This window comes from Solea senegalensis, linkage group LG13 (genome assembly GCF_019176455.1).
Source record: "Solea senegalensis isolate Sse05_10M linkage group LG13, IFAPA_SoseM_1, whole genome shotgun sequence".
NCBI classification, from domain to species: Eukaryota; Metazoa; Chordata; class Actinopteri; order Pleuronectiformes; family Soleidae; genus Solea; species Solea senegalensis.
In genome coordinates, this window is record NC_058033.1 from 8,651,941 (window position 1) to 8,899,492 (window position 247,552).

At 40.7% G+C, this 247,552-nt stretch overlaps 4 protein-coding genes across 59 annotated transcripts; all 4 read left to right on the forward strand.

Annotated features, from left to right (window-relative positions):
- The first annotated feature begins 2,772 nt into the window (after positions 1-2,772).
- Positions 2,773-32,424, forward strand: picalma (phosphatidylinositol binding clathrin assembly protein a). Of its 21 annotated transcripts, none has more exons than XM_044041724.1 (23): positions 2,773-2,868; positions 3,084-3,329; positions 13,159-13,301; positions 14,025-14,100; positions 14,195-14,297; positions 15,104-15,197; positions 15,314-15,425; positions 15,573-15,679; positions 15,766-15,807; positions 17,106-17,117; positions 17,276-17,361; positions 17,564-17,687; positions 18,236-18,369; positions 18,761-18,846; positions 20,626-20,781; positions 21,820-21,894; positions 23,057-23,170; positions 24,587-24,715; positions 24,803-24,833; positions 24,931-25,030; positions 27,770-27,829; positions 28,522-28,623; positions 28,841-29,322. In XM_044041724.1, the coding sequence occupies exons 2-23, from the start codon at positions 3,200-3,202 to the stop codon at positions 28,931-28,933; spliced, it is 2,109 nt and encodes a 702-aa protein (XP_043897659.1). In that variant the 5' UTR covers positions 2,773-2,868; positions 3,084-3,199; the 3' UTR covers positions 28,934-29,322. The 21 variants fall into 21 exon arrangements, with proteins under 21 accessions (XP_043897659.1, XP_043897658.1, XP_043897660.1 ...); XM_044041723.1 differs by having other exon boundaries at positions 2,774-2,868; positions 23,054-23,170; XM_044041725.1 differs by having other exon boundaries at positions 2,774-2,868; positions 23,054-23,170; positions 24,596-24,715.
- Positions 32,425-38,635: 6,211 nt separating this feature from the next.
- Positions 38,636-56,145, forward strand: sytl2a (synaptotagmin-like 2a). Of its 8 annotated transcripts, none has more exons than XM_044042622.1 (20): positions 38,636-38,698; positions 40,409-40,515; positions 42,132-42,380; positions 42,940-43,097; positions 44,640-44,751; positions 46,512-46,566; positions 47,329-47,407; positions 48,688-49,257; positions 49,736-51,511; positions 52,129-52,227; positions 52,398-52,454; positions 52,968-53,047; positions 53,134-53,238; positions 53,587-53,756; positions 53,867-53,969; positions 54,452-54,613; positions 54,686-54,782; positions 54,872-54,977; positions 55,234-55,439; positions 55,693-56,145. In XM_044042622.1, exons 3-20 carry the CDS (start codon positions 42,280-42,282, stop codon positions 55,839-55,841), a joined length of 4,185 nt encoding a protein of 1,394 aa, XP_043898557.1. In that variant the 5' UTR covers positions 38,636-38,698; positions 40,409-40,515; positions 42,132-42,279; the 3' UTR covers positions 55,842-56,145. The 8 variants fall into 8 exon arrangements, with proteins under 8 accessions (XP_043898557.1, XP_043898563.1, XP_043898561.1 ...); XM_044042628.1 differs by having other exon boundaries at positions 49,736-49,810; XM_044042626.1 differs by having other exon boundaries at positions 47,332-47,407.
- A 2,733-nt stretch (positions 56,146-58,878) lies between these two features.
- On the forward strand, positions 58,879-212,345 carry dlg2 (discs, large homolog 2 (Drosophila)). 26 transcript variants are annotated; one of them, XM_044042684.1, is made up of 33 exons: positions 58,879-59,079; positions 59,448-59,814; positions 59,936-59,999; positions 61,282-61,413; positions 76,679-76,798; positions 78,806-78,957; positions 85,120-85,188; positions 122,089-122,172; positions 123,283-123,447; positions 125,156-125,215; positions 175,227-175,280; positions 176,105-176,155; positions 177,879-178,003; positions 182,910-183,079; positions 183,224-183,360; positions 184,989-185,133; positions 186,303-186,468; positions 189,870-189,929; positions 190,850-191,005; positions 195,015-195,171; positions 197,845-197,947; positions 199,027-199,071; positions 202,528-202,642; positions 202,790-202,966; positions 204,339-204,414; positions 206,112-206,211; positions 208,542-208,592; positions 208,766-208,867; positions 209,950-209,973; positions 210,382-210,554; positions 210,745-210,854; positions 211,264-211,355; positions 211,891-212,345. In XM_044042684.1, exons 3-33 carry the CDS (start codon positions 59,963-59,965, stop codon positions 211,995-211,997), a joined length of 3,315 nt encoding a protein of 1,104 aa, XP_043898619.1. In that variant the 5' UTR covers positions 58,879-59,079; positions 59,448-59,814; positions 59,936-59,962; the 3' UTR covers positions 211,998-212,345. The 26 variants fall into 26 exon arrangements, with proteins under 26 accessions (XP_043898619.1, XP_043898618.1, XP_043898625.1 ...); XM_044042683.1 differs by having other exon boundaries at positions 58,879-59,814; XM_044042690.1 differs by lacking the exon at positions 206,112-206,211 and adding an exon at positions 206,686-206,731 and having other exon boundaries at positions 58,879-59,814.
- A 7,766-nt stretch (positions 212,346-220,111) lies between these two features.
- On the forward strand, positions 220,112-240,017 carry LOC122779659 (HMG box transcription factor BBX). Of its 4 annotated transcripts, none has more exons than XM_044042226.1 (16): positions 220,112-220,246; positions 227,644-227,721; positions 228,756-228,927; positions 229,026-229,283; positions 229,426-229,630; positions 229,762-229,829; positions 229,921-229,995; positions 230,537-230,617; positions 231,461-231,526; positions 232,492-233,350; positions 233,435-233,564; positions 233,952-234,103; positions 234,301-234,390; positions 234,799-234,993; positions 235,688-235,880; positions 236,026-240,017. In XM_044042226.1, the coding sequence occupies exons 3-16, from the start codon at positions 228,769-228,771 to the stop codon at positions 236,102-236,104; spliced, it is 2,610 nt and encodes an 869-aa protein (XP_043898161.1). In that variant the 5' UTR covers positions 220,112-220,246; positions 227,644-227,721; positions 228,756-228,768; the 3' UTR covers positions 236,105-240,017. The 4 variants fall into 4 exon arrangements, with proteins under 4 accessions (XP_043898161.1, XP_043898162.1, XP_043898160.1 ...); XM_044042227.1 differs by lacking the exon at positions 220,112-220,246 and adding an exon at positions 220,298-220,381; XM_044042225.1 differs by lacking the exon at positions 220,112-220,246 and adding an exon at positions 224,107-224,469.
- The last annotated feature ends 7,535 nt before the right edge of the window (positions 240,018-247,552 follow it).

The following is a 247,552-nucleotide window of genomic DNA, read 5'->3' on the forward strand; positions in this document are numbered from 1 at the left end:
TACTATACATATATACACTTTATATTATTTTTATCATTATTATCATCTTGAAACAAGTGCAGATTTTCTCGGAGCTGCCGTGTTTAATCAACATCACCCACCCTCCAATAGATGGTTAATGGTTTCCCTCAGTTATTGTCCCCGCTGCTCAGTTGTGGGAACTTAACAGGACCGTGTGCTAATGATCTCAGAGTGATGAAATAAACAGTCATGCACGCTCAGTTTTGCCAAAAGAGAAACAGAGAGCGAGAGAGAGAGATGGGACCCTTGGAAGCAGTTATAGAGAATTTCTCTGCAGCGCTCTTAGAACAACCTTTTCTGCATGAAGACGATTGACAGACTGGTGTTGAGTCACGTTTATTCTGAGGACGTCTGAATGAAGCTGAGTGATGGGACCACGACAGTCTCTTCACAGTGTGGTGTTGGTCGAGCCAATCATTGCTCACCTTCACCACTAGATGTCCTCAGAGTTTCACTAATCAGCAAGGGAGCTGGGGAGTGTATGTATAATCATAGACTACATGTTTTAAAATGCTGTAATTAACATCAGAAATGCTTTTAACTCAGCATTTAGGAGTACAAAGCCTTTACTGCTGATTTTCTTTTTCTGTGCAATCCATATTACATTATAGGTCATTATAGGAGAGAAATTGCACGGAGGTGAGAGTGATTCATGTGCTATATACTGGAGCTCTAACAGGCCCCACTTAAGAGGTTTAACAATAGATAAATAGGAAACATGAAATATGGAGATATCTTTGTTACTCCTTATGTGTTTTATTGATTTGCTTTTATGTGTATGACATATAAATTAACTTGAGAAAATCGGATACATTTGCATGTTTTTCAGTGACAGTATCAGGGACACAGGATACACAAAGATATTATAAGTGAAAACAAAACTGCCACAACTGTGTAACCAGGTACTGCTGTTCATGTTGGGACTGATTGGTGAATAGCAGAGCTAATCTTTAAATATGCTTTAAATCAAATTAAATCACATGTCATCGAAGCCAGCATAAATATACAGTATGTTTATTAATTGCAGCTGCTATGAGATAAATAAGTCCACAATCCAAGAACATGCAGATTGCGAATTAGGTTATTTGGCGACTTTACTATGGTGACAACCTTTACTGACTTTAGCTCCAACTGTGATCCTCAAGAGGAGAAAGAGGTTTATCTTGGTTTATCCATTCACTTGTGAGATTTTATTTAAAATTCCTACTGTAAAGATGAGTAAATGAAGTACAGAAGACAGACTCTAGCTTCGAGACTGCAGGTGCAGGACTGTAGTCTCTACATGTCTGTTAAACAAAACAATAAAGTTTTTGCAACTTGGTGGTTAGTAACACTTTTTCCTGTGGGGTGACAAAGTCAGAGGAAATATTTTTATTGCTTTGCACACACACACTTTAATGTCACAAGATCAGGGCTTTTGCCCTTTCCATGAATTTCACAAGAAATAATGCAGATATCATCATGAATGATCTTCCTCGCACCTAGAGTGCTGACATCTACAAATTGGTACAACTTGTTTGCAAAAATAAGGAAGTATTTTCATAGCTTGATATTTGTACTTACTGTATGTTGTGTTAACCAAAGATAATTGCTTGGCGGCACCTGGTAGCCAAATCTGGCAACCGATTTGTCTTTCTAGTGGTGCTTCCTTTGTTCTAGTCTCAGGTTACAGCTGTAGCAGCCTGCCACTGTATCCCTGACCATAGGATGACGACATACAGTGGCCACCGTTACTGAAGAGGTTACGTTATGTATGGGGATTGCAAGGTTAATGATGTTTTAATAGTAACAGTATATACAGCTGCTGTGACAATAGTTAGAAAACACAGAAAGAAGGATGGCTACAACACCAGTTATCTTCCAGAAAGCGAAGCACTGTGGAATATACCAACATGACTAATTTATAGTATATTTAAACTGCTATTAAAAAGGACCTACATCAGTGGTCTCAAACTCCAATGACCTATATGGCCACTGAATGTCTAGTTTGCTCAGTGGGGGGCCGGTCAAGTGAAAAAAAGTATTATATATAATATTTTTAAATATTTATGGATCACACGGTAGGTGGTTAGCACTCTTGCCTTTGCAGCAAGAAGACCCAGGGTTCCCGACCCGGTCGGAACAAAGGCCATTCTGCATGTTCTTCCCGCGTGTGCATGGGATTTCTCCGGGTTCTATGGTTTCCTCCCATAGTCCAAAAAGATGCAGATTTTGGTATTAAATTGGACACTCTAACTTGTGAATGGTCTGTAATGGACCAGCAACCTGTCTGCCTTTCACCCTGTGTCAGCTGGGATTGGCACCAGCGCCCCCCTTTGACCCTCATGTGGAGGACAAAGTAGTAGGAATAATATTTCTGTTCAAATTTCACATTATTTCAAAATAAAAGTGTTTGTTTTGATATAGAACAGTATACAACATAAACATATTTATGATACAAAATGAATATATTCACAAAAAAACTTATAATGAATATATATATATATATATATACATTAATATAAGTGGAGCGCCATAGTCAATTGATCAGGGGCCCCATGTGGCCCCAGGTTGTATATTTGAGACCTCTGACCTATTGTACATAAAATTGTTGTAAAAAAAGAAAGGGTAAACACAAATTGTAAATAAATTAAATAATATATAAATCAACTAATGGTGATTCACTCTTTAAATAGTGTTGCCCTTTTTCGCGGCCTTTTTTTTTTCCATAGAATGGGCTTTTATTGTGGAAAGACTGAGTCCGGAAATAGGATCTATTTTTATTCTGTCTGGTTACGGTATGTGAGAAAGACTTGTACGGGAAGGGAAGAAGAAACCTTAGACGTGAGGGGGCGATTGAAAGACTAGGTATGTATCTTATAGTCTTGGAATATGGACGACTCTCATTGCGGAGTCAATCAGTGTCTATGATTAAAGTCAATTGTCTCTCGTTAGTTAGCTAGCAAGCTAACCAGCTAGCTCACACGCGTAATGGAACGCCTGCGTGTTCCCACTCTCTCTCTCTCACACACACACACTCACTCACTCATACTCCCTCTCTCTCCTTCTCTCTCCCTCTCCAGTGTTGTCAGGTGACACAGAACGTTTGAAGACTTGCAACGTTTTCTCAAACTCCGGCTTTTCCGCTGGCTCTGAAAACCCTTCTCTAGCGGCTATCGTTGCTTCGACCTGTTACAGGATGTCTGGACAGAGCATTACAGACAGGATAACCGCCGCACAGCACAGTGTCACCGGCTCGGCGATAACCAAAACGGTGTGCAAGGCGACCACTCATGAAATAATGGGACCAAAAAAGAAACACTTGGATTGTAAGTATCCTGTTTGTTGCTTATCAGCTGTAGCTGGAGAGTTCCCTGTTCAAGATAACGTCAGGTCGGGGTTTGTGAATGACTATGTATGTGGCTGCGAGGCCTGCACATAGGCTACATGTAATGTTAACTTAGCCACACTGTGATAGTGGTCTGTTTAAAGCAATGTAGGATGGAGTTACCACAGAAGTGCACACGTAGAAATGGTCCCAATTATCTCAGAAATTAGGTTAACCCGTTGACATGACAAATAGGTAACCTGTGTGCGTCACCAATAGTAGATCAACATTGTTCATGCTTTCAAATTGCAACTTGAAGGCTTCAACACTTCTCCTTTACCACCAGCTATCATATTCATTTGTGCATTACACGTGTGTTGAAGTGCTAGCCAAACCAAGACAAATACCAGCCACAAAACCAATGAGCTCTTATGAGTTATTATAGAGGCTAATATGTATAGCCCATAAAGCAATCATTTACAGCTGAAATGCTATTACGTGCACTTGAATGTGAGACTTGTTTATATATTAACACTGAAGTTGTATTTCAGCCTATAGAAAGTCCCACTTTGCTATTCTTCTACAGGTAGCCAAAAGAAAATTACCAAAATCAGATGTGTAATTTGAAATAATTTTAAGGCTCATAAAATCATAGAAGTCTTGGACACTTGCTCTGCAGCTTGTTTGTCTCTTCTTATTTCAGGAAGTGGCTGTACAGTTGTGGACTACGATGTGTAGCTTTTAACAAAGAGACCACAAGCAAATGTTATATTCAGCAATATATTGTTATCTTTCATAGTGACTTGGTGTTAATGTTGAACTATTAGGGATATTTCCAGAAGGAATTAATCCAACCGTCACTGTCTTTTTAGTGCTGTAAAGGTTAAGTACTGCAGGATGGTTGACACAGCTTCCGTGTTTCGTGACTTTAAGGTCATGCTCATGACTGAGTTTCTATGTTTTCTGAGACACCCATGGTGCTATCCGAGGCTTACAAGTCAAACAGATCATATGCATATATTTCCCTGTTTAGAATTTGCACGTCAAAACATCATACTAGTCAGCAGGGACGACTTACTATACGATATTGTCACATTTGTTTTTAAGCTTTGATTTTACTTATTGTTTAAGCTCAGTTTATTCGCTGTTTGGAGAGCATTAGAAATCACTTCTGACACCTTCCTTTCCCGCCATTGGATAAGGGATGTTTTGGGGTTATTACTACATTTTTATTTTCTGAAAATTACTTTCGTAGCTAAGTTGAATCTTAGATATCATGATTATTACCATGTTATTCTCAACATGGATCCGTGCTTGGTTAAATCCTGTCGCTGTTGGTGCACAAAGGCCTTTTAAATTCTAGGTATTAATATGTCGTCCTCAATTTCTGAACCAGCACAAACCAATGCGAAATCAGTTTGAGCATGGTCATACTGAGAAAATGAATCTTGTTTTTCTGTGTAAAACCACAGTAACTATTTTGAAATGTATAAAAAGGAGATGGTACCTCTTTCAATATAGAAGGGAAAGTTATTTCCTAACAGTTTGAGTTTGTCATCTATAAATAATGTCACTCTTCTTTTTCACCTTCAGTTGTTTCTCTTAAGGACTAAACTATATTATATTTTGGCCTACTTCTGTCTGCATTGCAAGTACAACCTGGCACTGCAGGCTCCTGTGTTTGGCAGCATTTAGCTCCACAAACAGCAGACATGCAGTCCACCTATTTTGCAAATCGGTCATCACCGTTTAATTTGAATAGTAGCCATCCATCCATCAGTCAGGCTTTTGTAAGGTCTGTTCCACATAAATGGTGGTAGTTTTTTTTTGGAATTTGAACAGTGGTACATTGAGTAAAACATATTTTCAGGATGATTATTGCAGGAAGCAGGCAAATAGATGTTTCCTCTCCACCCAGCTTTGTTCTGTTGTATCAACTTGCTTGGCAAAAAACAGTGTACCACTGACTGCAGGCAATCCCCTGCAATGTGGAGTCCTCTTCTATTGACCGTCTACTTTCTGGTCTGGGTTGACCACGGAGTGCTACTGTATTTGGCATTTAAACATGTGGGTTTCTGAATTTCCACAGCTTTCATCTCCTGGTGTATTAAAGCGGTGCCCCTGTGACCTTTCTGATTCTAGACAACCAGGGTATATATGGCTCCTTTGTGGAGCTGCTGAACTGAAGCTTCTCCTTGGTAATCTATGTAGAGACCCACAGCTTGGCAAGAATCTCACTTAGGTTAGAGTTATTTAAAGCTGGCTGAAGGGAGTACTTGTGTTTGGAGTTTCCTGGCCAGCCGCACATAGCCCCCTGTGTTCCTGCAGTCTGGATTGCAGGTGAGATATGGCCCTCTACACTGTCTACGTTGCATTATGTGCTGAACACAGTTCACATTCTTAACACTGTCATGTTAACGAAACTCAGTCATGTAACTTTAAAAGAGATTCTGCAGTTAGGGAAAAGTAAAGGGTGAGCAAATTAAACTTTGCTGTCGGCTTTAGCGTATTTATCTGTGTTTGTTTAAAATAAGTGTGAAATGGAGTTGGAGTTGGTTCACTTAAGTTGATGAAACTGCAGACAGTAGACTTTGGGCTTGTGCTCTTTGTAGCTCCAGTTCTGTAATGGATGGTATTTCCTCCACTGAGAGTTGCCATTAACAGTGGGCAGCCTGTGTGCATGGCAGCACTCCTTTTCTGCCCCAGGTAATTGCCATTATTTGAAGTTGATTATACAGTGCTGTTTAACTGCTCAAAGGTCTCATGATGCAATGAATACATAAATTGGGCAGTGGCTCTTGACCTTTGATACTGAAATTGCTCTAAATCAGACTATCAGCAGTCAACAAAGAGGCTATTTCAACTTATCTCAGTGTGGTTTTATTTTTTGGACGTTACATCAATGGTAGACAACCAAAATATTATGTGAAAGTGTTTCCTACACTGTTGAATATGCACTGGTGCTCATGATGGCGAAATAATAACATGAGATGTGTTAAATTAGTCAAGTAATAAGAGTCCACCTTGAACTTCATGTCTGGGCTTTGCTCTTTCTGAGTTTGTATGTCTGACAGCCATGACTGTCTGTACATGGTTCATCTGAGTCATAATGACAAATGCGTTAATATAAATCTGTACCTTTGCACCCTCCTGGAGTCCCGACATGGTTTCACCCTCCACGCACAGAATGCAGTGCTGTGCACATAGCATGTGACTGTGGTGGCATCAAGTGACAGCCCCTTAAAAAGAGTGCTGATGTCCTGTCCACCAGCTGTGCTGAATAGAGTGCTCTGTATCTCTGACAGGCCCATGAGATTAAACGGCAACTCTGATGTGCTTGCTTCTGCAGCACGAGAAAGGTCTTTGTCAACAAGTGGCACCTGTCTGTCGCCTTGTTTTTGTTTAGAAAACCTGTTTTTTGCTTTATCAATTAAATAATTAACGTTTCTTTATTTGGTCCATTTGAAAAACAAACATATCAAATGCTGTAGATCGCTGCATATACTCCGCTCAGCTAAACAAAAAAGATTCGGAGGGAGCAAACCTCTACCAAAGTTGCTCAGTTTTCTTACCACCAAAATCTAATAACCTACATCCCCAGAAAATGTCATCAAAATCAATTTTCTTTTATGCATTTGACAGACGAACACAGGCAAAAAACAATAATGAAGGTTGTAATAAAGCAAGCAAACGTTGATCATCATAATAACTATAGTCAAAACAAAAGGTGTCGGCTGAAGCTGAGCTTAAAATGTTTACCCTCAACCTAAAGTGCTCTACCACACCCAATTTGTACATGGTACAGTATATCCTCAAAATAATAACTATAGATACACATTATTTAACTTTTGCTACAACCAATCACAATTGCCAGATTTCCTTTGTCAAAATATAATTTATTAAGCTATTCTCCGAATGCACACTGCTTCATCGCACAGAAATCTGCGAGGCAAGCCAATCCCTTGACCCTTAACTATCATAAATATTGCTACTTTGTCTCCTGCTAGTTCTTTATACCATTAGCCCACATCATGTTCATAGAAGCTGGATACTAATAGATGTGAAGCAGGAAGTTTCCCTCTAGTGCCTAAAGTATGTTCTGGAATGAGTAAACAGCCAACAGGAAGTCATTTCATATCCCAAGCCATTCCTAGAGCTCAGGAGAGCTGAGCTGGTCAAATATGAGATTTGCTGTTACACTGTACTTGTACATTTCCTGTCAATTAGTTGGGCATCTTGACTGGTCACTGGAATTCTTTCAACATCCTGGACATGTTACTAGGGCCGGAAGAAAAAATAATACTTTTTTTTGGTAAATATTACATCTGTTTTTACTTGTACGTGGTGCAGTTGCATTTTTGCAATGACATTCTTTTTCTTGTGATGTAAAATCAAAGGCTAACATAACAACAGGTCTTAAAACCCAGATGTGATGAGGGTGTCCTTCAGCTCACTTCCTGTCTGTGGAGAGGAGAGAGAGGGGTCGCTGAAAGTAGTTCCAGTATATTATCCAGTCCTGTGAGGCACTTTTTGGTATCAACCAACCATTTTAGGGTGGTGGATAACTGATAAATGATTAAACAGCCTGCAAAATGGTGATTTGCCTTGTTGGAAACTTTGATTATTGGTCAAAGTTCTGGTGATTGGGCAAAAAAGCAAGGTTGCACAACACTAGCTTTAATTGGTTTATTTTTAATTACTGCTATTAGGAGACTGCAAATGCCTATTTAGATATTACCACAAGCTCAAAACTGTTATTTTAAATTGAAGTATCATAGAATAAAGTCAATGTATTGGCTGCCCTTAATATTTACAGTCAAGACACAGACTCATAGATGTGATGACCACTTTTGCAAGAGGGACAGACTGAAAAAAGCACACTGATCTTTTATCTTTTTGTCTGCTAAAGATATGTTATCAGTGGGTACAAGAAATAAAGCCATGGAAGTCGACTCACTGTATTCAGTCTGCCCAGGCTGCAAGGGAGCTAATGCCAACAGCTGTCTGGAGATATCAGGCTGATGTCAACACAAATGGTGCAGATTAATTTATAGAGCAGACTTTCTCTTTCAGCCCTGTCTTTGCTCGGTGTGATTGTTAAAGTGGATGTTTGTTCTTGGTTGACTCATCTGCTTCTGACAGTCCACGTGTATGGAACAGTAACTTGGGGCTCATAACGATCTCATGGCTGTATAAAAATAAAAAAACAAAATCACATTTCTGTAACCAGGAAATGTTTATTGAACACATTTTGTGACGATCTGACTATTAAAGATGAGTCGTGATAGCTAGCCTTACATCTGCGACATGGTATCTATACCCAGTTTTCAAACTTGAATGTGTCTAGATCGGCCACAGGAATAATTCAGTCTGTTGCGACAGCAACATGAATGCAATGCAATAATATGTGCAAAAGATATCAAATGACGGTCACACATAAACGGTAGCATAAAGACGTATTTGGATGGACACTGAGAGCTGTTTAAGCAAGCACGAGGCAAACTGCACTTGGACATGGATCTATAGTGCAGCAATGCATGAAAACACTAGGTTAGAGGTTATGATGATGAAACTGGCGGGACAGATGAAACTATGGTGGATGCCACTGTCTGGATAATTAATACAAAACAGCTTAATTCACAACTTCTTGGGCATTATTAGGAAGGAAGTACAAATACACTGAAGTGAAAGATTAAAGTGCCAATTATTGTGTCATAAAACTGCAGTTTGTCCCACAGATGACTAATTAAATGTCACTTGGTCCTTGTATAGTCTCGTCTCTGTAGTGGTTTGTGTGCAGCAATCTTTCTCAGACATTTAATGGCACATAGGCCCCTGTGCTCTTGAGGTAGAACACAGCTTATTCAGTCTCTCTTAACTCTTATATTTGTATATTTTAATTGAAATGGAGATGTAACATCTGCTGTTTTGCTCTGCCACAGACGCATGTTAATTTTTTTACAACAGTGCGGGTTTATTGGAGCCTTTTTCTCACATCGTGCTGCCTTAGATCAGAGATGCAACAGTCAAATCAAAGTGTCTTTTTGAAGGCAGATCGGTTTACAAGTTAATCTGTTACAAATGGGGCTTTTCCTGTGTGCTGACCTCTCCCTGTGATTGCTGTGAATCTATTGCCACAGCAGCATCTAACCCATTACTTCCTCATGACAAAAGAGTTTACTCATAACTTCCTGTCGCTGTTCTCAGTCATCTGTCAGCTTTATCCGATAAAGCTGCCATCCTGAATGAGCAACTTAAATTCCCCAAGCCTGCTGTATTACTCCTTGGTCTTAAATCAGAAAACCATGTATCTTTCCTCTATGTCTTGGTCTGTAGACCTTTTAACTTACTTTTTTAACATTGCAGCCAAATATCAGTTGAGCCTTTCTCAAAATTTCAAATTGTATTGATAACTCGAGATCTAAAAATCAAGTTTGCGTCTCTGTACAGAATACCACTAATCTATCCTTAAGCTTTTGTTTAAAAATCAGGAAATGTCCCTAAAACACCCTTATAGCAGAAGTCAATTGTAGGAAAAGCAGAGCCTGTGCATTCTAACGACCACAAGACAAGGCAATTAAGAGTTATATAGCCTTATTAACTTTTTAAACATTAACTTGACTGGACCAAATGTGTATTTCTGAAGTTCTGCATGCTTAGCATGGTGTGGATAGTGGTCCAAAGTTTGACGGTGTGTTGTCTTCAAGGTAACTGCTAATCCATTCAGGCATTCCAGTCTCTCAGTCTCATGAATGTGATCTCTTGTAAAGAAGGTTTTGAGGGATTTTCTTGTTCCACTGTCACTTGGACCCAAGGATGTGCTGATTTTTAATTTGATTTAAAGGTCACCATGGGACCTCACCAAACACATTTTTGATGTGTTTGTCTAAAATACCTGAGGCCAGGGAAGTGATTGTGGATATTTGCAGTTGTATGCCCCCTCTTCAGCCATTCATGGTTCTCTGTAAATGTCTTCTGCTTTGCACACACTTACATTCTCAGAAAATGAACATGTTGGCTGGCTAAAACATGCAAGCCTGTCAAACCCACAGACCCTGTGTGGGTTGCACTGTGTCTTTGTGGGGCGCTTATACGGTAATATTTGTCCAGAGCTATGTCGGTGTTGTCCTTGGACTTAAATGTGTGCATGGGTGTTAAGGGAAATATATTTTGCTTTTAGTTTCTGACAATTCCAGTTCTGCTTCAATTACAGCAGAGTTTAGGGAAGTGAGTTATAGTGACATTTAGCAGCAAGGCCAGTATAAAGAGCTCTGAAAAAAGTTTATCTAGTCATTTTGGGTATTTTTGTGTCAAATGTTGATTTATTTGTATACTGTTTTTTGCAAAATGTCTCTACACTTAAACTATATATAGACGATTAGCTAAAAATGGCATAGATATAATGTTGATGAAGTGTTTCCTGGAGATTTACAGTACAACAGTAACAGTTGTTTATAATTGGTCCATATACAAAAGCTTCAGGAAGACCCGCGGAGAAAGTTGATGGTGTGTTTGTGTTCACCACTGTCATTTCGGTTGCGTCTGAAAAGCCTTTTGTTGTCACATGGGTGGCCTATTGTGTATGTAAAGAGCATAAAGCCTTTTGTGTGGTTTTCAGCAAACACTGAGGAGGATTCATGGACCACCCATGTAAAAAGGTCTCTCTGGGTAGCACTGCCACATCCCATGCAACAGTTAATGTAGTTAAGTTGCAAAATATTTTTCACTTGCTTTGTTTTCAATTTATTCATTACAGTCAAATCATAAATTGCATTTAAATATTAATTTACACTATGTGCCAAGTTTCTTTTTGGTTCTGGGGGGTATAAATATTAGATAACTAGGATCATAGATAACAGTAAGTCAGTCATATATATGTATATATATATATTTTTTTTTTCTTTGAAGAAAGCAATCAAGGCATTTTTTATTCCACCTCAAGCGTGAATAACATCTGATTCTATTTCTTGGGACTATAAATCAGATGATGTTCTGTATCTGTCAGAATCAACTGCTCAAGATTTTTCACATTTATCACAAAGGCAAAAATGCAAAGACGTGTCTCTTCTGTTTTGTTTTTGATTGTAATATAAATGTTACGTTTTTGTAAGTTTTGCACCGTTCATATTCTTTTATTTGATTGACTTTGCAGAGTTTCAATGTAAAAAAATGGCCCCAGTTATGGCTCTGTAGGATACTATTAAGGTCAGGTGCAAGACATGCAGTTCAGAATGGACATGGAGCAGCGAGAGTGGTGCCCTCTGAATCTTTGAAGATGTATGGGGTGTCTAATGAGGTCTGGCATCATTGATCAGTCCCATGGCCTTGCTGGAAAGATGAACCCTGAGGCATTTGCTTTCACTTCAGGCCAGATGGTGGTGGCACCCAGCCATGGTAGCCAGGCTAAGTGTGTGCCCCGTCAGTCTATAACTCAGTGGCTGACGAGTGTCAGTGTAAATGGTAAGAAAGATGTTATTCAGACCTGGTATTGAAGATTCAACTGGAGTGATGCGCTCACAGGTGGACACTTAGATTAGTTCAGGTGTGAAGGTGTGAGGACACATTTGACATCTAATCACTAAGAACACATTAGGAAGTGGTCTGGCAGTCGTTGTTTTAGTTGTTTTGAACAAAAGTGTCTGGGCCACTTTAAAGACTTCATCCTCGACTGATGTCCTGTTACATGCTGTAGTTTCTTCACAAGCCAAAAGTATTTTTACACTTGTTAGTACCCATGCATTGACTTACTACATATTGATCATTTATTTATCAAATGAATAAATCCTTATGTCATTTTAAAGCTGCAATTGTAGCACATTGGTTCACTCGGCCTGTCCTGACTCCACTTCCTATTTCTTTATCCTGCTGACATAAAAACACTCACAATGGAGCTATTGGTATAGTCAGATTAGCTAAAAACATAATTTGGCCCCCACATACATAAATGATGTACATGTGTATTTGCATTTAGAGTGGCACACACATCCTGAGTGCTAGGCCTGTCAAGTCAAACACCATGACATAAAATTTTCATCCACGTATGATGGTATTTAACTGATGCAACTTCATTGGAATCAGTGACTTAATCCCAGTAATAAATAAATAAGTGAGGGAGAAATGGAGCATAATGAAATTTGTTGCAGAGGGTGATTTTAATTTCGGTCTCCATAGATGTGCATCTGCCACACAGACCCCACACCATTCACCACAGACGAACATCAGAGGCAGACACCGCAACCTTGACTCCATGGTTGCTCAGCTGCAGATGTTAAAAGAAGAAAACTACACACAAGCAAATGCTGCCACTTTGATAGTGCTACTTCGGTTTGCACAGCTCTGTCTTCACCCTCGTCAGAGTTTCACCAAATACTGAAGCCCGGTGTTATGGTGAAGCCACTTTTTCCTGCAACTGCACTCGTATATTTCAGCATGATCTGCTACCTCATGCTAGCAATTGTTTTTGATTATTTGTTTTTTTGCTTTTGAAGTAACAGTCACCTGATCATGGGTCATGATGATGAAAATGCCTGTCAATCCTGTATCATGGCTTTCTAGAACTGTTTGTCCTGACAGAGTGTGTTTACCTGAACTCTGACTCACCAGCCTACCACTGCCCTCCGGTATGATATTGATTTTGGGTAGCTTGGTCTTATGAAAAGGAACATAAATAAAGATAACATGGGCAAGCGACATGGTGGAAATCTCTGCTTTCACTGAAGAGCAAACACGTGTACTTCAGCTGAAATGTTGTGCATTGATTGTCTCTATACCTTATTGATTCTACCCCTCGGCTCCCCTCACCCCATCCTGTCCTCTCTTTCTCTCTTTAGACTTAATTCAGTGCACGAATGAGATGAATGTGAACATCCCTCAGCTGGCTGACACACTGTTTGAGAGGACCGCCAACACCAGCTGGGTGGTTGTCTTCAAGTCCCTCACCACCACACACCATCTGATGGTCTATGGCAATGAGGTCAGGACTTTTGTTAACATCTGTTCTCCACCTGTGGGTGGAGATAATACAGGAAGACTCTTTGCAAAGATTTTCTATTAAATCTGATGATGTTTGCATTAGCCAATGTGTAGTTTATTTCATTTGAGTATTGGATACATTAGTATCATCTAGTAGGAGAGCAATGAAAGAGCCCTTAAACACAAAAATAACTGTGTCATAAGCTATAAATATAATTTGAGCTAGCTAAGATTCCTTTTATGCACACATGACAATTTCTTTCTGTGGCACTGTGCAACTGCTAATCTGGCACTTGCCTAAAGAGCCATGTGGGACATAAGTAATTCAGAAGGCTGATGACTTTTGTTAATTTGCATGATTGTCCCAAACAACCCAAACATAGATAATGAATGAACCGAGAGCAGATTATTCTAGAGAGAGTTTGTCCTCCTGATTCTAATGAAATCTATAACCCCCGATGTGTGTCATGTTGAGGACTGATCTTCAGAAGTAGAGGTAGCACCAGACTCTATATTCAAATAAAGTTCTTCTTCACTGTTCTCCAAAACTGTTGTTGATACCCAACAATATTGATTTATCAATTAGTTGTTGCAGCCCTAGTCCTGGCCCCAAAATTGGGAACTGCTTTCACTAAATTGTACAAGCCCAAAAATAAAGCTGTCAATTGCACAACTCCACTTGTGCAAGTGCATGCAGTTCCTCATCCTTTTGTTTTTCTTGCAGAGGTTTATACAGTATCTGGCTTCAAGGAACACACTATTCAACCTCAGCAATTTTTTGGACAAAAGCGGCTTACAAGGTATATTTTGGATTAATAAGCCTTCAGATTATATACCTGACAATTGCCATGGCATTTATCTTTACCCCGTTACTACCCTTTGTTTGCTATCTAGGCTACGACATGTCAACGTTCATAAGGAGGTATAGCCGCTACCTGAATGAGAAGGCGGTGTCCTACAGACAAGTCGCTTTTGACTTTACTAAAGTGAAAAGAGGGTAAGATTTTGTTTCCTTGTGTTAATGCTAGGAGTGAACTGGTCAGATACTCCGTATACAGTCCGTAAAATCTGAACATCAGCTAAATGCTTCACTAAACACAGACTGTAGAGAGGGACGTGCACTTCCATTGTCACAAAATCATAAATTTTATAAATTGCACATATTTGCCAGGCTGCAATGATACATTTTGAGATGTTGACTGATTGTAAGCAAAATTTATGTTATATTAATGTATGGCTGGTTATGGCTTTGTGGTTACTATATCAGTAAAACTAGGGTAAAAAGACTGAATTACGCTGATAGAGGTATCACACATGAAATGTGTTATGGAGACATTGAAGCCTGGTTGTGTTCCCAGAATCTTGGATCTTTTTTGACACTCATGGGAAGTGAAAATACGAGTCAGGATAATAGTGAATATTACAAATGTATTTCTTCCCAAATGTATTGTGACATATTTGTTAAACGTTGCACAAGGTCCTCTGATGTGTGCGGCTTTCAACTTCTGCTGCCTTATTTGAGGAAAGAAAGAGTTCCAGTTTCAGAACCCTCTTTTAAATCCAGAAGTGTCACACAGCAAGTAGAGAGAGAGAGATGTAATCTTAAATACATCTGTCTCTTGTGTGGACATTATGATCTTAAGGTAATTGCATCCACGCAGAAGATGGATGCAATGGTTAATTAATTCATCAGTCTTTTGTCTGGATGCATTTACCTAAAGATCATGATGCATCTATTAACATACAGACTTGTGTATTAGATCAGATTTGTAACAGAATTGGATTTTTTATTTCTGGCCACAGGTCTGATGGATTGATGAGAACCATGAACACTGAAAAGCTCCTCAAGACCATCCCTATTATCCAAAATCAGATGGATGTGTTACTTGATTTCAACGTGAGTGCTTCGTGTAGACTGAACTGGTTTTCATCCAAATGAATTGCGGACTCTTCTTTTATGTGTTGCATGCAGTTTTCAAAGTGGGGTTTTAAAATGGTCCTCTCTGATTCCAGGTCAATGCCAATGAACTGACAAATGGTGTTATCAATGCAGCCTTCATGCTTCTGTTCAAAGATGCCATCCGGCTGTTTGCAGCCTACAATGAAGGCATAATCAATCTCCTGGGTAAAGACAAGTTTGGCGTTTTTGTGGTTATGTTGTTTTGTATCAGTGTCCGCTTTGAGTGACAATTTGATCTTGAAAATGTAAACCTTTAAAGTTAAAGGAAATTTCAATGTTGGTCATAATTCTTTTGGTGTGCACTTTTAACAGAGAAGTACTTTGACATGAAGAAAGTGCAGTGCAAGGATGGACTGGACATCTACAAGAAATTCCTTACACGAATGACAAGAATCTCAGAGTTCCTCAAAGTCGCAGAGGCAAGTCAGGGCCTTGCCTTTACCCATCAGGGATGAAGATGAGCCTGGAGTTGTTTTAAAGACAGTCCTTTTTCTCTTTTTTGCAGCAAGTGGGGATTGATCGAGGTGACATCCCAGATCTGTCTCAGGTAAGACTAGATGCAGTAATTACAGAAAACCATCTTTGCAATGACTTAATACTCTAACCTGACACCCGATAACTCTTTGCTGGCTTTCTTTAACTAAAAAAGCAGAGACTGGCCAAATTTTGGGGCAATTATGAAGTGTGACATCACTTAAAATGTATAATGTGTAAAGTATATTGATAGAAGAAAACCACTTCTATGTGAGAAGTTAAATATGGCTGCTCATAAGTGAACAGTGCTAAGTACGACTGCTCACCTGGTACGATGGGATGGATAAGTCTCTTGAAACCACAGTAGAGCTGACGTCTTCCACCTTTGTATGCAAATATGAAATGATTTCTGTTTACAAACACCAAGTTATGTTGCTGTGTTACTGTGTAGATGTATGTGAGTGTATTTGCATAGTCTATACAAAGGACAGGTGGAGAGTGAGAGGGGGAAAAAAAAGTTGTAAAACAATCTGACCACGTGTCCAAAATGAACTCTGATGCATTTAGGATGCGTGTAGATATGTTCACACCTGAACCGTCCACCTGTACCTGATAACTCAGGGTGGCTGTTAATATCAGGGCCATTGATTGCCTGATACTCAGATTTCTAAATCATTGCCCTGTAAGCAGTGATTTGCAGTGGTGATTATTTTATCTGGTATCACAGTCACACTTCCAGGCAAGTTGGAAAGTGGTGGTGAGACCCATCACAGAATCTCTAGTGGACTTGCATAATAAAAATTATATTTGTTTCTATCTTAGTAAGAAAACTTGTTCTTTTCCCACATATAATGCAAAGCAGCATTTATTGTGAGTGTAATGAGACAAAGGATAATGCTTTCAGGGTTTTATGCTTGAGGTTATTATGTGAGCTCTAATTGGATGAGGGACCTTCTTCATGTATCATCCAAAGTTTGGCTGCTAATGTCCTTTTTCACCTCAGCTAACCTCCCTGCAGCTTCAAGCCTAACACTTTTTTTTTTTTTAATCGGACATTGCATGAGCTCGTGATTGCACTTCCACACACCTTGCAGTCCAAACTTAATTCTGACCTTGCACGTCATACAGCAAATAAAGGTGTGAATAAAGGGTGTGACCTGTCTTACATAGCCCAGCAACCTGCATTGGTGTTTCATTATGTATACAGTTTATTTAATCACATGCTCTGTTGTTGATGTATTATATTTTTGTAGCTGTAGCAGATGAACCAGAATTAGGTTAGCTTTCTCCCAAAAAGGTTTCATTATAAATTCTTGACGTTGCCACCTTTATTTTCTGTATTTTCCCTTCCTTCTATCCCTCTATTTTCAGTTTACAGTGTGTGTAAGTATCTGAATCTTTTCTCTCTCTGTCTCTGTATGTGAAAGTAACTCTGTTTACTTTGGGCTTTAACTTGGCATGCCTCAGTGTATTTGATATTTCTCAGACAAAAAAGAATCTTGTTCGGCTTTTCTAATATGTGTCAGTGATGTTCATGCTAGGCCCCCAGCAGCCTGCTAGACGCCCTGGAACAACACTTGGCCTCTTTAGAGGGAAAGAAAGTCAAAGACTCGACAGCAGCCAGCAGGTACGTCTGCTTTATCTCTGTCCACTTGATCTGACTGTTCACCATTCATGCCAGAACAAAGAGGATCGTATTAGATTCAGCAACTTGATAGTATTGAACTAATGTAAGAGTTGGTTGTGTTTTATGTCTGCAAAATAGTAACAGAATGCACTAAAAGATATTTCAAAGCACTGATGATTTCCGTGGCTGTCTCTTGAATCAGGGCCAGCACCCTCTCCAATGCAGTATCTTCTCTGGCCAACACCGGCATATCTTTCACCAAAGTGGACGAGAGGGAAAAACAGGCAGCGCTGGAGGAAGAGCAGGCTCGTCTAAAAGCACTCAAGGTACATTTTCTTGATTCACCCACTACATTTTCTTTCAAATTAGGACTAGAGTTGTACAATTAATCAATGAATAACTGATTATATATTAAAGGTATAAAATATTTGTTTTTTGAATGAAACGTTAATCCGATGAATAGTTAAAATGAACATGATTTACGTGATCTAATTTAAAATGCATCACTTGATTGACAGAAATAAGAAATGAACTAGATTTACAAATAGTAACAAAAAATACAAATTCCTTTTTTCCCTTTCCTGCTTTTGTAGTTCCTGTTGTAATTTGCTGAGTTGAGCAGCTTCTTATGCAGCTTCTCCATTTTGCCTTTCTGTGACATTTGGGGCCCTTCGATGGTAAAATTAGTCAAAAAAAAAAAATCCTTGTATGGATCTTAAATGTGATTCCATGTTTATACTGTCATTTGTTTCTTGTCATGTTTAAGTGAATGCTGGCTGTAACCCAAATTGCCCCTCAGGGTTAATAAATATGCCTTCAACCTATGAAGCAATTTTGCTGCTAACACTTGCCTCATTTTTTATTATTATTGTAGGAGCAGCGTGTTATGGAGCTCCAGAAGAATCCTGCTCTAGCGACTACAGACTCCTCCCCAGTCTCCATAGTGGGTGGAACCATTAACTCAACTCCTGCCATTGACCTCTTCTCCACACCGAGCTCTACCAACAGGTGAGACCACAACTCCTGCCTGTCTGTCTGTCATCTTAAAGTGACTCCCAGTTCAGAGTTATGGCTTCTTCCAGACAATGCAATTTTGGGCTGTTTCTCAACATTACACAACATTTCAACGTTAAAATCAAGGTTAAACTCAGAAGAGACTTTGATCCTTTACAGCAAAACTGATAACATGCAGATCTATGGAAATGCAAGCAAATACAATAAAACTGAAACTCCTCATGGGGGTCAGAATAACATGTAAACATGGTATTTTTAGATTATCCCGTGATTCTGAGACAATTGTTTTTGTCATGGTTTCTCAGAACAGAGATGGGAACTTTGTGTTCTGTCAATGAGTGACTAAATCATACTCTATACGCCTATTTTTGCTCTCTCCATCCAGTGCATCCAAAGCAGCCAATGACCTTTTGGACCTGCAGCCAGCTTTCCAGCAGCCGCTGCCTCTCTCCACTGCCAACTCATGGGGAGGTCAGAGCTCCACTCGTCTCCACTTCAGTCCACCTTTTACAAGCATGCGTACATACATTGTGGTTTTTGTGAAACCTCAGCCAAAGGTTTCACAAACTCCCATAATGCTTCTTCATTCAAATGACAGCAGTGGGGTTTTTTTCTGGCAGTTGGAGGAAGTCAGACATTTTACAAACTCTGGCTCCAAACATTGTTGCATCAGAATTTATCAGGGACAATAAGTAATTGAAATACCCATGTATCGTATTTATAATCTTATATTTTGTGTGGTGTACTAAGCCATTGCGGTTGTCAATATTAGAATGAGCTGACACATTATGCCGACATTAATCTTTTTTTTTTAAAAAAAAGAACCTAAGTACATGATGAAACTGATGTGTTTTGAGGATTTAGGATTTTGAGAAGTTTAATAGTGATTTGCATACTGTAGGGCTGAGATTGTCAGAGAGTCAATGCCACAGTTGAAATTGTGTAGTTCACAGTGCAGTGCATGAGCAACAGTGAGATAGACCGTAAACTTGTCATAAAATGACTCAACTACTAAATGAACTGATGGAAATGGAGACAGTAAGGGAAATAAAATAACGGTGTGACTCTAATATCCAGCTGACTTCGCCGTCAGCAGTCAAGCATGAGAGACATGAGAGCTACACACCTACTTAGGCTGGCCCAGCCAGTGTGATTGTAATCGACCTGAAAACTATTACAGTATATTTGTCGAGCCAAGCGGTGTTGTCTCGACCAGCACCATGTTGAGATTTTGCAACCAGAAAGACACACACACACACACGTCACCTGCAACCAGGTGCCTGTTGGATGATACTAGCTGTCAATCACATTGGTGTCCATGTAGCATTTTGGACCATTAACTTTGCAGGAAAATTTACAGTCAAACTTATTTTTGCAACCACCAGAGTCGCCCCCTGGTGGCTATTCTGTGTCTCTTTTTTTCAACCAACAAACCATCATTGTGAAGCACCAATTATAAGTGGAGGCAGCAAACCTCCAGGTTGCAGTTGCAGCTTTATCTCATTATCTCTTTATAATGTGTGCTTTTCACTCAAGTTTCTTATCAAAAGGTGTGTAAATAATGAAGTTGACACATATTACAGCAGTGTTTGTCTGTAATCTTAAGATATTGGTAAGCATACTTGCTCATTAATTTCTGGTAACTTGTGTTAGGCTGAGTTTAGGCAGAGATAATGAATAAGAATTGGTTCAAGGGCTTTTTATTTACTGGCTGCGTAGACGAAAGTTTTGTTCATCAGTCTGGCGTTTCCACCTGTCCACACGTAGTTTTCATGGACCTGGGTGCAAAACGAGTCACGCAGACCGTAGTAAACCTCTGCAGATATGGAAACTATGAATTGGCCTCAGGAACATGTGGTTACCTAGTTTATTGTCACAAGTCAGGTTTTGCAAGCAACCCCGAGTTGACGCACACATTCTAAACACAATGCACAGCTGTTTTATTGGAAGCATAGATATCAGCCCGTGTTGGACCCTGAGCTTTCAGATAATGGAAACCCTTTGACCCGTGGATTGCTCCATGAACCTTGATAAAGCTTATAGGTTTGGGTCCAAAAGAATATTACATAATATCAGCCTGTCACTTTCTGTTTAACACTGTATTAATCCTCCTCACTTACATCACTGGCATTTCCTCCTGCACGTCTTTTTTTGTTTTATTTTTGTTTTTAACCATTCTCACACCTCTCCATCATAATCTCTCTGTTCCTTTTTTCCTCGTCCTCCTCTTCTTCCCCTCTGCCCACTCAGATCCTTTCACCTATGCTGCAGAAGCTGTGGAGGAATCCACTCCAATCTCAAACCCTTTCATCACACCACCACCTGTTGTCGATGCTGTCCAGCTGTCCGTGGCGTCCTCGGACGCTAACGGTCTGTCCTCTAGGACACCGAGCCACGAAGTGTTCGGTGGGATTGTTTTGCTTTAATTTTGCTTTAATTTTGTGTTTACTCAACATTTTCATGTGTCGCTGTGTGAGTCACTCATAAAATCATCCAGGTTAACCATTTCATGTATGTGACTTCAGTGTCTGAATGGAAATCAATGTGGGGTATGGAGTTCAAGAGAAGGAGGGAATTAAACAGGAAATGCTTGAAGTGGTTTAGGGTCATTTGGCAGGAACACTGTGTTTCATGACACTTGTCACATTCAAAGACCTGGCATGCTGCCCTGCTCCAAATATTTGCTTCCTTCTGCAATCATGCTCAGCTCCTCATCTCCTCTCTTGACGTTGTTTGAGTGAGGCTGTTTCATCTCGCATTTACTTTCTGTCTCTCTCTGTTCCAAAAAGAGTTTTAAAACTCTTCTGTTGCATGAATGTCCATCTTCATCAGCAGCTCTTTTCTCTTTTTGTTCTTGTACTTTTCCAGACCATTACACTCCCTTTTGTGACTCCAGCTATTTGCTGGCATCTGATCATGACACTGGTGCACAGATAGAGACATTTATCACAGGTACTGAGGTGGATAACTGTGTAGATGATGGATTGCTGCTGACACGCGAGGCCTAATAATGTTGTGTAGCATTTGTGGATAGCGATGAGCTCAGTGGGGCGGTTTGTCTCGGTCAAAAATGGGATCCTTTTGCAGAGCTTTCCTTCTGAACGTGCCGCCTGCCTTCCTCCCTGCTTCTGAGAAGTCTGAGTTGTTTTGTCGTTGCCCTTTAGTTGTGTGCTGGCCTTAATTTTTTACTCTGTATTTAGTCTAGCCATGTGATGAGTGCTGGCTTCCTCCGCTTTTGTCCAGCAAATCCCGATCTTTGTTTTTTGTCAGTAAAACGGCCGTTCCCATAGTTGCTTGGCTTCCTTGCTGCTGCTCTTTCGCTGCTGATTTTTTTTTCCTGATCTCATATCTACGTAATCTTCTCCCTTCTTCCTCTCTGTTCCCCCCCCTTCTCTCGCTGTCTGGTTCTTTGCCTGCCTGCCTGCCGTTGTTTCTGTGTGTCAGACTCCTTCTGTGGGCCAAGCCCTTACACCACCCTCTTCCAATCAGAGCCCCCTGCTGTAGCTGGTCTATTCAGAGGTAGGTACGCCCAAGTCCATCAGTGTTATGAAACTTCTGATCTGTCTCTGTGCTTTTGTAAGATGGTGAATGAACAACCTTTCCTAAAAAGTAATGTGACATCTTTTAGATGTTTTATGCTACTGGCAGCATGAAACCCAGAGAACCAGTGAATCAAATACTACGGGTCTCTAAACTAATCGTTTAGTATTGACTTTGTCTGACTTGCCAACAAATAATACATTTACCAATTTATTGAAGGAGTAGATAGACACCTCTGTATACAGTTGCCTCAGTATTCTTCTTGTCACAGATTTCTCTTTCTTTAAAGTATTTTTATTTTGAACAAACCAGTATGTGGTTGTTGGTTCATACAAGGGAAGCGTTCAGAAATTGGGTAAGGAAGAAAAGGAAGTTCAACCCTTCACCACACCCAGATATTACATTATCTGTGTGTGTGTGTGTGTGTGTGTGTGTGTGTGTATAAAATACAACACACACTTGCAAGTATGTAGCATTGTGTCATGGTTCAAATGTGCATATCGAGGTAAAGCTACAAAGAGCTGAGTGCAACTTTTGTTGGACGATGCAGATGCTGGGAAGCAGGACAGTGTCCTCACTCTGAACACCAGTGGTGTGTGTGTGTGTGTGTTGGAATATAAACAATGGGACATTGTTTTCTGCTCTGACATGTGTCATCTTCAACTGGTGATTGTTGTCCCAAAGGCTTTTTTCAAAGAGGCGGTATTCTCTGCTCATGATGTTAGGCTGTGTTGTCCATAAATATATGCACCCTCTCACCAACTGTGTTCATGAGGTGATGTATAGAAGGAAAGCGGGGAATGCTGATGTCAACAACTGACAGGAAGTTTGTCAAAAGGTGAAATCACAGTAACTGATGAATGTGACAATGGTCAACTGTAACTTGTGGTCTGAAACCGCTCGAATGCTATTCTGCAACAGTGCACAATGTAGCCTTCACACAATATCAAAGTAACAAAAGACACTTCATAAGTTGAGTGATCTTTCTTTACAAATATCATTGTCAAACACTGTAAAGTATGAGTCAAATAAAATGTGCAAGTATTGACATTTGTTCTTCCTGCTTGTGGTTGGCTTGGGAGGAACCGACGCTTTGTGGTCTCTGTATCTGACCAGTGGTTTTTGTTTTTCACCTCAGCAGGGTTCACGGCCTCCCCCACGCAGCAGCAGCCACCACAGGACTCTCGGGGCCTTAACGTCGATTTTGACTCCGTATTTGGCAACAACACTAATGCCAACAACCTGGATTCCACAGGTAAACACACACACACACACAAGCTGACACTGTCTTAACCCGTTTCTTTCTTGCAGTGGCTTCCATTCCTGTGCTTCACTGGATCAATTTGAGATGACAAAAGTCAAACATAGTTTTGGACTTTGGCCTCATTTGTTAGCTTGTGTGTGTGTGCGTGGACTATGAATGTTCTGATCTCGTTCCAAATCAAGCATTCAGACATCATCATCTAGTTGAAGTGTGACATAATGTTGTTTCCTGGAGGCTGCCAGCTGTTCGGTGTAAGTGGCTCTTCATTAGGCTTTTGTCACGGAGACACGCACGTAAAGAAACATCAAGCATCTGCACATAATTGGACTGCATTTGCACTGTTGCATTTAATTACCCAGCCCAGTTTTTCAATCATTAATGAATTGTCCTATATAGAGTGAAGTGTGGTAGAATTAATCTTCCCGATTGGATGTGTATGAAATGTCATTTATCATACATGTTATTTGGAAAATTCACTGATGCTGTGATTTATCAGGATTGTTCATCTTTTCCCTGCATAATCACAATATACTATTTGTACTCATGTTCCATGTGCTGTCTTATCTGAACGTTTCGTAGCATGCACAAGTGCAGATGTGATGTTGTATATTATCGACGCTTTCTGTGGCCATTGATATCATTTCATGTATTTATTGTCTATTGATTACTTGGTTGTCATTGCTAAAATAATGGAGTGCTCAACACTCATAGGTCTTTCATAACCTTTCGAGGCTGTTGTGAGGAGATATTGATGATTTTTGTGTCAAACATTTCAACATAAAATAATAGGTCAATTGAAAAGTTTATTTGATATTGTTTTTTTCTAACAAATCAGTCCATTACTGGATACACCAGCAGCTTGCAGTCAGCTCTGCATTGCCTTAAACTCAGTCGTTTCACCCTTTGCCTAGTATATTTATACCAACGTAAATGCCTCACAGAGCACCTTGAATCTTCCACTCACTCTTTTGTTCACCCTCACTGGTTTCTAAGCTGCTCACGATCTCATAATATATATTTTTTTTCTCCTTCCCCTCGTCCTGGGGTTACACACACTCCCTGGGGTCTTGGCTTTTTGCATGGCATATGCATGACTGGGTGAGTTGACTCAACACACATTCCTCTCACTCAGTCTTGGCTTAATGTGAATCGTTTTTTTGTTTTCTGTGAGCGCTGCTTTACTGCCTCATCCACGCTGAACACCCTCTCTTTGTGTGTATGTGTGTTTGTACATTTTCTGTTTGTCTCCATGTTTTGTTTTGTTGCGTTATTGTCTGTCGTATTTTGTCTTCAATTCTTCTGGGCGCCCCCAACCTCTTACCCCCCTCCCCTTCCTTCCTTCCTTCCTTCCTTCCTTCCTTCCTTCCTTCCTTCCTTTCCCTTTGTCCGGCCCCCCCTTTGATTAAGATGTTTTAGGTGGCATCCTTAAACCTACAGTGGCATCCTCACCCAATCAGTGCATGACCCTGAACGGTCAGCAGGCCAACAAACTTGTGTCCAATGACCTGGACTCTTCACTGGCCAATCTGGTCGGCAGTAAGTTCCTTTTTGTGTCCCTGACACTATTCAATTAATTTGAATAGATGAGGTATGTGTTAAGTGCTTTTCCTTTGTCCTCTTCAGATCTGGGGATTGGCAACGGCACAGCAAAGAAGTGAGTGCACTCGAGTAATATTTAACTCCCTGCACCTAACGCGGCATACCGAACACGACTAAACACTTGAACTCTGTATTTCTGTGAATTTCTGTAGTGATCTTCACTGGAGTCAGCCGGGTGAGAAGAAGCTGACGGGTGGAAACAACTGGCAGCCCAAGACGGCACCTTCCACCACCTGGAACCCCGCAACTATGGTAAATCCATCTGTAACTGCAAACTGCAGTTTGTGTTTTCTACTTGTATCCTACCTAACTGAAAACAGCCACAATATTAGTCATATTTACACCAGCGATGGGAAGAAACACATGTGAAGGTTGTGGTTGTTTAAAATGTGACCGCAGTTCAGAATAAAACATACTGAACTTCATACTTTAAATGATTAAATGCAAATTCACGTTAGCGGTGCTCACTATTCTCCTAAGACATAAGTGAATCACCCACTTATTTTTATGTGATTGTTCACGAAAAAATCCTATTTTTAAACTCCTATAATTATATTGTAATTATAAAATGATGCGTACAGTACACTTTTGGAGCAGTTTATATTTTTGAATGCTCGTCCTTGCATTAGAATATAGAGTGGTTAATATTTAGTTAGTATCTTATTTGACTATGGTTCATCTATTTAAATCCGTTGCCCAGTGAAGATGGTAAAGTAGCTTAGCAATATTTTTGCATTATTAGAACTTGTTAAATTCTATTATTAGTGATTTACAGGAGACTGCAACAGTAGTGTAGTTGGAAACAAACTTAAACAGAGCCCATGCTACTAGACTATTTGCTGTCTAAAGCTACAACTTCAGGTGGGGGGTCTGTTTGGTTCCCCCCCAGCCCGTATGTCCCTTCCACTTGAGTCCCCCAAATTTCCTTGAAACCCTGCTGCCCGACAACAGTTTACATTAACATCTTAACCTTGAGCTGCACCACAGACAACACAGCGGGCCTAATGCTGAATCATGTTTATTTAGCACTTATTTAAGATTGAGTATATTGTCTGGCTCCTAATAACAATTCCTGCCAGTTCGTCTTGCCGATTTAAAATGAAAGTTGTTGGGTGACTGTGGCACTAAAGGCAGCTGGACGGCCTCCAGCTTTTCCTGGGTTGTTTGTTTATACTGTGCTCGCTCTGCTCCCACGTGGCCTTTCCTCTCTCTTGAACTGATGTCACAACAGTCACAACCTCTTGTGTGTTTGCCTGCGGTGTTCTTTTGAATTGGTTATTGAATGGACAGGTTGAGTGTGTTTAGAACGGAGTTTTGCCTCGTGTCCGTGACTGCTGATTGAGTGCAGACTGCAAAGTGTTTGACCCGACTCTTGGTTGTTTTTTGTTTTTGTTTTTTAAAAGTCGCCGTTTAAGATTTTAGGGTGATAGCAGTCGGGCCGCAACAATTTTTGATGATAAATCAATTACTAAAAACAAGCTTTCCGATTTTTCAGCTTCTTAAATATTATTTATTTATTTATTTATTTATTTTTTGTACTTTTTGTTTGCTTTTTTTTGCTCCATGCAGCAAAGAAATCATTCGAACTAAATAGTTTTGGTTTGTAGACAAAGTGAGACATTTCAAAACATCATCATTTCAGGTGTGGGAAACTCCAATCCACTGTTTTTACACATTTAAAGACATGTTATGGGCCAAACAACTAATGAATCAAATGAGTAAATAAAACTTCTGAAGGGTGTAGGCTGAAGCTAAAGCTTGTTTACACCTACCTCCCCTAACGTTACAAAATCATAATCATCACTAAAACATGGTGGCGACAGCAAAGGACGTCAGTGTTGTGTGTGTGGACTATCAGCTCTGATGTCATCATGTGTAAACATAGCTTGTATGACATTTATCACACCTCCTGGGAAGATCTTCTGACTGTAATCCATCAGTCTGTTGGTCACCGCGCTCGTTATGATGCAGAGAGGATACATGAAGTCTGACGATGTGACCAAACATCGGATAAATTATGCTGCGTCTGCAGTCCTTTCTGTTGGAAGTTCCTTGGTGATTGACGGCGCACTAGCACCCATCACTCGCCTTCCATCATCCGCAACATGATGCAAAAAGCAGCCTCCTCGTGTCTTCACTGAGCGTCTGGGTCATGCTGAGGGAGCGTCCCTGAACAAGAGTGGAGGAATTCTGATGGAGTTCTCTCTCTCTCTCTCTCGCTCTCCCTCTCTCAGAAACAAACACAGTCTGTGATACAAGTGTCACTTTTGGCAGTAGTGTCACATCTGACTCACTTGTGCGACCCTCCCCCCCCATGACTGAATAGCTAATGAAACGTATCCTTCCCGAGAGGGCGAGGAGCAAGACAGATCTGGGTTTGTTATCTATGATCATAAGTCTGATTCTTTTGGAAGCTTTCCTTGTTATTTCACCTTTTTTTCCCCACTTTAATGACTATATGTTTTGGGCAAATAATGGGAAGAATATTAGTGTGACTAAATTTTCCCACAAATTCTCTGCAGTCATTTTTTTCCCACTCTGTTCCATCTCCTTCAAGCTGCATTGTTGATTTATTCTCGGAGCTAAGGAGCCATGTATCTTTTTTTCTATTTTTGCAGGAATATTTGGGTTTTGTTAACTCGGTTCTAAGTGATTGACGCCTCTCCTTTTGCAATTGGTGCACTTTGGCTTTTCCATTTTCTTTTGTCGGTTGCTCATTTTTCAGCATCACAAATATAAAGTACAAATATAAAGTACCAATACAGCACGGTGGCGGTGCTGCAGACAGATGTAAAGTGCCGTAGAGAGTTTACACGGATGCTCAATTCAAGTGGTTGCTATTTAGCTTTGACTTCCCAGATGAAGTTGGTTATTTTTGTTTGTTGCATATTTCTGAAGAAGTTCATTTCTGTATGAAAAGTGACAAATGTGTGCCCTGATCACTGTGTCCTGATTCCGTGGGAGTCAACTGAAGTTTCTGTGTCACTTCAGGCTCCATCTGTCATGGCCTTCCCTGCAACCACACCCACAGGCATGATGACATATGGAATGGTAAGTCAGCTGGGACTGAGGGCTCTACACACACGTGCACAGCACACATACTCTCACATGTTGGTCGTTCTATTTCTCTGAGTGCAGTAATTGATGGAACAAGTTCCCTGTAGTCTGACTTCAGCCTTACACCTGATACATCCACATGAAAGTAGAACTAAAGATGGTGTCGATCCAAAGTTGGACCTCCAAACCATAAATCTCATCTTTTTTTATTATCTTATTTAAGATTTTGGCTTTTTTATCAGCTACTTTGTATTGACATGAATCTGTTTAAGATCATACAATAGAATAGTTTTCCTATCTGTAATGCCATAATTATCATGTCAAAGTTATTGGATTGGCTTTTGGACAGAAAAAAAAAGTGTTAATTTCTTCTAAGAAGATTATTCTTATTATTATTATTATTATTATTACTACACAGTTGGAGAGTTGTGTGTTTGAAGCATTAAAATGTATATACAATTGCTTTTAATGTCACTCTAAGTACACCTTTCATGGCCTCCGTCCCTAACCTTTTACAGTCTTAAAACCAGGTTTTAATGAAGTAAGTACCAGCCAGGGTATCCTCTTTATATTCCTCTAATATCCATATAGCTGTGACGCACAGGGCAGCTAATGGCACACATGCTGCTGTCGCCAACTGCCAAAACGTATATTAGGGATTCATCCGTCACTGCTTCTCTCCTCAGCCTCCCCACATGGGCTCCATGATGATGACTCAGCCCACTGTGATGTACACTCAGCCTGTGATGAGGCCACCCAACCCCTTTGGCCCCAATCCAGGCGCACAGGTAAACGAGAGCGTTTCTGGACTGATTTTAACTACAAGATGTGTGACGCCTGTTCCTCAGAGCCGCTTCCAGAATCATGCTGTATTACTGAATAATAAGAATAATAATAATAATGATGATAATAAGCTTGATTTCCTGCTCAGACTCTTGTAGCATCTCGCTTTTCTTCTCTTATCTCTGGCTCTCTTGTTTCTTTCACCCCCTCCTCTGACTCAAGTCACCCACTATTTCCAGTCCGTCCAGTCTCAGCCCTCTCAGAGCGCCAGGGAAGGATCCCTTTGCACATCTCTTTCTACAGAATTTTTTATAGAGCGTCTTTAGGTACAGCTGTCTCCTGTGTCTTTCAGACTGCATGTTTTTACCCTGCTTGACTTTGAGCAGAACTGGCTGTGAAATGGCTTCTTTTATTTTATTTTTGTTTTTGGAGCCAGTTACATCACTTCCTGTGAGATTGACTCCTCCGCTCGCTGCTTTGCACTGTGTTCACACATCTTGTCGGCCGTTGAACGAGGGGTCAAGTTTTACGCTATCCTTCGCTGAAGGCTGAAGCTCTATTTATTCAGGAGAAGTCTCGAGTCTGCTGCACTTGGAGTTTTAAAGAAAGGTTGGGAGTGTTAGTGTGTGTGCTCGGCCTGGTCAGTAGCGATGCAAAAAAAAAAAAAAAAATAGAATGTCTGATTAATTCCCTGGAACACTAAACAATGACATGCGTTGAAGTGACTCATCGGATGAGATCACAGACTAATTTTAACGTGCACAGCAGTCGCAGCGTGGCCCCCCCTGTTTAGACCTGGTGTTAACGTACACCCCTGAGTCACAGGATGACAAGTTCTCATCTCCTCGTCTGGTTACTACTGTTACTATTCAGTGTTGGTCAGAGACGCATGTGAATGGAAACTTTTCGTTTCACACGTTTGAAACCACTTCCTCAGCCGGCGTCTGCTGAACCCCCTGCTGACGTCGCTTCACAGTGAACTTGAATATGCACCGACGTGTGATTTCTGTTCCTCGTGCAGACTTCCTCTCTCACACACTATCTAATGCAGTCAGGGGAGTTAAAAACACAGAAGTGACGTCCATGTGTGTTTGAATCCAACACAGGGAAGTTGGATTCAATCACAACTGCTCTCATGAGATGCCGCTCACCTCACATTAGAGCGGCTTATTTTATCATAGCCAAGGACTGAAGTTTGACCTACTTTTTAAAGATGTACTCAAAATTGGAGTGCATTGGAGGGACTAACGAGACCTTTTCACACACATACATATACGTGTGTGTGTGTGTGTATGACAAAGTTGACCATCCTAATCATGCCAACAGTCGGTGTTATCATTGGAGACGTCACGGACGTTTGCAACCCGCCGATAGTGGTCGTTATGGCAACGGATCTGCCGCTTTTCACCCTGAAAGCATGGCCAAAATAATAACGACTATTTTTGGGCGACTGTAAATAATTCAAGTGCCGATGATTCTTCACCATTATCGTGTTGAAACGACGCGCGGCCGTCCGACTGAATTTAAGAATGATGAATGTTCTCTCCTCATTACAGGCTGGCCGGTACCCACCGTTCTGAGAAGTCACAAATTAATCATTCTGTGGGAGTTGGAATTATTAAGGGCTGTTCATATTTCATATACAGGAAAATAACCCCTAAAACCTATGGCATTATGTATATATTTTATGGGATTTAGCCCCCGAAATAATGGCAGGAATGAGAACCAGCGTGTTGGCCATTAAAAACATGGTATGAATTCAAAAACGTTAATTTAAGATTAAATAAAGTCACTAGTGTGAATGCGATCAGAGGAGTCGCAGTGGATTTTTATTCACACTGCATCACTCTCATTTGTACGCACGTCTCCTTTGAAAATAATGTCATCTTTGTGCTGTACGCTGTCCTCCTGTGATTCAATCTCCCGAGACAGGTGTTAGAACCAGGTCTGAGCAGGGACAGAGAATTGGAATTTGGAAACTTATCTGAAAATGACCCAAGTGAACCACGTCTCCTGTGAATAGGACTTCAGCTCTTTTTTTTCTTTCTTTTTTTTGTACAATACAAGCTTCTCACACCTCTTTATTTGCCTTTTGGAGATGTTTCGGAAACAGGCAAGGCTCTGCAGTGTTTCCACAAGAATGGAGTTAACGTCGTTTTTATTATCTTGCAGATGCAGTTCATGTAACGTGGCGCAGAGAAGCGGAGAAGGGAGTCTTTCCCGTCTGAAGAGGATTCACAACAAAGTCGACAATCGGCACAGACCCTGCGGTTTGCTTGTCACGAACTTTAACCTCTCCGAGAACGAAAGGCCCCGAAATTGAGACTTTTTGAATGAAATTAACGGTGACTCAGAGCAGCTCTGGCCATCTCAGTGGACATAGTGCCCATCCAGTCATGTCTAAGTCATAGCAGCAGAAGAAGAAGATGACGATGAAGAAGGAGATTATGTATGTACAGTTTTCTGCCATTCACGTCATGTGGATGGGGACCAGCCCCCACTGTATCCTGGCCTATGAAAGATTTCTGACATTAATGCTTGTGTATATGGAGGAAAAAAAGAAGAAAAAAAAGTGGGTTGTCTCACTCTCACTCACTCACTCACACACACACACACACACACACACACACACACCACTTTTTGAGTTGTCTTTCGTTGGTGCTCTTCTCTCCAGGTGAGTCCGAGAGAGACAGACAGACAGAGAGAGAGAGAGAGTCACCTCCCGATCCATGATTTCCTTTCTTAAAGTCACCCTCAAAATCAAAGGCAACGATTATAAACTCCAACTTTATACCACGCATTTTGGGTTTTTCTTTTTTATGTTATTGTTTGCAGTAGACATTCCTTGTGTATTGTTTGTATTTATTTATGATTACCTATAGAGAGGATGACATTATTATTATTATTATTATTATTATCATTATTACAGAAAATAAGTAAATGAATAAATAAAAAATGTAAATGTAACTAGTCACAGACTTCCCCCCTCACGTGGAAGCTCTTCAGGTTTATTCATGGGTATGATTGATGGTAGAATTTGGATTTTTTTTTGAGTGATTGAGAATATTTTTAAAAGAACAAAAAAAAAAAGAAGAAGAAAGTTAATATAAAGTTTAAAGAGATGACACGTTTTGCTGCTGGGGCACTAAATATTATCTGTACTCTGCATGATGCCTTGTACAGTTGTGGGCGTACGACTTGAAGGAGTCACACCGAGGATTGTGTAATTATTCAGTATCGTCGTCAAAATTTACATTTAAAAAAATCCATGAGGTTGTTTTTTCTATGTATTTGGCAAAAACAAAAGAGGGATTTTTTTTCACATCAGCAAAAGCACTACACACTCTCTGACTGAGGCGACGTCCCCGTTTGGAAAAGAATCGCCATTTCTGCTTCTCGATGCTTTCTGGCATGCCATTCGTTTATTCTTCCCAACCTCGATGTGCAGGGTCATTTTAATGCTTGGCTCATGTTTTCGCAGGGTGTTCGGGACACTGGGGGTGGGGGTGGAGGGAGGGAGTGAGGGAGTGTTCATGTGTAAGTAACAGGCAAGGTGTGTGGGCGGAGCCTGTGAGGTCTAGCCGGGGCAGGAGAATGGAGCACTGTTGACCGGTGCTTTGTGTACATAAAACTGATCCTGCCCGTCACAGGGAAGGGGGGCAGCTGTAGCTGTGAAAGATGACCTGAACATGAAAGTGCCCCTTAATCCATGAACTGAGCATAATTGTTGCATCGTCCCTTCAGATTATATTTTTTTTGTTTTGATTTTTTTTTTTTTTCCAATAAAGTGCAAGCTTCCACACTTACCTGCCTCTGTATTTGTTGTTTGTATGTCTGAATGAGAGCTTTTCAGTCCTTTTTTATTGTGATGTCATTTATTGTAGAATGTGTCATTGGACCCTTTATCTTCGTCATCATCGGTCAGAAAGCAGATGGAGACGGGGACATCAGGTGTGTGTGTGTGTGTTCGTGTGTTCGTGTTCGATCGATCGATCACATGACGGGAAGTGTTTATGTCAACATAGACGGAGACAACAGCAACATCGCGCTAATGATTATAGCTGTAACCAGAAGTTACACACTGCGGCTTTAATGTAGTGACTTTGGCCTAAAAGAGAAACCCACAAACCAGACACAAATTCTACAGCCTTTATTTTTATGTGTGTTTGTGTTTCCAACCTGAGCCCAAAAACACTTCACATGAACTGCACAGAGTGTTATTTTTGCAGGGATGTATTTGGAAAAAAGTCGTGTGCCTGGTGTTCACCAGACTTTGTGTGTGAAGGTCAGTCGAAAGGATTTTAATCTCACCAAACCAGATAATCTTTTTCCCCCTCTTCTCATCTTTAAAATAGCTGAGATTGAGGATTTTCAATCTCTGATGGAAGTGACTGACTGTGTGTGTGTGTGTGTGTGTGTTTTTGAAGGTTATCGTTACATTGGCCATGTATTTGACACAGAAAGGAGTAAAGAGGAGAGGAAATGTGGTACGTCTATGAATGTCCTCACAACTACAGAGAGACGTGTGTGTATTTCAAAGAAGCTGCACTCCCAGGGAGTTAGTCGACAGATGAGATAAAGTAACATCAGAGTCAGTCTGCACGACGACTGTAATCTCCCTCGCATCTTTCAAACTGGACCACGAGTCGAGTCTTGACCACAGAGGAGATTATATTTTACAGTAAAGGGAAGAAAACACATTTCACATTGTGTTGTTTTATTTCACAGAAAACATTGAATGAAACAGTAGTGCAGTTGTGGAGACTGACGGGCGATGAAGTGGTGAGGAGGATGCAAGGGTTCATCACTCTGGAGGAAACCCCACAGGTGCAGCACACACACACACACACACTAGGACCTTGTATAGAAGGTACATCCTGCTTGGCAAAGCGTCCTCACGAGCACTGAGCAGCGTCTTTGTTGCCCGGCACTTCCCCTCAGTTTGGATTCAGCGGCGGCAGCAGAGAGATGAGAGTGTGTTTGTGTGAGACACTGACTTAATGATGGAAGTAACTGGCACATAAACAAAAGCCTTTCTGTTGATCTTAGGCCTTTCTGCTCTGGTCTCCTCATCGTTCACCTTACTTGAATCAGGGTGGTGGTTAAAGACTTTGATTTAAAGAGCTTGAAAGCGCAGATTTGTTTTTATTTTTTGCTTGCTGAACTGTGAGTTGTTAGGATGTAGATTTCCTCCTTCTCATTCCTGCCAGGCAGCACCTGGAGGTGCTCAGGTGCAGAGATGAAGGTCAGCTCTCCATGTCCAACCTCACACACACACACACACACCTCACAGACTTTGAAGCATGTTCACAGTCAGTCATTGAGGGCTTAGGGCCGTCCACTGTGAGACCGTCATGTGAGTCTTCTCTCTCACAGACTTTCTGAGCCCTGCTCCCTCTCACGTGTCAGCTGGGCTCAAATATGAGTCATTAATCCACATCCCTCCACTCACATGCTCCCCCCAATATTACTCTTACAGGAGCTCATTTGTATTTGAAAGATGAGAAAGTGGCACCTGTTTGTGTGAATTGTTGTTTTTGTGTGAACCCAAGAATGAATCTTTTATATTTCCATCACGAGGCCAAGTCGGCTCCACAGACTCTGCTCGAGCCCACAGCGGACAAACCGAACACCTTTCGAGTTTTGATCCTAACTGAAGGTTAACATGGGTTCTCCAAGGTGAGATTTATTCAGCTGTAACAAGCTAATAAAGCTCTCCATGGTCTTGCCCCCCCCCACCCCCCCAACCTTGTTTATTTCCCTGGGTTTTCCACTGTATATAGATTTTTAAAAAGTGTTTTTGTCAGTTATTTTCATGTGAGCCCCTCTAGGTTAGGTTAAAAATGTTTCTAATGTATTTTAATTAATTTATTTGATTGCGAGGACCTCGTGAGGCCTCCCATGCTCACGTCTTACCAAACCAGCAAACAGGAAACTTCCTCCAGACTCATTCACAGAATGTTGTTGATTTCTTCACTCATCTGGGAACACAAACGTCAAAATTCTTGTCATTTCAACAAATAATCATGAACATATAGCAGTTTCCCCACTTGCTACACTACAGCCGATCTGTGTCTAGCATGAGTTACATCATTCATTTTTATATTCAGGACATTTAGACAGATTGATTATGTTGGCACATAATGGAAGCTGCCATTTAGTTCAAGTAGTACATTACATTTCTCATGCCCAGTTGAGCCAGCATGCAGTATTAAAATATGGAGCTTGTCTGCCACCTTGTGGGCAGAGTTTGCAGCTACAGGTAAAGTAATTCTGGTCTTTTGTAACATATTAAGGCATAAACACTGACCTTGTCAGGACCAGTAGTCCTCATGGAGGCCAAAACCAGGTCCTCATGAGAAATAACTTCATTTCTGAGGGGCTAGTCTTAGATTTGAATTATTGTTTAAGGATTAAAATTAGGGATATGGCTTTTGGTCAGGCTGTCCAAATGAAATGAAATGACTGCAATGCAGTGTGTGTGTGTAGAGAGCGAAGGATTATACTTAGTTGTGGATTATACTTATAAATAGTTGTTTTTTTTGTTAAATCTCGCAGAAAATGTCCCTCATAGTCTTCACTTCTGTCCTGCAGAGGGCAGCACTCCTCACTGACACTGATCTCCCCTGCATGGAATCACACAATATTATGAACACTGCCCTCTACTGTTCTCCTTACGTCTATACTGTGTATTTATACATTATATTTTAAAATTGTATATAAACGTAATAGGCCTATATATATACATATATGTACATATTGACACATTTGTAAAGGTTTTTTGCTATTTTTTGTACTTCAATACTACAATAAAAATCCATTTTTATTCATTCCTTGCCATTTTTTTGCCTCATCTGTCTTCTCTCTATATTTGTTACGTACCAATTGTGTGCGCAGAAACCTAGTTATAGACATGATAGAGAAATTCCTCCTCTGTTTATATAATCTAGTGCAGTTTTTTCCCATTTATTGCCATTTAAGTTTTTATAATATTCTTCCAGGAACATTAAAAAAATACATTTTAAAAACTCTGACCCAAACATTAAGAACGCCAAGGGATTTGGAAGTACACCATCAGGACAAATAGCTCTCCAGTGTCTCCTAGTGTCTCCAGTGTTATGAGTTCTAATCTCAGTGAATTTCACAAATTTTTAAAACTTCAGAGCAAAAAAAACACAACAGGAAGTGTAAGCAAACAGTCTCTGAGAAGCTCTGAGGAAACCAAAAGAACTCTGAGAGTGGGTAACTTAGTGGACAAAATAGCTGCTGTGAATCCCACAAGTCATAGGTTCCGTTCTTGAAAGGAGCAGGACCTATTGGAAGACTTGGACATTTAAAAAAAAAAAAAATGCTGACCTGGATGAGAAACTTAAGAAGACCAAGATATTCTAAGAACTTATCAGAGCAAATAGTTCACTCCTTCGGAGGATTGCTTCTGTTTCAGAGATTGTGAGTTCAAGTCTCACGATCAACAGTTTTGCACAACGTCAGACCAAAATAAAAACTTAAAAATAGCAATGTGTCATTCTGCAGCACTGTAAGAATAGCTTGTGCTGGAAGGAGGAGACATTTATGTCAAAGATTGTCTTATGATGAACTTGATTGAGTGCAGTGTTCAAAGTAAACAGTCAAAAGCTCAAAGAGAACTTGATGCACTCTAAGAGCAGATAGCTCAGTGCATAAGAACACTGCCATGAACTTCTGAAGTCATTAGGTTTATTTCTATTGAGCACCATATGCTTTTAAAGGTAAAGTAGAGAAAACTGCCAAAGAAGAGATTGAAAGGGGATCAAAAGTCCCAAGAGAAGTAGGAGTCAGTGGTGTGGTGGTTATGTTCACAAACATGGGTGTCAGTCCCAAGGTGGCACGTTCAGTTCCCCACCCTCGGGGACTTGCCTTGGAGCTTTTAAAGCTGTAAGTCCAAAGTCAAGATTGAAAGGAGACAAAATGTCCTCTAAATAGAGAATATTGGTGGTGTGGCGGTTGCTTTCACAATCATAGTGATGTGGCAGGTTTGATTCCTCAGCAGTTTGGCACACTCCCTGCAAATGCAGTAGCCACAGCAAAAGGCAACAGTTTATTACACTTAGCAAGAGTGTTGGGTAGGTGGTGGGGCAGAATGCAAGGAGCTGTAGGAACTGGTGGCTCAATGGTCAAGAATGCTGCTTTGAAGTCTGGTTGTTGTAGGTTCAGTTCCAGTGAGGAGCAGTAGTTTTTAAAGTTCAACATCCCGAGTGAAGATTGAAAGGAGACAAAACAGCTTAAATGGAGCAATAATTGGTGGTGCAGTGGTTTTGTTCACAACCATGGGTGTCAGTTCACAAGGTGGTGGGTTCAATACCACAGCCTTGCAGGGCAGGTTGCAAGAGGTGAGGTTGCACCAGGGGAAGGGAAGGTAGCGAGAGTAGAGGAGGGTGAGGTTGGGGCAGGACAGGTAGCAAGAGGTGAGGTTGGGGCAGGACAGGTAGCAAGAGATGAGGAGGGCAGGGCAGGTAGGGTGAGGAGAGGAGGGCCAGGCAGGTAGGGTGAGGAGAGGAGGGCCAGGCAGGTTGGGTGAGAAGAGGAGGGGCCAAGGGGTCAAAGGTCAAATACTTTATATTACACTTTGCAGCAAAAGGTAGCCGCATTAAGACACTTAGGTGGTGGTGGCCGGCCACCACCACCCAACTGTCTTAATGCGGATTTAAGACAGTTGGCCTGGGGGTGGGGGCCTTCGGCCCCCACCCTTGTACCTACTGTTTTACTTAGAGTGTGTGACACTTGATTACTCACTTGTGCCCAGCTGGTCACTGGGGGGTACGACTCACTTAGCCAGGTCACTGGAGGGTACGACTCACTTGTCACTGGGGGGTACGACTCACTTGGGGTTGGTCACCTGGTGTGATGGGTGGTTGTGTCAGTCAGCAAGAGGTTAGGTTGTGTTGAGGAACTGAACCTGGCACCTTGCCATCCTGACACTGTCTGCTGGTTGGGAACAATGCTAGTATGCCACGAAGGCCGCCTCCGTCTAGATCTTTTTGTCTCCTCTTAATCTTCACTTTGGGTGTTGAACTTTAAAAGCACCTGTTCCTCACAAGAACTGAACCTATGACCTAAGGATTTCACCACAGTGTTCTTGCCCAATGAGCTACCTGCTCCTATGGTTTGTCAGGTTCTCTTAGAGCTTTTGACTGTTTACTTTAAACACTGAACTCAAAAACGTAACTTTTTCTTAAGATTCGAACCTACAACCTCAGGCTTACGAGTCCTACTCTTCCAGCCCACGCTGTAGTCAGTGAGCTGTAGAGCAACACTTTCTTTGTGTTTTTAAGTTCTGTCTTGTGGTGTGAATTTTTAAAATTGTGCAAAATTCACTGTATTGTGAGATTTGAACTTACAACCTTGGAGAAACAAGTCTATATACTGACGGACTGAGCTAATTGTTCTGATGCTATTGTACTAAATTTCTTGGTGTTCTTAAGTTTCTCATCCTGGTCAGAGTTCTTAAAAATTAACCAAGACACACAGGAATTGAACACACAACCATAGGTTTTCAGAACCACTTCAAACCAACTGAGCTACATGGTTTGACATGTGCAAGGCATTTAAGATCATTTGCACTTAATTTTGTTCTTCATCAACTCAACATCCAGCTATATTTAAATCCAAATCAGAATCTGAAGTTTACAAAAAAATATATAATTAACAAATTGAACCTGTGTCCTCTCTTAATAAATGAGCCACACTGCTCAGTAGAGGTTCTGACTGTCTGAATACTGAGCTTTAAAATGTGCATAATTGTTGTATATAACAATAAAGTTCATATTAGAAATCTCTATATGTAAATGGGACTGTATGTAAATAAATCTCTAATATCTCTTCCTGCTATTTTTTATAAAAAAAAAGTTTTCAGTGGCTCCCAGGTCATTTGAGTTTGAATTTGTCTACAGAGTTTGTATCATTCTTACTGTCAATCAGATCCTCCAGCTGCTGCCCCCTGCTGCCGAGTGTGTGCAGCTCCTCCCTTCTGCAGCAGCAGCTCAGGAATCTGCAGCTCGTGGTGTAGTTGTTGTTTCTCAGGAAGGAGTGAGCGGAGGAGAGGTGAGCTGACTGCTTTGTAACTTTTCCCTCAGATCAAAGTGTTGATAGTGTGTGTGTTTTTGGTCTGTTGATGAGAAACTGAACTGTGGCTTGTTGTTCTTGTCGTGGACTGTCTGTGCAGTTTGGTTTCAAAAGCCTGTTGAAAATGAAAATAAAAAGCAGGAAACTGGAGAAAACTTGACTTTCTCATGCAAATGAGCAGTGGAGTTCATTAGAGCAGCTTTCACTTGTTCACACTGAGCCTTAACTGCTGCTGCTGAAGCAGTAAGAGTTTACGATGGTATGGTTGGGTTTGTTTTTATTTAATGAAGTGTTGATTTTTTTTTCTTATCTTGTGGTTACTTAACAGCTTTTGTATGAAATTCAAATCCATGTTATCCCATTTAATCTGGTTTAACTCAGATGCCAGGCTTAAAGGGCTGCACAGAAACATGACACTCATGTTGTATCAATATTATATTAACTATAGTTTTCTTTCTCGGGATGTATAGATACCCCTATCTATCTATCTATCTATCTATCTATGTGGGAAAGTCTGGTGATGAAGTGATAAGGGTACAGCTTCAACACCAAGAATCTGGACACACAACATTGTACTTTGTGAGGAAATAAAATGCACTTTTCCACAGCTTTTTTTCCCCTCTTCCTGCTCCTTTTGTAAATGATGCAAGGCGAAATACATTTCAACTCTCTCCTTACTCTGGCTATGAATAAACAATTACAGCTAACGGCAGCGAAACCACAACTCATTCAAAACCAGTCACATCACCATAACTGGGTCGACCATTTTTTTTACCAACAGCTGAATGATGTTACTGCCTTATATGGAGAAGGAAGTATTTATTTGACGTTACTTTTTAAAAGTTAGGTTTCCTTCGTATACCGGCAGATGTTTTTGATGTGAATGGACGTGGACATTGTTAGAACTTGTAGACATTCCTCCTGAAAGGTTTGTCTGCGAGTAAGAAACGAGTGTTGTTGGGTTTTTGTTTTTTTTGGAATTACATGTCAAGGCAAAGGACATGTTGATGTTTTTATCAGTATGATGCAGTGGCTCGGGTATCAGGTCAAAACATGTACTCTGTACTCGAGTCAGGAGGCGTCACAGTACATGTGCTTTATGATTTTATTCTGCTCTCCTCAGAAAGAATAAGTAGTTTTGAATAATTAGGCTGTCTGTCTGTCACAAAACTTTACATTGAGTTCTTCCATGGGTCTGTAGTATTGTACCTTGGGTTTGTAGTGATTAACACAGGTACTCATTTAATGTCATAGAAATTGCATAGTAATGCAATTTTTTTTTTTTACTTGTGTTATAATATAGTAATGTAATCATAATTACTACTAAGTACCCAGAAATAGTACTATAGTAGTACTGGTTAGTACTATAGTTAGTACTAACCACATGTAGACATGCACTGTAATGAGTAATTACCAGTGGTGGCTGCCTGGTATATGCAGTTACCGCATATCACCACTGGAATACGCCAAAGCACCATTGTCATGCCTGATACCATTATTTTAAAATATTTACTTAAATGAAAATAAAAAATACACAACAAAAGGCATTTATTTTTTTGTGAGTGAATTTTGCCCGTCTCACAATTTTGTTCGCATAGCATTGTACATACGTACAATGCTATGCTGTCGTGTTTTTTTTTTGCTCTTTCAGAGAAATGTTTTAAGTCTGTAATACCTGTCTGAATTCAGGCTTGTTCGGTGTCCGCCGGCATCTGAAAGAGGAGGAAGGGAAAACAAAACATGCCACCGGTGTTCGGCGCTTTCTTTTCCGTGATGAAACAGGCAATTAAGCGAAGGTAAAGTGAGCACAACTTACATAGAAGCGAGCGGAGGAGGCATTTCCGTTTCCGCCAGCATCAGCTCGGTCCGCTCGGCTCTGGGAGTTAACGTTTAGTTAACGTTTTTAAACTACATTTGAATGCAGATTATACGCGGTAGTCACGGTCTGTACAACGTGTAGCGCATTTATTTAAATTTCCCATGTTTTTATAAATAATTTTAGATGATGCCTATCTTGATAATTACTTACTAATACGCGTAATGATTATAGATATATTAATAGACATCATGATGCAAAGCAGGGGTGACCAGGGACAGTTGTAACAGGGGATGGTTGTAACAACCTTTATTCCTCCAATCAGAAACAACTGAGAGTGATGACACTCACTGTGCGCATGCTCTGTGAGTGTCCCTCCATTCCTGGTAAAGACACAGAGAGCCACATTTGAAACTTCCTTTGTTATCTACAAAAGCTTGTTTTTGAGGTAAACCAATTACTTTCCTGTCTGATGTACTTTTTTGGATGCTGTTTTAAGATCAAATGTCTATGAATTCAAACAAGTATTATTAGATTCACTGTTTTGTAAGCTTAAAATAGAAATGGCTAACAAGTGTCAAACTAGCAGTCAAGCTTGCTCACATGAGATGAAAACATGGTTGGTGATACTGGGACGGTTGTAACGCCCTGTTACAACCGTTTCATTTATATTTTAAAAACTAATAATAATAATACCTATTCGTTAATGATTTAATGGTTTTTTTACTTGATGTAAGGCGACCATGAATAAAATGAAATTTATTATAATCATTTTCTTGCATTATAATTTGACAACATGAAAAAAAACATTTAAAAACATGAAATTAATAGTCACAATAACATAACTGATAAATAACATTTTCCATTTTGACTATATGATTGATTCATTATGTATATTTTACACATGTTACAACTGTCCCAGACATGTGTTACAACCTTGTAACAGTGGAGAGACTATATTAAAATCAATTTTGCAACCTGTACATATTTCATAAAACCACATGAATACATTATTTCAACAGTTGACAGATTGAAGTTTATAATAAAACAAATTGGTTATTCCAGTATAAATGGTTTTTGATGTATTGCTGAAAATTACAAAAAAGCATTACAACTGTCCCTGGTCTCCCCGACACACTTAATGATGTAATTACTGTATATAAAATCACTACAGAGTGATCATGTAATGATGCAATATTTACTACAAGTATTCATATAATGACATATACTACTCAGAAAACTACTAACTACTCAGTACATTTTGAATAAAAAAATACTACTTTGTCCAAGCTGATTTCACAGTAATAATTATTTGTCTAAATGCTTGTAGTTTTAAAGGATAATTCCATCCAAATATTACTTTGTCCAAGTACTCGTAGTTTTAAAGTTTGATTCCACAAAAATACTACATTGGTTAATACTACAAAATTCATTAGCAGCTAAAGTCCTGCACCTGACGACACTGGCACCAAGAAGCAAAATTTCGCTGCAACATTTTCTCGTGTCGTAATTGCTACTTAGTACTCGTGTAATTTTGTAGTAATTAACACTGAGTACTTGTGTGATAATATCATACTGATCGTATTGTTTCCTCAGCTAAATCCGAACATGCTCCAAACCAGCAAAGCTCCAGTTGAGTGAAGGCAGAGCCTTGACATGATCACACTATACCGGCCAGCGAGAGTAAACCACTAACTTCAACAACAGCTTCAAGAAGACGTGTGTCATCAGCAGAGCAGGCACCATGATTGACCTGAGCTTCCTGACAGAGGAGGAGCAAGAGACGATCCTCTCTGTGCTGCAGAGAGACGCTGAGCTGAAGAAGTCTGAGGAGCAGCGCGTCCAGTGAGTTCCCTCTGTTTGCATGAGCTCTCACTACTCAGTTCGTGATCTGCAAATTTGACCCGTTAAGAGACAGCATTGTGTAACTCTGCAGATGATACAGATACATACAGAACTGTTAAAGGTCCAGTGTGTCGTGCAGCATCAGGTTTACGTGAACTAGTGTGCATCCCCTCAACATGTCCACTCGCTGTAGAGACATAGCAGCACAAGCCTTTGTAAAGCAAGGCCCATGTCAAGGTTACACATAAAGGGCTTATTTTGAGGGAATGAAAACAACCAGGAACATTTTTTTATGATGAGATGAGAGATAATATCCTATATTGTCCCATCACTAATTTCAACTGAGCTGTAACACTGAGCAGTGCCCAGCCTCTCCCTTATAAAAGAGATTTTTATCTCAAATAAGGGTTGAATAAATAAACTGTTCAGAACATGTTTATCTGCTGCCTCACTTACCTGAAATGCAGGTGAGAATGCAGCTTGCAGCTTAGCATGTTAGTGTGTGTTGGAGTAGAGGTGACCATGGACTTCCCACTAAGTGTGTATTGTCTGCGTGCAGGAAGCTACATCAGTCTCTGAGTAACAGAGACCAGCTCAAGTATCTGACCGGAGACTGGTTCTACGAGACAAAGCAGCTCCGTCATCAGGATCGCATCCATGGCTCTGACATCATCTTGGCCTCCATGAGACACACCACGCAGAAGCCTTTAACGATACGTGAGTCATTAGCCATTCTGTCATGAGAGTGAACACTGTGCCTGACTCCAAAACACATGGAGTCAGTAGCAACTGAGGTTTTTTTTCAGAGGTTTGTGGTGAAACTCAGGAAATGTAACCTCTGTGAAAAGTGGGCAGTGCTCACTGAAACTCCAGCGGTCCCTGACGACAGTCGATGGGCTACTAAAAATAGGATTTAATGACATTTTCTGGGGATGTAGCTTATCACCCAAGCACGGAATTATTAGATTTTGGTGGTTATATAGAGTAGATTCACAACTTGCTTGAGGTTTTCGATCCCTGACTGCTCTCTCTGTGGTTTAGATGTCCATGAAGGTTCTCATTCCTCCAGGTCATTAGTGTAGATAGAGTATAATCAGGTGGACTTGCTTCAGTCTAGAAACATTGTTTGTTCTTGGATGAGAGAAAGCTCAAGCAGGTCCAGTCGCCTGTATATCTACAGTTGTACGATTACTTTTATTTAATTAATTAATTATGTGGTCCTCAAATTGGACCCCCAAATTGTCCAGGGTGTGACCCCGCCTTTTCGCCCTGTGCCAGCTGGGATTTGCACCAGTAACCTTCATGTGGAGGACAAACCGTGTGATATAAATACTATCTTTAGTGCCCCAGGTCACCCCTGACAGGAGAGTAACGTCAGCTGATCCTTGTCAGAATTCCAGTCGATCATCTCAGCCTGCTGAACTTGTTTCATGTGCAAGAACTGAAGAAAAACTAGTTTCCATATCTTAAACTATACTGTTATCCGGACGGATTGACGTGAATCATAACGGTTGTTTTAAGCCTCTCAAACATTCATGTAAGCTGTGATCTGACTGATGTATGTTGACTGACTGTCATGCATGAGGATGTGTCCAGTCTGAAACCTCATACAAGACACTATTATTTAAAATTTAAAACTACACATCAGAACATTACAAATTGCAAATAATAGTGTGCATATCAACATTCCAGGCATTCTTACCAGGCTTATGTTCAGACACATAAGTAGCAAACCTATCTAAGCACACCTTTAAGTTAAGCAAACATTCCATTCTGTATGGCTTTTAAAAAGACATTTTCATTCACTAAAGGCGTTCCTAATAAAGCATAATGAGGTAAACACTGAAGAAGTCGTGACTCATTCTCAAATTCACATAATTCACACAACCTGTTTCCTTCAGGAGCATTTTCAAACCTTCCAACTTAAAGGGGCGAGGGAAATAATTCCTGCTCTAAAGACCTCTGATTTCATAATAAGTTTTCTTTAATGAAAGACTTATCACGGTAATTATGCTCGGTTTGAATTATGTTCTTAATTTGGGTCTTTTTTTTGTCCATTTGTCTTAAAATTCAGTCAGCAACTGACTCAATTGTGCTCACGCTGCATGATAAATATCTGTAAATGAACAGCCTCTGGAGTGGCTTTAATCTCGTCAGTCCACTGAGAATTGTGTGGTTCACAGATACAGTACGTGAGGTAAATTGCTGTGTGTCTCATCGTTGTTGAACACTGGCTGTGTGTTGTGTGGTGTGCTGCAGTGGAGCTCTCGCAGATCTTGCCCGAGGAGTCCAGTTTTGTTGGCAGTGACAATAAAGACGTTTTTGTCCCACCTTTACTCTGTGGACTCCTTCAGGAGAACAACACTGACAGGTGAGTACGTATTACATTGTATGCTATACATACACGCATATGCATACACGTATGCTATATGCACAATAAAAAAAAGGTAAAGCCTTTTCTTTTGACCAGACAGATACTGTTCTCCAATGGAGACGGAAACTGGAGCTAAAATACCTCACTATTTATCCTGCGATCTAAAGTCATGTTAATGCCGCTCTGTGTTTACTGGAAGCAGGGGCGTTACGAACACATTATGCAAAGCAGGAAGTGGCCCGAGGCCTTGAGTTGTACAAACTGTAGGGGCCGTAAGATTAACAAGTGTAAAAAGACGTACTAACAAATCAATGTTGCGAGTTTCAGCAGCAAAATGATTTTTGGCTACTGCTATTAAAGTGTGTATTTTACTTAGTGTTAGAGGGAAAGACGGCCACACAGGTGGTGTCGCGGTTAGCACTCTTGCCCTTGCAGCAAGAAGGCCCAGTTGCTTCCCACAGTCCAAAAACATGCAGATTTAGGGATTAGGCAAATTGGACACTCTAAATTGACCATAGGCGTCAGTGTGAGAGTGTATGGTTGTTTTGTCTCTATGTGTCCCTGTGATGGGACTGGTTACCTGTCGAGCAGAGTGTACACTGCCTTTCATCCTATGTCTGCTGGACTTGACACCAGTACCTGGAAAAGACCAAAACCAGACAGACTTTTTTGGTTCTTGTACGTATTTCTGGATAGTGTTTGTGGGTCTGCAGTGAAAGATCATCGATTTTAAAAAGAAAGGAGATGTGAGTTTTTTCCATAAAATGAGCTGTATCCACTGGCACCAGAGTCATGAGTGGAACACAAGGAAAACAGATGTAAGCCACTTAACAGATGACTCACCTGATAGAATCTTAAAAAAACAATGTTTTTCCGGCCCCAAAAAACACTCACGCCAAAATCCATCTGTGTACAGAGGAGTAGTTGATCCACTGCTGCCTACATCAGTCATTTCAAATGTCTTCTATTGTGAATTTAAAATCCTTAGTTCCAATTTATCTAAGTGACACAAACTTATGAAACAAAGCAGCAGCAGCTCCAGGTTTTAGATCACAGGTTTTAGTGTAAGTTCTTCAGTTCCCAGCCAGAAAATTATTATCTAACAGAGTGAACAATTAAAAATTATAAACAGACATACATTTTATTAGGTGAGCCTTTTTGTTAAGAGTGGCCTAAATCTGTTTTTCCTTGTTTTCCCTGCTGGTAGCCATGTCATCGCAGGCCAGCTTATAGACATTATTTTGTCACGTCAAAACATGTGAACTGTCACACTCCATTGTGGCGCAAGTAAAACTATTTAAATAATTATCTTTAAATAATCTTAAACCTCACAGACACACACACACACACACACACACACACACACTAAACTCAGTGTGATGTAAACAAAAACATATGATGTCTGTTTTCAGCACAAATCACATGCCGCACTAGTCGAGGGGATTATTTCTGTGTGAAAGTTGCATTCATTCCGAATGGATCTAAATAATCTTCTTACAGGGTCACTTCTCACATGTTTCTGTTTTCCACAAGAGTGAATATCACACACACACACACTTTCTGCACTGCCTTCACTGAACTTGTGAGGACTTTTGCGGCCTGTCCAGTAAAATTATAGCTAGACTGGAACCAGAGAACAGATGTTGTTCAAGTGTAGAAGGGAACGTATTACTACCATCAGCGTACATATTTCCTAAAATTAGATTAATCACTTCCGAGAAAACACTCTTTAACGCACTCTTTATTTGTGTCAACAGGTACCAAAACCAGGACCCCTATGACACATTTAAAGACATACAGTCAACCACAAAGGTAGGTTTTTACAAGGTGGAACCTGATTTATTCATTCAAATTGAGCAATATTTATTGGTGAAGTTGCAGCCAAACATCCCTCACCTCAGCCTTCTCATCCAACCGATGTTTACGTTCAACTAGCAAAATAAAATCTGAGGTATTGGAAAAACAAACATTTCATAGAATCCGGTGATTGAACTGAATTATATAAGAAAAAAATCTTCAATTCCTGCCAAATGAAAATAATGTCACCTTAGATTTTAACCACTGGACCACTGGAGCAGTATTATCTGAAGTTAAACTGTGAATTTTGGTTGCTACGGTAACAGCTGGAGTGGACATTATTCCAGACCTGCAGTATCTCATCATCTTTCTGATAAACTTCTTCTTATCTTACTCCGGGGGGAACTTTTAGACATCACAGTAAACGCTTGTAAAATAAAGCAAGATATTAAAATGAGTTAGCGTTGGATTTCCGGATTCTGTAAATATGAAGCGATCACTACACAAGCACAATCCATTTCCTGTTGCTCAAATGTCCCCCGTCTGTTTTGGTATCCTGGGGCCTCCAATAGCTGTGCTGTCCCTTTGTAAATCACTTACGTACCAAAGTCCAGAGAGAAAATCAGGTGTTTTATTTACTGCACATAGAAGTACTTGATCCACTGCAGTAAACGAGAGTGTACTGTAAAAGAAATCCACTCTCGTTCATGCATCAATATATTTTACCAACAAATGTCACTTTAAAGCAATCTTAAAAGTTTTTTTCTTTTGTCGAAGCAGAGAAAAAATCCCTTCAACAGTGAACTCTGTGCTCATCAAGCTTTAGAGGAGGATCACACCCTGGAACAGACTGAAGGTACATTTGTAATGTGTTACATATAAGCTGTGATATTGGTGGCACACATTTCTGTTGTGGTCTAATGATATTTCATGTGCTATATTTTGAACTGAGTGGTGTATGTCGGACAAGTGGTGAAACCCAAATCTATGTAAGTGTGGTTTTAGTGATCTATTTGATATCCGGGTGAATGGGTCCTTCAGCTTCAGCTGCTTCAAGCTTTTTTGCTTTGAACAGCATGACGGCATGAGCAGCAGTCGCACGGCATTGGCTTCTAATTTCTAACATTTTTTAATATGAGGTCATTCCATTTGTGTCTTTGTTGTTTTTTTTTCGTGTGGAGAAAGTGGCAGAAAAGTGACAAAATGAGCCAGTGATTGTGAACCACGCTTTTCTCACAGGTTGTCAACGTGAATGGAAGTCTATATAAACGACAGGCTAGCCGGAGGATTACACAGAAATACATTCCTAAGGCTTAATCTGTCCTGCGTGACTGGAAATAATTCACAGGAATGATGAAAACAATGTTTTGTGGGTGAAACGTTAGACGGGAAGAGAAACCCTGCAGTATATTACTGTTGTTAGTTAAGATGTGCACACTTTTAAATGCACTGTTGACTGACACAGTGTAACTGTGATGATTGTTAGTCTCTTTGGCCAGTGAGGCGTTCTTGTGGTAAAATGGACATTGAAGGAGCTGCTTCACCTGGTGCCTGTGGTGTTTTTCACTCAGGAGTGCAACACAACAATAGCTCTGAGGGAAAACTACTTGTGTCAACACCAGCGTCTTGTTTCTGTTGATGAAGCAGGAGCCACTTTTGGAGACGTAAAAATGCTGAAACCACATTTAACCAAAGTTAAATATAGTTTGGTTTCATGTCCACAGGATGACTACGGAACATATACTGAGGCAAAGTTGGCCACAATGTCACATTCTCCTTCTTCTTCTCTCAGATAAATTGCTCTTGTTCAGGTTTGATCTGCCATCACACCACCATTTGATATCAGCTTCCAAAGCCCATGTTTTAAAATATTCCACACTTAGCATGCTGCCAATCACGTGCCGATTTGGGGCAATTAGCCACAACTTGCTAAACACACCAGTGACTGGATTAGGGTAGTGTGAGACTACACTGTATCTCTTTAAATGATCTGCAAACAACTCCGAGACTCTAACATATGACAAAGAGATCTAACATAATAGAGGCGATCTAAGGTTTTAGATCTAAATACTAAACGTTTTTGCATTGTTGATATAAAATACTGTTCATTTGTTTGTTTTTTTGTTTTTTTTCCAGATGCTTTACCATCATTTGACTGCTCCATTTCTTATGCTAGTAACCTTAGACAAGATGCTAGTCTGGAATCCCAGGATGCATCTAAAAACGGAGCAGTCAGCACGGGCTCAAGCGACTCTTTCGCTGACACAGACGGACCAGAGGGCAGACAGACTAACTCTTCTGCCCCGCGGGGCATCCTCAAGCCCCTGTTAAGTTCTAGCTTCACAGATACTTTGGTCGCTGACCTGGAGGTGCAGAATCCAGTTATTGTGGATCCTTCCAATGACACCTGGACAGACAGGAGGCAGGTGAGGTTCAACTCTATGGTCAGTCAGGGCAGTGTGGAGAGGCAGAAAGGGAAGGAGCTAGGAGAACACAGTTTGCTGGACTTTGACTCCAGTGCTCCCTCTGAGATGGAAGATAATGGTCTGAATAACTATGACCTTGTGGGTCTTGGTGAGACCAGTGCTGGCACACAAAGACCAGTACTCAACCAGAGTCAAGAAGATGCACAGGATGATGATGTCAGTTGCAAAAACGAGGCAAAGCTGTGGGGACAAGAAGCTGGACGACACAGGGTTCTTGGTGGTAAGGCTTTTAAACACCAACCAATTAGTCAAATAGTCACGCGATACCTTCAATAAAGGGTTACATGTGAATACTAACATTCTTATTCATCCTGCTTTTGCATGTACAACACATGCATTAAAATATACACGTTACTGCATGTACTGCATGACTGACGCATGTATAACATGGCAGAGTGGAGGGTAAGACAGTAAAAAATGATTTGTCTGTATGATACATTTTGTAATGCCAGGTGTTTTTCACTGTTTTTACTGTAAGTTTTAGTTTTTTTTAATAATGTTGTGAACTATTTGTACACTTGGAAGATTTCTTCAAAAGTCTAATTTTGGTTGGGACAAATTGTATGTCCTACATTATGTAGTCCACTTCACCTGACAGTAATACAACAAGACAGAATGAAGCTTTTTCACTTTGTTACACTGTGCTTGCTAGATTTCACCTACGTGAGTGATCCAAGAGACAATTACTGTCTTTGCAGATGTCTCTGAGCGCTGGCATGCGAAGTGCCGAAGCCCTGCAGGTTCCAGCCTTGTTTCCACTGAGCAGGATCCAGGTAAGCTTGTTCACCAGAAGACAGAGTCTGAAGAGGACTGTCACTCTCAGGCTAAGGCCAAAGAGGGGCCAACCCGACACGACAGTCATCGACAAAACCTTCCCGGACAAAGCGCTGACATTTCTGTAGGGGCTAGGTCAGATATCAAGCAGTCCACTGGCGTCAGCTCAGCGAGTTCGTCTCATGCTGCTTCGCCGCGGCTTAGACAAAGACTGCTTGGAATTTTTAGAAGACATAAAGACAAAAGAGCTGAGGTACAGAGTCCACAAAGAGAAGAGGTGAAGATACAGGAGGAAAAACCAAGAAACGCACAGAGTCTCTCCAGAGGAGCTGCAGATGGGCCTGTGGACACACACAGAAGTGTAACACATGAATCTAAAGAGGTCAGAACACTACCACTTGCAGCACTGCAGAACATCACATTTGAGGAATCAGTGGCCACAATAGATGCAGATACTCGGCACGACGTAACAGAAGACAAAGCTGTCCAGGTTCCAGAGAAAATGTCCAACCTGAGAGCTTTCTGGGAGACTGCAAACACTAGTCCCAAAACCATATTTTCCAGAAACGAGAGAAATGAAGAAGACATCTCAGGAGTCTTGCATGGTCTTCAGACATATGCAGAGAGCTTAAACAAGATGTCACCTCATATTCTGTCACCACAAACTGAATATAAACGTTTAGTAGATGTATCAAAGGAAGATGGCACATACAGAGCTAATCCAGTTCTTATATATGAAGAGACAGACGACTCTTTAACAGTATTAGAGTCATGGGAAAGCTTTGTCACCCCTGTCCAGAAGAAGCTGGAGGGTGTTCCCCCCAACCTCACCAGACAGTCCAGTTCCAGTCCTCCAGAGGAAACACCAGCCAAGATCAGTGAGCTTAGGCATTTCTGGGAAAAAGAAACGACTGGCCCTAGAGTAATCCCCGCAAAAGTCAAGGAAGACAACACAGTTGTTTCGCCCCAGCCTGACCGTAGAACATCCATAGACAATAGAGAGAATTCTGACAAGTTTAAGGTCTTAAAATCAATCAAAGTGACAGACAAAGGTTTTGTCATTCAGAGTCCAGAAAGGACACGGATGATGAGCTCTGGTGGTGCTGGCGAAGTCAAGGCTGATATAAAGCCTCAGCCACGCCCCCTCAGCCCAAGTAAATCAAAAAACCATGACGACGACGTCCGAATGAGTCCATCTAAGACCTGCCACCCAAGGGTCCTGCCTACAGAATCACCCAGTCCTAAGAGATCCAGGCTGGATGGTTCTCCCTTGAAAACCTTTCCAATCAACATTGACCCTCACAATAATTTGGTTGAACAAGAGAAACCAGCACCGATGCCAAGACAGATGAGGAGTCCCTCACGTGGAGCAAAGCAACCAGAGGACTGTGACCCTTTTAAGACACAGCACACACCCTCGACTTCACCAAAATCCAAAGCAACTCCAGAGAAGAGAGTTGGGAGCTTGACACGCCTTGCCAGATCTTTCATCCCTCAGGATTATCAGCACTACCTCGGGCCCCAGGAGAAGGAATATGTGCCTCCTTTTCACCAAGAGAAAAATGAAGAAAATGACCTGAGAGACATTGTGGACAACCAGAGTCCTTTAATCAGTTCTTGGATTGTGCAAAAGAAAGATGGAAACTCCGGCCAAGAAACAACAACCAGGGCCTGGTCCCTGCCTCGGGCAAGTTCAAGCAGTGAGCTTTTGAATTCTCTCTCTTGCTCTCCTCGAGATAACGATTGATCAATGGAAACTGACCGTCACGTTTTCCTTTAAGTAAAATCACACAAGGTTAACACATTAACATCACAGTGAGTCTGATTTGACTTTCGCTTATTTGCACTTGACGAAATCCTGAAATTCAAAATCTGCGTGTGTTTGTGCTGTGATTTGGTTGTTCTTCTGTGTTTCCTCTTCGCTTGATTTCTCTCGGCTTGTTTTGTTTTCATTGATTTTATGTGCTTAAAACCTGGATGAGACCTGGATTATCCCAGATTTTGATACCTGGGATACTCCAGTGGAAGTTGGGCTATTGTGGCACGTAGATTCTTGATATTTTAAGAAATCTACAAATCCTTTTGCCACTGATTGACTGAAAGTCATACCATATCCAGGTTTTAAACACCTCACAGTAGCTGAGATGGTGAGAAATCAAGGATACATCACATAATCAGAGTCCTGACTGCGGTGCTGATTATGAATATAAAATGAACCATGATTTATCATGTTTTTTAATGCATGGAAGCTGTCGGTGGTGTGGCATCTATGTTGAGTCTATTTTTCCAGAGCTGAGCTGTGTTTCATTTGTGGCAGGTTACGATGACAGTCCGACCTCCATCATGGCCGCTCTGAAGCGATTATCGACAAGGATGACTGCGTCCAGAAGTCTGGAAGACCTCACCTCGCAACCAAGTAACGCAACTATTTTATTCTGCCCATGCAGAACCTGAGTTCATTTATACAGTTAAAGCTGTAGTGTGTGACCTTTAAATGTAAACAAAATGTCCGTAACTTTCAGACCTTTTGTCAAGTGAGTTCACACGATATCATTTTGTGATTAGCGCTGTCTTGTTGTCTCTCAGGTGAAGAGAGGACTAAATATGGCTCAGGAAAGCAAATGAATCAAAGTCTGGATGATGGTAAATATGTAGCCTGCTCTTTGTATACTATACAGAATGAATGGATGAGTGAATTCAGTCTTGTTATTGTGCCATGTAGACTATTTTGAATAACAGAATTCAGATTCGAGTGATTTTAAAGTGTTGAAAGACGAGAAGATTCTATTTCTATTTTGCCTAAATCACACAATTCCCACAATCTAAATGATAAGATATAAACTTTTGAATTTCTGCATAGGTGCAATGAGACATCATTCAGAAAGTTTAGTTTGATCTGCACATAATAAGTGTAATAATAAGTAAGTGCCTTTAGAGCACATACAAGAAGAATAGATGTATTTAAAATTTTAGTGAGGCACTTACTTCTAATTAAAATATAATGACACTATAAATGATTCCTGTAAAAAGATGAAGCTTGTTAGCTTTGGCAAAACCCTACAATTTTACACATGTACAGTGTAAATACCGACACCTGCTGGGCAAACATGGAACCACAGCAGTCTGTGTTATGCCAAAGTTATATTTTTCTTCCAGTTTCCTCACTTTCACCGTCCGCCTCCTACTCAAAGCAGCTGAAAGCCAGCGTGTCGGTGCCTGTCCTCCAGCTGGACGAGGTAAATCACCTTTGACCCCCCAACACCTTTTTTTTTTTTTTTTTTTTGTTAACATAATCCTACAGTCTTTTCTGCTTTTTCATCAGACGGACAGTGACAGCACCTTCGACGCGAGCTTGGGCCGGAGAAGATACACAGGCAGCTCCACGTCCAACATAAGTCTGTCCTCAGGAATGGCGTCCATGTCGTCTGTATGTCAACATGCAGTTCACTACAGTAGCATCACATACTGGATGTTTATGATATAAAAGAAAAACAGTGAAATTCTGGGATATATTGGCCCAGATTTTGGTGACAGACAGGAGAGTCTGTGGAAAACTGAGTGGTCTTGGTGGAAGTTCGTGCTCTCTGAGTGCTTTCTCTATTTTATTCAGTGTTAGAGAAACTTACTTAACTTCGTCTTTTCTTGCCCTATTGCCTGCACGTTCTCTCTCTGGACTTACAAAACTTTTAGCAGGTAGCTTTTGACATGAGGCAATCGTAGAAGTTATAAAAAGACTAGAACTTACAGCATGGTTGGGGTTTTTCTCTCTGAGCAGGTGAGCGGCAGCATCAGCAGCATTTTCCACGCGGACTTCGGCAACGTCGAGGTCCAGGGAAACATCCAGTTTGCCATGAACTACATCCAGAAGCTTGGAGAATTCCACATCTTTGTGGTGCACTGCAGGGACCTGGCTGTGGCCGACACCAAGAAGCACCGCTCTGACCCGTTAGTAACAGCTGTAAAGACACAGGATCAATTATACATCAGTGATTTGTCTATAATATTTGTGATTTTGTTAACCTTTTTTTTTTATATATATATATACACACACACAGGTATGTGAAATGTTATCTTCTCCCTGACAAATCAAAGTTGGGGAAGAGAAAAACCACGGTGAAAAAAAAGACTTTAAACCCCAACTACAGTGAAATTCTACGGGTAAGATACATATCCATGTTATTTTGACCTTTGACCTTTATTTAGCTTTGAAGACCCTAGGGATAGAAATCTCTTTTACATACAACACATATACGATTCTAAATCAAACATACAGCGGAGATTTTATTAAAAAAAACAACAAAACACCTAATAAACAAAGAAATATTCATAAAAAAACAGATGAAGTTATCTTTGTCGACTAAGTGATGGCCCGTCTACTAACGGGTAATTATGGGGGTCAAGGTCAAGGTCAGTGATACTTTATTTATGCCCAAAGGTAGATTTAGTTTACAGTGAAGTGAGCCTTAGAATATAGAACATAGAGCAGTGTGACTTATAGAATCCAGAGGGTAAAGTGTATCCTTCATATTCAATTTGGAGTGGTGAGTTATACAGAATGTTGTCTTAAACTTGACTTGACTTACACTTCCACTGCTCTCTGAGGCACATTTTTTGCTCCTCTTCCTCTCCTCTTTTCACAGTTCAAAATCTTCAAGGAGTTGTTAAGGACTCACAATTTGAACGTCTCGGTTTGGCACAACGACGTCTTTGGACGGAACACTTTCCTGGGCGAGGTGGACCTGGATTTGTCCGAGTGGGACTTCAGCAACACGCAGATAAATGAATACACGTTAAAAGCCAGGGTAAAGGCCTCATTTTTGTGTGTAATTCTTTTATGTATTTACTGTATTTACCATGATATCTACTCACCTCAGGTGTCAGCACAGACCCCGGCAGTGTCTCCTTCACGCCAGGTGGACGGCAGAGGACAGATGAGAGTGGCCCTCAGATTCCTGCCTCAGACATCCCACAGTGAGCTCACCGTGCTTCATAGTCTCTCGCTTATACCTCAACGTAAGTCATTATTATTACGAGTTATTGTGGGTCGACTGCTTCCACAGGTAGTAGGACATCGAGGATGGAGACCGGTGAGGTGCAGATCTGGGTGAAGGACTGCAAGAGTCTCCCCTCAGTCCGAGGAGTGATTATCGACCCGTTTGTGAAATGGTAAGACAGATGTCCTGCACGCCGTCAGCCCACTTTAGCTTTCCACACGCTGTGGAAAGCTAAAGTGTTTAGTCAAGCAAGTCGGTGAATCTGCGAGGGAATCCATTATGGACAGCTCTTCAATGAAATATTTTATGAAAGCGCTGCCAGTTGTGTGATGGCGAACCAAAAAGAACAGCCTATTAGACTTTGTGAGGATTGAAATGCAAAAAAAAGATGCGAAAACTGAATGTATTTTAAAAAAACTCCTCCCTAGCACCGTGCTGCCCGACACGAGCAGGAAAAGCCGCCAGAAGACGCGGGTGGTGAAGAGGACGGCGAACCCCATGTTCAACCACACCATGGTGTACGACGGCTTCCGGGCGGAGGACCTCAGGGAGGCGTGCGTGGAAATCACAGTGTGGGATCACGACCGACTCAACAGCCACTTCATCGGCGGCCTGCGGCTCGGCCTCGGGACAGGTGAGACGACGCTTAACGCGATCTCTTTCAACGAGGCACTTTTCATCTTAGCACAAGCACAATGAAACTGCTTCAAGGAATAACACCCAAAACCAGGTCTTAAATCTTAAAGAGACATCAAGGGGTAACACAATCTGAGTCCTCTCTTTCCCAAAATGTCCTCAGTCTCTATGTTTTATACGTGTTTTTTTTGGTCCTCACAAAGACACAAGACCTTAGTTAGAAAATACTCCTGTGTGTTTTTCACGTGCAGGGCAGAGTTATGGGGTGGATGTGCCGTGGATGGACTCAACGACCGCTGAGGCTCATTTATGGCAGAGGATGCTACAGTCAGACGGTGAATGGGTGGAGGACGTTCTGCCTCTGAGAATCTTTCTGATGGCCATGGCGATGTCAAAGTGAGAGTGTCTGTGTGTTTGTGTAATGATGAGCACTGTGTGTGTGTGTGTATATCTGTACAACTGATGATTTTACTGTATGACAAATGAATACACAGAATAATAATTGTAGTGCAAACCACATGTTAAATTTGTTTTTTGGACTGTTTACATAGGAATGACACAAAATAGGGAAGAGGACACACAATCTTAAGTTTTGAAGATAATTTACTGTATAGGCGATATGAGCACTTGTGATTTGTATACGGTCATGTCCTTCCATGTGATTACTGCTTCCAACTTTTTTATCTCCAATAAACGGAATATTAAAGCTGGAGTATGTCATTTAAATTTCTCTGAAACACTTTTTTTTCAATCTTATTTGCTGTAATTATCTTCAAGTCCGAAACACGATTCAATGTTTGAAATTGAAACTCAAGGAGTTCTTCTTCTTCTTCTTATGGTTGTTATTATTATTCGCGTTTTTGAGCACTTTCCCATACCCAAAAAACTCACAATAGGAAATTTAAGCGTGAAAGTCGTTCAGTGAAAAAGCGTGGCAAGCTGAACGAGGGGAGGGGCTTACAGAAATGAAAATCAGCTTTCATCAGGTGACTTTTGGTTGTGTTTTCACGTACATAAACGGAAGTTGGTACACACCTTAATCGTGCCAGGATAGTCCAAAAAGTCAATGAGGTATTGGAACGAACTTGTCCTAGAGCTTTGATGCGATCATCTTCAAACTTGGTGAGGTCACTGTGGACGAGTAGAGGATTGCAATCAGTTTATGACTTGAACGCGAGTTAACAATGTTAAGAATTGACTATTTATAAATGTATGTATGTGCAAAGTTGTTATTTAACAGAATTGTCACAAAACCAATACATGATTTGCTGAAGTGACCTATGTGTTCCTCACACACATTTACAAGATTCAAGGTCCGTTTGTTCATCTGTGAAATTAAAATTGCGACACGCCCCTATTGTGTTTAAAAAAAACAAGATACAAGTTTAAATTTTAAGAAAGGTGAATAAAATAAAATAAAATGACCTTAGTGTAAGCCATTGTCTCCCAACCCTGGTCCTCAGGGAACGCTGCCTTGCATGTTTTCGACATGGCCCTGCTCCAACACACCTGATTCAAATGAACAGCTCGTTATCAGGCTTCTGCAGAGCTTGATGACGAGCTCATTTGGATCAGGTGTGTTGAAGCAGGGCAACTCTCTGTGACGTGTAATCAGGGAATCAGCTGTGTGTGGATTACATTTAAATGCTGCTCATTAAGGATATCTGCCCTAATCCTGTGTGTTTAGCAGTGATTCAACCGCCGCAAATCAAACCCTCACATTAGAATGACACTAAAGGGTAAAGTTCAGGCTTTTTTGAAGTGGGGGTGTGCACATAGTCAACGTGTATGTCTAAGTTACAACTGACTGCAGTCTGTACACTCCATCTGGGGATGAAAAAAACGAACTACAATTTTAGCCACAGATGATAAAAACATCTAAACTACAACAGGGAGTACATCATATGCTACCTCAGGAATTTATTTGTCTCTTTATTTCACAGTTGGACATCACTTTGTAACTCTCCCATACCAAAGTCCATTGAGATTTTATATAACAGCAGTTGTTACCCTGCTCCCTTCTTTAGTAAATTAGTTACACAACCTTACCAAACAGAGCAAGAGTAAACAACAATCTCCCACAACCTGTGAGCTCCAATAATTATTATTTTTTATTTTCCTAAACTAACAAATGATTAGGATAGTGAAGACTGATGTTGTTGTAGATTTTATTAGGTTATACTTTTATGAGGTTAACCTGAACTCTTGACAAAGTCCTGGCTCCTGATTGGTTAAGTTTTTATTGTCAGAGGGCTTACTGTCAGATATTATATATATTATAGTTTTAAGGGTTATGTTAATATTTATTTTAAACTGTATTCATCTGTCTGTCACCACACACACACACACTCTAAGCATAAACAGTCATTTTCATATTTCCCACATTACATTCAATGCAGCATCAGCATCCCTCACCTCTCACCTTCGCACAGGTCTGCTTCTCCCTCATTGGCTGATTTGTCCGGCTGCGACATGAGATCCCGCTCTCTGATTGGCTAACACGGCCTGTCAGTTGAGACGGGATCCAGCTAACCAGCTCACAGCCTCTGCGTTGCTAAGGTAAGTTTAACAGCTGCATCAATTTCCCCACATTTGACACGGCATCCAGGAAAGCGAGCCTTCAAAATAAGAGCATGGTCGCTGACCCTGGGCTTCTAACAATGACGTTTATACAAATGACCTGAGTGTGTAGTTTGGTTGGTAGTGAGCCGGTCAAGTGAATAAAAGTCCAACTTTTTGAGAAAAAATACATCAAAATAATATTTGCAATGGTATTTCACAGAATTTTCAAAATAAGACAGTTTGTCTTGATGTGGAACAATAAATAGCTCACAATATTTACTTATTTATGATGCTACTTTCTGCAGTATTTACTTGTTTTATTGTTTAATTTTAGGTCTATCAATTCATTCTCTTCCTGTACGTACTGTATGATATGTCCACAACATTTGCGATACACAATTTAATTTAAATGTTTACATTTTCTATTTCTATTTTAATTATTATTCATATTTTATGTTTCTACTTTTATATTTTCAATTTATTCTGATACTTTTCGTTCTAGTTCTTATACATTTTTATTTCTATTTTTATGCTTTGATTTTCAATACTTTATACTGATTTCTATATTCTGATCTGCCTTGCTTTTCGATGGCTGGAGCAACTGTGGCGAATTACATTTCCCTCTCAGATTAATTAAGTTTTCTGATTGTTTTATTTATCTCTGATGTACAGCAGTTGTATTTAAAGTGATTTATAAATAAAGTTGGAGTGGATATGAAATATGCATTCAGTCTAAAAAACAAAAAACAAACCATGTGACAGTTCTGACAGCTTTGTCAGAGTGTGTCTTATTTTGACAGGTGCAAACGGAAGTGCCGCGGCTCGACGTGTCTAGCTTGTTGGCGGCGCTTCAAACTGTTGGTGAGGCCGTCAGTTCATTTATGGCTAACGCTACGGCGCAGCAGCAGCAGCACCTGGCGAGACGGTAAAGAAGATGTGGCAGCCCGCGGACAGAGCTCTCGTGTCAGGGGACGTTTCCTGCGCTCGCGCTCTCACCTCCGCGCGGAACAACATGAACATACATGGAGTCGTTTGAGAGCCATGCGTTTTCTCCCACAGTTGGCAGCAGCAGGCAGGTATTTCTCAGCCTACAGCCAAGGTAGGAGGCGGCGTCGCACTGGGGGGGGAGAAGGAGGCATCATTAAACTTGGCAGCACCGGTGTTGGTTGCTGGTGTAGCGCGGACAACCACAGCTACCGAGTCTGGGACACGCGTGTTTATATTCCTTTTTCTACGCGTGCGTGAAATTATTTACATCAACACGCAGCGTTGAAAAAAGGGCCTTTGAATTGCCGTTATACACACATTCCTCTGTCACTCCCAAGTTCCACACAAACTCTGACGTGACTGTGACGTCTTTTTGTTAACGTTTATTAAATTGTGAAGAGGAACATGGACGGTTAACTGTTTTTTAAACTGTGTGGTGTAACGTTGGAAACTTTAGGTGAGGTGATGTGGAGCATCCCAGGCAGAGGACCAACCCAGGACTGTCATTCCACGCCAGCTGTGTGTCGCTGTGGACGGAAGACGGAGCGTTAAACACACACACACACACACACACACACACACACCCAGCACTCGGATAATAACGAACCAGACTCTGCGCACGTGAGGACCGGAAGCAAGACTCGGTGTCTGCCCGTCCAGCTGTGTTTGGACCAGCACCGGGTCAGTCATGACGAGGCACTTCCGTGGTCTGTCATCTCTGCAGCCGGTGGACGTGTTTGTGAAGTGGACCCGGGCTGAGGTCACGCTCATCCCCATGTACACTTTGGGTTAAACGCACCTGAGAATCCCGTGGATTACAGTTGGTAATCTGGGACACAGACAAACACACATACACAGCCTGCCACCCACCCCCCACTGTTTGTTTTCTGTTGTTTTCGCTGAGAAATAACTTTTTTTTTTTTTGGCCATGCACTGACTGAGAAGTCATCTGGAAGCCTTAGCGGGAGTCAAATGTTTGCTGAGTCAGCCATGCCTATCACAAAGAAAGGTGAGTCACTGTACAAGCCACGTGTGGTGTTTGTTTTCAACCCCCTGCAGGTGTCACCTGATCCTGTGAAAACACTAAGTTAACATGCAAATCCCTGCACCTTCATAAATCTGCACACACTGCACATTTTGTAATTCGTCATTGTTTTCATTTCTCTGTAGAGCTGTTTCATCTTTTTATGTATATATTTTCTATCTGTTTCTCTAGATTTGTTTTGTTTGATTAAAACACAAAACCAAGCACAGAAAATTAGATAATTTTTTAACCCTTTAACACAGGGATGTCAAACGTGGGCCAGAATCGGCCCACCAGAGGGCCTAATCCGGCCGGCAGGATCAATTTGTAAAAATCTGTTATCTGTCAGTTGTAATTTGGCAAAATTATTGTAAGAATCTAACGTTTATAATCTGACAAACGTTAGATACTTACTATTATTGTAATAATAATGTGACTACTTCCGGTCCATTGAGCTGTCACTCCAAAACTTAGTAGCCAATCAGCAGGCAGCTTCCGTAAGGCCCGCCCATGATCAGAATTGCAAACAAAAAACCATGGCATAAAAAACAAGTCTACAAGTGTATTTTCAAACAAGTAAAATACAATATTTGACAAGGTAATATGTTTTTTTGACCATCGGGTTGCATTATTTTATTGTTGGAATTCACAACGCTATTCACAACCTGGAACATCAAGGGAATATTTCTATGTATTGTTGATCCTCGAGAAGTTTGGATAAATGTGGATAGAAATGTGATGTGGATGTACGGCAAGTGGAAATAAATGTGCAAACCCTTCACACAACTCTCTCGCCTTCATGATTGATGAATTAAAATTAGATCGATATTTTATTTGCAATTTGTGCATTTTGATTTTGTGGTTCGTCTTTGTTTGCTCAATTCATAAAGTGTTGCTTGAAAATATTTACACAAGTCCCCGACCCCAACCCTTCCAGCACCATGAGTAAAGTTTACTGATGCTCTTGTGTCTGCACAGAGCAAACCCCTGCAGCCAGGTTGCAGTATCTCCCAGAAACCTCACAGCACAAGGATTCAACAAGCGTCTTCCTCTCACTGTCCACACTCATGCAGATTGGTTTTATGTTAATTGGAGACTATCTTTGCAGTCTAGTACAATGTGAATACAGCTGTGGAGGAAGGTCCTCCAGTAGCCCTGACTAAAGTAGTAAATGGTTTCAATGTTTGTCACATTGGTGTATGAAAGAATAAATGTTATTTTACAATGAAAACAAATTAACACACGTTATCTGCCCCCTTGTGTGCAGACACTGCTCGGGCCTTGGGGCTTTTGGAGGAGTATTGCACTAAACTGAAGAAGCCAGAGGAGCAGCAGCTCAAAACTGCCATTCAGAGAGTGATGGGCGTTTTCAAAAGTAACCTGTTTGAAGCTCTTCTGGGTAAGTCTTTTTTTTTTTCTTCTTTTTTTTTTTAGAAAAACAGCGTTTGAAAGCTTGAAGTTACGGTACAGATAAATGGGATGTAGCGTTGGCGTAATTTTGATGATCCATTTACTTTTGAAAAGATATAACGGTGATGAACAAACATAGCGGTTCAATATGACAATAACGTTCAGAGACAGAGGAGATGGTCGTCTCTGATTACCCTGACTCATTCATCAAAATAAAAGTGCTATCATAGCAGTCATCAATCTATGTAAAAATATAAGAGCTGGATGTTTGGTAAATATTACACATACTTTATTTTCAGACATATTTCTGGGGGTTTTCTACTCATAAAGAAGTCAAAATAATACAATTGAAAGGAGCAGAAATCTATTTTAAATTATCCGACCTGTATTGATATCAACTGAACCGACAGACCAGAATTATACCGAATTGCCGGTTGAGCTAGACTGTATTGTTTTTTGTCTTTGCTGTTTTATTCATGTGATGGTGGCTGTACAGCACTCGGTTGCATAAATGTGCTTCATAAATAAATTTTGGCGTGACCCGACTTGACGTTAAATAATTTCTAAATAAAGCACCCTCCTATTTTTTCCCCCCCTGCATCACATGCATGGTTGAAATCAGTCCCCTCTGCCATGTCCATGTGTGAGCTTTGGCTGGCCCGCCTTTCTTTTTAAGGGATCAGTTAAATCCCCTCAAATATCATTAAATTAATACTGTGCTTAACCTCTAAACTTTAAACCTCCACTATATCTGTTGTGAACTAATCCTTATCAGTGAAACGTATACAAATGTCCCGTAGTAGTCACCGCAGAGTACTGGAACTACTCCATTAAAGTGACGGCAGCTTCTGAATGTTAAACTTCCGTTTATAAGGAGTGAGTTTATTTATTTTTTTGACAGTCTTACAATCCTACATCTGAGTTATATGTTATTCCTAAACAGTGAAACTTAACCCTTTTAACACCTAAGCCTCAAAATGTCTGGCTGGAAAATGTGAGTGAAGTTTTTCTAGAATAACTTTCAATATCTGGAAGTTATTTACAATTTACTGCATGTTAAAATAGCGTATTAGCGATTTAAAATGAAGAAAAACATAGTTTTATTTAGAACAAAACACTAGTTATACACAAACACCAGATTTGACATGTTCAATTTGAAATATGATCGATATAACACATATTTACTATGATGTCCAGATGTCTTTGTCTCAATGTCCAGAAACAGGCCAAGAAATGAAAACTGTGCAGGCATTTTTTCCAATGCTCTCCTCTCTGGTTTTTGTGGCAGTTATAAGTGCTGTTGTCAGGATTACTTGGAAAAGTACTGAGATTATATTTATTAGATTTTGTGGATGAGTGCAGCATGACACATCAAAGAACCACGGAATTTTACAAGTTACATCCAGGCGTTCTTCTTCTATCCTCTCTGTCAGTGTCTTTGTAGACTGTAATTCTGTTCATTCACTTTGTCTGACCCGTCGTCAGGAGTCCCACTCACATTTTTAGACCATGACAACTTTCACTGCTGCTGCTGCTGCTGCTGCTGCTGCTGCTGCTGCTGCTGCTGCTGCTGCTGCTGCTGTGTTACAAGCCTTATTTTAGAGTGCACTGGAAGACAGTGGTCAGGCTGCGTTCAGGCGCTGCGGGTTGACCTCATGATCTCCCCCACTGCTTAAAAGCTCTGACCATTTCCTCTGCAAGGGTTTTTGACACTATTGTTTACAAAAACCCAGACCAAGTATACAAGTTGGAGCTGGAGTTAAACTGCTTCAAGAGGATATACCATATATTATTTATATATTTTCCCCATATTCTTTTGTTTTTACCACCTCCATTCATTTTGACAGATCTGTTGATGTTTTCTTTTTCCTCCGTGATAATTGCACTGTGTTGCTTCATCTTTCTGCCCCTATCCATTATTTAAAAGTGACAATATAGTCCAAAGTCAGTATTTTCTAGATAATCAACGGTCATCATGTGGACAAACTCCCATCAGGTCTAGATTTTCTTTTTAATGTGTGGATTACATTGTAATGTCTAATCTTTCAGTACGCTCGTATGCTTGCGTAACGTCCTGTAGCAGATGTTCACTCTTGTATCTTGCACTCTGGTGCTGGGCATAAAATGTCTCCCGTGCCGACCACAAGCTGTCATCTCAAAGCAACATTGATCATCGTTTATCGTCGACCGCTTCATTAACAAAATACCTCTTATTGATCAGAAACCCGAAGAGAGAAATCAGTTGTTAGCAGTGACACGTTTGATGCATCACTGTAAGGCTTTTCAGTGTGTTGTCATTCATCTTTTTTACTAATTTTTGTATGTAGTCGCCCAGCAGAGATGGACCATAAACTTCTCACGGTGTTATTTGGCAGTGATGACGGGAGAGTAGGTTTGCGGAATGCAGTGAAACACGGTTACTCACAACCCTGCAACGGAATAAATACCTCCTGAAATAGATGTAATCATCTTACAAAGCATTAGGTGCTGTCTAATCTGTCCAGTGGCACGGGTGCCCAAGCTAAACCCCATCATTGCTGAGTCGATCTATGTGTGGATTAACCCATTCATCATCCCCACTACTCCTCTCACTCACTCATCTGTACTGTTGAAAGTTGAAAGACTGGCATGTTTGCTTCAAGCTCCAGTTTTATTCTTTCTTGGATTCACATGGAAATGACACCTGAGTCTAATATTTAGTTTGTTTCCCTTAACTATTCTTCCATCTTTTGAACCATCTGTAAATTACATTACATTTAATTCAATGTGGACCACATTTCAACATTGTTTCGTGGGAACAGATTGTTCTCTTTTCATGCTTGAGGCAGATTGGTCCCCGCACACTTAATTTGGTTATCCCGGAGTGACCGTTTAACCGACTCGAACAAACCCGAGTGTTCCTGCTAAACATCAGCATGCTTGAATTGCCTTAGTGACCTCATTGGCATTCTGGAGACAGCATTATCTCGAGGCACGGCTGTGCCAAAGGCACTTTTCAGTCTAAAGTCGTGGATCGAGCTCTTAAACTGTACTTCCTGGACTTCCTTTGTCCATTGTCTCACGAGAACCTGAAACAAACATGCCCATAATTGCAGCCCTTTTGTATTGTGGATGGACTGAGAGCCTACTTAGTTAAACATATGGAGCCAGGAGGGGGGACTGAGAATTTATTTTGTTTTGGTACATGTCTGTATGGGGATTGAGTGTTAATTTTTTTGCCTCAATTCAAGATAGACCTGAATTGGAATGGAATGGAAGGGGACGAGTTGCTGCTTTCAGGACTGGACAGGACCTGAATCTTCTTTAATTCATTTAAATCACATTTTCTGCTTAAGTTCGTTATATGATTTGTGATGATTTATGCAATTAAATGTTGTGATCTCGGGTGAAGACACTGAGATGCTGAGATGTGTCTGTATGTTTGATAACACAAAGCTGTGTTTGAGGTTTGCTCTGCGGTGAGATTAAAATGAAAACATCATGTACGTGTTTATCTGCCACGACTGGATTAACACTGTTGCTATGTAATATCTATTGGAAAATGATTGAATGTGTTGGCTTTAGGGGTAAGGCAACAAGGAATTTTTTCTTAGTTACTGTACACATAACGGTCATAATCATAATCTTCGAAGCTATTCTGTTGGCATGTATAGAGTCTTTTTGGCCATGTTTGTATGCACAAAAACCCTCTGTTGTCAAAAGCGTGCTAAGTCAACAGGTGGCGACATAATCTTCAGAGGTCGGGCAGATCAAGCGTCCTTGCATGTTCCAGTAGGCAACAGCAATTACTCATGGCATATTGATCATTGATATGACAACAAAGCAGAGATACATCAAACTGGAATACAAAGATTCCAGAAAAACACATTAAAACACTGACTGGGAGTCCAGCCACTCAAAGTGCAATGGCTTTTACATATTGTATTCAACACTGGCAGTTGGGGCTGTTTGTTTTCTCCTGGGTGTTTGGGTCACGTGAGACGAGCGTGACAAATCGGTGAAGGCGACATCGGGGGACGATAGGATCAGTGGCAGTTGCTGGTCTTTGGAACGGGGGAAGCTCAGTTCAGGCGATAATGCAAAAATGCGATAATTATGTAAAACTGAAGTGCTATAAAAGTGTTTTCATTTACAGTGTACATGTACAAATGATAGCAAATGGCACGCAGCGACCAGCTATTTGTCTACAAACTTCCCTCGCAAAATCTAGGCTGCTACGGGAATACGGATATCACATAAGACAATCCGTGACAAACGGCTGATTCTGAATGCACTAGTGACACGTTCTAATCGCATTGCAGCATAAGTGTAGTATTAAAACGTAAATAAGTACATATTTGATGACATTTTAGAGGAAGCAGAGCTTGGAGTCACCACTGATGAGGTGAAAATTGATAACTACATCATCATTTCCAAAAGTCTCAGTTTTTGCCAGTACATACTAAAATGCAGCCCCAGAGTTCCAAACAAAAATGGATGCAGCAGCATTTTAAACGTCTCCGTTTTCAGGACTCTAAAATGCCGGGGTAGTGTAGACAACAGACTTATCCTGAGCAGAATTTATCCAGTCTTGTGGAAAATCTGGCCAATGATAGGAGATATTGACTAATAACAGAAAGTGGGCTCCTCTTTGCTGCTTAACTGAGCAGATATTATGTGCACACGGCTCCTTCAGTGGAAAGGTTGCTCTTCATGCATTGGTAACAACTGCTGACTCTGCAGAGCAACCAGTCTAAATAAATAAATACATCCAGAAAAAAACATGTCAATGTGAGCGGAATGTTTGTGAGATCGAAGGATTGCCTCGGGTCATCTGTCACATGTGCTGTGGGTGTTTCCTGTCAGTGCTAATCTGGAGGAAGAAGCACTGGACTTCAGACTGTATATTAAAAAAATAAATAAATAAATAAATAAATAAGAACTGCCGGGTATTCACTTTCAGGTACTACTTTTTGAAAATGATGTAACAATGTTCTCCTGTCTAGAGGGAAATAGATGATGAAGCACTGTATGTGTGGACACCAGTGTGATTGACAGCTGAAATAATCCAATATAATGTTTTTGGTTTTTTTCATGTAACACTTGTTAACTTCTATAAGCTAAATGTCAACATGGCGACAGCCACACTTCAGATCTTGAATTCTATGGATGAAGTCATGTCCAGTTGCCACTTGTTTAGGACAGAGAGCCTCTGTTCCAGAACATTAGTATTTAAGGTGATGGATGGATAAGCCCAAATGTGTTATTCTGTGTCTTTCAGTGTTTGAAATGCTTTGTTCATATTTGCCTTAGTGACACAAACGTACAACGTCATTAGCAGTAGACCATGTCTATAGCTAAAAACTGATTTTCAGTATTGGCCTTAAGCACCATGATTGACGATTACTATCATCTTACGTTAGTAATCACTACAATCAGTCAGTAAAGTGTTTGACCAGTGAGGCAGTATTTGTAAGAGAAATGAACGGACAGAAAAGAGTCTAGTATGCAATGTCTGGGTAGATTTTCTTCTTGCTCCTGTTTTTACATGAACAGCGAATTCGCAGGGCATAATAGTCACTACTACTAGGTTGAGCTCATTGTACGGCATGTCCTGAGTGCTGCACTGTGCAGTGCACGCTGAATTTACTTACTCTTGTGTTGAATATTACATGTGTTGAGTTCATTTATTTCATCTGTATCAGGTCGTGGATGTGCAAAGTGCCGATCATAACTTTCTCGCGACAGCCAGTAGCTCTTACGAAAATTGCTTAATGACAACACTTTGTCACCCGAAAATGAAAATATCTAATCTGCATCACAGTATCTAGTGACAGTGTGTCAAGCGACTCCGGTGGAACGCAAAGGTTCCCGATCTCTTTGTTTGCCAAAATGTCCCACAGAGGAGTGGATGAGCTTATTGTGTCAGGTTGGTCCTTTTTTAAATAAGACATGTGCCTCCTCGGAGATCCTTCCCTCTGAGGCTTCATCTTCACTAATATACTCCCTGCATTAATTAAATCTTTCCCAGGCAGACGGATAATACCAGTGGGAGTAAACATCAGGTTCCAGTCATGGGTTGGGAAAGAATATCAGCGTTTAGCAGAGTTCATTTACGTCCCTTCAACGTTTGATTTATCCTCATTGTATGAGATCAGTGGTGATAAGTTTGTTTATCTGGAATATGAGATTTTTAGAAGCTTGTTGACCTTTTTGGGACCTTTTACTACCCCACCACTTTAGTTTGTAGGTTAGTAAAAGAGTAATTTGAGCACAAATTCAGAATTTAAGCTACTGTAACACATTTGTTAAGTGACCACTAAACTGTTATGAATCTTCTTCTTTTGGCTTCTCCCTCTGGGGGGTCACCACAGCAGATCATCTGCCTCCATCTTTGTGTCCTCCTTCACCTCTCTTCCTCATGCCCACCAGCTCCATTTTAATTTTTTGTGAATGGTCCGTGTATAAAATCAAGACATTGTCCCACTGTGCTATAGTGTTTTAATAGTTGGAAGGAAAATGTCCTCGTCTTTGATTGGCACCTGTGATTTAGTTTGACTCTTGCTCTTCTGAGCCATGTCAAGGGTTAGGAGTGTCATCGCTAGGTTTAAAGGGTCTTATGTGTACTTAATGGATTACAGGACTTCGCCGGTGCTTTAGATCAGATAGGTCATCTGTCGGAGCAGTTGTTAAGACGAGAGCACATTAAAATTATTCGCCACCTTTGTTTATGTCCCCTCAGTCGGTCTGTTGAAGCTTAACAACAGCACACGTGAGCCCTAAATTAAATTTTAAGCTATTACTGGCTGGTATAAGGTTTGTTTGTGGAGTGTATAGAGGGTGTCAACTGTAAAGCCATTCGAGGCAAACTGTTTACGATGTGGGACTATATAAATAAAAGAGACTTATCTGTAATTGCAGCAGTAATAATTTTTATCTTGTGTCATTTCAGAACAGCTCTGCTTCCCTTGTGTTATTAAGGCACTAGAGGAAGATGCTGAGTAAGAGGAGATGTAGAGAAGGCTGCCATCATGTGGAGATACATGAGTCATGTGATACAAATCCTGTCTCATCCGAACTCCAGTGTATATGAAATATTTGATGTGTTCTTGCTCAGATATAAGGACAGCTGTTCTTGTTTTGAGATGTATAGCATCACTCAGAACTGTCCTTATGAGGACACTGATCTTGTGGGGGGACCTTTTGGCTTGTCCTCACATCCTTAAAGTGCTTTTTAGAATTGGGTTAAGGATAGTGGTGGTTAAGGTAAGTGGCCAGGGATACCAAATTTCTGAGTGACCTCACTCAGCGGTACAAGAGTGTGTGTGTGGGTTTTTTGGCAGTTATACACTATCTTAGACGTGGAAGGCCTCATAGTATCAGGCCTTACATTTTAAAAACATTTGCATCAGTAACACCTTGACAATATCTGTTTTCTATTCAGATATTCTCAATTTCTCAATAATATTAATAATGATACATTTCTTAAACATGCACTATGATCTTGCATGATCAATCAATATATTTGAACTGAAACACGATAGGAAGAGACACAGCTTTGTAATATACATTTCCTTTATTATCTTAATGTGCTGTTTTTATTAATACTGTGGTTCTCAGCTGAGTGTAATATCAAATGTTTTGAGCTTCTCACCCGGCACCAAAAGAAGTGTCAAATAAGCACTTTGCTTTAGATGTATTTTTTTAATTTCACATCTCATCTGCTACACCAGAATTTACTAATAAGTGCTGGAATTAATAAAGATATCCACTTGTTTTAGGTGAAGTTGGAGCTCCAGTAGAGGGAGCCAGTCCACTGTTATGTTGTTTATACTAGACTTCACTGCTCTACATACTGCTTTGGTTAGGAGTGAGTAAGTGATACATCCAGTTTTTCATGGTGAAATCATCTACATTTGTCCGTTGTTACTCTCTATCCCTAACTCCACAAAAAGACCCTTTTAACAGGGAGAGGAAATGGGAGAAGCCACAGGAGGGATGGATATACCTGCATTAGGTGTCGCATGTACAGAAACACGTTTAGCAGATTACAGAAAACATCACATTTATAAAATCTGTGATCTGAGTTTTGTTGTTGACTCCAGACACCAGAGTTACGTCCACACTGATTTAACCAGTGATGTGAGGCACTTTTTGTTTATGCTAGTGTGAGGCAGAGGCGAGCTTTACCGGTGTGTCAGCTCCATGTTAAATATTCTGTGGTGCTATATCAGATGCACTATACGGTCACCACAACAAGAGCTAATACAATCTCAAGACTTTGTTAACACACACACTGTCAGCTAAGTTATGCCTCCCACACTTGTGAGGTCATTAAAACATGTGCACTTTCAGCTGACCCCCGGTGCAATGGACTGTGCCGTAGCCCAGTGTTTGTGGTCGACCTCACAGGAAACTGCGGTAGCCACACATGCACAACACCCATGCGCTATTGTTTCACGTTCTTATAATGCTGAAGGATGTGTGTAGGCATAGAAAGAGAAGATGATGCTATGGGTTATGATTCATAAGATACTGTATTTATCTAATGGGATCCACCTCCACTACTAGATCCCCTAGCTTTTTTAAAAAGCAATGTGTTATAAGAAATTTGATTATTGGCACTATGTCAGTATTGTTAGATGTATTCTATAATTGCACCATCTCCATCAATTTATTTTTTATGTTTAAATCCTCCCTCCAGGTGTGATTATAAGTTGCATCTGTCTCTCTATTTGGCCCTGTGAGTGACTGGAGACCAGTGCAAGTTGTGTAACATCCTCACCATAGTTGGAAGTAATACAGGCTTTAAAAAGAAATCACAGCTGTGCTGATGAGGTTCATTATTCTCTATTAGGTACAATAATAGTGTAATGCAATTTAGTACTAATAAACTACAGTACTACAATAATAGTGCAGTACCAGACATTTCAGACCACAGTGATCCTCCCAGAATGCATTAAAGCGGCATGTACTGTAAGTCTCATGGCTCTATAATGTGTACTGTGTCACTGAAACTTTGAAATCAAGTATTTAAAGTTTCAGTTTTCAAAAACAAAGCCGATTAATTAATACATTTAACTAGAACCAGATTTTAGTGTCAGGAGTCCTTGCCCATCGTGTCCATGGAGACACATGCCTGGATTGCGCAGACTCACAAATGTGACACAAATCTATTTTACAATAAAAATGAAAAATGTCACTAATGTTGCCATTTCTTCAGACTGATTATCCTCCCTCTCAGTTTTATCACTAATGTGTTCCCCCATTAAATTTAGGTGTTCTCTGGTCTGTAACGTTCACATTTTTCTCTCCACGTGTGATGCGGCAGTCCTGTTTATTTTTGTCCTAAAAACATATCGTCTTGTTGAAAAACCTCTACATGTTAATGTTGGAAAAATTGCATTCTGACATTCTGTGCAACTTCATTTCCATAAGGCAGATGAGAGCCAGAGGAGTGAGCAGTCATGCATTAACAATAGTTGGTACCTTTTGTGTGCTCGGAGAGCAAAGGATTAGCTGGCACCTTAGTCAGTGTGTAGGAGGACTCGCTCTAGGGAGGGGATGCAGCTGGAATAATCATTCCCCAGTGAAGCACAACTACACAGGAGCCGTCACAGTAAGCCCCAGCCCACTCCACCCACCCGTTACGTAATCATGGAAAAAAAAGGAAGATCACCATTGTGACACAGTTTATGTGAATTCACTTATTGTGCAAGTGGGAATATGCACTTGTTAGATGTGAATCTACCAATAAAGTCGCATGTGGACCATATGTGTCAGAGAGAATGCGAGTCTCCCTGGATTTACTGCAGGGGTTGCCTTGGAAACCCCAAAAAAGGCTTGACAGCAGCATGCAAACAGTCATAAGAAGAGAAATCAGAGTGCAACCAAATGACGACAGCAGTCACAGAAATCTGAAATGCTCTTCACTTTGTAGGTTGACTCCCTGTCAGTTGCACGACAGAGTGCAGTATTAGGCGGCGGGAGTTCAGTGTTCGTCTCTCAGTTTGAAGGTTGTGGGTACGATTCCCGTGTCCTATGTTGCTCCTGACGGCAGCGTGTGAAAGATGTGTGATGAATGGGTTATTGGCAAACACTGCAGTGTAACACAACTTTGACGGACCATTTCCCATAATGAGCTTTTCCTCTTAACGGCTGAACCTCTTTGAAATCCCTTTACAGTTCATAGATATAACACAAACTACTGTTTGGTGGTGTTTTGTGTTGTTACAGTGGCAATGGCACTAGAAAAGTAATCTGTTGTTAGTTGCAAAGTGGAGCTTCAACGGGTCCGACTTGTTTTTCTAGAACATCTCACAGATGCTTGATCGGATTGTGACTGTGAACATTTAGAAGACAACACTTTGAGCACTTTAGTGTGTAACATTCTGAAGGGTTTATTGAGTATATTACCCTTAAGTTTGTTTGTATAAGTGTATAATCGCTTTGAAATAAAAAATATTTTGTCTTCGAATAATAAGCCCTCTATGGAGAGACATTTTGAGGCACAGATGCTCCCACCATCACTCAGCCAGGAGGTAGCCCAGGTAACAGCAGATGTGGTAGAAAAAGCCTTCGCCAACTACAATCCACATAATATCCCTGGGCGTGTGGTGAGACAGTATGCTGAACAGCTGAGAGGTGTTTTATTTTTAACACTTTGCTCACTGAAACAACTGTGCACACTTGTTTCTAGAGTGCCACCTGAATGACTTCTGCCCTGTAGCTCTTACACCCATAGTCATGAAATGTTTTATGCGGTTCATCCTGAAGCACATCAAGGACCGCCTCCCCACAGACTTAAACTCTCTACAGTTTGCCTATGGAGCCAACTGCTCAATGGAGGACCCCTCATCTCCACTGTACTTCACCTCACTCTGAAAAACACCACTGCCAGACTCATCTTCATTGATTTCAGTTCAGCATTTGATAGCATTATTCCACAGCAGCTGGTGGAAAAAGCTGAGGTGGCTGAATGTGGATTATGTAACCAGCGATTGGATCCACAACTCTCTGTCGCAGAAGCAGAGTTCAAAGACCATCTCAGTGAGCACAGGGTCTCCCAAGGGCTCCAATCCTGTGTTCTTTAGTCTGCTCATCCACAACCTCACTGACAGATCCAACACCGCTCATTAAGTTCGATGATGACTCAGCAGGGGTGGGTCTGATCAGCAAACATGATGAGTGTGTATAGAGGAAGGAGGTGGAGCAATTAACATCCCGGTGCAGCTCACACAATCTCTTTCTTAATGTCGACAAAACAAAGGAGAGGGGCATCAACTTTAGATGGGGCGGCAAGCTCCATCACACACCACTGACCATCAGTGGAGAGGGTCAGTGACCAGCATGGGCTTCCTGGGAGTCCACCTTTCAGATGACCTGACCTTCAGCACCAACACCACAGCTGCTGCCTCCCTGCTCCCTTCCTCGTCACCTTTTATAGAGGCAATATTGAGTCCATTTTAACTTATGGCCTCACCTCCTGGTTCTGCAGCTGCTCTGAGCAGAGAGAGTGAAGAGAGCCAGTTAGATCATTGATGCTCCCTCCCTCTTCCTCTCCCTTCCCTGATGGAGCTCTACATCAAGCGCTGCACTCGCAGGGCCACCTCCACCATAAGGGACATCTATTACTTTTTCCCATCACCTGTTTTCCCTTCTGCTGTCAGGGAAGAGGTACAGGTGCACTAAATGGCACTTTAATATACTGCACTACAAAAAAGCTGGTCTACACTACGACTTTAACATTATGTGCTGCTATGCACTTAAGCGTGCTGTGCTCAGGCTGCTGTTACAGGTCATGTTCTGTTCTATTTCAATGTTATCTCTTTTAATTCATTATCTGTGTGGTGCTTTGTGCAGAAGAAAGGATGACAAAGAAATCTTTAATCTGGATGTATAGATAGATCCTTTGTTGTTCTCATTAGGAAATATATTTGAGCATACAAGAGATAAAAGTTAAAAGAAGGAAAACAACAGTGGAATTAAATCAACAGTCCCATTGAGGGCAAATAAATAGGAAATAGGAAAATAGGAATAGGAAATAGGAAATAGGAAATAGGATAAATAGGAAGAGAGAAGTCAACCAGGGTCAATTAGTTCAGTCCAAATTCAGTCCGAGACTGACCACGTCAAGTTCTGCAAGAGCTACAGAAAACTTTCTTTTTTAATTTCAGACAACTTGATTTACTGAGGGCTCACAACCACAAATAAATGATCAGATATTATGCGCCATGTGACCTGACTGAAGGTCCCTCCACTCTTGCTTTTAAAGCACATGCCTCGTGATAGTGTATTCGAGGCTCTGCCTGCACATTAGCAGTCTACATTACATCCACAAAAAATGATCAGTGTTCAGTTCTTTCACTCTTTACCTCACACAGTACATCTCTCAGTGCCAGGCTGGCTAGGTGTTGCTTGTTAGCTCAGTGCCTGAAGGCTACTGCCAGCTCATGAGCTCCCCTGTGTTAGCCAGCATCAGCTTAATTGGACCGTGTGGCTGCAGCAGACGTTGTGTTCTGAAAGCTATATTGAACATTTCAAATATGAAATATCATGCTGCTGGTGAGCAGGCTGTGCTGATCGTGTCAGCAGTGAGGCTTTTGGTTCACCATTTACAAAAACTGGAGAAGCTTTCAAATACACTGAGAGAGGACCAACAATCTGGTGATGAGTCCCGTGAGGAAGATAATCAGGGAATACAGGAGTCTCAGGAGAAGCAGATTTTGCTGGAAAAAACATCTGGGCTGTGACATAATGTAACAGTTTCCGTTATGAACCACACATCCACCAGTGCAATCCAAATGCAGATGTTTTTTGTGACATGAACAGATATAGATACAGTATTGTTTTGCACCTGCTTTTGTCACAGCTTCTCAGCCTTCTTGCTGTCCCAGTTCATTTAAATGTGACTTCATTTTACTTGGATATATATTTCCTTCTCAATCTAATATTTTATTATTATTAGGGGTTGGAATCTCCAGAGACGCCACGATACGATATTATGACAATATTTAAGTTTATTAAGATACCATGTTATCACGATATTGCAACTGTTTGCGAAATCGTATACTGCAAAACTGAAAATATCAATTTATTTTGTTGTGATAATCCACAAAGTGTAATGTTTATTTGTAACATCAGCACAAACATGATCATAAAACAATCGTTACTGGGTGTCTCAAAAGCGATGTAATATTGCCACACAATATATCACAACATTTCACTGTATCGAAATCTGTTTCTGCACAAATATTCTTCTGAGCTGAGCGACACTGTGTGTCCATGTCACCACAATACATGTGACCCTGTTGACAAAAAATACTCATCAGATTGGGATTTTGGGTCATTGTATTTTCTGGGAAAAGCCTATGGATTAACTGTTAATTCCATGGGCTTAACAGATACTTCCACTGTTCAAGTATAATTGCATATCTAGTGCAACAGCATATCATCAGAAGGGTAAAACAAACCTGTCCCATGATGTTCTAAAGCCAGCTTGTGCTTCTGTTTGTGGGTGAACAGTCCTAACGCTTGGCAAATTGCTGCTTCTCAGTGAAAGGAAGAGCTGACATCGAAGGATAGACGAGTGAGGTCGCTGTGAACGCTTGGCTGCAACAAGCCAACATCACATTACACCGTATTCGATACTGCACAAGAGTAGGCCACAAACCAAAAGTTAAAGACACATGTCAGTGTGTAAGTGACAAAGCTTGACAGAGTACCTGTAGGTTATAATGTGGCAGCTGGAAATCTGAATGCACACAGCTTGCTCCAGTTTCAGTTGTGATGACAGATCATCTCCATAGCAGAAAGACAGTCATACTAAAATAAACAATACACACTTTTCACCATCGACCATGGCAGGAAATTATATGGCACAATATTTGTTGGGAAGCTGTATTCAGCTGTATAAAACGTCTGTAGTGATTTCGGCCATCGTCCTAGCAACCCACTACTTCCACAGTGTTGAACCTTTTTGCTTCACTCTCAGCTTTAACAGTCAACACTCGCACTGAGTCTTAACCAGGGAATTACCGTCATCAGTGAGTCTCAGCCCGGACTCACTGTCACACACGCATGCCCTTGCACTGGATGTACAGCTATACTTTTCTCTGCTGGGCTCACGGTGCCTTTTACACGCAGCCCGTGTGCCTTAAATACCACACCATCTTAAAGCAGCTCAGCAGCACAAAGAGTGAATGGACTGTTAAAGCGGTGGTACTTACTAGGTCTGTGTCAAGTTCTTAATGCAGAAAAATTTAGGATATGAGGTATTAGATTTGGCAGAGAGTGGAGGAATTGAGGCCCGGCTGTTGATTAATCATTGAACCGCTTGATCCGTCGGCGGGTGAAGTCTGGTTGTGTTCATTCAGAGGGGAGCTGAGAAAGGACCACTGGCTACGTTAAGCACATTACCCAAGGGAGAGCTGAATTAGAAATCAGCTATGGAGGGTGTTAGGCCATTGTCTGCATTGTAGGGAACAGGCAGCCTCTGTGTCAGAGGATTAGGGTAGCTGTTAGCTGGCCACCAGGCATCTGGTGCTCACACGGCACAGTGTTTGACAGGACTGCAGCACTGCAATATGACCGGAGAGAGCAGGGAACTTTTACTGCACGTTACTTTTGACAACTTTGTCCTGGGCCTTTGGCCTTTTAATGTGTCGAGCTGTATTAAAGTAAAGAGGTAAGCACTGATTATGGCTGCGTTTTATGGTTTATTTCAAATTTCCTCTTTATAATAATGAAACTTACCACCTTAAAATACAGCCTGGAAAATACATTCATGCTATTTGTTCCATTTCTGTTTTATTTCACATCCTGTCATTAGTTGAATGAGTGAAAACTAACAACCGGTTTTGTCCTGTGTAGTCTCGCACACATACTGCTACACACCAGCCATTCAAGAGCTTCTGAGGATTTGCATACATTTTGCTGAATTCCTTTGTAGCCATAATGGTGTGTTTTCATTTGAATTACAACAAGATAGACCTGTGGCTGTTTTTCCTTGTTTGTTTTGCAAGAATGCGCAAGTAAATATTGAGTCAGAGTTTATTTCCTGTGTCCAACACCAGTGCACTGAGTGATTTATGTGTGATTGTGATAGAGGCATGGCCCCAGGTCTGGTGGTGAATGCTAATAACTTTTTTTTCTTTATGGAGATCTATTTAAATGTAAATGCACCTTTTATGTGCAGGGCCACCCCTTGTTAAGAATCTGGACCTTTGATAAAAACATGGCCAACCTTTCAAAAACATGTGTCTGTGTTTTTTTAGAAACGATAACGGCGGAAGAGAATGCCAAACAAAGAGCTCACTTGAGTCCTATTACGCAGATGCTTAGTGGACGATGCGGTAATGATGCTCCAACAGATGTTGAGGCTGTGGCTCCAGAAGGTTGTAATTCAGTGTTACAGCAGTGACTCATACTGGCATTCAGTAGAAGTAGGCCTTGTTGAAATGTCTGCATCAAGTGGCAACCAGTCATGACGTCATCCATAAGAATCTCTATTCCTCTGTTTTGAAGCCTTCAGGAATGCAATGTTGATGCTCTGTGACCAGAGGTTCACAGGCATCACTTGCAACCAGGCTCATATTTATAGTGTCTTGTTCCTAGGGTTGCAAAATTCCAGGAATTTTCAAAGGTGGAAACATTCCATGGGAATTAACGGGAATTTATGGGGATTTTAACTGGAAATTTAAGTTAAGTTGAAGGTTGGGAAAATATATATTGCTGCATAATCTTGGCTAAAACAATCAAATTTGATGTGACAGATGTGAAGGACTGAATAAAGTCAGGTACGTTTTGATGATATTATGAGTCATAATGTAGTCCTTTGGCTCAAATGTTTGGCTTCAATAGTCTGTATCTGTGTTGTGGGCTCAGAAAAGTTGCTTTCGTAGTTCAGAATTCTAGAAATCATTGTGCATGTGATGGAGGAATGTACAATGCATGTAAGGGGTGAGATTATCCTACCATATTTTTTAATTTTTTAACAACTATATCTATGTTCCCAACCTTCAATTTTGAAAATGTATAGTTCATTCCCATAAATTCCTGTTGATTCCTATAATTCCTGTGGAATATTTCAAAAAACGAACTCAAGTTTCCATGGAAAGTTTCTGGAAATTTACCAGACATTTTTCCGGGAATTTTCGCCCCTTATAACGAAATTTCGTTATGTGTATGCATTTGATCCAAACTTTGTCTGTATTGTTTTTGTTTGTTTGTAGTACCCCTTTTTCAAATGTGTTTTTATTTAAAAAAAAAACAAAAAACTTTATATTTGTGTTCTATAATTACAATGCTTTTAGCAGGAAAACTCAAATCAAGAGCCAGTTTTCATTGTTAAGATGTGATTCTCGAATAACAAATGTATAGGTATATATAGCCAAATTCTGACAACCTACTTTATCTTTATGTTGTTCAAACGTTGTTGTCATGGTGATGAGCAAAGAGCAACAGAGTGGAATGACATTCACTCAAGTAATACTGTAACTACAAGTTGAAGAAGTTTGTGTGCGTAAGAACGTCAAGAAAGATCTTCTCTTGCTGCAGACATTTGTGGGTTTTTATAATGTTAAAACCCACAGTACTGAGGGTATTCTGTAAAACTACAATACTGTTACTATATTGTACAGTGGTGTAACTATGGTTTTTATCAGATTTTCTATTAGGAGAAGACACTGAAAAACTAAGTCAGCTTCTCCAAAATACACAACCCCCCTGCCATGTGCTTGAGAAACTAAAAAAGGGCACTTTCAAAGATCTGATTTGGCTTTTTTTTAATTGCACTGTATTTGCACTTTGAGGTTCATCTACAGTACAAACAGAAATGACCCATGGTATTATTTTTAGAAAGTATCCCTTGTTTTTATTGTCTGAACCTTTTGCACAACAAGACAGATTTAGTCTTACTTGTGTGTCTTACTTGCACATTTCCACTTTTACAGTAAAACTTCTCTGTTTGCTTCAATTTGTGTCTCTCATTTAGAGCTGAAACGACTAATCGATTATTAATCGTTTACTAAATTAATTGACTTTGATAATCGATTAATCGGTTTGAAGCTATTTTCATGATTAAAACAAGATTTCCGATTGTTTAAGCTTCTTAAATGTGAATATTTCTTCATTTCTTTGCTCTGGATAACAAAGAAATCATTAAAAGTGAATCATTTTGGTTTGTGGACAAAACAAGACATTTGAGCACGTCATCATTTCCAGGTTTGAAGAACACCGATTGACATTTTTTATGGACCAAACGATTAATCGAGAAAATAATCGACAGATTATTATCGTTAGCTGCAGCTCTACTCTCATTAAAGAGATATGATTAACTTGTGATGTCTGTGGTGACGTTAACTAAACCTGAGTCATGTAATGTCTCTTTTTTTCCTCCACAGATATTCAGGAGTTCTATGAGGTGACACTGCTGAACACACAGAAGAGTCGTGAGCAAAAGCTTGAGGAGGTCATGCACATGGCAGACAAGTGGGAGAAGAGTGTTTCTGTACAGAACTCCGAGATCCCACATTCGGCCTGTCCAATAGAGGAGGTGAGAAACAGAAACACCTCAAACATACTGTCCTTCAAACCGAAGCATTATCTCTGTGTGATGGTAGCCGTTCAGGTAGTTCATCAGAAGGAAATGGATGGAGACACAACTTCTTTTAGACGAGCATGAATCAGCGGATGTCAAGGTTCAATTCAAAGTTACTTTCATTGCCTTTTTATTGGAGAATTTTGCCTTGGTTTTTTAAAAAAAACATGCACACATCCAAACATCAGCTAAAACTAAATCAATATTTTCATTTACTTGTGTTGAAAAAGCAAGAATTCTACGCCAACATTTCAAAGGATATACGAGATAATGTATACATTGCGTACAATCAATGCAATCTTGGAGGTATTCGAGTGCCTCTTTACACTTCTGTCAGTTCTGTCATGCAGGAAGTACTGAACAATTCGGTGAACCAACATAGTTTGTCGTGCAGCCGTGCTATGACAACCACATTGAAGAAGTACTATGAAGTAATGGAAAACGACGTGCCTGACGCCAAACTGAGTAGTGCTAGAACTGTATAATAGAAAAGTGCCATTGGACGTAATCTGCATCCATAATTGTATAATCTGAAAATATGATATGTATGTGGCAGTGTAAACAGGAAGCTGATGGTCCATACTCTGCAGTTGCATGTGTTAGGACGAGTGGTTATTCTTATTTTGGGCTGGCTGGTAGTGAGTGGGATCAATTAACCCAGTGGACCAGGAGCGCGACTTTAACTCCACATGCTGAGCGACATGGATTTATATTCAGTGATTCACTGAAAGTGTTCAAAGGCACGGACATCCAAATTAAATAAACAGTGGATGCTGGGCAGTATTGACAAAATGATAAAAGGCCAACTCTTTCGTCAGTATGAAGTCGGCTTCGGGCCCAGAACGTCACTTGGTTTGGAGTTTTATTTTTGCAGATATAACTGGTGTGCCACCACATTCTGTTTTCTATCATTCAGTGATTCACCTCAGGAATAAAGAAGCTGGCTACTGCCAGGACTGTGTTATTTAGTTTGGTCTTCAACCAATGTTGTCTGGGCTGGCCTCTCTTGAGGGGGACCTTTTGAAGTTTGAGGTTAGCTCCACACACGTACACACTTGCAGCCAAAAAAACAAAAGAATATCTAGAGAAAGAATGAACGACAGTTAACGAGCATATTACTCACTGAAAACAGAAAAGTTAGTGTTAAGTTGTGAGGAAAAAGAACCGTTCAGTAAGTGAAGCATTATAACAAATGTTTCTGCATACCCAGCTGGAGTTCACAAACAGTTTACTGTTTTTCCAATGATCTTTCCTCCTGCAGCTTTTTCTCGGAAAAGGTTAAAATGTCAAGTATTTAACGAATCACATTCTTGGTTTTCAGTGTACTGTAACTGGTAAAAAAAAAATCTGTGTTTGTTCTACTATTTCATGATGAAAAATAAGGTCTATTCAAGACATGCTTGAGCATTACACACACATGCTGTATGAGGTAAACGCATTGACAGCTTGCATTACAATCCAATGCCATTGATCCAATAATTTGACAGACATAAAAACAATCTGGTGATTCCCCGAGACTTTTACACAATACCTATCAACTAACCCTGTATTTCCCAACCCCGGTCCTCAGGGAACGCTGCCCTGCATGTTTTAGATGTTGCCCTGCTCCAGCACACCTGATTCAGATGAATGCCTCGTTATCAGGCTTCTGCAGAGCTTTTTCTTCAGTCTGTTGAATATGATGTGTGTAGATCAAGACAATAATACATCTAAAATTATATTTTGACACATCTCTTTAACAAATATTGCCCTTCCTGCGTTTTGAAAATTACGGTAGGCTGTATTGCGATTTCCATAAGATTTCGATGAATTATTCAACCCTACAACCAACCTGGTAAAAAAGGAATGAGCTCACATGCTTGTGAGATTGGAATGAATATTTTTCTACTTGAACTACAAAGATCAGAAAAAATGACACTGGTTTCAGTCTGAAATTACCGCAGACATTCAAAGGCTTCAGGTGTGAAGTAGGGCTTATACCGTACAAGAGCAGGTCAAAAACTTCTTGATTCCTCTGCAATCACTTCTTCGCTTCATCACTTTAAGCTAGGAAGAAATAAGGAGGCATTCGAAAGGCTGAAGCGGATAAAAAAGATGAAAAGAAAACCATTAAACCGTCGGCTTTTATTAAAACACAGTCTGCATCAAAGCATTTCTTCAATGATCTGCTATATAGTTTGTGATGTGAAGTGTACTTGTGTTAGTGCTGTTCTGTGTTTAATGTCCACTGGGAGAGAAGAGTCCGCATCCCAGCAAGGATTTACCAATTGTGTCTTGTTTTTTTTTGTTTTAATACTTGAGTAGCAGTGGCGCTATAGTTGATGAAACTCCTAAAGAGGTTTATTATGATTATGCACTAAAAGTTGGTGACTGTTTTTGATCCCCTGCCTGCAAAGTATATCACCCTACGTTTTTATCCTATCGCTATTACAACATGTGTAACTCTATTACATATGTGATAACTAATAATCTTGTTTTTACTACAATTTATGACACATTCAGACAGCAGCTTTTGACTATTATGGAGCAGGAGCTGGTATAGAGACTCAAAAACAGATTTAAATGATAGAGAATATTATTATAAATACATTCAGATGGAAAGGTTCGTGTTTTTCCCCCAACTGTGGTGTGTCAAAAACACAGACGGAGGTCCTGTGTGGTGACGGCTTGTTCTCATAACAGTAAAAAAAATGTGCAACAAATGTTCTGATGTTTGGTCTCAAGCTGTGCTCTGCTGCTTGGAAGACACACACACACGCACGCCATCCCAATCATGTATTCTACTACCTCACATACAGTAGCATAACATACAAAGCACAACGTGGGAGGAAATGCATTCCTTATGTAACATAAATGAGAATGCAGTTTAGTTGTGTAGGGACGTAAAACGTATAAGATCAATATTGCTTGCCACGTCTTTGCTGCGAGGCTCATGAAAAATGTACGCCGTGTGGGAAATGTGTGTATATGAGTTTTCTGGATAAGTATTGATGATACTAACAGTTTTACAGGATGATTTCATACAAAGACTGAATCAGTCAGAGTCCACAGTAATATCCACCACTGTGAATATTAACAGTGAAAATGTAAAAGAAATAACGTGAGTCTCTGTGTTATTAGTCCACCGTGTTTGACTGAGATGAAGAGCAGATGACATTTGATAATATTTGGGAAAAGCAAGTCATTCCTCAGCGATGATGGTGGTGGATGATTGATCGGTGTCAGATGTCTCTGTCGTTGTGTGTGTGATCTCTTTCTGAGATGGGCTCTTTAAACTCTGCCAGTGGAATCTGTACTTTGGCTTATGTATATATATATATTACTATGCTATACAATAATAATATTTTATCAGCTTTTTAATAGAAATAGAAATGTATAAAAACTACTAGGATTTTTGGGAGATTTGGTATGGCACACAAATGCATCTTGACATCTTGCCTAATGCTAAGTGCTGTATGTGTACTTCCATTTAGGCATTATTGATTACAAACTCAGTTGGGCTGCATTTTCAAACCAAGAATTTTAGCTGGGCGCGACATTTCCTGCAGCAGGTGATGGCAAATTTAAAACGTACACCAAAAAGTGCATTTAAAAACAGTGATATAAAAATTTTGCACACCTCAAAGTGCATAAAAAAAGTGTCTAGTATTAGCTGTTACTATTTTACATTACAAATAAACATGTTTGTGCAACTCAGAGTGCATAAAATCAAAAAGGTGTACAATATTAGCATTTGTTTTTCTTTGAAATAAGACAAAAATATGTCGTTATACGACCCACAAACATCTCAAAGTGCCTTTAACAGAATACAGAACTATCAAACTGACTAGACTACTGTAGGAATTGATGTTGGAATCTTTTGAGAGACAGTGTAAAGTGTCTCTCTAGTTATTTCTGGTGGAACCACAGGCTGAGATGTTGTGTTGATTATGGTCCGCCAAATCCTTCCATTGATTTATGATTGCCTTGAAATATATAGATTTTCATTCATCCCTGAATTACAATATTATCATCATGTCCTTCCGTTTGCCAACTTCCATTCAAAGCCTCCAGATTATTAATTTGAACAATGCCAAGGCAGTTTTTGGATGGATGGTTGGATGAATGGAACAAGTCATCTGGTGTCCACTCATAAGCACATGTGCCATGCTTTGTCATCTATTTTCCTGCAATTGGGAACACAATTTACAAAATTGATATTATGTGCAATTGGAGAAGACATGGAACCAGCAAGTGAGACCATAAACTCTTCAGGAAAATGTTTATTGATGTTGGTGGTAAATAAACACCTCCCTTCAAACCGCTGCTTCCAAGATGGAGCAGTTACACATAGACGACGGACACACAAACATGCTGTCATTATAGCAGTCGGATGATGCATGTTTTGTTTTTGCCTGTCAAAGCTGGATGTGTATACACCTCTGGGTCTGTTTATACCAGGCATGTTACTAATAGCATGTTTGGCTTGGAACGCAACCAGCATTTGGTAATCCTGTTTGTTAATCCTATTTGTTGCAACAGTCAAACATTGTGCGTTGTCGGTGACTTTTTCTGCAGCAGCAGTCAAAATTAGTCGCGATAAACCGATAGCCTGTACGTGGTTTGTAGAACAGTGTAGTAGCAGTGTAGTCGAGTATAAAATCAGGAGCTGCTGGACCATTTTGCTGATGTCACCAAGTACTACCAGGATAAGGATAAGTGAGGGGGATTACAAGAGTCCTCAGAGACTCATGGCCCCACTGTGAGGTCATCAGGACACTGCTGTTATATCCCATGTTTAGTTACCACAATCGGCCCTCTGAAGATTAGACAAAATGTCCCGTCAAACAATGACTTAACAGATTGCTCCATTCAAATTAATCAATGGGGGTGGGTCAACGTTTGTCAGAATTAAAGTGCAAAAACAAAAGCACAGAACTTTGACTTGTGGTGACTCTCTGTGGACACAGTGGAGCATTCTAATGGTCACTGGTGCAATACAATAAATGAGCGGTGACGTCTCTATAGGATTGCCCACAGTTATTCTGATTTAAAAGGAGATTCTGAATCGTGAAATGGTTAAAAAATGTTTAGTTTTTTTTAAATGTGGTTGTTGGAGGCACTGACACACATGACCAATGGTAGATAAACAGACACACCTGCATGGAATTCCACAGCGAAAACACGTGATTTTACATCACTGCACTGAGGAGTCACTGATCCTCTGTTGCTTCCACTAGTGAGTTAAAAAAAAAGTTTATTTTTAGGATTCATCACAAACTTACCGAACAAGGCTGGCATGGATTTAATTACGTAAGCCTTTTGTTAAGTAGCTAAAATCTGTTTTTCCCTTCCCTTCAAATGTTTTTACTAAATGTGGACCAGCTTGTTCCTCAGCACATGAAATGCACAGTACGCAGTCAGCTGTATGTTGGACCATGTGTACAATAAGTATCCCATACAGCCACCCTTTAAACAAATCCTTACTGTATCTTTAAAGTAGTAGAGTGTAAAGAAAAATAAGACAGAATACATCAAGTACAGGAAAACATATTCACTCTACTTTAACCAGAGTGAGGGATAAAGTGAGCCTGTATGTACTGAGGGTTTGTACCTGGGTCTTAGTGTTCCTGGAATTTATTTTTGGTTGCCACAGGCGCACATATAGGCTTACGCCATGCAAGCCTCTAATTAAAGACGAACCAAAGCAGACAAAATAGACCGACTCTTCAGGCAACAGTGTCCCCATCTATCCGTTAGTGTTGAATATTGCATCACACCTACGACTACATGCTGTTCTTCAAATCAAAATCAAGTGTTTTTGTAGGTTGTTTTCACTGATCAGGTCAGGAGGCATTTCAGATATATATCCTTGCAATAATCAATTTAACAATCTATGAATGAATTAAACCCTTATGTATACATTTTTAAGGATTTAATGCTCACTCTCCCAACTCAGATTTCATCTATTACATGCATCAGTTCTTATAGGATGATCTATATTAAGTATTTCCTCAGTGTATAAGATGTTTATCAAATTAAGGTTGTGTATTGTAACCAGGTAAATTTACACCAGTTTGTTACTGGTACAATGTGGTCGTGTAGATTTACTTCTATTTACCAGTTTGTTGTTTCCAGCAGAGGGAGCGGAGCAGCTCGGACACAAGTGGAATGGAGCAAGGGGGAAACAGTGGCAAGAGCTCTGAGGTGAGTTCTCCCTTCAAGCAGGCACTCCTGTGTTTGTCTGTGTCTGTGTGTGTTTGTGTATACTTGTTTTTTTAGGACCTTTTCTGGCACAAACTTTAAACTTGAAGAGCAAAACTAGGTCCTAATGAGTAAGTGTATGAATATGTTTAGGTCTAAGACTAAGATTTGTATTGTGATAAGGGTAAAGTTAGGGTTAGGCATTCATGTTGTTATGGTTAAGGTGTGTGTGTGTATGTGTGTGTGTGTGTGTGTGTGTGTGTGTGTGTGTGTGTGTGTGTCCATACATGGTCATCAGTCATAAGTTTGTATACATTTTTGATTAAAGTTGAATTACTCATATACCACTGTGAGTCTGCCTGCAACAGTCTACAGCGGAGGCAAATGAAGGACACTGACACATTCATAAAGTAACTTGCTGGACATGGATGAGTCGTCTGCTATTTTGGAACACTCTGTGATCTAATATTTTGGTTTCACCTTATCATTTGCAATGGCAACAATAGAACACTCTATTTAACAAGTGTGTGTCTCCCGTTATATTTATATCCAGCTGCAGCAGCAAGTGTGCATTGTAGGAAATCTATAGCATTAGTCAAGGCTTAGTCATCAGGAGGTGGTAGAGGCGGATGAAGGTCGTACTAAAAGACCACAGTCTCTTCTGTGGTTAGTTTAAATGGGCTAAGTTAAGGGGAGAATTGTTTTTACATGTAAATATTTAATGTGTATCCCTTTTAAGGATTGATGACATATTTTTTTTCTGCCTATCTGCTCGGGAGCAGTAGAGGATACGAAGTGATAAGGAGTTGCAGAGCGTCTTTACTTAAAATATTTAAAAACATAAATTAAACATTTTCCTTCACAGATGAAGTTTGTTGACTTTGAAAGTGTAACACCGACTTCAGGAAACAGAGTTTATCATAGTGCGTCGTAGAGGTGTATTCCCTGCTTTCTCTTTGGTTATGTTAGTCAATTAGTTTATTTTTCCCCTTGGGGAAATTCATTCTGTGGTTGCTGTACATTTGTTTTGTTTAAGGTTGGTATGGCTGAAGGTATAAGGCTCAAGCTTTATTGCATTTCATACTTTTGAATCTCCTTTGTGATGGTAGGAAAGTTGGAAATGATGATTGAGTGGGTGTGTGGTATCCTGTGATATTGCATGTGCGATGGCCTTGCTGTTTTGTTTTTGTAGGTTTGGAGCTTGTGGACCAATTATGTTTGTGGCTGAATGAGTTGTCAAAGAGTGAGGCAGAAGTGCACACACACTTAGAAAACATGCATTTATAGTAGTGTTGCAACAAGTAATCGATGACTAAATAAATCGACTATTTTAGTAATCAACTAATCTATTCTTTTTTATAAAATAAAAGTTCAGCCCCGAGCATGTAATTCTTTCTTTTCTCCACTTTGACAGTTAACTCAGTGGGTCATATATTGTGCCCGGTGCAAAGAAAAGATAATGTCATATCTAGTTTCCAACCAGCACAGTTGTCATTTCCATGTCCAGTGCTCATGTCGTGTAGCAAATGCAACTGAGCTCATCAGTGCACAATGTTGGTCTTCAAATGAGGTGTGGTCAGGTGCAATGCTGTGGTGCATTGCTACTGTGTGTGTGTGTGTGTTGAGGCAGCAGAAACCCACTGCACCATTGACCAACAGAAACCTGGTCTGGAGTACTTCCACGCTTATTCTTCATAATCGGGTAAATGCAAGATGAATTTCAGAGCAATCCCTTATCCTGCGCAGTTTAATGGGACAGGAGGTCAGTACACAGTGGCGGCAGACGGTCCACCAGCCAAGGACCATGCACTCATTAGCACAGGTGCTTGCTGCTGGGACTACTACTCTTTTTTATGTACTTTCGTCCTCAACGGCGAGGTTACAGGACTCATATCTGCGACTGTACTGTGCATGTTGTCAATATTGAGGGTTAGGAAACACTAACTAGGGTATTTCACCATTTTCTGTAAAGAATTCATTGATTTATTGAGAGAGCTGCCGCAATTATTTACTGATGATGTCACAGCTTACATAAGCAACAGGATGAATCATCATTTCATCATTGACCAAACAAACCTACTTTAGAGCTTCTCAGGGTGAAGAGGTGTGATGTCCACCTGATGTCTCTCGGTCCAGGACTTTACCTCACTTTTGAATACCTACTTTTTTGGCTCCCACAGTTTTAAAAGCCCTGCATTTAATTTGCTATTGATATAAACCTTCTCAAATTAAAGCTTTGAAAAATCAAGCTATAGTATCCATGATTTAATTTTTAAAAGGTATGTGCTGCAGTTTAGAACAAGGAATGGGAAACTGATGAAATACTTAGTGATGGATGAAGTCCTATTATAATGCATTTCAATATTCAACTAATATAATATGATTCACCCTCATTTGAGTGAAAGAACAGGTAATTTTTTAGTTGCTGTGTCAGGAAATGACTTATGAAGAGTGTGTTGGGGTCAGGCGTAGGCCACATTCAAGGGCAAACAGTGCAGCCGGCTTTGGAGTAAATCTGCCTGGCAGCCTGTTAGAACTGTTGTACACAGACCGGTCCAAATTTGTCACACCTCGTCAGTGGCAGGCCCAACAAAGGAGGTTAAAGTATTCCTTCGCTCTAATGCAATAAGTGGATGCTGCGTGAGCTGCATCACCTGGAAAGATTAGTGATGTGGCTCTGGCGCAGGGAGCCCGAACTGGGGAATGTGTGTTCAGTGAGACCAACGGGAGGTTGGGAGTCTAAGGGCTCTTCTCTTCTGTCCACAAATGAAAGCAGTAATCAAGGTGAAATTCTGCAGCACACCTCTTCAGCAGGATGGCTTCAGCAAACAGGTACCAGCACAGTTGATATGTTGGTAAAATGTGTGTAAATTGAGAGGCTGACGGGGGAGGAAGCGGCTGAGGTGACCTGACCTGAGAGCTGTGGGCTCTGTGTACTGGCTGACCTGGTCAGTTATTAATTCATAATCAAGAGCATTAAGAGACTGAGCTTGAGCTTTTCGACACGCACGCAGTGCAGTGTTGCATCCTTTTACAATTTTTAAATGGATCTTTTTAGTACACTTCAATTCAGATTTTGGCTCTGAGATGGTAAAGATAGGATTCAGATCACTGTAGGTTACAGTTCATTTGTGTCTTATTTTGTTTTTAGTCGCATCTTAAATTCATTGCCACATTGACTTGTATTGTATCTTCATTCAAAAAAAGCAAATTTCTCTTTCCTTTCCATTAATTAAGCCTGTTATCCAGTACCTTGAGCAGAGCTGATTTGTGTTTCATGTTTGATACTGAGGCAAGTGGAGATGTATTTTTATCCTCTGAGAAACACTTCAAAGATTACTTTTCTGCCTTTTAACTTTTCATGCATGGGCATAATTGTTGCTGTACTGCTGTGAATTAATTGCGTCATGTGTCTGAGAGTATGGAGTTAGATTTGAAGAAATTGTCACAGCAATTCTGTATGGCGTTTATGCTGATAAACAATTATAGATAATATTGAGAGACAGTTTGTCACTGGAGTGGTACTGTTATGCTCATCTGGACAAAGTTTGCCCTGTGCGGTGTTGTGACATTGTTTTGTTTGTTGTTTTCACTCCTTACCCAAAGTTCAAATGTGTTTCATCACTTTTTCAAACCACAGGATGCGCAGACAGCCATTAAAAGATAACATGCATATAAACATGTTTTCAGTGAGCCGGTTGAGGCTTCTGAAGCCTTTAATTTCTCTGGAATTAATTTTTAGCTTTTCTGTCAATTTTGTTTTTTCTTCTCTCCCTCTGTCTCACACACACATACACACTTCAAAGCTTATCACTGTTACATAAGGAGCTGTTGAGGGATTTTTGTTTGATTCTCTCATTATTGCTGTCATCGGCAGTGTTTTGCAGTTTTTGTGTATCCATGACTCATATTTGGTGCATTAACCTTATGATAATATGATTTGTTTATGCAGACTTTGCAGACCACTGGAAGGTGTACAGTGCTCAGCTAGTATTAGCTTTGTATTAAACTCAAATGTTGCTTGAAAAGATGCAATTGGAAATGATGAGCCTCATTCTTCAGGGAATTTCCTCAAACCTGATACGGACAGTGACTTGGACTCTGAGGGTCATCTCAGACTTCATTTTTGTCTTGTTCTTATCAATGCACCATATTCAGATTTCTCACAAACAAGGCTCCAATTCCTTCACTAGTGTTTGAACCACAGTTTAGACCAATATTTGTCTTGTGAGGGTGGAACTTGAGTATTTTTTAATGCTGGGAAGTTGGAGAACCCAGTGGAAACTTCCCCACACATAAGGAGAACATGTAAACTCGTCCTCAGGTTAGGGCTGGACAATAAATATTTTCAAATCAGTTGGTATTGATAAGTTTCACAATGAGTATTTGCTGATTTAAGAAGCATTTTTTTTCTCATGTCTGAGCTAAAATGACCTTTTTAATGAGTTCTCGTCCTACACGTCTTCATACATTTGTGCATTAATATTGTATTGAATTAATGTATTGTTATGTTTTGATCGATTCAAGTCATGTATGAATTATTGCCCAGTCTCGATTGACGTTACAAACGAACCACTTTTGTTCACCTTGTATTTGCCATGTTTTCCACAAGGGTGCTTTTTTATGACACAACACCTGCTGCCTCTTTAAAACCGTAATACACCTGCAACTGCAGGGGACATTTGAGATGTCTTTTGCCTCTTTAAGCTTCTATTTGGTGGCACACAGCGTGTGTGTAAGAATTCTGTCACAGAGTGATAGAAGGCAGTGTTTTCCCTGGCACTGCAGATGAAATTAAACCTTGGGCATTACCGTTAGGTTCCAGCAGACTGTGTGACAGTGAGCATGTGAACGTTGTTCATTCTGCTGAGCTGATGCTTTTGTCCTTTTCTACCTTCCATTGCTCTCTTTCTCTCTCTCTCTCATCCCATAGCGCTGCTTAGTTGCTTGGCCCAAAGGCAGAAGAGAGAGAGAGAGAGAGAGATAGAGAGGTGGTGGTGGAGGAGGAGGAGGAGGAGGATGAGGAGGAGGAGACATTGAACTGGAAACAAGAGACAGAGGATGAATGAGAGAGAAGCTGAGGGATTGTTTTGGGTTGCTGGAGGAGGCCAGGGCAGCTGCTGAGCATATTTAGTGTGTGTGTGTGGCTGATGACGTGCGCTTCCCTCTCTGAGATGGTGTCGGAATCCTGATTGCCTTCAGCTCTGTGGAGGAGGCATCCCAACCCTCACGAGGGGCCCACAAGCTGTAACGTCCGTCTGCCGTGGCTTCTCTCCCTCCTGAGTGTGTGTGGATGTGTGCGTGGATGTGCGCACGTGTGTTCTCTTCCTCTTCTCCTCCCCCTCATCTTCTTCAGGAACTCCTACCTTTTTTCTTTTCCCTCCTTGGCTCTTCACACGGGAGTCTTTTTCTCCATCTTCTGGCTTGGTTTTGCCCCAGTTCTGGTTCTGGTGGTGATGTTCTTGAGCTTAGGTTGATCGTTTATTTTTTGGCCTGGCCAGCATGGATTGTCTTTGCATTGTCACCACTAAGGTAAGAAACACAGGAATGAATGAGTGATCCATGATAGATCAGAAAGAGGATTAGAGGAACACCTGGATGGAGACCGAGAGAATGAGCACTGTGGGAGAATGAGGCATGCAGTAAAGCAGGAGGAACGAGGCTGTGTCTGTGTATTGGTTATTTTTCTCTGAATGTGTGCTTGCATGTTTTTGTCTTTTTGTGCTTCCATCATCTCGTCACTGGGCTTTGAGTTGAAGAGCCGAATAAATCAATTTTTATTCGTTGTGAGATGCTCTGAGTGCATATTTTACTGCAGGTTATCATCTGCTGACAGGGTGAGTTGTCGTTCTTGGCCTGACTGTGTTTGTGTGTGTGTGTGTGTGTGAGAAGGTATTATTCACTTCTTCTTCTGTGTGTCTGTCAGCGGCACAGAGAAAGCTTGTGTGCCTGTCTGTTGAGATACGACAGCAGAAGTTGGGTTAAACTTCTGTCAGCTGGCTCGTGGCTGTGCTGCTGCAGCCGTCGGCTCACACAGCACATGAGCACTCCCGAAAAGCTGTTGGAAAGAGCCACTTGTGGGAAAGGTGGGAAGCAATAAGGCATTATTACAATATATGATTCCTGAGGCAATCTGCAGAAGCAATGTGTTTCATTTGATACAATCGCATAAAAATGAAACACTCCTTTTCAGTGTCTCTCATACTGTAAGATGTTCAGAGTGTAAGTGATCATGGCATCATCGTAGAGGGGGGGGTCCTCCTCTTACAGCACTACTTTGCAGGTTTGTTCTTGTAGGACACCTTACACTTCTCATCAAAAAGTAACATATTTATATTCATGAGAGTGTACTCAAGCATTAGAAATGTTTCTACATACTGTATGCTTTGACCTTTGTGTTATTCTTTATCTCCTGTAGGATTTTAAGTGATATAGACATTTTGCACATGGCTACTGCACCAGAAAGCAATTAAAATTATCTTTTTATTGTTGTATTAATGTACAATACAGCGACTGCAGTGGTGTCTAGTAGCTAATGTTTATTTTGACAACTTTTTATCTGCTTGTTCATACATGGTTTTAGCACTGCTTGCAGGGCACTGAGTGTTGGTCAGTTGATTGACCAATTTGGTTCAATTCATCCAGTTTGTGTTGCAGTTTCTGCATCACAGTCTCAGTTTGGCGTGTTCAGCTCAACAGGGAGAAGAAAAACATTGCCAATTGTTTCTCTCTTATTGCTTAGAAAGTGTCTTACGACCTGAGACCATAAATCAAATCATATACAGTATGACAAAAATACAGTAGCTCTCTCTGTAGCCGCAATCTCGCTTTGCTAAATTATAGCACGTCACTGTATCTGCAATTCAGCATAAAGTTCTACAAAAGTTCACTGTGTAGTGGCTCAGGCACCGTGTCTTCCTACACTGTCATGATCTTCTGCAGAAAGATAAGTTTGTCAAACCTCTCCGCAGACGTCTGCTGCAGTAACAGCGCCCACTGCAGTGAGAAAAGTGTTTTTCTGAATTTGCCTATAGTGTCCCTTTGTCTCCTGTCAAGTGTGACACATTTCCTCCGTTCCATGTTGGAGATGAGACCGCGAAGGGAACACAGGCTGTGTTTAGCCGACATCCCATGGGCAAAGAGGTGGGGCATCGAAAGGTCGCTGGTTCAATCCCGGGTGCAGATAAGTGCTGCCCACTGCTCCTGCTCCCTACTTGTGTGCGTTCACACCTGGTGTGTAAAAAGGATGGGTTAAATGCAGAGGACAAATTCAATATCAAAAATGACTAACTCTAATGAGCAACTAGTTTTTCTGCATTTTGGTTTTGCATCCCCAGTGTCAAGTCAAAAAAATAATCGTACGGTTCCATACAGTGCCACCGTGGGGTCATAATTGTTTGCGCTGCACTTTGCAAGCAATGGTTACATCAAATATTTCTTTAATGATACAAGCTATTAGCGCTGTGGGTAGCAGCAACAGGGAAAGCAACAGTGAACAGGTTACTCCTTTTAGAGGCAACTCACCTACTATTTCCATCACACTAAGGTCACACTGACGTTTCGCACAGACCCTTCTAAGTGAACCTGACAGAGCGCTCTTCGTCATTTATGCGGAAAATCTCCGCTGAGTGGTTTGCAGCCTAAGTTTAGACACCGTCTACATCCAATAAGACAGCTAGACGAGCGCCATGGCCGGAGATGCTAAAGATGGACACATGCAGCTCTCTCTTCCTTGTATGATGTAAAACACATATGTGGCGGGAGCAGAGCTCCCTTTGCTTATTTAAGCCGGTGAATCCCTAAAAGCCCTCGTGAAATATTCACACTGGATTGTGCAAGGAAGTCGTCACCGTTACTGTGCTTGCACTTCACCCATGAATGCCTCATAGTGAGTGGTCGGGCTTCTCTGAGAAGATAGTGTTGTAACATTAATGCAGTTTGTACATGGTGAGGTCATGATTTCTTTTTTACACAGGCCAGCAGGGTGATATGTGGTGGGTGTTGTTGCCTCACAGGAAGAAGGTTATCGTTTGAATGCATATGCCTCACTCTTGTCTTAATGTGCGTAGTTAACTCTGGACGCTCTGCTGTCCTTCAACTGTACAGACTTGTCTGAAATGGTTAGTCTCTGTGTCAGGTCTGTGATAAACTAACATTTCCTGCCTCTACGGAGGGACAGTATGTGTACATAATGTATGTGTGTGGGTTTATTTGCATAATGCAGTGCACACAGTAGCTCTAATACAACCTACGAGGGTGGGCTGAAAAGTTCATAGGCTGACTAAGAAGGATTAATACCAAGGGCAATAAAACTTGGCATGCATTACTGTAAGTTCAACATCTTGGAAAACTAACTGCACTATTTCCTTCTAGATAAACCCACATTTAATAGCTAATTGAGGACTTGGAAAACTGTATACCAAGGCCACGATGTGTGTAGACCACAGGGGAGACTATGTTGGAAAAACAAACCACATTTGGTCAGATTTGACCATTGCTTCGTGGTCAGTCCATGAAGTTTTCAGCCCGTCCTATTAGCTATAGACCAATACTGTTACTAAATGAATATCCATGTGGTTGTTTGGCTAGATCATTGTGTGAATAAGCAGACTCTCAGGTGTAGTGTGTACGTTGACAACGGATAAAACAGCTTTCATTGATGTGAATTTATATTGTTGTAGTGATACATGCACAGGCAGCGACAGTATATTTGGACTAATGTTTTGTTTTTATGGCCAAACACTTTACTGTCCTGGTTCAGTGCCACTGTTCTCACACAGCGTTGCTTCCAGATGAAGCTAATTTTAGTCAGTTGGCTGAAGCCCATTTCAGCATGCATTGGGTAAGACGTTAGCAGACTATCATAGTCGACATGATGTATGGCCATATGTTATTTTGAGTTTGGCTTTATGATTTGAGGAGTACCAATCGCTTCATGATCAAAAGAATGTTAGATTTGTTATAGAAAGGAAGTGCTTTTACTAGTGTTAGTTGTCGTTAGTGTTGATTGCACTGTTTGACCTCCTGCTTGGTCCCTGTACCAAATAAATAAATAAATAAATAAATAGTGTTTTTAGTTGCGGGAACATGGGAACTGCTGGTCTACTTCTGCCTACAACTGAACTGTTACTTTAATTTTGTGTATATTATAATTGTTTTGGTTTCAGGACTCATCTCATTGTTTCTGATTCATTCATTTTAAAGGAGAGTATGCTGCTCTGTACTCCCATCAAAAAAAGGAACACGTACCTGTGCTTTAGTGTGAGAAAATAAAGGTTGACCTGAGTCAACTGCGAGATACTGCAAGTTTTATTTATTTATTTAGTTTTCAACTGTGCCTGCAGAATATAATAGAATATACTGCATAATGCTGCCTGGAACAGAGCTGGAGGAGTACATGACATCATTGTTAGTACTGTGTGCTTTATCTGACTTCAGCCCACACAATGCTAAACCTAATATTAGACGTCTGCCTATCTTGGAAAAGCATATTCAATTTGGCCATTTTGACCAATGTGTGTCACTTTTAACCAAGTTATCGTACGTTCACTTCTGCTGTGTACAAATTGTAGCTGTGTGTCTTGACTCATAATGAATACATTATACAGCAGTCATACGAAGTTGTTATAAAGCCCTCCCATCTCAGTGCTCATGTGATGAGAGCCCGTATGACACTATGTAATATTCCGCTCCGCTACGTTAAGTAGCCACCTTTCCATAATGAATGCGCGGCGCGTAATGATATGCCGTTCTCGTTCCGCGGCCGTATTATGTAAAGCTTCTGGGGCATGTTGAGTATTGTGCTGTAGTTCCAACATTAGAGGGAAAATAGGAGGGCGTGGAAAAAAAAGAAAAAAGAGAAGGAAAAAAAAAAAACGGAGGAAGAAACAACTCCCACATGAGCGTGCTGATCATCAGCCACTGTTGCTGTTTTTAGATGATCTCTCATCTGGAATGTGGCACCAGTGTGGTGGAAAAGTGCATCAGGCCTCTGTCTGTATCTCTGTTGAAAACAAACATACTGTCGACTGATCCAGTCAAGACGGACCAATGAATTGTTAATACACTGGAAGGAACTGCAGTTTTTTGCACGATATGTGGCTTTGAATTGAACTAGATATTGTTATGGTTTTATGTGTATATATATACATATATATATGAGTGGAGGGTACATCACCTGTGCATCACCATCATTAACATCACTTGTAATCCTCTGACTTTGGCAACCTCATGGTTGCCAGGTGATGGTTTGGAAGCAGAAATCACAAAAGCAAACTGTGCTTGCCTTTTCAGATTCCCAACCTTTCTTAAGTGAAAGTGTTTAAACTACTATCAATTTTATACCTGCTCTTGATACCCATCCCTACTGAGGGATTTCCTGTTTTTATGAATTAAAAGAGATAGATAGATTATGCACAACCTAAGGAATAAAGACTACATGAATATATGAATGCATGGACAACAGGCTGGCACATACAGTAATCCACACAACATTAGAGTGGGTTTAAAGAGGTGCTTTAGTCAGAAGCCATAAAAGAGACTCTTAAGTTACATGAATTATGAAAAGCAGTGGGCAGCTCCTGCTATAGTCTGCCGGCTCAGTTGTCTGTGGCTTTATCCGCAAGCACTTCCTGCACCTTTTCTTTTTTCTTTTTTCTGTTGTTGCGTTCTTTAAAAAGTCACAGATAGTCACCTGTCACAGAGTTCTTCTCAGTGTGAAGAAAGAAAAAAAACCTCCCACACATTTAATTTTCACCTCACAAGCCTGAAACACTTACGTGCTGTTTTTTCTTTTCACGGTTTTAAAAATATCATGGTCTGGGTTTAATCCCGAGTAAACCTGAAGATGGGTTGTTTTTTTTTAAAGTACCGTGCTGATCTGAAAGCATCCACAGAGCTATGTGGACAACAGAGTGACCTCTGTGGGAGACGCTGACCTCTAACACCCAGCAGAGACCAAAAGCGTCCCGCTGATGTCTCGCCACTACCTCAAAATAGACATTTTTCTCTCCAAAGCACATGGCTTTCAGATACTTTATTTTAGTTTCTTTAATCATTTCAAGGACAATATTTGTCAAGCACTTGTAGACTTGGACAAAAAATTGGCAATGTTACACATATACTGTACAGCAAAGAGAACAAGACAGGGCCGGCCCAAGCCTTCATGATGTGGTGATAAAGGGGCTTTGTGCCCCTTTATCACCGCCAATAATAAACAGTAATTTTCACTTAGCGTTCAAAATGCACAACACGAAGAGGTGAATGTGGTCTCAGCCTAAAAACAGTGCATTGTCACCATGACAATGACTTTACCAGTTCTGTGCTATGAGGGCTATAAAAATAAACTATGATTAATAATTATGTTATCATTAAATATTAAAGTAAAACCAAAAAATAACAAAACACGGCATCTCGTTCATTCACAAATGAGTGAAAATGCACAAACGTATTGATTGAAATAAACATAATGCTTAAATAGTAAATAAAGACACAGAACTGTAACGAGATAACATAATGGTTTAAGAACTTCTCTCTGAAAACTATGTGAAATGTGCAAAAGGCTCACTGTTACCTGTCAGGCACAAACAAGTGAAATGCTCTATGGGGATCTTCATTTAAGGATAAGGCCGACATGTATCATACTTATTGTTATTATTAGTGATTGAAGTAGTAGTAGTAGTAGATAAAAAAATGAATTTGCCACAATTGCAAGCCCACATTTAGTCAATAACGTGAAATGTATTGTTCTGGACTTCAGCCTTACATTCGATTTTTCTTTCGAAGCTGCTGCGTAAGTTTGTAGGTTATTTGTTGTATATCTGTCTTTTAATGTAGCATTAAAGTCATCCAGACTTCAGCAGTGAACAGCATTAGCTCTGTCACTATTGATTTCAAGAAGTTTATGGTCATGTACACAGTAAAAACGCAGGGTCAGCGACTTCTTACTTTTCTCCCAACAACAAAAAAAGCAGTTTAACAAAGAATCAGAAGGCATACATTAATAAAGAAATCAAAGAAAAGGAAAAACAAAGGAAGAGTAGAGATGTTGCACAGTTGGTAGTGTTGAATAAACAGTCTTCACAGTTTAAAGTGTGTCACTGAGAGACAGAGAGTTGTGTGGACCTGATCAGCACTGTGTGAATTCATTTGGTCAATAGTTTGAATGTAGTGAATGTTTCCTATGTATGTATATTTAAAAAGATACTCACTACAGGTCTAACCTTTCAGGATTCAGTGAAAGTAATGCACCATGAAGCAACTTGGAGTCTTGCTGAGCATGATGTGCATTTGCATGTGGTGGAAATCATTCTTATTTTCCCCCCTTTTCCTCCAGTAGCCTCATTACTACGAGAGATTTAATGGCACTGCAAAAAATAGTTGCATCTCAAGTGGTGAATAATTAACAGTGAAACATTTAAAACAGCATGAGACTCCACTCTGTCCCATAAACCTGTCAGTTGGCTCCTGATGCATTTTGAGGCCGTGCTTCTACCTTTTAACCAGCAAATGAGCTTTTACAGCCTCTATCATCGGAAGCAGGAACTGACTAAATGCTTCTCTTCTGGGTGAAGATAAGTGTTTGAATAAGTGTACTTTAAAAAAGAAAATCATTTGGATTTATCACCTTGGAAGAAGTCTTTTGTATGTACTCGATGCACAAACCACAGAAGAAGGAGAGCAAAGAGTTGAAAGAGTTGTGAAAGTGTCCATCTTTTCTGATATGCCAAGGCCACCATAGATCCTTTTAAAGGGAGAGGTGAGCGTTGGAGTCCTATGCACTGTCACTACTGGATGTCACTAATTCTTACACTCTGGACATAGGATGGTTGCATTTAAACATACATAATTTGAGCTTTAAGTATTAGCAAGTGAAGATCTCTAAAGAAACTATATAAATGTAATCACAGTTTCATAGCGTGAACCTATTTTCTGTCTTGTTGGTGCTCGGCCTCGTTGTCCAATGATAAAAGTTTCCTCCCACTGCAGACCAGCTTGCTGGGAAGATTTCTGATGGGTTGTGTTGCCTGGAAACAGCCGTGCTTCTCTATGGGGGTGACGAGGACAAACTTTGTGGAAAGGGCAAACAGTCAGATGTCTCCTGGTTCTATCTGCTCCCTCTTTCGCTCTGTTTTTGAGTTTAATTGTCCCCAGAGAGTTCATAGAAGCGGTTAAGTTCTCAGATAATTAATTGTCCTGACTCTGCTCCCCACCCCCACCAAACCCCCATCAGTTATACAATTTTCCTGCTGCATCTCCGGAGAATAAGCCGAGTCGACCATTTCTGCCTGTGAATGGAAGATTAGCTCACTGAAGATGAATTCTGATGCTTTTGAACCGTCTTTGGAGGACTTCAGTGTGTGTGCTTCTCTGATGTCTCCAAACATCTGCTCCACAGTCTCCATCTGGATTTCAAAGTTGGTAAACCTTCGCTCTGGGAAAAAAAATTACTTTTAATAGTTCGTCTAATTGCTTTAACATAAGACAAAACAGCCTGGTCTCCCAGACGAAGAAAGACAATTTTTTTTTACTTTTCTGCAAACCATGAGAACAGTTACATTTTTATATTATGCACAGAGTAGAATGTTTGAATGAGATGTTTTGGCCAATTCTTTCGTATTTGCCAAATCTTTCAAATCTTTGAAATGGCGTAGTACTTGTACACTGCACTTCGAAGCCAGTTGGAGACTCAATGGTGTGTTGTAAATGGATTTTATGTTGCCGTCATGTGTAGGAGGACATTGGAGAGCATGTCGACTCTAAAACCATGATCTTTTTCTAGCACTAACCACATATTTTTGTGCATAAACTTAACCACAGGTAACTCACTACCTAAACCTCAACATATTCACCCTCATTTCCTGATTTCTGCCAAAATTATTACAAAGCAAAAGTAAAAACCCTGTCTCTTTGGTGCAGTAATGTCTCTGTGGTTCAAAGCTTTCTTCGTGGAGATGGTGTTGAGGAAAACACCCTCGAACCCAAGTGTAAATTACAAAAAATTTAGCAGCAGTTACATCACACACACACATCCTTGTTCGCACCTGGTGCTGAGGACTTTCTTTGTTCACACCCTTAGTCTTTCACACCATCTCAGATTAACTCATTCATAACCCCTGCTGCATTCATGTCTCATTCTTTGCCACTTAATATTCATAATAGTGTTTTGTACGCCCTGTGAAATCTTTCCTCACCTCTGAGATGTGAAGCCAGTGCAGCCATGTCTCTGGCTCCTGCATCGATTTTCCAATAAGTCAGTTAATCTTAAAACTACTGCTGCTGCGGAGTCTAAATCTGTGTTATGTTGTGGACAAAGGCTTCCATTTCAGGTTTTTTTTAAAAAAAAATGTATTTGTCCCCAAGGGGCATTTAAAGGCATATAGAGCAATTTTCAGAAACAACTCTACTAGGTCTGTTAAGTTATAATATAAATCAGAGTGAAAATAAGGCTTAAGGTTTATAGGGAGTCGAGGAGCTGAACAGCCTTGGGAGCTAAGGTTGTTCTCCTCCACTGTGTCCTGCAGCCAGGGCAGCAGAGACGTCCTGAGGGAAGCCGCTCCAATGCTGGTGCTGGGGACAGAGCATGAGAGGCGTTCTGTGTGCTCATACATGGTGGTGGTGGTGGCCAATAATTTGAGGGCAAACTTTGACTGTGCTCTGCAGATAGTTCATGTTTTCATTGTTTGATGAAGTGGAACCAGCAGGTTATGGAGTATGAATAATAAACTGAGAACTCTGATCTTTATTGGAAGAAAGTAAAGCTACTTAAATGAAGATTTCGACCTTTCTACCATGGTTACTAAAGATGTGTTATCCTCTTTAATTGGTAAACATTCCAATTTGTATTTTTCCTTGTTTCAGTAAAGAATCACTCTGATGGTCTGTGTTGTAAGAAGGAACAAAAGTGACGGAAAATCGACGGAAATTGTGTTTTTGGTCGTCTTCACAATGTATGCTTTGTTTATTGTGTTTTTTTTCTCGTTAATAATTCCAAAAATTCTCACACAAAAAACACTGCTCCAAACGAACTGATCACATCGGATGGTCATTTGCTGGAGGAAACAGGTAAACATCTGAGGAAAAGCAGCCACGAAATCTGCTGGGCTGTTTTATGTGATAGCCACACACACATTGGTGGAGGTGCAGCCAGTAGATGGGTTCATTATAAACTCCTTTACTCAGCAATACAGCACAGAACAAGAGAGCAGCAGTGTTACATATTAGTTTTCACAGCTGTGTTACATTTCTGTCCAGTCGATTTTTTTTTTCCTGACATTTAATGGCTCACAGCAGCTCTAGTCTCCTGTGTAATGACTGGACAGAGAGAGTTGATGAGGTTTTTAACTTGGTGTCCATGTTTATAGAAAGTATTCAAGCTTAGGTTTTGAACTACTTTGGCCAAAGTGGTCCATTGTCTTTGTGCCCATGTGTTTTAGTTCATAATCTGCATTCACATCTGTACTTGGATCCGCTTCTGATCATATCACCAGTAACTGACGTTAATGCGTGTTGGAATGGGCCTTTAGTGGCACATGAATTGAATGCTGGTAGTACAGTGAATGTACAAGGGTGCTTGTGTTACATGAACAAAGTTCTCTAAATGTTTAACTTCATATAAAATATACACAGGATGATAATATTATTATTTGTGTTTGGTTATAAACCGACAGTGGCTTGCACAGTGTCTGCCTTCAGAATCGTGCCTCCATGCAGAGAAGGGTCTCATCAGGTACACACACCGTGTTGCTAGGTATCCTGTCGATTCAGCAGTGCCAAGTCAGTGGCTGTGTGTGTTCAGAATGCCAACTTTTGTTCCATCTTCATTCCAACTCCTCCACCCCCAGATTTCCCCTCCACCTTTCTGCGCGACTCATCCTCTGTATCCCCCGTTTTCCAGCACAACTTTACTCTCTCTCTCTCTCTGAGGAAGAAATAAACACATTAATATAGAAATCAGAAATGTAGATGGTGAGGGATTAGTTTCGGTTCCCTGTTCACTTATTCTGCTGAATCGATGGACAGTTACCACGGTAACAGGAAGGCTGGCGCCAAAAATATATTCTACACAACATCTTTTATACCCCCCCCCCACACACACACACACACACACGCATTCAGTTTGTCAACTGGTGCATCTTCCCACATGCACCACTGTGAAGTCTCCTCCCAGCGCAGGAAAGCTTGTGACTTCAAATGATACATTCAAGAGACATGTTTTTGGGTTGTTTTTTTTTAAACTCTGCAGCACATATGCACACTTTACCTTGAAGCTTGCTCTTAATTTAAGGGGCAAAGCAGAGCCCCCCCCCGTTATAAACTATAATCAGTCTGGTTGAGCTCAGGTGTGAGCCATCTACAAACCTACAAGCTGAGCACCGGTGCTGCAGCTGCTCATCAACCACAGTGCTCCCACTGTTTTTGTCAGACGGTCCCACTGAGTCTGGAAGTGTCTTTGTTGGTAATTACTGATTACGGTTTCAGTGATTTGTCTTACGACTGTAAAGTTCTCACAAATTACCGGTTTGAGAAGGTGATATGCGTCAGGGGCTGCAAAAACTTATCGATTTGGGATTGACGACTAAATGAATTGTTTCTGAAGTGTTTTTGTCTACTACAGATCAGATTTGACAGTTCTTGCATCCGAACATGACGGCCCCCTCAAAAAACATGCATGTGCACAAATATCTTTTTGGTTGTGTCAACAACAAGACAAAACAACAATGTGTTTGAAGACCACACCATATTTAAGTGGGAAGTACAGTAGAGGATATTTTGGAAACCAAAGCCATCGCAGCAAGTTTGTGAGTGAGTTTTAGCTCAAGGGTACGTCACTCTTCTTCATTTTGGTTGTACTGTGAACACTCACCACATGTGTATAATCAGACAGTTCTCACATACGTTGCATGGACACATTTGCTGTATATATGATCCTGAACATCATACTAAAGAGACACTTTAGAGATCTTATTTGGAATTCACAACAAAGTCACATCAATCCAGAACTTGTACATGAGTGTCTTCAGCCTGGGAATCTGAGCGTCACCTGAATTTCTTTGATTTGGACAACAAAACAGTGTTTGACGATGTCGTCCTTTTCATTCTGTGACATTCTTCACCATTTTCTAACATTTTATTGGACCAAGCAACTAATCAATTAAGAGTGATACTCATCCCTAATTAACCAATAATGAACATCGACATTTGCAGCATACCCGTGCATTATAGAGTCCTAACACCTAAGCCTTAAACTGTCCTGCTTATTTTAACCACAAAAGTGCCAGAAAAACATCCTCCAAGTAAGTGATGTTAAAATGGTGTATTAACAAATTATATTTATATATAAGAATTTTGAACAGTATAAAACATATTTACAATTAGCATTTTTTGAGTCTTTGTCTCAATGTGCAAAAACAGACCAACTCTGTCCTCTTTTATCGACAAAGACGCTGATTCGCTGGCTCCCTGCGAGAGCACAAGTGAAATGACCGTAAATCCACAAGGTTAGCTTTCACATACAACTTCTCTACTTTCAGAAACCGTTGAATTTTTCTTTTCCCAATAGCACAAACCGCCACGTAATTACGGTAATGCAAATGGTGCCTGTGCAAACGTGTCATCTGCGACACACTCTGTGTTAAAGGGTTAATCGTAGCTGTCAGTAAATACAGTTGTCCTAAAAACAAGACAAAAAGCCAGTGTTTCAAACCCAAAAATTGTATGAATGATTGGCTGTACGTCACTGAATGACCTGTAACACACCTGTATTCTCAAAAGAAGCATGGTCTAAAAACCTGCTTGGGTGAAATGGTGAGCAGTTGTGCTTGTGTTTATTTCTTTATTTATCTCTTTTCAGAGCATCGTGGTAGTGACAGAGCGAGGAGTACCGCCTGTTATGTAACGCCGTGTATTTCTGTGAGCGAGAGCGGGTGAGAGATAGAGGAAGTGTGCTTTTACTGAGAGGGAGGGGGGGGGAGAAAAACTGTTCACCCAAGATGGTGTGTAACATGCTGGAAACAAAAAAATATATATGTTCGCTGCACGTTACTGTCGTGTGTGTTTAAGCGCAAACACACGTGTAGTACACATTATGGATTCTTGTGACAAACACGGTTCACATCATCGTGTATGCTTCATGTTTTTCCCTGTTCTTCTCCCTTTCGTTCACGATTGATTCCTGCATAAGCAGATCTCATGCAGCCGGCTCACTTTCAGCTCTTCTCTCTTCTTTTTCTTCTTCATCGACTTCTTCTTGTCTTCTTCATGGGAGGTGTACATTCACATTTGCACTCTGCCCTCTTGACAGTACATTCCCACCTGCTTACCAGTGTGCTGGGATGGTGCTTTGCATCAAGTGGAGGCTTCTTTTCATTGGCGTTTGGATTTTCCACACAGAAAGAAGAGGGAAAAAAAGAAAAGCGGATCTTGTCGCCTCATTGTGATTAAATGAGAGGAGTAATTATCTCACTCAGCGACGCTGCCACCTCCATCTCATCTCGTTTCATCGGCTTCTCTCGTTTAGTTTTTGGGTGTAATCCTTGAAGACGATTTATCCCTTATCACTCGGCTTCCTTCATGTGGCTTCAACGCTGCCATGTTTTTTGCATGCTACTGTGCTTTGAGGTCAGACTTGCAGGTAAGGATTTCCAGCAGTGTGTGTGTGTGTGTGTCAAGGGGGAAGTGACATGGGGAGTGACAAGCGCAGGAAGTACAAGCTACTTCTTGCGCTTTTATGACACGTGTGTTTGTGTCTTTTAACCTTACGTTTTCTTCACGTTTTCTCTAAAAGTGCAAAAGCTGTGTGAACTTGTACAATAACCACTTCCTCCAAACGGTATTGATTTCGATCATTCGTCATTCATACTTTGTACCCATCAGCAGCACATTAAGCCTCGCCGTCACCTCAACGTTCAACCTTGGATGATTTACAGTAGGAGCTAAGGCAGCGTAAGTCGGCTCAGTCGAAGCTTTGATCTCACACTATTGCAAAGAGCTGGCAACCGAACGGCAGCGGTGGCATTATATAGACGGAATGCACAGTTGATGATAAAAAATTTAAAAATATGAAGATGCTTACGTTACAGTGCACTGAGCTGCAGACAGAAATACACATAATACACGTGTATACTGTAACATAGAATGCAAGGATGATTTTAATCCTTTGGTATTTCACCCTCATTAACTAGGAGGTGTGGATCTTAGGGTTAGGAATCACGGGGTACCTCGCGATACATGGTCCACGATACCAATAATACCATGATGGTATGATCACGGTTCTGTGATCACTGAGCCACTTGGGGGGTGGAGTGGCTCAGTGGTTAAGACCCTACCTTGTGTACCAAAGACATCATGGTCGCAAGTTCGATTCCACCCCTGGCTAATTGTACTTGATTCCATTGTAAGTCGCTTTGGATAAAAGCGTCTGCTAAATGACATGTAATGTAATGTAATGTAATGTAATCAATATATTGCAAGACAATCATATAGCAATACACCCTGATATCTGTCTAACTGAAGTAAACAAAACGTCTGTGAAAAGTTAAATGTGCAGGATTTCTCTATTTATTCACAACATAGGGAACAAAGGGCAGAAAGTCTATGTGTTGAACGTGGACAGAACATCCCTTGTAGCCTTCTTCCGCCGTTATCCTGCTATAAACTCCCTCTTCTTCGGCTTCACTCATTCATTTGAGCATCGCCGAGTGAAACTGGCAGGGACTGTTTACGTTAGAGTGCCTTCATTTGTTAATAAAATATCAATATTTGCCCTGGTGTATGGCAAATGACGATATATAACCCCAAATCTGTAGTTTGACCTGCTCCTTTGACATTGATTCTCAGAAATGAATACCAGTTACATTGACTGAACATGCTCAGATACAGTATAAAAAACCACATAAGGTTTGATCAGGATGCCTCCTGGATGCTTTCCACAGGAGATGGATGGACGGACTTAGACCCGGCGGTAGACACAGAACTCACTGGAAGGGTTAACATATCCCATCTGGCCAGGATTATGCTTCAGGAGGAGCTAGAACGTGTCACCAGGGAAAGTAATGTTTACAAAGGATGTAAGATTGAAAAATAGACCTTTTGTTAAATCTAACCATCAACTTAAATACCATTTTAAGAACAAGTTGTTGTAGGGATAGTAGTAGTAGACTGTTAACATTGGGAAAGCACTCATTTTAATACATTTACCTCAGTTACATTGAGCCATGTCAGGCCATTGAATCGCATTATTTCATAATGCATACAGTACAACGTGACCTCAGGCATTGATGTTACTCTGACTCATTTGTACCGAGAAAACAAATAACCTTTATCACTTTTAGGCTGGGACTCGAAGGATTGAGAATACTTAGAAAAGAACGCTGAACTTTAACTTCTAAAACAAAATGTAGCCACTGGTTTTTATTTCTTTTTGTATCCAAACCTTTACTTAAAAAGGCTCCATTGACGGTGTCTGCAATTTTCATTTAATTTATCATTGAATAAGATCCTGTTTTTATGATTGAAATCATTCTATAAGTGACATGAACCATGACATACAGTAAAGTAGGTGTGTGAATAACATGGGTCAGCTTCATCTGGCCTGGTTGGCAATTTAGTTTGACCTGACAAGTATGCAAGTAACAGTGCAGACCTTGAAGCTAATTTGGTCTAATTCTGCAATGGTGGGTAATGAATCATCATAAATAACAAGGTTCTCCCTCCTTTCCCTTTGTTTGCTGCCTGCCCACTGAACAGAGGGGCTAAACTCAGCGTGTTCCCAGTCTTTTCCTCACTTCCCTCCTCACACTCGAGACTGTTTCTCCTTGAGTGTTCCCTGTAATCAATAATTGAGCGATCCATTGGCACTGTTTTGCTCAAACCCCAGGTATAAACATAATGCATAATGATTAGGATATACTGTAAATATTCTGGGCTAGTTTCTGTAGAGGAATTTTCTCTTCACCATCTTGTTACCTAACCTGCTGGTAAAAGCCCCTGTGGGCATGCACAGGAAGTTAACAAGGGATTAAAGAGCTTTACACAGAGACTCTGACATGTGATGGAAACACTGTCGCATACTGCTGTACAGCAGTGTTTTTCCCCCAAACGTTTAATAGAGGGAGCCTCTTTTTAAAGATGATATGGTCAGTTTAAATAGTGACAAGGGCAAAATTGTGTATAAAATAATGATTCTGACTAGGGATTTGCAATAATTCATAACCATGAGACTACAGTATCTGTCTTTTCTCACCGGCTATTCCTCAAGCCCTTATTAGCATGAGTTGTGATTAAATTTCTGTAACAACTACTATTATTTTGAATAGGAAAATTTGCAATTTCCACAAAATACCATAAGTTTAAATAACAACTTCCTCTTGTGCCGTTGAAAACATACATACACGTTAAATCAAATATAAAAGAGACCAAATAGATGCATTTAGGCCACGATAACAGGATATAATGGAAGTGTGCATATGGATTTTACTGCTCTTCAATAATGTGATCGATGAGCCTGCTTGCTTTAAGTGTTGCGTTCCAGTCCGCGTTAAAAGAGGAAAGTGCAACTTGCACATCAGGTGCAGCATTCAGTCTTTTTCAGTTTTTTTTCTAAAGTCTATTCTTTACTTGGGCTTATATGTCTGTTCACATCCATCCTTATACTAACTTACCTCACATGTGATAGACTGGCTGACTTTAGCTGCAGTCTTTGCTTAAGCCGGACATCTCTTGATGGGTTGTGCGTCCATTTTCTTGTGGCTGGCTGCGTAATCGTGGATTATTCTGGCAGAAACTGTGACTGTGGTGGGAACGCGAGCAAGCTCCCTAGTGTGGCTCCGAGATATACTGCAGACATTAATCTTTAAAAGAATGGAGACAATTCTGCATATCTGAGAAGAGCTGCTGTCCACCACACTGTGGTACAAAACCATGTCCTTGATCTCGCTGTACTATTTTGACCACATGAAGCCTGGTGCATGCTGTCTCCTGATACATTTGTTTCTTTAAATGCTAAAAGAATTGAGCACATGAGTCTTATGAGCTTCAAAGAGAACCTGTTGTCTTCATTTCCATTTCAAAATTCTTATTGTGGTACTAGGAATGAGTCTATATGATAGTCATATCACTCACTCACTCATCGTCTACCCCTTATCTTCCACATGAGTGTCACAGGGGGGCGCTGGCACCAATCTCAGCTGACATAGGGCGAAGGGGAGAGGTACAGATTTGGATCTGGTATCAGTCAAAGAAAATATTTCAAATCTACACAACTCGTAAACCCTAAATATGATGTCAATGCTTCACATAACACAGTTCTGTAAAGAAGTCTTCCACCACCTTCATTTTTATCGTTCGCTTTGCAGTTTTAACGTCAACATCGCTTTTATGACAATGTTTTACTCTTGTTTTATTGAATCTGTTCTAGCTTTCTCTTTTATCTGCTGGCACGGCTCACTTTCTTTTAAGCCAAAAAGGAAAAAAAATCACTTGCAGGTCATCGTGAGCGTGTGCAGTAAAATCGCTGGAATAGGACTGAATGACCTCCAAAAAAACGTCACATTATCTTGGCTGATCAGAATCATCCTCTGAGGCAGCTGTTTGTGTTTGTGCTATTGGGGCGCAGATATAGTCGGCACAAACAAAAGAAAACTTTAAAATTTAATTTATTCCTGCAGTTTTCAGCTTTCTTAATGTGGAATGGATGATTCCACATGTATTCTATTGTTGTCTTTAAGATGTGTTTATATGTGAATGCTGGCTGTAACCCAAGTCGCCTTTCTGGGATAATATAGACGCCTTGAACCTAGGACGTGAGCGAGGGCGGCAGATGTCTGCCACCCAGTTGGAGTGTTATGTTTTTGAAATACCGTTCTTTAAGTTGTTTAAATAAAGTAAGAGACTGTATTAGACTGATATCGGCATTGGTTGTGATGTCGGAATCATATCTGACACAAAAGATTGATCATCCCTATCTGGGACTCCATTAAGAGCAGCTTTGTGTAATTCAGATTTAAAGGTGTGTTCATACTTGTGCTGCAGTGTATGTCTTTAGTGCCGTGCCTCTTACCTGCTTCCAAAGTTAAACTGTTTCTCCTGCACCCTCCCCTCCCCGTCTGTTGTCGGAACAGTGCTCATATTTTACTGAAAAATGTCCTTGGCTACAAGTGATATTGCACTGAATCACAGTATGCGGTTCCCTGCATGGGCGATGAAACTGAGAAGAACGGATACACTTAGCGGCCTCAGTTGGAGTGAGATGTTAAGCCGTTCCTCTCACGCTGAAAGAATTCGGCAGCATGCATTTTCTCCTCTCCTTTGTGGTGTTAAGCAGTTAACTGCTGCGGTGGATTCATTCACCTCATGCGAGAACCGTCTGTACGAACACATTTGTTCATTTATTTCGAAGTAGCAAGTTCACATTCAGTTTAAAATACACCAAGGGGCGCACAACAAAGTGGGTGTACGTCTTGGCTTTGCGTCTGACTTTTTAAAACATCACTGTCAAAGGCTTTAATGCAGAGACGCGCAGAAGGTTTTTTCGATGAAACTGTAGTTGGCAGCTTTCATATACACGAGGACAGCAGATGAGATTTATGCGTGTTGGCAGGGTTTACATCCTCCAACCAAAAACACTGGGCGTCCACGTTGCTGTCATCCACCTACTCACTCACTGTGAATGAAGCGTTATGCTGCTTCTTCTTTTTTTTTTTTGCCAACCTACTACCATTAAGCAGACAAAACGGCTGCTGCAGTGACACTGATGTGAACAAGATTTATCTTCCCAGTCGACACTTTTTCCGGACTGTACTGTAAACGCAGCCTTTGTTCCGTACAGTCACACAAACATGCTCACAGCCACTGATTTACATGATCACGTAACACATCCAACTTTGTGTATTTGTGTGCGTGTGTGTGTGAGCACACGTGTGTGTCACCTCGAGAAGCATCCGTGCCTCAGCACAGTCTGTCGAGCCCCGTGGTTCCCTTTTGGCTGCTCTCCCGACAGGAGGGTGGGGTGTGGGAGGGAATGGGTTTGCCGCAGTTGCCGATGCAGCGCTGGGGAAGAAATTCACTGCTGTCCCACAACATTGACAATGCTTGCATGCGCACACGCACACACTACAAACACAGGGACCGGCACAATGAGCAGTGAGTCTAAGTGCTGCCCGGAGAGCAGGGAGTAGTTTGAAGAGAACACTTCCCAGCTTTAGGGAAGCTACTGTAGCAGGTTGAATTTACACACACACACACACACACACACAGTCAAACACACAGCTTTACACAGAGGCATGCAGGAGGAGAAGGAAAGGAGTGTGGAGGTAAGGAAAGACTTTAAGGCAGTTCTTAGTTTAGCATTTACAAGTGATTCGTGTCTGAAAAGTTGTGTCTCCGTGTGTGTGTGTATGTGTGCACTGCAGTCTTGGGTGGTAACGAGGGTGAACTAGCAGGAAAAACTGCAGCAAAGTCTGTCACCAATATTTTCCTTCAGCCTCTGAGTCATTCATGCATGTTTATCTGTGCACCGGCGATAACTAATGCACCTAATGTAGGTTTTTCTGTGCACATAAGTCGTCTGTTTTACTTGTGATGAATTCCACATAAGAACAGACACACAAACAGCTGATGTCAGGAGGGACAGTGTCGCGTTATCACGGGTAATTGCTTAGTTTACTGGCAGGAATCTATCGCTTACAACTGAGTTAATGTACGGTTATCGATTACGTTAATAGCTCGATTGATTTAGCATTTATTTTTTTCTAGATTTGAAAATGATAAATTATTCAGCCCTTGTGTGTGCTTACTGCAATTTATTAGTCATGGTTAATAATACCAATAATCATTTAGATTTGTCAAGCACATTTCATGATACACAAGGCCACTGTGCAAAAGTAATAGAATTTTTTAAAGGCATTGCGATTCATTGCCAATAGAAAGTCGAGAGGGTCAGAATTGCCACAGGTTCTCAGAATGGCACAGAATCTATAATAGAGTACAAGTAGTGAGGGCTCAGTAAGTGAGGAGGTAGTATATGATGTGGAGTCCACTATGAGGGTAGGGGATGTGATGAAATCTACTACCTGGTGTCAGAGCTCCAACAAAGTCATTTTTGAATGTTTTTCAAATCATTGTTCTCCCATCATTCCCCCAAACACACTCTGTCACACTGCTGTCTTTCCCCCTTCATGCACTAGCCTGAACGTAGCCGCCAGTGTATTCACCTGCACTCCCAGTACATCCTAGACAAACCTCCTTATAGTCTTCTGACAAGAGAAAGCAGAGCCGGTCCTTCTCTTGCCGCTGTTGCTGTCCCAGCACGCCAATCACCCACCATGCTTCCCTGGCTGTCCTCGACGTAGACTGGCACTGTAGTGGTCCACCTGGAGGGTCCAGCAGCCGACGGCAAGGAGGTAGAGACAGTCGTGGATGCTGCAGCACTGCTAGTCTTCATTCTGGTCAGTGCTGTCAAGTGATCAAGGAGTTTGCACCCAAACCAGGCCCAAAGCTCCAGTGTTCAATCCAACCAGAGCCTGTCGCAGAAACGTACACTGGTTTTTGGTGTCTAAACCACAAATACTGTATATCTCCTACTATATTATAATAATAATTATAAGCTTAAAAAAATCATGGAAAAATATGAATTACAATAGCTAAAATAATACCTGCACTATTTTTCCTATGCAGGTAGCACAGTTTTGGCCACTTTAACTTTGACTGTGTTAAGAAGTTGATTAGATTGAAAAAACAAACAGTTGCTTTTCTTATGGGTCTGATGGTCTGTTTGCATCTGTTTCTGCAAATGTCAGACCACAGATCTACAAATCCATGATTACTTTGATGTGTTGTCAGATAGAAGCGATGGACACAACTGTGAAGATGACATTTTTTTTAACAAAGTGTGGCATAAGCATCAGGGTAATTATTTAGCATCTTACATAAGATGTAAATCATCCTCGAAAAAAAACCAAAAAACCTTGAGAAACAGTAGCAGCAGTGCAATATTGGGGGAGCAACTTATGTTGTTTTTCTTTGGACAGATTTTATTTCACTGCATAATATATTAGCTCCGGCTACAGCAAAACAACACAGCATGCTTTCAGTTCATCACGTGTCCTGAGGATTGAGTTAAATGTGGCAGCCGTAGTCTCACAGGAGGATTAGGTGAGTTGGGTTAGAGCCTCTGAATGGACAGGCGTGTGTGTGTGTGTTTTATAGTGCTGATAATGAGGGCAGGGAACCGCAGTGTAACTCACATACCATGATACAGTGACTCTGCAATAATCAGTGTATTGTCTAAATATCTGTCTCACTGAAGAATACAAAATGGCCTTAAACAGATGAAGTGCTAGATTTGGAGTTAGGTTTAAGGCCTTGAGCAGTGGAAGTCCTTGCACAATCTCAGCCAAGTTTCTATGGTTACCATCTTCTTTGTTGTCTCTTCTGACCAAAGCAAGAGTGCGCAACCAGCGAGACTGTAAAGTATTTCTACAGGGAGCATGAGCAGTCAGTGTGTACAGTTTGGACGGACTCAAGACTGATTTTAAGTCCACTGCAGAGACATAAAGATGTGGAAAGTATGATCTGGGCCTTTTCGTAAGATCACTTTCACTGCTGTCCAACATTATCCCACTGTCAACATATTATAGTTCAGCTAACTTGTTTTCATGATTCCCTTATTCATATAAGTGCCTCCACAAGAAGTCATGAAGTATGTGCTTAAGCTCGTCCCACACTAGAGGATTTTCAAACTTAATCCCGAGAAAGCACAGGCTAGACGATCCGGTCAAGACACCGGACCACACACACTTGGCGTTTAATCAAATGGTTTTAATGGAGGATATTCCAGGAAGGATCTCATAGAAAGTGTCTTGATTTATTTAGCATGACTTCAGAATATAAACAGACATGGGGTCATTAGTTAATAGCTGTTGTGTGTGCAATGTTTTGTGTTGAGAAACGCACGAGGTGTGGATGAGGTCATGGCTGAGAAGACGGAATCAACTTGGCTTGTACAAACAAAAGTACACAACATCCGTTTCCTGGTCAACACGCTCTCATTGGTTAGTGCAGGGTTTGTAAACATATCAAACAGGTTTAAAATTTCGGATTTGAAATCGGGAAGACCGTTGTGTCCCGTGGCGTTAAAATCACGTCTGTTAAACACTCAGACTAAAATAGGAAGGCGCCCACGATTGTCGGAAGGGCCAGATCGGGGCAGACTTTAGAATGCCACCTGATAATCTATTGTTCTGAGGATTTGGTGTTGTTATTTTGGCTCTGTAGTCTCGGTCGCCTTCAGGATGACTTTATGAATGCTCTCTTCTCCTTTTACTGTACGCTGCAAACCATATTTGTCCAAATACTATCAATGAGATGAGTGATACATTACTATTGGCAGGAGAGATCGTCCTGTTATCATTACAAATCAGATGAATGATTCTGTCTGTCTTTTTTTTTGGTTTGTTTTACCAGCCAGCTGGTTCTGTCTAATTTGTGTTTGGCAACTATGCTTGATAACGAGGGAAAAACATGTTGACTCCTCTTGCTTTTTATCTCACGGTCTCTCTCTATGTGAGAGCCATTATACCGGCCTTTGGCCCATTCATCCTTTCTCTCTCTCGCTCTCTCTCACTCGTGTGTCTCGCAGTCTTGCTCTTGTCCTTTCTCTTGTTAGAATGCTGGTATTGTTTCCTGGGGAATCCCCCACCCCCCCTCCTTTGCTTTTCTGTTCTGGATGTCAGGGAATGTAAGAGGTAGAGAGACGTGGAAGAAAGAGGGAAGGTAAGACCTGGGATATAATTCCCTGAAAGATTGTAACGATAAACCACTGACACAGCAGTTTATCCGTCTTTGTGTTTCACCCAGCGAACATAATGAAGAATATGCTCTTGTTATTTAAGGGGACACAGGCCAAATCTCTCTCTCTCTCCTTCTTTTTTTGTGCAGTAGTTGCTGCATTGTAAATGTAAAGAATCCTTGCATCATGTATTCTTACCTAGAATCAGTTGCCACTGATATGACTATTTTCTATCTTCAAACTTAAAAAGTAATTAACCCTTTAATATACAAGCCTCCAAATGCCCGTCTGGACTTATTTTAACCATATAGGAGCCAGAAAATGTCCTGTGAGCTAAGTGCTTTTGCCCATTTTTCCAGTATTACTTTCTATCTGGCAGTTATTTACAATTTACTGCATGTTAAAAAAGTGACATTTTAACAGTATTAAACATTTGAAATAAGTTTTGAATACATTTTAATAAATTAATAACTTTTTGTCTCAATGACCAAAAACAGGACCAAAATATGGACACTATACACAGGCCTTTTTTCCTACTTAAGCTGATTCGCCGGCTTCCTGCAACACCGCAAGTGAAATTACCATCAGTGTTGACGTGCAACTTCTCCGCTTTCAGAAACCGTCGGAATCTTTCCGATAGCACAAACCGTTGCATAATTACGCTAATGCAAATTGCAACCAACGTGTCATCTGCGATACACTCTGTGTTAAAGGGTTATTAATACGTTTGGACACGAGAACTAATCACAAATGACACAAACATATTCCGCTTTTTCTTTGACGACTATTCATTTGTCCGTCCAGATCACAATGTACTGTCTGTATATGCATTTATCTGCACCCATGAGACTTCTTTTGATTTCTTTGACTTCTCTGCTTTCATGCTTTCCCCAGTGGTTTCTGTCTGAATGTTGTTCACTGAAGGAAACTGTGCCTTCTTTATCTTTTTTTCTTTATATATATAAAAAAAATCAAAGCTGTAATTCATGGAACAGAGGAAGGAGGGATTCAGTAGATCAGTAAATCGGCCTAAAGAGGAAATTAACTGGAGTAATGAGTCATTAGTTGGTTGACTGGGAATATGTGAAGCTGAATGGGAGTTAGAGTTAACTGGAATATACAACTCCTTATGTGTAATAATGATAGAAAACACAGAAAATCACTGTTATTTTACTCTTCTACAATCAAAGGAAAACACATTTGTACATTCAGTTCAGGCAGAAATGTTTGAATTTAACACTGGGTGAAATGTATCAATGTAATGAGAGACTGATTTGTAATATTCTATGAATGAATATTCTATTCTATGATGTAAACATTGAAGAAAATAGCACTCACTTGGTATTTGCAGTAGTTTTCATGCACCAGCATCTACTTCTGTGAAAAAATACACGTGGAAAACTGAACTTCTATTTAGGTCCAGTTACACTGTTACAGTGTGATGTAATGCATAGGCACACAGCAGCAGGTATTTTTATGATTTTGTGTCAGTGTGACAAAAATATGGCAGCATGCAGCTGACATGTTTCCACGCTCGTTTCCTCAGGAATGAATGTATGTGTAATTGGACGATTACCCAGTGTGGAGGAAGTGTGTGTGTGTGTGTTTGTGTTTGTTTAAAATTCATTCAGCCACAGGCGGCTTTTAATGCTGTTCTGGACTGACTGGGCTTTGTGGAGGTTTGTGAATTATATTTATTTATATTTATATGTATATATATAGATATCTATCTATCTATCTATCTATCTATCTATCTATATATATATCTGTATAGATATATATAGATATATATATACAAAGGTGCTAATAGTAATATTAGGTCTCAGTATTAAATTAGTAATACATATGAAAATTATATATGTGTGTGTCTTCTTAAAATTACTTTTGCCACGAATAATTATTTTCCAAAATGAGCTGTGAATGGCTTTCCCAAGGCTTTCCCGATTAATTAAACCTCAATGACCTCAGGAACTGTTCATTAAAGTTGGCTATGATTGAGTTTTTAGTTAATAGCTCCTGCACCTTAAAGAGTACAATGTCGTCTGTGTTACAGCGCCATCTAGTGGTTCATTTAATGCAACACAGAGCTGTATAACAGAACTGTGCTGTTTACTGTCAGCTTATACTATAAGGTGTATTTTTAAAGATATTTTGCAATCAGAAATATTGTAAACATTATAGTTATACCAATGTTTATTAGAAGTCACTTGAAAAGAGAAGTCATTGGCAGAACTTGATCATACATTAAATTCTGATAAACAGATGCAAGTGAGTGTTTACAAGATTATCAGTCACATAAGTGATGGATATGCTTGTTGAAATTATATTCAACAACAGAATTTGAGTGCGTGACCAAAATATAACCAAATATAACAATAAGGGGGATATAAGTAGTGCTCTCGCCCTCAAGTTTCCAATATCTTTTTTAGTCAAGAAATTACATAAACTGAATCAGGAATTTCCCATGGGAGCAGGAAACTCGCCAGTGTTTGGTCTTCCCCTCAAAGTTCTTCTCTCCTCTGCAAAAGCATTATTAAAGCATTCCGCCAACCAGCTATCTATCTAATACCACAAAATGTGAAAAAAGCCTACAGTCATTTTAGTCATATTACAAAAAAACGACTATTGCAACTCTTTGTCAAGTTGTCAAATGAAGACATAAATGAAATGGTTACAAAATAAACACATTTATGGAGTTATTTGTATGAATGGATTGACATTTCGGATGTTGTATGGATTCATTTACAGGTACAGGTACTGAGTATAGTTTGAGGAATATCCGGAAAGTGTTGCAGTCAGTAGGAGTTGAGCGTCTATGCACTGCACCATGTGTCACGTGGGTCCAGAACACGAAGATGATAAATAGGGTCATCTTGGTTGACTTGTAGCTTAGTACATCGACTACTAGCCGTGTGTGGTACAGTCCTGCCAGTAATATAACTGATTATTCTGGTAAGAATCTGATTTCCACAGAACTGAGACTTCAGTGGAGGAAGAGGATGGTCAGGGTTAAGGAGCAGGAAGAGACGGGCAAACTGCAGAGAGAGAGCCAGGGGGCGAGGGAGAGGGGAGGGGGAGTATGAGTGTATAGAGATGTGAATGTACTGTATTTGTGTCAGTGAAAGCCCGTATGCAAAGCCTCTCTCTTTGGCTCTCTCGTCTTGTTTGGTTCTCTGTCGGCTTATCTCCTTTTGTCTTAGTGCTCAGTCTGCGAAGCCCGGTGCTCCAGGTCTTGGTCTTTTTTTTTTTCTTCTTTTTTTCTTTGGTCCACACAGGAATGTCTCCCATAGTGAAAAGCCCAGAATGCACCCCAGTGCTGTGCCATTGCAAACTTGCCTGCAGCAACAACACTTTGTCGTTGATGTTTGGATGCAAGGTAGGTTGCAGAGCACCACGTTTCTTTACGTCAGAGCGAGCAACGTACAGTTAGTGATGTTGGCAGTTATTCTGTTGTTTTTAGAGGTTGCTTTTCCAGTGTTTGTTTCCCTGTGGAGTCAGAGCACTGAGTGTTATCCTGTTGTCTTATAGCTACATGAATGTGTGATATACCTGAAAAAGTGAAGCTCTGGTGGGTCTCAGATTTGTGTTTTTTAAAAAAGCAGTGCGAAAACAACTTTGTTTTACTCCGTGATCCTTGAAGCTCTGCTAATGCTTACTGGGGCTTAATGAGGGCACAACTGATGTAATGTTTCTGCTTCCCTGTACTGTCACGCTTCATTTATCACCCTGGTGACAGGTCAGAGTTCCTCCGATGACTTAATGTACTGTAGAAGTCAAACACTCAGACAGTGAGTCTTGGATTTTTCAACTTGTCACTGTGGGCTGTTTAGATTAAACCATTTGAAGGAAAAATGTGTTTTTATAATGAAGCCATTATAACTATAAAGACAGGACAAAAAGTCAAATGACAGCACATTCAGGGTTAACACAGCTGGCAGCACATTCCAGATTGTGAATCACTCTTTACTGATAGAATTACTATATTAATAATTGTCACATAATAAGAATGTGTTTGTATATAGCGGATTAATTCAGTAAAACAAATTCATGGCACTGTGAATGAAGTGGAGCAAACCTTGGACAACTGATTTCTTCAATGTGTACTGAGCGACTGAGGGATATAAAGACATCTGACCAATTCCAATACATTCATAAGGTGTATTGTAATAAAGCCTTCCATTTTCCATTTTCCTTTTGGCCCAGGAGTACTATAAATACATGTTTGGTTTTTTTTACAGGTTAATCAATTAACCTGAAATGGAAACAACAAGATGGAAAATTATACAATGACACATCTGCTAATATGATCATCCTTTTTTATTCTAGCTTGGAGGCTTTGTGCCCAGAAAAAAACATCAAACACAGCCCCTTGTCAATTGTTTTTTTTTTTTCTTAACTCTTGTGTCACACAGTGATTTAAATGTTTCACCGTGACACTGGTTTTTTGTTTTTTTTAAACCAGATATATCCATTTTTGGAAGAGAGGCATTGAATGAGATTTATCGCCGGTATATGCCGTGATTTATTGATTATTTGATTGCTTAATGTGAGCATTATTTACAAAATGGACATCGTGGTGTATTGGAGAAAACCTGAAACTTGTGTTTGAGACCATAAACTGTTTAAATTCTTTTAAATGTACACATTTATTTCATGTTTTAAGCACTTCTATATTGGCTTCACTTTGCACAGCTGTAAAGAGACTATGTCTCCTTTTTTTATATGCATCACCTCGAACTGTTGAAGCTGAATTCTACATTTAAAAGTACTGCAGGAGCAAATGTCAGTGTTCACTCATCATTCAAATTTACACATGCATTCAAAAAATTAGCAACAAAAACAAAAATAGACTTAATCTCATAGATTCATCTTTGCAAATTCTGCTCCAGCAGTGAAACGCTTCTCAACAGGAGTGTTAATAATACGTTGTAGCTGTGGGGTTAGCCAGGCTGTGCTGTGTGCAAAGCTTAACTCACGCACACACACATACTCACGTGTGGTGCCGTCATGCTCCAACTGAGAGGATCCCTCCTCCTCCCCTCCTCTCCGTTATCTATAGCTCTAACTGCCAGAATTATGATAAGATGTAAATGTGGGGTGGCATAGCCGAGGGCAGGTTCAGAGACTCTGTGCAGATTTAGTGTGGATTCTCCTCATGGTTGTGTGAACTGACCTCTTTCTGTGGCTTTACTCGAACACACCCTCTGTCCCTGTTCTCTGACAATGTCCTCATTCTGACGAACAGTAGGAGCAGGAGAGCTGAACTATGTGGAAAATGTACGAGCACCTGCTCTCGCTGCTCTTCTTGCTTTTATCATCGTCGCAAAGACGATTTTGTTGTCGTCATAGTTATTCTTAGCTACTTTTAAAGTGGCTTTAGCGTCACTGTGCGTCATAGGGACACTGGAAATAAAGCAAGGCCTTTGCCTGAAGTGCAAATTCTAAGACAATTGAAACCCAATTTTAAAGGGATTATGCGTTTAATCGAACATTCTTTTGATTAGTTTATTTAATTTATGCCTATAAACCCTTGTAAATGTTTTCCCATCGATCTTTAATTTAGTTTAAGCTTTAGTTTCTTCCTTTCGACACAAACCCAGTATTTGCTCATGAGATCATGAGAGGGTTTGACACCAGCTGGAGACTTACTACGGCATCTGGTTGAACATTATGTCTGCTGAATGATTAAATAGGCTTTTTTACTTTAGTTTTTTTTATGTCACCGTCTTTGATATTCCCCGTGTGTCATGGTTATCAGCTTTATCTAACTGAAGGGATCTCCACTGAGGTAGGAAACCATAGTTATCGCTTAACACTTGGTGTAGATCAATTGTTCTCCAACTTTTTATACCAAAAAACTTTTTATACCCTCCCAAAGTAACACCATTATCACAGAACATGAAATACATTGGTGTAAGATTTATTCCCAGTAAGATAGTTTTGGTTAAGTGAAATTAGATTAAGACGGAGCGGGAAATAAGGTGACTAATTATTACCTTTTATTTATTTTTTGTTATTTCTATGGCTCCACTCTGATCTCATACCCTGGTATATACAGTAGAGCTCACGTACCACAGTTTGAGAACCATGGGTGTCAGTAGAGCTGCAGCTCACCATTATTTTCTCAATTATTTGAGTCATCGCTTAGTCCCTGAAATGTCAGAAAATGTTGAAAAATGTTGAAATGATGGTGTTGGCAAACATCTTGGTTCTGTCCACAAACCAAACTGATTTCTTTGTTTCATGGAGCAAAGAAACTAGAAAATATTCACATTAAAGACACTGAAAAATCAGAGAAACTGGTTTAAATCCTTTAAAAATCACTTTAATGGAATAATAATCGATTAATCGAGTAATTGTTTCAGCTTTACGTGTAGGGCATTAGGGTTATGGATGAGCCCTGACTTGGAGTTTATGGAATAAATTAAGTGAAATGCACAAAGACAAAATATAACATCACTTCCTGCTGATAGTTTCCACTGGATTACTCCTGACTTGAATTATGTACTATTTATATACAGTACACTATGGTCTGTAGTCAGTGTACAGCTGCTTTGACAGTCTTGTACAAAAAAAAAAACCTTCATACTTTTTCAATGACTCTGTGTGTGAGTGTGCAGCCGACTGCCAGAGATGAATGAATCCTCTGGCACAGTTCTGCACTCTGGGATGCTGGCTGGCACTGACTACAGTGAGTCCATCAGTGTGCTTGCACTTGACTAACAATAATATATGAGCGAACCGATGTTTCATAACATGTGATTACGAGATGAATCATGTATATTTGGAAGTGCTGACCGCGTAAGAAGAGTATACTGTAATATCAGACATGGTGTGCTTGTAGTTTCTATCTTGGGGTCGTCTCCGCCTCCCCTGTTTAAGTTGCTGTGCTCAGCCAAAGAGCAGCAGAAGCTGCAGACACCTGCCTCCTCCTGCCTCCTCCTGCCTCCTCCTGTTTCCTCCTGCTTCCTCCTGCCTCCTCCTGCCTGTAGCATCTCCCACTGCAAACGACATCTGTGTTTGGGATCTGCCACAGCACTTAAGCAGACGTGCAAACTCCTGCCGGCCACGTCATGTCCTCGTATTCAGAGAAGACGACTGAGAGCAAATGTATGCATGATGTCCCACGTGTGTGTGAGATCCTCACTTTCTGACACAGCTGCAAGGGACTGTCTTAGTTTTTATGGTTCAGGTGAGACTCTGGTGTAAGTCAGGTTTTGGATAAGGATCAGATACTAGATTGCGGTAGTTCAGGTTTGGGTTAGAGGCTGAGATAATATAGTAGAAAAGAAGATGGTAAGTTTTCATAAAGCTACGTCAAACCAAACTGAAACTCTTGTTTTAACTCTAATGCATTGTTGTTTTAAATAATGTTAGGGCTCACTAGATGACTGCACTGCTGGGTGTGTTCACTGGCTAACTTGCTGCCAAACTGCCTCGGATCATTCGAGTGGGAATATTATTTATAGTCGTTGTTTGTGGATTAATAATCGCACTACACTTGTCACATAACTTTGCAGAGCTCAGTTCATGTCTTGGGTGCCGTTACCCCTGAACTGTTGTGTCCTCAAGATCAATTATTTAATAATCTGGGAACACAGATGACAAATTTCGATCAGGACTCAACTCCCTTCCTTTATAGGGTTGCGTTCCGTAAAATAAGGATTTGTTTCGTATTTCAAAGATAAAACATGTGTTCCATATTGAACAGATACAGAACCCACTTTATTCCATATTTTTTAATATCAAGTCGGTGCAAAACCCTGACAGATTTGTCCACTTATGAAGATTGTACAATTTGTATGAGGAAAAATAAAGGGTGTAACATGTACAATATGTATACAGTATGACTGAGTTCCTTATTTTATTATCAGGAAGTTGGCAACCCTACCTCCTTAGTCATCCTACATTTGTGTATTTGTTTCACGTACATTTTTCAAGATCATACATGAGATAACTCAAGCATAAGAACACAGCTCGGGCAAATTCACAGAATATATATCTATTTATAGTAACCCTGGTCCTTGATATGCAACTGGCCCAGAGCTGATGTTCCTCACATTAGAATACATCTCTGTGCATTGCTGCCTGTAGGCATCATCACAAATAACTGTTAAAATTGGTTTTCCATTTCAGTGATGCAGCTAAGCACAATCTCTGCTTCTACGTTGTTCACTTATCACACTAAGCACCGGATAAAGCTACAAACCAATATGCAACAGAGTTACAACTATCGTTATTACTCATTGCCGTGGAATGACACAAAGAACCGTGTTCCTCCTTACCTTCAACTGAGTTCAGAAACAGGAGAAAACTATTCCATTTTGCACATGTGGCCTTCAGTTCAGTGAAACTTGAACCGAGGGCTTCAAAGGTCCAGTGTGTGAAAATAGGTGAATTCAGAATGATGAGACTTCAGATTGTAACAAATAAAAGACTCGTCCACTCATCCCTCCTTTTACCATATGTGTCAGGGAACTACAGTGACCTTTGCATTACAGAAAATGTCATTCTAGTCTGTTTTGGTGTATTCTCTGACCGGTTTGTCCATCGAGGCTGCGGCACAAAATGGCAGCCTCCATATAGCAAGGCCCTTGACTAAAGTACATATAAAAGGCATAAGAATTAGAAGAATTTGTCATTTGTCAACCCAATTCCCACAGCCAAGGCTACGAGAACCAAATGACAATTTTGGCACACTTATACAAACATAGGTTAGTGTATTCCAGCCAATAAACCCTCCTATAATGTCAAACACTGGACCTTTAATGCTTAAATAGATGCTCAGACACAGTGATGCCTATGGTTCCCTTGATACCATACAACTGTTCACCTAGCCAGCAATTTAATTCATTCTTAATCTATCTGTTTCTGTCTTTGTGTTGCCGTTTGTCATCGTGTTTGTCCTGCACGTACTGTTAAAATGCGTCTTGTCATGTATCATGTTCCAGTCTCAGCCTCTCGTGGATGTTCTTGCTCCCGAGTGAGTGTGTGCTGCTTGTACGTTTTTGGATCTTGGCTGTGACTGGATGTGCACTGTATGGTACTTTTCTTGTGTCACACACCTGCTCCTCTTGTTAGCTCTCGGTGGTCACATATGGTCCTGTTGTTCTCTCCAGAACAGGCCACCAGCAGTGCAGGGGTCGCTTCACAACGGCCAGTCCCCACCCTGCATGAACCCTGCCTTGATGAACGCTCCCTGGGTGAGAAGGGGGTAGATATTTTTTTTTATCCACCCCATCCAAATTGCATACTGTATCATCCTGTAAATCCACCGATGTCATTATCTTGGTGCACTGTAATTGCTGTAAATTTAACATGTAACTCACTGTGTTTTGATGACGTCCTATGTTTATTGGGCCTCACACTAAAAAAGAAAATGAAAATTACATATTCTGTTATTGGATCTATTGGATAATTGAGACATAGTTCTTTGTGAAAATCAACCATAATAGAGAAGAATACTATATCTGCAGAACGCAGTGGAAGGCAGAAAATTGCTCTGTGAGCCATTGCATTTCCCTGGGGACAAAGTCAGTATTGGATTTAATTGAATTTGGGATTATTTTATGCTGTGAGGGATTCAAATTTCCTCTTTCGAACTGAAAAAACCCCCCCTCGATTGCCATTATTACTATAAATTCATAACCACGAATACTGTTTTGTTACATTATAAATATGTTTGTTTACCTACTAATCTTTAATATCAGCAGCTTTACACAGCTGCTGATATTATAGGCCACAGATTGTTTTGTTTGCAGGACGAAATGTGATTTAAAGTGTAAAAAGTGCATGGAATTTACGTTGAAATGGAACCTACTTTAAAAACTGAGGTTAGCAGAATTAATAGCTTTAATTTTTCTTAAAAATCAAAATGTTTGTGATGTTGGGAATTTGGTCACAAACATCATTATCTTAAAAATGAACCTATTTACCTGCCATAAACAGTAGAGTTCATTCATTCATTCTTTCATAAACAGGCAGAAACTCGGAAGTATTTGCACATCAAGAATATGAGGAAAAAAATAGTATATGTATAATAATGTGTATATTGTATAATAATAGTATAATGCATAATGTGACAAAATATTTTTGTCACATTATACTGTGTATATGTAACTGTCACACATCCATGATAATGCTAAATATAATATACATGGAGTCTAGTTCTGTCCAGACAACAGTAATCTCAAGCCTCTACTTAGTTTTTCAATCAGCAGTCTGTCTTCATCCCCCTCTCTTTGTCCTTGCTCTTCTTTTTCTCTCATGTCCTCTTCCTCCTCCCCTTTTATCTGTCTCCTTCCCGCTCACAGCAGTACCATTACCAAGAAGACGACTCGCCGCCCCTAGACCAGGGATTCCCACGGCTTACCAATGAGGCGCGCTCTCCCGAGCTGGTGCACGTGTCTCAGAAGAACCTGTCTGAGATCGAGAATGTCCACGGCTACGTGTCCCACTCCCACATCTCTCCTCTCAAGGTCAGCACTGGCACTAAATCCTCTCCTTTTACCATAGAGACCATGATCCTCTAACCTTCATCCCAATCCAGCACCATGAACGTCTGCCAACATGGCCTCTCTCTCTCTCTTTCTCTCTCTCATACATTTGCCCTTTAGCTACAGTACATTTAGGAGAAAGTTATGTTTCTTTCTGTGTTTTTATTTCCTTATTGATTTTTATATTACAAGGAAATCACACCAAGATTATAATATTTAGTACAAGTCATTTAGCATACATAACTGCTTGTAAGAAGTGTTTGTTATGTGACAGATAATTGGATACTGGAATTCAGGACAGTGTGTTACTTTTTCTCAAGGTCGATATGTCTTTTCTGCTTTTGTTTTCCACGTGAATGCAAACACACTTCTTGGTTTCTGCTGTTCTTGCTGTGACTTTGTAGTTTTTTGAGTGTCATTGGAAGACAAACCTTTTTTTCTTCTGCGTCGCTGCCTTTCTGCCGTCACTCCTTGCACACACATTGTCTGGATTCATGAAGTGCCATCGACGTGCCCCGGTCTGGACCCTGACGTCTCTGTCTCTCACCGAGGCTGAATTAAGTTAACCCAGGTCAATACAATGATTGTGCTAAAGATGGAGGCTGTTTGTACACATTTGTGCCAGCAGAGGGCGACATTGTATGTGAGGAGAGGTTTTTTTTATTGTGAGTGCAGTTTTGTTCCAGTCAGTGCCGAGTGAATTATGTGCATATTTTCTGTGTGTCACTTCACAGAAGTACGGAGAAGAGGAGAATTCATTTATGATTTTTTTAACTGAAACACAGAGTGTCAAAGCTGTCATTGCAGGCATATGAATTGTGACCGATCACAGATAAGAAGGTCGCTTCATTGTTTCCGTCTGCTCATTTAAGTTTTACTTAAGCTTGACTCTTCCTCGCGTCTTCATCTACTCTTTGGGAAACCTCTAGTCCTGGACTGGAAACACTATGGATTAAATAAGCCTTAAATTAAATCATATAATTTAGGTTTGGAAAATGTAACCAAGCATTACACATAGAAATGTGTTTCTTTTTAAGTTAGTCTAAATTTAATTTAGAAATGTCAAGGAGGAGATTGTGAGGGAAGGAAATGAATTTTCTTTTTTTTGTATTTTTTGTATTAGTTTAATTAATCTCGTACACAGTCAATCTGACCGCATGTGGCAAGTAAGAAGCAAAGTCTGTTTCCATTATGCATCTCTGGGTTGATTTTGTTTGAAATTATGTTGCTTAGAAAGCTTTGGATTGGAGACTTTGTTTCTGCTGATTGTTTGAGTTCTTTATTTCTCTTTGCTGCCTCTTTCTCTTTGTGTTGATGCATTAATGATTGTGTGCTGCTCTAATGGAACGCCAGCAGCTCTGTCCATTGTCATTAATCGTTAGAATCTAACATTATTTTTATTTCTTTGCACATTTTTAACACTCATTTATCAACATTGCAACAGTGACCTTCTATTATTTTTGCTCTTGTGCTGTCAGTCCTTGACGGGAATATGTCTAAAAATCCACCGAGTGAGAGGCTCTTCCTCATAAACAGAAATAATGCAGGAAGCCTGAGTGATCCACTCCACATCATCCTCATTCAGTCTTAACCCATTTCGAATCCTCCCCACTCCCACTCCCACTTCTTTCTCTCTCTCTTTACCCAAGTATACTGGCTAGTGATGTTGTCTCTCGTTTCTTACCTGCAGCCTGCACTGGTTACCCGTTTTGATCTTGCATACCCGAGTGTGACCACAGCAAACTACATGGCAAGTTTTATTTTATGTTATGTCATTTTTATTTGACCTCAGGGAAGGGGAAACCCTAGTCCCTTAACCTTTTTTTTTTGTGTATTCTTTACTCCTCCTTCGTTATGTCTGGGTCTCTTAAGCCCAGATGATGCTGCCTTGCTGTTGCATGGATTTTGCTTTTTGGTGTTTGGTGTCCATTCCCTGAAGAAGCAGGCTTTCTTTTTTTTCAGCAGGCATTTTTGGCCTCTTTGTTTGTCATGATACTCGTAATACTGAGTTAAAGTTATCCCCCCAATGTGTGTTCGTGAAACCTTTTGCTTGCCATCAAACCCCATGTGCTTGTCGTGGTGTCACTGTGATCTGGTGTTAACTTGTCTCGATTAATAACCATATTATGCTGACTTAACCTACACTACACATGCAATAAGAGTTGCTGTTGAGACACATATGTGATGATGAGCCATTGTCAAGCACGTTATTAACGGCGTTAACGCAAAGCCAATTTAACAGCGTCAATTTTCCTTTAATTGCGATTATTAACATTCTTTTGGCCTAGCAGACATTGTAGGTTTTCCTCTCTAACTCTCCTCTCTTATTATTGTGCGGCTCTCACAATAAGAGGAATAACTCAAAATATGCAGGGTGACAGAGATATTGTCTCAATAAAAAAAAAAACATTTCCACTTTTCTATGTTGATAAGAGCATTAAAATGAGGAAAAATAATGGGACATAAAGAAGTCAAGGGACATTTAGAATAGATAACAATGCGCGATTAATTGTGAGTTAACTATGACATTAATGTGATTAATCGCAATTAAATATTTGACTACTTTTAAGTTTATGATAGTATTATTTAAGTGGGATATACACTGTGTAAGTTATGCTTTTTTGTAGAGTAATCACAAGGTCTATCAGTATCTGTGATACATCTCTTTATCAGTATGCTCAGAATATGTTTACAAGTGATCAATTGGCCAGGGTATTGATAAAATGTTCCGATAGTATTGATAGCCGGACTTTGATTGTGATTCCCGAGCGATAACGATTTTATTTGATTCATTTTTACAAAAAATGACGACACATTACATTAAAATGCTTTAGTTCTCGCTGACCCACTTGTCTTTTTGGAGTCCAACACAGAGCAACTTTCCGTCACATTTATCTTGTGGACTGCAAGTCTCGAGTCAGACACCAACACTGTCTGATATTAGTCAAACAGCATGTTGCATGCTTGTCTGCTGACTGACACTGATGAGATTAACTCCTTATTTACAGAAATGTTATATCAATTGGCAACACTTTTAGATTATAGGTGACTCCCTATTCATACCTAGTCGAAACCAGAGAAGTATTGAAGTTTGATACCCAGCCCTAGTGATCAATAAAACAGAAGAGATCGAGGGGTCTTTTTTATGATAAACATTGAGATCTAAGTTCTTGATTTTATAATCCCGAGTATTCCCAGTGATGTTCAAATATAATTTCAAGATAATGGTGCACTTCATTTGGTTAGTGTCATTTGTGCATGTGTCAGTGTTGTGTTGTTGTTGTTGTATGCAAGAAAGTCTAAATGGCCTGTTTGTTGTCCATATATCATTAGATGTTGGTTGGATTTGACTGTGTATATTTTTTGAAGGATTTTAGTCGGTGGACATCTGGATCTTAAGTTATCAGAGTAACAAGCTGAGCAAATGTTGGCAGCAGCTCGACACACGGGGGGCGGGGGGAAGATATAAAAAATGTTGTCTGGCACTTTTTCCTTTACTCTGTTTTGAAACGTGTCCTTCAGTGTTGAGCGCTCAGTATGTTAAAATATTTGAATTGTTTGCACTGACAAAAAAAAAGGGACGAAAGACTACATCTTATTGCTAGTTTGAGACTTTAACAATCTCTTGTAGAATCAATAATGAATACGGAGTGACCACAAGCTCCTCTTGATTATTTTACTTTTTTTTTGTCCCCAATTCACCAAGTAAGTAAATGAAAGTGAAAATTTGCCATGCTGGACGTTTATTTTGTATTTTCCCTCAATTGAGTCTGTTGAGTCAGAGAGGGCAGAGTAAACTGCGTCAACTTTGTCGTCATCTCGACACACGTGGTTTAGGTTGCTTGGTAACGACAGCTGCAACAGGAGTGCAGTCCCCATCCGCCTTGAATGAATGAAAAAAAAAAAACACTTACAAAAGGTATTTTGTACACTTTGTGACACTTCATCTGGAAGAGATGAAAATGAACACAGCAGTCACAGCAGTAAATAACTGCATTAGCGGTGAACTCAATGCAGAATGAAGCTTTCGAGTGCTCGTGTCTTCTTCCTGTGATGTAGTCACAGTTGGTTGTATTCCAATATGTCCAATATTTTTTTATTTGTCCTTTTCTCAGGACATACATCATGAATCACATCCCAGATTTCCTCAAGGACAGTTACAGTGTGAGCTTCATTGTTTGGTTTAACTTCATAGGAAAGATTTTGAAAAACATCATGAAGGTGACATTTGGGGCCAAAAGTGATCAGATTTACAAATATACGGTAATGTAGAATTGAGCGCCTTTTGTTGGGGGATGTTAACGATGATTATTATCAGTCGTTTAACTGCCGTTAAGAATTGCAACGATTAAAAACGCACAGATAAATCAACTGATAGTGTCTGTTTTGTTTCACTGCATGTAAATTTTTCGGACTCGACGTGCTGTGTAATTACTTTTTATGGCAGCGAAGGCCGTACATCAAACAAGTGCAAACACAGTTAGAAGCAGCAGCAGCAGAAGTCACAGTGGACAACAGTGCAGCTATAACCGTATTGTGACTCCTTGGGGCTGAAACAGAAGTAAAAATCTTAATCTGTGACAATTTGGAAACATCTGTGAATAAGGGGGAGGTTGTTTTTTTGTACATGGACTTACTGACTCAAACGCATGTGGTTTATTGTTATTATTGTCAAAATTGTTTGCTTCTTAGTTGCATAATTAGCACAGTTATGTGAGCAATCACAAGCCTAATTTTTTGTAAATGTGTGTGTCATTGTGTGTGTTCTGGGGTCACAGTTTTGACTAATGCAGAGCAGTGGAAAGTGAATTTTAGCGGGAGCTTGTGTAAAATTTAGCAAGTGAATATCCCTCACCTCACCCTTCCCTTTCTTGTGTCTGTTGTGGGATATTGTTAATTCATGGCTGGTCCAAAATGGCTCCTGACATTAATATAAAACCTAGCTTGCAATGATTACTGCAGCGTGGCAAACGTGCATTCCTCACTCACTTTCGGTGCAGCCTGTGCTGAATGAAAACTTTCATGTGAAAGTTGTTTTTTTTTTAAAGATTATATTGCATTTTAAGTTTTTCTCAATTTGATATCTGATCCAGTGTTTTTGACCAGTATCTGACAAATACAGAGACTTAAAAGACTTAAAGTATCGGCCCATCCCTAAAGAAATTTATTTGCTTTCTTTGTAACTCATCACTTTATGCCGTGCTGACCGTACAGAGGATGCACTGTTATCAACAGTTTATCGATTGAATATGTCACGGAGTAGTTGGAAAAACAAATCAATATTAATTTAAATATAAAATACATAGTTTTGGGAGTGGTAAGCACTCTTGCCTTTGCAGCATGACTTTTTCCCACAGTCAAAAAACCTGCAAAATGGGGATTAGGTTAATCGGACACTCTGAATTGACCGTGAGTGTGAGAGTGGATGGTTTTCTCTATGTGGCCCTGTGATGGACTGGCGATCTGTCCACGGTGTACCCCACCTTTCACCCTATGTCAGCTGGGATTGGCATCAGTGCTTCCCCTGACCCTCATGTGGAGGATAAAGCGGTAGATCAGGGGTAGGGAACCTATGGCTCGCGAGCCAGGTGTGGCTCTTTTGATGATTGCATCTGGCTCGCAGATTTCGGCTTTTCAGATAAAACATAAAATATTATGACTTGTTTTAATCCATCCATCGATTTTGGAAGTGGAGGAAACGCAAGTGAATGACATAAATGCAGCACCGTTCTATTCCCTGGCTTTGGATGAGTCAACAGACGTAAGTCATTTGTCGCAGTTTAGTGTGATTGCAAGATATGCTGCTGGTGACACACTGCATGAAGAAAGTCTTGCTGTTCTGCCAATAAAAGGGTCCACAAGAACCATAAGTCGCATTAATGGTGAGTATTATAACAACATTATTTAAAAGAATAAATTCAGAGGCTTATTATACTCACATTTAGTTAAATTCAGTCTTAAAATATATTATATGGCTCTCACTGAAATAAATTTGCAAATATTTTGCTTTCATGGCTCTCTGAGTCAAAAAGGTTCCCGACCCCTGCGGTAGATGATGGATGGACACATAGTTTTGAACATAGTGGCTGTTGCCTTGCAGCAAACAGACCTAGGCTTCAGAACAAGGGCCTGGAGTTTGCATGTCGCCCCCCCCCCAAGTCCAAAATTGCCTGTAGGTGTGAATGTGAGAGTGGGTGGTTGTTTGTCTCTGTTTGCCCTGCGATGGCCTGGCAACCTGTCCAGGGTGGACCCTGCCTTTCGCCCCGTGTCAGCAGGGATAAGCTCCAGTGACCCGCGACCCTCGTGTGGAGGATAAAGCTGTAGACAATGGATGAATTAATGAACACATAGTTTAGCTTCTGTGGGTTTTTCAGCATTGTCACACACATTCATCTGCTTTGATAGCTATTGACTTTCTCTTGTTGTAATTTCCTGGTGGGTTGGTTCTCTCACCATGCTGTGACTACGAGTATACTTAATGTGAATTAATGGGGATGGCAAAATGAGTAAGACGAGTGTGCCGGGACGGGGAGTCCTGGTCGTGTCTAGGACTACGGTCTCTGTGCTCAGGTTTTTTTTTTTTGTTTCCTCTCAGCCTTGGGACTTTTGAATGAAAAATCGCCTTAATACAGCTGGTGTAATTGTGAAGGCAGCAGGGAGGCAAGAGTTATAGTTTGTCTGTGACCTGAGGAAGTGCAAACCCCCTCCTTCACTGGCCAAATCAAGCACCACAGACTGGAGAGTGTGACTCAGCGTAGACATTATTGATTCAAAGTGCTGCATTGTTAATCGATTGCCAGCCTCTTTCCATGGTAATACCAGCTTGTAAAACCACATGCATTTCTCTGGCAGCAATTTCTTCTCTGTCAGTCAGGCAGAGGCGAGCAGGTTTGCACATTTTCTACACCGTCAGTTGAAAGACTGTACATTAACGGCGCATGAGTTATGTGAGCTGAATAAAACAATTAGTGCCTTTGCATATTACCCCTTTGTGGGACTAATAAAGCCTTATCGTATCTTATTTGGAAAAAATAGTCATCCACAAGCAGCAGCAGCAGCAGCAGCCTTCGGGCTGTAGCTGCACTGTTGCATGGTGCAATTTCGAGGCAAAGGTGCAGCCAAGAAGCCGTGCCGCTACCTAATCCATACGGGAAAACCCCAACTTGTTTTGCAGATGTGCAAAGTGCAGCCATGTCCTGTCAAAGCGATTTACTGCTGTTTCGGGGTATCATAAATAATGTCATGTTACATTTTTAGTAGTTCTTATAAAATAATGCCTAATCTTTCGTTTTAGTGCACATTTTTAGGTTATTGTTGTTTTTAGTTGTTATTTTTACAAGACAAAGACACATTTTTATGTTGACTTTCATGTTAGTTATCTAATTGAGTGGCTATGTGAACAGGGAGGCTCCTTACATGAAGCCTTTGCCTTAACACTATATATAATTATATATATTAATTTTGTTTCCATGCAAATCGATTTATTTTCCTGTTAATTACCTTAGTGCTTTGGTTGATGTGCGCTCTCTGCTGGTGGAAGACAGAACTGCACCGTATGCAAGGTTACTGTTAATTTGTACATTTTGTATCGTAAAAATTCTCAACGGTAATTATTTGACTCTGTGACCGATAAACAGCACTTTTATGAAGTTTTATGGCCGACTGTGGGTCACAGAAGTCAGAGCAACAGTTCACTCTCCTTGGAGTGAGATTGCTTTTTCTGATACACTCCCTGTTGTCATAATTCCTCCTCTCTCGTCTTATCCACACAATGGGAGGCCCTGATTGTCTCTCAGATTGGCTTTTCAAGCCACCGCGTGTAAGTGGCCGACATTGATAACAATAACGCCACTAACTGTGCAGCAATCAGGATCGGAGAATCGTTTTCAGTCCGACGTCGCACAAATACACTTCCATCCTGAAGACATTTTGTTTATAGTTGGTAAATAGCTGAGGGCTTTTCATTCAAGGCTCACACCAACTTTATTGTAGGATGTCTCTCTGCCTTGTGTACAGAAACGGTTTGTTTTTATAGCAGAGGCAATTCGAGGGGTTTGATGAGTCCTGTGTTCCTGTGAATATTTTTATTTGGCAATGTAGTGTGTACAAATGATTAAACATGACAAAGACAAACACAGGACACAGGACACGTCATAGCGAGAGGAAAAGGTAAATAAAGCAAAATACAGCTATTTGTCTCCATATAATTTACAGCCGTCTAGATTTGTGATTCATGTTTACAAAAAATGTGAAGCCAGTCTGTGATGACAAAATCATTATCTTAACAAAATGCGGGGAAAAGTGGTTTGAGCGTGTTTTACAACCATTTTAAAGGTAGGGTTGGAGATCCTGGAAAAACAGTTGGAGCAGGCTACATTTTGAATTCAGAAGTCCAAGCGCTTCTCTTCAGACTTCCCTCCAAAGCTATGCCTCCAGAGCACAGGAACTGTAAAGAACGAAGATTCACGAGCACTGCGCAGCACCGTTCATTTTCAGTACGTTTCGGTGACGCCAAGTTATGGATACATGAAAAACAACGCTATGGAGATACTAATGCAGTTCAGTAAACTCTAAATCACTCTTGATTAAGCATATAAAGATGAGTTGCAGTGACAGTTTTCCAGAATGACGAGCGATGTCGAGGAGAAGTCTTCCTCGCTGACCACAGCAAATTAAACTGACGAGTGACTTTTGTCCTTGAAAGTAAAAGCTAAACGTCATAATGGCAGAAAGTAGTTCCGTCACTCTGAACCTGTACAATTTCAGTCTGTTATTTGCAGGTGACAGTTTTTATGTGAGGGCGGTAGATTGTGTTTTATATTGCAGGGTTCCTTGTATTGATTCATTTTGTGTTCGCGGAAACACCGTTCTTGTCCTGGCACAGACAGCAGCCCAATCACACACAGGCAGGTCAGTGCTTTCATGACGAACGTTAACGTGCCCACAGGCAGATGGGTGAATAATGAGCAAGCAGTCGGGATCCTGTGCAGCAGGAAGACTCGTAGGAAATGTTTACACAAGTGAGGTGACAACTGAGTGAGGGCAACAACGGACTGAACACGCACTGGACAGGCAGGAGGCAGAGGCAGTAAGAAATTAAAAAAAAATAAAAGAGAAAACGAGTGCAGACGCACAGGGAGACGGTGACAGCTCCTGGCACAAAGTCAACAAGAAAGGCCAGAGTGCATGTTTTTGTGCAGTGACTTGGGTTATTTCTTTATTTTATGATCTCTTGTTAGTGTTTTATTTTCAGCCCATTCAAAACCATTTTTTCTTTCTATTTTTTTTAAATGTTTTTTAATCACTACTCTTCTGCTCCTCCTCATTGGGTTGCCCATTCATGACTTCTGGGTTTGACAAACACCGACCAACATTTTTTAACGTTTTTCTGACATTTTATGGACCAAGCGATTACTCGATTCATCGTGAATATAATCAACAGATTCATCGATTATGGAAATAATCGTTAGTTGCAGCTCTGCTTGTGCTCTTCGTTTTGGCTAAAACATCAGGAAATTATATCCAAGTCATCTGCATCCATTCTACCACAACTGAAAACACACACACACACACACACACACTCACAGAAGTTACATTTTGATTTGAGGTTCACAAATAAAGAAATAAAAATACAAAAGATTGTGCAAGAAACTGAATCTGTTTGAAAGAAAGAATCACTCAGACGAGGAGAAAATCTCTGGACTGGAGGAGGAAATGGCTGGTGGTGGTCGACAGCAGGCTATCGCTGATTACACCGGTCTGTTGCTATTTAATAATAATACATTAGATAATGATAATAAAAAACTCAATCTCATAATATTACTACTTTATTCTTGAAAGGTTAATTTTTTTTTTCTCCGTCGTACGTTAGTGAAAATGAAAATAAAATACCGGGACGTCTTTCATTAGACCGACAACAAGGTGGAACTGAGACTGAAAGAAAGCATTAACGCCACTTTTCATTCGCAGCTAATTGTGACTGATAGGAGCCAATCAGAAGCTGGCTGCGTGTTATTACTTAAAATGCAGCACACAAATTCTCTTTTGTCCTATTGTCAGTTCATCACTCCTAGCTTTCAGGAGCTTAGGTTTGCAGACCTACATCATATTCCTCATTAAGCTTCATCATAGAATTAGCTGCTGGCCCTGAAAGTGCACCTGCTTCATTTAAAGTGCTGTTATATTAAGGCGCAGTGCACTTTCCATTAAGACAATACAAATCCCACTCATCACAGTCATAGAGGAATTTGACAGAGCCAAATATTGGATTACATGGCCTTTTCTGTGAAGTAGGTTCACTACAAGGAAATTATCCAACTGGAGGTTGCACAGAAGAGTCCATTTATCATAGAAAAGCATGCGTATTCTTTACACAGCTGATCAAACAGCACTCTTTTTTTTCTTTTCTTTCCCTAATTGTGTTAGAAGAAATGTCTAGATTTCAGATCTTCAAAGAGGTTCTTAAAAATGTATGCAGTCCAGGTGTCCCTGTTACCGCTCTCACACATGATCAGGTACTGGTCACGTGTGATCTGGAAATGTTAACTGATAATTACTGCTAACACATGCACTTTCTATTTTACTGACTTCATACAAACCTGCTTTTACACAGCACATTTAGTGGAATCTAAAGAAACAGACCATTGCTAATAGTTTGTTGTTGAGAGCCTCGCTGGACTGTTAACATCTTGCTCTATGTTTTAAATTCTCACATACTGATGATATGAAAGAGCATGTTGGGTGTTAGTCGATTACAGTGATCAGACGTCCTTCGTGGCCCAGGACAGACCAGACTTAGCCCTTAGTGCTCACGCCGCACAGAACGGTGCAGTGTGCGCGCTTGGTAAATTGCCGTGGGAATAATACACAACTCCTTATATGGACATCCTGGGCGTGTGTGTGTGTTCATAGGTCACATTCAGGCTTTAAAAAATGTGTTGTTTTTTTTGTCTTCTTATGCGTTGTTGAGTCAAGTTGTGATTAATTTTATATCGCATTTTTAGTAGCGATAGTCAGCAGAAGTCACAAAATTAGACCGTTTTTTTTTGCTCATAAAAAACGAGCCAGTAAACTTTGAACTGTGACGTATTTCCAAATGTCACAAATTCAATCCGATTTTAAACATTTTCAGTACTGTTTGCTCATGTGTGTTTAAATAGAATTTTTTTTTTTTTTCATCAGATTGCCTATAGGTTGTGCTGAAAAAAAAGCATATAAGACACTCTTTATTTCTTATAGCCTCTGCATATACTGTGCGTTTTAACATAGTAATGGAAAAAAGCAGCCAAAATGCTCTTCACACACTGCCGTCAGGAGCAGCGTGGGGTTAAGTGCAAGGTTAGTATAGTTAATGAAAACTAACAGAAACTAAAATTAGCGCCGCCCTTCTTTAATCGTAGGAGGAACAGGAATACTAACATGGAATGGAACTGGTGTCGAGTGTCTGATTAAAGCTCTGCGCAAAGGAGATTAAAGTGCATGTTTGTAGCGTCCGTCAACAAAGACGGATGCAGTAAAATGTTCTTGTCAGGTTTTTTGAGGTCAGAATAAAGTGGTTCATAGACGGCCCGTGTAACTGCATATGTGCCACCTATCAACCATGGACAGTGTCGAGAATGACTTCCTCATTTGTCAGAAAAAGGGTTGTTTCAAAATCAGCAAGTCAACACGTGAGCAAAGGGAAAAGAGAGGAGGGGAAACACAATGAGCCAAAAAATGTCAAAATGCAAAGTGTGAGTGGCCTTTCCTGCTGATGCTGTTCACAAGTTCCCATCAACGCGAGATTGAACATAATGACGCCCCACAAATAACCCCACAGAGTCACATATATCGCCATCTGCGCGAAAGGTACAGTGCTTTCTGCCCACTTTCACACACACCATGAGATTCCCCCCAAAGTGATTTGCTGTTAGTGGTTTTTCTGCAAGAGGTCAATTTTGTCCACTTTATCTATTTTCCCTTAACATATATATATTTTTTCTTTCTCTCTTCGTCCTCGCTGATAGGAAAGTCATCTGCGAACGAAAATGAACACGAATCAGAGGCGGCGACAACACGCGGAGAATAAAAAAATAAATAAAAATAAGATTAGCGAGCATTTCTTTTATATTGTCGGAGGAGAATTTCCGACAAAACAGAAGAGCGGATAAAAGAGGTCAGCTCTCAGACAGAGGAAAGGAAAATGGAAAGCCATTGAACAGAACAGTCATTAGTCCCAAACAGAGTGCTGTTGTACCTTCTCAGAGCATGAGATGGAGTCTGGTTTTAGCTGAAGGCTGCGTCTAATGCGGGGCATGTTGGATTTGCGATGACCCTTCTTTTATTAATTCAGGCTTTTAAAGAAGAGTCTTTTTTTCTTTCTCTTTTTGGAGCAGATGTGGCTTTAATTCATTTCCATTGTCCCCAAAAGAAGGTCCCATCTAACCTTTTAATAAAAATGGTAATAGATGGTTTAAAAACAACATATAATATCTGCACAACACTCTATGTCCCTATGTACATTTGAGGAATATATTTAGCTAAAATACCATGACTCTGAGTTGTTTTGCAGTAACTTGTGTTGGATAACCTGTGCCATATTCTCATAAGAATAATGTTGGATGTGTATATAAATACCTCGGGGAATACTTTGTTACAGCTGCTGTCTTTTTTCCCCCCCACTTCCTGTCTGTAGCTGCTGTCAGCACCACCCCCCACCCCCTGCTCCCCCCGTCCCTACATCACTTAATGAACGCATTCGATGAGAAGGGGCCATTCATTTCAGGACAAAAACAGCTTAAATTCATGAGCAGAGTGGATCGCACTCTTTGTAGACTGCTACTAAAGGATTTCACTGACAGCAGCTTTAACTAATAGTAATCCTAGTTCAAGTAAACAAGACAAATATGTAAAATTTTTTAGACGATGGAGCGAGTGGAGAGAGTCAAGAACAAGTACGTGTGCTCGTAAGGACACAGGTGTTAAGAGATATAGTCAGTAAGTGCAGGATCAGGATTTTGGCCTGTAAACCACACTGTTATATTCAATATTGCTTCATCAGTTTCTTTTTTTTTTTCTTTCTTTTTTAAAAAATTTAATTGATTACGCCACTTTTATTTGCAGGCCGCCCAAGTCATCGTCGTGATTAATTGTGTAGTATCTGTGGCCAAATGTTTCCCCCACATGGCCGTGTGGGCTGTGCTGTCTGAATTAAAGGCTGACTGGGCCAGCAGTTTAACCTCACTTCACACTGACCATATCGTCTCAGTTTGGCCAGAAAGCAGCAGTCGTTGTTCTCACACCTTTAACTGCAGTAAGATTTTATCCTTAAGCCTGATTTAACACATCAGCAGTAAAAGTTCTACGACTTTTTCTGGCAGATTGTCCCGTTATTGTGTGATAAGGATAGGACTTGTCTCTTTAATTGCACTGATTTTAATACACGAGAATCAAAAGCATCGGCGTGTTATTGCTTTAATTTGAAAAGATCTGAAAGACAAACTCAGTAGCACGACAGAAATCACAATCATTAGAAAGCTATACAAAAAATATAAATACACATTGATTAATCTCAGCTTGTTCAGTTAAAAAAGAAGGAGAAGCAAAAAAAAATCCAATACTAGAAAGCAAATATTTTATCTTTCTTTACTTTTGGCTTATTTACTTACTCAGAGAGTCTGACTCAGCTTCAGCCCGCAGCTAAATAAAAAAACAAAAGCTGCAGCAGATTTAGATCATAATTATTCTTATTATTGTTATCATTAGCTAAAAACCCAGAGGAAGCTTAGGTTTATATTGTATACAGTTCATGTTCATACTATACAGGACAACAAAAAAGACCACTTATATTATGAGGACTTCATGGCAAAAAAAGGCTTTTGCATTAAAACAAAAATCCAGCTAAAGGTTCTCATAGATGCTTAAAGCATTAAAACACACCGATGCACATTCGTCTGAGTGTGGAGAAAAAACAGCTTTGGTGAGAGATCGTTATTCAGTTATTGAAATATGGATCTGCACTTGATATTTATTCTGTCATACAATACAAAGTGTTAAAACACATTTTCAGCCACTAAATCAAACAAACTAAACTGAGACCTAATTCAATGTTTGCTGTTGCATTAGCACGAGTTAAAGCGTCAAGACAATTGATTTGGAATCACCTTAGGTTCTTTGTACTCTTTTGCTTTAGATTGAAGCTACTGGTGTTAAAGAGGTGACACCTACTTAGTAAGCATGTGATCATCAGCACCACACTGCCCCCCCTTTCCGCTATACATCATCAAACACCCACCTCACACGTGGACTTCTCACAACACCGATCTAAAACGTGATGATCACACACTCATGTTCTCATGTTGGCTCTCCTGGCATTGACTCAAACCATTTACAGTGTGTTTAATTATTTTGCACTGTGCAACCCCGTAACAATATAAATGTCATTTTTTTACCTGTGTGTCTGTCCTTGATTGTGTGTCTCTTGTGTTTTAATGCGTGCAGACCTACGGCACAATCGTTCAGCAAGTTCAGGTCAATGGAGCGGCTCGATACGTCAATCTGGGTCAGCGTGCAGCTCTCTAAGCTTAACTGTGTGTATGTGTGTCTGTGTGTGTGTCTGTGTGTGTACTTGTATTTGTTACCCCCTTCTGCCATTCCAAAACCTGGTCCTAGTGAGGCAGACCCTCATTTCTGAGGAACTAGTTAAGTTTGGTGCTAAGATGTGAATTAAGATTAGGGATTTTTGCTTTGTTTAATTGGTACAAATGAATGGAAGTTAATGCAGTGTCCTAAGAAGAATAGCTTTGCAAGCTTGTGTGTGAGTGTGTGTGTAGTCTTCATAAGTACACATTGACATGATTAGATTAATGACAGAGTATATAAATATATTACAAGTCTTTCCCCGTAACCAAACACTGGCTGTTGACATTATAAGCCTCCCTGCTGTATGATTCTGCAGCATTCAGAATGCATTAAAACCACATTAGAACTGTGCTAAGATGATAAGTTTTTTTCCCGATTTGTAAGAGAAAACCGTCTGTCAGATCGATCAATCAGTTAATAATTGGCTACTAAAACTAAATAATAGCCATTAATCACATGTTTAATTGTATAATATTTGGTTTGAGTGAATAAAACTTCAGCTCCTCTTTGACAGTAAAAACTCTTTAATACCTTTTTTTGTTTCAGAATCTCATCACTTGGAGTTTTGGCAAAAATTGATTGACATTTTTCACAATTATCTGACGCTTTATGGACCAAACAATGAGTCTTTTAATCGAGATCAGTTGCTTATTTCACCAGTTGCAGCCTCATCACCGTTTGGAAATAAACACATTAGTTATGTTTGGAGCAAGAATAGGAAAGGCATGGTGGTTAATTGAAAATACAGAAAAGTACTCTGAGCTGTGGTCGTCCGTATACTAAGCAGGGCTAATGTGTGTGGATAAGAGAGACGTGTGATGTTGTGTAGGGGGGGGGAGATGTCGAGTCAAACAAAGACGTGCGCAGAAGAGGAAGCGGCGCTCCACTTGGTCTTTCATAAAGGTTTTGATGAAGGTTGTCCGAGCAGCTCGTTTGTTTGTGTGGCCTTCAGAGTTTTACAGTCGTGTGTTTTGAGGTGATGTTTTAAAGTTGGCCGCGTGGATTTATGGCGTTACCCTGCACTGCGGTAACCTGAAAAAAACATCGATTTTAGAGTATGTGGTTCCACACAATAGACTACAGAGAGAGAGAGCAGCAACAGTTATGCATTAGCTATCTTTCACCATCAAGGTGTCTTTCATTCAGTCTAATTTTGTTATTTTCTTTCACTCCCACTCCCAAGGGAGGCTTTGCACAACAGTTAGTGATATTGCACCTTGATTTTTAAGAGCTATGCTCCGTTTCTATGTCTTACTCTTATCAGTATCAATAACGGAGCCTTTACAACCCTATTTGGACTTTTCACCTTTAGTCAAAAAGAGATGTTTTCATCTGTTTTTATAGCATCAGGGGAAATTAGGAACCAACACTGCTGGAATAGTGAAAAAGTATGATTCAGTCACTTGAAGGAATATGAAATCACTGCCTCGTACCTTGTTTAAAGACTTCTGAGTCATGTATCACTTCAAAATATTTCCGCTCTAACATTTACCATGCCGCGAGTGGAAGTGCCGCTGTAGTAATGACCTAAAACGCTGTTTATTTCCTCATTTAAGTGTTAACCGCAATGAAACTGTAGCAGCATCACCAGTGCCAAAGTAAGACATGTAGATGTGAACGTCGTAGACTGTACAAGGCAAAGACGGGGTGTGCGTTTAATGTGCCCTTTAGAAAAAGTAGAAAACATCACATCTCGTTAATATGAACAGTCTGGCGACACACGGCGGATTTTTGGCTAGCAGGGTGGCCTTACAGCATATAGTGATTGCATGTCCTCCCCTCTCAGCAGGGATTGGCTCCAGCATCCTCTCGACTCTCATGTGGAGGATAAAGCAGTAGATAATAAATGAATGAGAGAATAAATAAACTGTCACTATTATATTCTCTCATATACAGTCACTGGGAACATCTTTAACCTCTGATGTGAGAGAATGCAAATACAGGTGGCCGACCTCTCAAACAAGGCCAAGGGTGGGCGCCGTGAAATTTGCCTCGTCCCGATGACGCTCGTCTTCCCAAACACACACACACACACACACACACCCTTCTCTCTCCCACACACACAAACCCATTTGCACGCACTTACCACAACTTAAGTGAGACCCTGGGGACACAAGGACCCTGCACTCCAGATGGCTCTGCTTGACAGCCTATCACAACTCTCACCAGCAAATGAGGATCCTGCCGCCCTGGACCGTTCAACCTTGACACCCCGAGCTTTCAGCAGCAGACACGAAACAATACACACCTTCCCTCTAATATTCTGTCACTCCTGTTCCTTACCTAATATGTGCTGTCTTTACCGCCACATAGACTTGTGCTTAAATGAGTTGTTCCACAGTGAAAGTACACATCTGTGGAGCCAAATGCATTCATCCATTATTTATCCCAATTTGTCCCTTTTGGGTTGTGGGTGAAATTGGAGCGGCACAACCCGGACAATTGGACAATTCTTGATATTCTTTATGTTTCACTTGAGACAAAAGTCCGGTTGTTGGACTTTGCCGTCATCCGTAACTGAGCATCGTCTGCAAAACGCCAATAAAAATCAAAGTGGCGACGTTCAAAATCAGTCCCCCAAAACGGATAAATGTGATACAGGTCGTTATTAATCAATGAAGCAGAGAAAAATCAAAACAGCTCAGAGATTTGGCTTTGTTGGGTAAATGTCATATGTATCAACCGTTCTAAAGTTATCAGATCTATTTTACATTTCAATGATTAGCACTGATTGAAAAGGCACCATTGTGTATATATATATCTATATATATAGATATATAGACACACTAATGTTTAAAATTACCATTTATCAAGGCAGAAATCAATCTTTTTAATTGCCTCCAAGTGGTTTTGTGTGAATCGTCTGGAAGAGGATGAAGTGAGTTTCAAGGAAACGTTACTTTTCTTTCTAACCCTGTGATGTGGTGCAGTGTGGCGTCCTGATCAGGAGGTCTGAACCTTGGTCATCGGTTTGAGCACTACAATAACATGTACTGACAGCAGCTGACCGGACCTATACGTTGCTCGGGTTATAAGCTAATGGAATGTCGGGGTTCAGATAGATTTTCTTTCTCTTAAATGACAGGATTTTCAGTACTTGAGGTTGCGAAACAGTCATGAATGATAAGCAGTTCCATCCCATCCAATAGATAGATAGATAGATAGATAGCATTTAGAAAATGAAAAGTACTACAAAAAAGGGGTTAACAAAGGGGGAAAAACACTGGCACACGTAGGCCTACCCTGCAAAAAACCACAGAATTTTGTAGATCTATTTGAGTCCTTCTGTTATCTGTGGAAATTTGATACAATTAAATGGATGCAAAGATGGACAGGACTTCCTTCATGTACACATGACTCAATTTAAGTCTTATCATTATTACAAATGCCAGTTTGTAAGGTTTGGGAAGGCTTTTAAATCTCGCTTTTGATGCCCAGAGGCATTTTTTGCGTTCGACGAAATATCAAAACACTTATTTCTCGCCTCGATCTCTAAATAAGAGGTGTTCACTTTGAAAGAAAACATTTCAATCGAATCATTTCATTTATTTTTTTGCCAAGGGAGCCACTGCAGAGGGGCTGAAGAGCCACGTGTGGCTCTCGAGCTGTAGGTTGAAGACCCCTTTCCTACGACACATGACTTCCATCTTTGCCCATTATCGCTATGCTCACTAGAGGTGAAATATGAATATGAGTTCCTGTAAGATGCTCATATGGGCTTTTGATTGGAGGCTAAATGGTAGATCTGGGTTGCTCACACCAACCAAACTCTTTAACATGCAGACCAAAATGTCACAGCAGATGTTCGAGATGAAGACCAAGGAGAAACCAAAAAATATTTATCTGTAAGATGCTGTCAGTCCCCCGTTTTACCATAATTGAACACTCCGTTATGGGACAAATCAGAACAGGAGGAGTCGGGCAAAGAGAAAAACAACGCAGCCACGTCATCCTCCCCACCCTGTACTTAATCATTGTTCAGCTGTGTGGTGTCATCTTTCCTGGCAATTAGCTCGCAACGCTCCCACTCTTTAGTGACAGAAGGGCAGCCGTGCTATTACAGGACGTTAGTCCGGAATACGCTGTCAACACACACCCCGAATGGGAGGAACGGTCTATTTTTCCCCCTCTCTCGTGCTTCTGTTGCAGGATCATTTCAATGCAAAGCAAGTCAGCTGGCTGATGAGAGAGAGGGTTAGATTTAAAGCCCAAAGGTAAAATACAGAACGTATTGGTCCAGAGAAAGATGAGGGAACTGCATGTGACAGCAGTGCTAATAAGACTCATTATGAGGTGTTGAGATGTCGGCCCCTGGCACATTAATGAAACACATCTTTACTTGTGATCTTTGCGGTTTACAGTATACTGATCCTTCCTCTGCCCGCACCTTTTGCACTGCACAACAGCAAATGCATCTATTTCTGTCTTTAATCACATCACCTGCACCCAAAACCTTAAGCTTGATTTATCGTGGTGTGGGGTTGCAGCAAACCTTCAGAGACCAAGCCATTATGCAGTGTAATTACACATTGAGGCCATGGTGGGGTTTTTTTTTTAAACAAGTTTCTGAGGCTGGTGGAGAATTTTGATGCTGTTGTCAAGACAATGGTAGAGACGGTGTCCGTGTCCACGTCTGTGACACGCATCCAGCAGGCTTGTGTGTGTGTGTGCGTGTGTGTGCCTGTGCACCGTCTGCTCACGCCGATCACCTCTGACTGCTGCAGTGAATGACAGCACATAAACATGGTGAGTGCGCAGCAGTTGTCTGCTGTGCAGCAACGGGACAAGGAGGAAAAACGAAGTTGCCAGGATGTTACTCTTCTCATACAGTATTAATAATATAATACTGTCCCGCTGTAAGCTGTAATACAAAGTAGACGTGGAGGTGCTCTGGGGAAAATGTCCAAAGTTGAGATTCTTACAGTATGATAACCTTCAGCAAAAATATCATGGAATTGCAATTACAACTTTAAAATGTCACCGTCTTCATACCGTCAGTCGACTGATGTCGCACCGAGCTGAAGGGACCGTGTTACGCACAACAAGTGTTAGTGAGGTATCGTTTAAGTCTACAAAAAAAAGACAGGGCTCGGCAGCAAGTTACAGACAATGACATAAAAAGATAAATTAGGGTGCCGCATTGTATCAAGTGTAAAAGAACCTATGAAACCTATGTCACCCTAAGGTGCGAGATTGCTGTTATTTATACTACTGCAAGGGGCTCCTATTTTAATTTTTGCATGCAACCGTGTTTTGTTGGAGGACAGTCTCGTTACGCAACACCCCACACAGCCTCGGTTCGAGCCCCGGTTGGAACAAGGGCGTTTCTGCAGAAGTTTCTCCAGCTTCCTCACACAGTCCAAAAGCATGCAGTATGGGGATTAGGGCAATTTGGGCAACCCGAATTGACCGTAGGTGTGAGAGTGAGAGTGAATGGTTGTTTGTCTATATGTGGCCCTGCGATGGACTGACGAACTGTGCTGGGATTAGCACAGCAGACCAGTCTTCATTTGCTAATGTTCTGGTAGGTCAGGTGTGTTTTAGTAATACATGACTTAGAGTTCAGGCAGTGGCCACATGTCCTCTGTAACACTGAATCCAGAAGTCTTTGGGACAATGAGCTTACTCCTCACTGAATTTATAACGCCAGTAAACTCCAGTTTATGGTCTCAATCACTAGTTTGGGGTCTTCTTCAATACAGCATTTGAGTCAGACAGACCATGAAGCACAGCACTTATTTGGGTCGAGACAAGAGCAGGACATTTTTGGAGTAGCAAGTTTGGGTTATGATTGTTCAGTGAGAATAAACTGTGAGATGCAGCCTGCACAGACAGCTGCAGCAAAATAATGGTACAGATGGACTGAAGACACTAAAACATGGCTAACACACTTCCTGTGGACCCGCAGTGACAAATGAGAAGGAGGAAGAGATAAGCTGTGATTTCTAATCTAAACTCATATTACACATTACAGCATATTTTAATATAAGAAGCTGTAGGTAGACATTAAACGGCTTTGTACAAGGGATGAGCCGATATGAAACTCGGTATTGGTATCATGTCAGCCCGATACTGGTCAGAATACTTGGATTGGATATCAGAATTTTAGCTGAGTCATGTTGTCGGCTGCTAATTTTTTCTTCTTTATGGGAGAAGAATATGTGTTACACTGTGACACTAATGTGTTATTAACAGCTTTGTAGTTTAAAAGGTGTAAACTGACTAACTGATAATGATGTTGGTAGATACTCGGGCTTTTGACATCGGCATCGTTATTGGACGAGAATAAGTAATATCCGTCCATCCTTACTCTGTACGTCGCTCGTGAGCAAACGTTTGCCTTCCACATTTGGCTAAATTAAAGCGCGCACACCAGCTGCTCTCGCTCAGATAATGTCCAGATTGTTCATGCATTGTCTACTGTGAATCCAGAAAATCAGACAATACGCGACAGAGACAGTCAGGCACTGTAGAATTGCTTGTCTTGACATAATAAGACGGGTTCTGTTGTGTGGAGACACCATTTGTGATGTTTCAGTAGTTTTTGCTCTGTGCTGTGATTTACTTCAGGAGGATGAGTGCTGCTGTCGTAGGTATCGTGACAGCAGAGCATCATGCGCCCACTCCTTCTCCCACCCCTCCCTGCACCTCTGTAAACTGGGAGGTGCCAGCTGCGATCTCGTAGCAAGTTTCCATTGGTGCTCAAGATGCTGTTTCCACGTGGAAAACATTAGTCCCTCCTCCCTTTCTCTTCCTTAACCTTTCTCTCCCTCTGTCTCTCTCTTTCTCCCTCCCTGCTCTTGCTTTTATGGTTAACAGAGACCTGACTTTGCTGTGCAGACGCTCTCTCCCTTCCTCACCATCGTCCTGTCTTTTCTTCCTCCCTCCCTCACTCCCTCCCTCTGTGTTTTCCTCTCGCCTGTGCGCTATACTCCGCTGATAAGGACCTCTCAGTCCAGATGGGCAGCAGTTAGAGCCATTTGGGCTGTCCCCGCAGACCAGAGAACATTATAATTGCACCTGTCGCTATGTTTGCCTCTATTTGGTATGCCAAGAAGCTTGGGAGACGACTTGTACAGAACAGCCGGAAAGCTAAAATGCTGAAAGACAAGGTAGGTTTACTGCTGTGCATGCTTTAATGATTTATGGAAGATTATGAATGGGAGAAGACGCAGCATTGTGTCAGGTCTGTGTTAAATTACACTGCTGAGCTCTTCTTTGTATGTTTGCTGTTCCTCTGAGGTACTGTAATGCATGAGAGGTTTTTGGTTCGTGTGATTTACGTGGTGCTGCGGCAGCCGGTGATACTTCACTTCACCTGTTGATAAACAGTGTTGCTGACGTGTGTCAACGATTTCACTCTGGGGGTAAATTACTTGACTTTGCTCAGTGACGTGCTTTTCTGCCTCACGTAATAGAGAGAATAAATATTGAAGGACAGTTTTCTTTTTTGTCTTGTGGAACTCAGAAGCTCTTTCTACTTGCAACTTGTTCAGTAATAGCAGATTCACCTATCTCAGCTGTTCTGGCCCCAAGCAACATTTTTCTTCACCAACGTCTAAGGGAGCGTCTGCCTTTGGCATCGCCAAGCTTTGTCACCACAGACACTGCTCTCACAAGTGCTATATTCACCTGCTGAAGTCGTCACCTGACTGCAAGTTAACTATACAGAGAGATGATAGTTGTTCCTTTTGTCACCGCATTCATGTCATGGGACTATAAATACTGACATGGTTGCAGATCTGTCACTGGCCTACAGTATTGAGATCTAATAAAACTGAGTGAGCACATGTCCTCATCTCATTGGATAGAACTTTCCCATATTCTGACACTTCTGTTAATTCTCTTTCAGCTAAAATACCAGTCATGCACGAAAGCTTTCCTCCAAAAACTTCCATTTTCTGGGAACATTCGTGCTCCAAACCGGCGCCTGCACTCTAGGGTCAAACTCGACACCTTGCCGGCTCCTTGTCAGGGTCTAACATGTCAGTATGTTGTTTGTTTTCTGCAACACTTAATTACCACGAGCCAACACTAATCTCTCCACACACTTACTGTGTGATGTATTGAGCTGTGTTGTCTCTAGGGTCTGCTAATAGGATTTAGACTTTGGCCTCACTTTCTTGTGACACACAATTTCAGCACTGTCTGATCAAGACCATCTCTTGTGGTTTCTTTTTTGCCAAGTTTTGTCACCGAAGTTAAAATTGAGTTTTAAGCTTGAATGAATTCACTTGTCAAAAGTAAAGATGAAATTGAATGGGTGTAACATTAGCCTCGTGGCTGTGTTGTTCATCATGTACTGGTCCAGGTTTTAACAGAGCTGTACTGCACGTCCATCATGTCCACTTCCGTAGAGGCTGTATACCTCATTAGAATGAGAGTTACTCCACCTAAACAAAACAACAAAATCATTCACACTAGGTAAAAAACATAATTCTCAAAGGAGCTAAAGAAAAAACTACATCTGTCTTCTACCGTTTTATTCTCCACATGAGGGTCCCTGGTGGCGGTGGTGCCAAAGGCGGGGGTACACCCTGGACAGGTCACCAGTCCATCACAGGGTCACATACTCACATATGGTCAATTCAGAGTGTGCAGTTTGCCTACTCCCCAGATCTGCATGTTTTTGGACTGGACTGCCCTTGTTCAGACCGGGTCAAGAAACTTTCAAGCGTACCAGAATATAGGAGATGAGAAGATGGGGAGACAATGTTCTCATTGATGTTATACATTCATCTGCACATAAACCCTCTTGAGGAGGGTTGGTCATCCATTCACCTTTCCGTGCATAGCTCACTGTAAGTTCATTTTGTTCTCTGGAGGGTGCCTGGTTTGATTGGATTCTTCTTCAGTAGGCAGTGGTGAGACAACAGAATTAAAACTCTTTAACTACGATGAGGGTACCTCTGTCTGTGCTCAAAGTCACCTTCTCGTTCACTGTGAATAGGCGAGGTTAATGAATTCCCAAACTTCTTCCTACTGTTGTTTTTGTTTGTTTTAAGCAAAATGAAAAATAGCTTTGGCTACAAGCCATTTTTTTGACCTTTACGCCATCTGGGGCCCATGGGGTCCTTTTCCCTTTTTCCTTTTGTCATGCTTTGACACACATTTTGTCATCATGTCTCACGCTCACAACTTCCACCGTAGCCCGGGTCACAGCTCGTCAATCCGAGAACCCCCCCCACCACCATCCCCACCCCCACCACCACCACCTCCACCTCCCCGCCCTCCACAGCGAGTGAGTAGCAAGGCCATGTTTACATGAACAAAAAGCCAGTCTGCTGCTTAGCAACAAATGCTTGCGAGTGTTTGCGTGTGTGGGGGCTTACACAGTGCTGAAGTAGAGTGCTTACATTTTACCTAATGGCCTAAGGTGCAGGGTGGACGGGACCAGTAATAGACACAATGCTTTGAAGTGATGCTTTTGCAAACAATGTAGGAATCGCAGCGATTCTACAGTACATATGTGGTGAAATAGTGCAATACTATTGTGGATGCACCAAAAGGAGAATTCAAATGTGTTGTTTTAGATTTGCAGTTACATATTTGAGGTGTATTAACCCCTGAGCTCACTTATTAAATGACCTGGTTGGACTGTGGTAGTACAAAGTATATGCTTATAAGAGAATGTGTAATAATGGTGCTGTATATACATGTGTAAAACACTGACAAAGGCACATGGGAGTTGATTTTCCCCTTCTCAGAGCAACACCTAATTGTATCTCTGTGCTATTTCAGACCAGCAGTGTTCTCTCTTGCGTTTCTTAGTCACATATCTGCTGCTGCTGCTGTTGCTGACTGTGCTTACAGAACTTGGAACATTTTCCAGTGGTGAAGAATTTAGGCTTGTCTTGGCTTTAAATTGCGGTGATGTCATTGTTTTATTGTTTTTGCCGTGCCTTTCCAGAGAACAGTTTCTCAGTGTTGCTCCCTTCAAAAACACTAACGGCGCTGTCGATAACTCAGAGAAGGATAAACAATACCCACTGAGTTTAAATTCAGGCTATTAAATAAACGAAATTGCAAGTCATTTTTCAGTTCAGGTGATTGTTGTTTGGCCCTTTGCTCTGTCTCAGCAAATATCTAAATTGTTTACAGTTCCTCTGCCGGAACAAAACCTACTTATTATTCTATTTTTGATTAAAACAGACATCTCACCTGCAGAAGAACCAGTCAGTGCAGCAGAGCTTTGAAATCAAATTGGAAAGTAAGCCCTTTTCAATAATCAGATATGAATTATCCATCTAAATGTAACGAGACGTCAACTCCCTCAAAGAAAAGGCATCTTTAATTTCCTAGTTCTATAAATGGCCATTATTATCCCCACTGCAGACTGTTATTTGTTGTATGTCATACAGAAAGTTTCTAATTTTAAAATGTATTTCTTTTCTTTTTTTAAAAATGTGTTTTTGTCAGAGATAATTGGAGCAGAACATTAATAACAGAAGCACAGTGTCCACACAGAGCCTGCTGTGTGGTTATGTCGTGGTCATTATCTGCAGTTTCTCGGTACATGTTTGGTCTGCAGCCTCCCAGAGATTCTCACTTGAAAGCTGTGTCACAACAATTCAAAGTACATGTATTATGTAATGCTAGTGTCGTCTAGGCTAATAAATGCAAAGGAAAAGAAGAAGGAGAATTTAAGAGCTCCATCTGGATTAGTCAGTGAAATGAGCAAAGCGGTGCTTATGGGGTGGGAAATTAGATATTTACTATATTATATACTATTATATTTTCATCCTGGCTGATTTTGCAACCACTTCAAAATGACATTGTTTGCATCTGCCTTTCTTTTTTTCACAATGGTTATAGCAATACACCACTCCCCAATAACCTCTTCAAACTAATATCATACTCCTGCTTTGAGCTACCTTTTACTCCAGAGTGGAGGCTTTTTTTCTTTTCTTTTTTTATAGTGGGGTGTCCTTGTGGCTGATTGGATATGTTGCATAACCACAACCTTGCTGGATAGATTTGTGCTGGGGACCTTTGATGCGTGTCTGCTTTTCTCCTGTTCCACATCCTCGCCCACAAAGAAATCAAAAAAATCGATATTGGAGAATAGAACGAAATGAGGTGAGTTGTCATTGTCGGCGTGCCGAAATGGGCGACTCCAAATTCTCATGACAACACGTGAAAATTGTTCTGGTCTTTCGCACGTCTTTGTTTGGCCCTCACTGTTAACAGGTGGGTTTTCGTCTTGAAATATCACGTCCCAATTCGGTGAAAAAGTTGGCATAATATTGATAAAAAGGTAGATGCAAAGGAGTTCCGCAGAAGCATTTTAAGCAAATAAAAGAAGGATATTTAGAAACCATGTGAGAGGTTCCCTCACTGGGAAAAACAATAGAAACAGCAGAACGACTGTTGAGACGTGGATACGGAGCCGATGAGGAAACCACAGCGTTCCTCCACTCGGTGCACGAAGCGAAAATTCCGTTAATAATGAATGAAAGCAGCGACAAAACACTGCAGTGTGTCAACAACTTTATGAGAGTGGATCAAGTTGTTATCCCTGTTATCCTTTCAATGTGGTGAAAGGAACTTTTTTTCTTTGGTGAGCTCACTGCCACTATTTGATTTATAGCAGTTCATGGAATTTTCTTTAACTGAATCTTTTGAAAATGTGGTTAAAATTTGTGATATGCTTCAATGGAGGCCTAGCTATCATACCGTAATGGCCCCCGAACTGTGTAAAAGGGATAAATGACAATATTTTAATGAACACGTCAATTTTGCACTAGTTTCCACAAGTTCACTTAGTCATCCACTCCCAAGTGAGTGAGAATCTCCGCACATCGGTCTTCCTTCCCTCTCTGTCACTCTGTCACTGATAACCCATTCAGGGCTACCTTCAAATGGCAGCTCGCTCTCCAAACACACAGGATTAATCTGTGTCTACAGCTGTCCACAGTGAGCTGCGCTTTATTCCAAAGGACTTAGCCTTGATCACAGCAACCCCCACAGCAGCTCAGTGGCTGTCTGCTGTCAGAGATATCATAATTACAAAACTGAGTAAGCACAAAAAAGCCAACAAAATTGTAAATAAATATGACAGAGGAGGGGCTTTGCGTAATACTGCAGAGATGCAACATTTATTTTATGTACAAGTTTTGTTTTTCAGAAGAGATAAAAACTTGAGTTTTTCCAAAAGTCATAGTCAAAGTTATGATCATGGGGACGAAAAAAGAAGGCTGTGTCGCTGTCGTCTGAGAGAAGAATTGAAGACTGTGCCCCAAATCTCGGGTGTTTTCTTTGAGCAGGCGGTGTTTGTAATCTGCTGACAAAGGTTCAGCGTGGAAGGGAAAAAAGAAAACCGCTGAGATTGCCTGTGCAGTGTTTCAAACTCCAATCTATGAACATAAATTGGAAATGCTTATAGCCCGAGTTTAACTGTTGAAGAAAGTGTGAGGTTGATGTGGAGCAGCTGCATCTCAGTGGGAATGGTCTGAGTCACGGTCGAGAAGGATTCACTGTCAGCGTCATCTGAAAAACATCCCTTTTCCCCTGGAGCCTCCTCAAACACACTCATCACGAACAACCCTGGTTCTTGCTCATCTTTGCTGGAAATGGTGGTTTTCACCACTGCAAGAAAAACACTTTGCCCGATAAATGCAACCCCAGTGTTGGGCTTGTTACTCTAGTAATGTAGTATATTACTTATTAATCCTAACCATTTTTAAAGGTAAAAAAAAAATGGTTTGTTTCCAAAACAGATTTGTTTCAGTATGCCTTATTACTTGTCTGTTTTACTGTTCTTAACTTGGAAACTGGTATTTTGGGCATGTCGGTTTAATGTCGTGCCAAATATTCTTTTTTTTGGTAATTACAGTTCAGCTTTCCAATATAAACAAGCCTATTAGACTGTATATACCAAACTAATAGTATAGATTCGGTGTTCCAAGCCTTTTGTTCTGGAAATTAATTGTTTTCCTTGGAATTAAACAGTTTATTATCTATCACAGGGGAATTTAGAAATACCACACCAAAATAAGACTACAGACAGTACGACCACATTGGAAAATAGGCTAAAATGAGCTAAATCTGTAGTGAGTAACTTCTAAACGTAGATAAATGTCTTTTGCACTAAAACCATTGTCAGTTGAATTCACACAATGCTAGTGGTGTTGAGATCTCATGTCGCTCGGTGACATCCCGAAGCACCACACAGGAAGTGACCAAAGCAACGGCAACATCATGTTAGTAAAGCGAGAGGGCTGCAAACTGATTTGAACATGGACTTAAAGCACAAAGAAATACTCACAGTTTTAATATCAACCTATTCATCCGTTTCTGTTAATGATGTTTAAATGGCCAAGGAACAGCAGAAGTCCCAAAAGAATCCCTCTTTCTCTCCCATCTGTCTTTACCTTTTTTTTTTTACTCTGATAATGTCATAGTGACAAAGCAGCAGCCATTTGCTGCATGGGAACTATCTCCTTTTCGATAATGGATCAGCACTCCAGTAGCCTGATGGCTCAGTGGGTTTTTGAGAGGGCCAGTACAGAGTAGCTGCTGAGTGTAACAGGAGTTATCTCTGTCATTTTTAAGCCTTCCCGACATGTCTGCTCCCATTTGAGTAGGTTGAGTCTAATCCTGCGCTCTCTGGTGCTGAGGCAGAAAGTTCTGCTGTTCCAGGTACCATGGGCTTGAAGCCTCAGTTGTTCCAACATCCATACGTCTGTTCAAGAGAGCCACACAAGTGTGTGTGGGAGGGAGATGGGCACGGGTTGGTTAAGAGAGAAGAGGTCATTGAAAAATGTGCAAATGAAAGAGACAGAAGAGACAGAGAGAGGGACGAATATGAGGAGAGACGGGCAGGTAGTTGAAGAAGCTGCTCATTTCTGTCTTCTCAGACTGAGCCTCGCTTCCTCTGATTGCACCAATCACAAGAGTCAGACGAAAGGTTAAAGTTGTTTTTATTCTAAGAATTCTATCAGCTTGTAGGGTTGATTTACATCCCACTAAGTTGTTTTTCTTATATTGTAATTCTTCCTCAGGTTTTTTGTCCTTGAGTAGAAACAAAATGAGGATACATCACTGACATCATTTATTCCCTAGCTCCTTACCCTAATCTTAACCCTAACGACAAGCAATTGCCTAACCTGAACCCAATTCTCACCCTTACTCTAAAACCAGGCCTTAACCTTGAAAAAGCACTTTAAAGTTGTAGGGCCCAGACAAATTAATGTGCCCATAAGGTCAAAATGTCCCAACAAAGACAAAACTAGACCAAAAAGAAACTAATTTTGCCACAAAAAAAACAAAACTTATCAAAATCAATTAAATAAATCCATTTAATCCAATTACATTGACAACACCAAATAGATTTGAACATCTGTCCACTCATATTTCTTAATACTTAAATAATATACCATGTGATTATGATGTGTCACTGTTCGGATTGGCGTTTGTGAGGTGGGTCCTCTTGCGCCATCTCTTTTCCTGATGTGCTCCATTGATCTGTTTCTAATCTAGTTTTGGCTTTCTGACAGTGCTGGCTTCCCTCAGGCATTAATTATGCCTCCATGTGAGTTATATCAGTGGGCTTCAGCACCCGGCTCTCTGGCCTGCCTAATCCAACCAGATCCACATCTTTGGCCCAGCCACTGCTGCTCTCATCCAATCAGATATATTGAATATGTGTCGCAAGTGTTTCCCACTGGCCTACACCCCCCAGAGCGATATCGCCCATCTGTCCTCGACAGTTCCGCTACATCCATTGTCCTCCAATTTAAAGAATGCACTTAGTTGCACAGCTGTATAGAGGGCAGATGTGTCCAGTGCAGGGCCTTTAATCTACCCAAACTGGACGAGACGCTCTGTTTAAAGGCACAGATGGACTTTTTTTCACTTCCAAAGAGGTTGTGAGGAATCACTAGACTCAACCTCTTCACTGGGATGTCTTTACTAAGATGCTTTGCTGTTTTTAGAAGCTGTGTCATCTCCTTGGTGACCTCACTCAGTTAGGGTACAGTTAGATGTACTAAAATTCACCATGACTTTCATGGCGAAACGACGATGGGACGCCTTGACGAACAGCTCATCTCTGGGCCACACTTTCCATGGAGGAAGCGTTCCGAACCTTTTGCCCCCTCCACGCTCTGAGGGTGTAGGAACCCTGAAGAAGAGACTGTCCATGGACATCCTGCGGGGCTGGGCCCCGGACTTAGGGAACCTCAGTATGGGTCTGAATCTGAATTTGAACCCCGTGAAATGGCCCTCTCTTGTTACGGTCTGCAAGTGGAAAGAGAACCTGACAGGGAAGCTGAAGAGGAGACTCTCTGGTACTGATGACGAATCACAGGTCAGAAAACTGAACATGCATATCTTGAAGGGTCTTAATTATGTAGTTTTGGATTTAGGACTTTTATTGATATGGCATATTGGCGACCTGTCCAGGCTGTACCCTGCCTTTCACCCTATGTCAGCTGGAATTGGCACCAGCAGCCTCACAACCCTCATGTGGAGGATAAAGCAATAGAAGATGGATGGACAAACAAAGTTCCATTATGAAAGTGTGAGTTAAAATACACTGAGAGGACACTGAGTCCGTTTATGCAACAGTAATCAACCGCTCCTCTAGTTTCATAGTTTTTTTTTTTTTTGTTTTTTTTTACAATTTTGTACATGCCGTGTAATTAGAACAGTGGCTTCCCATCCAACAGTTGCCTTAAATTTATGGAATTCATTAAATTGCAGTTATTTCCTATTAGAGTTCCCTTGTATCTGCTAATGGAGTTGCTGACTGGTGATCTGTCACATCAGCAGCCACTGGCTGTTTTATAGGTTTTGAATGAGTTCATTTCCACGGCTCTTAGGGTTGTTTCATTAAAGCAAGGTAGAAATGTTATGTCTTCTGTATCTTCCATTTAGTGTTATATTGTTGCTGTTTAAACAGGTGAACCTGTTGGCCAGTTAAGGATGAGGTCAGTTTCACTGTAAGTACCATCTCTACTGTAGCTATTAATGGGATATTTGGACCATTCATCTTCTTTTGTGTTTCTCTGTGTGTAACAGTAATGGGGGTTAATGTCAGAGCCCTTTTAAAATTCATCTTGTGAGCAGTTTTATTCACATTAGAAGCGATGTATGTAAGCTATGTACAACATTGACCTTTAGCATTTGAGGCATTACAGCAGGGGTAGGGAACCTATGGCTCGGGAGCCAGGTGTGGCTCTTTTGATGATTGCATCTGGCTCGCAGATTTCGGCTTTTCAGATAAAACATAAAATATTATCACTTGTTTTAATCCATCCATCGATTTTGGAAGTGGAGGAAACGCAAGTGAATGACATAAATGCAGCACCGTTCTATTCCCTGGCTTTGGATGAGTCAACAGACGTAAGTCATTTGTTGCAGTTCAGTGTGATTGCAAGATATGCTGCTGGTGACACACTGCGTGAAGAGTATTATAACAACATTATTTAAAAGAATAAATTCAGAGGCTTATTATACTCACATTTAGTTAAATTCAGTCTTAAAATATATTATATGGCTCTCACTGAAATAAATTTGCAAATATTTTGCTTTCATGGCTCTCTGAGTCAAAAAGGTTCCCGACCCCTGCATTACAGCAATCCCAGTTCAAAACATTGCATTAACATGGTTCAGGAAGGTTGCCAGATTGAACAAAAATACAGAAATGAGACGCTGCACGTATACATCGTGTTACACGGTGTTCATGCACATGCGTAACTATCCCTTTATCTGTTCTATTTTAATAAACGTTGAACCTATTTGGTTAATTTATGAGTTTCAGCAACAGGTGGGAAGTGAAAGTGTGTCTGCTTGAGAGCAGCAGCAGATAATTATTTTATGAAGAGCGGGTGACAGGGTGAGAAGCTGAAATCTGAAGCTCCCGATGTTGCTTCTCTGTCCAGGAGAAAAGTATCCACATCAGCATGTCCGTCACCGTATCTTCGTCACAATTCTCTCCTTAGTAAGACATCTGTATTTAATCATGTATCCTCCGCATACCCTTGTTTTTCTTCTCCTCTGATTGAGACGTTTTTGGGAGGGTTACAGACTAAAGAGGCTTTTTAGGTGTTCTCTGCTGGCATCCTGTGTGTTGAAATGCCACTAGCTGTGTTATTGGGTGCATGAAGTAATGTAGGGAGGAGAGAGGGGAATGACATCACAACTAGCAGCCTTTAATTATAGTATTATTGCTGTATTATTATTAGAAGTATTACAGATACTTGGCATTTACAAAGTATACGGTAGAAGTTATCCAAGACATCGTTGTGCAAGCTGTTATTCTATACTGTGAAATGTCTCTCAGTATGCTGACTTCCTCACATTAATCACAGAGCAAACATATGTTGGATGCACAAGGTAATAATTTAGCACTGAATGCTTCACTTGCTGCATGAGATGACTAATTCAGGATTGAGCCGAGCCAAACACTCCTCACTCCTAATGAGTGCCCTCATGGTGTTTTTGGCTAAATGTATTCCTGGTATTAGCATATGATGCATCAACTAACAAGTGAAAACAGGCTGAATCATGAATTTAAATTTGACAGACTATATTATATGACATTCCCCGTATCCCTCACTTTCCACTTTTGTGAAGCACATCACTAATCTGCTAAATAAATGTAGTTATTTTGAGATTTATTAATTTAATAGTGACAATAATGTCACTCAGCAACTGAGACTTTGATGATTGTGAGTAACATCGTGAGAGTAAGCAAACTCCATTGTTTAGACCAGGTCGATCCCAAACGTCCCAGCATCCTTGTGTGTTTTAATGGCTTCATGTGGTGTGTTATGGGGACCTAATGGTGTGTTTTTATACCTACATGTACTCATTACCAAGAAATGGTTATTATGGTTCACATGGTGGATTTGTGGTTAGTACTGTTGCCTTGCAGCAGGAGGACTCGGGTTTGCGACCCGGTCCGAACAGGAGCCTTTTTGCATGGAGTTTGCATGTTTTCCTTGGTGTGTGTTGGTTCTCCTGTTTCCTCCTACAGTTCAAAAACATTGGGCATTCTAAATGAACCCTTGTGTGAATGTGAGAGGGAGTGGTAGGCAATGAATGATTTAATGAAATTGTCATCATATGATCCTGGAGACTGGATTTACTACAAGTATTGTTCTAGGCTGTGCTGCAGTGTTTTATTTGGCTATCAGACAGTCAGAAATACTACTGGTAACTATTTCCAACTGATATTTGTCAGTAAAATGTCGGTGCAGAGCTGTGCTACAGCTGTCTATTTTGAAAGAGTGGTACATAGTGAGAAAATAAATGGAAGATGAAGGGACATTTTGTGACATTTTGGGGTTGCCATATCAAAGGTTTTTAGTTTTCAGCCTTTGTTTTTTTATGTTTTGATTAGAACAAACTTTCCTTTATATCTCAGTTCAATGTAAACAGATCCTGCAACAACATACTGTATGGACCCTTATTCATATAAGAGAGGGGAAGGTACAGTCTTGATATGTATCAAGAAGTGGCCTCAACTTGGCAACTACTAAGTCTCAGCCATACTTACCTTGAGCTGTTTATGTGCTCTGAGTTACCACTCTTTGTTGAATGCTGAATGCAACACAATGCCACTTTGTTGGAATAAATGACCAAGGCAGTGTGCCTGTCATTCTCAGCCCTAAATCAAAGGCAGAATGTATGCGAGTCGAGCAGAGGGGGCGGGGATAACTGGAAGACACACACACTTGCACACATACTGTAAGGCGGTCGCTTCTCTCACTGACTGATTCATGGTACTCCACATAGCTTTTTTTTTTTATCAATTTTGTATTTGATTTTCTCTGAAAATACATTATATTTCATTTGTGGGAAAACAGTGGATATGCATTAAAGATGTAAGTGTAACTTACTGCTGGTTAGTCAGGCCTTCAAGTTGAAGCTGAACTGAAAGTGCCCCCATGTGGCAGGTTTGATATATTGCAGAAAAGGCAGTGAATGTCAGAGAACCTCAGTGCACCTTCAGTTCATGGGAAGATGAAGGTTATTGTTGTGATTCATTTATGTTTTCATATGAATGCATCCAAATTATGCACCTTATATTAAATGTACAGTATATTTCATATTTATTATGCACCAAACGGTGGTGAAGTGGATTGCATTGTCGTCTGTTGTATGTTCTCCCCATGTGTCCAGGGATAAGTGGTAGAAAATAAATTAAGGAATATTTTATTTTCCAGTACAAAGGTCAGCATAACTGGGGAAAAAAACTGTTTCTGGCTTCACCACAGCTTCTTATGTAGTTTTTCAGTGAAAATGTTTGAATAATAGTTGATCATTTTGTCAAGAGTTTGGGCTCAAACTAGTTAATGAGGCTTTTGCAAATAACCGCAGGCCAAATGTTGATGGCACAGGATGGAAAAGTGGCCTATTAAAGCAGTTCCACTTTGCTACCACCTATCCCACCCATCGTTCTGGCGATGACTGTGGTCCTTAGCGACAGAGTGCTGAGTGGATGAGAGCTGCTAAATCAAGTGGCACCGGCTCACTAAATGACCTGTCAAGATTTTGATTAGCTCATCTTGGGTTTGTGTCAAGGGTCAAATTTTCCGGATACAGGGACAATAAAATCCAGGCACACACACAGATCTGCATACACACATTTGCTTGAAGCTCAGTATAGTCGATTGGCCTGTATTGTTCCATCGAGAAAAATTAATTAGATGTTAAACAATGAAAAAAGTGCACATTAGATAGTAACTTGTAATGTAAAGCTTAATTTAAACCACAAAAAACACTGATTCAAAAAAAGTGAAAATGTATGCTGGAGTAGAGTGGTTTGAGTCCATGGTCTTTTGTGGGTGTAAAGTGAATGTAGATCTCGGTAGTTTGCCTCAATTGTTTCTTGGTAAAACAACTGGCAAGTAGGTTGTACTGAGTCCGAAATTATTTACAGTAAAATATTGATCTCATAATTGATCATCAATATTGATTTCAATCCAGACATCACTGTCAGGTAGTGAATATCATTAATTGAATAAAATTGAAAACATGGTAGGGCCCACAACATATCTTTCTGGAACCCCTTATACATACAGACCCCTGGCACAGCCTCCAGGAACAATTTGGGGTTGTTGCCCAATGACACTGTGGCACATCAGCCTCACATTAACTTGTTAAATGAAGGAAAGCATTTACTTTGTACAGGAAATAAACATAGACGGACAAGTTTGAATCCACACTGGTGAGGGTTCACGTATTGTGAGAGAAATATTCAAATTTAGGATTTTAAGTATTATCTCTTAATTACTGCAAACACCGTTATCTCTTCTGCAGTACAAAGGGGCTTCTAGAAAATGGGTGCTGAAATGTAAAAATAAGATATTTGTATTGAGTGCGTAGTGAGGGAAAAAAAGGAGAATAGAGCTTTAAAAAGAGTGGGTCAAGTTCATCTGCTCCATTTCATTTCCTGGAATCAATGGTTTGTAATGCATTAGCTTCACCGGGTGAAATCTGCTGTAACGTTAACTGACAGGCATAGAATAAAGAATAAAGCATCATGTGATATGCAAATGAAAATGAAAAGTGCTTGTTAAAGACAATAGAGGCAGATATCTTTCCAGTCCAATGATAAATTGGATTTATTTTAAGTTACTGCCTTTTAGAATTTTGTTTGGAGTATGGGTGGTGAATCATTTCTAAATAATCTGATTTGGCTTGCATTACATTGACAGTGCATTGACTTCTAATGAAGTCCATGCCAATATGGAGGCATGAGACCATTTATTCCTCCTGGCTGTGATTTGTTGGATTGCTCCTGGTAGTAATAAATAATAAATTAAATTTGAAAAGTTCAGATACTGAACGATTCCTTAACCTTTCAGAAACAGGGAATGTGACGTTTTTATTGATTGATTGATTCATTCATTTATTCATTAATCTACTTTTTTGTCCTCCACATGAAGGTTGTGGGGCTGCTGGTGCCAATCCCAGCTGACATACTGTAGGGTGACAGGTGGTGTACACCTGGACAGGTCGCCATTCCATCACAGACTTCTTTATTTATTGTTTAACTTTTTTGACGGATCACCGAAAGTGAAGTAGTTCACAAATATTTGAGGTTAAAGTCTTACAAGGGGTTGTTTGGTGGCAAGTGATAAAGTGACCAAAACAAGAGACGTCCATCAAGCAGCGGGTATTGGAAAATCCATGTTCTTTTTTTTTTTTAGACCTAAACATGTGCCTAAACCTAACCACAGGTTACTCACTGTGGCTAAAACTAACCATATTCATAACCAGGATTTACTCAAAGCTCCACAAACAGTCACTACCATGTAAATAAGTTCTCTCATTTCTTTACAGAAAAATAGATTCCTTAAAGCGCCATTAATCATGTAGTTTAGTTCTATAGGATCGTATTGTAATTTTACTGTGTCACTGAAGATGTATACAGTCATTCATCATGACTTTAGTGTTTGGTTTATTACTTGGCTGTTTTCTAGTATGGGTTATTTAGTGCACTCCTTCCCAGATACTGTGTTGGGACCCACAGATGGGTCACAGTAAATCCATTTTGGGTTGCCAAAGAAACTGTGTAGATTGTTTATCAAACATACTGTATATCTCATGCTGGCTGCTTTACCTGTTAAAATGTCTTACATGTTTTACAGAAATGTCAGTTAAAAAAATAGAACTATTATATTATGCTCATATTTACTCCTGTCACAACTTGCAGTATATTTAAAAAGTTTGGCAAATATTACCTGTTACAATTTACGCGCAGGCTCTGAAGAGATTGCCTCTTAGCAATGATGAATTCTGTGGATGCCTCAAGGACACATGGGATTACCTTCAGTTCGACAAAATGGAGGACATTTATCAAGCTTCTACAGCTCTTTTCATCTCGGATCCATTTGTCTCTATTTACTAAAGAGAGAAGGTGTGTCTCGGGCGATATCTACCTTCACTCTCTCCGGTTCAGATGTGTAAAATCACATAATATGAGAATGAAAATGTATGCCGGTGGCCTTTAAACCTGACTGACCACTGCAGTAAATGAAACTGTCTGAAATGAACGTCTGGGAAAAAGTAGGTGAAATGTGCTGCAGTATTTTGTCTCGCGCACACTCATAACGAGAGAGACAATTGCCCAGCCTGAATGGAATGGAGCATAAAAGAACGATGATACGATCTCTTAATAGTTCAGACAATGAATCGCGTTTGCAGCAATGATGACTATTTCAGCAAATGCAAAATGCACGGCATTAAGTCAATTTACCCTCAGTTTACCCCATTAAGTGTGATGGCAATGTGTTCATTGAACAGTATATTTTGAAACAACATCAAATTTAGGATCTACTACTATTACTGTGGACTTTAGGATCGGTTTAAAGGGACATCTTATTCATGTAAGTTGGATATTTTAAGCAATGCATTTGCTTAACACACCGAAGTGCCAGTTCTGCCAGCTGCAGCTTTTGGAGAGGTATAGATTCAACGGGAGTCCCATTAATTTGCTGCTTTGGTGTTAAGTAAAAACATAATGCACATTGTCGATGCCGTCAGATAAAACACAAACCAGGGCGAGGTGTCATCAGCCCACGCAGACAGGAGGAGACTAAGAGATTTCTGGGTCCATAAAAGTGTGCCCAGTGAGCTGGAGAAATGAGATGTCAGCAGAAGAATAATATCATTTACTGCAGCGTTGTGCATCCGAGGCTGGATACACTCATAAAGTCTTGTCTGGCTCTGTCTTCCATTAGGTACACCTCCACCTTTTGATAAGACAGTATGTGGAAATATTTTGTTGGTAATCGAGCTAAGGCCATAGTCTGACTAAGACAGGCAACCGGACAACTTGCCGAGTCCAAGTATATGCGCATTTATTGGCTGTGTATGTCTGACTCCACCTCCGTGGGTGGCACTGTATCCCTCTATAAGCTAGTGAATATTGAATCAGTTTCCTGTTGACCTTTATGTCACAAGAAAGCAAACAGTGAACCACTACTTCCGGGTCAAAAGCTGGGGAGGATATTTTGGTGGATATTTGGATATTTTGGTTATGAAATCGGACTATGAAATTGTCTTATTCTGACTAAAATTGGACTTTTAACATGCATGTAGGTGCACTGACTTAAAATGCTTTTAGTTGTTTTTATCTTCATCTTCATCAAATCCTAACATAGATGTCACAAAAGGTTTATTTTTACACAACTAAACTGCAATCTGAATATTTTCTCCAAGGTTTGTTCGACATATAGCCAATAGGGATAATATAAATGAAAATAACTTCCTTGCGTAACACTTTTAAAGGTTGAGTGCGTAAGAATTAGTGACATCTAATGGTGAGACTGCTGTTCTTCTCGTCACTCCCATTCCCAAGTGTAAACTTTTAGCTTCAAAATGCCAAATGCACACTCTGGCTTTTCATGCTGCGCTAAACATGATTTAGTTTGAAAATTATTAGTTGTGTTAACATTAGCTCATGTCTTAGACTAGTGCATCCATGCTGTTATTTTTTCTCCTTGATTCTGTCCCACTGAGTCAGGACAGAGCATCAGCGAACACATTTCTACGACTGCTTTGACCTTCCTTGTTCTCTGTTGATCACCCTCTGTTGCTGTGGTTACTGCTGATGATAATGGGGCCTACTCTAAACTGTCGTAGCGGTCCAAAGTAACCTCATACCGACCTTGCCTGTGGACAGATGAAGAAGAGCTGAAGAAGATGACTAAGTCGGTACAGACTAATTTATGTTATTAAATTAAATGAGAGAAATAGGTTTTATCATGGCTTATAAAATTAGTAAATGTAAAAATATAACGTTTTTATGAAACCTGAAGACCTAACATCCTGCATACCATCATCCACCAGTTAATGATATATATTTTCATCCCAGATGTCCTCACTGTGTTTCTGAAGAATAATCTGTGCCTTCAACAGTTTGAAATGTTTTGTTTCGTATTGGAGTTTAGTCTCCAGCTGGATGGTAATCATCTGCATATTAGAGTATACGTCGCTGATACTGTCACTTACCATTATTTTTGTCCAGGTTTATTTGTCACTGCAGGTAAACAGTTTCCCGTTTGCCAGCAGATCAATTTGAAATGATTAACAACATTAGCAACATTGAGTTTGTTTGTTTTTATTATTATTATTTTGTCAGTGTCATGTGTAAATTACAGTATGTGGGGAGGATGAAGCACATGACGCTGATGAGGTTTGAATGTTTCAGCCTATATACATTATTGATGAATGTCAGTAAATGTCACCGTGCACATTTTACCTTTTAAACATCGACTGTATTAAAGCTATAGTCACTAGAAAAATATAGCTCTGTAAGGTTAATTTGGGCTCTCAGTCCTGAAGCCTTCCCACCAAATGGACATGGACAAATAATGGCCTTACTGACGTATGGTCTCTTGACGTGAACTCCTGCTTCAGATACGTGCTGTGACTCAGAACGCAGCGATGCAACTGCATCCCAAGATAATGAAAGTAGACACGTAGGCAAACCTGTAAACACACACACACAAAAGAGTGAAGGAGCGACGTCAAAGAGCAACTGAGCCGAAAGCTCTCCATTTGTTGATTTGTGCATTTTTATTTTCTGACCGACCATCCATCCGACCATGTCCCCTGCTGCCCACACATTCCATCTTTCGTTGTTATGTCATACACACACACACGCGCGCATGCACGCACACACACACTCTGGCCGCCCACTGATGCTCTCTCTCCTACAAGGCCATGCTGTTCGCTGCCTCAGTCAGCGCTGATGAGGTATTGTTCTCCATCACTGACTGTTTTGTGGTTGTCGCCTCTGGTAGATGGAATGGGTAATGATAACGCACACACACACACACACACACACACACACCCACACTCAAGCGTCCCGTAACACACCATGTGATGGCAGCAGTACCGTGTTGGTGGAGAAAGACTAGGTGTGCCGTGTGTCTTTGTGTACAACAGCATGGAAAAGCTGCCATGTTTGGTGACATCATCTCCATGTGGGAAGCCATAAGGTGCAGAGGATGTGTTTGCGTGTGTGTGTCGGGCACTGTGATTACTTCACATCACAGATGATGTTGATGATAAAGCAGCTGGATGTTTTAGCAGCATTCGCTTGCAACTAGAAGCCCACTGATCTTGATTTTATTCGCACTAATGCAGTGGCTGAGGTGGAAGTCAAAACATGCAGTTTGGTGATTTAATTGGCAAGCCTCTGGTCATTTTGATACCTTTTCATTTACCAGCTGAGAAAACTGGGTTTTGTGGCTTTGATCTTAGCGGATCCTCCTCATTGTGTTTCGAGATGTAGAATTCTACTTTTCAAAATTTCAGCCATAATTCGAGATAGTGAAACAATGTTACTTGCCCCTATTAAAGCCACAAGTGCATAGGATATCAACTGTGTTGAAAAAAAAAAAAACATTATTTATGTACAACATCAAGCAGAAATACTCCACTACCCACAATCCTCAGGAGTAATGGAAATATCTCTTATTGGTGGAGCTTGCTGTAACCATGATTTTCATGGTAGTGTGGACATGCACCACTGGCCCTCATCCATCCTCCAAACTCTCTGGTGTTGGCTCCAAGCGTCACACCTCGGTACAGCGCTTCAGCAGGTGGGCACGTGAGGGAACAAGGACAAGGATAGTCAGTAATAAAACCTGCAGCCCAAGGACCTCACTACCGAAGGTAGAACCTTGAGCCTAAAGGGTGGGGCCGGTTCAGTGCACATCGGACTCCACCTTAAACAAACACCATGCACAGGCCTAAAGGTAACATACACGCTCATGGCTAACTGCTCAAGCAAATAGACAGGACAGCCTAGTGGAGAAAAGGAGAAGGTGAAAGGCCAGAGGGACTATGTCAAGTCACACTGAGGCAACACCAACGAGACGGCTGCAAACTGAGTGTGACTGAAAACACAAAGAAGTGCACCACTGAAAAGTTTATTCTACTGCTCACAAAACCCCAGGTGTTCAGCAGTTTGATGAGGTAAATGCATCGTGCCCCAGTGCTGATGCTGTATACATACTAATGCTCCCTCAGTCAGGTGTGTTTTCGGATGAACACAGCGTACAAATAATGTTAGATTGTTTTGTCCACAAAGACCAAATGGAGACAGATAAATACACGAAAAAAAAAGTTACACACTACAGTGTTGCATCGGTGCTATAGTAGCTATAGGAGCACTGCAGGTTTCAAAGCTGCACATAATGCACAACATTATGTGGCAATGATACATACAGTGTACCAGCTGCTGTGTTATAAGAAGCGCGTTGAGGGATTCAGTCAAAATGAGAAGTTAATGCAACGACCCCGTCCTCCCCAAAAAATGACATACTTCAAGCTCTTGTTGAAGGATTTTATTCGCCACAGTTTTCCCAAAGAGTGGTTTAAGTATCAAACAGAGATTCCTGGCTCTCAGTTCCAGACTCTGCTGCTGCAGCACGAGTCTAGGGATTTGCCTCCATCTCCCAGCAGCAGTAACCAGCTCTGTTTCTGCCTGGAGATGCGGATGCTGTCAAGAAGTTGATTCATTTATTGACACTGGGCTGGCAGCCAACACACTACTCTCCCCCATTCTTCCTCCCTGTCTCCTGCTCTTCTTATCTACCTCTCTCATTCTCTCTTCTTTCCCCCCTCCCCCCCCCACCTCTCTCACCCCAAGTCCTCTCTCACTCAGCGCTGCCCTTTCCCTCCCTCTTGCTCAATTTCACTTCCATCCACTATCTCCCCCTCTCTCGCTTTCTCTTCCCTCTTACTCCCTCCCCTTTCTCTCTCTCTCACTCTCTCTCTCTCATTTATCGTTCTCCTGCTCCAGGAGCTCTGACACACAGTCACACACAAGCACACACTCACACACCCTCTGTGTGCCGTACAGCTACAGAAGCAAGCCACTTGGTTCATTCATCATTCATTTTTGTTTGAGTGAGCAACTCATACATCAGGCAGGAGCGCCGTGTGTGTGTGTGTGTGTTTGATGAGGAACAAAAACGGGAGTGAGAGACAAAAGTACTGAAGTGAGCAGAGGGTTAGCGTTGAGTGGCATCACCATGACTCTTTACCTGAGCAAACAGCAGAGCTGCTTTGCGGACCTGGACGGAAGAGGAGGCTGTGGGGAGGTGCCTTGCTCCCTCAGCTGGCATCATCAGCACCCCAACAGTCACCGCCAGCACCAGGCGAGCCAGCGCTATCATTACGGATGTGTCCCTGGCGGGGCCACCCTCCCACGGAAGGGGGGTCGAATGGCGGCCTGCCATTTGGACAGCATGTCCTCCAGGAGTCCAAGCCGCTTGGCAGCGGTGAGAGCTAAGGGGGGGAGCTGTGACCTGTGGCCCCCTGAGTGTGGCTGCACCCACAGCTGGCAGGAGCCCTATCAGGTAAAAATGATGCTGTTCACACAGCTGCAGGACACATCTGGACTCTGTGAATTTGGGCCAATTTATGATGGGAAATGTTGTTGTTGGCTCTGATTTTGATCACGGAAACAAACCTTGTACTTACACTTGGTGTTTTGTAGTACTGACTTCTGTCATTTTCTCACTCAGCTGTTTGGAAGGAGACTTTTGAGAATGGTTCAAACTTAAGATTCTTTGTTTTCCAGTTGTGCATCTGGGTAAACACGGTTTATTGTGTTATTGTCAGGCTTATGTGGTGTAGTTCCCTGTGGAAGGTGATCTGGATGCTGGCAGAACTTCTTGTTCAGGCTTGATAAGAGACTTTAGAAGTGTTTTACTGCCTTAAAGACCCCGATCATGGTCTCCTACATCATATATTTACTTCTTAAGTGTTCGAACTAAGCACTTTTATTATGCAGGATTCTTAAATCTATATTTCATATCCAGATGACGGTTATCTTTAGTTTGTGGCAACTAACTTGACCTGGTGACCTAAAGCAATGGTTCTCAGTTGGGTGTCTGTGGACCCCTGGGAGTCTGTGGCAAAATGCCATGGGGTTGTATTTACGTAATATTTTTTATTTATTTGTTTTTTTTTATTTGTCTGGCTGTCTCTCTCGCAGACAGTAGGCATCGGTGGTTAAACTTGTCGTTGTGAAGGCCTCGTGAAGTCTTTCCATACTTAAAATTATATACGATGGAGAAAAAAAGTCAGTGACATGTGTCTCATTAGTGTGTGCACGTAGCCTCGGGAGCCGTGCTAACTACATTATTTTAGTTTTAAAAATGTCTCATGTACCGCTCCAGAATGGCCTGACATACACGCCGCTGTTGTTTTGTGTTTTTTAAGCCCCCCCAAAATAGAAAGGTTTGGAAACACTGCTGCTTGTTTTTTTAGTTTGAAAAATCTGGGGCAGTGCTTTACTGGCAGAAATGGAGACTGCACTGTATGTGAGAAAACATTGACATCTACTTCATTATCGGGTTCTCATTCAGTCAGTCAGTCATGAATGAAATGTGCTTTTAACACAGTTTGAGTTTCACCTTGTCATCCATTTTGTAAAAGATTATATTTCTCATTTTGTGCAGCTGACTTCTTCTTCTAAAGCCATAACAGCTTCCTGAAAAGCTGCTGGCTACATTTTAGTTTTGAAAGTTGTGTAGCAGCATGTTCGTGTGGACGGGCAGAAACAGAAACATTCACTTTCTGAAAGGTGCTTGTCCGGTGTGAGTTGACTCTCAGCTGTGAATGAAATGTGCTCTCAGTTTCAGTCTCAATGCCATTGTCAGTCTCATAAATATAAATGCCCCCGCATATTCTTTTCACGACTGTTAATTCTCATTTTCTAAAAGCCTGTTTACACCAGCGCACGCATGTCCAGTGTACATGAATGTCTCTCAGGTCTGGTTGGTATCAGTTGGTCATCCGACTGTGTGTCGTACCACATTTGTTCTTGTTTAAGCAGCGCGTTATCATCGCAGCTCAATAAAGTCGTGTCCCCAGACGAGCGTTAACGGCAGCGCGATGAGTGATCGCTCAGCGTTAACCTTTAAGAAATATACTGCAAAAGTAAATCTTGACTTGTCTTTTTAATTGCCGGGGTGAGTCGCTTTTGTGCGACTGTAGCAGGAGTGAAATTGCCTCAGGCAAGGCCAGTGGGGTGTAATGGGAGGGCCATCCATCATGTAACCGAGGCAAATGCAAGGCAGGGAAATTGCACAGGGGGCAGCAATCGGCAGCACCAGTGCTCTCCCCGTTGCCCTGCTTTAGAAATGTTGAAAGCTGACATGGACATGTAGTGGGAGGGAAAACGCTTTCATACCAAAGTCGGTGTAAATGCATGTTTTAAATAGTAGTGTGAAATTAAATGTCAAAATCACATTTGATAAGACTGAACATGGCTTTCCTTTCACTTCTTGAATCATAACTAATGCAAAACTATTCGTTATACTTTCCTTCCCTTCACTTGGAAGAGATAAATCATTCATTGTGCACAATTAGACCCAGAAGAACACGTTAATATTATCTGTACTGATCAGTTATGGACGGATGACCTTCCTCGTTCAACTTGATTTCAGTCCCATTTTAGTCTCCTCTCCTCTCCACTCCTGCAGAGCTTATCTTTTCATTTCCATCACACGCCTCCATCATCCACCCCCCCCCATACTTCTAAAGCAAGCGTCCACATCCTACTTTGTGTTGTTGACTATTTTTACACGAGACGCTGGTGAATTATTGATACAAAGCCGCTGTTTTCTTGAGCCACTTTACGCAGAGGTGCCGCTGAATTATTGAGCAAAACTCGACGTGAGCGCAAGACTGCTGAAAAAGTAAAGTACAGGCAATCCCCCCCCCACTGTGCCAGCGAAAGTATCCCGTGTCGCATGGTTTCTTTGCAGTAGAGTTTCTTCATATAAATATATGAGTTACGGCGTAGTCGTGCTGCAGCTGATGGGTGTGATCTTAGTCTGAATTCTTTAAGAAAAGACTAAACACAACATTGTAGCAAACCGAGGTTCAAAAAGGGGCCAGTCTCCATGTGTGTGTTTACTGAATAATTATGCATGAGGAAGTCGACATGAAGGAAAGCATCTGGTCCGAGAGCATCAGCCAGCTGTCACATTCAGTACAGATCTCTCAACTCGGCCTGTACATTTGACTATAGGACACTGAACTGTGAGCGTTCACTGGCAGAACTGTTCATAACATTTCGTCGTCACTGTATAATACTCTGAAATTGAATTCACTTCATCGTCATCTATATTATTATCACTACGCACACACTGATATCTGCTGTGTTGATTCAAATATGGCTTAAAAATGTAAAACCAAGAATTTCGGTGGGTGGGGAGTTTATTTTATTAATTTTATTGTGAAATCAAGTGGTTACGAGACAGGTGTAGACAGGTCAAACAGGACAGGGCAATATAGAGATGCTATATCATAAATCCTGGCTTCTATATGGGTGTACAGTGGTGATGAATGTACGGCAAATGGAGAGGGGACAAACCAGTAGATAAATAAATAATATTGATGTCATGGAGGGGTAAGAGGACAGGGGTCAGCATGGGGGGTAAGAGGACAGATAAAGATTTACAGTGTCTATGTATCAATACATACCCATATACACATAAATACAGTTTAATGTATGTAGTGTGATACTTAATTGTGCAGTATGCAGTCAAATAATAATAATGATGATTATATATTTAATTCCTCACAGAGATTTGTGTGTTTACACAACTAGCGCTGTCTGCTTCGAAGCTTGAGGCGGGGTAGCAAGCGGAGTGCATGCTGGGAGTTGTTGTCATTCATCTACATGCCAAAAAAAATTTTTCCTGCCTTTCTCGGCCAAAAAGGACACTTGCTTCAAATATTATGTCACATTTCTACTACATAGATGACCCAGTTTTAATAGACATTGATCTTTCCAATGGTGAAATATGCCTTTAATAAGTTGTGAATGTGTTTGTGCATTGGAGGGTGAAGGGAAAATGGCTTATCTAAATCAATCTAAAACAATTTGTGCTTTACTGTGAAGCAGCTACTTTTATGTTTTACCGTTCCATGAAAGACTCTCAGCATATCATACACAGAGTTGTAACGCTGCTGCTGCTGCTGCTGCTGCACCACTGGTTTAATGTGCTGTTTTGGGGCATTTGGTCACATGGTGATGTTTAGGAAGCATGAAGAAGAAGAAGACAAATGAGTCTAAAGTGCGGCTAAGCGTGCGATTTATGTGCTCAGTTGAGCGGCCATTCCTTCCCCGTGGTCTGTGTGTGTTTGCATACATGTGGATTTATTTATACGGCAGCAGTGTCCAAGTTATGAGCTATGGAGCATAATTCTGTGGAGTGCATCAATCTTTTATGTTTTAATTTGATACATTATCACTATACTGTATGTCAATTCAGTATGTGTTTATTGCATATTAGGGTTATTATAGTACATAATCCTTTTTGGTTCATATTAAGTGTATTTATTTTTTCCCTGCCGGCAATTTTGAAAGCGTAAACATAACATATGTTGTGTAGTTAATTGGGTTTGAGTTTGTTCATCTAAGTCACATATGTCAGAGTCAAGGCCCGTGGACCGGATCCGGCCTGTGAATGAGTTATCTCTGGCCCGCGGGATGACATTTAATTACTATTAAAACCGGCCCGCAGTATTATGTGCCCGCAGCACCATAATACTACAAATCCCAAGATGCACTGCGAGTGCATTGGCGCGTACCAAGTGATCCCACGTCTTCTCTTCATGAGCAGCAGCACAGTCACAGTGTCAGTGAGCGCTGCTGAGTTTGCTCGTTTCATCCCCGACACAATGCCTGAGCTGCGTACCCAAGTTGCTTGCACGCTATCTATGTTTGGCAGCACATACCTGTGTGAACAACTGTTTTCTTACTGATGAACACCTGATCTCAATCCTGAGGATTTCCTCAGTTCAGAGCCTGACGGCAAACATCAATGAACTTGTACTCAAGATGAGACACCAAGTATCGAGCTCAGACTCAGACAAGTGAGCAGAAAGGACTTTCACCTGATATTTCTTTGAAGGGAATTATTATTATTATTTTTTTATTAATTATTAAGTTTGCACTAACCTTTCTAATCCATTGGTGAGGATCAGAGCTGCACAATGATTTGTTAATGCATGCTGGGTTTTTTTGCATTTATCTTGCCATTGAGCTTTGAAGAAAAATGACGTTTTGCTGTTTACCTGTTAAAAAAAAGAAGAAGAAAAAACGTTAAAAAAATTTTACTGAAAGAGCCTTGAGAAAATATTGCAACTGATTTTATTTATGTTTTGCTTAATTTAATTTAATGATTAATGTTAAGTGCAATATAGGCTGTGTTATTGGTATTGGTTCAATATGTGCAATAATTGCGAGTTTTAATAAACATTGAACCAGCCCGGCCCTCCACTTGCACCATTTTTTTTTATGTAATGTAATGTCATTTTTTTTTATTTTGGCCCCCCGTGTATTTGACTTTGACATGACTGATCTAAGTGAATCAAACCTCTCGTCTTTTATTGGGTTTTTTAATTTTGCTCATGTTTTTCCTCACCTGGACACACTAACTGCATCCAATCTCAGCAGTATGATGCACATCATTGTTATTAATATTTCCATGTCCTAACACATTTTTAAGATGGCATCTACTCCATATTACAAAAAACTAGCACTAAAACTAATAAAAAAAAACAGCAAACCCACTCTTAATCCTAATTAAAACTAACTAAAGCGATTATAACCTTATTGTATGTATAAACGTGTGTATGTGTGTGTACATATCCGTTTTCTTTTATACTTGCGCACACATGAACTCTAAGTATACATATACATTATCACATGTACGTATATGCTGTATGTGTGTGTGTGTTCTGTATTTAAACACAGCAACACATTCACACAACAACCTAATTTATTCTGATTTAACGTGACTGTGTGACTACACTACACAGAACCACTGTATCCTCTTGTATATGAAAGGTTGTGCTCTCTTCACTGTGGTGCTGCTTGTGAGGTGAACACGCGTTTCCACCCCGCTGACCCGTGTGACTGTTGCAGAGATGACAGTCAGTGGTCAGCAGAGAGAGAGCGAGAGAATCTACTGACAGAAATATGATTAATGACACACTTTCCTGATCTACAATCACATTAGTTGAGCTCCCTGCTCTCCAGCACAGTGAAGAGAAATTTGCTCTACAGTACGAGAGCCAATTTGTTTCTTTCTCTGTGAGTGAGCGAGCGAGCGAGTGTCCATCTGCAAGAGCTTTAAGAGACATGAGAAGTAGCGTACTGTATTATTTGATGTATGTGACAGGAGGCCACTTGCTGCTATTTCGTGTTGATTGAAGTCAGAATTGGCGTAATTTTTTGTGCTTCGTGCCATATCTGCTCTCTCGCTCCCTCTCTCCCTCTCAGAGAACGAATGGCTCTGCAATCATTCACTCGATTAGTGTCCGTGCACAGCAAGTCATCATTCCTCTCCCAACACTCTTTCTTTTTTAATCTGGCTCTACAGTCAAACTCCCGATGTTTCTCCTCCTGTTAAATTCACAAGCCAGTCTGTCTCAGATGAGAGAGGAGGAGTCTCTGGTGTTTGGATTGGTTTAATAATTCACACCAATGGAAAAGCTTCAGGATTAAGATGAGAGGTGGTGATTACTCGCGTCAACTCACATATCATCCGGACATGTTAAATCTTTGAGATGTTTCCATGTAGCTGCAAGAAATCTTTTTCTTTTCTTTTTTTTCTAAAATAGAATAGAATAGAATTTAGAATCTTAATATTATAAGTTTCTTTTATTGTATCCACAGGGTAAAGTAGCATGAGATAATGACAGACCTTAAACAAAATGAGGGAAACCTTTTGTGGAACGAAATTCAAACATAATAGTAATAAGTTCACATTGTGTTCTGTCACGGTCACTTAAAAATTGATTAGTTAAGTGTTATCCCAGTCTGGTATAGTAGTAATCTTTTTGTTGTTGCCGTTGTTTTCACTGATTATTCATGAGAGCGCACACTCGGATAGATTCGGTCTAATCTTGAAAACATGCTGATGGAATAATTTCCGTGCGAGGAACACTCCATTATTCATGTGCCTTGAAAAGATGATAATTGTGGCAATTAACCTTTAGATTGTGTAGATGATTCTTGCTGGTGATGCTGCTATAGACTTCCTCAATACCTTTTCCGCCGTTCTAATTGTTCAATTTCTTTTGAATTACAGTTTTTACTTTTTTTATTTAGTTTTTTTCTACATATTTTATCGTAGAGGCTCATTTCTTTGATCACGTTGTTGATTCATTTCCTTTGCCTTCAGCCATAACTTGTAAACTACCTGTCTGTATGCCTGTGTATTTTTTACGCTGCTAAAACGACACTAGTGCCTCCAGGCATGGACTCCACAAGACCTCTGCAGCTGTCATGTGACATCAGGCACCAAGACGTTAACATTAGATCCTGTGGGAAGTCCTGGGTCACACTCGTTTTTTCTCAGCTAATGCAGCGTAGTGTTTTTGCGATCTCGGGTAATTTTGAGTTCAGCTCAGCACCTTGAATATAATTATCAGGTTTTTTAAAATCCTTAGTGAACAGTGTTTCTGTTCCTGCTAAAAAGGCTGTTGTCCTGTTCTTAAACAGCGCGTTAGTAAATGGTACATGACACTGTATCGTCTACACCCACTACATATGTTGTTCACCAGCTTGCTTTCTTCCTATTCCTATTGTGCATTATGGTTGTACGCAGGTAAATGATGTGCATTCACCAGGCCAGTCAACAACCTTTGCTGAATTGTTGATGAAACATCTGGTGCAAGGTGCAACATGGTTTATGACATTTAAGCAAATACTTTGTGCTGCGTTTGTGTCAGAAACACATGTAAAATAATGAAAATGATTCTATATTTGGTGTTTGTAAATGTAGATTAGGGCAGTGGCACCATGGACTCAGTTATAAGGAAGGAAAAGAACATTTAAACATACTCGTAAAGTGTTGGCCAATCATCACTGATAATAGTTCAAATGAAAAAGTGATAATTTATTTAAAAAAATATGTAATTTTAAATGAAAGCAAAGCTAAATGCTTGTCTTCAGTGGTGACATTATTGGCTATTTTAATAAAAATGATAAATTCTGTCCATAAAATTGAGACTATGCTCATAGTCTGAGGACATAACTGCACTTATGGCTGATTTCTCAACCACCACTCATTTATTAACCATGAATGAATGAATAATGTTGTAGAGAAAGAAAGTTGTGATGACGATGTCAGTGGACGGGGTGAGTTTCTTGCTGATGACTTTTAGTGTGCTGTCGCTGGACTGATGACATGCAGACATTTCATCTTTTATAACATATCATATCAGTACACAGCAGATACAGTGTGTGTCTGTGTGCGTGTTTATTAGGGATGGTCAAAATCACTGGATCGGATATCGATTAGATCGCATGATTGTTGTTGAGAATGCATTACACGTCACTTTGAGTACTTTTTTTTAAAAGAATACTTTCTACTTTTACTTATAGTATATTTTTCAAGTAAAAAATTTTAATAGAAATCAGCAAAGGCATTTTAGCTGAGCCAAGTTTGGGCTGTTCATTTCTTCTTTGTAGAAAGTTGGAGAATTGTGTCTAAATGACTCCGCACAAATGTGTTGCTACATAAATGCTGCATAAATTGTCTAAAGTGACTGTATTGGACTAATATTGGTATCGGTATCAGTAGATTCACACAAAAAAAATGTATGATATTGCAACATATAGACACATTTTTATTCTAGGAATTGTGACAGGATTAGATTACTTTATTTTGACTTAAAAGGTCCAGCAAATGTCGCTTTATTTCATGTACAATCACAATAAAAGCTATACTATTCTAAAACAAGTATGATATTTCATTCCTGTTTATTCTAATAGTACACAGGTGAGGGTACAACGTTTTGTTATTGCCCTCGATTGGGTTGTATTCATGTCATTTAGACCAGGTCAAATGGCATTTTCCAAATTGTTCTCTCAGTGGATCCGTGAACACCATGTTTCGAAGTGAGTCATGTGCATCAGCCTCGTTATTGATGGACTGCAATCTGAACTGCTGTTCCTCTAATGTTCAGTCACACTGTGGCTACAGTTCAGAGTTCCTCTCTTGGGATTCAACCATCTGCTCACTTTCAGCAGGACAAAGTATAATCAGAGTGTGTGTGTGTGTGTGTGTGTGTGTGTGTGTGTGTGTGTGTGTGTGTGTGTGTGTGTGTGAGATGTGCCATTTGTTGTTTCATGCTGCATAAATTTATGACAGCAATAATATTATCTGAGTGCAGGTTGAGCTTCCAATATACAATACGGAACAGAGAGAGCGGCAGTCGAGCCATCACGGGTAAAGCTGCAGCTTGGTCTTCTAAATTATATTGCGGTTTTAGTTTATTTCAAGCCATGGAGAACATTGTAGAAACGCATTCTGTACAGAAAGAAAATGTTTTGGTTTTTTTGCATTTTGAGACCAAATGTCAGAAGATTGTTGTAACTGTGAGAGGACATTGTTCTTCTGTGCATTGTGTTTGTTTGTTTGTTTGTTTGTTTGTTTTTAGAGCTTGTAACCACACGTACTGTGTCTGAATGTGGTTTGCAGAAACACTATGGCAACATATGATCTCTGTATCTGGGTTGAAGAGGTGTTGAGTAGGATTTGTGAGGTTTGGTGAGAGGGGGAGATATGATCCCATCAAAAAAAGCCCATTAATATGTAGATCAGATGGTGGATGCAAGATTATTACCTTGACTTCCATAGCGTTTTCCTTCATTATCAACAGTGTCTCTGTAAATAATCGCTTTATAAAAAGCACTAATGAACAGGTAAACATTATTGTGAATTTTTCCTGTTAGCGCAGGTATTTTTGAGTTGTTTTTTCCACGCTTTCATCGCACACAGGAGCACAATTCCACACCCTGCACGAATCCGTTGTTGCAATCACAATACTCCGTGCCGTGTCTTTGCTATCAGGGCAAAAGAGGTGTCACATTTACACGTCGGAACAATACAAACTAACCACCTCCACTCATTTACTGCCCGTGTTCTCGTCCCGCGCTCTTGTTAAGCCCATTCAGCTATAATAACGCCATCCGAGTGCTGAATGCACAAAAGGGAGCGGAGTATTTATGGTGCCGTGCAGCAAATGGAAGTCTGTTAAATTGTTGATGATACAGAGATGCACAAGCTTCTGAAAGTAGGACAATGATGGGTCTCACTCTTTTTTTCCCCTCTCTCTCTCTGTCTCTCTTACAGGCCAGTCCTGCTCCGATAATCGTCAACACGGACACTCTGGAGTCAGTTCCTTATGTGAGTTTAAATTTTTGTGTATTTCCAGCAGTAGATCAAAACATCCAGCAGATGTAAAGCATAACAGCACATTTATAAATTAAAGAATGAGTCCTTTATGCTCGACGACTACGTCAATTGTGCAACTTAATCTTAATCAAAACAAATGAGGTCATCGTGCTGAATGATTGAATAAAAGACGAGCACACTGTACAGTAAGACCCTCTAGAGCTTCATCCTGAACTCTTTTCACAGTCGTTTACATCAGCAGCAAATTAAACTTTGGTGCAAAGTAAAAGTTGCAAGACTAACAAATGATCCACATTTCCGTGAATATACTCACGATTACACGTGTCAGAGCTTCGTCCGCAGACTGACGAGCCGAGATTATATCACACGTAACATCAGATAAACCCTGTTTATGCACTGTTCTGTTCCTGCTGGTGCTAATTTAGTCTTTAGGCCCTGATTGCTTCCGTGAGCTCTGATAATAATTTCTGATGCTGCCGAAAAAACGATGCTCTGCTGGGAATATGACGCGCGACATCACATAAACTTCCTGCGTGGATGCATAATGATGGAGGTAATTAATCATCTCGGTAAGATATAGAATGAGACCAACCGCTCTGTAACTAATCTCCATATTGCAGGAAAATAACTAATGGTAATGAACTGTCACTTGAAAACTGTTTCCCATTTAACACAGAAAGCACCTGTCACCTCCGTATTTTAATAGCATCGTCCTTTTATGAGTCTAATTGAACAGAGTTATTCATCAGCACTGGCGTGAGTGTTTGACACAAGTGACTTTTGTCTCTTAATTGTATTTTTCTGTGTTTCTTCAGGTCAATGGCACAGAAATTGAATACGAGTTTGAGGAGATCACTTTAGAGCGGGTGAGTACCTCTGATCTGACAGCTGTGTTTAATCCTCAGAGCATCTTCTGTACGAGAACCTGTCAACAGTAGAGCCGCGATGGTAAAACACGGTGAAACATTCCTGCTGCTTCACCAACAGTTCTGCCCTCAGTGTTTTACTCAGACTCACTCACTTCTCTACAACACGTTATTCATCCAGTTACAACAATTCAGATACTTGGATATAAAGTTCAAAGATCTTTACAACTAGATTTCAAGGTTATATTTGTAAAATATGTACAACAGTCACTGCAGTCCTTACTCAAAACATTGCACATTTCTCAAACATGGAGGAAGCTGTACTTGAATTAGGTCACAGTTAGACAAACAACCATCCACCCTCATACTCACACCTATAGTCCAATTTGCCCAATACCCACATCTGCATGTTTTTGGACAGTGGGAGGAAACTGGAGAACTCCATGCAGAAAGGCCCTTATTCCGACCAGGTTTGCAAAGTCGGGACTTCTTGCTGAGAAGGCAACAGTGCTAACCACTACCATTCTATACATTTATTACATATAGACCCTTTTTGCAGCTCACTATATTTGAACATTTGAATATAATGTATCTTTTCCATGTAGTAAAACTGGCAGATGGGGTGTTAGACATTAGCACCCAGAGAAGAAAATACGGGCCAAATGGGTAAAGACAGGTGTGGAATTTAAAAGAGAAAGAACTAAAGCAAAACTGAATGCGACAAAGAAAGTCTGTAGTCTGTCGTGGAGCTATGACTTCATACAGACCGCAATCAGCCTCCCTCCATTATTCTGTATCCTTTGTTATCAGATGATGACCAGATACATTGGCGTGTGTCTGTTCCTCTCGTCAGCCCGGAGAGTCGAATCCTAAATTTGATTTAGTTGCTCCAGACAGCAGTGTCCTGCAGACACAGACAGTGGGGTTTGTAATCAGGAGGAGCTGCTGTTTCCATCAGCTAACAACTTCATCAAAGCTGGCCTTTCATTTTGTGATTGAGCATCCGGGGGAACTTTTATTTGCAGAGGCAACACTTCCAAATACAGTATGTCACAGTGGAGTTGCGATGATAATAATAATAATGAAGAGCAAGGTGAGAGGCAGCGACTTTGGCTTTTTTTTACTGCTGAAGACACCTCTGACCACTTTATAATCACACTGAGAGCAGTGTCACTAAAGTATTAAATTATGCATCTATATTGGATGTACTTTCCAATAAATTGCAGTGCTTTTATGAAGAATTAAAAGTCAAAGAAAGGTCAGCCGAGTGCGTACTTTAAAGGCAGGGAAGACACGGGCGAGAACATTTTGTAATTGTTTGTGTAGAAAAGTGTGGACACACGATGCGTTTTCACTTGCATGAGCAGTTGTACCTACTGATTTTAAAATAATTTGATGCCTTTTTTCATTCCTAACAGCTGTCAAAGGCCAACTACAGCACAGGAATGTTAATTAGAAAGACAATAACAGTGAAAACATCTAGAATCACTATTGGGATTTATGCCAGTGTTTGCACTCATATGACAGTGAAGTGACAAAGAAAATAGACAACGCTGTACCACACATTTTTCATTGCTATCCAATGAAATTGACTGTTTTTGTAATAGTATTACAAACACAGGGCCATAATTGTGTCCTTTTAACAGTCTAAGAAACACACTGTAGCTCTTAGACAGATTACATTTTTGCCCAGTGTGTCTCTGACTCCTGTCCTTGACCGCAGGGTAACTCAGGGTTGGGCTTTAGCATCGCTGGAGGGACGGATAACCCGCACATCGGTGACGACCCTGGCATCTTCATCACCAAGATCATCCCTGGCGGTGCGGCAGCAGAAGACGGACGCCTCAGGTCAGTCTTTTACACATCCCCCCCCACACACACACACACACACGTGGCAGGAGACAACAAGCAAGGTGTTTTTTTTAGATCCAACAGGAAGAAAACTTTAACTGCAGAACAGACTGGACACAAACCTGTCATGGAAAACAATGTCTTTTCTCTTCGTTGTTTATTATGGACCAAAAACCGTTGCTTCTCTTGTACTATTATATTGGCTCTCATAACTCTGTCTGAGCCAGTTCTGAACCCACACCATTTTCGGGCTCACAAGCCACATGCGGCCCCCAGTCGATGTTCTGTGGCCCTACATTTACTTTAAAGTTATAATGAAAACTGGCCCATCAACGATATTTTCATTTATAACATTTATCACATTATTAAATGTGTTAAATTCAACATTTAATGTCGTACAAGCATGTCTTATGTTTGAATTACAATTGTCTTAATGTTATTATCAATTCCGTTTTTGATTCTATTTTATTTCTGCCTGTTTTTGTGATGAATATATTCAGTTTGCATCATGATCATTTTCTGTCATGTTTCAATGTATTGAAATTGTACTATGTGTTTAATTGTAATAGTTTGTATGGGATTTGAATGATCAAACATAGCCTCAAATGAGTAACTACTGTATTTGACTTTAGTCTGTCACTTTACCATGGAAAAAGCTCTATTCTGGAACTAGTTATGCTTCTGTACCAGCCTTGTGACTATAAATGAACAGTGAGGGTAGAGATACAGTCTGTCAGATCCTCTGATATCATAGTTTATGAAGCAGCAACAACACAACCCGAGCTCATCCATTACTCAACAGGAGTGAAAGGTCACTCAGGGGAAAACTCTCCAGCGGCCGCTGCTCCCGACACCTGAGATCACAGCCTGTTTAGTATTAAACATGAACACTTGAAACCAGAGAGCCCCAGCTTGACTTTTAAAAACTTTGTTGGAGCTTTTCTGACGATAATGAGCAGATGAAGGACTCTGCATTACTGCGTCTCCCTGCATGCGTGACGGTGTTAACAGAATAGGGTTTTTTTTTACACTTTATTTGAAAATAGGTTGGTGGTAACTGCAGTCAGTGTTTCTCAAATCTCAAGCCTCAATGAGATATGTGAGACTATGTGCACAACGTGTTTATACATTATTGAAAATAGCGAACGTTACAAAAACTTGCTTGTTGCATTAAATAATGTGGTGTTTCATAGAAAAACACACGAAATAAGCTTTGACTAGAAATTAAAATACATGTTCTTAATGTGATTGTATCCCGAACTAACAATTATTTTCATAATCGCTTAATCTGGCCATTATTTTCATGGTTTATCGAGTCATAGTTTGTTCCATAAAATGTCAGAAAATGCTGAAAAATCTTGATCACTGTTTGGAAATGATGATGCTCTCAAATGACAAACCAAAATGATTCCCTTTTTAATGATTTCTTTGTTACGTGGATCAAAGAACCCAGGAAATCTTCACATTTAAGAAAATCTTGTTTTAATCATGGACAAAGCTTCAGACCGACAAATCGATTGTCAAAATAGTTGCTGATTCATTTAGTAATGTTTCAGCTCTAATCCTGACGCCGTGTTTTTGCATTACCCCTGAAATATAAACTAACAACATAAAAATATTATATATAAACATTTTACTTAAGAAATAAGAAGTGTTTTGACTTCTGCACCGTCTTGGTCCTGACAGTGCTGCATACTGCTGCATACTGCTGCATGTGACCATCATTGTGAGTGCAAACTCACTCATGCATTCACAATAGCCAGTACATGTATTAAAGTATAGCCACATTCACTGGGGGAAACGCAAATGTTACATAAATATTACATAACAGAACTGTATCTTTAACACTGCAGAGACATTTATAATATGAGACCTACTGTTTGTCTGTGAATATATTGCCCCAGTGCATGCTGGGTAGAGTAGACATCACTACTCTTACGTAACTGTTATCACAAGATCGGTCCATCACAGGTCAAACAAGTCCATTTTTTATTCAGCCTTTGTTTGAGTTTCAGTGTTTCCTTAAAGTTGTCCAGTACGAGTCCCACTGTCGGCGGGAGAAGTCATAAGCATGCACGGCATCGCTCGGGCGAATCACGGAAGAAGACGGGGCCAGGCATAAATCACACTTAAACTAATTGACGGTCACCCACTCCAAGGTGGGCAGGGAGACTTTATGCATTATGGATGGAGGGAGCTCTAATCTCCATGAGGAGGGCGAGGCTTGCTGGGGGATTTTGTTTTCTCTGTCATTAAAAGAAAAAAAAGCCAGACACACTTCCTGTCTCTGCTGTGGGACACTGTAGCACAGCACTAAGCATGCTTAATGCACTCCGCTAGGCTTCGGGGACTGCTTGAAACGTTTCAAGTGTTTTTCATGGAGGCTGATTTTGGAGCAGTTGAAAGCATGTAGTCAAGACTAAACCCACCCCAGCTTCCCTGTTTAATCCTGGACACATTTATTTTGGCTCAATTTGCACTTTTCTTGAGTTTTATTGAAATATTTATTAGTTTTAATCAGGTTGGTACATGATGACAGGTTGTGTGAAACACCTCATTTGCATCAGTACAGACAAAAATGGCTACAGAGACGAGACGGGTCCATACCAAAGGAGTTACTGTCATTAACCAAGAGAATAGAATGAACTTTATTGTCATTATACACATGTTTTGTGCAGCTTTATCTCAATAAAGACTAGAATAACCTATGTACAAATAGGTGGAAAGAGTAAGTAAAAGTACCACTATTTTGATACAATTTGGTACAAGTGTAAAATGTGCTCAAGTTAAACTAAAAAAAGTAGCTTGGTTTAAATTTACTTAGTAACTTTTTTTTTAACAATGTTGGGGATCTTTCTTGTGTCGTGCAAAAAGGACAAGCAGACACAAAGGCAAACCTTTACAAGCAACAGTGCTGACAAAATAAAATATGTCAGCACATAATGTAGCAGTCGAACATGGGTCAAAGGTCACAAATGCTTTAACTTTCTCACTCACTCAGGGACATTAATTAACGCCAATTCACCAGCATTTTTCTTTTTTTTTACTCTGGAACGGATTTAAAACATAGCAAAGTAAAATATACTTAAGTAAAAGTAAAGTTATACAGTAACACGAGTAAATGTATTGTATTACTTTCCTCTGCAAATAATAAATAAGAAAAAAAAAAAAAGAGAATTAAAAATAAAAAATTGCACAAGATTGCTCATTCAAAGGTAAATTACTGTATAAGCGTCTAAAAAGTGAACAGTCTCATAAACAGCATAAGAGGTTTTGTTTCTTTTGACATTTCCAACATTTATTCCCTTACAAACTTGCCACTATCACACAAGCTTTGCAACCGCACCTCCTTATCAAACGTTTGCCTTTTTAAAAATAATGATATACTCTTGATATAATACAAGGGCTGTGTATTAAGATGGATGACATGACAGCTCCCAAAAAGTGAAGCCGAAACATTTGGCACGCGCGTGCATGTGCGTGTGCGAGTGCGAGTGCACTGGGACCCAGCTGATCTCCACGAGCAGCCCCCAGGAGAGTCGTGCCCTTGTGTGTGCCAGGGCATGAGTGTTTTCGTCGACACCTCTGGGGGTGGGGGGGTGTATTTAAACTGAGCCGCTTGCCGACTCTGATTTGAACACGCACTTTCACTTCGCTGTGTGCTCATACACGTTCGCATACCTCCTTGTGTTGTAAAGCACTTTTATCTCTCTGCCACATAGTCGTACATAAATAAATATTACCTGCACTGTGTTGTTTACAAACTGAAATGATGGGTCACTGTTATCTACTGCCAACAAGAACACATCCCTCACTAGATATATATATATGTGTGTCTACTTGTATTTGTTGCCTCTTTAGAATCTTTGTCAGGTCCAGTAGTTTCTGTCTAAGATGTGAGTGGCGGTAAGGTTAAGGTAAGGGTTAGGCATTAACTACTTGTGGTTAACGTTGTTTAGGCTGTCCTGTGTGTGTTCGATTAGTGTCGACATGTATTAATGGAGACCAGTCGTGTCTAATTTGAGTATGTTCTGTAGATTGTTCAGTTTGTCTTCCCTAACTCTGTCGCTGTACGTGGTGCAGACAGTTTTATGTAGTTCTGCGAGCGCGTGTGATAACGGTGTTGGCTTGGCTGTAACAGAGCAGTAGACAGATATGGGGGGAGTTTATTACAAAGTGCTTTATAGGTAAATAAGACACCGGCGGAGCTCTCCTCTGGAAGCACAAGATGACAAGCCCACTTTTTTTTATATAAAATGCAATGACGGGTGAGAGACCTGTCACCGGTTATGAACCGTAGAGCACTATGAAACACAGCATTAGAGTAGTGCATGAAGCATGACATGAACTCTGGAATATGTCCACACAATTTTCGGTCTGGACACTTTCCAGAGTTTGCCATTCACATGTGAAAAATGCAGGTTTTCGGGGTCAAATGTGCTCACAACAGCAGGAGAATGTTCCTGAGCTTCCAAAGTGATCGGTGTATTGCTTCCCTTGCTTCTCCTGCTGGGTTCTCAAATGTGTTCACTTGTCAAATGAGCTGGCAGCAGAATCTTGTACATTCTCACTGCACTTGAAGTCTGGACAGTGTTCCTGATGCAGCTGACACTGCTTCTGCCTTACACTTTACTTGTCTCCCACTTAAACATTGTAGAACTTCAAAGATATAAACGTTTGTTTAACCTTTATTTCATTTCGTTTAACTGATCGGTTTACAACCTACTACTGTATAAAGACACTGGAGTTGGTCCCGCCGTGCTTGTTCTGGTTGCCCTTTCCAGAGGGGAATTTGCTGAGCCTGCAGTGAGCAGTTTAGTAAAAGTCTAGACAAACATGATGGATGCTCTAGAAAAGAATACAATGAAGGCTTGCTCGTGATCCTCACCATTTCCTCTTCCAGAGTCAACGACTGCATCCTGCGGGTGAACGATGCAGACGTATCCGAGGTCTCTCACAGCAAGGCGGTGGAGGCCCTGAAGGTCGCGGGTTCAATTGTCCGACTGTATGTGCGGCGCCGCAGACCGATGCTAGAGACCATCATTGAGATCAAGCTCATCAAGGGACCAAAAGGTGGACTCACACACACATACACACACATACCTTTCATATAACCGCTTTTATTGACTAGACTTCACATTTACAGCAACTTATTACATTTGAATGAACCTTTTCATGTCCTTTTATGATGTCATATTGTCTCATGCACACACACAGGGCTTGGCTTCAGTATTGCAGGCGGCGTTGGAAACCAGCACATACCTGGTGACAACAGCATATACGTCACCAAAATCATAGACGGAGGGGCAGCGCAGAAGGACTGTCGGCTACAAGTTGGAGACAGGTTGTTAATGGTGAGTTAAACAAGAAGAGTGACAGTGTCTTTATCTGCATCAAAAAATATAAACTTCTACGGTTGTGTTGGTTCCCCTGGAGTTTTACCTAAGATATACTGTTTAGGAGTTTGCTTATAATACAAGCTTGTTAAATAATAAAATAAAATGAATTAAAAAAATAACACAATCTAAGTGAACATTATCACTTCATAACACATCAGAACAGTTGAAAGTTTATTTTTACTGACATGTTGTGCTGCAGTGGGGACAATAAGTAGATTATTACAAGAGAAAAGTCCACAAACTGTCAATGTTTCGAAATATAATTCACTCTTCAATGATTCCACACTGTTTTCCTTGAACAGTTCCTTCCAAGAACAGCTGTTTACATTCCAACACATCTAAAAGGGTTAGGAGGTCAGAAACTCCTTTATCTAGGTTATCTAGATTATTACTGCCAAAATATTCATAATTGTTCCTTGATTTTAATAGAAGACAGTGATGGGTAAGATTGTGCAACACAGAATACATGAACAATGGCATTTGTAACATTTATAGCAGCAGAAAAATGACTCTTTCAGTCTGGTTCAATGCATAGACCCCCTCAGGTTCCTTGTGCTGGGAGCCTCTCGCAGCCCTTTGAAATTGCTCTATTATTTGGTGTGTAAGCCATCAGCATGTTGTTGAATTTTGATGTGTTGACAAATGGTAACAATTGGACAGTGGATCTCAGTAATTAAAGCAATAATCCTATAACCCCATTATATGACACTGCAGATTATGTTGGTGAATTTCATGAAAAACCCTGTAAGGGATCTGTAGTTAGGTAGATATGTACTTTATTGTCATTGCATAGTCCTACACAATGCAATACTGTTTTTAAAGTACTAGTTTAAAATAGTAGGAAAAAATTACATGTCATTTAGCAGACGCTTTTATCCAGAGCAACTTACAATGGAATCAAGTACAATTAGCCAGGGGTGGAATCAAACTTGCGACCATGATGTCTTTGGTACACAAGGTAGGGTCTTAACCACTGAGCCACTCCACCCCCCTCAGGTCTGTAAATAATTGTCCATAATGTGCAAAACAGTTAAGGATGGATGGTCCGGTTCAGCAGCTCAGAAGTCCATTCACAGCCCTGGTAAAAAAGTTATTCCTCAGGCAATTTGTCCGTGTCTTTATGGCCCTCAGCCTGCCTGAAGGAAGACTGTCAAAGAAGGTGTGTGGAGTCTCCTCTGATGTTTTCCGCTCTCCTCAGAAGGTGGCCGGACTAGATCTCCTCCATCCTGTGTTACTACAGTGGTCATCTTTATAGAGAATGATATCAGAGAGAGTAATGTTGTTTCCATAAATCATGTTTACATACCATGTTAACAGCTAGTTATTGAATCAAACACATATTTTTAAGGTTGCTCAGTACTTGAACAGCAAGCTTCTTCTTTGGGGAGGGCCTGTCTATTGCTTGACCAGCACATAATTTAATTACCATCCGACTGTCGCATTCTCACCCGAGGACCATCTGTCATAATCCAGTCTCCTGCGAGGCAGCGAGCACCTTAGACCGATCTCAAGTGAGCTGGAGGGAGAGACAGTGTGCCCTCTAAAATTGACTGAGTAAACACACCGCTCCTTCGTCTCGACAGGTGAACAACTACAGTCTGGAGGAGGTGTCTCACGAAGAGGCAGTGGCCATTTTGAAGAACACGTCGGACGTGGTGTATCTTAAGGTGGGGAAACCCACCAATGTCTACCTATCAGATCCCTATGGGCCTCCTGATATCACACACTGTAAGTCCTTGTCTCTTGGATTTGTCAGTTGACTTCATCATTCTTTAAACCATGCAGCCAGACTAAAGATAGTTATTCTGTGAATGTAAAAAAGCATATGGGACTTGTGAGGTTTGAGATTGAGAGGCTCCAGTTTCAGCAACACAATCCCTCCTACTATAATCTTACACATTTGTTGTGGTGCACTTAATCTGTGCATGAGATTATATAGAATCCGTAGGGCCATAAGCCTTCTGGTTTACGTTCCTATCGTAGTTTGAAAAGGCTTTGGTTGCCGGCAGCTAAGAAGCAAAAAAAGGTGAAACAAATTGACAAAAAATCACTTTTATTTTCTGTCGGAGACAATGCAGAGGTTAGTCATAAAAAGTTTAGCTATATTTGTAGTTTCTAAACTCAATTCTAGTCTACATTCTTGTTGCTCATTGGACTGTAAAGAGTGTACAGCAATCAGATAATGCATCTTTCTGCGTTCTACACTAGGACTGTCACTTTTTCCAAAAATCATTAAATATTACATGACATGCGGTCCCTCTCGAAGATATTTGGATATCCCCCACATCATCTATGGTGGAGAACCTGACGTACTTCCACAGATGCTTTGGCGCTGTGAATGTCTACTCATCGTAAAACTTTAGGCACTTTAGGTTAAGAAGTTAACCCTAGTTCTGATTTAAAGTGGATTGAAAGCAGAAACAGAAATCCAAATGTTTGGATACATTTCAGGAAAAAGGTGACAGCCTTATTCTACACAAAGAAGCCTCAAAACAAACACTGATGGCACAATGTAGCCGATGGATTAAAAGATAGGGATAGAAATATCACCGGAGGATAATTGTGGTTTATGGATTTATTTTCAAACAAATTCTCCTTGCTGTTGTGAAATGTATTACTTAAAGCAAGAAATAACTGTCAGCAGTCGGACTTGGATAGTTCACTTTGCTCTTAACTATCTTGAGTTAAGATAAGGTGAAGCTGGGCCACTTGGACTTTTGTTTTTTTCATTAAAATGTTTGTTATTACATAATAAAAAAAAGTTCAAAACTGAATTTAAAGTATAATCAAAGTATAAAATCTTAAAGTCATGCAGAAATATTTTCTTGGCATCAGTAGTTTATCTATTTCTGCAGCTGCTGTTCTCAATTAACTTTTTCTCACTCTCCCCCCCACCGCTTTCTCTCCAGCCATGGAAAATCATATCTCTTCCCCCATCAACAGTGGCACTCTGGAGTACAAGTCCGGTCTCCCCCCCATCTCCCCCGGGAGTTATTCCCCCCTCCCCAAGCACTTACTAGGGGAAGAGGATATAAACAGGTTGGATGGTTTTTCCTTCTTACGGTAATTACCTCCCTTCCTCTCAGACGACTAGAGCTGCAGGTAGAAGCTTTGTCCACCCTGCTCCTCGTGTCTCTACCCCCACCCATCCTTATCTTGTCTGATATGTGTTTGCGTGGTGATTCAGAAAGCATTCCATACTTGATGGGGAGTTGTGATGCGATTTGAACAGATCTCTGGCTCACCTGTTATTTATGTAAGACCCCGTTAATCCCCATAGTCTGTGTCAGACGTGCGGTGTTTTTCAAAGATGGCCTCAGTAGAGAGAGAGAGAGAGTTGGGGATGGATGAAAATGGGTTCCTTGATCCAATGAAACAATCACAATATTCTCATAAGATTTGCTTAAATATTTATAACATAGCTATGTGAAAAACACTGGTGTGCTGTAGTCCTGTATTTGTCTTTTTAGGAGTTTCCTTTGATGTCTTTGTCACATGTACCTGCTCGAGCGTCAACCTATGGCTTTATAATCAAACATAACAAAGGGATTCCTGCTTCTCACCCAATGTCAGCTGGAACTTACTCCAACTTGTGAGGAGCAGGAGGAGGATACGCAGTATAGATGAGGGATGAATAAATGGTATCAGTTTTGTTTGTTGTAGTTTGTTTTTTTTATAAACTTCGGCCTGTGGGAGCTTAGTCACTTAGAATGGAAGCAACAGCTGAATGGAAAGACAGCTGCTCTTCGGCGGCCGCCAAGTTGGATGTGTACAAAAGCCGCTAGACGTCGCTTCTCATGGGGTCATCGTGTTAATCCCGCCTCTGTCTGCAGAGCGAAATCAGAGTTAGCAGAAGAATTTTGAACATTTGATTCTGTTACCCCTCCTTTAACTCTTTCACGAGACGAGGAAAACTGTATGTTGTAAGACTTTTATGGATAATAAGTGATCTAGTGTATCATCACTCGTGTACATCGTCATATGTATCGTATCTCGTATATTTTTGCCCATACACAGCCCTAATGGATGGATGGTTGGTGTTTTGATCATGTCTCACAGCTGCTCCCGGTCCACACACAGTGCAAAGCTTAACATGTCTTACAGGTCTGAATCACCGCCAAACATGAGCGGCTCCCCCACCTCAGCTACCCTAACACCCTAATCCCAGAGCAAGCTGCCATAGGGCTTGGGAGTAAAATGGGACACATTTGCTATCATGTCAGATCTCTTAAGAGTAAAGCTTTTGTTTGTTTGCCCAGCGAATGATTTCACAGGCCCACGTCCCTCCCGCCGCTTCTCACACGTTTTCCCGAGTGCCACTCAGCTTGTCTATTTATTGGCGATAATGCGTCACAATGCGTTGGACGAACGGCAAACCGAAAGCAGATTCTCTGGAAGCACAAGGCGCGACGTGTTAGGAAGTCACAGTAAGCAAACGAGAACATGTGACATTTATTTTTGCTGTCGTTCTGTTCCATACCGGCACGGGAACAGCGCGGCACAAATGATAACAAAAGCTCATTTCAGAGGATAACTGAAGGACACCAGTGTTAAGCTTTGTTGAGTGAAGGATTAGTTCTTCCATTCTCTTTGGAGATAAGAGGTTTAGAGTTCGCACTTGCCCAAGGTGCATCCCCAACAGCCTCTGAGATTACCAAGCTAAAGTGTAACGTTCTGCACAGACGGAGAGTTAGATGTTTGGTGCATCAGCAGGAGCAAAAATGATTCAGAGGCTGCTTCAGAAAAACTCCTTTCCTTTCCTCGCGAGTGCTTTGTGTCTCATGTCATTTTGGAGCCAAGTGTCTCATTTACGGATTGATCCACTGTGCTGTACCGAGGATCATTTTTATTATGCTTTGAAACAGCACTGTGTTCTTTTTTGCTTTGACACCACTATGTAAAAAGAGTAGTAAAAAAATTGCAACCTTTTGGTGTGGTCTCACAAAACCACACATGGTTAGGGCTTCACACTACAGGATAGGTGAATGGCTCATTCACCTATCCTTATACACATTCATATATCACATAATATACGTGCTGCACTTTTTTCTGTCACACCCATCACTCACTCCCCAGCACAGCCGCCAGAAACCATTTGAGGTTTAGTGTTTTGCTCCAGGCCACATCCACATGCAGACGAGAAGAGCTATGGATTGAAAACAACCCATTCTACCCACTGATCCACAGCCGCTGTGATTTTTCCACATAGTGTTGCAAACAGGTTTTCACCTCCAATACTTAGTGTAAACTACACCTCTCTTTGTGATGATGTTCAAATATGAACATAGTCTGAGAGGAAAACACCGTGTATTCCTCCTGAGACCTGACTCAGTTTTTGTGAGGCAGGGTTGAAAATTGGCAGCAGCAGCTGTGCGAATGCTGCGTTCAAGTCTAATGAATAAAAGAAAAGCAGGTCAGCTGTGCGGTCTATGTCCTTCTCAAGGTCACCGCGTTAGGTCTGATGAGGACTGACTGGCTGCCTCGGCTCAGCTTAATGCAGTATGAATGATTCAGCAAGAGAGACAAAGCCAACTGTCCGGTCCTGTCCCGCTTCCTCACCTCGCCACTGGGCTGTGATTGAGTCTCAGTACGTGCTCTGGGTGTTGATATCGAGGCAGAATCACGGCCGGATTAAAAGGTTGTGTTTCGCTGAGGCGGTAGCGCGCTCCTCATTGCCGCGTGAAAGGATGACTTCATTCTGTGCCGGAGTCGGACTCGTACGTTCTCCTATCGCACTGCCACGTGGATTAGTCATGTTGAAAAGATGCAGGGCGGATCATATCAGCAGATGCAGCGGAGGGTGAAGTCTGTGGAAGGTGCCATTTCTGGAGATGCGTCACTGCAAGGGAAAGGCCATGATGTGTGAAACAGTGGAGCTGTTATTGTGGCGATGATGATGATGATGATGATAGCGGTGGCCAGTTTTAGGTCCTCATTTCCCTCTTTAGCTACAGTCTGCAAGAAGGGCGAGAGAGTTTTTTTTCGTCAAGTTCTCACGTTTGATTAAGACGCAAATGCACAACAGTTGGTCAAAGAGGGAGAGACGAGTTTGGTGTTGTACATTCAGAGCAGGCCAAACAGTGACATCATTACACACTGATCCCAGTCCATGTGACACTGTTCACGCCTGTGTGCATGTGTAACGCAGACCTTCACGCGGGCTACACATCCATCTCCTCTAATCTTGTACGACATCACATCACACTCTGAGGACTTGACATCCACCTACTGTACGTTCATCCGTCACACTTGCCGCGACCACTTGTGATCAGATCCCGCGCACTTTGACATGCCCTGACGCTGAAAGACGTGTGTTTTCTTGTCTGTTGTCTGGTTTTGTTGCACGTCTTCCAAGTGTTTCCTTGATCTTGTGTCTTCTTGTCCTCCAAAAAGCAGCATTTCATGAAGACAGACTTTAACCAGTGGTCGGTTCTCAACAGTTTTACTTTTTCCCACCCTGTCAGAAATCCTTCACTAGACGACGGGGAGGGTCACAGGTTTGATTCCCAGCACTTCCAGTTGAGGTGAGACGGTGACCACGTTCCGCCGTGCACTGCATGCTCCTGCATGTTTGTAACTGCATGCTTTGTTTTTTTTTCTTCTTAAGAATCGAGGAACATTGACATTTATAGTGAGAGACCAATGTAACGCTCAGCTGATTAATCAGGCAGATATCTACTGTATCTGGCATTTTGAGTCAATCAGCATCTGCTGATTAACAAAAACAGCCTGCAGGTATTTATTCAAGTATTTTTTGAACTAACAGAGTTAAAAGAATAAGTCGAGTTAATTAGTTCCTTCAGTAAAAGTAAAGTTTTTTTGCCTGAAACTTTTGGTTTATTTATTTTTTTTATGTGTTGCATGCCCAAATAATATGATGTTATTTTAAACTTTATGTTATGCTAAAACAACATGATGAAAAACAGATTCCTCGTTGTCTCCAGTAACATCACAGGCATTAAAATCTGACTCCACAGCCTGTTGCTGCTCCACTCTTACAGATGCTCGAATCACTTCAATGGCTTTATGAGTCGCAACCATATTATTATTTTATAATTATAATATGTCAATTAATTTCCCCCTAAGATGTAAAACATGACAGCTCTCTGATATTAGTGTTTTCACCACTACGGATATTTTTTTTCTCCCCCTATTTCTGTCGCCATTATGCCTCACTGGCCCCATTCAGACCTGGTGTTAACAGGGTTAGGGTTAGGGTTAGGGCTAACCCTAAATGAGAAAAGGTCTTGCGGTAGAAAAGAGCCATACTATTTATACAGTCGATGTCTTTGTGGCCACCACTACAAATTCAAACTTCAATCTATCTGGCGACCAGATCAGATCTAAATGGGGCCATTGTCGTCCCCGATTATCCCAGCCCGTCCCTCCTCACCTCTGTCCGCAGCCACTAACCTCTCTGCTCTTGTCTCTCACTCCACTGTAGGCCTCCTGAGCCAGTTTACAGCACTGTGAACAAACTATGTGACAAAGCACCCTCCCCCCGACACTATTCCCCAGTGGAGTGCGACAAAAGCCTCCTCCACTCCGTCCCCTTCCCAAACTATCACTTAAGCCTGTTCCCTGAGTCGGACTTCACCAGGTACTTTTCACCACCACCACCACCACCATCACCACCTCTCTCTCTCAGCACTCCACCACTGTGTCCCATGATCCTGATTCTGTGTCAGTGGCATGTCGTGTTACCATACTTTTTCCTTTTCGCGCGCACCTGTCATGCACTCAAGTCGCTTGCCCCTCCCCCCGCCCTCAAGTCCAAAAGTCTGAATCCGACTCAAGCCAGACTTCAAATACACGTACGTGCTGGAATTACGACTCAGATCCACCTCTGGCTTTGACCTAGAAATAAAAGAAGGAGCCGGTTCCACAGAAGACAAAGAGAACAGGGAGAAAAACACTGCCAAACCCAGACTAATGCATTTAAAGAGTTAAATATTTTGAAATTACGCAGAATTGTTTTGGTCCATGACGTAATACATCAATCTAAAACAAGTCCACAGGGGGCGTAGTGCCACCCAGCATTGTTAAAGGCAGACACACTTCATTCCCTTCAAGGACAGTAGTCCATTTACAGTTGACTCGAGCTACAACCGCAGCTCTGTTCAACTGTGAATGTAAACGTAGCGACTGTCTTTTGTGTTGTTCCGCTCTCAGGACTCTTATCTTCCACCAACACGTTTTCCGCTTTAATCAAAGTCGAGCTCACGCACCATAAACGGAGGAACACAAACGCGTCACTGAAACAGCATTCATGTTAAGACGCCATGCTTCACCCGTTGCTGTTGGTTGTTAATTTGAGTTCCATTCACCGTGATTAAGAAAGAATGTCATGTGCTTCGTTTCTATCTACCACCAACCATAAGGTGCTTTCCATTCCGGTCAATCTGCTTCTGCCAGCTGCTGTGAACACAACAGAAATATGTTTGCATTAATGCAGGGTGGTCGCAGGGGTTTTCTGTGTGGCGCGTGTCAACACACTTGTTTTTCTGCTTGTAAAGTTTAAGCAAACTTTTGCAAAGATTTGCATTTTCGTCTCAACTGGATAAGAATAAAAAAGAGTCTTAAGCTCATATTTACTGTGACTGACCCAATAAAGAAGGAATCACAGCTCTGGGACTGAGGGCACCCAAAGGTGCACCGGTTGTTCGTGGGTATTGACAGATTTAAGACTGAGTCATTCGGGCAGCCGAGCTGAGCTCTGAGTGATGCTGAGCTCAGCCTCAAATCAACTGTGGCAACAAAATGTCTTCTAATGGAGGGTTGTTTTTTGTTTTTTGTTTAATACAAACATTGATTTAGATCCTGGTTTCTCTGGTTACATTATTCATGGCTTTTGTCTGATACTATTTTATTTTTAAGATTAAGATGACGTCTGGCCTTTCTGTATTATTTAATAATAGATAACCACACAGTAAACAGCTTGCAACCTGCTCGTATATGGCACTAATTGGCAGGTGGAGTTCATGTGTCTCCACGGTAGTTATTTTATAACTTCAATCACATGGTTGATTTTTTATTTCCATCTGCTCTAGTGACAGTTAATCCCGGACTGACTGAACAGTCCAGTCTGTTCAGTAGTGATGTAAGAGAGCTTTATAATTGCAAGTAACCAGTGATCGCTTAAGAAAACACTGAATTATCCACTCTTGTGAATCTGTAAGATCACATTGTTGCCCGTTCATCTTTAATGTGACGATGTTTCGTCCATCACTGCAGTTAAAGCTGCAGTCCTTACTGTACGAGGTGTTTGTGGGATGCTAGATGGAGTTGGGTCAAAATATCAATTTGGTGATATATCGTCGTCCTTCCTGGTACAATATGATAACTCCAGGGCAAATATCAATATTTTAATTAACAGTCCCTGCCAGTTTCACTCACCGGGCATTGCTACTTCATGTCTCCTGTTACCGGGTCGAGGAAGAGGGAGTTTACGTTGAGAGATGCCCCATCCATGTTCAATACATAGACTTTATGGTTCTCTATGTTGTGATAACCTGTTTTGTTTTCTGTACTTGGACAAATATCTTGATGTGTCTTAATATAATTGTAATTGCCATATATGGATTATCACCGAATCATTGTATCGTGACTTTATTGGTGTCATGGACCATGTGTCGCATTATGAAGTACCCCTTGATTCCCAACCCTAACACTGGAAAACTCTTTCTTAGATTTGCTGTCCTGACTCCTCAAACTGAGAGACTCAGTACAGACTGTAGCCCAGTGATAGCTGTCAAAATACTGGTCTGTTTAACTCAGATTCTGACAAAGACAACTTAAACAACAAAAAGCAACTTAAACTATGTTGTTTTCCGCTTGTTATGACTTGTTATAATCTTTTTTTAGACTCTACCTTGATCAGTCATTCTATGTAAGTTGATAAGTTCACTTTCACCTCAGGTGGATGTCGGTTCGATAAGTGATATATTATTTACAATATCAATCTCGCGTATGCTGTATGTGAAAGAGATTCTCAGAGAAGTGTGTCTTCCTTCAGCTCCTCTCTGTCTCTGTAGTTTTTTAAATCTGAAATGAAACCAGACCTCTGCCTTTAGGCTCGGTGGTGCCGTTAGTGGACGAGCTCCTGCCTTTTTTTTTGCTGTATTTCCAACTTCTCTATTATCACGTGTGGCCAGATGAGAAAAGACATGAGTTTAAAGATCTTACCTGCCATTTTAGTATGGGCTCATTTAAATAAATAGCGACTCAAATCATAAAAACAAAATTGATGTTTAATTCCTACAGTCCTTGGAAGCAGTAAATGTGTGTTTCCTCATGAATGATCATAGACTATAACACACATGGACACACGGCAGTTCTCTCCACATACGTTCTCTGTTGCTCTTTCCATGAACTGCTCCTTTATCTGTGCTGCTGCAGCTTTCTCCTGCATTTGACTCTTATCCATTTATGAATAAGACAAAATGTGGGTTCTCTCGGTGGGTTCATCAGAACAGGGGTAATGTGTAACCAGAAAGTGCAAGGACAGTTGACAGAGGGAGGATTGTAATCATAATTATCATAAATATCTGTGTTCCATTAGAGTAGCCCGAATCTGTTTGCAAATACAAATGTACGTAGTTCGAAGGGCTGTTTTCAAGGTCGGAGTTCCCAGAGTTCAGAATGTCGTGAGTTGCTATTTAATTGTTAAAAACACCAAGTTTATTAAATCCAGAAACAATGAATGGCTCTTTAATCAGTGGTGAATAGCGAGCTGCTGCGATGCTACATGAGTCACTGAAGCAGAAGATATAAACGCCACAGCTTCATGCTACAAAGCCTCAAGGACAGTGGGCCTCGTTCACCAGAGATTCTGAAGAAACTATTTCTTCTTACACAGGTTTTGTTTTTGCTAAGATTCTGACGTACATAAATGTTTTCTTATTGAGGATTTGTCCTTGTCGCTCTCCTGTAGTTCACACTTTTACCAGCAGATGGCAGTGTTTCTTTAATTATGATCCTACCCCTGAGGAGTTTTAAATACATGATAAATAATCATGGTTAGGTAAAAGAAATCTTTTGATTTCTATGTTTGGTTTTATTCAATATTATTCTTGTTTGACACCTGAAAGAATCACCACTGTCACATCCTTTATTGTTTCTCTATGTACACCACATACTATACTATTCTAATTCACCACATATGTTCATTTTAGGTGCAATGAGTCAAATCTTAAAGTGGGAGGCTGTTGTCTGTATGTTTTTTTGTTGTTTGTTCAGTGAAAATGCTTCTATAACCACATAGATATCATTTGGTGTGTTTGTACTCACCCCAAAAATTGATCCTGGCATGTGTGTGAGAGACAGAGGGAATCAGAAAGAGAAAGTGTGCGTGACTGTGAGCACACAATGAGCTTCCTTTTCTGAATTGGGGACAAGTGATCCTAAGTAGAGCACTATCCCCCTATGGAGCACCACCAGGAGCCTGCGTTGTCTGAGCAAAGCATCACTCCGGCTTCCATCAACTTTTACAGCAGCTGCTGCAGCCGCTGCCGCCGTCGTCCATCTCTGTGTCCTCCACCACCTGAGCTGAATATGCTGAGACCCTCCGACTCCCCCGAGCTGATGTACTATCTCAACTGTTTGTACAGGGAGCCCCGGAAGGTCGTGCTCCACAAAGGCTCCACGGGCCTCGGCTTCAATATTGTGGGTGGCGAGGATGGCGAGGGAATCTTCGTGTCTTTCATCCTGGCGGGAGGCCCCGCCGACCTGAGTGGAGAGCTGCGGAGAGGCGACCAGATTTTATCGGTGAGTGCACACGAGCTACTTCAAGACACACACACACACACACACACACATGCAAGTCTGGAGAAATGTAGGATATAATGACATACCTTTGTACTTTATGATGTCTTTTTTTATTAGAATTTAGGAACCTGAAAAGGTCTAAAATGTAATTCCAGGCTGGTTTCACCATTCACCATAAGAACAGATCCTACTTAAAACAGTGTCCCTGCATGTTTCCAGCACAGCAACAGAGAGTATAATAGTCCTACTGGCCTGGATTCATTTCCAGAGCTGATAATCTGGTTAGTTTTTGTTAATCCCTGCACAGAGTCGCCTCACATCTGTGTTTCTTATTGTGTTCCATGAAATCTAAACCTTCAGTAGTTGTAAGGTAATGAAGATAATTATAGTCAGACTTCATCAGTTGCTTGCAGCCTTTATCAATCAATGCAATAGATGACCCAAATATGACCCAAAATAACGTTATTATTATACATACCTATAAATTACAGGTTTAGCTGAAGATGGTTCTTTATACCTAACTAGTATATCAACTGTGTGCTCTAACCTGCACCCTAGTCCCATGTATTCCCTCTCTAAAAAATAACAATGAGTCCTGCACACCTGAAACTATTTCATTCATCATTTAGTTGGCATTTTCCATGAATATACTATATGCTGTATTCTGCGTAATATAATATGCTTATCTATATGCTTATCTTAGTAATTAAGTAATTAATGAACAATACATTGTTCTCAGAGGGATGCGTAGTAAAGCAGTTTATTCACAAACAATACGAGTCATACTTTGTGAGGCATACAGTGAAATTATTTTGTCACAAATTGTCATTTAAAAGCAATAAAGTCTTCTGAGAGTTTTACCCCAGCTCTTCCTCTTCCACATGCCAGATAAATGAATTTATTTAAAAATATAAAGTTATGTGATATGATTGTACCTCCTGAGTCCTTCACCGTGGAATGTCACAAACTGTTAATATTAGATTGGAGAGCTGGTTTAAGTACTGTCCAAATTTCATCCAGTCTAGTTTTTATGCTCCAATTCACTCAGTGGACAATATTGGCATTATACACGATATTATTATTATATTATCTCCTTAAAAATGTCGCCCTGTCATGAATATTTCCCTTTTTTCAAATGATGTCCCAGTTACAGAACAGAATGTACCTGGTTTGAAGGGAACAGAGTGACATTATAAAACATGCAGGCTTTTTGTGTGTGTGTGTTTATAAGGATAGTGTAAGGTAGAGCAGGTTATTTTGAAGCGAGTCCAACAAACAAAACAAAAAAATAATGAAAACGCTGATGTAAAAGCTGATGTCAGTGATGTTTTGGCAAACATCGTCATCTGCTCGCCCTCCTTCATACATCACGCCGTGAGCTCTGACAAACAGCCTAACCTTTACGAGCGGAGAGGAACAACATGGGTGTCATGTGACGAGTGACAGAAACATTGGCTGATGACTGCATGGCTGAGATAATGAACGGTAGCTGGGGAGGAATTTATTGTTCCGCGTCATAACTGCTAATTGTAGCAATTTGGCTTTCCAACAAATAGCATCGTCTCGTCGCATGTTGGTGTTACGGTGCTGCAGAGAATCCAATCAGCGTGGGACTCTGTGGCTGAAACCCCGGTGAAAGCAGGTTCTGAGTGGCCTGGATTTGAAGTCTAACAATAACTTGACCTGTCTTTTCCCACGTATTGAGCACACACACACACACACACACACACACACACACACACACACTCCTCACTCCCTATACCAATATGTTCTTCTCCAATGGGACTCTTTTTTTGCACCTTGGTCTGCTGGACGTTTTTTCTCGTGTGGTGTCAGAAATTTGATGTGCAAAAAGGAGTTCTGCACTTGGGGAAAAAGAACAGATTTTTCTGTTGTTGTGGCGTATGTACAGGCCTTTTAGAGGTACCTGTAAAAACGTGGTACCGCTCCATGTGTGGCGTGCGGCAGCTGAAACCAAAACATCCTTGGATTTCCCTCTCTTGAGGTCACCATTTTAAATGCGAGTTAAATTGAGCCTGTCCATCTGAGGTTTTGTGGAAGCCGATCTGGTTCCTGCTCATGGGATATAAGAGGGGAATGCTCGCTTTTTCTACTGTAATGAGAGATACAGAGCACACAACATCGTTAAGGTTTACTCTGTTCCTCAGTGACATGGCTCAGGGTCTCTTTTCTACCATTCCACTACGCTTTATCCGTCAGGTACCAGAAATCCACAAAGGGACGGTCCTCTCTGACCACAAGGATATGAATAAATGCTCATCCTCACCAAATATGTTCTCTGAGGCAGCAACAGATAGGGAAGTTTGCCAAAATAAGATATCACAGACAGTAGCTCGTACTTCCATTTTTATGTCACGGATGAATCAGACAAGCTGCAGGAAATAATGGTCACTATAACGTTATGGTGTTTCCTCGTGGCCTGAAATGTGTTTTTATAGAGCATCTGACCTTTGGGCTTTCAGACATAAACTGTCATTACGTCCAAGTTGAATTTTGACCTCCTTAACCACCAAGGTCATTGTGAACATTAGCACCAATGGACAGGCGACCTGAAAATTGACCTTGGTGTGTGAGGTCACTGTGCTGTATCAAATGACACCTCAAATTCCATGACAAATAACCCCTGTATATTTTTCCACATTGTTAAAACAGGTAAATGGGATTGACCTGCGAGGAGCCACGCACGAACAGGCAGCAGCCGCGCTGAAAGGAGCAGGACAGGTGGTCACCATCATCGCCCAGTACAGACCAGAGGGTGAGTCTGAGCACACAAAGAGCCATGTGGTTTAAATGCTCTGGTAAACACACAAATGTGTGCAGGATAAACAGGAATAGAATGACCCAGGTCTGCTCTGCACATAAGAAGGAGATCATAGTCATATCCAGGCCAAGTTATGGCTCATGTGTTTTTTCCATTTCCTATTTAATTTAAGAGTTTCTCTTCCGTTCGACATCCACAACAAAAGCAACACTCAGACTAGTTGGTCCACGCGTAGTAAAGGCGGTCAGAAGTGGAAAAGAGAAAAGTGTAGTCGAATAAAATGAACAAGTTATGAGAAGTGATGGCTCATGTTCTTTTATGGACAAAAAATAAACAACACAAACAAACCTACAGGGAGACAGTGATGCCTGCATCCTGTAGCCTCTGTGTTATGTCCCTTGGAATCCATAGGAAGCCCAGTGTTTCCTTTGTCTCCTCTGCAGACCTCACAAGACTTGACTCTAAACAGTGTTATGTGTTAGGAAGATCATTATTTCAGATTTTTAGTGGAGCTAATTATTTAGTCATTTTAGTCAGTTATTAAATGTAGTTTCTGGGATTTGCAAGGTTTCTTACCAACCTTTTTTCTCAACCTCATTAGTAATTACGTGTTTCGATTCACTAAACACCATCCTGTTTGTGCGCTTGCTGTATCATTTAGCATGTAAATTGTAATAACCCGTTCAGGGCACGGTCGTGTCAAGTCAAATCCACCAAAGACTTGTCTGTCAAATGAACATGCAGTGGATCAGACAGCTGTGACCAGCGATATGTCTCCTCTGGTTAGGGTCAAGCGCAGCAGCGCGTGTGTGCAGTGACGCGGTCACAGATCTCTCAATGTCACGAGGTGTCAAACTCACAAACGGAGAGACCAATGGTGCTTTTTCAGTCTGTGTCTGTCAGATGTGAAACAGCATTGGAGTTGTTTAAATCTCTTTTCTGTTAAGTCAGGAATTCTTCACACACTCCCTGATTCATGACACCAAGATCAGTGTGCGCACATCTCACATGTGACTGACCAGCCTCTGAACTCCCTGTGGGACTAACAACTGCTTTCTCTTCTTACCCATCAGAACTTGCTCTTTGCTCACCGCGACGGGCCCACTCTCCTGCACCAGGTCTGTGCCATTGGCACCTGTGGCTGCTTTGATCTTTTTTTTTTTATTATTTCTTTTTTTAGCATCATTCACTAGGACTCTGCTTAAGTGAAGAGTCACTCAGTGAATGCCATCACAGACAGCCTGTTCACTCCTTCTGAAGCACACCTGATCCTTACCTTGTCCCAGCCTGTTTGACTCTCACTCTCCCCCCCCTCACTGCACTTCAGACCTTTCACCTCTTGTTTCTGTGCTCCCCCAGGTCATGGGCTGTCAAACTCTACCCTTTCTCCCCTGCCCCCTCTTGGAAGTCTATTTAAAATGTTTGAATGTATGCCATGTTATGTAAAAACGGCATATAAAAATGGCCGTAGTCTTCCGGTTTGAAGTGAAGTAGCATTTAGCCACCAGGGGGCAGACCCACTGGTTGCAAAAAAGAACTCTGTTTGGAGTTAATAGTCTTAGTCACTACTTTTAACTCTTCTTCAATAGAACGTGATATCAGTTTTTGTAAACTATGTTCCCATTTAGAGGAAAATAGACACTAGTCGCATGGTTGCAGGTGACATTGGTGAATTCCTTGTTTCCTGAAGCTACACAACAGGAGTTTGTTCCACAACCGGAAGACTACATCCATTTTTATAAAAAAAAGTCTCTGGTCACGAGGAGGGTATTGACACACAGTTACTCTTGTGTCGTATATCAGTCCCATTTTATTAGCAGCTGTATTCCAACGTAAGTTTCAGGAAAAAAAAAAAAACAGTACAAACCACACACAGTGAGGTCATTGGATTGCAGTTGGATATTTTACAACCTCCATTAATTAAAACAAAAACCTGCTCTGTGTGCATGGCTGAATACCACCGGGGTTTAAACTCGGCCATATGTCATCTTCGTCGTCGTCGTCGTCGTCTTCTTCTTCTGGAGCCCAAGTGATGGCTCCTGAATGTTAATTTAAGAAGCAGTGGAAGAAGTGGGCAGAAGCAGCTGGGTGCTGTGATGTGTATCAGCTCAGGTGCCGACGCCTTTGGAGGGTGAATTTAAAAGGTGATTGCAGCACAGAGCAAGAGGGAAATCCCCAGTAGAGCAGACCCCCATCTCATTTTGGTTTTGCCCGTGTATGCTGTGTCCAGTGAAGGGGGCGGCCCTCTGAATTGAGACACAGCTTATGTCGCATTGTCAGGCCTCCAGGATCTTCATGTTACTGTTGCTAATCATAGCCTCTGTCTTCATCAAGGTGCCGATTCAATTGAGCGATAACCCACCACATAGGTGCAGGATGTGTACAGTGTACAGAACTCAGCAGAGATGAAGATGAAGATTAAACAGCTTATGGTCCCTTCCTTTTATTGACTGTTATTCTCCCGAAAATGTCTCATACATTGCCTGCAGGAGTTTCACGCACACTCACCAGCAGAGATAGAGAGAGAGAGAGAGAGAGAGAGAGAGAGAGAGAGAGAGAGAGAGAGACGTCTGTTCTCCCAGAGCTGGAACGTGCAGTGTTGTTGTGTTTCCCCCTTTTTTCCCAGTTGCACTTGCCACGGCATGCATGGCTTGCACAAAGCTTCCTCCCCCGTATCAAACTCCGCAGTCAAGTCGTGCACAAGGATGTCTTGTCTTGTCTTTCTTGTGGCATTTTTACAACGTAAACTGACACTTAATTTGAAGCAGTTTGACTTGTGTGTGTGTGATTCTAGCAGCTTTGCATGCTTCTAAATGAGCTTTCAGCTTCTTTTTTTTTTAATTGTGTCTTCATTCGTAAAGGGTGCAGACGCCGGAGGAAAAGGAAAACAGATTTACGTTCAGGGACAATTACAGTACAACCCTGGACCACAAACACACACGCACAGAAAAACAATTCATAACTCTCTAAAGTTAAGAATTTCAGCTCAGAACCAAACTCCTTTTTGATGAATTTAACACTTGATCAGATGTAAGTAAAAAAAACTAGAGGGGCGATATAGTAAATGAGTAAGTGGACGCTTTAAAAACAGTTATTCTGTTGCTCTGTCCGGTTCCACTTGTCTCCGCCCCTGAGCTGCTTATAAGCAATGACAGGAGAGATAGAGAGAGAGAGAGAGGGAGAAGGAGAGGTGTTTCCATGTTTCCCTTTCACTCAGCCGAGTCACAGAGTTGGACTGTGTTTTTGAGAACAGACGACAACAGTGGAAGATTTAACATCAGGGTAAACATGCAGACAGGTATGTTGGGGTGTTGTTTTGGAGTAACTGTGGCAGAAAAGAAATGCAGAGTAAAGAATGCAAAAATGTCTGTCTCTGAAGGAAATAGTGGGTTTTTTTTTCAGGTGATTAAACCAGGATGATCTGGGATTTCCTCTTCCTCATCCTCCTCGTTAGGTTCAGCCCTGTTATTGTGTAACGTCTGTGATGAAGGAGGATGAATGCGTGCTAGTTTTAGCTGATTAGCTTTATTTCTCTCGTGTGTTTGTTTTTGTTTTTTGTCCCGGTTGTGCAGTTGGTGGTCAGTCGCATCGTGGCAGAGCAGGTCATGTTTCCTCCACTGGCTGATCTTCAATAAGTGACAGGTTGGCCAGACCATGCCTCGATTTATCAGCTCGTTTCATCGTCATAGTGGCCACGCAAGGAAATTTTTGCTTCTCCCAGCATCCTCTGTCAGTCTGCTGAAAGCGACGTAGGTTGTGGCCTCAGATGTCACATGTAACTGGAGCAAAGAAAATAACTAAATGGTTTGTGATGCTGCAGTAGAATTCAGAAGATCCATTCATGTTGCGGGTGTAGTGATGAGTAAATATCACTTTCTATTAGCAGCCAAGTTTCAGCGAAAGTGAAAGCTGCCCTGAGACCTTCACCTTGTCCTTTTCAGAAGGGATGTATGTGAGAACCCATGGAACACATTCTCTGGAACTTGTCCTGCCAGCTTTCTGGTCAAATCTTAAGAGAGTAAGTGAGTGGGTTAGTGTTCGGCCTCCTGTGTGTTAAAGCAGTGTTGTTTTAAACAATTACAGTCGTAGAAACAAGAGTTTTGAGACTTTTTGGTGCATCATTCTAAAGCGTCTGACCTGGATGTCGAGTCATATGTCGGCGCCACATCATCACAAGACGTCAATGATGTTATTGGTTCTTCAGAAAGCAGCCGTGGCCCCGTTAAAGTATCAATCACAGCTGAATCATGACTATGCTTCTGTCTCTTCTATTTTCTGTCTCCATGTATCCGTATACACTTAAAGAAGAGATCTAAAATGGCAGTCATACACAGCAGCATTCACAGATTGTCCTCGAGTGCACCGTGTTTCTTTATCACCATCTCTGCAGAGAGAGAGAGAGAGAGAGAATCATCAGGACCTCACATAAATCCTCCTTCCCCCCTAACAGGCACACTGTCACTTTTAGCAGCAGCAGCCATCATTAGGTTGACCTCCTCCTTCCCTCCATGGCCCCCGGAGTCTGAGCGCAGACCAGACTGTCACTCGTGATCCACTCTAATCTTGTCTTGCAGAGTACGGGCGTTTTGAGGCCAAAATCCATGACCTGCGGGAACAGATGATGAACCACAGCATGAGCTCTGGGTCCGGGTCACTGCGGACCAATCAGAAGAGATCGCTCTACGTGAGGTTGGCCTCTCTTGGAAATTTACCCCCGTGCTTAGATTTTCCAGCTGAATTTTAGGACAAGACAACCACTCCATGGCTCAAATGTATATTTAGTCCAGGCAGTACTCTCCTCGTCTCTCTCATGTTGACGTTTTCTCCAATGAACAGAGCGCTCTTTGATTACGAGAAGTCAAAGGACAGCGGTCTGCCGAGCCAGGGCCTCAGCTTCAGGTACGGGGACATCCTCCACGTCATCAACGCCTCGGACGACGAGTGGTGGCAGGCGCGCCGCGTCACCCCACACGGGGACAGCGAGGAGATGGGCGTCATCCCCAGCAAGAGACGGTGAGCGGCAGATAGGAACGTGTCTCAGTTGATTCCTGAAAAGAGGTTTAGAATGAGCTCTGTAACCTCTGTTCTTTGTTTACTAAGAAAAAGGAATGACAATTAAGATTTCAACAATACTGATATTTCCACACACAGTGTACACAAAATATTGATTTATTAATGGCCATCATATATTGTTGTTTTAATTGGAGACGTAGAGCATTTGAAGCAGATTTCCCTCCATTTTGACTCGCCAGCATCAAAAATTCATAACTCTCCGCTTATGTGAACTAAAGTTAAAATGGTGGACAAAGAGTGGAGGGGCCACACTGGATGCAGAAGAACTGTCCAATTCCATTTATTGCCCTTGTTTCCACTGCTATGAGCAAATCTGACCCAAGAAAGACACTCATCCAGTCATAAATTTGTGTTGTATATGATATAAATGGTCTAATTCGTATATATATAGCACCCTCTCTCCCCCTCCATCCACTGTATGAATGGTATTTATGCTGTTTCATACAGTATATTCAATTAATATTGAAAGTATGTACAGAATTCTCAGTTATAACAAGGTTAAAGTGCGATGTGGGGGAAACTAAGCTTCTAGTATGGACAGGCTACTTCTCTAATGTTTTTATTTTTACCGTCAGGGGCATTTAGTATTTTTCATTTAGACACATTTCATGATGGATATGATTGTTTTGCAATATATAACAATTATTGAGGAATATTGTATCATGATATACTGGTTATCAATGGCCATTTATTACGATTTTAAACCCTTTAACGCCAAGCGTATCAAAGGCGACACATTTGCAGCACAGTAATTACGTGACAGTTTGTGCTACAGGAAAAAATCCAACTGTTTCTGGACGTTGCACATTAAAGCCAATGTGTGGTTATTACGGTAAACTCACTCGCGCTGTTGCATGAAGCCAGAGAATCAGGGTCTTTGTCGCGCCGAAAGGGAAGAGAGTTGGAAAAACACCTGTGCATAGTTTTCATTTTGCTGCCTCTTTTTGACGGCTCAAACATATATTATTGTAAATATGTTTTTTACTGTTCCAATTTCAAATTCAGCACGCAAAATCTGTTGCTCGTGTACAACTCCAGTGTTTTTCTAAATAAAACTTTTTGTTTTTCTTAATTTTAAGTTGTTAAAACATTATTACAACATGAATTGAATTGAAAATAACAGATATTGCAAGTTATTACAGGATAATTTTTCTGTCCCTTTCATGGTTAAAATAAGTCCAGACGGACATTTTGAGGGTGTTAAAGGGTTAAAAGTCCATTTCTGGAGACACCAAAGTGTCCTGTCGTTGATTGTACAGTCGTGTCAGTGTGAGCACTTTAAATTTGACTAACTTGGCTCTCTGCTTGGCAGGGTGGAGCGGAAAGAGCGGGCACGTCTAAAGACTGTGAAATTCAATGCCAAGCCGGGGTCGTTTGATTCGAAAGCGGTAAGTGCCTTCATGAAACCTGCAAATGTGGCCGTTTACATTAGCGCGTGATTTGTCGACTCATGGTGCAGATTCTTTCAAAGTCTTTAGTCTTTGACTGTAGAAGCATTGCGTCATTACTTAGCTCTGTTGTTCTCGATGTTATTCACAATGTATCCTGAAAAAGTGACAGATTCCATTGATTCTCCTGAGCACAGCAGTGAGTTTTTATTGTGTGTGTATAAAAAGAGCATTTCTTCCAACAAAGACGTCACCACAGTGAGACACAATAAGTCAGTGAATGCTAAACTTCCCGTGGTCATAGTTCATTTCCCCCGTTTTAACCACTTTTCACTCATTAATGTACTAACATGTCAGGAGGTGTACGATCGTCACCTTCATCATCACTCGAGCTTGACTCTGTACGTGAAGCTCCCCAAACTGTACAAATACGCGCTTAATTTTTTTTCCCCCCTTCAAATAATGATGCAGAAATCCTGTTCATTATTTGAAGTTTATTCTCTAGCATTCCATTGTTTGTCTCTCTATCATCGCATGTGTCTTTACTTTGATTTAACCTCACCCTTATGCCTCTCGAAGCATGAATTTTTTTTGTTTATTTATTTACTTTAAATGCCTCTATTGCTACTGTGGTGCATCAAGAAGTAGATTATGTAGGATTATTCTCCCAGACGGACAAAACATGTCTATTTCAGCTCTGTATTCATTCATGTCAAATCAAATTTCTGTCTCGGCAATAGACTGTATATAAAAATGGAACGTGGTCTTCCGGATGTAAAATGAAATCCAGTTTTGAAGCCTTTAGATTCACAGTTTAACCAGTGACATGACACCTGTTGGCCAGCCTGGCTTTATTCACTATTTTCATGTAAATGGCAACATCATTTACAAAACTGACATCCCTTTCTATTGGAGAACGCCTGAAACTGGTGATTGAGACAATTAACTCATCAAAAAAGTGATAATTAGAGTAATTTCCCCAGAGACTTCCACTCAAACTGAGTTCTTTTTGCATCCATGCGAGTCAGTCCCTGGTGGCTTCCTCCATCACACTTCATTTTTCAAACTGGAAGACTCCGTCCAGTTTCTTTTTTTAAATACTATAATCTATAGCAGCAGGTGTCAAACTCAAGTGACCCCGGGGACTTATGAGTGTCCTGTGTGGTCAAGAGAGGAAAAACTGTGGGGGAAAAACAACTGCGGGTGGGCAGTATGAGCTAAAAATGAGATATTCATGATGATATTTCACAGAATTTGATAGTAAAAGTGTTTGATGTGTTTCATGTTTAACACAATGAAAAAGAAAGAAAGAAAGAAGTAAATAAATAATGAGGATATCTGTATTTAAAACACCAAACAAGCTTATAATATATGTACTTTAATGTTGAATTGAATAATGCAATATTACAACTGAATGTCTTGTTATTACTATTATAAAAGAATAATACTTGCAGAGATATTTAGTATTAAATTCTGTCTTAACAAGCACACATGCTGTGTTTAAAGGAAGAGGAGGAGTTTGGCACCTCTGATCTATAGTAACCACACACCTTCAGAAACAGATAAAACTCTGTAGAATCCTTCTTACCGGGAGAACTCCTTGATGTCCCTCATTGTGCAAGCAGCGCAGTTGTTTTGTCTGCATGACCGTGACACATGTTACCTGTTTTGCTCCATGCTCTCTCTCCCCCTCACAGTCATTCAATGACAAACGTAAAAAGAATTTCATCTTTACGCGAAAGTTCCCGTTCTACAAGAACAAAGAGGGCGGTGAGCAGGATGGCAGTGATTCCGACCGTAAGTATGAGCGCGTCGGCGCGTGCACACACGTTCACCGTACACACCGAGTCGAGAGAGTGTAGGTGACATGTGAGGTCAAAGGGTCTTAGCGGGGGGTTCACGGGTGTGTCTCGCAGGTGTAGAGGCTCGGTGGGCGCCCTCTTCCTGCTTCCTGTAGTCGTTGTTGTCTTTCTCTTTTCTGTCGGAGCCGCAGTCTTGAGAGTCTACGGCTCAGATTCTGATCAGTCTGCAGGAGAGAAGCCAAGTCAGTGCTGTTGTATCTGTGATTTGGCCCCACATACAGCCCAGGTTTCCTTCTGGGATCATTTGTATCCAGCAGTTTTATGATGCTGAATCTGGCTCCCCCTGCTGGCTGCTCACTGTCTGGACAGGGTAACAGCTCTCTGCCTTGAATCTCTTTGCTTACGTTGCGGCTGTCCTGTCCTCCTTCCTGTCTTTCTTCTGTCCTGGCTCTCTTTGGATGGCCTATAGGACATCCTGGGGATGGGTGATGATGGGTATGGGACAAAGACATTCAGTAAGTTGCTGCGGCAGCGTTTCCTTGACTATGTTTCCTGTCTGGACGTTTTTGTTGTTGTTGCATGCTGCATTCGTTGGGCTTGTCTTGCTTCTCCGTCTGCAGGGTGTTGCTCTCTGTCTCGAGCTACTTCACTGTTTCACTCACATTTGATATCAGATCGTGACAAAAAATAAACGGCATGGACTCAGAACTGGTGCATGGTAGTAAATGATGTTTATTTACCTCAAGGCTGAGTATCACATCTGATTTTCCCCCACTGATTCGTTTTGCAGTTCACATGGTCCCGATTTGTTTTGGTTTATGATTCCATTTAATTCAATTAGGGCTGCTATGACTACTGAATTAATCCTCAACTATTTTGATAATCGGTTAATCAGTTTGAGGTTGTTGTTTTTTTAATACTTCTAAACTCCTTAAATGCTTCTTAAATGTGAATATTGTATGGTTTCTTTGCTCCGTATAACAAAGAAATGATCAAAACTGAATAATTTTGGTTTGTGGACATTTGAGAACATCATCATTTGGAGGTTTTTGCAACATTTTTTGGACCAAACTACCATCAATTAATCAAGAAAATAATTAAAACCCCAAAGTAGTTACATTAATGCACCTTTTATTTAAGGGCTGTTACACCCATTTTTTTCCATTTGAACTGTTTTTTTTTTAAATTCAGAGTTGATTCTAATACAGAGTTAGATTAAATTGGACCAATTTTTTTTTGTTTTTTTACTTTAATCTTGTTGAATATTTGTCAGTTTTATTTCTTTCTTTCAATCCCAACTTCCTCTGTTGTTGTAAAAAAAAACAACTATATATGTTGTGAGTGAAGTGGCCCTTTACATACGGACCACAGAGTGCAACTCAGGAGTGCAGTTGGATGCGATAATTCAAACTTATAGCAGCAGCATTAAGTGTTTCAAACAGTTGTATGTAATTACTAAGTTGTCCAGCAGAGGGGGTTATGAGTATCTCAGTATTTATTGGAACCCAGCCCTCATTTATACACTTGATTATTTTACAAATTAAAACTCTGCACTACTGTAACAACGTGGTGTCACCTGCAGCTAATTGCCAGGTAGATGTTTTATGTTTTTGTTTGTTTTAAATCCCCCCCTGACTTGACCCCCTGTCCTCAGATGTTTGTGTTAAATACACGTTTGCATGAGGTCGGCATCGACGACTCAGATGTTTTCATCTCTGCTTGTGAGCATGCCAGTTTTTAGCCGACTTTGGAGCTCATCACAACCGTGTCTGTTTGCTTTGTATGTTGTTGTTATTTTATGATGTTTAGATGAATTTAAAGTAGAATGAAAGAAATCCCAGTAACACAACTTTTTCTGCTTTTTCTTTTTCTGATTTATCTATTTTAACATTGATTTTGAATATCACCGTTGTCACCAGAACAGAAGATGCATGTAAAATATCTAAATCTTTAAAAACAATTAACCAAAGAAACTACAGTGTAATATATCATTTAATTCCCTGGCAAGTGTCAAAATTGTCAGATAGTTAAGTGATTTATTTATGAATGTTTTTAAATCCCATATCGAGTTTTATATCATATTGTTCCAAGTGTCTTGAGCTGGAAACGTGGCCGATATTAAACTCCAAATACAGATAAATGTTAAAGGTTTGGTGACTTATTTGGCTTTGATAGTCACACCACATGATCATATATAGACACTGATAAACACATATTCTGTCATATATGCTGTGCCGTGCATGTGGCATGTTGTTGATGTCACTAATGGTTTTTTTCACTCCTGATAATACATTCATATAATGTTTCCACTGTGTTCTCCGTCAGGGAGTCAGGACGAAGTGATTCTATCGTACGAGCCTGTGATCCGACAGGAAAGTAAGTCTTCATTTCTCAGCGCTCGAGCGGAAAGACACATGACTGTTATTGTTGTCCGTACTTATTTTTCTTCAGATTTCCTTTAGTAATCAAACAAACAAAACCTCCATTGTGCTGCATTAAAAACAGAAAAACTCAACTTGGAGTTACATATGTGTTGTTTTTGTGTGCAGTCAGTTACGCCAGACCCGTCATAATCCTGGGACCGATGAAGGACAGAATCAACGATGACCTGATATCAGAGTTCCCAGACAAGTTTGGGTCTTGCGTACCACGTAAGTAGTCGCATTCATGGACCACAAAGGTCTAAAAAAAAAGCACAGGTAGTATTGTTGTGTGTAGAGCCTGTAGTGTGATCTGTATGTGCTACGTCACCAGTTGTGGTCGTGATTCAGTGGTTGAATCTTTACTCATTCATTCACTCTGTTCCCTTTCTCCGACGCTGCCATTACATTTTACTTCTTTATGGCACATAATCTGTGTGTGTTTAGAGATAAAAACAGTGTTTTCACTGCTACATGCTGTGCTGTGTGAGTCACCAGTAAACTCACTCTGTTCACTCCTCTTTTTCATTTTGTTGATGCATGATTGATGTGTCACTTTAATATCCTACTTAAATCATTTTAGAAAAAATATCATAACATAACATATCAGTCACTGGTTACCTTTCAAAATAAAATGTCGCGGTGCAAAACACTGCCAATCACAACTTTATATGCAGTTGTAGGAAGATTAAACAGGTGAAATGAAGTCCAGTTTCAGTGGACGTGTTGATGAGTTACTAGGGGGCAGAACACACTGATGCGCCACACAATGTGAAAAAACATCATTTCAAAAGACATTTGTTGAAATTTAAAGTCTACATAGACATGATTTGCTCCATATTGCTACCAGAGTATTTTATGACTATACATGTTATGTGTCTGTACTTGTTTTACTCATTTTTTGTAGTTTTTTTGTTCCCTCAAATGCTGAAATTTGCTGAAAGTATAATCAATAATGTCTGTTTATGTAGATTAATTGCATAGAACACTATCAGTAACTACAAAAACATTTTTTTGCCTCACCACAGGCAAAGAAAATATCCAAGAATAAGTGATAGAATTTTTTTTAAAAGAAGTAAAACAAAGCCATGATCCTCGACTATTTTACATTTTAAATCTCAGTTAGTCTGTGTTTTCGTTTGTGATTACCTGCTGGGTTTTTTTTTACCAAGAATCCCCCTCACTAGTCTGTGTGTTGTGTTTAATGTGCTCTTCATCAGTGAAACGATCAGTTTTTGTTTTCTTTCATTTTTGCATGCTTTTAAATTCACCCATCTCTTTTATTTCAATTTTACCCTTTGAACCATTTAAAGCTGCTCTCAGTTCAGGGCCACAAGGTGAGTGCATGAGCTGAGTAGAGTCTTTCATTCATTCATTCATTTATTTACGCAGAGAAATGTAGTCATTTTTGTCCCCGTAAATACATAGAAATACAGTTACTGAAGACAACAGTGATCAGTTAGACAGCTGTGTTCCAGTAGCAACATCCTGTTCTGGATGAAAGCAGCAGATTTGACATGTGTTGTTAATTTAAAGGCACATTCACACTGATGTCATCAGTGCCCATGCTTGTTTGTGTTCATTACAATCACAGCTTAGTGCACAGTGTGAATATTTGCACATTGAACCCTTTGAAATCCCAGCGCTGCGTGTCTTAGGACGTGCTTTAGTGAGAATCCAGATGTTTCTGCGGTACTGTACAGTTTTACTATCACTTAAGTCATTTTTCCCTTCCATCGCCAAAGACACCACTCGGCCGAAGAGGGACTACGAGGTGGACGGGCGCGATTACCACTTTGTGATGTCCAGGGAGCAGATGGAAAAGGACATCCAAGAGCACAAGTTCATAGAGGCGGGACAGTACAATGATAATCTGTATGGAACAAGTGTCCAGTCTGTGAAATACGTGGCTGAAAGGGTGAGGAAAGCCGTGAAAGCTGCATGTCGGTGTGCAAGAATGTGCTTATGCGTGTTTCAGCCTCACAGAGACACGAGAAAAAAAGATTTGATTTTTTATTAGTTTTAAGATTTACAAAAGAATCCGACTTGAATATTTTGTGATGGGTTCGATTTTTGTTTTTGTGTGTAAACATTTGCCTCTGATTTAGGGTAAACACTGCATTCTGGATGTGTCTGGAAACGCCATCAAACGACTACAAGTAGCACAACTTTATCCCATCGCCATCTTCATAAAACCTAAGTCTATTGATTCATTAATGTGAGTATTATTTTTTCTCTGACTATATTTTGGCTACACACCATATTCACTATGTGTAATGTCTTTAAAATTCAAGCTAATTATTTCTCATGTTTACTTTTTATTCGCTTGTCTGCTGCCACAGATTTTCAAGTAGCAGGACGAATAAAGGATTATCTTAGCTTAGTTTAACTTAATTTGCCTTCATCTTACTTTTTGGAACATATAATCTGTATTGAAACATAACAAAGGGATTATATTCTCCTCAAAATGTCATTGTGAGCAGCCACAATACACTTAAGATGTCCTTTAAACCTACTTAAATGTACACTGCAGTGTGTTATATTTAATAAATGTTTATGTACCGTAAAAGTTTTGGGAGACTTCTCCTGGTCTGTGATCCATGTCGTGTCCTGTGTTCTCTGTGCAGGGACATGAATAAGAGACTGACAGAGGAACAAGCCAAGAAGACATTTGACAGGGCTATGAAGCTTGAGCAGGAGTTTGGTGAATTCTTCACAGGTATGATGTTCATAAAAGCACAAATATCAAAATAAATATACATATACACATATATATCTATATATATCTATATATATGTATGTATGTGGATTTTCTCTTCTCACAAACCATACACATGCAGAAGAAAGAAGACTCTAAATCAACACTCTTGGTGTGTATGGTTGTTGGTCCTGTGACTGTTCATCATGTAACTTTCTCTCCTCTCACTCACTAACGTCAGCTGACCCCGACTGATATAGATGATATATGAATGAAAGGATGAATGATGTGCAGTAAGGCATGATTAACACATGAATTAAACAAATTAAGGACCTTATTTGCTATGATTTATCATGATTAGTCTCATATTTTAGGTAGGTAGGTAGGTGGTTGGTTAATTATTATATCTAATTTTTACAGCACTTACAGCATATTTCTAGTTTTTCTGATGTTTTATTGTGTAAACATTCGACAGCCGCGACGTTTCATGAGTTAAAAAATGTATTTGTTTAGAAATGTTCCAACATATGTAAAAATGTCTGCCTTTGCTTTGCAGCTCTGGTTCAAGGAGACACCTTAGAGGACATTTATGACCACTGCAAACAGGTCATAGAGGAACATTCAGGACCTTATATCTGGATCCCCTCAAAAGAAAAACTATAATAACTCATCACTCTGGAAGGGGGAGGAGTCTGGACTGCTAGAAAAAAAGGAATTCCATCTTGTAACATAACGATAACTGTACGACGACGAGTAGTCTTCATCAACGATGAATATGTTTTTTTCTGTTTCGTTTTTCTCTCTTTGGTTATTGCTTCGTTTTTATTTGATTTTTCACGTCACATGAATGTTCCTGAATGTAAAAAAACGGCAACGTGTTAGGACATTTTAGCTTTTCAAATGTGTGTGTGTGTTTGTGAGAGAGAGTGTGTGTGTTTATTTCAAGAAATAAAGGGAAAAGAAAATGTAAAGGAAGTTTAAAATAAATATGGGTTTGTGACCGTGTCGGCACTGCGCGTGGTTTACACTTTGCTTTGGAAAGAAAATAGGTTTTCTGACTGCGTCGCCCTCGCCCTCTGTTCACAATGCAAATATTGAATTTGAGTGTTTTTGTGTGCTCCCCCCCACACCCACCCTGAACACAGCACTGTCTTTGTTTACACTGCCATTCCTTCCTTGAATCACTGTATTTATTTCTCTGACATGATGACGATGATGTTGTTGAGGATGTTTTATGGAAAATGTTTTATTCATTGTAAAAAAAAAAAAAAAATGTCATGTTTTCTTATTTTTTAAAAAACTAAAAAAAAGAGGCAGATGCGAGTTGTTCGGCTGTTGCATCGACAATGAAATGATATGAAAAAGGGAGGACGCTGCTATTCGCTGTTGGAGATTTAACACTATATTTTGCTACTTAAATTGCTAGAGGGCACAGAAGCACAGGATTATTTATTATTATTATTCTTGAAAGACATAACTTTGATTAAACAGTCATTGACAGAGCATATTTTATTGGGAGTGACGTAGTTGTGTGTTGTGACTGTGTGATGGATGAAAGAGAAAGTATCTAAGCGAGAGTAAAGAGAGAGGGAGACGGTGTATTGGACAAAATGCAGATACATGAATATTCTTGTAACAACACTGTGAGGACGCTGCGTTCACGTTGCAAGCTTCAGTGCTCCGTTTGTGTGTGTGTTTGACACTTCACATTATTTCCTTAAATGTCACCAGACTCCAGCCCTGAACTGTACCAAAGTCTGTGAATTCACGGGAGAATGATCACATGATGTGGGAGACGATACGGGAACAATAAAAACATAATGTGAGTTAAATAATCACAGACACAAAGTGACAGCGAGAGAGAGAGAGAGAGTTATAACCTTGGCTGAAGTTCCACCGTGTTGCTTCACACCAACATGTCTGTCACTGTCTGTCATCAACTTTCTCTCGGGTTTCTTGCGTTTAATTTTAAATGCATCTCCGCTGCACATTTGAGACTGAGCCCTGGTTATGGCAAGTGGTTTAAACATTTAATCGAAAGAGAGGAAATTCACTCCTGTTATCTGTGACGTCATTGTGACGAGCCAAAACTACAGTTGCAGATATCTGCAATTCACTTTTTATCTATTTTTGCCGATCATGTGTATGTGCTTTGTCTTTATAGATTAGGATATCTCCAACTGGGCTCATAATAACGTCATAACTGGAATTAGAACTGGAATTATCTACCAACGTTACTATGTTACTGGTCATAATTCAAGCTCAAGATATCTTTAAATGTCTGCTTTCAATTCTGTGTATGTGCTAATACAGTGATGCTAAAGAATTCTGAAGGTATCTTGAATTACATTTCAGAGAGTCAGAATGAAGTTGATAATATCTCAAACTTGAATTGTCACGAGTCTAATGACTCATTAATGTAGATCTCTATCATGACAAACCCTGCGCACATTAATGGCAAAAGTGACGCCATTCTGACTAGTATTATCTGAATTACAGATATCCGAAATCGTAGTTTATTTCTAGTCAAAATGACGTCACAGATCTACAATGCTAATTTCAGACGGTCAAACTTGGCGATTAATTGTTATTTGACGTACCAGGAGTAGTTTTGTGTGGCATTGTCAAACTCTCTCTGCTGATATACAGTGTGTGAGTAATATAGAGTTTATTTATGTTATCTCTGATAACACAACATGGTCTTCAGCCTTGTAATGTGAACGTAGTTAATCAGAAACTGTCATGAGAATAATAAGAATCAAAGACATCAGATTTGGGCCACAGGAGCCTGCAGTGGGAACGTGACCTCAGGAGGTAAAAGTTTGTCAGCTTTACTTTGCAGACGAATGATTCTGATGTTCCAAAATCTCCATTCTTTTTTTGATTGTTTTTTGTGACAGACTTTCAACAGGTCAAGAACGCAAGAGTGTTTATTTGTTGGTGACCTCTGCCTGAAACACTAATATTGAGTGTCTCTAACATGTCTCTGGCTGCATCAGCGGCTTCAGTCATGACTGACGGACTCCACCGAGGAGATAATGGCGTTAGAAACGATGAGCGTCGACAAGAACGTGAGCAGAGGAGGAGCAGTGACGCTCTTACATCAAGATTTATCAGTTTGCTTCAGAAGTGGACGAGCCCTCACTCACTCACTCATCCACTCAATCACTCAATCACCGGTGGCTTGCCTTGTTTGAAAGGCCATACAATAATAGTACCTCGCTTTGTTAAAAACATACTTGCGGCACTTGGATTGACTTAATGCGTGATAACCTTCCTGTTCTGTTGCACTCAACTGGCTGTTTTCATTCCCACGATGATCATTTGTAAATGATATATAACTATATATGTATATATATATATATATTCTCCCGTTTGACCTGTAAAGTAAGTAAATATTGGGAGTAACATGAATCGCAGGTCTGTTTCTAATCAACGGGACGTTTCAAAAGTGCACTTATTCATTGTTTTCGTATGAAAACGGGCACTGGATAATAAATGAACGCCGATGGATACAAGTGATTTAGATGGCGCACACGAAGGCTGAACTTTGACCCCTCCCCCCCCCGTATGGACCACATACTGTACTTGTTGACACACTTTTAAAAACACAACCTCGCACTCTGAACGTTAAGAATTTTTCTGTACAAATGACATGGAACAAATGTTTGTAGTTTGTGTGTGTGTTTACGTCGAAGCTCACGTTTTAGTTTTTTCCAGATTTCTGCCCTCGTTTCTTTCGCTAACTTCTCCTATAAATGTATTGGTCACCACTTGCCTTAACAGAGTAGGTTTACTGTATATCAGAAAATGCTTCTATCAATGTACTTTGTTTTCCCCTTAGAGTCAACAGTAGGACTATATATAACCCTCCTTCACATCTGCACCCGAACGAGAGCCGAGTCCAACGCCGAGGTGGTGTCGAGAACTTGTGAACTATAAAAGGCTGAAGAGAGATTTTATATTTTGTCATTTCACCTTTTAGCATTTCTTTGGCAACAACATGTCAAGATTATGGCCCTTGTTTTGTTTTGTTTTTGACATGTACAGGGAAATCTTATCTCCACATACTGGCTTGATACTAATGCTGAACCTAATACAGTACTTCCAGAGTCATTGTGACAAAATTGTAACTCATGATACTTCACAGGCCAGTGGGGATTTCTGTGTGCGAGTGTTAATGGATGTTTGACTTGCATGTTGCTACAGTTTTCTGTATCTCCCCCTCACCCCCTCCATGGATGTGCAATAGTCATCACAACTGAAGCGTCGACGGTCGTTGCTTTTGTTTCGAGACATGATGATGATCGAAATTGCAGATTTTCAACTCAATCAGACTTTCTGTCTATTTTAAAACCCAAATAAAAACACTGTTGTAAGAGGTGGTGTCCAGTACTTCACTACTAAAACGTGTTTTTAACCAAAAATAGCACAAAATGTAAATTCAGACAAAGCAGATTTTGTTTGAATAGTCAATAAGTAAACACAAAAAACTCAAATGAACTGAACTGCAGACATTGTCACCTTTTCTGCAAAGCATGATGGGAAAAGTTACATTTTTACCAAAACAGTTACAAAGTACAAGTAGTTGGGAGCCATTTTCTAATGCTTCACAGTGACAGAAAGCCATGGGAACAGTTTATTTTATTATTATTAGTATAATACTGCCCCCTACTGGAGTCTTGTCAAATGTCTTTAAAAAAAAATAATGTGTCAAACTTTAAGGGTGTTTCACATTATCTATAGTTAAGTTAAAAAACTTTGGTATTATAATGGTAACATTAGTGTAGTAAAAAGTATATTAAATTATTATTACTGTCAGCATTTAATGGAGAGTAAATTAATTAATTTTATACAACCATTCAATATCATTTGTGTAATAAATAATATGCACATATGTTTGGATGTAACTGCAGATGAAGAAACAACAAACATGTGAGGCTGCAATTGGAACTGGGACAGGAACATCAGGCCAAAGAATGAAATGATTAGATCATGGTGGTGATTCAGATTCAGTTCACCTTTTAAGTGTATTGACACCCGGGTAACTGAGTGCATCCTGTTTGCTGTGCCACCATCTGTCCACAAGAGGGCAGAAATGTGCCATTTACTGTAGGAAGAAATAGATTTAAATAGGAGCATTCACAATGTTTAAAAGATGTTTGGCATTTATAAGAGCATATTAAATTAAACACCCTGATTTAGTCACACACAGATGTGTTAAAAAAAAGACCAATTTAAGTAGACAGGCAAAGGTTTGGTGTGACACTGAGGGAAATGAAAAAAACACAGTAGAAAATAGGTGAGAATAAGTGAGAATATACTGTGTCTGTGCTAACAACCATCAGATGCAGGTTGCAGGTTCCATGCCTGGTTAAATTTGCTTATCACTGCAATGAAGCAAAACCACAAGTATCACAGTATAGCCCTTTATTTGTTTGGATGTTTGTAAAAAATGATACGGTCCTGGGAGTTTCAGCGACTTGAAACATGTGATTTTAACGATGCGATTCATTGTCTCTGACTGAGTTTGGTGCAGAAGGAGAATCTGAATCTGTGAGGGAGCTTTTTTTTTGCAGCTGCTGCAGAGCTGCAAGAAACACAGCACAGTGATTCCACAGGAGCAGACGTCTGCTGTGTGACACGAAAGATGGAGAGTATTTAAAACACACTTAGGCAGGACTTTCTGGCATTATTGATTAATAATTTCACTACACCGCATTCCTGCACTTCCTCCGGGCTCTGTTTACAGGCCTTGAAGAAATCTGGCCCACGGTGGAGACTGTGGACCAATCACAGTGCAGCGAGTGTTGCGACGCTTCAGCTGCGTCTCCACCACAGAGACTTTCAGCCTGTTCTGGTCAGCGTGGTTTAGAACAGAACACGGTGATAGATGCTTCCGCTACATAAACACACTGTAGTCCACCTGTAAAATTAAAAAAAAATACATAGGCTGCAAAGAAACCTAAAATAAGGAGTCCAAAAGAGAGTGAGACATTAAAACACATAAGAGAATGAGTTATGTTTGCACACACAAATTAGTCATAGCGAATTTGACCTCTGCATTTAACCCCATCATTTTTTAGCAATGAGGATTGGCTGCCTTGCTCCAGGGCACCCCAGCCCCTTGATTTGAACAGGTGATCCTCCGGTCACAAGCCCAATTCCTTTCCTTGTGTCCATGGATTTCCCAATATCAGCAGGGTTTTTTCCTGCCTGCTGCAACTTTAAACCTAAACTTATCTCAGTGTCGACAAATCTTAATCTGGATTTGGATGTTTTTGTCCAGCTGCAGTTTTCTTCTCTGTTAGGTTTTAGGTACAGGGGTAAATGAAGCACAAGAACTTTATTTACACTGAACAATACTGAATGATGTACAATAAAAAAAACAAAGTTCCAAACCTGAATGAGGGGGTGAATGTGAAGATCGGAGTGTACTGTAAGTCCAGAGACGATAAAGAGAAGGGTGAGAGGCTGAGGGAGTTTGCGGAGATAATGTCCAGAGAATCTAGTCCAGAAGGTAGGATCGGGGTAAGACACGTTCAAAATAGTGGGAGAATCTACTTTTGATCCAGGTGATGGTGGTGGGATGGAGACACACCTGTCTTGAGCATGCAGGAGACACTCACGTATTCACTAAATATCTGGATTATGTGGAGTTTCTCCTGCGACTGTGTTCCGTGTCTGAAAGCAGCTTGACAGACTGAGCAGGTGATCGATCCTCCTGAGACAAATGAAGACAAGGCACAAAAAATACATTTGCAAAACAACTACAGAGTCTGGCAAGAGTTGACTGAGGCACAAAGTAATCAGCATAACCCACATGTGCAGCAGACCCTCAGGCACAATGTTGGGGTGGAGTAACCAGACTCCTCCTCAGTGTGGAGTTTCTCAACGTGTGGTTACACCTTCTTACCTGGACCTGAAGGAAGTCTTCAGTCACTCAGGCCTGTGCCATGTGCCTTCTACTGCTGTATTATACAGTGATTTCACTGGATAGAATTTAAACACTGGTTCTGTGGGTGGACTTTCCTGTTACCTGGTGATCACCAATGATCACTGGGTGTCTCTGTCTGGCGTCACTGCCGTCTGTACTGACCCACATCCTCACCACACGGACCTGAGACCATCTCGAACCACAACGGTGTCTGAATCTGTATATATGTATGTATGTCAGTGGTGAATTCTGAAACCTGTGCAATTTATTCAGTTTCCTCACAAAACTATGTGTAATAAAATGAGACCAATGCACATGCTCATGTCAGGCTCTTTAAAAATCTGTGTGCAATGCAATACGCATTTCAGAATGTGTGTTTTAGCACCAGTTATTTTTCATTTAGGTCCCTTAATCACCTTGAAACTTGAAGCTTGAGGTCCAGACATCCTGGTTTACCCTATATTCAATTCAATTCAAATCATTTTATTCGTCTTTATTCACTTTAAAGCACATATCTCAGTTGTACCTATTTACAAGAGACAAACAGAAGATGGCTTTTTGTTATAATAATTCTGTAATGACTGTAAAATAACTTTATTTACATATTACTGTAATTAGTTTGTCTTCATGAACTGGAACCCAGCCCATGACGCCTCTCCTTATTTGTTGATATTGTTGTAATTGTTGATTCTGTTCATGTTTTTGTTTTTTTGTTTTTTTAGTAAATGTGCTTCACTATTCTGTATAATTCCACCCTATGTCCCTAACCACTAATCCTAACCCACAAGTGGCCCTCCGAGCCCCAAGGACCAGAAGAGTCCCAGCCTGGCTACCAGGGGCAGTGAGTTGGCTGGAGGAGTACAACAGTGGGGGCAGAGATAGAAAAAGAAAAAGTGACTAGTTTTGCGTTTGCGTTACCAGGGGTGCGGGCGACAGGATGGGTGACATTGGAGTATCTCAGCCCGGGGACGGGGGGACGGGGGTGCTTAAGAGGTTCGAGAGTATCTCTACCTGGGATCGAGAGGTGACCCACTGGTGGTCATCGGAGGCCGAAGTAAGAGCTCCATGATGGGGAAGCCCGAGGGGAGCATGGGGGCAGGGGCGGGCCGGGGAAGGCCCGGGTGTGAGCCAGCCCATGTTGCTATTGTGCTTCCTCCCTTGCCTTTGTCAGAATCACTTCCTGTGAGCAGCGAGATTCTAAAAACACACTGTTATACTGATAAAACAGTGTGGAGCAACAGTTTGTGAGCTAATTTGACAACAATGAGGTTGTGTTTGTATTTAAATGTTACACACTGCAGCTTTAAATCAGAGGCCTGATCATGTTTAATCAAAAATAGAGCTGAATCTACTTTATCTACATCTTCCCGTGAGGTGCATTGTTCGACTGCGTGTTGCCGAGGTGACTGAGATGACAAAAATCTCACCATCTGTTACAATTTAGGGCATTCGGCTGATGTTGATCCCACTCTCTCCCTCAATAAATCACAGAGACAATCTGTCAACATGGACACTCAACTTTTAACTTTTCTTCTTGTGCAGAAAATGCTCAGCACTCAAAGACTTGCACATTCTTCGGGAGATTAAAACACACCATGTAATACCACAACACCCGTGTGCTTCCACGACTGGAGACTCCACGTAAAAGAGAACAGCTCCTAACTTTATGTTGTTTGGGTCGTTTATCTGTTATTCGGGGCTTAGATGTTGCCACACGTGTCCCCGAAACATTACATTTTCATCTCAAAACACTGGAATATAACGCGGCCAGTGATTGGTCGAAGCCCACTGTCGATCAAAGGGAGTGTCCACTCACATGGGGCATTACATGACGGGGGTGGATGTCTCCGCTGTGTACAGTATGCTGCACACACAACTATTGATACATTTAAAAGCGACGGCTTTTTAACGGGGAGATTTTTAAAGAGAAACAACAACTTGGCCGCTCGTCCCCCCCCCTCGCCGCCGCCGACAGGTACGTGGTTCACTGTTGCGCCGCCGCCGCGATGCGTTTGCGGAACAAACTGTGAACAGTTATCACACGCACAAAACACCCAGGAAGCTGCAAACAGTGGCCACTCAACAGGGACAGATTGGACACAGGCTTTCGGTGAGTGGTTATCGGCGGCGTGCGCGGCGCTCACTGACCTTTGTCAGCTCAGAGATGAAGTGAAGTCGGGAATGGTGTACAGGCGAGTGCAGGCCACTTTGTATACAGAGACCGGGGGAGGGGAAGAGGGATAACAAACCGATGGCACAATTTTTCTTCCTCCTCGAGGAAAACGAAAGTGCTTTCTGTGACTTTGTGTGACTGAACAAGAGTGTGTTTCGGCGGGGTTTGGCGCGACGTCGCGTTGTTTGTGTGGCCCGCGGGTCGTCTCGTGTGCCACCTTTCTCCCCGACAGTCACATTCATCATCTCGTGAACTGCTGCGTTTTCTGTACCGCTGTCAATTCACACAGGGCAGCACGGCTCATTTCCGGTTCCACTTCCACTCCACAAACATAAAAGTGTTTTCTGCCTGACGTGTTGTTGAAGACGTACTGTAGAAAACACAAAAGCAAATACCATGCAATTTTGACAAATTGTGCAAGCCAAAGAAAGCTTTAAAAAACAAATCCTTATAATGAGTTGTGTAATGACAGTAAAAGTGAGGGATACATGCATTTTTGAGCCTTATACATAAACACAATGTTTACTGTTATACAGAGGTGGAAATAGTACTAAAATATTCTACTCAAGTAAAAGTACCACCCTTTTCATTCTCTGGAATGAAAATGTACTCAAAGTAAAAAAAAGTAGTACTTTTTTTAACAAGATTGGGTTCTTTCTTGGACACAAATCTCACATGAATTGTTTTTAATTAAAGGGAAACCTTTACTAATTAAAGTGCTGACAATATAAAATATGTAAACACATAATGTATCAGTCAAAATGGGTCACATACGCTCTAACTCTCTCCTTAATTTTGCGCCAGTTCACCTGTCCTCATCATTCAATGCGAAAGTGTCCGGTGCGTGAATTATTTTATTTTATTTTATCTTATCTTATTTATTTATTTAAATTCAGGCCAACATTTTTTTTTACAAATTACACATTTTCAAAAGTACAAGTACACAAACAACCTACTAAATTACAGTAACATGAGTACATGTAATTCATTATTTTTCATCTCTGCTTTTTTACATACATACATTATACATATAATATATTTATATTATATATCACTGGTCAAAGTATGATTTTAGTATTTAAGCTATAGCTGCTGCAATTTTTTAAAAACCTAATTCTATTTACTGTTTATATGTATTTACTTATAAAAGAAAAAGCATACTGCATGTATGTCATTTAAATTTAAATTGCATTGCACAAATATTTCATCCTCTATTAATACAATCAAAGTAATTGCACAAAATCATAATTTAACCTAGTAAAGACTCACATGACTAATGTACACTACATAAATACACAAACATAGCTTTTTATCAATCTCCTTAATTGCTGATTTTCTTATGATAGTTATATGACAAGAAGGGAGGTGCATAGAGATGTTCCGATACCATTTTTTCCCTCCCGATACCGATTCCGATACTCGTGCTGTCGGTATCGGTACTTGGTATCGGCCGATACCGACAGCACGAGTATCGGAATCGATACCTGTGTGTTAAAAAAAATCATACTATACTTGCGTGTGATACTGTGATATGATTATCATTGTGGTAGAACAGTATAAAAAACAGTAGTACAACAGTAACTTAAATAAGTGTAGGAAGAATTATAAAAAACAAATTGAAGTGCAGCCATTATGTACTAAAATAAAAAGGCATTTAAATCTTTAAATAGTGCAGTATCGTGGTATCGGATCGGTGCCTGGACTCCAGTACTCGTCGATACCGATACCAGCATTTTCGGAATCGGAACAACTCTAGAGGTGCATGAGGGGGATCACTTAAAAATAATCAAGCGTGTGTTTTTTGTAGCCTTTTTTCATGTATTTTATGCAAGGGTCTTGCTGTATGGAGGCTGCCATGTTTATACAAGCCATAACTGACAAAAAGAGTGTTTGTTGAATGTTGAGGCTGAAGCTTCTTCCTTGCAGTTAAGGACAGTGTATTATCCTGACATGCTTGAGAAAGGGAGGGTTCATTTACTACAATGCAGTCTCACCATTACATGTCACTGAACCATAAGTCTAGAATTTTTATGTAATGGGACACATTTTTTACTGTATGTTGTAAAAAAGAAATGTGCAATATCATATCAGAGGTGAACCTACTCTGGTTTACAGAAAAAAGCCCAGTTTTAAGCAAATGTTGGGTTCAGAACCAATATTTTAAATGTTACAGAACAGTTCTTAATTGTAGTATTTTGAGTATCGGCACTCGGTCTGCTGGCACTTTGCACGAGATGCTGGTACTCTGTTTATCTGTCCACTTCATTATTTTGGACTGCAATAATAATTTTTCTGCGTGCATTTATTTACTCTAGTGTTTATTTCTAGTGTTGAGTATTTATTTTTTATTGTTAAATGGCAACAATATCTATCAGGCAGATGATCCACTGAAGGGAGAAGCTGAAAGAAAGTTTTTGCGAAGATTTAGTTGTATTCACTGACTTATTACCACTTTTGTGTTGTGGAGGACAGCATAATAACAGCAGACCAAGTAAAATGGACTGTGTGCTTGAAGTTTAAATCACTGTTGGAAATGTTAAGGATAATCTAAATATACAAGTGAGCAAAATGTGAAACACAAGTCCAATTTTGATACTCGAAAACCTCTCAAATATCGCTAAAACACATTTATGCTCTCATGAGGTGGCTTTTCAGACGTGTCAATATAAAACATTATTACAAATGTGTAATGGAAATACTTTTTCACATTTACACGTCACTGGCGTCACGGGACATGACGTAGGAGGGTCACATTCAGGTTCACTTCAGACAAGATGGCACAGTTTGTAGTTCACTGCCTTCGTCTTCTGTTGAAAACAATCATAGCAACAGCCTTTGCGGCAATCAAGATCACATGGTTCCAAAACCATGGAAATGTAAAATGCTTTTCAAAGCGGAGTGAAGAAGTGGAGCAATTTTACGAAAAATTGACTTTTGCAAGACTAGAATTACGGCTCATACGCAAAACACCCTTCAGTATTTAAATAAATGAAATAGATCACAAAACATCTGATATCTTCAGTTCACTGAAGATTTTCATAATTTAGCATTAAATGATTTAGGAATACCGACAGACTTACGAAGTGAACTCATGACTCAGAATTAATGCTAAATCAATTTGTGCTAAATTTCGCTACCTGAAAATGCCGTTTAAATGTCTGTTTGTTCTTGTGGGTTCGAATAAAGGTTTATAAAGCTTTTTTTTATGTTTCACAACATAAACTGTGTTTTTGCTACATAAAGAGTTAGCAAAATACTCATTAACGGAACCAAAAGGGGTACAAGTATCTTACCAGAAAATTACTTTGGCCACTTTTTTATAATACTACTTTAAGTAAAAGTCTTAAAGTATATGACATTTAATGTACTTAGTTATCAAAAGTAAGTTTCTGATGCAGAATGTACTTAAGTTTTAGAAGTAAAGGTATGAAAAAAGTGAAGAATTAGGATTGAGCCATGGTAGCTCAGTGATAGGGCGAGTTGTCAACTGGAAGGTTGTGGTTCAATTCCTGGCCCTGCTAATCTATGTGTCCTTGAGCAAGACACTTAATCCCCATGTTGCAGTGTGTCAATACCAAGACTAGAAAAGCTTTATGTAAATACAGACCATTACCAACTCTTCTTCTTCTTCTGGTTTTATTTGGTAGTAAGGAGTAACAAAGATAGTTAAAAGAAATGTAGTGGAGTATTTGTACTTTGGTAAACGTACGGTGTAAAATACCAATATCGGGACTGGTATCGACCATAGTATCGACCAAATGTGGACGTTACACCACCTCAGTCTCAGAAGTACACAGAGTTTTCTCCCAACAGCTCAGAGCGAATTTCTTTTATTTTGGTGACCCAGCCACCCGTCTTGTGTTTCCGGTTTCCGCGTGCCGCGTTTGAGCAGACTTGACGCAGCTGTGTTTGAGTGCAGCCAGTGCTGAACTGTTATGATGTGTCAATAAGTTAAAAAAAAGAAAGAAAGGTGGACGACATCAATGATGAGAGGCCCGCTCCGGTACCTGAGCAGGATATCAGAGGTATGTTCAGACACTCGGGCGACGCTTTGTGACGGACGGCGTCGCTTTGAATGATTTCCCCGTGTAAAACCCCGGTCGCTGCATGTTTTCTCCACCTCTCAGTCAGTCACTCTGAGAAAAAAAATTATTATCATCGCTGCTGTGGACATGATGTCCGCCTGCTCGCTTACCCCCCATTTTCAATTCCCCGTCGACATTTCATTGACAAAGCTGCGTTTGTGGAGCACATTGTCCTGTCATCGCGACCAACGTTTCGCCCTCGTCAGTTTCAAAATCGCCGTGTAAAATAAATGGCAAAGCAACTGTTTCCCAGTGAGGTGGTGTGACTCTCCCCCCGCTCCTCCTTCCCCCTCTATCCGCATCAAATACACGTCAAAAAACCTGGCGTTGTATGGAAAAGCAGCTGCCCCAACAGCACCGACAACTCCTGCGAGCACAGTAGTTGTTGTCAGCAGCTCCTCGCGGAGCTCCGTTCGTGCGCGAGGAATTCATTGCTTGTTAACTGCCGTGACACCTCCGGTTAGCAGGCTGCGCAGCTAGCAGGCTAACGAGCTACTTTTATATTCGTAGTAACAGTGCGAGGAAATGGAGCGAGTGTTCGGCAAAACGCTGGCCACGGACGCGTGTGCCCGGACAGAAAATCCCCAGTTTAATTAATCAGTGTGACCGTACTGCTCACGCAGTGGGAGACATTTCGACGACATTGTGGCCGGAGAGTTTGACAGGAGTGAATTATCCTCCCCCCCTCCTCCGCTGTAAATGTACAGTACTCGGGGTTTCTCCTCCAAACCCGAGGCAAGATGGACTCTCATTCGGCTTGTCTGTCTTGTCAAAGCTCCGATCGACATTTTGCACGGAGATGGTCGAAAAAATGTCTGCTCAGAGAGGACGAGGGAGCACGTACGGCGATCGGGTCGTTTGTTACCTGACTAAATGTTTTGCTGTTAATGTGCGGGAGGAGCTCAAGACTTTACTCCCCAGCACAGTCACAGTCCCATCGGGCATCAGCAGTTTTACCTGACAACAAACACACACACACACACACAGCAATGCTCACTGTGGCTACTGTCGTGCTGCGTGAGATGCATCCAGTGGTTGCAGGTCTTTGGCCTGTACGTGTTGTAGTTTTGGTCATCAACTCCGATTTGACAACGCGAGTAAATATGATCGTTAAAGAGGATGTAACGACATCAAATCATTAGTATCAGAGTGACAAAATTCCATTATTACATTGTTATCATAGTCTTCCATGGTAGGATATTTAATGTGATATTATGATGGTAATATAGCAAAAACAAATATATGCCAGTTTAGAATATGTTCACTGCTTTACCTTTGACAACAGGAAACTGAAGTTTGAAGCAGCTCACTGTCCCGCACCAAAGTCCATTGTCAAATCAACCATTTTACCTCACAAATCAGGAGATACTAGTCTTCTGCTTCCTCCATTTTAAGGTTCTGTTGTGTTGTTTTGGGACTTTGGTGTCTGACAGCCTTTGCCTAAAGCTGGGGACAGACTACAAGTTTCTTTTGCCTGATTTTACCTACGATTCACAGTTGGGCAGAGTCTGCACTAGTTGGGGACAGTCGGCATGGCCGGTTGGCACAGAAATCGGTCTGTGTGTGAGAGGTATAGACCTCGGCAAGTGTGTGAGAGTAACGGACCAATCAAACATTTTTTGAGCCGACTCTGAACACAATTGGGTAGTGTGCACTGATTATTGACCCAACTACAAACACGTTGCCAACAGCTATGAAAAAGAGTGTGTGGGACACAGGAAATAGCTCCAGAAGACAAAGACGACAGGTAGTAGCCGGAATATCAATATTTGCCCCATTAACTGTCGCTCTCACAGACATGGTTGATCTTGCGAAAGTTTAATGCCTTCAGCTGGTTTGAAAAATCATGTAGCCTGTGGTCCCCAGTCTTTCAGTCATCATCAAAATATCTGCTGAAACCAGTCGGTTAGTGTGTGCTCCAAGTCTTTTTTAAAATTGGTAACGACTGGTAATGTGACAGTCGTGTCGTGTGTCCCCAGTTTAAGTGACACGGTCTTGCCAAATGATGCTGCAGTGTTGACACCTGTGTCCTAAGATCCTTGGTCTACGTGTCGTAGTTTTGATCATCGACTCAGATCAGTGACGCGATTAAAATGATCTGTTATGAATAGGAATGTATCGACATCAAAATGTCACACGTCACTAATACCACAGTAACAATCCCTCACACTTCCATGGTATGATATGTATTACAATATTGTCTCTGAGTAGCTCACCTACCTATGGTGAGAAAGATCTATTCTGATTGGTTGAGGCGCTGTTGAACTTTATCCATACATCTACTTTTTCCATTTGAGTCGTTTTCAGATTACTAACGATCTGTGTCCAGATTAGCCTCCAGTAGTCTGTGTCCACCCATATTCACAAACCTGAAAATGAATATTCTGTGACAAATTGGGTATACTGGGCTTGCACGTTGTAAACTGGGTACTGATGTTCCTCTTCTGCATTTGTTTGCTGAGTTTTAGAAAGCAAAAGTAACAAAAAGCAACAATGGTAAAACAGTAAGCACACTGATTTGAGTTAGGAGAAGGTGAAACTAAAACTAAAAGTTGTTTTAATGGAGCTGCCTGTTCACAGCTGAAACATTTGGTTTAACTGTATCATTGCCTACAAATGTCTTTTATATCTGCCCGTTCAGATTAAAACAGAGAGTAGTGTGGATGGCAGGCATATTTGGAGCAGAATTAATACATTATTAAATAAATAAATAAATAAATAAAAATCAGTTATGTGGATTGTATGCTTGTTGACTTACCTTCTAAATTCTTTGTTGAACTCTGCAGAAAATGGCTACAGGTCTTTCTGGCAACGCACTCACCAGAAAGACCTGTTGTTTGATACTGTCTCAGGTCCACAAGGGCATTAAAAAACGCTTTTGTCCCTGTGATAACGTGAATTTGACAAACGCCGTTGCGTCCCCACTAATGAGATGAGACAAAATGTCCCAACGTGCTGTGAATCTGGTGAGCTCCAGCATGCTCCAGTCTGCGGCGTCATTTACTAACACAGAACCCAAGTTGTTGAGCGCATTTCTCTCCCTGCAGCCAGAGTATTATTGCAGATATGTGACAGTGTAACGCATGACTGAGAACACTGTCTTGTGTTTTATAGGTCATCGTCATTGCATGACAAAGGCAGTGGCAGACTCATCTTCATCACTCATACAGCATTTCCATAGTTTCATCTTCAGTAAGTATCCCTGTATATGGCGTTCGCACATACAGACACCAGCATGTGGCCTGGATCACGTCCAGAGCAAATAAACAGTCATTAAATCATTCATTCATTGATTAATGGATTTCATTTGTGTCATGTTTGGAAGACATCCAAAACAAGTGCAAACATGGTAGTGAAGCAAACTATACACACCTATTTAGGGTCCTGTATTTTTATTTTAATTACAAGGGATATATTGGTGAGGTTAAATGAGGTACTTCTACACAGTCAAGTGTTTCATATAGGTAACTGTACTCGGTACCTGCCCTGTGCTGACACGCAGCTGGGGTGAGCTGGTGCAAGCTCAGTGAAAACATGACTGCAACTGGAACTTAACAAATGCCTTACGTTCCTTAAAATACCTTACCTTACCTAAAATGTATGCCAGCTTCAGTGTACGCTGCCTTAAGAATATGTAATATTTGTTGTCAAACAGCATTTTAACAACAGGACGCTGAAGTTTGTGTCACTTTGTGCACTGCCCACACCCCCCACACCAAATTCCATTCACAAAAAACAGCTATTTTACCTCACAGAAAAAAGGAGATATTGGTCTACTGCTGCCTCCTAAGTAATGAAGTCTTGCCAAATGTAGCAGCAGCAGTGGCTTATCAACACCTGTGTCCTAAAATGAACATTTGTGTCAATGGACTTTGGTGCAGTTTACAAAGTGACACAACATCCTCTTTATGTTGAATTTTTTTTATCACTGTAACAGCTCATTTCTACCCACTACTAAACCTATTAACACTCCATCAGTGGGACCCAGCAGCAGAAATGTGGAATATAGGCTTTCAACCTGTGATTACATTTTCAACACAATTTCTATTCAATTTGATGTTATATAGTACATTGTAATGGACACAAATATGCCTCTTGGTTACTTGATTACCTTATTTACAGTCATTATTACACTTACACACATTCAAAACTAATGCTTTAGCTATCGCTGCCTCCATGATACATCACATGTCGTCCCTGTGTGGTCAATACATTGTCCTTTTCAGGTGCGGTAGTACCATGAAGGGTGGCGGAAGGGGTAAGGAGCCACCTGTTATAGGAGAGGTCGCTGGCAAGCGCCCCAAACGTAAATGCCTTCAGTGGCACCCACTTCTCTCCAAGAAGGCTCTGGATTTCTCAGAGGAGGAGGAAGAAGATGATGAGGAGGAGCTGGAGAAGGTGAGTGTGCTCGATGATTGGAAGGATAATGAGGAGATCTGTCGGTAAACATTGCTCTAATTGCATCTAAATGTTTTTTTTTTTTGTTTTTTTTTAAGCAGCCATTGTTGTGTGGCCAGGACCAGGGCCCGCAGATGGAGTGCGGCAGCACGACAGAGGACATGGAGGAGGACTCGAATGAACAACGAGCACGGCGGCCAATGAATGCGTTCCTCCTCTTCTGCAAACGCCACCGGTCTCTGGTGCGGCAGGAACACCCTCGCCTGGACAACCGCGGGGCCACAAAGATCCTGGCTGATTGGTGGGCTGTGCTGGAGCCCAAAGAGAAGCAGAAATACACTGACATGGCCAAGGAGGTGAGACTGTTCACTCACTGCTTAACTTCCTTTGATTGTTGCTTGTCATGGCATCAGTATTTTTGCAAAATAGAGAAATGTAATGTAGAAATGTAGTTAAAAGTAATGCTTTTAACCAAATGAATTCTGGGTGATCTTCCAGTACAAGGACGCCTTCATGAAGGCAAACCCAGGCTACAAATGGTGTCCCACCACCAGCAAACCAGTGAAGACTCCTTCCTGTCAGCCGGTCAGCAGTCCCCGCAAAAAGGTCTGGTCCTTCTCTTCCAACACGTCCAAGGACTCCACCACTGCCAAAAAAGTGCCCAAAACTGACAGCACGCCACAGTTAAACTTTGCCATGGCAGGTGCGTGCAATCCAAGATTCTTACTTCAAATATAAAATGACATCCTATTATTATTATTATTATTATTATTATTATTATTATTATTATTGTTACTGGACTGCTGATTTATCCAACGTTCATGTCACTTTTAGATCCTACAAAAATGGGAGGCCTTAGCATGCTGCTATTAGCTGGGGAACATGCCCTCACAAACAAGGAGGTATGTTGTTATAGCGAACACATGGGTGCAACCCTCAAAACACCAAAAGTACATTAACGTCTTCTCCATTTTGTATTATGTACCTCTCTAGATCCCTTCCAGCACTAAACCTAGTTTACCTGACACAGCCAGTGAAGAGAAGTGTTTCCCTGGGGATAAGGAAGAGGTGAGTTTCTCCGACCATATTCATCTTCCTCCTGTACTCTGAGATTTAAGACCACATACTTGAAGATGGTGTTGTCTTACAAAAGCTGGGTCACTAATGGAGTCTGAATTTGCAAAAAAAAAAAATATATATATATATATACAGTCAGTCCTTTTTGTCTGTACATCAACATTAAAGCTTTGGTAGGCAACACATTTTTGTCATTAGTGATCATTAATTAAATTATATTTCACTGTAATCCTAATAAAGTAATCTGAGAGAGTACCTTCCTTATTCTCTGTACTCTCTACTTGTACTTTGATACTTCTATTCTCAAATGGGTCAGACAGCACAACCACATTATTTTGTTACACATTACAAAAAACAAAATATCTAAATAACAGATTACAAGCACAACAATATGTTAATCTATATATAGGTTTGGTGAATTTGATCATTTTAGACTCTTATTCAACTTTGATGATTTGATTTAAAAACAGTTGTTATTCAATAGCTTCCTGCAGGACTCACATGTTTTTGCTCATCCTGTTTCAATCAACAGATGCTGTCTGGAGCAGTCCCGAACAGTGAGCTCGACGTTACTGAAAGCAAGGTCAAGTCTGCCCTTTCTCCTCTGGCAGAGGTAATGACTTATAATCTATTAAAGATGCATCCTTTTGTCATAACTGACCCGACTACATGTGTGGACTAGGGTTTGGGAATCTTTAGGTGCCTCACAATTTGATTTGATTACGATTCAGGGGCCACAATTCGATTATAGATCTTTGAATTTGAAAGTCTTTGTCTCACTGTGTGATCACTCGTCACTGACCCACCACAGTGCATTTGTAATAAGAAACAAGAGTTACATTCATTTCCATTATTATTTATTAAACTAAATGAAATGTGTAAACGTCATATATTTAAAACTCTTTTACAAGCAATATGTTTAACAGCTCAGCAAAATTATTTCAACCATATTATCTCATTCGTTGCTCTCGTTTGGAGCACATGAGACATTAGCCTCCAGTTGTCGGTGATAAAGTGCTCAGTTATAGTGATGTACGATTCGGTGGCAACAGATGTCCAAGTATCAGATGTCTTTTCTATCCTACTCACTTTCACTCGTGACTTCTGTTTTGGTTTTGTTGTTGAGTTCACTGAGTCAGTGAAATAGCGCCGCTGTATCTCAGCCCCATCACCCTCCATGTCCGAATCGAGATGCATCTAAGAATGAATGTTTTCCCCCCACATGCAGTGTAGTCTACTGTGCATGTACTATGATTTTAGTTGGTTAGGTTCATGACTGTGTGTGTGAGAAAACAGTGTTACTGGTTACATTAACAGTGACTTCATGATGTTCAGGTAAGCTACATGAGTGCAGATGGAAGACGGTTTTTGGTGCACTTACTTTACCAACATTTCTTCTATAATCTGTGTTTATGTCTTCTTACCGCTGACAAAGGATGTTGTTGTATGTTTACAGTCGTCTCAGTCTACAGCAGCTGAAGGAAAACCATGCAGTCAGTCAGCTCTCTTCCAGCTCGCTGAGGTGAGTTCTTCTGTTTCATTCTTGAACTCCTCGACACAGGTTCATATTTCAACCTGATCAAGATGAGCGATAGATGAGCCATATTTATGTCGAGCTTGACTTTTGAGCGATCAGCCCCCATGGTTCGAAAACTGTGGTACGCGAGCTTCCTCTGGTGGTCCTTGGAGGAAAATGCTGTTCTACTCTATATACCAGGGTATTAGAGTCACCTTATCTGTCACTCCATCTTAATCAAATTTCACTATACCAGTGTCTGAAGTATATGTGAGGAAGGGGAGGATGATGAGAGAGCAAATGATCTTATTGGGAATAAATCTGCCTCCTGTGAAAAGTCTGCAGCTGCCTATTTACACTGCTGTATTTGAACGTTTGTGATAATTTTGTGTTACTTTGAGAGCTCAAGTTTTTCTCAGGTGGTTATTTAACTTGGTATGAAAAGAAACACTGCTTTAGCCCATTCCTTACCGTAACCTAAATCATCACAGCTCACTGTTTAACTCCAGCCTTTACCCTAACCCTGATATGATTATTGGATTATTATTTCTGTTTTGATATCATTATTATTACTTACTATGCATATAATTGTCACATCAAAGTTGGAGTAGACACCTTTTTGATTAAAGTCGTCATTATCATGTTTATACGGATTATGTAAGCCTTGCTTAGAGCTCATTATTGATGATTTAGTCCAGCAGGTATCTTTATGTTTATATTATACACTAGCTTCAAAGAAAATACATGTGTCCATACTGGCGTCTTCTTCTCTGCTGTGCCTTTAGGACAGTGACCACACAGGAACTGATAGGGACACAAAAGTAGTCTGTTGGCCCTTTAACTTCATTATCCCCCAGCATACACTGTCATGCAGGGTAAATCCTTGTTGAAACAGGATATTAGGAGCCAAGATTGCTGTTAATTCAACTGATTAACTCTTGAGCTTTTTTTTGTGTTCTGTGTTTGGAAAGATGTGCTTAGCTTCTGAAGCTGGAAAGATGGACACAGCTGTGTCTCAACCGGAGGACAGCTCATCTGAAGCCTCTGTCCTGCAAAATGCACCGAAGCCAGAGATCAAGGAGGAGAAACCAGACCCTAGCAACTGTCCTCCCTCTTCTCACACTGCAGTCCCCTCACCCTCAATCTCCTCTGTCACTTCTACCTCCACTGATGCCATTCCCCAACAACTCAGCAGCCAAAACGCATGTGTCAAAAAGAAGGGCAAGAAAAAAGAGGCGACCAAATCACTCGATAACAGCGAGAGTCCTTGCGCAGCAAAGAAGATCTTCAAAAAGCCTAGTAACGCAGAATCAGACGTGGATAGTGTTTTTAATACGATTGAAGCTGTGGCCAAAGGGGCATGGAAGGACACGGAGGAGAAGCCCAAGAAGAAGATCCTAGGCAGTCCCAGTGGTGGAAGCGCTGGTCTTCCCAAGAAGAAGAGCAGGCCCAAAGTCAAGGCCTCTGTGAAAGAAAAGGAGGAGAAGATGGATTCAGACAGTGGGCCGTGTGGACAGAACAGCTCTCCTGAGGTGGAGATGAAGGAGGAGATGACACACGATAGCCCCAAGACAGAAGCAGAGCAAGCAAGTATGGAAAGCACAGAGCTTCAGGGCAGCGTGGCAGAACCCCATCACTCCTCCGGCGACTCTTCACCTGCTAAGCTCCAAGAGGAAGACAAGGGAAAGGAGAGGCAGGGTGAACTGACCTTTGAGTCCAGCTTGGAGAGCCGTGGCTCCAGGAAATCAGAACGGAGCTGTAAAGGAGCCTTGTATAAAACTCTAGTTTCTGAGGGGATGCTTACATCACTGAGAGCCAACATTGACCGAGGTATTTTAAATGTAATGTAATGTAAATTAAAATAAAATTATGCTTGTTTACAGAGTAAATGGTGACATGAGTATCTGCGTGCAGGTAAAAGAGGAGCTTTCCGTGCGTCCGACGATGCAAACTGGTGTGATGACAGCTGGGCTGTTGCACAGTTGGGACCTAATAACCCCAAGAAGCTGAAGAAGTCCAAGTCCAAAGATGAATCTACACCGGGGTGAGTTTGGGCTCCGTCTTGTTCCCGGGGATTTAGGGCATCTGTGATGTTGTGTTTGTTGTTTCTTCTTCTTCTTCTTCTCTATTCCTTAACATCGTCTTTTCACCCGAGTTCATCCATTTTCTGAATAGAAAAAATAGAAAAAAGAAACATTATCTTACCGAACATGTATTCAACACAAACCTGTCTACTGCCAAACAATAATAAGTAGACATGACTCATTTACTAATTTCAGCTCCTGTACATTTAATAATGTAATAGCTTATTATTGATCACCTGCTGTTTCTGTTTTAACTAAGCTGTAACTAGTTTTCTTTTTACATGTGTCTTGCCCTGAAGAGTTAGTCTGTATGCTCAGTGATATAAACTCTGAACTTCACTTGTCAGCCTCGGGAAACTGGAGGAGGAGTTTGAAAAGAAATTTAACAGCCTACCACAGTATAGCCCGATGACATTTGATAAGAAGGGCACGACTGTGGCAAAGAAGAAGAAGACTGACAATGCCGCTGTTCAAGAGGAATCCTCTAAAGTCGGAAAAGGTAAGAACAGCATCAGAGATGACGGCTGTTTTTTTTTGTTTTGTTTTTAAATATCTCATTCCATTCATGGCTCACTCTGCCTCTGTTCATAAAGTCACATGTTTCTTCACCTGTGATGTTCAGGACAAGTTCTCAATCAACATTTGCATTTCCATGCTCTTTTTTTTTCTTTTTTCTTTGTTCCTTTGCTATATCAGGGCCATCTCCATCTCAGAAAAAGACTTCATTCCACAAGATTGTTAGGAAGCACAAACACAAAAAGGAGAAGCCAGGTGCAGTGGACAAAGGTGAACTAGAGTGTTGATGTTTGTGCATTACACAACAACAGGGTTTTTGAATATTTTAACAGCTTAATTTGCCAGTTAGCCATTTCCCCATGTCAAGGGTTAGGAATTAAGAAACAAATAAGAAGATAATGTTTAAATAACAGCTCAAATATCTACTTAAATGTTTAAAAATATGTTTAGTTGAAGTTGGAATTAATTTGAACAACAAGACTGAAACATCTGTAGACTTGTATGTTTAACCTCTATTGTTTATACTATAGGATTTATTATATACGTTTCATCATTTCATTAGAGTTAGCTAATTCTCATCCAATTTAATTCATCATGAGGACTGTAACATCTGTGTGTGTAGCTTTTCATGACTGCATATGTCCAAATAAGAAGATTTAACCCTTTTCTCCACAACAGCGCTGCAGAGCGACTCCACCGTGCTGGATTCAGCTTCAAAAGCCAAATCATGTGCCCCTGTTGCCACAATGTGCCCAGACGCTCAGGGCACCACTAGTATGGAGATGCTAGTTGGTAGCCAGAAGAGGAAGGCGAGGAAGACCAAGATCACACACTTGGTGCGCACAGCCGACGGCAGTGTGTCTCCAGCTGAGGGTGAGGAGTGATAACTGAGTGACTCATTGGTTAGATTTGTCTTATGGCTAAAGCCAAACTTTATTATATATCATACGCTGTTACTGGAAAGTCTTCCTCTCAGTCATTTAGTCATTTTTAACTTCTAATCTGAAGTCTTGTCTTAAAAAGACTAAACCATAAAACTGATGGATGTAGAGATGGAAGTGGTTTGGCCTGTTTCTGTTGGTCACATCACCATTAGATGCCCAGCAGGAGGGACAACTTTATAACTGAATCCCATTTCACCCCCTGTCCCTACTACTTCATCCTACCCCTCTGTTTTGGGCCTTCATATGTACTTGTAGTGTGTCCCGATTCTTGTTGGGGCAGAGATAGTAATAAAAAGCCCTTCAAATAGAGATTTTTTAACAGAGATACCTCAAACAGAGCACTATGAGATTCAGTCATTCATCTTCTATTGCTTTATCCTTCACATGAGGGTTGCAGGGGCTGCTGGTGCTAATCCCAGCTGACAGGGTGAAAGGCAGGGTAAAACAACCATTCACTCTCACACAAGTTATTTTAGAGTGTCCAATTTGCCCAATCCCCAAATCTGCATGTTTTTGGACTGTGGGAGGAAACTGGAGAACCCGGAGAAAACCCACGCACACACGTGGAGAACATGCAATAATTCTGACTTGTGTAAAGCCTTCATTACTATGTTTCCCTACAGAGGATAAAATGAGGGACCTGAACCAGGAACAGGATAAGAAGCCATTACACCAACCGAATTTATGCAATGAAAAAGGGTGCTACAGTAATCCTGACCCAGAGGAGGCGGAGAGGAACACCCTATCACAGGAGCTACCTGCTTTCTTTAGCTTGGCAGCCCTTGCCGAGGTAGCAGCCATGGAAAATGTTCACAGGTGGGACACATGAGTATTATTCACTATGTTTCCAACTCATGAAATGGTTAATTGACTTACAATGAGTCACTTACAGTTTGCAAAAGTCTGATCGTATGTGCTTTAATTTAACAAACATACTCTCTCACGTGTTGTTCTGTTGCAGAGGACAGAGAGGCTTGGCTGAGAGTCAGAAGAAAGAGCTTACGCAGACTCCAGTCCTCATCTCCTGCGCTGACCAGTGAAGCTCCACTGCTCCTATGAGAGGCCACAACCTGGACATTGGCAGTGGAGCTTTACTTTCCTCTGTGGTAAGCCCACACTGAAGGGAGACTTGAACAGGGAGCTTTGGACAGACTCCTTCCTCCTTGTGGTGAATTTGCTTGAGCTTGGGTTCACGTGGGGGGAAAGAGAGACCTCCTTCTTCTTCTCCTCCTCCTCCTCTTCCCTGCTCCTCGCTATCTCAGTGTTTTCCCTGAAGCCTATCTTTGGTTTGAGGCAGGATGGCTTTTCTGAAGTCCTCAATCCCTGTAGATGCTCCGTTAAGGCCTGTGGAAGAACCAAGCTGTCCCGTAGTGCATGGGTTCCCCTATAGCGATGGTTGTCATGGGTTTTCTTGTACACTGTTCTGTCAAATAGAGGCCATTTTAAAAGGGTCAAGTCTTGCAATTTAAATAACAGCATTTTAGTTAAGAAATTACCTGACAATGCATTTCGTTTTCTAGACGAACACAGCTTGCTGTCACCTTTTTACCTCACACACAAGCCTACTGAAGAGTTCCCTACACCTCCGGTAGAATACCTCTGTATTTGAATAGCTCTTATCCCTTCCATTTCCCCTCCAGCTTCAGCCCAAAATGACTTTTAACCAGGGTAAATAATAATGATGGATAGGCGTCCATTACCAACTACTTGCTTAGTGTTTCCCGTTGGTGCACTCGTGCAGTGTATCCAAACTACAAATCAATTATGGCTGAGTATTTGATATGTATGTTAAGATGATCCTACTGTCAAACAGTATGTGGTAGCTAGACATAATTGTGTTTGACTGAATGCTTAAGAATACACGTGTGCATACCTTTGCATCTGAACTAGAGTTCACTATGTTCCCTGTCCAGCTCCAGAAACACTAGCTTGGCTCAGAAACTGCTTCTTGTGATGGGGAGATTGTGTGAAAGTGATTCAGATTTAGCCTTAACCCTCCCTCTCTCTGCCACCACTAAGCCCTCAACCAGCTTCTTCCTCAATATTATCACAGTCCAGAGTCGATGTCATTTTTTTTTTTCAAATAGTGAAAATGCAGTTTTTTTGTCAATACTTGATCTTATTGCTGTTTGCGTAGCAGTTAGAATGGTCAATTGCCTCTGTGTGCGACTTATTTCAGATTTTTGGTTTTTGTTTGTTTATTACGTAAACACTGCACTAATTTGTAGCTGAAGTTTGAGTTGCTCTGGGAAGGGCGATGAAATGCCTTGTCTCCACCACTGTTCTTACTCTCAAGCCTGTCTCAGTAGTGTCTTCAGTGTCCTGGCTAAAGCCAGCCCACAAGCACAATGTTAAAGATCAGGAGTTTGTCAATGTAAATGAATTGATTGTTTTTACGTGAAGGCTTTTATTCGAATGTCTCATAAAATGAGCAATTTGTTTGAGAACGCATAAATATTATTGTTCGTTTTTGTGCATAAACAAAGTCTCGATATAATGTGCGGAAACCAGCTATGGTTCCTCCAAGAGCTAATGGAGACAAGGCATTTAATAATAATTTCCCCTTTTGTTTCCTATTAGCCTTTTGAGATTTTATTGCCAAGTAATGGTCTACGCAGAGGTCCCTTTTAATCAATACTTGTAGTTGTTTAGCTGCATCTCTGTGTTCTGTATGTTTTGGTCAGAACGATTCACAACACAGCTTTCCTCCATTTGCACATACACTTGTGTCACTGATCCAAATCACTATTTTTCGGTGTCTCTTGGTTTGGAGGTTTTCTCTTAGTCACATAAATATACATTATTATAGTGCTTTGCTTTGCGCAGTGGCACGCCATTGCTGCACAGTGCAAGCCATTGAAAATGATGACTTTCCGAGCACAGTGGTGCTATTGTCGCATTCTGAAAGGGCCATAACGCAGAGCTACAGACTGCCCAGCAATATCAGTCACCTCTGTACATCACAGTGTCCTGCTCCTCTGTGTAGACCAATACTGAACCCTGATGGCCTGTTACAAAAATAAAAAAAAATGTTCCTCAGTTTATGTTAAGAGGACACAAATGTCTTCAACAGGCCACAAGGGTCAACAAGGGTGATCCCATTTTAGATTCGGTCACATTTCTAAACTTTTCTAGCTTTTTCCTTTTCCTCTCGATTGTTCCTCTGTGCATTTGTGATGCTCTTTTAACTCGCTCCTCTTTATGAACTTCAGAGTTGTTGTTTTTTTTAGTTTTTTATTCCTGAGGTCAAGTTTACTGGGTTAAGACTGTTTGTCGAAAAAAAAACAACGATGATAGCTCATAGGCGATTACTGCGCGCCTGACCCCCGCGAAGCAAAGCGAGACCGAACGCGGGCATGTCCACACAGTGAGCTTGTCCTTTCACCTCCGGGGGGAGAGTGCTTCACAGCGACTGCGTCACCGTTTCGCCGATTCGTGTTAGGATGAGTTAAGCGAGTGCTTCAGTACACTTAATGACAGGACCAACGGATACCAATAAAATGGGTCTTAGAGAACTCGTGCATCTTGAAAAAGAGTATTTTTCTTAAAAACCAGTGCATTGCTACGTGGCAATAGTGTTATGTTCATGTAGGCCCTTGTTTGCAAATATTGCAGCACATACAAAAAAAGCTATAGTTGCTTTCTAGATTTGTCTTTAAATTCTAAACTTAAGTGCAAGTGTTTTCCCAGTTGTTATGACAGTATGCTTTATGATAATCTAATAATAATAATAAACAGCATATATATATATATATATATATATATTTTTATTCAGGTGATATAGGCATAAATGAGCTTCTAACTTCCTCTCTAAGCATTTCTTTCATCAGTCAGTATAGTTGAAATCGCGGCACAACAGCTGTTGTATTTGACGGACTATTTTGTCAGTGGTTATATAAAATCTTTTGAATTTTTTTTGCAGCAGCTTGGAAGCAACTGCTGACCAATGTGTCATCTTTATTGGATCAGTACCTATTTCATACTACGTCCCATTGTCTGACACAGAGGCGGAGAAATTGAGCTACATTATAGTTTTTCTCAGCTGCTTTGGTAGATTTCAATTTCATACTTCATTTTGGGAATCTGGATTAGATGAACCTCTGTACTGAACTAACGATAGTTTAGATAGTTTAGAAAGATGATAGTTTGTTGAATTTATGAAATTTAAGAACAACAAAAAGAAAACCGTTGACATTTAATTGCCGTTTATAAAACGCAAAATTATGCAGAGCTAGTGCTACCATTGTTTGTGGCAAATTAATGAAATTAAAAGTAAAGTAGTTCAAACCTGCCTGGCATAAATAGCTATGTGAATCCAAAAGATGGACAGAATCTTTGGCTCAGACGTTGGATGTGATGCACAACATATTAAAAGACTTTTATTTATCGCCTCGATTTCTAAAAAAAATAGTTTAAACTTACTAGGAGCCACTGCAGAGGGGCTGAAGAGCCACATGTGGCTGAAGAGCCGCAGGTTGCAGAACCAGTCCATCACAGGGCCCCAGTATAATACATTCTGTAAAGTAGTTGATAATGTTGGAACAGCAGTACAGAATTTATGGCATAAAGATGGTTGAGGATTTAAATTGTGTTCTGAGAAATGTGCAAAAGCGGTTGAGAAAAACTTCTTACGTGAGCACTGAGAGTTTGGGAAGAAGCATAAAGGGCTGGAACCAGATGACACTCAGCAGAACTCAAATACGACGCCATGATGTCACGACTATGAATCGTCGTATGATGTCATCAACGGGAGTTTTCAGTCTTTTCGAGCAGGATTTATGTACTTTCTATTGAAAGTAGGTGTTTACAGCAGTCCCACAATGCTTTTTCACCCACTTCCTCAATTTGGGGTCCAGCCATTCTCTGGGTTTTGACCTAGGCCTGTTCAGACACGAGAGAACGTAACATTAAGGATGCGAACATCCAAACAGTAAACTGAATGGGTCTTCCACTGGCCCCAAAAAAAAAATAGAGATATATTTGCTTATTAGTTTATTGATGTTTGCCAAAGAAAATGAAGAAAAAAATTTACTATATTCAAATGGTGATCCTGTTAAAAACACTAGAGAGGGAGAGAAGGAACGCGAGCGTGAAACAGTTGCACTGCATTTTCTAGGTGTGTAAAAATCTTCAGGTAACAATGTCAGCACAATTCATCCTGTGTATCTAATGGGATTCTCTCGGCGGAACGAAAGTGCAACACAAAAAAAAAAGAAAGAGCACCACTCAATGCCTCTTTTAATATACAGTATTTGCACCTTATCACCCAAACCAAAATCATCATGATCTTTGAAAAAGATAAAAATATATATAGATATAAATTTTTACCCACTGTCTGGAAATTATGCATTTTAGCTCTTATATATACATATATGTATATGTATATGTGCAAGAATCCAGTTGATAATAAATCCTCACATCTACAAAACAGCCATAATTGCGTCATTATCCCCCCAAACCCCCTAACTTTTTCTATCTAGAAAAATGCTTCTATAAAGTTGAAAATTCCTATATTAGTTATCTAAATGACTATAATACCCTTTTGTGCTAGTACTGTCTTCTTGAATGTAATCATTTTGTACCTGTATTTTTCTAATTCAGTCTTGATTGTACTGTATGTATGCTATGATGGTATACTGTTCCTTAGGTGCATAGTTACAGCCGTTGTCATGACAGGATCGGTGCTGTGCTGCAAACTCAATGGGAAACGTGTGACGAATTTTAAGTCCAAAGGACTTCCTGTACCATGTGAGCGTTCAGAAGAGATTCTGAGAGATTCTTGCTGTTCTGAGTGGTGGGACTCTAGCTTCACCCTCCCCGTTTTGCTATGGTGTTTGTTTTTTCTTTACAGTAAAAAAGTCTGTCCAGGACAGTTTATGAAAACAGGGGCGCTCCTGCAGTCAGACCAAACAACTGAATGCTTGAGTCTCAACTTATTTATTACTGTTCCTTTTTTTTTTTATAGCTTTAGTCGAATAAACAACTGAATATGCACCCATTTATACATGAACATGTATAAGATTATCTTCCCTTTACTGGAATGTAGATCATGGCTCTGTTTTTTTGTTTGTTTTCTGTGAAAAGGAGATTATGCCTGAATTTTTGAGTCTCCTTCCTCTGGTAGGTTTTACAAACATGTACTTTATCTAATTTATCTCATCGGTAAATCATCATGACAGGTGTGTTTTTGATTGTTATCGCCCACTTGTTAAATGCAGCCTTACTGGAACCCCTGCTTAGTGAGGGATCCCTCAACCTCCCACCGCCCTGCCCCACCCACAACTCCTATGTCATAACACTGTTTGCTGATGCAACTATTATTCCTTTTACTTTCTGCTGAAGCAATTATTACTTCTTGAACACCTATTAAAATTACATCTATTCCATCTGTGTGAAGTGACTTTCTTGTTTGTCCAGATCTTTTAAATGCGTGGTTGTCTTTTTCAGGGCTGCAGTTAGATTTTTAGATGTTTGATCCATAAAATTGTGTTTGTTTGTCCACAAACCAAAAGGTATTATTTTATATAGATATAGATATATAATATATATTGTCACATAAATCATAGACTTGGTTTTTTATAGCACAAAGAAAACAAACTAACACTTGATGAAGCTGGGTTGTCCCAGTTCAGTTGCTTCCATTCCACAACTGTGGAGTTGTTCTTGTCTAGCGGGGTCAGAACCACAACCACGGGGTTGAGTGCAGTCTGGAAAGTGGCAAGTTTTGTTCCACAGGAGGCGCAAGGGATCTTTTTTTGTGGAACCAAACTTGCCGGACGAGACCAATCCCATGGTGGTGGACTGAACCTGCCGGGTTTGACCCAGTCCGGCAGATTTGGTTCCACAATCAGTAAATGCTTCTCAAACCAGATCAGCACATTAATTAGAATGTGTCTATTATTATTGAAACCTTATCAGCACAGAGAAATCACTGTAGATAATTAAAAAAAAAAAAACTATTAGCCCCTCCTCCTCCTCCTCCAGGAAGTGCACAAGTTTATATAAATAGAGACCTGGACAAGGCTTATTCATCTGAATGTTGATGATAATGACGATTAGAGCTGAAACGATTAATCGATTATTCATCGATTACTAAATTAATCGACAACTATTTGTTTGTTTGGTTTGAAGCTTTATTCATGATTAAAACAAGATTTTCAATTGTTTAAACTTCTTAAATATGAATATTTTCTTAATTTCTTTGCTCTGGATAACAAAGAAATCATTAAAAGTCAATCATTTTGGTTTGTGGACGAAACAAGACATTTGAGAACGTCATCATTTCCAGGTTTTACAAACACTGATCAACATTTTTTAAGGTTTTCTGATATTTTATGGACCAAACAATTAATCGAGAAAATAATTGACAGATTAATCGATTATGAAAATAATCATTAGCTGCAGCTCTAATGACGATGTAAAACAAGTCACTTTCATGTGTTTAATTAATCCTGATTTGAAACATTACACTTATTATTTAACCTAATTTAATAATGAGCTTCATTTGAACAATATTATATCTACAACAGTGTCCATACCTCATACATCATGTTTCAGAACACCTGAAATGTAAATTTGTAAATGAGTGAAGAACTGTGAGTACATTTTTTTTTGAAATTCTACTAAACCACTCCTGAATAGGGCCACACGGTGGTGTAGTGGTTAGCACTCTCGCCTTGCATGGAGTTTGCATGTTCTCCCCGTGTGTGCGTGGGTTCTCTCCGGGTTCTCCGGCTTCCTCCCACAGTCCAAAAACATGCAATGTGGTGATTAGGTGAATTGGACACTCTAAATTGACCATAGGAGTGAGTGTGAGAGTGAATGGTTGTTTGTCTCTACCTGTGTGTGGCCCTGCGATGGACTGGCGAACTGTCCAGGGTGTACCCCGCCTATCGCCCGATGTAGCTGGTGGAGGATAAAGCGGTTAGATGATGACTGACTGACTGACACTCCTGAATATTTATTTAACCACTCCTGAGTTATATTTTTTCACTAGACCTGCCCCCTACTGGCCAGATTAGATACTAATTTCTTAACATTTTTCACGACATACAATACTAGGACATTTTTTGACGACATACTATACTAGGACATTTTTGACAGTTTATATTTGGACTGTTTTAGTTGGCATGCTATAGTAGGACATTCTTGACTTCATGACGTCATACTATAATAACATATTTGATACTAAGTCAGTTTTTTTTTTTAAACAGTGAATTGTGACGGTTGCATTGAGAACACGCACACACACACACACGTTCATGGTTAGACGCTGCGGAACAGTGACGTCACATTAGCAGCAGGTGTCACACCTGTGAACACTCAGGTCGGATGTTAACAGAGTATCAACAGAAAATCTAAGAAGTGTGTGGATAGTTTTGGCATCAGTTACCTCATGTTTGTTCCCGCAGCTCCTCGTCCTCTTTCTGCTTCTGGCTTCGGAAGCTTCGGCTGGTAAACACCAAATGGAACATTCCAAAATGATCGACACAGAGGGGAAGAGTGGAAAGTCACGGAAAGTACACCATGGCCTTTGGCGTAGCTCTGCGCAGGAGCAGCACCAGCTGTAATTAATCAATGTTCGTGTCCTAATTGAACAATTAAAGAATGGCAGCTGCAATTGTAGTTAGTTAAGTACATTAAAAACCTACCACCGTAGGAAATGCTGCCATCTGCTGGACGTACTGCTCCCCTTCATCTTTTAAAGATCCCTTGTCTGACCTTCATGAGTTACCATCAAATAGAAATAACACTTACATATTACATATTTAAAAAATTGGCATAAAACCAGGGCTCTCATTATTATATAACCTAAGAAATCACTGACTAATTACTAGAGTACTTTTCAGCTTCATCAAACCTACATTTTAATATTTTAAGATTCCTTTTTAGTTTTTTAAAATGACTTTATGAATATATTTATTTTATATTTTTTATTCTCTAAACACTGTGAACACTCTAAACAAACAAAACAGATACTTTTTTTGACGATTTGACACCATACATACTAAAATATTATAGTTGGACGGGCAGTATAAAAAAATATTATTTTGTCATTATGAAAATATCTTCATATTTTGTATCAGCATGCGTCAAAATACTGTAAAATACTTGACGTCATCAGAACACAGATTTGGACGTTACAGTGCTCAATGTTGACTCTAATTTGCCCAGAGTTGTTGAGATCGGACAGGATATCGATTCAATTTCAAGGTGAGTGACTTTATGAAGCTATAGTTTTTGGATGAGAAAAAGTGTCACTGTCCATTCCCTGGAAAAAAAACTATAGTTGATACAACACAGGTGTCAAACATCATGTTTCTGTGCAGCCCCTTAAGCCTGGCATCTGAGTTACACCAGATTAAATGGGATAACACGGATTTGATTTTCATACAAAAGCTGTTAGGTAAAAAAAAAATGCACAGAAAGTCCACGACACAGTTCAGTTTCTCATCTACAGCTACACCACGAGCTGCAGATTCCTGAGCTGCTGCTGCAGGAGGGAGGAGCTGCACACACTCACAGCACACAGCAGGGGGCAGCAGCTGGAGGATCTGATGGACAGTAAAAATGAGACAAACTCTGTAGACAAATTCAAACTCAAATGACCTATAAAAATAAAGATGGTATAAGTTAGAAAAAGAGCAGGAAGAGATATTAGAGATTTATTTACATATAGTCCCTTTTACATATAGAGATTTCTAATATGAACTTTATTGTTATATACAACAATTATGCACATTTTAAAGCTCAGAATTCAGACAGTCAGAACCTCTACTGAGCAGTGTGGCTCATTTATTAAGAGAGGACACAGGTTCAATTTGTTAATTATATATTTTTTTGTAAACTTCGGATTCTGATTCTGATTTAAATATAGCTAGATGTTGAGTTGTTGAAGAACAAAATTAAGTGCAAATGATCTTAAATGCCTTGCACATGTCAGACCATGTAGCTCAGTTGGTTTGAAGTGGTTCTGATAACCTATGATTGTGGGTTCAATTCTTGAGTCTCTTGGAGAATTTTTAAAAACTCTGACCAGGATGAGAAACTTAAGAACACCAAGAAATTTAGTACAAGAGCATCAGAACAATTAGCTCAGTCCATCAGTATATAGACTTGTTTCTCCAAGGTTGTAAGTTAGAATCTCACAATACAGTGAATTTCACACAATTTTAAAAATTCACACCACAAGACAGAACTTAAAAACACAAAGAAAGTGTTGCTCTACAGCTCACTAACAACAGCGTGGGCTGGAAGAGTAGGACTCGTAAGCCTGAGGTTGTGGGTTCGAATCTTAAGAAACAGTTACATTTTTGAGTTCAGTGTTTAAAGTAAACAGTCAAAAGCTCTAAGAGAACCTGACAAACCATAGGAGCAGGTAGCTCGTTGGGCAAGAACACTGTGGTGAAGTCCTTAGGTCATAGGTTCAGTTCTTGTGAGGAACAGGTGCTTTTAAAGTTCAACACCCAAAGTGAAGATTAAGAGGAGACAAAAACATCTAGACGGAGGCGGCCTTCGTGGCGTACTAGCATTGTTCCCAACCAGCAGACAGTGTCAGGATGGCAAGGTGCCAGGTTCAGTTCCTCAACACAACCTAACATCTTGCTGACTGACACAACCACCCATCACACCAGGTGACCAACCCCAAGTGAGTCGTACCCCCCAGTGACAAGTGAGTCGTACCCTCCAGTGACCTGGCTAAGTGAGTCGTGGCCAGCTGGGTGCAAGTGAGTCGTACCCCCCAGTGACCAGCTGGGCACAAGTGAGTAATCAAGTGTCACACACTCTAAGTAAAACAGTAGGTACAAGGGTGGGGGCCGAAGGCCCCCACCCCCAGGCCAACTGTCTTAAATCCGCATTAAGACAGTTGGGTGGTGGCCAGGCCACCACCACCCAAGTGTCTTAATGCTACCTTTTGCTGCAAAGTGTAATATAAAGTATTTGACCTTTGACCCCTCCCCCTCCTCTCCCCTGCCTGCCCCTCCTCCTCTCCTCTCCTCTCCTCTCCCTCTCCTCTCCTCCCCCTCCTCCCCTCCCTCTCCTCTCCTCTCCCTCCCTGCCCTCCTCATCTCTTGCTACCTGCCCTGACCCTCCTCTCCACTCACTACCTGCCCTGACCCTCCTCTCAGTACCTGTCCTGCCCCTGCTCCAACCTCACCTCTTGCTACCTCCCCCTCCTCTCGCTACCTTCCCTGCCCCTGGTCCAACCTCACCTCTTGCAACCTGCCCTGCAAGGCTACGGAATGGAACCTGCAAGGCTGTGGTATCGAACCCACCACCTTGTGAACTGACACCCATGATTGTGAGCAAAACCACTGCACCACCAATTCTTGCTCCGTTTAGGCTGTTTTGTCTCCTTTCAATCTTCACTCTGGATGTTGAACTTTAAAAACTACTGCTCCTCACAGGAACTGAACCTACAAGAACCAGACTTTAAAGCAGCATTCTTGACCATTGAGCCACCAGTTCCTAGAGCGCTTTGGGTTCTGCACCCGCCACCTTCCCAACTGTCTTGCTAAGTTTAATAAACTGTCCTGTCCCTGTCAATATTTATATATCTTATGTATGTACACAATTTTAAGTTGTGTATAGTGTTGATTCTGTGTATAAATACACAGTATAGATGTAAGGAGAACAGTAGAGGGCAGTGTCAGTGAGGAGTGCTGCCCGCTGCAGGATGGACGTGTTTCAGAGGGAGAGGTCAGCTGTTGCTGTGACCCCTGATTGACATGATGTCATAGGCCTCTGACCTGGGGCCACATCTTTGGGCCCTTGAGGAACAGTGACTTAAGGGAAATATCTACTTTATTATATACAGGTGCTGGTCATATAATTAGAATATCATCAAAAAGTTGATTTATGTCAGTAATTCCATTCAAAAAGTGAAACTTGCATAATGTATACATTCATTCCACTCAGACTGATATATCTCAAGTGTTTATTGCTTTTAATTTTGATGATTTAGCTGACAACTAATGAAAACCCCAAATTCAGTATCTCAGAAAATTAGAATATTACTTAAGACCAATACAAAAATATGTTTTTTAGAAATGTTGGTCAACTGACAAGTATGAACATGGAAAGTAAGAGCATGTACAGCACTCGACACTTAGTTGGGGCTCCTTTTGCCTGAATTTCTGCAGCAATGCGACGTGGCATGGAGTCGATCAGTCTGTGGCACTGCTCAGGTGTTATGAGAGCCCAGGTTGCTCCGATAGTGGCCTTCAGCTCTTCTGCATTGTTGGGTCTGGCGTATCGCATCTTTCTCTTCACAGTACCCCATAGATTTTCTATGGGGTTAAGGTAAGGCGAGTTTGCTAGCCAATGAAGAAAGGGATACCATGGTCCTTAAACCAGGTACTGGTAGCTTTGGCATCACTGACTGTGGAAACTTTACACTGGACTTCAAGCAAGGTGGATTCTGTGCCTCTCCTCTCTTCCTCCAGACTCTGGGACCTTGATTTCCAAAGGAAATGCAAAATTTACTT

Coding starts and splice junctions, on each gene's coding strand:
- picalma (XM_044041723.1), top strand. CDS start 3,200: ATGTCTGGACAGAGCATTACAGACAGGATAACCGCCGCACAGCACAGT. Junction 13,302..14,024: donor TGATGGTCTATGGCAATGAG/GTCAGGACTTTT, acceptor TTTTTCTTGCAG/AGGTTTATACAGTATCTGGC. Junction 21,895..23,053: donor TGTAGCTGGTCTATTCAGAG/GTAGGTACGCCC, acceptor TTTTCACCTCAG/CAGGGTTCACGGCCTCCCCC.
- sytl2a (XM_044042622.1), top strand. CDS start 42,280: ATGATTGACCTGAGCTTCCTGACAGAGGAGGAGCAAGAGACGATCCTC. Junction 53,048..53,133: donor CTGTCCTCCAGCTGGACGAG/GTAAATCACCTT, acceptor CTTTTTCATCAG/ACGGACAGTGACAGCACCTT. Junction 53,970..54,451: donor ACTACAGTGAAATTCTACGG/GTAAGATACATA, acceptor CTCTTTTCACAG/TTCAAAATCTTCAAGGAGTT.
- LOC122779659 (XM_044042226.1), top strand. CDS start 228,769: ATGAAGGGTGGCGGAAGGGGTAAGGAGCCACCTGTTATAGGAGAGGTC. Junction 234,994..235,687: donor CAGTGTGTCTCCAGCTGAGG/GTGAGGAGTGAT, acceptor GTTTCCCTACAG/AGGATAAAATGAGGGACCTG. Junction 235,881..236,025: donor GCCATGGAAAATGTTCACAG/GTGGGACACATG, acceptor GTTCTGTTGCAG/AGGACAGAGAGGCTTGGCTG.
- dlg2 (XM_044042683.1), top strand. CDS start 59,963: ATGTTTGCTGAGTCAGCCATGCCTATCACAAAGAAAG. Junction 60,000..61,281: donor CATGCCTATCACAAAGAAAG/GTGAGTCACTGT, acceptor CCTTGTGTGCAG/ACACTGCTCGGGCCTTGGGG. Junction 185,134..186,302: donor GCCTCCTGATATCACACACT/GTAAGTCCTTGT, acceptor TCCCCCCCACCG/CTTTCTCTCCAGCCATGGAA.